At 44.7% G+C, this 288,358-nt stretch overlaps 1 protein-coding gene across 1 annotated transcript; it reads right to left on the bottom strand.

Moving 5' to 3' along the window:
• Positions 1–96,280: 96,280 nt before the first annotated feature.
• Positions 96,281–250,231, bottom strand: GTPBP10 (GTP binding protein 10). The gene is made up of 10 exons (XM_086941792.1): positions 250,045–250,231; positions 233,075–233,268; positions 203,804–203,895; positions 200,159–200,303; positions 167,547–167,620; positions 148,010–148,062; positions 127,479–127,586; positions 122,280–122,357; positions 102,618–102,741; positions 96,281–97,868 (listed from the first exon to the last, which is right to left on the bottom strand). The coding sequence occupies exons 1-10, from the start codon at positions 250,075–250,077 to the stop codon at positions 97,615–97,617; spliced, it is 1,155 nt and encodes a 384-aa protein (XP_086797918.1). The 5' UTR covers positions 250,078–250,231; the 3' UTR covers positions 96,281–97,614.
• Positions 250,232–288,358: the final 38,127 nt, after the last annotated feature.

Raw genomic sequence — 288,358 nt, 5'->3', positions numbered from 1 at the left:
GTAATTTACATTCAGTAATGCCTTTTCTGGTAGAGACTCTATCTAACTGCAGATTCCTCACCCTGTGAATTTCCCCACATACCAATTTCCTCCCAGTTCGGCATGTGGTGCTGTGGGGCTCTGCATTGGGTCCATCAGTTCTGAATGTGACATCAGGGACCCTATAAGATCTCCACCTCTACGCTCTGACATCAGTTTCTTTCTGATCTCCGTCCGCACTGTCAGATGCAGAGCCATTAAAATCACAAGTGCATTCCAGATGGATGTGTCTGAGAGGAATGTGCAGTTAGCTGGTGTATCTAGCATAGAGGGTGTTACCGATAATAGGTAACTTTGTGAATAGATACCAAAGTAGTACCTCCTCAGGTTGTGGTCTGTAGAATGGCTCATACCAGATAATCCTGCAAGACAGTTTGGACAAAATGCCCATCCCACTGGACCTGTTTATACAGGCAATACTGCTTTGTGAACATGTGATGGGATGCCCACAAAAGACACTGGCACATGTCCACGACAACACACCATGTGCTAGCGCCACTGGTAGCGGCCTTCGCTCTGGTGGAATGAGGATGCAAGCCTTATGGGGCCTGTTTAATAGCTAGCTCACAGCAGATCTTTATGCATAGGATAATCTAATGTGAAATAGTTCTCTTTTGCACCTTCTCACTTTCCCCTTTTCTGCTCCAGAGATGCCAATGCAAAACCTGGTCATCGTGTCGGTATTCTCTGGTGGGATCGATGTAAAAACTAAAAGCCCTCTTGGGGTCCAGTCAATGAAGCTGTTCCTCCTCCTTAGAGGGGTTGAGTGGAGCACAGAAAGCAAACAAGGTGATAGATTGCCCTATATATTATTGCAACAAGGAACACCGTTTTACTAGTTAACAGGTGTAATCGACAACTATGCATACGTTTGGATGGAGTGCACATAAGATAAGTGAGAACAAAATTTAGGTCCCACTGTGGCATCACAAAAAGGGACAGTGGGATCATGTGGGTCAGCTCTTTCAAAAAACACATCAAAACAGGTAACTTGGAAAGGGAAGTTGATCTGGTTATGGGCCAAAAGGGACAATAGATAACGTTTATCTATAGCCACTGAGGGTCCGTGCTGGGCCAATGAAAGAAAAATATGACAAACTTGAACATGACAGAGGGAACCCTAAGCAACAAACATCTGTCAGAGCTCGGGTTATACAGACTTAGTGGAGGGCACTTGACTACCAGAATGACACCAACAACTTTAGGAGGAAGTCAAGAAGTGTCACCACTCAATCCTCACGCATCACATGAAGGTGTAGGTTGTGCAGACTATGGTGCAGGACCCAGCAGTTCGATAGAAGGTTCTCTGGATGGGATGAGACAGCCAGATTCGAGGACAAAATGCTCAGGGTTAGAAGTTATGGGTACTACACTCTCCTTGCCCAGTCCAAAACCACTAGGATCGCTTGAGCCCAGTCTTATCTGATCATTTTCAGCACTCTAAGCAGAAGAGGGACCCGAAGAAAGGCATACAGGATTACAGGTACCCAATGCAGATGGAAGGCATCTCCAAGGGAGGACTGTTTTGGGAACTCCAACTCGCACAAGTTTGGATACTGTGCATTCTCCGCAGTGGTAAGTAGATCAAGCCAGGGTTCTCCCCATTGTTGGAAGATGCACTTTGTCAACTCAGAATGTACCTGCCATTCGTGATCCACTTGACACCAGAGTTAATCCGCCTGGGAATTTAAAGATCCTGCAAAGTGCTGAACAGAGAGATGCCTCAAGCGTTCAGCCATTTCCAGAAGTGCATAGCCTCCTGGCACAGGACCCCACTCCACCCTGTTTGTTCCAGTACCATATGACGTTATACTGTCATTGAGATCATACACCTGATCCCCCAGGATGATTGGGAGAAGCGCCTTCAATGGCAAGCGAATCTCTTGCAATTGAGGTAAGTTGATGTGGAAGCAAGCCCCGGCCAGAGACCACTAGTTCTTTGATTTTCACTTCTCCCAGATGACCTTCCCAAACCAACAACTATGCATCCGTCACAACAGTTAGTTCTGAGTTGTGTAGGGGGAGGATTCTGTGGCTCATCCAATTGCGGTTGGAGAGCCACCACTACCCTTTCCAATCCTTTGCAGTCTCCTTCAACTTCAGGATGCCTTGGTGCTGAGCCCACTGAGACTTCATATCCCACTGCAGGGACCACATGTGCCACGTGGTGTGGTCCACAAGCAGAATGGAGGAAGCACAGGGGCCAAGAGGCCTCAGAGCCCCTCTCACTGAGACCCAGGTCAAGGTTTGAAACACTGGGATTATAGCCTGATTGTCTTGGATTTGTTGAAGAGGAGGATAGCTTGAAAAAACACCATATCCAGGGTGGAGACAATGAAAGGGAGCCGCTGTGGAGTAATCAGGTGTGACTTCAGCACATTGATGGAGATAACCAAATATGTTAACAGGCTAGCCCTCGTCGGGAGGTAGTTTAAGAGTGTTTGAGGTGAGCCCGCCTTTATTAACTGGTCTTTGAGGTATGAGAAGACTGGCATTCCTGACCTCCGCAGGAGAGCAGCGACCACCATTACCTGAACACTGGAGGTGCACAGTTCAGGCCAAAGGGGGAGTATGGAGAACTGGCAATGCTCTTGAGCTATCTGGAAGTGCAATTAATGCCTGTGGGATGGCAGGATGGGGATGTAAAAATATGAGCCCTTCTAGTCGAGCGCCACCTTCAGACTTCTGGATAGACGGCAGAAGAACATGGGCTAGGATGAGCTTGTCCTTCATCAGGAAGAAGTTCTAAGGGCAGAGATCTAGAATGGGGGGAAGGTCTCTGTCCTTTTTCAGGGCCAGAAAATAACAGGAATAACATCCAGTCCTGATTTCTGATGCTGGTACCCTTTCTATTGCTGCCTTGGTCAAGAGAGGATGAACTTCTTCTTCACAGAGTATGAACATATGGTCCCCTGTGGATGATGGGGATGCTGGTTACCTAGTGGTCCTGGGGATAGGACAGAAAGCGTATGGAGTAGCCATGTTTTATAAGCTGGAGCACTCATTGGTCTGATGTGATGCTCTGCAATCTGGGGCAGCGAAAGGTGAACCAACCTCCTTCAGGATGATTGTGTGCCACCAAGGACAAATTAAAGCAGCTTTGCTGTGGCAGCTACAGTGGGAGGGTTTGTAGACTAGGTAGAATGTTGCCCCTATCAGCCTGAACATTGTCGTCTTGCTCCCCGGCCTCGCCCATAAAAAGGCTAGGAGGCATTTTGCTGCGGAAGGCCATATCCATGCTGCCTCTGAAGATATCTCCTGCCAAAGTCTCTACAGGGGCATTGTTGTTGAGTGAACAGCAATTGACAATCACAGCACAGTGTAAACCCTATAGTAACGGGCGACATATCTGCACACTGCATGATGTGTGGTGTAAAAAAACAAGCTTTCCTGAGGGAAAGTTCTGTCAAGAGACAGCACTTATAGCTTTAGCAGTGACGGTGCCTCCATATGAGTGGAGGAGCGTTGCCCCCCCCCCACCTGCTGCTAGAAAGCTGGAAAAGTAAAATGGTAATAAAAATGTTTTTATTACCATTTTACTTTTCCAGCTTTTTGCCGGATAAAGTGTGCGGCAAGGCCAGTGCGTCATTGTTGCCAAGTGATTGGAGGCAATGAGGAGTTATGTTTTGTTATTAGAATTTGTTACGCGCATGAATAACCCTGGAAGGGGTATCTCAGAGCAGGAGCCAGCAGAACTACAGCAGTTAAAATCGACAGGTCTTAAGTAGTTTTCTAAATTGCCGATGGTCCTTACAGGTTCACAGTCGATGAGGCAGGTTATTCCAACAAAATGGAGCTAAGAAAGGGAATGACATGCCGCCAGCCCAGGACTTCCTGACCCCTGGGAGTGGCCCATTCAGTGTGAATTGTGCATGTAGGTTTGGTCAGCTACCATGCTACAGCTAAAGCAACATGCGCAATTCAGACTCTCCAACCCAGCTATCTTAAACAGCTGGGTTGGAGAACGGGCACAAGGCTCCAGGGCAAGTTGGAGCGCTGAGGCAGCCTGCCCCAGCCAATCAAGACGCTTCTCTGAACAGCGTCTGGATTGGATAAGGTGCAGTAAGCTTTCTTACATCACCTCGTCCTCGGAGGAATCAGAGCAATGGCCTGGAGAACATGAGGACGTGTTGCAAAGTAAGTGAAACCTTTATGTATTTTGCCTTCCTGACTAGCTGTCTGGTGTGTGTGTGTGTGGGTGTGTGTGCACGTGTGTGTGGTTGTGCGTGTGTGTGTGTGTGGGTGGGTGTGTGCGCGCGTGTGTGTCTATCTATCTATCTATCTATAGTGGTGCTGATGACGCCTAACTACTATCCTTTCCTTGCAGCTAACCATGGGAGCGCCGATGAGCTCCACTTGTGGTCTTCTTTCACATACAGAATCGGACAGGTGCACGGTTTGCCAGCCACTAGACGGTGCCCATGCTGCATACAAGTGCTCTTTTGCATATCTCTCCACACAGATGGTGTGCTGACTGCTCCAACAAGCTGAAGTAACTGACGGGATCGGAGCAGCGCGCCCGCCCAGTGATCGACTCCAACAGAAGTTTCTGTTCCCCGTCTTGGGCCTCATAAATTAAAGTACTGCCTGCCCAATGACTGGAGTCTGAACACCCTGAGGGTCTGTATATTTTTGCATTCTTCGTAGTGAGCTGGGAAGCACTGTCTTCGCCTAATAACGGCCTATTGAGCCAGGTGGAAACCAACCTACTCCCTGATCTGTTAAGGAGCGTGGCCCAGGAGATCTAATGGGGTGTAGGGTGTTCGGGACATTCACCCTTTTTAGTCTTGCAGACTTCATACCATTTTTTCACTGGGCACCCCACCCAGCCACACTTAGCCCCCTGCCATCCAACAGGATGTAACACAATAATTAATCCACTGAGACCCATATTGTATTTATTGTAGAGGACTACACCTCAGATTTCCCATTTGATGAGTTCTGTGATGGAATTTATGCCCCCATTCACAACACGGTATCAGGTGCCATGGCCCCACCTTGAGAGGAAGTTAATGGAATGGGCAAAGCAGTGCTTTGAAGTCCTCCCTTTGAGGGAAGACCTACCAGGACCCTCGGAGTATCGCATCCTCGGGGTGGCCTCGCTCAGCACCCCCCAAAGTGGGACAGAAATGGTGTGACACACCAAGAGTTGACCTGGATGCATTTGATAGGCTGAAAAAAGCCTTCCTTGCACACTCCTCGCCTCTAGAGGACCCCCCTCTATTACTCCCACCCAACACCAGAACCCTAGTACTCGGGCTGAACCAAAGAGTACTGGCCTTTTTCGCACACTGAGGACGAATCCCACAGTACGACTCGGATGGGGATATGGGACATGTGAGGCCATGGTGTCCATCGTTGGGCACCTCTGCCGTTTCCCCTCAACTGGGATTGCTCACCGACCCAGTGTAAGATATGTTAGATTCAGAGGACATCCTCCACCTCTGATCATCCATATGGGTCCTCGGGATAAAGTGGCCACTTAAGTGACCAGCAAGCTTCACAAGCCCCTTGATAAAGAGATTCGCAACCGCCTACGGGTCGAATGCCTCATCCATTGCTGTACGGCAAAGTGGCATGTACCCATGAGATAGAAGCGTGGCTGGCCATGTTCCTGGCAAGGTACGTGTGACCCTAAGAAGGACATTGACTTTTCCTGGCGGTGATGCCAGGATAAAGCCTTGTATGTCATTGCCCCCTTACTAAAATACTGAAAATGGCTGAAGAGGCCAAAGAATCTGGTTCCCTCATGTCCCCCTACGATTGTATCCAGCTGGACGCAGAGGGTTGTCATTTTTCTTGGCAATACCAACTGGGCTATCCCTACATTGAGGTGCAAATCCGCTCTGATCAAGGGGGACTCAAAGCCCCATTATAAACCTCAGGCATTTCAACGATATGGTGGTATTCTGCCACTTCAAGATAAAGGAGATTCACCTCCTCATGGACATCTTGAGACCCAAAGACTGACTTGTCCACCTGGAACTCAAGGATTCTTACCTCAACGTACCTATCTATGCCCCCTCCACCCTCGACGCTGCAATTCCGGTGTCGAACCAGGTCGAACAAATTCATAACTCTTCCATTTGGCCTGTCGTCAGTCCCAAGGTGCTTTATCAAGGTGGTGAAACCAGTGGTGGAGAACCTCAAACTAATCTATCTAGATGATATCCTCCTGATGGAACAGTGCCCTATGAAATTGTCGGAACAACTGCAACTGTTCGTCGAACTCTTGGAGTCCCAGGGATTTGCAATCAATGAGAAAATATCTAACTTGACCACTAATCACCTGATCACGTTTCTGAGTTTTGTGATAGACTCAGTAGCGGTGACCCTAACTCTGCTGCCCCGAAAAATGACAAAGATCTGACACACTCTATGGAGAGCTCTCCACAGACCAGGAACCTCCTTATGACAGATCGCCTGTCCTTCCTCCTCCATCCAGGCCATTTTTTCCGGGCTCAGTCTACTACTGGGCACTTCAACGCCTCATGGCATTCCATCTTCGATGGGGGCTCACATACTCACAAATGAAGCCAGGGCGGAGATCAAATGGTGGTTGCATCACATGCAAGCATGGAATGGGAGAGCAATTTTCGGCTCCCAGACAGACTTCGTCATAGAATCAGATGCTAGCAGGACCAACTGGGACACAAGATGTGGAGAGTTCTCCAGAGGTGAAGATAGGCCAGCTTAAGAACAACAGCTTCACACCAAGTGCCTAGAGTTGCTGGCAGTGTCATATGCTGTTCAGTGCTGCACCAAGGAAAAGATTCAATGCTGCATGATTCTCAAGATGGACAATAGAGCTGTGATTTCGATACATCAACCACCTGGGAGGCATCAGGTCCAAGACTCTCTTGGGCCTGGTAAACTCCTTTTGGGAATTTTGCCTGGAGAACCAGATAGCGGTCTTAGCAGAATATCTCCTGGGATAGTCCAATCAGAGGCCATATTACATAAAGTGCCCTGAGGGAGCAGCAGCATTTGTGGCCACTTTGAGTGCCCCTGGGCACATTGGTATTACAGAGGAGGCCGCAGATGCTTGTATTGTATTGTAATTGCATTTATATAGCGCTTACTACCCCTGATGAGGCGTCAAAGCGCTTTTTCGGCGAGTAGCACACTACTCCGGGACCCATAGAGGTTTAGTGTTGAATTACTATAGTGAAACATGCAAGTACATTTTAAGTGGTGGATAGGTTAGTCAGTTAATTGGATTAGGAATGATAGCAGAAGGATAGAGGAGGACAAAGGTTTGTATTTATATAGTGCTTATTGACACACACTATTCAGGAAGCCTACAAAGGTTTAGTGGTGAAATATTATGGTGAAATATGAAGTAATTTCAGTGGTGGATATTAGTCAGTTACTTGGAGGGAGAAGGATAGCGGAGGAATAAAAGGGGAAGAAAGATTTGCATTCATATAGCACTTGTTACCCCTGATGGGTGTTGAAGCACTTTTCTGGCGAGTAGCACTCCACTCCGGAACCCATAAAGGATTACTGTTGAAAATTAGTATAGTAAAAAAAATATGAAGTAATTTGAGTAGTGGATATGTTATTTGGGTAGTATATTAGTATAGTTTAATATGGAATTTGAGAAGTGAGCATATTAGTCTGTTAATTTCGATTGAAAAGGATAGTGGAAGGATAAAAGAGTGAAGGATTTTTTATTTTTTTATTTTTTATAGATCTTAGCAGTAGGAGGAGGCTTTTGGATGAGTAAAAAGGAGTTTTGGAGGGGAGGACTCAGAGGGAAGAGTTTAGAAAGGTTTGTTTTAGGGGATCGGAATAGTAAAAGAGGAGTCAGATGATGCAAGGAAGGTTAGAGTAGGAGAGAGTCTAGAAAGGGTTATTTTGGCAATCATAGGAGTGGTATGGGGTTTGGGATAAATGAGAGAGTGGAAGTAGAGGATATATTGATAGATGTATAGGATGAGAGATAGGGTAGGGCATTGGAAGGAGTAGTAGAAAAAGTTTGAGATGAGTCAGAAGGTTGGGCTAGAAGATATATTGAGCGAAGTATAGGCTGAGAAATAGGGTAGTGCATTGGAAATGCTAAATTAGAAGAAAGTGATAAATATATAGATCCATAATTACATTGAAAGTATATAGATACATAAAGGAGGTAAGTATATATAGATTAAACATATTGATAGAGGCACAGGATGAGAAATAGGGTAGTGCATTGGATACGCAGATCCAAGTACACAGAAGGTGCATAGATGCACAATGGAAGTATGTACATGTAGACCAAAGATGATTTTTAGTTATTTATTATTTTTTTTTTTCCTCTCAACAACATAATTATTTTACATGTTTATACAAAGTAATACACAAAGATAGGTACATATCTAAATTGAAAAAATGGTTGTATACAGAGGGATATGCTGTAAATTTCTGTTTGCGTATAGTGCTTATGTGGGGAAGAGCCAAATCTTGTAAATGTAATGTAAATTGATACTTGTATAGCGCACTACTCACCCGCAAGGGTCTCAAGGCGCTTGTACGAATACCGCTGTGGAACCCATCCTGGCTTTCCCTGTGAGGCATCCACTCCTGAGCACCCCCAAGGTGGAGGCCAGGCATCCTTAGCGTTGTGGGGGCCGTTGTTTAGATTAAGCAAGCTATTGCCCAGAGTTGCAGAGTGGGACTCCATGATTGGAATAGGCACCGAGGCGAGAATTATCAGGTCCATGGAATTTTGAGCCCAAGACCCGCCAAGGCGGGGAATTGAACCCTGGTCCCGGGCTAGACCTCTGCATCAGGGTCTGCCGCTCTAATCATTGAGCCACACTTCTCCACTATCTTGAGTAGTTTTCTGAAGATAAGGTGGCTGTCGGTGGACCTTATGTTGGGGGGTTCCATAGTTTGGCTGCTTGAACAGAGAAGGATGTGCCACCCATGGTCTTTTTCTTGTATGGTGGGATTTTGAGGCGAGATGCTCTTTTAGAGCGGAGGTTCCTTTGTTGAATGTGTTTGGTGATTTTATTCCTGATGAAGAGTGGTCCCATTCCTTGTATTGCTTTGTGGGTGAAACAAAGCAGCTTGAACGTGGATCTTCTGGCAACCGGTAACCAATGCAGGGCTTTCAAGGCAGGGGAGATGTGGTCTCGCGGTTTGATATGCAAGAGTAGTCTGGCAGCCCAGTTCTGAATCTGTTGTAGTCTTTTCATGGTCGTTAAAGGTGATCCATGGTAGAGGCTATTGGCGTAATCGAGTTTGGACAGAACAAGGGAGACGGTAGCTTGGACCTTGTGAAGAAATCCCAAATGAGGGAAAATTTGTTGCAGCGTTTTTATAGTAGCAAAGCTTGATCTTGCTAGTTTATCCACTTGGGCATTCATCGACAGCTTGGAGTCCATGGTCATTCCGAGGTTTCTTACTTCCGTCGATACTTTTGGCAGTGATCCCAGTTCATCAGGCCATGCAGCAAGCGGGTTGTAATGTTTCCAATCGACACACGTGAGTATTTCAGTTTTTGAAGCATTCAATTTGAGATGGCTCCAGGTCATCTACTGATCCACGGCTCTGAGACAGCTGAAAATTGGTGATTTTCCAATGTCTTTGGGGCATTCCAGTTGAAGGAGTATTTGCGTGTCATCAGCATAGTTATAGCACATAAGGTGAAATTTATTGTCCAGTACTGGTAATGACTTCATGTAGATGTTGAAAAGCATGGGCGAGATGATAGAACCTTGAGGGACCCCTGCTTTTGTGGAGTACGGTTTGGACAAGAAAGGTGGGGTATGGATGACATTAGTTCTTTTTCGAAGGTAGGACGTGATTCAGTCTAGAGCAGTTCCCTCTATGCCGGCTTCATAGTCTTTGTTTCAGAGTGTCATGGTCAACCGTGTCAAAGGCAGCTGAGAGGTCCAAGAGGAGTAGCGCACCAACCCCGTTGCGGTAAACTGTAGTCTTTAGGTCATCCAGATGGCAAGGAGAGCAGATTCAGGGCCTCTTCCCGGACGGAATCCTGTATGGAAGTCTGAAATTATGTCATTCTCTTCAATGTATTGTGACATCTGGGCAAACCTTGCTCTTTCTATCAGTTTGCCCAGGAACGGTCCATTTGTAATGGGTCTGTAGTTGTCAGGGTTCAGCGGGTCCAAGTTTGTTTTCTTCAGTAAAGGACGTATGTATGACTTTTTTAGTTCTTCTGGAAATATTCCAGTAGTTAAGGAATCGTTGATGATTCTTCTTACTGGAGGGGCAGTAGAGGTTGTTAAAAGAATTGTCTTGAAAGTTTGTGGCAGACAGGGGTGAGAAGGGCTGCCGGCAGGCCTGCTTGCTATGACCAGGTCCATAAATTCATTGTGTGAGATGTGTTGGAAGGAACAGAGAGGCTTGATTAGAGCATTTTTGGATTGTTGTTTTGTACAAGGGTTACTGCTGGTGCTTTGTTTCTGTTTCTGTTTTAAGTATGATTCCAACATGTCTGCTTTGTCCGTGTAACTTTGTCTGTGAAATCTTGAATAACCGGATGAGTTCCTTCTAGGCAATTTGGTTTGCGAACTTCATTTAGTATTTTATAGAATTCTTTGTTTGCACATTAAGCGTTTTGGAATTCTGTCTGTATATTACCTTTTCTTAGCTTTTTTGATAGCAGACTTGTATAATCTGTTAATTTTCTGTAGGTGAAGTTTGTCTTGTTTGCCCTTTGTTTTGAGCGAGGTATGTTGCAGCTTTCTGATTTGTTGTTTTATGTCTTTTATTTCAATGTTTCTCCAAGGCGCTTTTTTTCTTTTGTTCTGTTGTGTGGTTTTGAGTGGTATCAGGATGTCAAAAGCTTCCTGTAGCCACTCTCATAGATTTTGAACAGAATTTATGGTTTCCACATTTGTACTGGATGTTAGTTGTGTTTCTAAGTGTTCCAAATTGAGTTTGTTCCACAGCCGATAGGTGGGTGAATGTAAGGTGGTTTTATGTTAATCACTTAGCGTTGTTTTATGTTGGAAGACAGGCAAGTGGTGGTCTGACCATGTGACTGTAGTTATAGTTTGAAAGGTAACTAGTTCAGTATTAACAAAAATGACATCTAGGATATGTCCAGCGGTGTGTGTCAGATTGTGGACAATCTGATGCATGTTCATGCATCTAGTCCGGTGATTATAGTTTTTGGATGGGTCATATTTGGTTTATCAAACCAAATGTTAAGGTCACCCAGAACGCATAGGTTGGAGTATATTTTTATCAGGTTTGAAACTGTGTCTAGAAGTGCGTCTGGGAATGTTGCCTTGCTAGGTGGAGCTCTGTAAAGGAGCAGGAAGTTACAGGAGGAAGATGGTGTAGGATTGCATCTTGTTAGAAGAGCCTCACAATTCTTTATGGAGATGTTGTCAATTTTAGTGATATGTATTGGTTGCCTGAATACAACAGCGAGATCACCTCCTTTTTTGGCTATACGATTTTGGGTGATTATTTGATAGCCTGGAGGAATGGCTTCATGCAGGACTGGAGCAATATCTTCTCCCAACCATGATTAGGTTATAAACAGTATGTCTGGTTTTGCATTGGTGAAAAGGTCGTAGATGTGATGCTTGTTTTTAGAGAGGGATCGAGCCTTTATTAGTAGACAGTTTAGTGAGTGGCCTTTGGTGATAGTGGGACTTTGTTTGGTAGAAGAGTGATCAGTATTGTATGGGTTTGTAGCAGGTGTGTTTTTAGTGCTGGTATTAGCTGTATTAGGATAGCAATCGTGTAGCTGTTCTGTTTCTTGTTCCTCATCCAGCATGCTAAGAAGGCATTTTGATGGGTCTGCATGTGTATGTGTTGGAGATGGTCTTTGAGAGTGAGTTGAAGTGCTGTATTGCTTTTGTGGTGTAACATTGTTGTGAAGTAGACATTGGGAAGCAAAGTTGTGAGGTGTGGCATGTTGCTTATATTTTTGTGTGTGTTTAAGGCGGAAGGTGTATGAGTCAGGGGAGGTAGTGCACCATGTGGGTCATGTAGTAATGTTCTAAATTGTCCAATGGATGAGAGGTGGTTAGAAGAGAGGTGCTGTATTGCTGTATCTGTGTTAGGTGTGGTGGAAGAGTGAAAGCTTGGCATTGAAGTTTGTTCCTTTGTGTGGTTTTAAAGGTGGGTATATGTTTGAATTATGTGATGGTAAGTATTATGAGGTGTTGCGCTTTGAAGATCTTGTTGTGCTGGTGTGTGTGATATGTTTTGCTTTTGAGGAATAGTGAAAAAGGGTGCTGATGTATAGGTTTCATGCAATGGATTTGGTTGTGTAGTATTGTTTGTGAGAGGAGATTGTGGCATAGACGGGGTGGTGATGTGTTTATGAGTAGAGTGTATGTTGTGTGTAGGAGGGAATGAAGTAGAGGTGAGAGTGTTTATGTTAGACTGGTTTGCTGCAAGAGTTACAAAGTGTGGTGGTGCACAATGTGTGTGTTGTGTGTTAGTGTTATTATATATATATATATATTGGCATTTATATAGCGCACTACTTACCCGTAGGGTCCCAAGGCGCTTCGACTGCTGCGAAACCCTTCCTGGCTTCCCTGAGAGATGGTCCCTTAATGGGTATCTCCAGGGTGAGACCAGGCATCCCCGGCGGTCTGGTGGGGCCGTTAGTGAAGATGAGGCAAGCTAATGCCCAGAGTTGCCGAGTGTGATCGCTGATCAGAGTGGGCACCGAGGTGAGAGAATTATCGAGTCCACTGACCCTGGTCCAGAAACCTGCCGCGCCGGGAATCGAACCCTGGTCCAGGCCGTCCTCTGCTCTCGGGTCTGCCGCCTCTAACCAGTGAGCCACACTACTTCACTATGGTAGAAGGGAGAGGAGGGGGTTTGTTGGACAACTGATGGAAGGATGATTATATGTTTGTTAGTGATAAAAGGTGGTCTGTTAGGTGTAAATACAGCAGGGAGTGTGTGCCTGAATGGGATGTAGTTATGTATGGTGTTGATTGGCATTGTGTTAGTGACGAGTGTATTGGTTAGTGGTATAGGATAGAGTTGTGTACTGTTTGTAGGTGATGGTGGATATGTGTGGTAGATGGCATAGTAGGTGGGGTAGACGTGGTTTGGTTGGATTTGTAGTGCATGCTGGTACATTAATCTGTGCATAGTGTTGTGCGTGGTGTACATTTGGTGTGAGTGTGTTGCTCTGTTTGTGGATGTGGATGGTGTGGGCTGGGAATTGCTAAATGAGAAAAAGGGCAGCATTTCTGGCCCTAGTCCCGACCAGTCACTGACAGGCAACTGCCCTTGTCCTCGCCGTCCTTAGCCTCGACGCCCGGGCTGATACGCCCTAACCCTGGCCTTTTTTATTGCCCTAGTAATCAGGTTACCCCTTCAGCCAATGGGAACCACAACCCTAACACTATCCAATCACAACACTAGCCCTAAAATCTAGAGCCAATAGGAGACCAGGACCTTACAGCCAATCTTTGCCCTAGTCCAAGCACCCAATCAGTTCAAAAACCCTGATCTCTACGTCCAATAAAGGAATATGTCGGAACTGAGTTAAGTAAGTAAATATATAAATAAAACAATTTTCTTTGCGTGCGTTGCATCGCCGATTTTGCGATGCAGCGCGCGCAATGTAAATTGTTTTATTTGTTTATTTAGTTACTAACTCCGTTCCGCCGTAAGTCGGAGTCCACTACCGCCCACCCTGCTCCTCCCCCGCCCCGCCACACCGCCCTGCAGCACCTCCTCGCCGAGCCGTCACTGGCGCTGGTGCACATAAAGTGGCAGTGTCTTCTTCAAGGGGGCGTTGCCTTATTTGCATGGAGGCGTGCCAAATGCAAATGAGGGTATCCCTTTGCCTCTGCGCCCACGCCATATTACCGACATGGGTGCAGAGGCAAAAAAGCCCTCAAGAGGCGCTCATGAAGCGCACTGAGAGTGTGCCTCCTGAGAGCAGCCCTCTGCAAGGAGGTAGAGGGGGTCCTATGGACTCCCCAGACATCCACTTGTAGGCAGTTGCAGTCACTGACTGCACCCACCTGCAAGGGGATCTCTATTCCCCTTTAAAGGTGCACCTGCACAGAGAAACATGTAGCAGATTTAAAGCAACCGCTCCGTATTTCACATGAATGCGCTGCCTCCAGGCCAGCACGAGTTCGCAGCTGCTCTGTGGACAGCGCATTCCCCATAATTTGGTGCATTTTCCTTCATTGCAACAAGCGCACCTTGTTAATGGCGCACCTGGCACAAGGAAGGAAAATGCACCGCATGTGCAGTGCGGCCCCAGGTGGCAGACGGGCACTCCAGACACATCCAGGACTTTAGCCTCTTTCTCTCATTCCAGCACAATTGGGGCTCATTCTCAGTCGACCTCTTTGCATCGTGTCTGGACAATCAACTGAAACAGTGCTTACTTAGAAGGCCAGACCCCAAGGCAGAAGCATCAGATGCTTTTTTTCAAGGCTGGACGAAAGAATACAAGTACGCTTTTTTCCGGATTCCCCATGATCACTCGTCTTTATTCCCATGCGAGGAGTCAGAAGGCAGACTTGGTGGTAATGACTCCACAATGGGAATCATACCTGAAGACACGAGGGCTTTCAGGACAGCATGAGTTATGATTGGCTGACATTTGTTTCACCTTTCCCCAAGTGTTCATGGGAAAGGTAGTTTTCTTAAATGTATAAGACTGCTGAAGAAATTAAAGTGAAGAAAGTTCAGCATAATCCTTACTTCCAAACTCATTGATTTTTTTTTACAGATGTCAGTTCCTAGAAGATAACCACTTATGCTCAGACTAACAAAAGGATTCTATCCAGGAAGGAGCATAGAATCTGCTCTAATTTATGCTTTAATTTAACTACTTAAAAAAAAGTCGACTAAAATGGCATCAACAGCATTACTTTTTCGGGTTCTCTCTGTGGCTTAAAACGTAAGCTAAATTCTTAGGGGAGGAGATATGGCTTAATTGCTGTGGCTCTCGACTTTGGAACTGGGGAACCAGGACTGAGTCTAAATAATGATAATCTGACCTTGTGTAATATACACTGGTGCTTATGCAAAGAGCTGCAAAGCCCTTAGGCCGAGTTTTGCGCTTAATAAATAACTGCAAAAAAACAAAACAACAACAACCGTAATTTTCAGACTCAAAAAAGTCAGTATTGATATATCTCTTGGCTGAATCTCCTCTAACACATCTGATAATGCTCACATGATATACGTGCCCTCCTTCTCCTCAACACCTCAAAAAATAAAAACAGGAATTCTACCAGGATCTATCATATTCCCTCTCCTCGTTAATTTATACCTGAACCCATTCCCAGAGCCAAGCAGCAGTATTGACCTTCTCTGCTACAATTATGCAGATGACACACAAATACTAATCAAACGGGGAATCCTTCATGGCATATGATGCTTTAAACTCAAAAACTGTATCAATGCCATAGACCGATGGCTGAATTGGAGCTACTGTAAACTATATGAATAAAAAAACTAATTACTCACTTGTGGAGATTGGAAAAGCTAAGATTCATTAAGATTCTGCCAGGATGATCTAGACCCACCCCTATTTTGGATTTCCACCCAAAAAAATGTAAACCAACCTCACTTTTCCTCTTAAAAGGTGATTTTGGATATGCTCTTTATCACGGGATCCTGCTCTCGATCATCAGACAACTCCAAAGAATGGAGAACTCAGGGGCATATTACTAAGCATGGGCGGAAAATCCGTTCCGCTCGCGAATTTTGCGGATTTTCGGTAAATTCGCAATCCGCGAACGCTCGCGAATTTACCGAAAATCCGCAAATTCGCACGCAGCTGATTTTTTTTTCTTGGTGATACAATTTTGCGGCGTACGGTGTAAGTTCGCAATTGCGAACATGTAGGCAGCAACAATCTCGCACTCGCGAAATTACAAAAATTGCAATTCTGCACAAGAAATCCACTAGCAAGCAGCATAGACCTTCTGAAAATGATGATTTTTATCAGAATAACTCCTCAGGTTGACATTTGCCTGCACTTTTTTGGATTTGAGGCCTTTTGACTTTCTTTGGATCACTTTTGGATTAGAAATCAACTTTCACAAGTAAGCTTGTTTGGGGCATTACAGTTGCTGTAATGCTGTTCTGCAGAAAAACGAGTTTTGCAAAAGTGAAAGCATTCAGCAGGTTCAAAAGTTCAAACTCATCATTAGTAACCATTCCCTGTCGTGCTTCCTGACTGGGGTCCCTCCAGAGTTCAGTTGCTAGTTGCAACAATTGTATGACCCTGCTCTGACCCTCACAGCAGGCTCATAGAATAGCTAGAAGTAGGCCATAAAAGGTCCTGGAAAAAAAATTGCACTGCAACAGAAAGCAAATTACAGATAAGGAAGCAGGTGCCAGACTGGAATTTTAAAACAGTGACACATTAATAAATCAACCCCAAATTAATTCATGTCAGTTGAAGCAGGGCTGGTGTGCTTGCTTTTTCCCCCCATAATCTACAGTGATGATGAACCAGAGGGTGGCATTGATGTACCAGAGGGTGGCATGGGTGAAACAGAGGGTGGCAGGGGTGAAACAGAGGGTGATGGGAACCTGTGATGATGAACCAGACGTAGAAACAACATAATCGCGACCGTTGCGAGCCGACATGTAAGTTCGCAATTGTGAACTGGTACAAAGCCCTTGCGAACTGGCAGAAATCCTTGCGAACACACAAAAAAAATCCGCAAATTCGCGAGAATTCGCGGATTTTGCGGATTGCGAGTTCGCAAATTCGCAAAATTCGCGAACGCCAGATTTGCAAAATTCGCTCATGCTTACATATTACCAAGGGCCCTTATCGCCGCTTTAGCAGGACTTTTTCCCGCTAAAGCGGCGATAATTTTCTCGCCCAATTACCAAGCTGTCGCTAATACCAGTTAGCGACAGCTTGTAGGCGATAGCGAGCATTTTGGGGCCCGCTTTGCATGTCTGCAATATTTATCGCTAATGACATGCAAAGTGGGCATGCCAAAATATTAGCGACAGAAAACAGTTGCTAACATTGCTATCGCCTATGACTTACACAGGCGTAGCATTGGGAATATTCGCGCTAAGCGCGAATATCTCAAAAAGCTAACGCCTGCCCTGACCAGTTCTTAGCCATGTTATCCAATGGGAGGTGGATAACATAGCTAAGAGCATTGTCACGCTAATGCGTGAATATCGCTGTACTGACAGTGATATTCACGCATTTCGCCTGATATTTATCGCTTTTGAGATAAACCTTGCTAATAGCAAGTTATCTCAGCGATAAAAACAGGTGAAGGGCGGCGATAAAAGTATTACCGCTAACCCTACTTAGCGATAAATATCGCTGTAGGTTGGTAATATGCCCCCGTGTCTCAAGATTACTTTTACATCTAAAGACATGCTGAGACATCTCCCTTGCCTTCAAGGCTCCTCATTGCTTACTGTTCACAAGAATATCTTCATTCAAACCACTGTATGTCGCTCACAAGGCAATACATAAAACACAATAAACGTCCTGAAATCCTTGGGACGAAATCAAACAATGCTCCTAAACTAGGAATTTCTGTTCCAGACTAGCACCAAGATTTATCATTTCACCTTACAAAATGAACGCAAATCAGTGCCACTACTTTCTCAGTGAAGACTGCCATATTACGGAATTCCCTCCCAGCAAAAATACCGCCCAATGAAAAGCACCAGAAATTTAAATGAAACGCTAATAGCTGACTATTCTAAACCTGATCCTCGTGGTTTCCGAGACACACCATCTTCTACAAAACGAAACGCATAACCAAATTAAGCCTGCCCTGTTCACAATCCGAATATCTGGCCAACTTGTCAAGATCTTATGAAATAACTCAATCAATCCTTCCTACCAACAGATTGTCTTCTCAGCCAGTCCTGGTATAAGTGGATGTAAAATTAAAGTATTATCCAACATGCACATACTCTGCTTTATCTACTGACAGCTACACAAAACTGCATGACATTCAAAAAGCTTCCTCCCACATAATCCTTGCACAAAAACGGACTTTTGATTGATAACCATCTAACATCTACAATCCTCCTAGGACCCTGCTCCACTTATTCTACTCTTATTCCAAAGAGAATGTCCTTTTTCACCTCCTACACAAAGCAGCATACCCTCTGGCTCACTTCTCTGTATTTACATGTGTAAACTATATCAGTGTGGCTCACTGGTTAGAGGCGGCAGACCCGAGAGCAGAGGACGGCCCGGGACCAGGGTTCGATTCCCGGCGCGGCAGGTTTCTGGACCAGGGTCAGCGAACTCGATAATTCTCTCGCCTCGGTGCCCACTCTGATCAGCGATCACACTCGGCAACTCTGGGCATTAGCTTGCCTCATCTTCACTAACGGCCCCACCAGACCGCCGGGGATGCCTGGTCTCACCCTGGAGATACCCATTAAGGGACCATCTCTCAGGGAAGCCAGGAAGGGTTTCGCAGTGGTCGAAGCGCCTTGGGACCCTCCGGGTAAGTAGTGCGCTATATAAATGCCTATACATTACATACATTACATTACATTACATAGGCTTTACCTAACCTCTTCCCTCTCATAAACTGGCAATCATTTACCTACAATTTATCAATCGTCTAAGCTTCCCCTGGTCTATTCACCCAACCAATCATTCACACAAACTAATATACCCCAAACCCTGGCAAGCTTTGAAATCTATCTCCCTACTAGCAGCCTCCTTTACACAATATATATTCACCCCATCAATAATTTGCTTGAAGTAATATATCCCCACACCCGCCAGCTATGACATCTAACTCCCTCTGGTTTCACCACAAACTGGGATAATGCATTCAAGTTTTGTGCTGAGAACACATAACTAAACTAACTAAAAAACCACTGAAGTAACCACTGACCTAGGTTTTGGAGCAGCGTGTTTCTTGCGTAAAGTACCCCAATGCCTAGTCAGGGGCAGTAGGTACTATAGAAGTGTGAATACAATACAAAAGCGGTAAGTATGCTGTAGTGAAAAGTAGGCTTCTTATAAAGAAGAAAGTGCACGCCCAAGTGCGCTGTTGGTTTAAAAATGATGATAAATAGCTGCAAGTCACCCTCATGACATGAGAAGCCTACAACATTGCAAGTGGCAGGCACCACCCACACCTAGGGTCGTGGTACCATTGGTGGCATCTCGTTCGGGAGTCCTGTTACCTTCCAGTCAGCAAAGAGGGAGGGGGCGTTTCCGAAAACACGAAAGGTCTTCTAGGCGCGTCACCAAGGTGCACACGCCACTCCTCCCCAAGAAAGGATAAAAGCTGGAGGACGAGAGGGCGAAGCCATCAAAAACTCATTACTGCCTGAAGGCAAACGCCGGCAGATACGCAAAACTCACTGCTGCCCTGATGGCATAATAGCCTCGGCAAGCACCTAAAACCCGCTCACTGCCCGTTGGCATTATAGCCGCGGCAGGCACTCAAACCTCAACACTAACAGAAGGATCTAGACGGACAAAGACGAGACTCTCGGAGGAAACATGCTGACAATTCTGCAAACACTACTGACCGCTACCCGCGGCCCATCACTGAGCTGACCATGTGATACAACCTCAACTGTGACAAAGCGTCACACACCAATAAGACAACCTAAACAGCGACTACAAAATTCCAAACGAATATGGAGTAATGAGGCTATTGCCTCGGTATCCAAAAACTCACCACTGTCAGAAGGTATGTGACAGGAGAAGACAAGAATCAGGTAGGCGAAGCCATCTTTGTACTCTCCAGGGGATGCCATTGTATCGGAGCAGCAACGAGTATCTGAAAGTTTAATAAAGACTACGCAGTGAAGACCAACTACTTGCCTGGTGTGTTTGTGGGGGGGGGGAGGGGAGGCAAAGGGAGAAGGGGGTGAGTCTGTCAAATCTGGCTGGGGCGAATCACACGTGGTATGCCCACTATGAGACGCCACTCAAAAAAAGCTAATTAATTTACAATGGTAATTTTTTTACATACAGTGGACAACATCTTGCTCGTTTTTTACTCTTGCTTGTTTTTTAAATTTCAGGTTTACCGATTCCTCTGACAGGTCACTGCCTTGTTTCTTTAAAACTGACCTGAGGCAGTTGACCGGTGCCCTTTATTCGGGATCTACATCCACGGCCTTCGGGCCTGCACCCACAGGAATTAGCTAACCCCGCTCCACCGCAGCTACTAATCACGCCGATTACTCTTCCGACCAGTTCAGCACAGAAAGTCTACAAAAAACCCAGACAAGCACACCTGCCTACTCTTCTTTAATGGGCGGCGTGACTGCACAGCGTTCTCCCTACTTAACAGACAAGAGAACTAATAGAAAGACGTGGTTTATTTCCTGTGAACCGAATCCAGGCGCACGGGACCGACAAATCTACGCACGCCGGGCACTCACCAAGTCACTTTCAGTTAGTGTCTTACTATTTTTGAGCACGTGCAGGTGTATTGTGCTTCCTCCCAGTGGTTTTCGAAGGAAATAACTTAGTTGGAAATAAATATCTGGCAGCAAACAAAAACAACCTCAGATGGTCGAGTACACTCAGGCGGTCGCGGTGAGAACCTTGTCAAGACCCCCTGAGGTAGCGCTCGCCATGGAAACCACACTAAAAGGTTCCGAGCGCGCCATGATGATGACGCTCGGCAGCAAGCGAAGTACAGACAGGGCAGTAAGACCTAAACAGTTTGAATGGAGTCTGAAAATAAGACGTCAGCGCAAAGGGCGGCTCTAGTATGCGTCATCCAAGAAGCCAGGAAACATTCACTTTTATTTGAAACATTTTTAAAAGGGGAACATTTGCTGCAGAAAAGATATATACTCCGAAGGGTATCTCAAGACCTTTTATCAACTCTGTTACAGCGGGAAGACAGGAATGCAGCACCAACTCCTTCTCAGGTTCAGCTCCCCACTCCTAACCGTCCACCCACACAACCTTTACCTTCCCCATGGTCTACATTACCAAACAGCTCACCTTCCACATTCTATTGCAAGCAGCAACACCTCACATCTTTCCCCTTTAAATACACACACACATACAAACACACATTTATATCAAAACAAATACAAATCAAAGGAAAAATATAATGAAAAACTATTTAAATGTTTGACAGAAAAATATAATTCACAGTGCCACTCTTATGTGCCAGGCTCCCTCCTAAATTTACAACATAAACTTCTAATAAAAGTACTGCACACTCTAAAACAAGGTCTTTGAACTTAGCTGGTGTGTTCTTCATAAGTACAACTAATAAATGTCCTGCTCATTCTAACACAAAGTCTTTTTAGTTAGCTGGTGTGCAAATGATACTACCCCTTCTTCCAGTTCTCGCTAAACACACACCCTCCTCCTCTCAGGGGCACACTTCCATTCTGTTGTACGCATCCTCATCTTCCTCCTGCTGCCTCTTACCTTTTTTTCACACAACCAATCATCATCCATCAAATCTGCGACCTCATGTCCTTTTACTCTTACCTCCATCTCTCCACATCTTGCAGTACGACTCATATGCCATGCGAAATGATCACAGAGTGTAGCTACATTCTTCAAACAGTCAATAACTCTGAGCGGTACTGAATACACACTCTCCCGCTTAGGCACCTTTGCCACCTTCCTGACTTTTACCCAAACACCTACCTCCAACTTTCCTTCCTTCGCTGCTTTCTTGGCATTAAAATACTTCTTATATACACTTTGAGCCTTTAAGATGTTATCCGTTACCTTCTCTGGTGACCAGTCAATCTTCTGTGCACTATCTATCCATCCATCCAAGATTATCCTTAATTTACGGTTCTCTTCACCTTATGAACACAAAAGGCCTTATACCCGTGAGCCACGGTGTTAACCTATGTTCCCAAAGCATTTTCTTGACCTCCACCTCCCATTTTTTCCATTTCTAGTAGCAATTTGTATAGTACCGTTAATAACGGAGTTGAAGCACTCTCTACATCATTTCCTGCAGGGTGAGATACAGAGGTCACTACATGTTTCACACCATTCCTTAGAAACTCTTCAACTATCGTAGACTTTAAACTGTGGACCATTGTCACTCAACAATTTCCCTGGTAGGCCCTCTGTTATAAACACTGCATCTAAAAATGTCAACACATTGTCTGCATCCGCCTTTTGTACCACCTGTACAATTAGCAATTAAGATACAAGTATCCCCCAAATACTGATCTTCATCAGATGTTGACTCCTTTTGAGAGTCAGAAACACACTGGACTTTTTTCCTCATGTCCCTCTGTCTACATATCCTTGCATAACGACCAATTAAGCCACAAATAGAACACTTTTGGTCCCTTGCTCTACACCTTTTGCTATTTGCTAAGTGCTTCCGGCTACCACACCTGTAACACACCAATGTACCTTGAGCTCCATCCCTATTTATGTTTTGCGCGTACAAACCTACAACTTTAGATTCTTTTTTCTTACTTTCAGAATACTTTTTGGGTGATTTACCAACTTTCTTTCCATCCATCGCACAAACTTCTTTGCTCTCTTTAGTATCCTCCAATGCAGCTTTGGCATATCTATTCGAAATTTCTGCCTTCCTCATGACCGCCTACACATCTTTCAAAGTCGCATCTCCACTGTCCCATAACCTCTCCTGAACCCTTTTGCTGTTAGCATGCATAATTATTTGATCCCTTAGCAATTCCTCTTATATATGACCAAACAAAGATTAGCCTTCTACACGTGGGAAAAAGGGCCTCTGAGGTACAGAAATCTACATGTCATTTTATAGGGCTTTAGACAAAGACATTCATACATTCTACACCAAAGGGAAACGAGCAAGAAGAAACAATTTACTACAGAATACATTAGAAGATTCTCTCATGGTAGTAGTACATTGGATTTCAGTCATTCTCGCCGTTTATTCAAGCATCTCAACTGATACATTGTATAGCAGTAGCTTGAGACAGTTGAAATGTCCTTGATTAGGTACAGTGAGAACTAGTCTCTGGCTCTCCTTTTATCAGTCTGAGTCTCGCAATTCTTAATTTAAAACAAGAACAGCAATAGTCATCACATGATATATTGTGACATCGATGCAAGATGGAGGATAGTGTAAACGCAGTCTAGGTTAACGTAAGCTTAGCTCATTTGCCTTTAATGTAAGAAAGGAAAAAAACAACTCCCACAATGGTAATGAGGGGTGGTAAAAGTGGTGGTCGTGATGGAGGTATTGGTGAAGCTAATGGGCATGGTGGTTATAATGGTATGGCATCAATTGTTAATGGTGGTGGTATTTGTTTGTGGTAATAAAATACTCTTTGAAAAGCCTTCTGCATTAAAGAACAACTACAACGCAGATTAATTTCGGAATACAGAGGATGTTGAGCAAAAGAACTGCATGTATGATGATTGAGTATTTTTTTTAAAGGAAAAATAGTACCTCGGGTTGCTGTAAAAGCACTGTACAGAAACAAGAATTAGGAATTATACACCAAACAGCTAATAGCATTAGGTGAGAGGGTAATACTCTGCTGGGTGGAGCCAAAGCCCACTCTACATATATTTTTTTTAAAAATGGTAGCAGAATTCTAGAGGTAATTCTAGAGCTAATACATGCCAGCAAGTGCTAATCTCCCAGAATATGTGCATTTATCAGACCAACACCAATTTGGGCTCGCCAAGGCATCAGAAATGGGATTCATTGGTGGGAGAGTTGGATGATGATGATTGGCGGGAGGCATGTATGGCCCCTAGAGAACTGGCAATATCCTCACACCTTTGAATGGTTCAATTGTCTTCACATGGCGTATCTGACCCCCATGCATTTAGAGCTTCAGGGAGAGCCACACAGGACACATGTTCCAGGTGCTCCCTACCTGAAGCGTACTTTTCCCATATGGTTTGTGCTTGTCCCGGTTTTGCCCTGTTTTTGGGGAGAGATAGGCCATGAGCTTTCCGGGGTCCTGGCTTTCAGATTGATCTTGCTCCTAGGACAGCCCTGTTGGGTCTATTGGAGGAGGTTGGGGGACTGAGACTAGATAGGACCTTCAGTATGGTGGCCACATTGCTGGCCAAAAAAGATATCACCCGTAGCTGGAAGTTGCCAGAGCCCCCTTCGTTAGAAGGTTGGAGGAGCAGGGTGGACAGAAGAAGTCTATCTACGAGGCATGGGGATGCCCCCGAAAGCAGTAGCCAGCGCCAGGACCCCCTCGGGTAACTGTCACACTTAAGAAATAAAATTAACATAACAAAAAACATGATTGAGGACAAATGTCCATCTATCAATCTACATATTGTATTTCCCTACCAATTCAAGAAAAGCTAACAGTACAGAAGTGAAATTTCAACCTATTGCAAAATGAGGATTGCTACCTTTTTGGAGAAAAATACCCAGCATTTATTTGGTCAGGGCGCTCCTCCGCTAAGGTGGAGGAGTGTTGCCCCACTGCTCTGTTAGCAGTTCAGTATAATTTTATTTTTCAGTCGTCGATCAGCTGTTTAGGAGCGGGGTGGGGCTGGACTTCACAGAAATTGGGAGGAGTGGTGGCACTCTCTTAGTGACCATGACTGTTTGGCCAGCCCTCTTGGGCTGGCCAGTTATGCACACTTTTCATGTTCTCCACAGGCTATATTGCACAGCATGGGTGGAGAACATGCCCTGGCCCCCAGTACCTGTCTGAGCGCCAAACTACGGCCCTCAGACCAATCGCAATTCTGCTGTAACACAGCATTGTGACTGGCCAGAAGAGTATGGGAGACGGTGTGCTTCCTGGTTCCTGCTTCTGGAGTTATGAAGAGGACCAAAAGGCTGCAGCAGGCATGCAGGTAAGTGGTATTTGTTTCCTTTCTTTTAATTTATGCCCTCGCCCCACCACCCCGTTAAGTAGTGGGCACAACTGTATTTTTTCATGTTTGCAGATAAAGGGAAAGGATGTTACTGGAGCCAGATTTCGCATGAAATCCTATATGGTCTCTCTGAGGATGACAATTTGGACATTGTTAGCTATGATAATCATTTGCGAATAGTATTGACAGATTTAAATATATTTTAAATAATCTCTCCATATGTTTATATTTTAAAGTGTATATTTCAAAGGAGAACAAAACTAACTTTTGCTGACTTTCTCATTATTTTATATTCCTTTAAATGAAAGCAACAACCAGGCCTGTAAAATAGTGGGCAGTAGCAAACCTTTACGAAACAGCAAACAATTCGGAGCAGAAAAGGAAAAATTACTAAGGGGACCCTCCACAACTGGTAAGCAGTTGTGCACATTAATGTAGTAAAATACGTAGCTCTCTTGCATTTGGAAATATACACATGAAGCACTGTTTTCCTTCAGGCTTGTCTCAGCAGAGGAGTTATCCAAAGCTATTCAGGATAAATAGCTTGAATATAATGCATGCCAACTTAAGCCTAAAGTGAGAGTAAAGTGGGAGCAGGTGCACGTAAAAAAAAGATCGATGTTATGTAACCAAACTTCCATCCACCCATCACAAATAGAGCATCTACTTCGAAAACTAATTCAAGAGGCACAATAATAAGAGCATATAGATGTACAAAAAGTTAGTTACCATCATCTAGTCTAAAAATCACAGCTTAACAAACACCAGATAGAGAAATAAAAGGATTAATTGAACATAGTAATTTAGGTGGAAATGGCTGGACTGTGTTTACGCATATTCGACTTTAGGTTAGAATAAAAGGTAAACTTAGAAACTGAACACCACAAACAATGGTAGGACAGACACCAGGTGGAGATAAAATTGTGACCCAATATTTAACTGGAGAAAAAGGACAGGATTCTAAAAATAAGGTTTCAGAATTTTCTATAACCCATCATAGCTGCAAAATGTACCCCAATGGAGGAACACTGCAATTCCAAGTTGGCTACGTAGGGCAGATGAGGTAGTACTGGTTCTTCAGTAATCTGAGTAGTTTGATGTTTTTCTGACTGCACCAGATGCAGAACCTCTTCCATTTAAAGGAGACTGAAGTATTGGAGGATGGATGCATGGCCTCTCTTAGAATGCCCATGAAATCTTGTGGGAGATGATCTGACCATTTGGGATACAGTTTAGAGTCAAGCTCAATGATGGCAGGTTGGGATGCAGAATCTAACCCTTCAATTTGTGAAGAAAAACTGATCTGCATGGCAGCCTTTTGTGTGGGCACTCTGACAGGTGAAGTAGGTCTGTAAACCAACCATCATTGATCAGTCTATAAAAAAGGGAAAGCCCTCTGTCTCTGGTTGGTAGGATCTACAGGTAAAGTTGAAGGCAGTTCGCGTTTTCAGCATCTGTGAAGGTCTATCTGAGGTATGCCCCATTGGAAGAAGATGGTGTTTAATACTTTGCCATTTAGGATACACTCCTGCTTCTATTTAAATATCCTACTGAGTGTTTCTGCCTGCACTCTTCACAACTAGAAGATGCACTATGGTGAGTTCAAGGTCTCTGACTATGAGTAACTTCCAGATTGTCTGGCCCTAGAGGGACAACACTCTTGATTTGATGCCTCACTGTTTCTTCAAATAGTTCATTGTTGTTATATTGTAAATATATACTTAAACACAATGAAACCTCTTTAATCAATCTTTTTGGTGATTTAATTGTTGTAACTGGCAACTGTCACCATCAATGTCCAGGACCTGCCTTGATGGTGGAGATTTACAAAAAGGGGGTGGTGATGAACAGAGTGTCTGAGTTAAACAGACCACTCTTACCCAGTCCAAAGATCAGGGCTTGATCCATCACCGTTATTTATCTCACTGCCCCATCCCAGCTCAGAACCTGGCTATATGCAAATCAGTCTGTCCCTGGCCCAGTGCATCATGGGAACAGGGCAGACTAAACTACCAAGCCAATTCTTCACCAGAAAGGAGACAAGCTACCGGGGACCGGTTTCTGGCATTTCAGCCTTCTTCGGCCCGGCTTGCTTGAATACTGATGGAGCAGTGAGAAAGGGACTCATGTCTGAGTATACCCTGCCACACCTATAGTGGCCAAAAACGATTTACAAAAAGGGGGTGGTGATGAACAGAGTGTCTGAGTTAAACAGACCACTCTTACCCAGTCCAAAGATCAGGGCTTGATCCATCACCGTTATTTATCTCACTGCCCCATCCCAGCTCAGAACCTGGCTATATGCAAATCAGTCTGTCCCTGGCCCAGTGCATCATGGGAACAGGGCAGACTAAACTACCAAGCCAATTCTTCACCAGAAAGGAGACAAGCTACCGGGGACCGGTTTCTGGCATTTCAGCCTTCTTCGGCCCGGCTTGCTTGAATACTGATGGAGCAGTGAGAAAGGGACTCATGTCTGAGTATACCCTGCCACACCTATAGTGGCCAAAAACGATTTACAAAAAGGGGGTGGTGATGAACAGAGTGTCTGAGTTAAACAGACCACTCTTACCCAGTCCAAAGATCAGGGCTTGATCCATCACCGTTATTTATCTCACTGCCCCATCCCAGCTCAGAACCTGGCTATATGCAAATCAGTCTGTCCCTGGCCCAGTGCATCATGGGAACAGGGCAGACTAAACTACCAAGATCTGTCCCTCACCACCCCTTGTTGTAAATATTGATGGTGGAGAGGCAGCAGCAGTCACTGGGGAGTCAGCCCCACTCTCTCCTTCAACATGTAGATCAGACGAATGAGGATGTAAATGGAGAAAGTAAGAAGAGTGTGGGAAGTTGGCCTGGCATATGCTGTCCACTATTCTAGTGGGCACCTTTCACTAGTCCAAATGAACTTTATTGATGGTAGGTTAAAGACAACCTTAATAGAAAGCTATCCTAGTGGTAGCTGTGGAGAGCAGCCTTCAGGCTAAGTCTTGAAGGAATGTAAAGCAGCTTGTTTTACCAGTCTATAATCTCGTCAATGACCAAATGAAAGGAGAACCACACCATATATATATAAAATATATGTATTTATTCTAAACACATCCAACTAGTCTCTTTATGAGGCTAGAGGCAAAAGTACATTCAGTAAACATAATAACACACAGTAAATTAACACAAGTTCAGTTGAGCCCTAGGGGCGTACCAAACCATATATTAAGAAAGTGGTATAAGAACCATGACTTGCATAGACACAAGGCCTAGAGCCTTTAGAACCGCTGGGGCCACCAGGAACCACCCAAGGTAGTGACACAGGGGACCCACGGGGGACGCGTGCAGTGTGTGAAAACAGCCGCGAATCACTATTAACATCTATGGGGAAAGTAGCGGTTGGAATTTTAAAGATAATGGACTTGGAGCAAACCCCTTTAGAACTAGGAGGTTCTAGAGTCAACACTCATGGGAGCACCGGAGTACTCGAGTTACCTCACCCAGGGAAGTGGGTGCATAGGTGTCTTTTCGTGTCGGGTTTTGTCGTCGTTTCCAATGGTGATCTTCTGCAAAGTGCTGCTGGCATCCAAGTGGAAAGTGTCCGGAGTGATCTAAGCCTGGATTGGAGATATGAAGAACCTGAAAGCAGAGGGGACAGAGCCTGGGTCACTTGCCAGTGACCAGGAGCACGATAGGCGGATGCCCACCAATGTCGGGTGATTTCAGGTGAAGAAGGTGAAGCTGGACTCTTCAGCCACGAGGACCAGGAGGCATCGACGATGATCAGGTTCTGGATTCGAGCTGTCCCACATAGGATGTAGATGTGCTGCGGTGTCGGTTTCTGGATTGGACCCAGCAAGCCTCGGTGTAAACCAGCAAGGTCTGAGGGACTCGCCACGTGGTGGAGAGTCAGGGCACGTCTGGAGCAACCAGGGAAGCTTATGGAAAAGAAGAGTTACCACCACTCAAGGGACCAGGGATTGTGAAGGAGCCTCAAGCAGAAATGCAAGAAGCAGGCTCTGGGAACACTTGTGGAGTGTATGCCCACAATCTTCATTGCAGATGTGCACGGGGCTTGGGCTACAAGTAACCCAAAGCACAATTTCAGGAAAGATCAGGAAGTTCCTATTCCACGTAACTCTTGAGGGCTGTGGGTCTCAGCTTTGCTGTGGACTCGGGTCGGCCTTCGAGAAGTCTGGAAATCCTCTTCCTGTGCTGCAAATACTTCGGAGTCCGGCAGGATCTTCGGAGATGCAGACCAGCAAAACTCTTTGTTGGTGCCTGTTTGAACAGGGGAGTAATTCCTTGACCCCAAGGGAGATTAGTCCATCCTTTAATCGTTAGTAGAGCGTGAAGTTCCAGGATTCCATTTCAGAGTTTCGTCCAGGTGTAATCTATAGTCCTGTTGCCAGGGGTCCCTTACTTATACTAAGAAAAGGGGTTGGACATATTCTTGGGACCCACCTATGGGAGGGTTTGGAAAGAGGGGTGGCTACACCCATTTCCTTTGTCCAGTTTCGTGCCAGAGCAGGGGCTGGTGGCCCCTGTAACCGTTTTGAAATGGGCTATACACAGGGACACCCAATGTGCCCCCAGTGCTGACTTCAAAGCACTCTCAGAGTGCACCCACCCAGCCCCAATACACAAAAGCCTGTCAGTGACAGGATACCTATTGTCCAGGCCTCCCCTGTTGGAGTTTTGTGCAGCAGCAGAAGGTCAGGCTCGTGTCTGTGCCTGCAGCATCCATTTTGTGATGCCAGGGCTCTTTTAAACTATTACCGGTTAGACCAGTGTGTACATGTCTCTCCCTCCAGAAGGGTGGAATTCTACTCCCGCTGCCAGGACTAGTGGGGGGAGTAGGATTCCAAAGTGTTTGACACCAAACACAACATGTTTCCATTCAGCCATTCCAAAGTTAGCATTTACCGCAAGGATGTACTTCACTTAAGAGTATATGGTCTGGCTGCAACACAGAACAGCTTCAGAGAATAGATTCTTAAAGCTGTAGAGGGGTCCTGCTCATGCATGGACACCCTCTCACACAAAACCAAGCACTCTGCCTTCAGGATTGATAAGGTCTGCCATAGGAGTGACTGAAAGGTTTATATGTGTTAGTGATTAAAGGTAGATATAGGTAACCTATATCTTAGTAAGGAGTGAAGTAGGTGAAAACAGAAAGGAACTTACAGGAATCCCGACCGGGACCCCTGCTGTGTGTGTGGAATAAGTAGGCAACCGAGGGTTATGATCGGTCTATGTAGATTTGTGTGGATAAATATTGGCAGATGCGTAGAGACGAGATGTACTCGACAGTGAGCACACGAGGACGTTCCTATATTGGTGAGTGCTTGCAATCAATGGATGCTGTTCGAATGATGGGTGTAGGCTCAGACAGTGCTCGCTCTGAATGCTGCTGTTCGTAATGCGGACGATCCCGTAAATATGTACTCTCCTTGCTCCAAGGAGAGTACACATTTCCGGGATCGTCCTCATTACGAACGGCAGCATTCGTAATGACCCTCTGTTGCCTACTTATTCCACACCCACAGCAGGGGTCCCGGCTGGGATTCCTGTAAGTTCCTTTCTGTTTTCACCTACTTCACAGTGTCACCCTTGCACCCACAAGCTAGGCAAACCCAGAACAGGTGCCCCACATTGAATAGTCCTGAAGAGACCTGTGACCCCAATCAGGTCGAAACTTCATCGACAAAATAAGGAGACAGACCTCTTACAACAGTTGTTTATACATTGCAATTGCTGTACTCAATTTATTTATACATATTACTTGGTCGCCTCTTTTCCACGTATATGTACATTTGAAACCTTATGTCACCCACATTTTACTATGCTTCACCTTAGTATGTTAGGTTCTTTTTTGAAAATATTCACTTGGGACACGCCATCACTTTTTTGATTACATAAGTGTATATAATGCTACAGAATTTTTGTATAAATTGTTAATTTCTATTTGTTGCCTTAAATTATAAATATATTCGCATTGTGTATATACAGCTTTCTTTCTTGGGCTCTAATTTTAAATCACCCACATTGCCATTGTGCATTCTCTTTATCAGAATTATCTTGCATTTACCCACAGGAGCCATTGTTTTTATTTAAAACTACTCTCTCCCAGACATGTTTCTGGAGTTCCGATATGTCTAAGGTGTGTTGTGAAACTTTAGTAGAAAGCCAGTTGCTCCAATGACAGAACTTTAATTCCTTCCCAACCCGCTCATCGAGATACGAAAACCAGGCTTGGTCTCTGAGAGCTTGTTTTGTGGCAACGATTCCAGGATGTCCTTCATGCGCCATTTCAATCATCTTCTGCCACAGACTCTCCGGAATTAGGATTCTCGACCCTTGCAATAGAACTCCTTCCAGAGTTATGGGAATTCATCTTTGATATTTTTGATACTCAACTTCACTTGTGAGAGGTCGACGGTATTTATTTTCAAGACTGAGCTATCAACTTTAGAATGCCACAATCATTGCTTGTGGCAGTGATAATCTAGGGTAATGAAATGGCAGCTGGTGTGTTTGACTTTACAATGAAATTGATATAGGCTTCAACCATCTTGGTTGGAGTACCATGACCTTGTATAATCACTCTGGGAAAGTAGTCATCAGCGTTATGATCCTTCCCTGGATGATGCACAATGTTATAATTGTACGCTTGCAGTCGTAGTCCCCATTGTTGAATTCAAGGCTGCATCTCTGCCTTTGGATTTCCAAATAGAGTTAATAAAGCTTGATGATCGATTACCAGAGAAAAAGGCTTTCCATCAGGAATACATAAAAATGTTCAAAAGCCCATACCACTGCTAAACTTTATTTTTCAGGTTGTGTTTAAGGACGTTCTGTTTGGGACAAACTCCTACTTGCATATGCCACAATATGCCTTCGAGCATTTGGGTGTCCACTATGCTGTGCAAGGATGGCCCTAACCCGACTGGACTAGCGTCAACAACAACCTCTGTATGAAGGATTGGATTGAAATACACCATTTCAGTAGCATTCTCAATGGCTTTTTTTCTCACATTAATGTGACCAATTAAACTAAACATTCTTTTTCATCAGATCTCTCAGTGGAGCACATACAGTGGAAAAGTCTCATATATATCTGGAAAAGTAGCTGGCCCTGCCAAGAAATGAACACACTATGGGAACATCTTGTGGGAGATCAGCATTTGACAGTTCTTGTACTTTAACAGGATTGGGTGGCATAAACCCATCAGAAAAGATATGGCCAAATAATTTTAACTATGTCTTGTGTAACTCACATTTATATGAGTTCAAAATCAAACGCGCATCCACAAGTAAACAACACGCTTGTGAGAACCTTATCATGCTCTTTTGGCATAGCTCCAAAAACTAATATGTTATCTCATGACAGACTGTATGATGCGTCGAATGATGTCTTGAAAAAGAACTGCAGCCGATAACACACCAAAACGTAAGGGGCATATTTACAAGAAGATTGCGAAGCATGCTGTAAAGTACAAAATGCTAACCCCACCCTCCGCATTCCGAAAATGCAGGGATGAGCCATATTTACAAAGATACGGCACAGCCCTGCGTTTTACCTAGAGCTGGCACTAAAGTAAGCTGCCTAGCACCAATGCAGACACCCTTGAACCATAGGGACACTGTTAGACTTGGCTGTCTCTAGTTGGCAGAGGTATACACTTCTGACAAATAGGGACTCACCTCCTCTAGTCAGGGCGAGGGGATCACACACTTAGATAACCCCTGCTCACCCCCTTGGTAGCTTGGCAAAGCAGACAGGCTTATCTCAGAGGCAGTGCGTTAGGCATTTATGACCACATACAGTAATAAAGTGAATACACTACAAATAGACACGACACCGTAGTATTATAAAAATTAGGATTTTTATATAAGGCTTAGCACAAGACCAAATAACGACAAAAATATACCACAATCTGAATAAATACTCTTGGAAGGAAAAATAATAGTTCAAGTGTAGTTTCTTAGCACAAAAGTCTTTAGTAACCAAAAAAAATCTTCTTCTTTAAATCACAGTTCTTGGCAACAATGTAACCCACACTGGAGTCACACGACGTCGAGGCAAAGTTAATCCAAAGGGTTCGGCGTCGACCGCGAGGAGCACTACGTCGAGCCCGGAGTCGCACAGACCCCCCACAACACAGTACCTTGGAAAAGCGGCGTCGAGATGTCCGGCATCGCGTCTTTGGCGTCGATCGGACCTCGGAGTCGGGGCGACCTGCAGCGGCGTCGACAGATGTCAGGCAGGAGCAGCGCTCACGAGGCGAAGCAGGATACGGCGTCGGCGTCGATGTCGATGATGATGTTGCAAGAGTGAGCAGCGCTCACTGCGTCGAGAGGGCACGAAGTCGATGTGATCAGCAGCGGTGCGGACCTGGGGTCACTTGGAGCTGGAGCCGAACTCGCTACTCACTGGTGTTGCTGCTGGTGTCGATCGGGCCCGGCGGCCGGCATCGAGGAAGCGGGACACTGGAGCCGTTACTCACGATGACGAGCTGGATTCGGCGGCGTCTGGCGGCGTCGAGATTGCTGGTTTCTTTCAGAGGTGCTGGACTTTCAGGTTCCAGCAACAAGCACTTTTAGCAGATTAAGTCCTTTAGTCCTGTGACTTCAACAGGAGGCTGGCACTCTTCCAGCCCTTGGAGATTTTCTTTAGCAAAGCTTGAGAGTACACACTCAGTTCCTCTCTCCTGGTTCCTTGGCAAAAATAAAGAAGCAACTGCAGGATTCCCCCAACAAACAGCACACTGGCAGAAGGGGTAGGCAAGTCCTTGGATCAGCAGGCTTCTTGTCCTTGGTTCAGGGTTCCTTGTCAGAAGTGATCTAAATTCTTGGTTCAGGGGTCCTTCTCTTATACCCCTTTTTGGCTTTGATCCCTTTGTCCATGCAGGGGAATTTCCCCACATCCTGGGTCTGTTGTGGGTGTAGACAGGCAGAGGCACCTGACCTATTCACTGTGCAGGGCTGGGTCCTCAGACGCCCAGCAGGAGGTGGAGCCAGCATTGTCACTGGCAGGAGCAGAGCTATCGGCCTCCTGGTAGGAGGTGGGGCCAGGATCGTCCCTGGCAGGCACTGAGTCATCAGTCGCCTGGCAGGAGGTGGAGCCAGAATTGTATCAGGCAGGGCAGGCTATCAGGAACTACTCTCCCCCTACTCTCAATGCAAATGTCCCACTCATCCCCCACTGACTCATTCAGACCTCTGGAGCCACCCAGCTCCTGTCACACACACACCAAACCAGCAGAAAACAGAAATAATTAGACAAGAAAATAGCCACTTTTTAAGAGTGCTATTTTCAAACCCAGAGTCCAAAAACCATCCACACAAACGGATGCGTGATTAAACCCCGAGCTCAGGGATACCAAACTCGACATTGCACCATGCTCCCCGAGCCAGCTAGGATTATAGCATTAATAATCCTGGCAGCCCATTCTAACTAATGGAGAGCAGGTTACCTTACAATAGTGAAAACGAATATGGCTGTAATTCACTATTAGGGCATGCCAACTTGGTCAGGCTTGTTCTACCTTATGCTTACAATGCACCCTGCCCGTGGGCCCACCATAGCGATGACTAACATGAAGTTAAGGGAAGGTTTAGGGACTGGCAAGTAGGTGTACTTGCGCAGTCAGCGTGACAGTACCAGACTGCACGTAGGTCTAGCAATGGCAGACCTTCAGACATACTTTTACTAGGCCGCTCTTGTGGGTGGCACAACATGTGCTGCAAGCCTACGAGCAGCATTTGTATTTACAAGCCCTGGCACTCCTGGTGCACTAGACTAGGGACTGACAGTAAACCAAATAAGCCAAACATGGAATTCAATCAATACAGCAATTTTACATAGAGAGCACTTGCACTGTGGCACTGATCATCAGTGGCACAGTGCCCAAAGCATTATACCAGCAAAAACATCGTAAACAGAGGAGACAAACAAAAAAAATGGAGGAGAGACTCAAGCCAATGATGTCAGGTCTAACACGTGTCCCCTTCAGCTGAAATGTGGGGAGAACTACCCTTGACCTAGGGAGTCCTCATCACTAAGGCGGAAAAATCTGGACAGACCATCAGCATTGGCGTGATCTGTACCAGGGCGGTGTTCCATCGTGAAGTCCATCCCCTGTAGAGAAATGGACCACCTCAACAGCTTTGGGTTTTCACCCCTCATCTGCAACAACCATCTGAGGGGACTGTGGTCTGTCTCAACCCGGAAGTGAGTCCCAAACAGGTAGGGTCTTAGCTTCTTCAGTGCCCAGACCACAGCAAATGCTTCTCGCTCTATCGCACTCCACCTCTGTTCCCTGGGAAGTAACCTCCTACTGATGAAGGCTACAGGTAAGTCTCGGCCCTCTTCATTCACCTGAGCTAGAACAGCCCCCACGCCATGCTCTGAAGTGTCCGTCTGGACAACAAATTCTTTAGAAAAGTCGGGTGCCTGGAGTATAGGTGCTGTGCACATTGCAGTTTTCAGGGTGTCAAAGGCCGTCTGACAGGCATCAGTCCAGATCACATTTCGTGGCTGCTTCCTGGAAGTCAGCGAAGTCAAGGGGTGCGCAATATTACCATAATCCTTGACAAACCTCCTGTAGTAACCCGTGAGACCTAAGAAGGCTCTCACCTGAGTTTGGGTTTTGGGCGGTGCCCAAGCCAGGATGGTATCAATCTTGGGTTGCAGGGGGGGCCACCTTGCCGCTCCCTACTTTTTGCCCCAAGTACACCACAGAACCCTGCCCAATCTGGCCCTTACTGGCTTTGATTGTGAGGCCTGCTCTGCGCAGGGCCAACAACACTTCCTGGAGGTGGCGCAAGTGTTCCTCCCAGCTGGCGCTGAACACTACAATGTCGTCCAGGTAGGCGGCACTGAAATCCTCCAGTCCAGCCAAGACCTGGTTGACCAACCTCTGGAAGGTGGCAGGGGCATACTTCATCCCAAAGGGCATCACCCGGAACTGGTAGAGCCCATCTGGTGTGGAGAATGCGGACCTCTCTTTTGCACCATCATTTAAGGCGATCTGCCAGTACCCAGATGTTAGATCAAACGTACTAAGGTACCGGGCAGCCCCGAACCGATCTATGAGCTCATCAGCTCTGGGGATGGGATGCGCGTCAGTCTTGGAGACTGAATTGAGTCCTCGGTAATCTACACAGAAACGAAATTCTGGTGAAGCACCAGGTGCCGCAGCCTTCGGGACCAAGACCACTGGGCTGGCCCAAGGATTGCTAGAGGACTCAACCACCCCTAAGGCAAACATTTTGGAGACCTCCTCCCTAATGTATGCTTTGACCTTGTCAGTCACCCTGTAAGCCTTGTGCTTCACAGGAGTGCTGTCCCCGGTGTCCACATCATGGACACACCAATGAGTGACACCAGGAATCAAGGAAAACAGATCAGGGAATTGTCCCAACAGTTGGCGACAATCTTGCTGCTGCTCAAGGGTCAGTGTGTCAGTGAGGACCACACCATCCACTGACCCATCTTGCTCTTTTGCATGCAGGAGGTCAGGAAGAGGCTCACTCTCCTCCTCCATTCCAGCATCTGTAGCTAGGAGCATGCCCACTTCGGACCTTTCTAAGTGGGGCTTCAAACGGTTGACATGCAGGACCCTCAAGGGGTTCCTGGGAGATTTCAAGTCCACCAAGTAGGTGACATCGCTCTTCTTCTCCACAACCTTAAACATTCCAGTCCACCTGTCCTTGAGCGCACAAGGTTCCACAGGGGACATGACCCAAACTTCTTGACCAGGCTGAAGTTCGACCAGAGTGGCATTCCGGTCGTACCACCGCTTCATCTCTTCCTGGCTGGCCTCCAGATTTGCCTGAGCAAGATCTCTGAAGCGCCGAGTCTGGTTCCTAAAGGCCAGCATGTAACTATATACATCCTGGGAAATTTTCCTCGGAGATTGCTCCCAGCCTTCTTTGACCAGACTCAAAGGTCCTCTTACCGGGTGACCATACAAAAGCTCAAAGGGGCTGAACCCTAGAGACTTCTGCGGCACCTCTCGGTAAGCAAACAGCAGGCATGGCAAGAGGACGTCCCATTTACGCCTCATTGGTTCTTCAAGACCCATGATCATGCCTTTGAGGGTCCGGTCGAATCTCTCAACCAGCCCATTACCTTGAGGGTGGTAAGGAGTAGTAAACTTGCAGGTTACCCCACACTCCTTCCACAGAGACTTCATATAATTAAAAATGAAGTTGGTGCCTTGGTGCCCCGGTCTGACACCACCTCTCTGGGGAACCCCATTCGGGAGAAAACACCCATCAGTGCCAGTCCCACCACGGGGGCCGTCACTGTTCGGAGAGGGATGGCTTCCGGGTACCGTGTGGCATGGTCCACCAAGACCAGGATGAACCTGTTGCCCAGGGCTGTCTTGGGGTCCAGGGGCCCAACAATGTCAATCCCCACCCGGTCAAAGGGGGTACTGACCACCGGAAAAGGTTGGAGGGGAGCCTTCTGCTTCCTTCCGCTTTTCCCACTTGCCTGGCAAGTGTGACAGGTATTACAATGGATGTCTACATCCCTTCTCATCTGAGGCCAATAAAAATGGGTGACAAGCCTGTCATAGGTCTTGTCCTGCCCCAGATATCCAGCGAATGGAACATCATGAGCCAAACCCAGTAGGAAGGCTCTAAAGCGCTGGGGTACCACCAGCACACGGGCTGATCCAGGCTCAGCAGCCTTAGGCTCGCTATACAGGAGGTCGTTCTCCCAGTAAACAAAATGTGACCCTGACTGATCACCTGAGGTTTGGGCTGAGGCCTGCTGCCTCATACCCACAAGAGAAGGGCACACTTTCTGTTCTGCAACAAATTCCTCCCTGGAGGGACCACCATCTTGCTGCCAGTGGGTCAGCTCGGGCAGGTCTCCCAGTTCAACAACTTCTTCCCCTGTGGGCTCCAGGGCATCCCCCTCAGGGTCTACCTCCTCCTGGACCACAGGAACTATGGGGACCGGTTTCCCGCACCTCCTGCCTCTTCTCTTCACAGCTGGGTGCTGGGCCATACTTTCAGGCTCCGGGACCCCATCAACACCCTTACTTGCTGTCATGGATCGAGTGGTTGCACACACCCACTCTGGCACACCCAACATTTTCAAATGTGTCTCCCTCTCCACCTTTGCCCAAGGGGAGTCTTCCAAATCATTGCCCAGGAGACAATCAACAGGCATGGCGGGCCTCAGAGCAACCTGAAGAGTACCTGAAACTCCCCCCCATTCAAAGGGAACCTGAGCTACCTCACACTCCTTCTGGGAGTTGTCAGCAGCTATCACAGGGTAGAATGCGTGGGGAACCACCTGCTCTCTGGACACCAAGTGACACTTGACAGCTGTCACACTCGCTCCGGTGTCTCTGAGAGCTTCCACTCTATGGCCATTAATGGTCACCCACTGCCTATATTTATTAGTGTTACTAGGCAGAGGGGGTGGAGGGACCATCTCCATGTCTCCTAGCGAGACCAGGGACATCTCTGCGGGACCCCTCCCACCAGGGGCAACCATCTCCTCCCCTCCCAGGGCTACACTCGCCAACTGACGGGGGGTGCACGTGGTGGTGCACTAGAGTCCCTCATGGGACACTGGGGATCATAAAAACGATGTCCCACCTGCTTACAAACATAGCAGGTCATTGGGCCCCTGTGAACAGGTTTACCTGTCGGGGCCCCTGGCTTCTTCACAGGGGGAGGCTGGGAGCCTTTCCCTTGGTTCCCTTGGGGATTACTTTGGGGCCCTTTCTGGGACTCCTTTTGTTTACCCTTGTCCCCCCCACTCTTCTGCTGGGGACCCTGCCCACCTTTGGCTGAGTCTCCCACTGGACCCTTGTGGACCCTGGTACTGACCCAGCGGTCCGCCTCCTCAGCAAGTTTTCTAGGGTTAGATATCTTGCTATCAATAAGGTGCTGGCGCAGCTCTGGAAAACAGTTATTAGACAAATGCTCCCAAGCAAACAAATCATAAAGAGCTTCATAGCTTTCCACTTTGCTGCCCTTTACCCAACCATCCATGGCTCTGCAAAAAAATGACACATATTCAACCCACGTCGTACCAGGCAATTTCTTACATTCTCTAAAGGCTTGTCTGTACTTTTCTGGGGTTAGGCCATACCTTAACATTAAAGCATCTTTCATATGAGCATAAGACATCCTATCCTCCACAGGCATGTCTAACAGGGTATCTCTCCTCTCATTCACAAAGCGACCCACAACCCCGCTCCCCAATCCTTCTCAGGGACCCGGTGGGCCAACAATGCTAACTCATATGCTTTAAACCATTGGCCAATATCTTCATTCTTATGATAATCTTTTATCACATCTTTAGGAAAATAAAACCTACTTTCTGCAGGCACAGATGGGATGCTGCCACCAGAGGGATTCAATTCTAAACTTTTAGCTTTAAGCTCTATCTCCCTTAACCTTGTGTCACGCTCCAAAGCTAACTTTTCTCTTTCAAACTCCAACCTTTTGATCTCCAAATCAGCTTCTCTCCTACCTCTTGCATTTTCAAACTCCAACTGCTCATTTATCTTGAGTTTTGCCATCTCCATGTTGTAATCTCGCTCTTTCGCCCTTTCTTCTCTTTCTTCAGGGGAAAGACCTTTAGAGGAAACACTACTACCGGGAGAGGACACGGCCCCATTCACTGGCACCTCCTCCTCCCCTTCCACTGGCGGTAACACCACCGGATCAGTGGGATCTCTGGACTCTAACCAGGCCTCCAATGCTTTGAGATAGTTTTCCTTAATCTTGAGGCCTTTGGTAGGAACTTTAAACTGCTTGCAAAAAGATTTCAGCTCCTCTAACTTGTATTCGTTTATCTTAGCTCTATCAAATCCTTCCACAACAACAAGGGGAGTGACTCCGGCATCACTCATGGTCAAAACTGGCAGTGTTAAAAAAAAAATCAAGCTTCAGAAAAGCGGAGATCAAAAATAGAAACCTACCAAATTAGATTGTGGCTGCGCTATGGTCTGCTTTCACTATGTAGCGCACACTAATCACTGCACATGGGTCATAAATGCAAAGTTCAAATCCTCACCGCTGACCCACCCATGTTAGACTTGGCTGTCTCTAGTTGGCAGAGGTATAAACCTCTGACAAATAGGGACTCACCTCCTCTAGTCAGGGCAAGGGGATCACACACTTAGATAACCCCTGCTCACCCCCTTGGTAGCTTGGCAAAGCAGACAGGCTTATCTCAGAGGCAGTGCGTTAAGCATTTATGACCACATACAGTAATAAAGTGAATACACTACAAATAGACACGACACAGTAGTATTATAAAAATAAGGATTTTTATATAAGGCTTAGCACAAGACCAAATAACGACAAAAATATACCACAATCTGAATAAATACTCTTGGAAGGAAAAATAATAGTTCAAGTGTAGTTTCTTCTTAGCACAAAAGACTTTAGTAACCAAAGTAACTCATCTTCTTTAAATCACAGTTCTTGGCAACAATGTAACCCACACTGGAGTCACACGACGTCGAGGCAACGTTAATCCAAAGGGTTCGGCGTCGACCGCGAGGGGCGCTACGTCGAGCCCGGAGTCGCACAGACCCCCACAACACAGTACCGTGGAAAAGCGAAGCACACGATGATCAGCGGCGTCGAGATGTCCGGCGTCGCGTCTTCGGCGTCGATCGGACCTCGGGGTGGGGGCGACCTGCAGCGGCGTCGACAGAGGTCAGGCAGGACCAGCGCTCACGAGGCGAAGCAGGATATGGCGTCGTCGTCGATGTCGATGATGATGTTGCAAGAGTGAGCAGCGCTCACTGCGTCGAGAGGGCACGAAGTCGATGCGATCAGCAGCGGTGCGGACCTGGGGTCACTTGGAGCTGGAGCCAAACTCGCTACTCACTGGCGTTGCTGCTGGCGTCGATCGGGCCCGGCGGCCGGCGTCGAGGAAGCGGGACACTGGAGCCGTTACTCACGATGTCGAGCTGGATTCGGCGGCGTCCGTCTGCGTCGAGATTGCTGGTTTCTTTCAGAGGTGCTGGACTTTCAGGTTCCAGCAACAAGCACTTTTAGCAGATATAGGGCCCGATGTAGGTAAATCTTTTTTACCACTTCATAAATACCGATTCATACCGAATCGGTATTTAAGAAGTGGTAAAAAAGAGAAGGGCAGATGTAGGTAATATTATTTTAAAAATTACCGAATCAGAAGGAATCGGTATTTACCGATTCGGTAAATACCGAATCGGTAATGCCCATTGATTCCTATGGGCATTGAAGCCCATAGGAATCAATGGGCATTACCGAATCGGTATTTACTGATTCGGTAATTACCGATTTCTGCAAGGGTGCAGGGGGTGTCACTTTGACACCCTCTAGCACCCCCAATACTGGCTTGTGTGCCATGTGGCACACAGACATGCCCTAAGGGCATGTCTGTCTGTCACATGGCATAGGTGTGCATGCACACATGTGCATGCACACCTGGATTCGGTATTTTAACACCCAATTGGATTGGGTGTTAAAATACCGAATCTGAAGGGCCTGTGGGACTGAAAGTAGTCCCACCTACATCCCGAATTTTAAAAATCGGTAAACTTACCGATTCGGTATTTTTCCGATTCGGTAATTTTACCGAATTGGTAAAATACCGAATCGGACAAAAAAAGGTCCCCTACATCTCAGTAGGCCAAATACCGGTCGGAAACGGCCGAAATCGGCCGTTTCCGACCGGTATTTGGTACCTACATCGGGCCCTAAGTCCTTTAGTCCTGTGACTTCAACAGGAGGCTGGCACTCTTCCAGCCCTTGGAGTTTTTCTTTAGCAAAGCTTGAGAGTACACACTCAGTTCCTCTCTCCTGGTTCCTTGGCAAAAATAAAGAAGCAACTGCAGGATTCCCCCAACAAACAGCACACTAGCAGAAGGGGTAGGCAAGTCCTTGGATCAGCAGGCTTCTTGACCTTGGTTCAGGGTTCCTTGTCGGAAGTGATCTAAATTCTTGGTTCAGGGGTCCTTCTCTTATACCCCTTTTTGGCTTTGATCCCTTTGTCCATGCAGGGGAATTTCCCCACATCCTGGGTTCTGTTGTGGGTGTAGCCAGGCAGAGGCACCTGGCCTATTCACTGTGCAGGGCTGGGTCCTCAGACGCCCAGCAGGAGGTGGAGCCAGCATTGTCACTGGCAGGAGCAGAGCTATCGGCCTCCTGGTAGGAGGTGGGGCCAGGATCATCCCTGGCAGGCACAGAGTCATCAGTCGCCTGGCAGGTGGTGGAGCCAGCACTGTATTTGGCAGGGCAGGCTATCAGGAACTACTCTCCCCCTACTCTCAATGCAAATGTCCCACTCATCCCACACTGACTCATTCAGACCTCTGGAGCCACCCAGCTCCTGTCACACACACACCAAACCAGCAGAAACCAGAAATAGTTAGACAAGAAAATAGCCACTTTCTAAGAGTGCTATTTTCAAACCCAGAGTCGAAAAACCATCCACACAAACGGATGCGTGATTAAACCCCGAGCTCAGGATACCAAACTCGACATTGCACCATGCTCCCGAGCCAGCTAGTATTATAGCATTAATAATCCTGGCAGCCCATTCTAACTAATGGAGAGCAGGTTACCTTACAATAGTGAAAACGAATATGGCTGTAATTCACTATTAGGACATGCCAACTTGGTCAGGCTTGTCCTACCTTATGCTTACAATGCACCCTGCTCGTGGGCCTACCATAGGGGTGACTAACATGAAGTTAAGGGAAGGTTTAGGGACTGGCAAGTAGGTGTACATGCGCAGTCAGCGTGACATTACCAGACTGCACGTAGGTCTAGCAATGGCAGACCTTCAGACATACTTTTACTAGGCCGCTCTTGTGTGTGGCACAACATGTGTTGCAAGCCCACGAGCAGCATTTGTATTTACAAGCCCTGGCACTTGTATTTACAAGCCCTGGCACTCCTGGTGCACTAGACTATGGACTGACAGTAAACCAAATAAGCCAAACATGGAATTCAATCAATACAGCAATTTTACATAGGGAGCACTTGCACTGTGGCACTGATCAGCAGTGGCACAGTGCCCAAAACATTATACCAGCAAAAACATCATAAACAGAGGAGGCAAACAGAAAAAAATGGAGGAGAGACTCAAGCCAATGATGTCAGGTCTAACAGACACCTTCCACATAAACAATCATTCATGGTGATTTGCTGTTTCTTTGTGTGCTGCACAATGCAGCCCATATAGAAACAGCAAAATCGAGGAGAAATAAAGCATTTCTCCTTGTTTCGCCATTTTAGGACCAGATTTTCCCTGAACTTAATTTTGGCGCTGTTTCCTATTTACTTGCTTGAATCCTGATGGTGCAATGAGCAAGGGGCTCACGTCTGAGTATACCCTCCCACACATAGTGTGGACAAAATCGATTTTGGAAAAGGGGGTGGTGATGGACAGAGTTTCTGAATGATGCAGAATACTCTTACCCAGTCAAGAGATCAGGGCTTGCTCCATCACTGTTTTTTAGCTCACTGCACCATCCCAGCTCAGAACCTGGCTACATGCAAATTAGTCTGTTCCTGTCCCAGTGCATGATGGGAATAGGGCAAGCCAAACTACCAAGCCAATTCTTATACTGGGAAGGAAACAAGTTTCCGGGGACCAGTTTCTGGCATTTCAGCCGTCGTCGGCCCGGCTTGCTTGAATCCTGATGGTGCAACGTCACCTGATCTTGTGGACTACGAGACCGGCGCTGAGGCTGATTTAGATTTGAAACAGATTCTCATGGATATGCAACACAGACTCACGAAAACTGACAGGACAAAAGATGGCCTGACTTTTCGAATGGACTGAATGTTGGAACAGCTTGATAAGCATGTGGAGCACCTTGCACGCTCTATCTCGGAGGCAGAAGATAAGCAAGTCACACTGTCAACATCTCAAAAGAAGATGGACAACTTGCTCCTAGCACTCCAAACCAAGACAGAAGATCTTGAAGCTCGCTCGTGAAGGAACAACCTCAACATTGAAGGTGTTCCGGAATCCACTCACATTGACAACATGAAACGTTAAGTGGAACAATTGTTGACGGATCTACTGTGGAACTGTATCATTGGGCTGCGTAGTCGCAATTTGTGCACTATTGAGTTCACAGCCCACAAAACTTAACTCATGTGTGGAAAGAATTAAGCATGTGACCACGTACACGCTAACCCAGACCCTATTTAGAAGACCGGTGCATTGTATTGGCATCTTGGATTGGTTGAACACGACGCTCTGCACCTGGCATCGACTCCTGAAGAGGTGAGTGGGGTCATTGTTATATTCACCCATGGTGCCACTGGACTGGTGCCTTTGGTTCCCGTGTGCTCAGGACTATGGGGGATTTTTTTGTAGATGGCAAGATGCATACTTGGGAAGAGGTTCAGGAATGCAACGGTGGGACATCGCCTTTAATACGCTTTTACTATCACAGAGCATGACATTTAATGTGGGGTCTCTTGGGTGAGGAGGTCCTGGAGCAGCTGGAGGTGCCTGCTTTGTCTTTACTATTGCTCACAACTGCCCCACTTCATATAACGCCTTAAGTTTATGCATGTACACAGGAAGCATGTAGACCAGGGTTGTCTAAGTTCCGACTGGACTGGCGGAGGGACATAGTGAACACAATCAGCGATGATCAATGGAAATACTGCTGCTCAGTTGTGAAGATTGTCTCCTTGAGGAGTAGGCATAGGCTTTTGCATTTTAAATACGTTAACAGGGTCTACTATATGCCAGCCAAACTGCATAGGTACAGGTTATGTGACAGTGCTGGTTTCCTTTAAAGACTGCGGCAGAAACTGGATTTGTACACTTGGTGTGGTATTGCTGTGGCGTTCAAAGCTTTTGGCAAGCATTGTTTGGAGACCTGGGTGTGACAGTCAGTGAACAGTTGGAGCTGGAGCTGCTTTTCGCATTACTAGGATATGATAAAGAATTGTGCAGCATTATTCGACGACTGTTTGCTTTCCTGCACAAAAACAATCACAAGAGGTTTTTTCTCTTTTTTGTGTGCTGCAGAATGCAGCACACATAGAAAAAGGAAAAATGAGGGGAAATAAAGGTATTTCTCCTTGTTGTGCCTCCCTTGGGAAAGAGTAGGAATGTGACGAATTCCCAGGGTTACAAGAATTTGTAAATCTGGGAATGCATCCAGTTCCATGGATGTTGCGTGGGAACACCTACAGCAATGTAACGTCCCTTTCATGCAGAGTAATGCGGTAAAGGGGGACATATTTACGAGGCCATGAAAAGCCACGCAGGGTGGCTTAAATGGCCTTGTAAATATAAGCAGGCACACTACGCCGTCCGTGCATCAAAAAAAGTGGTGCACCGGCGGCGCAATGGGCTTGTAAATAAGCCCCTAAGAACTTTCCACCAAGTATTGCATAATATGATTTGTATGTATTAATGTATGCAGATGATGTGGTTTTATTTCACTTTACCCCAGCTGGCCGTCAACACAGTCTGAATGCTTTAAATGGGTTTGCAGAATTTATTTTTAAAAACATGAACATTTCCAAAAGTAAAGTGTTGGCTTTTAAGGGAAGAGAACATTATCAAGCCTTTTCATGGTGGTTAGGTGGAATGATCCTAGACATTGAAAATCTTATATGTACCTAGGTAAAGCGTTTTCTCAGAGTTTAGACAATAAATCATTCTTTTTGCATTTAGGGAACAAGGCATTTGCGCATTATGAGGCTTTCAATAAATGTTTACAAATCTTCAAGAAGGAGCCATTTTAAATATTTATTTGAAATATATAGAGTAAAATCCCTCTGACTCTTACCTATGCAATTGAGTATAATCCTATTAGAAAAACGGACATGCTTGAATCTACATAAAGTAAAGATCCTCCTTAAATTATTTACAGTAAACCAGCAAATTGTTCAGGCGTTACAATTGGGATTTGCACTTACCAGCTCTTTTGCCATTGCAATGGCAAATATAGTTTGTTGGACGTATGGCTTTTCCATGCATCAGAAGGCACACTCAGAGATTTATTGAAGCCAGAGATAATGTAACATTCCAGAAGGAGTATACTTTCATTAAACATAATAAATTGGTCGTAAAAAAATCAGAATGTAGACTGAATATTTGCAATCATGGATCCCTGCGCAAATTAGAATGTTGCCATAAAATGCAATGCCAAGACTTACTTATTTAAAATTGTACAAATCTTTATAAGCATCCACAAAGTATTTTCGCCTTGACTTTGCACCATATGTTCAGGTTGGGTGTTTTACCACTGAATGCTTGGAAAAGTCATTATCCAATTCTACAAATTAGCCTCATCTATGTGACATGTGTTACAAAGGGACGAAAAACTTAAGACATGCAATTTATGTATGCCCTGCAGTTACAGCAGCATGTAATTGTTATTTAATTCCTCTACACTTTACATTCAGTATAATAAGTGCCAATAAACTGATCAATTTAGTAATGTTTCCTATGAATGGGTGTGTATGCTACAATATTTTTACATTCAAATAGTTTCTGAAACTCTTTTACATTCTTGACTATGGTGAGATATGGAAAAATGTGAAGGAAACAGTTTTAATGTTTTAAATTGCTGATTTCACTCGAGGTCAAAATCAATAAAGTTGAATTGAGCATCGTTTTTGAAACATCACTGTATCCTTCCGCTTGCCTGAGAATTGGAAACACTGTTGTTCAAGAAACAGTTGGAATGGTCTTGAGAGGGGACAAGCATTTGGAACCAGAAAAATGCAGGACACCATCCTCCATAGGAAAGAGGAAACTTATCTTGCAAATTAATGTTTTATCTTTTGAACATTAAGGCCTAGATTCTCAAGGGTTCAGTGTAAGGTTGCTGGTACATTTGTAATGCTAATCGTTTTTTGGGATTCACAAAACAATGCAAATTGGTATTTGTGTTGGTATGTATGGAGAAGTATCTTATGTTAAGCTAAAATAAATTTGTAAAGCGCACGTACACCGGGGTGGTTTCATGGCGCTACTTTGATTGATACCCAAGTCCTGGAGAGTTACTCAAAAAGCCTGTCAGAAAAGCCAAGTTTTAAGGAGGCTTCTTAAGCCAAAGAAATTGGTGCAGAAGCGAATTTCAGAGGGGAGGGAATTCCAGAACATGGAGACCAAAATAGCAAACCTGGCACCACCAGTGCGCTTCAATTTAAAAGAGGGAACAGACAAAAGTTGCTTGTGGGCTGAGTGGAGATTATGTGTGGGGGCGTACTTGTTAATCAAGTTGTTCACACATTTGGGGCTTCTTCCATTGAGTGACTTAAAAATAAGACACCCAAACTTCAAGGCACAGCACTGAACAACCAGAAGCCAAATTATTTTCCTTAGAAGAGGAGTGCCATAATGGTGCCTAGGTTGATGAACAATCAGACGTGGGGCCTGATTTTGTACCATCTGCAGACGTTTGGATAGGTAAAGAGGGATGCCGAAGTATAGCGAATTGGCATAGTCGACATGGGACATGACCATGGTGATAATCTCCTGAATCCGAGCTTCATGGGTAAGAAATCTGCAGATCTTTTTTATTTTCCTGAGATGGAAAAAGCAGGTGGAGATCACCGACCCAATCCGAGGCTTCATTGTGAGGTTCTGACTGATTATTACCCCAAGGCTCTTGGCCGAGCTAGATGGAGAGGGGGACTGGCCCAGCTCCCTGGGCGAGAAATAAGGGCCCCAGGAATTTTTAGAGATAGCACCTGTGAAGACCAACTCAGTCTTATCCAGATTAAGGTTTAGATGGTTACTGTTCATCCACTGACTAATGTACAGCATGGTAGACTTATAGGCTGGACCAACTCAGAGGAGTTGCTGATAGGAAAGATAAGTTGAAAATCATCAGTATAATTAAATGTACACACTTGACGCTCTTTCAGGGCTCGGACAAGAGGGAGAAGGTAAAGATTGAAAGGGGAGAAAGTGAGGAGCCCTGATGGACTCCACTAGATTTTGATTCTGGGAGCAGTAAACTGGGCAGTGCAGACTGCCTGGGATCGATTTTCAAAAAAGGAGCTGATCCAGCCCAGAGCAGTTCCCGAAATTCCAGCGTCCCTCACAGGGTCGACCAAAAGATTATGGTCAACTGTGTCAAAGGCCACGGAAAGATCAAGCAAGACAAGAGCCTGCGAGGAACCATCATCAACCTCACTGCGGAGAGTTTCCAACACTATGAGGATCACCGCCTCACTCTGCGAAACTCTGCTTTGCAGAACTTTGTGTCAAGGGGGCATTACATGTGTGGCACATGGGCATATCTGTGCTAGCACCCACGCTTTATGATGCTAAAATTCAATTTTCAAACATCAGTAGTAAGGGTTTAGCACCAAAAATTAATCCCTCGGATAAGCAGGCATCAAACAGAGTAATGTTTACATTTCTCCATGCTTTTTCGACTTTGCATGCGTGCTGCATTGTGCAGCACACATACAAAGTAGGAAAAGCTTTTTCACTTGTCTAAGCATAGTATTTTGTACAGGAAGGATACCATTCCTGTACAAAGCCCATGTTAGACTCAAGCACACACCCTAGGGCTATGGCACTGAGGTCTGTGCCTGACTTTTGGCAACTGAAATCAGCGCTAGGGAGAGTGGAGGAGAGAGCCATATCTTTGAGAATATGGCACACTCTTGCTTTCTCCCCATCATGCAACGCAGCACATCATTTTTGGCTGCTGCGCTACGTTCCTTGACAACTGCGAGAATCTGGGCCTTAGAACTTTCATGCAGATAGAAGAGGCAACATTTTTGTGTTTTGAGTATCAAATAACACCACCAGATAGTTGAATGGATTGGACTGGGGTCGATAATGTATAATTGACTTGCAACCTCAGGTTATGGAGAGTATCAATTGTCAACTTGAAATGATAATGGAGCTGCTGAGGGGTTGAAGCTTTTATCAACCAATCAGCAGGATATTGATAGACGAAGATATCCATCCTTCTTAAATGTGCCACCACTACTGCTATGCACTTTGAAATGGAAGGATATTGTTTTGATATTGGTCAATGCCTACTAAAAGCTTCAGAAACTTTAAATGGTTTACAGCAACTTGAATGTGAAAATAAGTGCCCTAAGGGTCTTTAGAATACATTTATCCTTTGAAGAGGTGAAGGTAACATTTTGAGCTTTTCTTTATTTATAGATTTTTTTACTAATTTGAGACCAAGGATGGGAACTAGTCTGCTAGCGGAAATCTCTGGCTTTCTCTCTGACATTTCCCAAGTTAGGGTGAATATTGCAACCAAAGAGGTTATCCTGGGCACAACTAGTAGTGCCCGACCGAAACAGATACATGGGTTTATCTTCGTGGCAATGGCTGTTTATCGGTTGTGCATAGCATCATCATGGCTGGATCCGATGCCACTGTCTTTTTTGCAATGGACGGCTAGACTACTTGCGACATGCAGCCTCGAGGTTGCTATCTATAAAAATAAAGGGCGTAATGCTCGAAGAAGGGGTATGAAAATTTTGGAACCTATGTTAGACTGGATCCAAGAGCACCGATCGGATTAATGTTAACAAAAGGTGTCAGATCTTAATGATAGATTTGGGTCTTTTTCATTTTTTGCTTTTTCTATTCTGTTGTAGAACGGATGAGTTGTCTTTTAATATGTTTTTGCGAAATGTCCATTTTCTCTTTCTTTTTGTTTTGTTTTTTCTTGTCTTGTGATAAATTGAGTGTCAACTAATTTCTACCTATGTTTGTAATTGAGTTGGGTACCTGATCTCAAGGGGGGAGAGGGGTGGTGAACGTGTAAAAAGGAGAAAAATGTCTGAATAAAGATTTTTTTTTAAAAATAGGCCAAGGATGGGTCTGAATTTGCATTTGGGTGTTTCTTTAAAAAACAAAAAAATTATTAGGAGATATGACATGTACAGAAATCATACAAAAGCAAAAAAATAATAATCTTGAGATTCAACCATGCCATAGGTCCCATTTTCCAAACTTATACCCCACCCCAACCCCCCACCCACCCCACCAAAATCCTTACAGGGCAAAGAGGACACTTATCAACAAAATCCATCAGTTAAGTAACATATAAAAATATAAATATATAATTCAATCTATCGGGGGGAAAAAGGAACATCAATGCTCTGAATTCAGCCAATTGGTTAAAGGTCTCCAAATCTGTTCACCCTCCCTCCGAGCCCTATATCTCCTTCTCTCAAATACAGATATTTCCCATTTGTAAACACTTTTACAAAACCATATGTGTAAAGTCGGGGGGACCAAATCCAACCAGACTATAGCTAGACATAATCTCATCACAGCTATTGCAATAAATAGCAACTTCCTCTCAGGTTCGGCCATGTTTTGATCAGCTACACCAAGCTTAATAACCTGAGGTGTCAATAATACAGTATAACACAAAACTTGTCCCAGTCGCTGTTCTATTTTATGCAGCAACTGAACCAGAGAGGGGCAAGTGGCAAACATGTGAATACTATCAGCTGCAGGTCCCCCACATCAAGAACAATTTATCCCCACAGTCCCTCCCCATTTATAAATTTGAGACAGGGTTATATACAGATTAAGCCAAGTCTTGAAACATTGCACCTGGAGGTTGGCAGAAATAGAGGCAGATTGGCCATACACAAGTGAGTCCTCATAGACACCTTGTCCCGCTTGTACCCCAGCCTGCCACCGAGTAAAGTGTTTAGTTAAATCATTGGTTTTCTTAGCATTTCTTATTTGTATATGGAGGATGTAGTCGATTGGTTGTCATTGATCGATTCCACTAACGGGATGCGAGCCCAGGTAACAGTTCTCTTCCAAATAAAATCTCTAATCTGTAAAAAAAAATTAAAAATTGTCTATTCCCTATCCCAAATTTGTGATTTATGGCTTCAAAGGTCATAAGCCCAGAGTCAGAAATAATATCCCCTATGACTCTAACCCCTTGAGCTGACCACTCTTTAAAATAAGCATCCCGAAAGATTTCTGGGAAGAGAGTATTCCTTGCAAAAGGAGAATATATGTGGAATCTACAAATATCAAACATTTTCTGAACCGTCATCCAGACTTTAAAGGCACCGAGCAGGACCTTAAACCTGACCCGTTTAAAGTATACAAAGTCAATATGTCTAAACAAAAGTCACCGAGACTCTAACCCAAAAATTAAATGATAAATTGAAGTATCTGAACGATCCACAACACAGGTGTCCAATAAATCAGCTATATGTCTCAATGTAGACCAATAATACACTTGAAAGTTAGGTACTGTCCAGCCCCCCCTCTCTCTGGGCAGAGTCATGTACTTCAAAGCCCTTCTTGGTCGTTTACCAGCCCATAAAAACCATGAAGTAATCCAGTCTAGTTTTTTAAACCAGCTTTGATATATCAGCAAAGGGATAGCTCTAAGGCAATATAAAATCTTGGGGAGAAAAATCATTTTAATAACATTTCCTCTACCCATCAAAGCAAGTGTAAATTATTGATTCGGCGAGCATTAACTTCTAGTTTGCGTATTAAGGGATTCAAGTTGATCTCTACAATATCCTCGGGTTTAGAGCTGATCTCTATCCGCAAATATTTAGACTTACTAACTATACAAGAGTCCGCCAAGTTGATTTTATCGTTACAAATTATTTGAGTTTTTGCTTCATTAAGATGGTAACCAGATATCACGCCAAACAGCAATGTTAAAATTTGGATTTCTTGCAGTGCTACCTGCGGGAGTCAATCAAGATGGCAAGATCATCGGCATAGCCTAGAATTTTAGTGTCCCCGCCCTTAGCCTGCACCGGACTAATTAATACATCATTAAAAATGTTCTTAATTAAAGGATCGATGTAAATCGCAAATAATAAAGGGGAGCAGGGACACCCCTGCCTTTTTCCTCTGAGTATATTTATTGTTGCTGACTGGATCCACATCACTGAAACTTGAGCGGTTGGTTGAAGATACATGCTCTGGATGGCTCGAATTTATTTCTCCCCAAGACCATAATGCTTCAACGTGGCCCATAAAAAGGGCCAGGAGACCCTATTGAATGTTTTTTCCGCATCAAGCAGAATTAAAGCCATAGGGTCTCCTGTAACCTTAGTATAATCAAATAGCGCAATTGTACGGCGTATATGTTCGATAGTTTCTCGGCCTGGTACAAAACCATGTTGTTGCGGGGAAACCAGCTTTTTAATCACCCCTGCCAGCCGATTTGCAAAACATTTTGAATAGATTTTTATATCACTATTAATTAAAGTAATTGGTCGATAGGACCCAGTATCAGACGGTATCTTGCCTTTCTTTAAAAATGTAACAACTAAAGCCCTCCGCCAAGATTCAGGGGGTCTATCCCCATTCTGAACCAGTCGAAACATCTCAAGCATAACCGGAGTGAGCTGGGGACGAAAGATCTTATACAATTCTTCAGGTAAATAGTCTGGCCCTACAGCCTTGCCACTTGGAAGAGAATCTATAGCTAACCATAACTCATCAATTTTGATTTTGGCGTTAAGCATACCGGCCCCTACCTCAATTCCATTGGGATATCTTTGAATTTCTGCCTGAACCCCATGATTATCTCTAATATCTTCATCGTATAATTTTTGGTAAAATTTCTGGAAAGCTAGAGCAATAGCCCCTTCCTCATTGACTAACCCAAACTCTGGATCCATGATATTTTCGATACGTGTGGCAGACTCTTTTTCTCTAGTTCTAACAGCAAGCATTTGTCCAGCTCTTTCATTATTCTCAAAGAGTTTGGAGCGCCAAGCTAAAAATTTGCTTGAGGCTTTGGCCTGTGAGATTTTGATTATTGCTGATTTAGCGATTATTATCTGTGTTTGTGCAGAATCGTCTTCCCCGCCACCCGACAGAACCCTGGCAAGATTAATCTCAGCCTCTTCGAGCTTTCTATTTAACTCCTGTAGCTTCGCTTTTTTCCTTTTTTGGCTCTCCCATCCATATCAAGTGGTCTCCCCCTTTATTCCAGCTTTAAGTGTATCCCATACATTCTGTATATTAGTACTGCTTAAATTTTCATTGAAAAATCAAGTGATCCATATAGCCATGCATTCAATATAGGCACTGTCTCTTAACAAGCCCCGATTGAAGGTCCATACATCCATTTTTTTTACCCTGGGCTCTATTTTAACCTCCAGCACTAGCGGATTATGGTCCGACATTACTCTTGGATATCTGGTTACATTAGAACCTTGTATCAAACTTGGAGAAATAAAAAAATAATCTAACCTAGAATGGGTTTTGTGTGGTGCTGAAAAATAAGTAAACCCAGGGTCGTTCCTCCAAAAAAAAGGCCAAGTATCCATCAAGCCATTTAATTCTCGCATTTGTATCAGGGACTTGTAGACTTTAGGCTTCTGGCCAAGATACCATACATCTGGGCGATGGAGAGCTCACACCCTATGGTAATAATAAAATCGCCATGTAGTATAAAAGGAGCAGGACAACCGACCAGCTCAAGTTTAAGCCAATTACAGAGTTCAGGATCATCCAATACCGGGCCATAAACTGAACAAAGTGTGAAAGCTTTATTTTGAAAATTGCCATAAATAGTAACCCACCGACCATACTCATCTGCAGAAGAACGAATTATATTCACCGACCCCCGACGGGCAAGAAAAGCTACCCCTTTAGTCTTTGCCTCCAGTTTAGTCCAGGAAATCAGCTGAAAACCCTAAAACTCAAGGAGTTTATGGCGGCTAGCTTCAATGTGCGTCTCTTGAAGGTAGATAATATCTGCCCGCAACAATCGGACATCTTCTCTAAACCTGCGCCGTTTAACTGGGTCATTCAACCCACAAATATTAATGGATGCTATCCTAATGTTAGCCATCCCAAATGAGTGGGCGTTCCATAGAAAGACAAAGATAAGAAAACGCCCTCCCGGTCTGAACTATCCTCTTCCCAAAAACATGCCCCATTATTGCCTCAAGCCTCCCCCTGCCCTGTAACGGATCCCCCACCCTACCCAACCCCCCCCCCCTTACCCACCATAGAGGCAAAAAAGGTCCTCAGACCCTTGCGATGCCTCCTGTGTTCCTGAGTGCCACCTAGTCACCCCCTGACCATATACACACCAGAAGAGAGAGAGGAGAGAAAGAAAAAAAAAAACCCGGCTACAATAGAACCTAAACAGAGCTGAGTGAACCTACCCGGCCTTTGCCTACGCCTAGAACAACCCCTTCGCCTTCAAGCCACCCAAATCCCGGTTCCTCTTCTTACCCTCACAACAAAACCAGAAAGGAAAAAACTTAGGGAATTATGGATTCTACACAGACAAAGTTTTGGCAACCAACACAAATCGAAGGAAAAAAAGTAAGTAGAGCAGGCTATATAAACTTCAGGCCAAGCTGAGGACTGTTAATGATCAGTTAACTCCTTTAAATAACTTTCAGCTTGGACTTCCGAAGAAAATAACCGGATCTTCCCTTGATGAATAACCTTCAGCCTTGCCGGATTCATCAAATAAACCTCACATCCTTTTTTTTTGGAAAGGGGTGATCAGCTGGCAAAGCCGTCACCTCCTTTTGACAGTTCTGTGGCAGAAATCGGCTGCACAAAAAAAGTTTGGCCTTCAACAGATTTCCTAGCGTCCGGTCTTGACTTTTCAAAAATAGCTTGTCTCAACAGAAAGTTGCCAAAAAAAATTAAAACAGCACGGGGTTTAACTTCAGGGCCAGAGTTCTTTTTCATCATTAGAGGGAATCAATGAACTCTCTGGATCTCGGTTTCCCAGCACCAATGAGCAAGCTCCGGAAATGCTGACTTGAATAACCTCAGTACAAACCCTCTGATATCATCCCCCTCAGCTTTTTCCTCAATTCCTAGCAGGCATAAATTGTTCCTACGGAGCTGGTTTTCGGAGTCCTCCAGTTTCAACAATATAACGGTGAACCTTTCATCAGTGGCTGCAGTCTTTGATTCTACATTATCTAGACGATTCGTTCCTCCAGGGCGGCTGTCCTGGCTATGACCTCTGCACAGATTTTAGTATTTTTTACAAATAGCCCCTTGTATTTTCTTTGTTGCCAGCTGTGCTCTTTTATGCTCCTGCTGTGCTTCACTCTGTATAGATTTGAGCATAGCATAGATCAGGGTATTTGATGGAGGTAAGTTAGTTTTACTGACGGGCCCCCTCAGGTCATCTTCCTGCCCTCTGAGCCCTCCTGTGCCAGCTAGACTAGTTGTAGCTATGGAATAGTCCCACTGAAGATTATAACCGATCTCAGAGCAGCTACTCTCCCGTCGTCCTAGGCTAGCAGAAGCTTAAATATGCCGAGGTGTAGCCCTTATTAAAGTATCCGCAGTGGTTGGGGGACTCCCACTATCTTCGCCGGAGATGTCCTCTGGATTTTCTGAGTCAGTGGTGCAGTCTATGTCTGATTCCTCAGACAAAGAAAAAAAGCTATCTCCGTCTTGTATATTGGGTATACTACCAGTACCAGATCCCATATCTGGCCTGCCTCTTACCGGAGTTTGGAAAACAGAGGTAATATCAGGGTCAGTATCCGCACCACATAGTTGTTTCTCCGAGTCCCCTTCAGCCCCTCGTATGGCAGTATATACTACAGAAGAAGCGCTCAGGAGTTGAGATTTCAATTTTGTCGGGACCATCAGTCACAGGTTTATTAACTACCACATTGGCACTTTTACAATCATCATTATCTTGCTCAGGCATGTCAACGACGCTAGGAGTGCCAACAACGTTCACATTGCTAAGAGGGGGTTTTGCCACCACTTTTATAACTGTAGGTTTACCGGAGAACATCCCCGGGACGGTGAGTGTCTTTCCACGCCCAGAACCGTGCAAGGGTTGTGCGGCGCTCCCCCTTTCATTTCTGCTCGCTGCCTCTTCATTTATCAAACAGGGGGACTGCGTTTTCTCTGCACCTTTCCCTTTAATCAAACTCACTTTCTTTGAACTCACCGCCGCTCCTTTGGTTCCGGGCTTGTCAGCCGTTTTATCGACTTTAACTAATTTCTCCGACTTCTCCTCAGTAGCCAACATCTTCTTAGCCCCAGCCGCCACTGTAACCGGTACTGTCCCAGCAGTTTTCATGTTAAGCGCGGGTAAATTCCCGTTCTTGCAAGGCGGCATGGCGTTTTGAATGCCGCTGTCCAAGTCCGCGTCCTGCTCCTGCTCGGGCTTCCCTGCAGACCACGCCCACCACGTCCACAGGTGAGCGCGGCTGTGGAGCTCCGTTACTGCAAGCCGGACAGACCGCAGCCAGGGTTTTTGCTTTACCCAGTCTCCAAGCATTGAATCCCTCGATCCACAGTTAATCCGCCGTTATTTTTTAGTTTAATCCCTCATTTTGATAGTCTCCACCGCTCCTCCTCTCACTTAGAGACCAACAACAGTACCGCACTGATCAGGGAGTGACGCCCGCTCAGATCACGCGGCCGCCATCTTGCCCCAGAGGATGTTTCTTTTGAGCCAGAATTTGGAACCTGCCTCTGTAGCAGACTGCGTTCCTCCTGCAGAAAGTGTCCTTAGTGGAAGTACTTTAACATGTTCAGCTGTATTGCCAGTGGAGGGGATTTGGACTAGAGACAATAGCTGTTTAGAACAATATTCAAGACCCATCTGTTTCCTATGATCTTTTGCCACTCGTGTAGATGTTTTGTGATACTTTCCAATACCAACCTGTCATAAGGAAGAGTGGAAAGGAGAAAGCCACTGCTTCTAACAGGGCCACAGAGGATTTAAGGTCTCATTTCTCACTCAGTTGGCACTATTACAGATATTGCCGCCTCTGTTAGTGTTATAGAGGGCATTGAGGGTTTTTCCCTTATCTTCTGGTAATATTTTCACTTTCTATATTCTTAAGTCATCTTTAGGTGAACTACTAATTTTCCTACTTTATTCCATGCATATATTCATCTGCATGGGAGACAACGAGGGAGTTGCTTGAAAAGGGGAAATTGAGAAACTGTTTCTATGTGTTGGGCCTCAAACACTAGGTCGCAGCCAGCCTCCTTGTTGGAACACAATAATATTCATGTGCTGTTATACATATCTTCAAACATCATCTCTTTAATGTCCCCTCTTATATCTTCAGGAAGTTAATCCGCCAACCTCTACAGAAAGTTCTAAAGAGATTTCTGGTACCTTCCTAGATGTTTGCTCTTTTTTAAAAGAGTACTGTAGATGAAATATTGACTGCAAGACACTTCCTTGATGCTAGGATGACCATTGAATCTGCAAGAAGATTAACCCTACGAAAAAGTGGGTACTGCACTTCTTCAAAAGACATGTTAAGGCTGCATTTGATGAGGACATTGTTTGTGAAACACACATCTGAGGACACAGTGGATAGGAAGTCACTTAATCCAAAACAAGGGAATAAATATTCCCTTTTAATATAACTATTTCAGAAACTGCAGAAACAAATTTGCTGAAAGACAATCATTCTTCTCTTTTTTTATGGGGGCCTTCGAGACAACTTAAAAGATGGTTCAAGTTCAAGTTCAAGTTCAGATATTTGTATAGCGCACTACTCACCCAGAGGGTCTCAAGGCGCTTGAGGAAGGGGGGGTGCTTTACTTATCGAATATCCAAGTTTTTAGTTGCTTTCTGAAGGCGAGGTGGTTCTGAGGAAGGCGGAGGTGGGTGGGGAGAGAATTGCAGGTTTTGGCCGCTAAGTAGGAGAAGGATCTTCCCCCCATGGTGGATTTATGTATGCGCGGAATAGCGGCGAGGGCTTGATTGGATGATCATAGTTGGCGGGAGGGGGTGTAGAAGGACATTTGAGCAAAGATAATTGATCTTCCCAATGCCTGTGATCATTTTTTTCACCTCAATAGTGAACCTGGAATACAGACTTGAAGAAAGAAAAGGAAAAAGAACTGGGAGGGCTTAAAGTAGTTGCTATTCACCAGGACAAACAGCATACTGAGCTGTGGACAGGAAGAGAAAGTGGTGTTAGAAGCAGAATTCAGGGCATTTTGCTAAGGAATATTCAAAAAAGTCTAAACCAACTAAAGAGTGTCAGAGACACTAGTTGTGACCTTTAGGTTTATGAAAGACAGCAATGCCTGAAAGTGAGACTAATTTGTAGGAAGGAAACCCAATTCCAGTTTTTCAAGTGAAGCCCAACATCTTGACCCAAGAATGCAGCCATCTGGCCATGCTCATCTTTTGTCCCTGTCTCCACAATGCAGAGTAGCCAATACAAGACCAGCTGGACTCAGGAGTGACACAGAATTTCATAAACACTGACTATGCTAAGTCCTGAGACATACCTATTTTTAAGGAAGATCACCCAGAACCCTTTTGAGCTGTTCAAGGCACTGAACTGTCCTCAGAATTAATTTCTTATCAAACAGAACCCATTACCATCAAATGTGATAGTGACCATGTTGCAAGATTTATTTTCGATCTCAGTAAGGATTATCTTATTGCTGTAATAAGGTGTATCCTCTGACTCTATGCACATAATCCAAAGATTGATTTACGCTTGCGAATGTTGGTTGACTATATTCATTGTTATGTGAATTATTATGGGACACCTCCGCAGTTGGTTATAACGTTGTCTTGTGCAGTGGTAGAAACCACTTTTGAGGGCTGCCTAGTGTGTTTTGAGATTATAAAGCTGAGGCTTGTTGTCTTAGAAACCGGGATTGTTGAGCCTGAACAGTGGACGCATCGTCAGTGCAGGTATCTGGTTGTTGAGTCTATTGACCCTGGCTGTGAATCCCCCAGTCTTGAGTTGCTCAGAGTGAAGTTTGCGCCAGGTGAAGTGCTTGATTCTTGATTGGTGCCATTGTGATGCGTGGCTGTTTGTGTGCATATTCAGTTTCCAGTGGTTATAACAGTCATTTTGATGTGTGGCTGTCTGTCTGCACCTTCAGTTTCCAGTGGCTATAATCATCTGAGGTGTTTTCTCATTTGATGTATTAAGTGTATATATATCTTTCTGATTTCTTGCAGGACGTCCAGTATAACTTGCTTGTTTTACATTCTTGTGTTTTATTTCATATTATTAACAGTTACACTTGGCAAGGGTGTTATTATTGCTTGTGTGTTTATATATATACTTTTTTTTAATGTTGTTCATTTGACATCTGGGAAAGCCTTTCTCTTAGAGAGCATTGTATAAATAAAACCCCAAGCCTTATTCTGAAAACAGTCTTTGATGCGCTTCATTTTATAAAGTGAAATCCATTTCCAGTGGGTGTTGTGTAATGTTTATTGCTTTGTCGTGTTTGAGCCACTGTGTGGGAGAGTGGTATTCTGTATTATCTGGGAGTGTGAAGCAAGACAATGGCAAAAAACTCTCTATTGCAGATGGTGTAATTAGCTTCTGCGGTCTCCTTAATTTAGAGTTCTTAAATAAAAAGCAGCCAGATGAAGGGCTCTGTCTTAGAATCTTTGAATCTCATTCACTAATTAGGCTGATCTCCGACTACATACACTTTATTTATCGTACTCGAGGACCGGAGAGACAGATCTAGTTGCGGCTGCACTACGGCGTAGTGCGGGGTGCTTTTACTGAAAACTACGGATTTGCTGACTTCAAAGCAAGGATACCAGAATTACTCATAGTCTAAAGTGGGTGGGATGGAAATATCACCACGTGGTAAGTTGTTACCAATGACATTGAAGCCTTGAGAAAGTCGCGGGACGATTTCCCAGTTTGTGCAATGAAACACGTGTTGGCTGATCAGAAGGAAAAGAATAAAAGAAAGAGAAGATTTCTGAAACTGTTTCTAATTTGTGTATACTTGCATTGGTATTTAATATTACTCTACAGACGTGTGCTGAGAATTTTGTCAATGCACTTTATTCATATCCATGTATATTTCTTTATTACAGACCCTTTCTTGCTAAAAACAGTTCAGGTGTACCAAAGTCACAAACATGATGGTTCATTTGTTCCAATCTATGGAAGGATTATGCTTTCTGTGGCACAGAGGACCTAAGATGATGGCAAAGGCAGGGAGTGTCAATAAGGTCAAACGTAGGGTCTCATTTAGATCTCGGCAGATGGAATACTCTGTCACAAATGAGATGGATATCCCGTCCACAGTATTGCGATCTCCATAGGATATAATGGGATCATAATACGGCAGATGGGATATCAGTCACGTTTGTGACAGAGTATTTCCCTCTGCCCAAATCGAAATCAGGCCCCTGGTTTCCAAATATTCATGTTGAAAGTCAAACCTAACAAATGTGTCTCCCAATACACCTAGCCTCACAACAGTAGTTTTCCATGTCTTCCCACTTTATTGTCAAGAGTCTCCTCTGAATGCTTTGGAAGGTTTTACTGCTCATGAAACTTTATGTTCCTGAAACATCCAGAAGTACTTCAAAAAAATTAGATCCAAAATTCTTCAGGGGCCTTGGCAGGTCAGTAAATGAACTGGAAGTTGAAAATATTCTCAATGAAAGTTTTAAAAAATAGGGGAGAACCTTAGGGTGAAGCAGGGACTCGAATGGAGTCCGCCATTTACAGTACTTGAGTTTCTCCCACCAAGCTAGAGCACACTTTGACAAACTGACCAGCTTTTCTGCCTAAATGTATCAATCCTTTTTTCTTTGATTCTTTTCTGAGATTTCTTTGGAGGTTTCCCAACTGTATTGGTTCTTGAATTAACCTCCTACTTGTTTAGAAAGCTTGGTTTGGACAGGAATCGTAGGCTTCTGCAGGAACTCACCTTTGTTCAAGTCACCACTGGTTTTGCTGTGCATTAATTTCTAAGGTAAGTTCAGTTAGCACAATGGATGTGGTGTGTAACCGCTAAGGAGAGCGCTTCTTTAAGGCCTTCCTGAAGGACATGCCAAATTGCAGATGCAGCAGACTAGTCTGTCCACAAAGCTTATGAAACTAATTGTTGGAAATGATATACGAGGCCAACTCCTCCTTTCCTTGTCTGAGAGTGAGAAGTGCACTGCGAGTGGCTGATCCTGTGTCTACATCTTCCCCAAGATAGCAGTGAATTCTTGTACAAAGGTCACATAATTAATGATCCAGGTATTTACATTAGCTCAAGCCAGTCTATGCTTGGATAGAATAACATAAATGTAACCATGGCTTGATCTGAGATAAACTGTTGCAGTTTCACCAGAAAATGTTGATTGCACTGCAGCTTAAATTCTCGGAAACTATCAGGATCCCTAAAAAACGGTTTGGGGAGATGCCAGAACCAGATCAGTGTAAGGCGATGTGAGAGGAAGACCCAATATGAAATTGCTTCCTCCGGCGGCCAGAGAAATTGAGGGAACTGGTTTGGAATAGTAGTAATTTCTCCTGTCCTGTCCTTGAAGGATTCATTTCCTAATTTGATCTTTTTTTTTTTTTTAAACCTTTATTGTGCGAATAGAAGCATACAAATACGGGCCTACAACCAATCAGGCCGGCCACGGCGCATTATGAACGCACATGAGTCAACATTGAAGTTTCCCGGCAGTCACCCAGTGTTATACAGGCAAGCAATCAAACATTAAGAGGCCGAATGTAACCGCTAGAAGCAGAATTAAATAAGGTTGATTTTATAATACAATAGGAAGTATAGCAGGATCAGTTGCAACTTTCGACATCTGAATTCCCAAGGCAGGCTATATGTAAAGCATCAATACGAAGGGGCCTAGATAAATGGAAGTAATAGCAGCAATTGACAGGAATCAACTTATGGTCGCCCCGTTTCAGATCAGTTCCCACCACAGCCCGCCACACACCCATCACCGCCTGAATGCGTGCTGGCACGGATCAAAAGAATCAGAGCAGCAACGTAATACCCATCCACTATACTAACCTAAATAAAGAGAAGAAGAGGGGAGGGGTAGAGAAGAGAATGTCAGAAAAAGGGAAAGAAAGAACGCGGCGCCACTGCACTCACCCACGGCGAATAAAGCACGCAGAACTGGAGGACCCGCTATCGGGGCAAGTAATGTAAGACATGCTATATGTGCAGTCAATATCGTAGAAGCAGGAAAGCAACCCCTTCACTATCCGCTAACACTCCATGGAAGACGCGCGCAGACACAGCGTCCCGATAAAGGGATACAAAAGAGCCATAGAACTAAAGAAAAAAAACAACAACAGAAAGACCCCGTCCCTCCCACACCACCCTGCACCCCTGCAGAAGGCCACGGCCTACCCCCCCAGCAGCGTGCCTGTCGCCCTAAATAGAACCCGAAATATAGAAGAATCAGAAAGTAAGAAAAAGAACACAACAGACCAAAAGAAAAAGAGAAGGAAAGGGGGAAAGAGATCCAGTGGGAGAGGAGATCTGCAATCGAACATTCAGCTCCTACCTCCCGCCTTAACACAACTGAAACCCACATCAATGCGAGAAAGACACAACCTCAAATATAAGGAATAGGAAAAAGAGTCGGCCATATTGTCACAGCTGCGGGTAGTCCTCATCTACGTACATTAACCAGTAGTCCGCCGAAGCAATTCTGTCTCACCCCTGTCCTTTCCTGATCATAGCTTTCGTGCGCAATAAAGTGGTAGGAAGCAAGCAGTTCGGCATGGAATGCACACAGGATCGAAACAAGACACGCCAAGGGTGCAGTCCAGAGGACCCCAGTCTCAAACAGCGAAGCAAGCAGTGGCTGCGGCAGACCAGACTGTCAAGTAGCAACATCAGGAGCAGCAAAGGAATATTCAAAAAAGTCTAAACCAACTAAAGAGTGTCAGAGACACTAGTTGTGACCTTTAGGTTTATGAAAGACAGCAATGCCTGAAAGTGAGACTAATTTGTAGGAAGGAAACCCAATTCCAGTTTTTCAAGTGAAGCCCAACATCTTCACCCAAGAATGCAGCCATCTGGCCATGCTCATCTTTTGTCCCTGTCTCCACAATGCAGAGTAGCCAATACAAGACCAGCTGGACTCAGGAGTGACACAGAATTTCATAAACACTGACTATGCTAAGTCCTGAGACATACCTATTTTTAAGGAAGATCACCCAGAACCCTTTTGAGCTGTTCAAGGCACTGAACTGTCCTCAGAATTAATTTCTTATCAAACAGAACCCATTACCATCAAATGTGATAGTGACCATGTTGCAAGATTTATTTTCGATCTCAGTAAGGATTATCTTATTGCTGTAATAAGGTGTATCCTCTGACTCTATGCACATAATCCAAAGATTGATTTACGCTTGCGAATGTTGGTTGACTATATTCATTGTTATGTGAATTATTATGGGACACCTCCGCAGTTGGTTATAACGTTGTCTTGTGCAGTGGTAGAAACCACTTTTGAGGGCTGCCTAGTGTGTTTTGAGATTATAAAGCTGAGGCTTGTTGTCTTAGAAACCGGGATTGTTGAGCCTGAACAGTGGACGCATCGTCAGTGCAGGTATCTGGTTGTTGAGTCTATTGACCCTGGCTGTGAATCCCCCAGTCTTGAGTTGCTCAGAGTGAAGTTTGCGCCAGGTGAAGTGCTTGATTCTTGATTGGTGCCATTGTGATGCGTGGCTGTTTGTGTGCATATTCAGTTTCCAGTGGTTATAACAGTCATTTTGATGTGTGGCTGTCTGTCTGCACCTTCAGTTTCCAGTGGCTATAATCATCTGAGGTGTTTTCTCATTTGATGTATTAAGTGTATATATATCTTTCTGATTTCTTGCAGGACGTCCAGTATAACTTGCTTGTTTTACATTCTTGTGTTTTATTTCATATTATTAACAGTTACACTTGGCAAGGGTGTTATTATTGCTTGTGTGTTTATATATATACTTTTTTTTAATGTTGTTCATTTGACATCTGGGAAAGCCTTTCTCTTAGAGAGCATTGTATAAATAAAACCCCAAGCCTTATTCTGAAAACAGTCTTTGATGCGCTTCATTTTATAAAGTGAAATCCATTTCCAGTGGGTGTTGTGTAATGTTTATTGCTTTGTCGTGTTTGAGCCACTGTGTGGGAGAGTGGTATTCTGTATTATCTGGGAGTGTGAAGCAAGACAATGGCAAAAAACTCTCTATTGCAGATGGTGTAATTAGCTTCTGCGGTCTCCTTAATTTAGAGTTCTTAAATAAAAAGCAGCCAGATGAAGGGCTCTGTCTTAGAATCTTTGAATCTCATTCACTAATTAGGCTGATCTCCGACTACATACACTTTATTTATCGTACTCGAGGACCGGAGAGACAGATCTAGTTGCGGCTGCACTACGGCGTAGTGCGGGGTGCTTTTACTGAAAACTACGGATTTGCTGACTTCAAAGCAAGGATACCAGAATTACTCATAGTCTAAAGTGGGTGGGATGGAAATATCACCACGTGGTAAGTTGTTACCAATGACATTGAAGCCTTGAGAAAGTCGCGGGACGATTTCCCAGTTTGTGCAATGAAACACGTGTTGGCTGATCAGAAGGAAAAGAATAAAAGAAAGAGAAGATTTCTGAAACTGTTTCTAATTTGTGTATACTTGCATTGGTATTTAATATTACTCTACAGACGTGTGCTGAGAATTTTGTCAATGCACTTTATTCATATCCATGTATATTTCTTTATTACAGACCCTTTCTTGCTAAAAACAGTTCAGGTGTACCAAAGTCACAAACATGATGGTTCATTTGTTCCAATCTATGGAAGGATTATGCTTTCTGTGGCACAGAGGACCTAAGATGATGGCAAAGGCAGGGAGTGTCAATAAGGTCAAACGTAGGGTCTCATTTAGATCTCGGCAGATGGAATACTCTGTCACAAATGAGATGGATATCCCGTCCACAGTATTGCGATCTCCATAGGATATAATGGGATCATAATACGGCAGATGGGATATCAGTCACGTTTGTGACAGAGTATTTCCCTCTGCCCAAATCGAAATCAGGCCCCTGGTTTCCAAATATTCATGTTGAAAGTCAAACCTAACAAATGTGTCTCCCAATACACCTAGCCTCACAACAGTAGTTTTCCATGTCTTCCCACTTTATTGTCAAGAGTCTCCTCTGAATGCTTTGGAAGGTTTTACTGCTCATGAAACTTTATGTTCCTGAAACATCCAGAAGTACTTCAAAAAAATTAGATCCAAAATTCTTCAGGGGCCTTGGCAGGTCAGTAAATGAACTGGAAGTTGAAAATATTCTCAATGAAAGTTTTCAAAAATAGGGGAGAACCTTAGGGTGAAGCAGGGACTCGAATGGAGTCCGCCATTTACAGTACTTGAGTTTCTCCCACCAAGCTAGAGCACACTTTGACAAACTGACCAGCTTTTCTGCCTAAATGTATCAATCCTTTTTTCTTTGATTCTTTTCTGAGATTTCTTTGGAGGTTTCCCAACTGTATTGGTTCTTGAATTAACCTCCTACTTGTTTAGAAAGCTTGGTTTGGACAGGAATCGTAGGCTTCTGCAGGAACTCACCTTTGTTCAAGTCACCACTGGTTTTGCTGTGCATTAATTTCTAAGGTAAGTTCAGTTAGCACAATGGATGTGGTGTGTAACCGCTAAGGAGAGCGCTTCTTTAAGGCCTTCCTGAAGGACATGCCAAATTGCAGATGCAGCAGACTAGTCTGTCCACAAAGCTTATGAAACTAATTGTTGGAAATGATATACGAGGCCAACTCCTCCTTTCCTTGTCTGAGAGTGAGAAGTGCACTGCGAGTGGCTGATCCTGTGTCTACATCTTCCCCAAGATAGCAGTGAATTCTTGTACAAAGGTCACATAATTAATGATCCAGGTATTTACATTAGCTCAAGCCAGTCTATGCTTGGATAGAATAACATAAATGTAACCATGGCTTGATCTGAGATAAACTGTTGCAGTTTCACCAGAAAATGTTGATTGCACTGCAGCTTAAATTCTCGGAAACTATCAGGATCCCTAAAAAACGGTTTGGGGAGATGCCAGAACCAGATCAGTGTAAGGCGATGTGAGAGGAAGACCCAATATGAAATTGCTTCCTCCGGCGGCCAGAGAAATTGAGGGAACTGGTTTGGAATAGTAGTAATTTCTCCTGTCCTGTCCTTGAAGGATTCATTTCCTAATTTGATCTTTTTTTTTTTTTTAAACCTTTATTGTGCGAATAGAAGCATACAAATACGGGCCTACAACCAATCAGGCCGGCCACGACGCATTATGAACGCACATGAGTCAACATTGAAGTTTCCCGGCAGTCACCCAGTGTTATACAGGCAAGCAATCAAACATTAAGAGGCCGAATGTAACCGCTAGAAGCAGAATTAAATAAGGTTGATTTTATAATACAATAGGAAGTATAGCAGGATCAGTTGCAACTTTCGACATCTGAATTCCCAAGGCAGGCTATATGTAAAGCATCAATACGAAGGGGCCTAGATAAATGGAAGTAATAGCAGCAATTGACAGGAATCAACTTATGGTCGCCCCGTTTCAGATCAGTTCCCACCACAGCCCGCCACACACCCATCACCGCCTGAATGCGTGCTGGCACGGATCAAAAGAATCAGAGCAGCAACGTAATACCCATCCACTATACTAACCTAAATAAAGAGAAGAAGAGGGGAGGGGTAGAGAAGAGAATGTCAGAAAAAGGGAAAGAAAGAACGCGGCGCCACTGCACTCACCCACGGCGAATAAAGCACGCAGAACTGGAGGACCCGCTATCGGGGCAAGTAATGTAAGACATGCTATATGTGCAGTCAATATCGTAGAAGCAGGAAAGCAACCCCTTCACTATCCGCTAACACTCCATGGAAGACGCGCACAGACACAGCGTCCCGATAAAGGGATACAAAAGAGCCATAGAACTAAAGAAAAAAAACAACAACAGAAAGACCCCGTCCCTCCCACACCACCCTGCACCCCTGCAGAAGGCCACGGCCTACCCCCCCAGCAGCGTGCCTGTCGCCCTAAATAGAACCCGAAATATAGAAGAATCAGAAAGTAAGAAAAAGAACACAACAGACCAAAAGAAAAAGAGAAGGAAAGGGGGAAAGAGATCCAGTGGGAGAGGAGATCTGCAATCGAACATTCAGCTCCTACCTCCCGCCTTAACACAACTGAAACCCACATCAATGCGAGAAAGACACAACCTCAAATATAAGGAATAGGAAAAAGAGTCGGCCATATTGTCACAGCTGCGGGTAGTCCTCATCTACGTACATTAACCAGTAGTCCGCCGAAGCAATTCTGTCTCACCCCTGTCCTTTCCTGATCATAGCTTTCGTGCGCAATAAAGTGGTAGGAAGCAAGCAGTTCGGCATGGAATGCACACAGGATCGAAACAAGACACGCCAAGGGTGCAGTCCAGAGGACCCCAGTCTCAAACAGCGAAGCAAGCAGTGGCTGCAGCAGACCAGACTGTCAAGTAGCAACATCAGGAGCAGCAAAGGAATATTCAAAAAAGTCTAAACCAACTAAAGAGTGTCAGAGACACTAGTTGTGACCTTTAGGTTTATGAAAGACAGCAATGCCTGAAAGTGAGACTAATTTGTAGGAAGGAAACCCAATTCCAGTTTTTCAAGTGAAGCCCAACATCTTCACCCAAGAATGCAGCCATCTGGCCATGCTCATCTTTTGTCCCTGTCTCCACAATGCAGAGTAGCCAATACAAGACCAGCTGGACTCAGGAGTGACACAGAATTTCATAAACACTGACTATGCTAAGTCCTGAGACATACCTATTTTTAAGGAAGATCACCCAGAACCCTTTTGAGCTGTTCCAGGCACTGAACTGTCCTCAGAATTAATTTCTTATCAAACAGAACCCATTACCATCAAATGTGATAGTGACCATGTTGCAAGATTTATTTTCGATCTCAGTAAGGATTATCTTATTGCTGTAATAAGGTGTATCCTCTGACTCTATGCACATAATCCAAAGATTGATTTACGCTTGCGAATGTTGGTTGACTATATTCATTGTTATGTGAATTATTATGGGACACCTCCGCAGTTGGTTATAACGTTGTCTTGTGCAGTGGTAGAAACCACTTTTGAGGGCTGCCTAGTGTGTTTTGAGATTATAAAGCTGAGGCTTGTTGTCTTAGAAACCGGGATTGTTGAGCCTGAACAGTGGACGCATCGTCGGTGCAGGTATCTGGTTGTTGAGTCTATTGACCCTGGCTGTGAATCCCCCAGTCTTGAGTTGCTCAGAGTGAAGTTTGCACCAGGTGAAGTGCTTGATTCTTGATTGGTGCCATTGTGATGCGTGGCTGTTTGTGTGCATATTCAGTTTCCAGTGGTTATAACAGTCATTGTGATGTGTGGCTGTCTGTCTGCACCTTCAGTTTCCAGTGGCTATAATCATCTGAGGTGTTTTCTCATTTGATGTATTAAGTGTATATATATCTTTCTGATTTCTTGCAGGACGTCCAGTATAACTTGCTTGTTTTACATTCTTGTGTTTTATTTCATATTATTAACAGTTACACTTGGCAAGGGTGTTATTATTGCTTGTGTGTTTATATATATACTTTTTTTAATGTTGTTCATTTGACATCTGGGAAAGCCTTTCTCTTAGAGAGCATTGTATAAATAAAACCCCAAGCCTTATTCTGAAAACAGTCTTTGATGCGCTTCATTTTATAAAGTGAAATCCATTTCCAGTGGGTGTTGTGTAATGTTTATTGCTTTGTCGTGTTTGAGCCACTGTGTGGGAGAGTGGTATTCTGTATTATCTGGGAGTGTGAAGCAAGACAATGGCAAAAAACTCTCTATTGCAGATGGTGTAATTAGCTTCTGCGGTCTCCTTAATTTAGAGTTCTTAAATAAAAAGCAGCCAGATGAAGGGCTCTGTCTTAGAATCTTTGAATCTCATTCACTAATTAGGCTGATCTCCGACTACATACACTTTATTTATCGTACTCGAGGACCGGAGAGACAGATCTAGTTGCGGCTGCACTACGGCGTAGTGCGGGGTGCTTTTACTGAAAATTACGGATTTGCTGACTTCAAAGCAAGGATACCAGAATTACTCATAGTCTAAAGTGGGTGGGATGGAAATATCACCACGTGGTAAGTTGTTACCAATGACATTGAATCATAATATCCTACGCCGACGACACCCAGCTGATCCTCTCCCTGACCAACGACCCCGCCACCGCCAGAGCCAACCTGCACGAAGGGATGAGAGAGGTAGCCGAGTGGATGACGACGAGCCGACTGAAGCTGAACACAGATAAGACGGAGGTCCTCATCCTGGGCTCCTCGCCCTCCGCCTGGGACGACTCCTGGTGGCCCCCCGCCCTGGGCACCGCACCCAAACCGACGGACCACGCACGCAACCTGGGTTTCATCCTGGACTCCTCCCTCTCCATGTCCAGGCAAGTCAACGCCGTCTCCTCGTCATGCTTCAACATCCTGCGCATGCTGCGGAAGATCTTCTGGTGGATCCCCACAGAGACCAGGAAGACCGTCACCCAGGCCCTCGTCACCAGCCGACTGGACTACGGCAACGCACTCTACGCCGGAACCACCGCCAAGATCCAGAAGAGGCTCCAGCGCATCCAGAACGCCTCAGCCAGACTCATCCTCGACATCCCACGCCACAGCCACATCTCCGGACACCTAAGAGACCTGCACTGGCTCCCGGTCAACAAGAGAATCACCTTCCGCCTCCTTACCCACGCACACAAAGCTCTCCACGACCAAGGCCCGAGCTACCTCAACAACCGAATCAACTTCTACGCTCCCAACCGCCACCTCCGATCCGCCAGCCACGCCCTCGCCGCCGTCCCACGCATCCGCAGAGCCACTACAGGAGGAAGGTCCTTCTCCTACCTGGCCGCCAAGACCTGGAACTCCCTCCCGGCCGACCTGCGCCTGACCCAAGACCACCTCTCCTTCAGGAAGAAGCTCAAGACCTGGCTGTTCGAGCAGTAGCGGCACCCCTCCACCCCCCAAGCGCCTCGAGACCCTACGGGTAGGTAGCGCGCTCTATAAATGTCTTTGATTGATTGATTAAAGCCTTGAGAAAGTCGCGGGACGATTTCCCAGTTTGTGCAATTAAACACGTGTTGGCTGATCAGAAGGAAAAGAATAAAAGAAAGAGAAGATTTCTGAAACTGTTTCTAATTTGTGTATACTTGCATTGGTATTTAATATTACTCTACAGACGTGTGCTGAGAATTTTGTCAATGCACTTTATTCATATCCATGTATATTTCTTTATTACAGACCCTTTCTTGCTAAAAACAGTTCAGGTGTACCAAAGTCACAAACATGATGGTTCATTTGTTCCAATCTATGGAAGGATTATGCTTTCTGTGGCACAGAGGACCTAAGATGATGGCAAAGGCAGGGAGTGTCAATAAGGTCAAACGTAGGGTCTCATTTAGATCTCGGCAGATGGAATACTCTGTCACAAATGAGATGGATATCCCGTCCACAGTATTACGATCTCCATAGGATATAATGGGATCATAATACGGCAGATGGGATATCAGTCACGTTTGTGACAGAGTATTTCCCTCTGCCCAAATCGAAATCAGGCCCCTGGTTTCCAAATATTCATGTTGAAAGTCAAACCTAACAAATGTGTCTCCCAATACACCTAGCCTCACAACAGTAGTTTTCCATGTCTTCCCACGTTATTGTCAAGAGTCTCCTCTGAATGCTTTGGAAGGTTTTACTGCTCATGAAACTTTATGTTTCTGAAACATCCAGAAGTACTTCAAAAAAATTAGATCCAAAATTCTTCAGGGCCCTTGGCAGGTCAGTAAATGAACTGGAAGTTGAAAATATTCTCAATGAAAGTTTTCAAAAATAGGGGAGAACCTTAGGGTGAAGCAGGGACTCGAATGGAGTCCGCCATTTACAGTACTTGAGTTTCTCCCACCAAGCTAGAGCACACTTTGACAAACTGACCAGCTTTTCTGCCTAAATGTATAAATCCTTTTTTCTTTGATTCTTTTCTGAGATTTCTTTGGAGGTTTCCCAACTGTATTGGTTCTTGAATTAACCTCCTACTTGTTTAGAAAGCTTGGTTTGGACAGGAACCGTAGGCTTCTGCAGGAACTCACCTTTGTTCAAGTCACCACTGGTTTTGCTGTGCATTAATTTCTAAGGTAAGTTCAGTTAGCACAATGGATGTGGTGTGTAACCGCTAAGGAGAGCGCTTCTTTAAGGCCTTCCTGAAGGACATGCCAAATTGCAGATGCAGCAGACTAGTCTGTCCACAAAGCTTATGAAACTAATTGTTGGAAATGATATACGAGGCCAACTCCTCCTTTCCTTGTCTGAGAGTGAGAAGTGCACTGCGAGTGGCTGATCCTGTGTCTACATCTTCCCCAAGATAGCAGTGAATTCTTGTACAAAGGTCACATAATTAATGATCCAGGTATTTACATTAGCTCAAGCCAGTCTATGCTTGGATAGAATAACATAAATGTAACCATGGCTTGATCTGAGATAAACTGTTGCAGTTTCACCAGAAAATGTTGATTGCACTGCAACTTAAATTCTCGGAAACTATCAGGATTCCTAAAAAACGGTTTGGGGAGATGCCAGAACCAGATCAGTGTAAGGCGATGTGAGAGGAAGACCCAATATGAAATTGCTTCCTCCGGCGGCCAGAGAAATTGAGGGAACTGGTTTGGAATAGTAGTAATTTCTCCTGTCCTGTCCTTGAAGGATTAATTTCCTAATTTGATCTTTTTTTTTTTTTATTAAAACCTTTATTGTGCGAATAGAAGCATACAAATACGGGCCTACAAACAATCAGGCCGGCCACGACGCATTATGAACGCACATGAGTCAACATTGAAGTTTCCCGGCAGTCACCCAGTGTTATACAGGCAAGCAATCAAACATTAAGAGGCCGAATGTAACCGCTAGAAGCAGCATTAAATAAGGTTGATTTTATAATACAATAGGAAGTATAGCAGGATCAGTTGCAACTTTCGACATCTGAATTCCCAAGGCAGGCTATCTGTAAAGCATCAATACGAAGGGGCCTAGATAAATGGAAGTAATAGCAGCAATTGACAGGAATCAACTTATGGTCGCCCCGTTTCAGATCAGTTCCCACCACAGCCCGCCACACACCCATCACCGCCTGAATGCGTGCTGGCACGGATCAAAAGAATCAGAGCAGCAACGTAATACCCATCCACTATACTAACCTAAATAAAGAGAAGAAGAGGGGAGGGGTAGAGAAGAGAATGTCAGAAAAAGGGAAAGAAAGAACGCGGCGCCACTGCACTCACCCCACGGCGAATAAAGCACGCAGAACTGGAGGACCCGCTATCGGGGCAAGTCATGTAAGACATGCTATATGTGCAGTCAATATCGTAGAAGCAGGAAAGCAACCCCTTCACTATCCACTAACACTCCATGGAAGACGCGCGCAGACACAGCGTCCCGATAAAGGGATACAAAAGAGCCATAGAACTAAAGAAAAAAAAACAACAACAGAAAGACCCCGTCCCTCCCACACCACCCTGCACCCCTGCAGAAGGCCACGGCCTACCCCCCCAGCAGCGTGCCTGTCGCCCTAAATAGAACCCGAAATATAGAAGAATCAGAAAGTAAGAAAAAGAACACAACAGACCAAAAGAAAAAGAGAAGGAAAGGGGGAAAGGGATCCAGTGGGAGAGGAGATCTGCAATCGAACATTCAGCTCCTACCCCCCGCCTTAACACAACTGAAACCCACATCAATGCGAGAAAGACACAACCTCAAATATAAGGAACAGGAAAAAGAGTCGGCCATATTGTCACAGCTGCGGGTAGTCCTCATCTACGTACATTAACCAGTAGTCCGCCGAAGCAATTCTGTCTCACCCCTGTCCTTTCCTGATCATAGCTTTCGTGCGCAATAAAGTGGTAGGAAGCAAGCAGTTCGGCATGGAATGCACACAGGATCGAAACAAGACACGCCAAGGGTGCAGTCCAGAGGACCCCAGTCTCAAACAGCGAAGCAAGCAGTGGCTGCGGCAGACCAGACTGTCAAGTAGCAACATCAGGAGCAGCAAAGGAATATTCAAAAAAGTCTAAACCAACTAAAGAGTGTCAGAGACACTAGTTGTGACCTTTAGGTTTATGAAAGACAGCAATGCCTGAAAGTGAGACTAATTTGTAGGAAGGAAACCCAATTCCAGTTTTTCAAGTGAAGCCCAACATCTTGACCCAAGAATGCAGCCATCTGGCCATGCTCATCTTTTGTCCCTGTCTCCACAATGCAGAGTAGCCAATACAAGACCAGCTGGACTCAGGAGTGACACAGAATTTCATAAACACTGACTATGCTAAGTCCTGAGACATACCTATTTTTAAGGAAGATCACCCAGAACCCTTTTGAGCTGTTCAAGGCACTGAACTGTCCTCAGAATTAATTTCTTATCAAACAGAACCCATTACCATCAAATGTGATAGTGACCATGTTGCAAGATTTATTTTCGATCTCAGTAAGGATTATCTTATTGCTGTAATAAGGTGTATCCTCTGACTCTATGCACATAATCCAAAGATTGATTTACGCTTGCGAATGTTGGTTGACTATATTCATTGTTATGTGAATTATTATGGGACACCTCCGCAGTTGGTTATAACGTTGTCTTGTGCAGTGGTAGAAACCACTTTTGAGGGCTGCCTAGTGTGTTTTGAGATTATAAAGCTGAGGCTTGTTGTCTTAGAAACCGGGATTGTTGAGCCTGAACAGTGGACGCATCGTCAGTGCAGGTATCTGGTTGTTGAGTCTATTGACCCTGGCTGTGAATCCCCCAGTCTTGAGTTGCTCAGAGTGAAGTTTGCGCCAGGTGAAGTGCTTGATTCTTGATTGGTGCCATTGTGATGCGTGGCTGTTTGTGTGCATATTCAGTTTCCAGTGGTTATAACAGTCATTTTGATGTGTGGCTGTCTGTCTGCACCTTCAGTTTCCAGTGGCTATAATCATCTGAGGTGTTTTCTCATTTGATGTATTAAGTGTATATATATCTTTCTGATTTCTTGCAGGACGTCCAGTATAACTTGCTTGTTTTACATTCTTGTGTTTTATTTCATATTATTAACAGTTACACTTGGCAAGGGTGTTATTATTGCTTGTGTGTTTATATATATATACTTTTTTTAATGTTGTTCATTTGACATCTGGGAAAGCCTTTCTCTTAGAGAGCATTGTATAAATAAAACCCCAAGCCTTATTCTGAAAACAGTCTTTGATGCGCTTCATTTTATAAAGTGAAATCCATTTCCAGTGGGTGTTGTGTAATGTTTATTGCTTTGTCGTGTTTGAGCCACTGTGTGGGAGAGTGGTATTCTGTATTATCTGGGAGTGTGAAGCAAGACAATGGCAAAAAACTCTCTATTGCAGATGGTGTAATTAGCTTCTGCGGTCTCCTTAATTTAGAGTTCTTAAATAAAAAGCAGCCAGATGAAGGGCTCTGTCTTAGAATCTTTGAATCTCATTCACTAATTAGGCTGATCTCCGACTACATACACTTTATTTATCGTACTCGAGGACCGGAGAGACAGATCTAGTTGCGGCTGCACTACGGCGTAGTGCGGGGTGCTTTTACTGAAAACTACGGATTTGCTGACTTCAAAGCAAGGATAGCAGAATTACTCATAGTCTAAAGTGGGTGGGATGGAAATATCACCACGTGGTAAGTTGTTACCAATGACATTGAATCATAATATCCTACGCCGACGACACCCAGCTGATCCTCTCCCTGACCAACGACCCCGCCACCGCCAGAGCCAACCTGCACGAAGGGATGAGAGAGGTAGCCGAGTGGATGACGACGAGCCGACTGAAGCTGAACACAGATAAGACGGAGGTCCTCATCCTGGGCTCCTCGCCCTCCGCCTGGGACGACTCCTGGTGGCCCCCCGCCCTGGGCACCGCACCCAAACCGACGGACCACGCACGCAACCTGGGTTTCATCCTGGACTCCTCCCTCTCCATGTCCAGGCAAGTCAACGCCGTCTCCTCGTCATGCTTCAACATCCTGCGCATGCTGCGGAAGATCTTCTGGTGGATCCCCACAGAGACCAGGAAGACCGTCACCCAGGCCCTCGTCACCAGCCGACTGGACTACGGCAACGCACTCTACGCCGGAACCACCGCCACGATCCAGAAGAGACTCCAGCGCATCCAGAACGCCTCAGCCAGACTCATCCTCGACATCCCACGCCACAGCCACATCTCCGGACACCTAAGAGACCTGCACTGGCTCCCGGTCAACAAGAGAATCACCTTCCGCCTCCTTACCCACGCACACAAAGCTCTCCACGACCAAGGCCCGAGCTACCTCAACAACCGAATCAACTTCTACGCTCCCAAACGCCACCTCCGATCCGCCAGCCACGCCCTCGCCGCCGTCCCACGCATCCGCAGAGCCACTACAGGAGGAAGGTCCTTCTCCTACCTGGCCGCCAAGACCTGGAACTCCCTCCCGGCCGACCTGCGCCTGACCCAAGACCACCTCTCCTTCAGGAAGAAGCTCAAGAACTGGCTGTTCGAGCAGTAGCGGCACCCCTCCACCCCCCAAGCGCCTCGAGACCCTACGGGTAGGTAGCGCGCTCTATAAATGTCTTTGATTGATTGATTAAAGCCTTGAGAAAGTCGCGGGACGATTTCCCAGTTTGTGCAATTAAACACGTGTTGGCTGATCAGAAGGAAAAGAATAAAAGAAAGAGAAGATTTCTGAAACTGTTTCTAATTTGTGTATACTTGCATTGGTATTTAATATTACTCTACAGACGTGTGCTGAGAATTTTGTCAATGCACTTTATTCATATCCATGTATATTTCTTTATTACAGACCCTTTCTTGCTAAAAACAGTTCAGGTGTACCAAAGTCACAAACATGATGATTCATTTGTTCCAATCTTTTGGAAGGATTATGCTTTCTGTGGCACAGAGGACCTAAGATGATGGCAAAGGCAGGGAGTGTCAATAAGGTCAAACGTAGGGTCTCATTTAGATCTCGGCAGATGGAATACTCTGTCACAAATGAGATGGATATCCCGTCCACAGTATTGCGATCTCCATAGGATATAATGGGATCATAATACGGCAGATGGGATATCAGTCACGTTTGTGACAGAGTATTTCCCTCTGCCCAAATCGAAATCAGGCCCCTGGTTTCCAAATATTCATGTTGAAAGTCAAACCTAACAAATGTGTCTCCCAATACGCCTAGCCTCACAACAGTAGTTTTCCATGTCTTCCCACGTTATTGTCAAGAGTCTCCTCTGAATGCTTTGGAAGGTTTTACTGCTCATGAAACTTTATGTTCCTGAAACATCCAGAAGTACTTCAAAAAAATTAGATCCAAAATTCTTCAGGGCCCTTGGCAGGTCAGTAAATGAACTGGAAGTTGAAAATATTCTCAATGAAAGTTTTCAAAAATAGGGGAGAACCTTAGGGTGAATGGAGTCCGCCATTTACAGTACTTGAGTTTCTCCCACCAAGCTAGAGCACACTTTGACAAACTGACCAGCTTTTCTGCCTAAATGTATAAATCCTTTTTTCTTTGATTCTTTTCTGAGATTTCTTTGGAGGTTTCCCAACTGTATTGGTTCTTGAATTAACCTCCTACTTGTTTAGAAAGCTTGGTTTGGACAGGAACCGTAGGCTTCTGCAGGAACTCACCTTTGTTCAAGTCACCACTGGTTTTGCTGTGCATTAATTTCTAAGGTAAGTTCAATTAGCACAATGGATGTGGTGTGTAACCGCTAAGGAGAGCGCTTCTTTAAGGCCTTCCTAAAGGACATGCCAAATTGCAGATGCAGCAGACTAGTCTGTCCACAAAGCTTATGAAACTAATTGTTGGAAATGATATACGAGGCCAACTCCTCCTTTCCTTGTCTGAGAGTGAGAAGTGCACTGCGAGTGGCTGATCCTGTGTCTACATCTTCCCCAAGATAGCAGTGAATTCTTGTACAAAGGTCACATAATTAATGATCCAGGTATTTACATTAGCTCAAGCCAGTCTATGCTTGGATAGAATAACATAAATGTAACCATGGCTTGATCTGAGATAAACTGTTGCAGTTTCACCAGAAAATGTTGATTGCACTGCAACTTAAATTCTCGGAAACTATCAGGATCCCTAAAAAACGGTTTGGGGAGATGCCAGAACCAGATCAGTGTAAGGCGATGTGAGAGGAAGACCCAATATGAAATTGCTTCCTCCGGCGGCCAGAGAAATTGAGGGAACTGGTTTGGAATAGTAGTAATTTCTCCTGTCCTGTCCTTGAAGGATTCATTTCCTAATTTGATCTTTTTTTTTTTTTTTAAAACCTTTATTGTGCGAATAGAAGCATACAAATACGGGCCTACAACCAATCAGGCCGGCCACGACGCATTATGAACGCACATGAGTCAACATTGAAGTTTCCCGGCAGTCACCCAGTGTTATACAGGCTAGCAATCAAACATTAAGAGGCCGAATGTAACCGCTAGAAGCAGCATTAAATAAGGTTGATTTTATAATACAATAGGAAGTATAGCAGGATCAGTTGCAACTTTCGACATCTGAATTCCCAAGGCAGGCTATATGTAAAGCATCAATACGAAGGGGCCTAGATAAATGGAAGTAATAGCAGCAATTGACAGGAATCAACTTATGGTCGCCCCGTTTCAGATCAGTTCCCACCACAGCCCGCCACACACCCATCACCGCCTGAATGCGTGCTGGCACGGATCAAAAGAATCAGAGCAGCAACGTAATACCCATCCACTATACTAACCTAAATAAAGAGAAGAAGAGGGTAGGGGTAGAGAAGAGAATGTCAGAAAAAGGGAAAGAAAGAACGCGGCGCCACTGCACTCACCCCACGGCGAATAAAGCACGCAGAACTGGAGGACCCGCTATCGGGGCAAGTCATGTAAGACATGCTATATGTGCAGTCAATATCGTAGAAGCAGGAAAGCAACCCCTTCACTATCCGCTAACACTCCATGGAAGACGCGCGCAGACACAGCGTCCCGATAAAGGGATACAAAAGAGCCATAGAACTAAAGAAAAAAAAAACAACAACAGAAAGACCCCGTCCCTCCCACACCACCCTGCAGAAGGCCACGGCCTACCCCCCCAGCAGCGTGCCTGTCGCCCTAAATAGAACCCGAAATATAGAAGAATCAGAAAGTAAGAAAAAGAACACAACAGACCAAAAGAAAAAGAGAAGGAAAGGGGGAAAGGGATCCAGTGGGAGAGGAGATCTGCAATCGAACATTCAGCTCCTACCCCCCGCCTTAACACAACTGAAACCCACATCAATGCGAGAAAGACACAACCTCAAATATAAGGAACAGGAAAAACAGTCGGCCATATTGTCACAGCTGCGGGTAGTCCTCATCTACGTACATTAACCAGTAGTCCGCCGAAGCAATTCTGTCTCACCCCTGTCCTTTCCTGATCATAGCTTTCGTGCGCAATAAAGTGGTAGGAAGCAAGCAGTTCGGCATGGAATGCACACAGGATCGAAACAAGACACGCCAAGGGTGCAGTCCAGAGGACCCCAGTCTCAAACAGCGAAGCAAGCAGTGGCTGCGGCAGACCAGACTGTCAAGTAGCAACATCAGGAGCAGCAAACAGACTGGGTGCGGCCCCGCCGTCCAAAACAGCGAGGTAATACCTGCAAGGCAGTCGCGGGACCTCACTAAAGCAGTTCGAATCAAACATCCGCCGAGCTCCCCAGCCAGACTGGCATAGACGGATCCCAACGTGGGGCCCTCGCTCATGTACGCCACAGTCGAAGCTTCCTGAAGATTCGGGGCCGCTGACATACAGTCTTGTAGGTGCACGGCGGCATCACTCTTCGCAGCAGCCGAGGGGGGCAAAGCAGCACACACCATCAGTCGAGCCGCATTCATGGGGGACGGGCCAACAGTCACGGCGGCAGAACCGATATCTCGCGTGACAGCGTCGAAGGCCATGGCCGCACGTAAAGAACATAGGGCGGCCAAGACATCACCGATCGTGGGCTCACGCCCACAAGCCTCAGCCATCGTGTGGTTCGACAAACTAGGTTCGCCGCCCCAAGCAGGTCCGGGACCCGGGGCGCCGGCGGCCATCTTGTCAGTGCAGCAGGGACTCTCTGCTCCTTAACTTCTGGACCGGGCCTTCGGATAAGGCCCACCGGAGTCTCCTCGAACCCCAGTAATGGCAATCTTGGTGCAGAAAGATGGGCCACCAAAAAACCGGGGACGCCGGCGCCACCGTCTCACGGGCACCGCCCGCCGAATCCGGGCGAAGGGCTTCAAGATGGCTGGACAAGGCAACAAAGGGGGGGGGACAAGCCTCCTGTACGGTCTACCCCCGTCTGAGGCGGGCCGCGCCCCGCCACGAGCCCTCGAGCCACCAGACCGGACCGGTCAGTCGCCACCGGAACAACCGCACAACGGCCTCTTCAGCCGGCCCCTCTCCTCCACCGGGGGCCGGCGTCAACACACCACTCCGGCCGACCGTCGCAGGCGAGTCCCCGGCCTGCACGCCGCGGAGGCTCCGGAACAAGCAAGGGCACAACTCCAGATCCACGGCACCCAGGAGCCCCCGGACGGACGGTAAGTGCTAGCAATGTTTCACCTTCCCATATTTAGCCGATTGTGTCTCCTCGGGGCAGGATGAGGTACAGGATATGCGCTTCAGGCAGGAAGGTTGACGGAGCCGAGCTACAGTGCGGCCATCACGGTCGCGAGCTTGGCTCCTCCCCTAATTTGATCTTTAACGTAAGAAAAACTCTTGTTGTGCGACTTCAAGATCCCTCAAGAATCTTGGTTGTAGTTTGACAAATCAACTGCCTGGTATTGGACTCGGACTCCCTTTATTGGGTCTGCAATTTTGTCATGAGCTGGGTTATCTAGCATGTGGAGGTTGAGGCTGATCCCTCCCTTTCCTCTCAGAGGTCCACCTACCCCTCTGGTAAAATCTCAAGGTTGGTAAAGCAAACGTAGTGAAAAAGGGGGTTAAGAGAATCTCACTCCTGCATGCTGGTTGTTTGAAGAATCATACTGGATTACACACAGCACAAGGCCTTTGATCGCAAAAAAGAGCAGATGAAGTCTCTACCTACACGGGAGAGGACATACATCAGTACAAGGGCCAAACCAGTGGGAGGAGGAGAACATATACCCAGAGAAGGGGCCTATGTACCTAGCTGGTGAGAGCAGTAGATAAGCTGGAACTAGTCTGATGGTGTTATGAGAGTCCTGCTCAGGAACTGATTTTGGAAGGCGCACTACTGCAGTGCCGGGAGGAGAGTGAATGGTAGAGGGAAGATGACTGACACCAAAATGTAAAATGCAGGTGACAGATCAGCCACAAATCAGGAAAAAAAGGCGACGGAGTAAACCGGATTGGGAGAAAGCAATAAAAGTGTGGGGGCAGAATAGAGAGGTGTAAACTATGGGGAGTGTCCAGATACCTTACCCTTGCACATGTATGATCTCAAATATGGTCTGCCATGAATAACTCAGAATTGTCTCAGTGAGGAACATTGGCTAGGACTGCATATGGGACTCTGGGAGCTGTAGTTCTGGTGGAGTAATTCCATACTCCCCATTGTTCAATTCATCATGTACCCTGTCTTCGTGGTCTCCTATGTCCTAACTTGTTTGGTGATCTTGGAGGTTTCACCTCATCACCTGTCATCGGACACCCAAACCCTGCACATTCACATGAGGAGGGGGCTGATGTTTCTCAATTTATGATTGGTAAAGTATTGTCCCAATGAGACCCCATGGCTGGGCAACTTCATCCCGTGGTGTTTCTTCCAAAAACGTCCTACCTGAAACACCATCATGGAAAAAGAGTCTCAGAATTGAGCCACTAACAACCCAAAAGTGTATCGGTGGCAAACATTCCTCTGTGTCTAGGGCTGCATATGGGACTCTGGCATATGTATTTCTGGTGGAGCAATTCCGTATTCTCCATTCACTAATTCATCATGTACCCTGTCTTCGTAGTCTCTTATGGCCTAACTTATTTGGTGACTTTGGAGGTTTCATCTCAGCACCTGTCATCAGACACCTAAACTCTGCACATTCATAAGAGGAGGGGGCTGACGTTTCTAAATTTGAGATTGGTAAAGCATTGCGTCAATGAGACCCTAAGACTGGACAACTTTATCCTGCGGTGTTTTTTCTAAAAAAGGCCCTACCTGGAAGTAAACAATTTTGGAATTGTTACTAGACATTTGAGCAACATTCTCAGATTGGGGCCTGCCATTCTGTGACCATTTATAGACCACAAAAATCTGCACTATGAGCCGAGGCAATTGCGCTGGGTGCTGTTTTTCAGTGAATATTGGTATGTGATAATTGATCAACCAGAAACAAAACACGCCAAAGAAGATTCTAGTTCAAGTTCAAGTTCGGGCATTTGTATAGCGCACTACTCACCCAGAGGGTCTCAAGGCGCTAGGGGAAGGGGTTCGTTATTTGTTGAATAGCCAGGTTTTAATTTCTTTTCTGAAGGAGATGTGGTTCTGAGTAAGGCGGAGGTGGGTGGGGAGTGAGTTCCAGGTCTTGGCAGCCAGGAAGGAGAAGGATCTGCCACCCATGGTGGATTTCCGGATGCGCTGGACTGCGGCGAGGGCTTGATTGGACGATCTTAGTTTGCGGGTGGGTTTGTAGAAGGACAGTTGAGTGTTGAGGCATTCGGGTCCTAGATTGTAGAGGGCCTTGTGTGCGTGGGTGAGAAGGCGGAAAGTAATTCTTTTGTTGACGGGAAACCAGTGGAGGTCTTTTAGATGTCCGGTGATGTGATCTTGGCGCGGGATGTCTAATATGAGTCTCGCTGACGCGTTTTGGATGCGCTGGAGTTTTTTCTGTAATTTTGCTGTGATTCCGACGTATAGTGTGTTACCATAATCCAATCGACTCGTGACCAGTGCGTGGGTGACAGTCTTTCTTGTCTCGAGGGGGATCCAGCGGAAGATCTTTTTGAGAATGCGAAGTACGTTGAAGCAGGAGGACGAGACGGCGTTGACTTGTCTGGACATCAAGAGAGAGGAGTCTAGGATGAAGCCAAGTTTACGTGCATGGTCAGTGGGTGTGGGTGCTGTGCCCAGAGCGGAAGGCCACCAAGAGTCGTCCCAAGCTGAGGGGAAGATCCTAGGATGAGCACCTCCGTTTTGTCTGAATTGAGTTTAAGGCGGCTATGTTTCATCCATTCGGCTACTTCTTTCATGCCTTCGTGAAGATTGGTTTTGGTGTTGTTGGGGTCCTTGGTGAGGGAAAGGATTAACTGGGTGTCGTAGGCGTAAGAGATGATGTTACGGTTGTGTTGATGCGCGATGGAAGCGAGTGGACTCATGTAGACGTTGAAGAGGGTGGGACTGAGTGAGGATCCTTGAGGTACGCCGCAGATGACTTCGGTGGCCTCTGAGTGGAATGGGGGAAGTCGGACTCTTTGAGTTCTCCCAGCGAGGAATGAGATGATCCAGTCCAAGGCTTTTCCTTGTATGCCGATATTGCTGAGGCGATGTATAAGGGTGCTGTGGCAGACTGTGTCGAAGGCGGCGGATAGGTCGAGTAGGATGGGGCCACTGCTTCTCCGTTGTCCAGGAGTGTTCTCTTTTTAGGTTTGGGGTATCGATGGTGAACCACAGAAAAGCACTCCCTTAACTGTCCTCCAGAAAGAAACAGGGATAGGTGGAGTAGCCACAAACAAGTATTATGATGAGGCCCACTCTACTGTTTATATAACCCCCGATTGGGTGCTTGCAAGATCCCAAAAACAACATGTGAGATGGTATATACTTCGAAAAGGGGCTTTGTATCTGCCCCAGATCAGCGGGCAATTAATTGTAGTTATTCCTGACCCCCTGCTATGACATCTAAGAGATCATAACACACCTCTCTCCGGTCAAACTTGGTTTTGGTAGGAACCAAAACTAAGGACTAACAGTATTAGACGATCTGAGCCTGTAATAAAAGTGTGCATTCTCACCCTGCTGGACAGATGCAAAGTTTAAGCAATACTGTCTTACTCTTTGCCATACTATCAATTATGGACTTTGTAACTGATTTGCCTCCGGTTTGTGGACAGACTACCATTTTAGTCACAGTGGATCCAACAGTTTGGATGAGTTTGAGTACAATGACTCATTCAGTTAGGATAAGGTGTCCATTACATTGCAAGTACAGAGGAAGAAGCAGGTGTGACTGTGAGAAAATACCAACAGCATCTCCAGGACATTTTGGCAAATCTAATAAAAATGTTTAAGAAATGAAAGTTGCGAGAGGCCATCCAGGTCATGTCGGAAGTAACTGAGCAGGTGGTTCCAAGTGAGGCGGGGTGGCACATTCTCTGTGTGACGGGTGAGTTTAAATGGCCAAAATATTCCAAGATATGGACTTATGATACCTGGGTAGAATAGTCGCTAAATGCAACGTAGCAATGGAGTGGGGGGTGAGCCAACCTCCAAGCATGCTAAAATGGCAGGAAGATCTAGATTGGTATTGTAATACTGAGAAGATGGTTTACAAGGGGAGGGTGAGCCAAAAGAAGTGGGATACGATATGGGGAAGCTGGGTGCAGTATATGGGACTTTAATCACAGGTTATTTAACTGCGTGTGGGAATTGAGGGAGATAGAATTGGTAGTGAACCATTTGCCTAGAATGTACTTACTGTCAGATGTACTGCCAGTTGTGCTTATTTAAATTAAAAAAAGCTGTTTAAAAAATAAATGAATAAATGAAAGTTGCTTACTAAAAGCAGACAAGTAAACACTACCAGCACCTCAATGCCAACCTGTAAATCGGTTCAGTCACTAAGTGCCTACAGTTATAAGGACCACAAAAGTACAGCCCTATTGTTTATGTCCTTGTTCTATGAACATATGATTAACCCAGTGGCACAGTGGCAGCTAAGTTAGTTGTGTCTTGACATGTCCATCCTCCAAATTTGGTTTGCCTACTCTACTCTTGTCACCCAGACAAACCTCAGCCTGTTGGGCAGCTTTTGGAGTGGGGGCAAAAGGGGAAGCCAGGGCTTGCCAAGGGTGCTCACCCCCTCTCCAATCCACTTCTGGTCCTCGGCATTACTGGCTACCCTTTGCACACTTATACCTGTTAAAAAACTGTACAAATATTTTAAAATATATCAGCAGTTAGGAAAACACAAATGAAAAACATTTTTCTAGTAACTGTGAAGTGTGATGGAAACAAAGATATTATTAGGAACAAATCAAGACATTTTACTTGATGATGAGCAAATGGTAAATATTTCTTTAAAACACATTATCATGTGTGAGCTATATCATTTTATCATTAAAACTGCATGTCAGTGCAAATTCTGAGGTCACATCAATGGAAAATGTACTGTCTACAAATGACAGTGTGCTACTGCACCATGCTTTCTTGATCCAGTTGCAACAGTGTGTTGCAAAATGCAGCACTGTCTACATACCACACCCTTACTACTCTCCAGCTGTATGTGTATCTCATTTGCTATTTGTTCTTTGCGTACGTTTTCACGATCCCTATGACTTCTGTGATGTAGCATTGATGTCAGCACCCACACACTGAAAATTGTTCTAGCACCACTGGGTGTGACAGAAGACCTACCACCCAAGATTATGGCTGTCACGTGTACTATCCAGCTGTGATCTTCCTCCATCATCAGCACAGCCTATCCAGTCCACTGCAGGCACCCCAGAAGGCCTGATAGTATGCCAATCTGAGGGGCAAGCTTCAGTAGGATTCAAGGAGCTGCCAGAGGATTCAAATGTATACAGCAGGGTTCAAAAACACTGCAGTGTATAAAAGTCAGCCAGGCACTTGGCTTTCCTTCCTGTTACTGAAAGGACACATCTGCTTGGACTCTTCTCGCCTCCTGGGCCCCAGGCTCTTCAGCCGAGGCACTCTTCAAGATTGAAACCTCGTTCATCTTCTCTGATGGCACAGCTTGGAACTTTTTTTGCAGCAACACTCAAAGAATTTTCTTGCAACCTTGGAGCTCTTTGATCTATTTCTGAGGTCTCAGGTTCTGAAACTACAGTCAGATTCTCGAACTACCGCTTATGCCCACACACTGGAAACTCCCTGTGCCATTCTTATCAAGCAGTCTATCATATTTGGCAGTATGGATAAAGAAGGAGATTCGGAGATTCGGGGATTCCATGTGCCCCTGCAGCAACATTCAGATCTACATATTAGTACTAACTTGACTTTGACAAAAAGCCAACCACACAGCAGCTTCCTGTCTGAAAAACATGGATACATGGCTTTCTGACCACACTCCAGCATTCACGACATGTCCACAGAACTCTTGGTTCAGCTCAATGATGACGAAATGTATGTACAACCTTATGATGGAACTGAGTAAAATGATTGTTTAAATTACTTGTAATACCTAAGTCTTTTGAATGGAAATGAGTGCTGATACCTTTAAAGTTCTTTAACCTCAAAACACATGCATATGTATTCTCTCAAAGGTACATAAGGATGCTTCCTTTACCCCTGGACTTCCTTCTATCTTGAGTAACAGTTTTCACACTGAAAGATTATCTGATTATGTGGACATTGTTCTGAGACAATTTCTTTCAGCAATAACCTGTGGTTTATCAAAGTCACCCATCATGTCTCAAGTACTTGGAGTGATATTGTTCTGGATATGTCCCTTGTAATTCTGAATGTGAGATTGTTATATAGCAGAGCTGAACAAAAATGGAGATTGGTGGGTATAGGTAGCTTTTTTTTTTTAATCAATGTCCTGTGAAATACTAAGAACACACAATATAGTCATTGAGATGGTGCAACAGATATAAGAACATAGTGTTTTTCTTTATGAGAACATTTGGTAAGCCAGAAATGTGGTGGGATCCAGGTATGCACCAACCTTTCTATTGGGTAGTATGAAAGAGTCAATGTCTAGGGACTCAGTGCCAGTTAATAGGCTGGCACAATACCTGACATGTGACTGTGATTTGGACAGTAGATGCAAGAGAATGCCATGACTTTCTTTAATTAATACATATAAATATAATGTACACTTTTGCAGTAAGATACTGTTCTTGGACGTGAGATTATACTAATCAAATGGCAGGATACAGCATAAAACATATCATTAAAATATTATGCAATGCAGTTTTGCATGCCACTAACTTTTATCCCAAGTCTCAAATGATGGCTATTACTTTTGGCAATATGGTGAGAGTTAGAAAAACTGCAGCCAGGGACATGGTTTCAGGGAAACTGTTGAAAATATACAGATGATATTTCTGAGGAGATGGTATGATAAATAATGTATTCAAGGTTTAGTTAAGAATGTTTGATGCGAGGTATCAATGGTACAGTCCTGAGAGGGTTCACGTCCTATGTGCAACATTGGCTTCAGGAATATTAAAATCAATAGCGGTCTCACAAGGCCTGATCCAGTCCACAGGGTGTACAAGGCTCAATCCTATCTAAAGCCCAATGTAATCTCTTCATGGAACCCCTCACAGCTATTCTAAACCGAGCAGGGGTCAAATATCACCTATATGTTGATGACCCACAACTCTACTATAAAATAACATCACCCAGAGGTATTATTTATTTAAATAACTACTAAATAAGATACAGACCTGGGTATACTCCAGTCACTTAAAGCTGAACCCCAAAAAGACTGAACTAATACTCTCCCCAGAAAATAAACCTCTAAAAATCCAAGAATGGGTCAAGAATCTGGACACACTTACCTGGTGTCTTTCAGTTTTGAACATGGTAAATTCGCTGCGTTTCACCCGGGACCAAAACAGGTCTATGAAAAAAACATCAACATTTCAGCCAAAGGGGCGTTCTGCCCCCTAAAACATCTCAAGAAAAGTCAAACTGTTTATCCCTCCTGAACATCTATTGAATGTAGTGCAATCACTTGTCCTCTCGAAACTTGATTACGACAATTACATACTCACTGGGATCCCGAATATTCATCACATGCCTCTAAGAACAACTCTTAATGCCTCTGCTAGACTCCTCACAGGCACCAAACGATTTGACCACATCTCACTCTCTCAAGAGTCTCAATTGGCTCCCAATAGAAAGAAGGTGCATCTTCAAGACAGTTTGTATCACACACAAATCTCTTTACACTGCAAATCCTAAATATTTAGAAAACAAACTTGCGAGGGCGGGTAGAAATTGGGCTCTCATCCCTCCCAAACAGAATGAAAAATCATCCCAGAAACGCTCTCTCAGGGAACGCTACATGGATTTGTAACTCACTTCCTAAAGACCTGCGCTGTAATCCTACCTATACTTGTTCCAAACGGAACCTCAAATCACTACTGATAAACAAATACTTCAACTCGCTCAATTAAACTTGCTACACCAACAGGAACAGTCGATGTGGTCACTTGAACTGGAGTCTGTATGTTTCGGATGAAGTACTCTCAAAATATATGGAGTAAGCTTTAAAGATTTTTGCATGTTGTTACATTTATGAGGTTAATGGCATTTTCCATGATAAAGATGGTGGATAACAACAGCACCAACCAAAGATTAAACATCGTATTAAGATATGCATGTGGAGCTCTGATTCTTGTTTTTCTAAGTTGATCTTTTTTTGTTTGCCCAGTAATTACATTGGATATTTTATATCTGTGTAAATCACTCCTAGTCCAGATGAAGTTCTTTATGCAAAATATTTCAGGAAAGAAACACGTGTTGGCAAGGAGTATTTCAAGTGCTCAAATCTGAACATTTTACATTGGGATATTAAATAAATGTCAAAATTAATTCAGAAGAAGGATCTTGTGATTATTTGTGAACTGAGACAATGGAGTCTGTGACAAATTGAAACAATGCTTTACAATTATGGCGCTTGGGTAAACTGGTTGATAGTCTTGAGCTTGTTTGCCACTGTCAACTAAGAAGGAAGCGGGTCAGTACCATGTCCTTCCAGCAGCAATATTCGGAGCTACAGGTTAGTGGTAATCTGACTCAGACAGTCAGCAGGATGAGCATACTTTTGAGATGCTGGGGATATTGCATTTTCTTTGCTCCATCCCAGGCGTTGGTCTGCGCAGGGTTATTGTAGCAGCCTGTGATGAAGCATGCCACTACTAGTGGATGAGGGCATTTTTTCAAAACTTGCATTTTTCCAGTGTGATATTTCTTTTTTTACAGAATATTCACATTTCCTATTTTTCCTTTGTGTGTGTGTGTGTATAGGGAGGATGGAAAAGGAAAAATACTCTCTCTCCTTCCTTGCGTGTTTGGAATGCTGGAGACATTGTCTGCAGAATGGTGGTATGACTTCTATTGAGCTTTCTGGGGACTGGAGGGTATCTAGGTGGGGAAGAGGAATCAAAGAGCTTTCCAATAGAGGTATAATTGGTAGAAATGTAGGTCCTGAAGCAATTGGAATTGAAAGGTTGATGGTAGACATGATGCCTTGGCCTTTCTTAACAATGAAGTAGACAGGTTTAGAGGTTTGCCCTACGTCACGTGTAGACTTTGTAGCTGTGTGTCAACAAAATGTTTTTCAGAGGCATGTCCTTCAATGTTGATGGGCCTGGTCTATTTGATGTTAAGTGCCTCAACATCGAACCATTGCTACGTCACTGTCCTTGATCTCGATGTTAATCTGGGAGTGATGATGTCCATAGTGCCTTAATGTCGGTTTTTAGCCCAAGTCTTCAGAGTGTAGAGGTCGAATAATAAGGCTGTTGCCAATCATATTCATTTTCCTGTTTCCCAAAAATCTGGAAGACTGGGTAATAGCCAGTGAGAAAGCTAAATTGCTAATCACCACCATGCATCTGGAATTTCCAGATTAACCACCGCTCTTCCAAGACACTGGTGGTAAGGAAAATCCTCCTTACCAGTATGCATCTGTTCTTGGCATGTAGAGATGCAGATTCTTACACTGTGCATTAGATAGCCACCTGGTGTTGGGCTCGGATGATTGCATGTTGTTTTCGTCTTGGAAGAAGTCTTTGTAGTCACGAGATAGGTGACTCCTCCCTTGGACGTTGGCGCGCATGGGCATCGACTCCATCCTTAGATTGTTTTTCGCCATAATGGGAAATGATGGAGTTTGTAGAAAGGATGTCCATGCGTGTATATCTAATTAAGATAGAACTGGAACAGATACAGGCCCCGAGGAAGCGGGAGGGCGAGTAAAAATCTGCAGCTCTACGTGCCAAGAACAGATGAATACTGGTAAGTAGCATTTTCCGTTCGAGGCATATGAGCTGCAGATCTTACACTGTGCATCGATTGTACAGCAGTGTCTCCCCTAGCGGTGGTTGCTTGTATCTGTTGCAGTAGTTTGGAATCGGGTTTTGAGGACAGCTTGGCCTACTGCAGCTTGCTGCTTAGCTTGTACATCAACACTATAGAGTTTAGTGAAGGTGTGCGTTGTAGACCATGTTGCTGCCTTGCAGATGTCTTCTAGGGGAATGTTCCCTAAGAAAGCCATGGAGGCTCCTAGTTTGCGTGTGGAGTGCTCTCTAGGAGGAACTGTTAATGTGCGTTTTGCCTTGGGATAGCATATTTGTATACATTTAACAATACACCTTGCATTACCTGATTTAGAAATGGGGTTGCCTTTATGTGGTGGAGAGAAAGCTACAAACAGTTGCTTTGTTTTATGAAAGGATTTTGTCCTATCAATGTAATAGAGAAGAGCTCTTTTTACATCTAGAGTGTGTAGAGCTCTTTCTGCTACAAAGTCTGGGTTTTGAAAAAATACTGGTAACTCTACTGATTGATTTAGATGAAAAGGAGTAATTACCTTAGGAAGGAATTTTGGATTAGTCCGTAGAACCACCTTGTTACAGTGTAATTGTAAAAAATGGTTCTTGTATAGTGAAAGCTTGAATCTCACTAACTCTTCTAAGAGAGGTAATAGCAATAAGGAAAGCTGTTTTCCATGTGAGAAATTGCAGTTCACACTTATGTAAAGGTTCAAAAGGGGGCCCCATGAGCCTTGTAAGCACAATGTTTAGGTTCGACACTGGAGATGGTAGTAACCTAGGAGGAATAATTCTCTTTAATCCTGCCATAAAAGCTTTGATTGCAGGTACTCTAAATAATGACATATGTTGTCTGTTTTGCAGATATGCTGCAAAGGCCGCAAGATGTAAACGTATAGATGAATATGCTAGATTACATCTTTGTAAATGGAGAAGGTAACAGATGATATTTTGTCTGGAAACATTTAGAGGATCAATTTGATTGTTAGTGCAGTATATGTCAAATCTCTTCCATTTTGCAGCATAGCAAGCTCTAGTAGTAGGTCTTCAGGCTTCTTTAATGATATTCATACAGTCTGGTGGCAGGTTAAGGTAACCAAAACCTAAGACTTCAGGAGCCAGATCGCCAGATTCAGTTGACCTGGACCTGGATGCCTGATGTCTTCATGGTTCTGCGTTAGCATGGATGGTGTAGAGACAGTTTTGGTGTGGAACTAGAGAGAGTTCCAGCAGTGTGGTGAACCACGGTTGACGCGCCCATGTGGGAGCTACTAGGATCAGTTTGAGAGACTTTTGTCTGAGCTTTCGTACCACTAGTGGTATTAGCGGGGTTGGCAGAAAAGCATTCGCAAATCTGCCTGACCAGTTCATCCATATCGCTTTGCCCTTGGACAACGGGTGTGGAAACCTGGCGGCGAAGGTTGGGCAATTTGCGTTTTCGTGTGTGGCAAACAGGTCTATGTCTGGATGACCTCACTTGTGAAAGAATGGCTGAAGAACTTGCAGATGTAGTTCCCATTCGTGAATCTGTTGTGTCTGTCGACTTAAAAGATCGGCTATCTAATTGTGAACTCCTGGAAGGTGTTCTGCTAATAGATGTATTTTTTGTGGAATGGCCATCTCCAAATGTTCTGTGCAAGCTGTGACAGGTGCAGAGAGTGAACCCCCCCCCCGCTTTTTAATGTAGTACATGGCTGTCATGTTGTCCGTCCGGATCAGCACAGCCTTGCTCTGTATGTGTACTTGGAAGGACTTTAGTGCCAGGAAATCGCTAACAGCTCTAGGTGGTTGATGTGAAGCACCTTTTGTTGAGTGGTCATCTTCCCTGAGTTGTGTGGTGGAGCAGATGTGCTCCCCATTCTGTCAGGGATGCGTCTGTCGTCAGTACTATTTGTAGAACAGGCTAGAGGAACGGCCCCCCTCTGGACAAGTTTTTGGTGTTCCACCACTGCAGAGAATGATGTGTGCGGCTGTCCACCAACACCAGGTCTGTCAGATGTCCTTGTGCCTGATTCCACTGATGTGCTAGAGATTCCTGCAACAGGCGCATTTGCAGTCTTGCATATGGTACAATAAAAATGCAAGATGCCATCATGGCTATTAGTTGCATGAACACTCTGGCTGGAAGAGAGTGTTGGTTTAAAAACCGTGTAACTAAGGCTTGAATGCTCTGTATCGTTGCTGGACTGGGATAAGCTAGAGCTGCATTGGTGTTTATGGTAGCCCCTAGGTATTGATGTACATGAGAGGGCTGAAGGTGTGACTTGGTGTAGTTGATTGTAAACCCCAAGTCGTGCAGTGTTTGAATTGTTTGAGATGTGTGTTGGACACACTGATTGAATGACTTGGCTTTTATGAGCCAATCGTCTAAGTATAGGAAGAAGTGGATATGTTGACTTCTGAGATGTACTGCTACCACTGCTAGGCACTTCGTGAACACCCTTGGTGCAGTTGTGACCCCGAATGGAAGGACTTTGAATTGATAGTGTTGTCCTTGTAGCACAAACCTGAGATACTTCCTATGTGAAGGATGTATGGGAATGTGAAAGTAGGCGTCTTTGAGGTCTAATGTAGTGAGGAAATCGCCTTGTTGCAATAATGGGAGCACTTTTTGTAAAGTGACCATGTGAAAATGATCTGAGTGTATATACAGATTGAGAGGCCTTAACTGTAGAATTGGCCTTAGTATCCCATCCTTTTTGGGTATTAGGAAGTACAGTGAGTAGACCCCTGTTCCTTGATGTTGCAATGGAACTAGCTCTATTGCATCTTTTTGTAGCAATGAGAGAACCTCTTATTGGAGCAGTGTTAGATGTTCTGTGGATATAGGACGCTGTCTGAATGGTATATTTGGAGGGGTAGTTGTAAGCTCTAGGCAGTAACCATACTGGATAATATGTCTAACCCACTTGTCTGTTGTGATGGAATTCCAGACAGGTAGGAACTGTGTTAATCCCCCCCCCCCCTACAAGAGTGGTATGCTGTTGGGGGAGCTGAAGGAAGTCACTGTTTAGTGGTGGAAGAGGATCGACTGTTGTTGTTACCTCAACCTCTTCCTTTATTGTTATTACCTCTGTAGCCCCCTCTAGAGTATCCCTTATTAGAGGATGCTTGTGTATTTGTTTTAAAGGAAGCTGAATTGTCTGCCCCAGTTTGTTTGGAGCTCCTCTATAGAAGGAGCAACGAAAAGAGCCTCTTGCTTGGGTGGACTGCAGAGCTCCCATAGACTTGGCCGTGTCAATGTCCTTTTTCATTTTTTCAAGAACTGTGTCTACTTCTGGACCAAACAATTGTTGTTGGTTGAATGGTTGATTTAAGATAGTAGTCTGTATCTCTTGCTTAAATCCTGAAATGCGTAGCCACGCGTGACGTCTAAGTAGGACACTGTTTATTGCCCTGGATGCAGTGTCTGCTACATCTAGTGCACATTTAATGGAGGCATTAGATATACGCTTACCCTCTTGTATGAGGTCATCTGCTTGTGCCTTATATTGATCAGGTAGATGTTGTAATAGCTTTTCTAGCTGATCATAATGAGCCCTATCATATCTTGCAAGGAGGGCCTGTGTGTTAGCAATGCGCCATGCATTACTAACTTGGGCAGCTATTCTTTTCCCTGAAGCGATCTATGATTTTTGATTCTTTATCAGGAGGTGGCGCTTCGCCTGATGTTTGTGAATTTGCTCTTTTCCTAGCATTTGAAATTACTAGGGAGTCTAAGGGTAGCTGTCCTTTAATGTAAGCAGGATCCCCAGAAGCTGCTCTGTACTTTTTCTCTATCCTTGGGTTTAAGATTCTAGCCGTACCAGATCTTTAAACACTTCTGGTGCATGCACATCCACTTCCTCTCAGACGCTGGAATGGGGTACCGACAGTCAGAGCGGGGCCTCATTTTCCCGAGCGGTTGCCGGGCAAGGTGAGGTAATCTCCCACACAATGCTAAGAATGAACAAATAATTTAATCCCACCAGTTAACATTGGGGACCCAAGTTCCAGGTAGGAGTAATTGATTTATTGATGCACAGTATTAATATTCTTATATTTACACTTACTTGTATTTTTGGCAGTAGCTATTCAAATCTAGGTCCTGAAGAAAGCCGGACAGGTTGTTCCACACGGTTGAAACATGTTGACCTCACTGCACAGCGCCACAACATAGTCATATTTTCACACTATTTGGCGTTATTTTAAATTTGACACTAGGACAATTCCTATTAAACTTTATTTTTTGGCCTCGTAGCCAATTTTATATTTAACTCACATATTCACAGCACTGCACTCCATCAGCATCATTTGAATTGCATTGTGGCTAGAGTTTCCACCTCAGAAATCCATCTCTACACCATCAACTGATGGGTTGGGCGAGTTTGGATTTACTATTCGGATCCCACATGATGACATTCCGCCATAAGGGTGGGCTGATGGGAGTTTCTCAGCCTTGTGCTATTTCATTTGGTTGCTATACGGTCCCACCTTGTCTTTAGTTTCTAGTACAGCACACAGACCGATTTGAACAGACATCTCATTTCTTTGTTATTAGCATGTTTAATGACTCCTTTAATCATTGGCAGTATCTGCACAGATTTTTGGGATTGTTCAAAAGTGTCTAGTAAGAAGTCCTCTTCTGCCTCATCCAAATGCATGGTGACATTGTGGTAGATGGCAGCCCTATTAATTAAGTGTCCAAACCCAATTTTGTGTTCTGGAGGAGAAGGTTTAGATGGATATATGTGTGGGTCAGGAATATCTGGTATATCCTGTGGGTTTGGATACTCCCAGTCTGGTGAACCTGTTGGGTAGGGAAAAGGGTCATCTGGGTCTTTCCCTCCCCCCCCCCCATGCTATACTGATCATAATCAGCATTCTGAGGAGGTGTATGTTGTGGAGAATGAAGAGGAGAATTTTGAGGTGAAATGTTTAAAGGAAGATCAGGAGAGGGAGATACAGGAGAAGAAGGGTGCATAGGAGATGTGGCAGAGTCCTTTTTCTTGACAGGCACTGGGGGTGTAGGTGCTGAATCGGACTTCCCCTTCCTGTGTGGTGTGGTGGAAACATGTCCTGTTTCTGGGTCTATGTATATCCTCGTTTGCAGTGGTTCAGGTCTGAAAAGCTCTTCTTCAGAAATTGCTTTCGGCGCCGGCTTTTTCGCCTCCGGGCCTGGTTTCTGTTTGTCTTTAGCATTAGTAGTTGTTGTATAGTCCTGTGGCGTAGTTTTCAGCACCAAAGGTATCGTTTTCGGAGTCGAGGCCAGGTTCGAGGGCTTGGAGGCATAGGAAACAGGTTTAGTGGGTTTCGACACCGAAGATTTTGGGGGTGAAAGCAGGTTTCATTGGTTTCAGTGCCGTATTGTCTTTAGGAGTCAATGGTTGCTGGGTCTTTTTGGGAACCGGGACTTCTTTCGGTTTCGGTGGCGAGGGAGCTGGTCGTATCGGTACGTGCGGTTTGCTCGGTAAGGAGCTACCGGAAGGCTTTAATATTTTCTTCGGAGCCGGGCTCTATGGTGGGGCCTTCGAAACACTGTCTCGGTCTCGACTGGGCCCCGAAGGCGGAGTTTTGACCTTAGCCTTTGGTTTAGGTGGTTGGGCTGGGGTAGGGGCAGTCATACTCATGCGTTGACCTGATGATATGGAGTAATCTGAGTCGTCTGCCTCAGATACGATCTGGAGATCATCGGAATCTTCTTCGGGCACACCACGACCTTTGTCGAAGATATCCCCCGGTTCCGGAGCTGATCTCTGCATGTCGCGTCGACGGGCCCTCCGATCTCGAATGGTCTTCTTGGATTGAAAGGACGCACAAGCTGTGCAGCTTGACTCCTCGTTACACACCTCGTGATGGTCCCTGTGTGGAAATTTTGCTCCACACTGGGGCATTTTTTGAATGGTGTCCTTTCCATACGGTGTAGGCCTCACTGCGTGGGTAGGCCCGACTGCCCGCGTCGACGACCGGAATCGAAGTGATGAAGTCGAGTCTATGTATATTGAAGTTAAAGTTTGTTTTTAGAAATTTTTGTGCGTCGAAGCCTTCGAAAAGTCGATTTTCGCACCGGAGCAGAAAAGTTGCATCCGAACCCAGTGGCGGAAAAAAACGATCTAAGGATGGAGCCGATGCCCATGCGCATTATCGTCCAAGGGAGGAGTCACCTATCTCGTGACTACAAAGACTTCTTCCAAGACGACAACAACATGCAATCATCCGAGCCCAACAACAGGTGACGATCTAATGCACAGTGTAAGATCTGCAGCTTATATGCCTCGAACAGCATATTTAACCACACTATTCACAGGCCTGTTTGCTAGGCAAAGATTAGCAGCTGTACTTGCTTTATGGTTTTCACACTGTTCATCCACCAAAACCTGTATTCCGTAGCTATTTTAACTCTTCCTGTTCAAAAACTTTAGCCCTTACCTAGAAACACTACTGTCATTTGTTCCAGTTTGTCCGTATTATCTGTCGGTGGAGCTCTTCAATTTGCTGCTATTCGCTGATTTATGTCTCATGGGCTTCCTTAGCTGCAGCACCAGTATCTGAACCGGACTCTGTTCTCAGGATCGTATAGCCCACCCAGGACCCAGGTAAACTTGTTGGCTTAGTTGTGGTTAATTTCTCATTACATGCAATAAATGTAATTAGTACAGGTCAACAAGCAGTACTACTCAAATATGCCAGATATGAAACTAGCCACAACTGAGCCAGCAAATGTACTCTAGTCCTGGGCTGTTGATTCTGTCTTCGTACTTGTTTAGTATTTGCTCAGTTATAACTTACAAATGAGTCATGTATTACTCCTCAAAGCAGATGCTACTCCACCCTAGTTTGGCCAACACAGATCTGTAACCATCAGCGATTCTATGGTTTCCCTCTCCATTGCCCCTTTTCTCTTGGTAGGTATTTATGTAGCAAATAGCTCCACAGGGGACAGCTGGAACTCTCAGTACATAAAAGGTGTCAGCTAAAGATTGACAGTGCATCTCTTTCTGGATCTCTCTCATGAAATGCCATCACAGATGGCACACAGCTTTTAGGATACAGATCCCTTGCACACTCAATATTCTCTGCCGTGGGGCCTCATCTTCTCTCGGTCATCTCAGAGATATGCAACCAGAAGCAATGGATATACTGTTGGTATGGATCTGGTTTTACCTTTCTGTGACAGCAGGTAGATTTGTCAAAAATACAAGGCAGTTTATAGGTAAAAACAAATTGTTTTCAGTAAGAAAACTGTCAAAAAACACAGCCTCCAAAGACGTCAAGTGGACTGAAAATGTAAAAGTGTGAAATACTTATCTAAAGAAAAAAAAGCTTAGATAGCTAAGCTCTGTGCTTGGAAGTTTTGGAGTAACTGCCAATGACACAGCATGATGCGATACTTCTGGTATGTGCTTTCTCACAGGAGAAGTCCCAGTCATCCAAGCTTTTAGAAGGTACAGTCTATATAAGTGTAAGGCACTCCATTTCACTAATTTTCTTTTTTAATGCAACAAATGAGTTTTACTTGCCACTTTTATTAATGAAATAATCCAGAACTATACGTGGATTCTTTATTAACTAAAATAAATTAGGCTAATATTTACAGGTTTTTGTATGTCTTTTTCTTTAGAAAAGCATTATAACAAAACAGAGCTAATGATTTCAAAAAGATTCCTTTAAGGAGAATCTTGATTTTATGAGGTGCTGTAGTGGACACTTTTTGTAAAAGGCTTCAAAGTATGCAGAAAGTAGCAGTCATTGAAATTGCTGAACCAACTCACAGTAAACCAGGAGATTAAGCAGATGCTGAATGTAATTAGAAGATTTAAGCAGATGCTGAACGTAATTTGCAGATTTAAGCAGATGCTGAATGTAAGTTGCAGATATTTTGATCTACAGGCTTGAGTTGCCCATGATCATGCCTTCGACATTCCAGCACATCATAATATTTGCAAGTATAGCAATAGACCAGTATCTGCACACAAAACTTCTCAATAACCGGTACAAAGTCTAGTAAATGGGTAAGGGGTATTCACAAAAAATAACTGTTACGAGCTATGGGTGTAAAAATAAACAATGGCATCGACAAGAAAAATAATAATACATCATTTTGCGCCATTAAGTTACAAACTGAAGTGAGAGGCACAGGGAAAAATAGTTATCCACAATGGCATATTATGTTATGCAAAGGGGGGCGCACTTCCTAGTCCCAGCGTGGAAAATGCCAAAAGTACATGTTGTGGCTGTGCAAAAAATATCCTTTCACCATTAGTCTTTATCCCTCTCACTGCATGTTTGATGGTGGAGGTTTTCTACAACAAAAAAGCAGTTCACTTTCCCTCATGTCACTGTTTCTATGCCCCTTGCCCTCATTTCTGATTTCAAGGTTTTTATTTCAACAAGAATTCTCATATAAGCAGGAGTATCTTGTGTGTGTTGTCAGCATCTACAAGTGTCCATTGGATCAGTGTGTGGTCTATTCGCCTGCCTATAGGGTGTGGTACAATCATATAAAATCAGTCTGGGAAACATTTATAGAGATATATGCTAGTTCTGTTAATTCCTACATCGCAGAGTCCACAGAAGGTGCCACCGTGCATACACAGAAGAAATTAACTTGCCTTCCAGTACCTTTATGGTGCTCGGTACCACAGGGGACAAGCTCGGCATATAGTTCAAATTTATGATTCGCTAATACCAAAAAAACTTGCCATGCAAGACACTTAGATGAGAATTATTTATAGGGATATAAGGAACATGATGCAGCAAGTAAGAGCAGATTAGACAGTTAACAAGTTGTCACTTTCACATAGGGTATCACGTAAAAAAAGTTATTTTGTATTTAAAGTAGCTTCCACGTTGATGTCAACAACCTCCTTTATGGATCTGTGTCACTGCATATCCAGTCTTGAGTTGCAATTTTTATGTCTTTTAAAATTTTGATCTGTGTCCTTAGTTTCTAAACTCTGAAGTTTTTCCTTTTGGTACTTTTCATGCTCCAGCTCATATTGGTCTTCTAGAGATTTCCTGATAGCAACCTTCAGTTCATTCACTCCTAGGCCAGTAGAGGCAGAGATAGGAAGGACACAGTTAAACTCTGCTGGAGTTTCTGGAATCATGTCTTCTGGTAGCAGGTGTAAAAAATCTGTGAGAAAGAAACAGGTTTATTATTGGATTTGTAATTATGATTATTATTGTGCAAAAATACAGAAACTTCACATTTATAAAAAAAATACAATAGGAAAAATAACAGAAAAGAGCGTTATCATAAATTAACATAACGGAAACCAGAATGTAGGTGAGAAGGAAAACAAAATGTTTTTGATATAGGTAAAAATTGCTATGGAAACAAAAGGAAATGTACTTGATTAGCAAAATATTTTTTACCTATGTTGAACACCATCGGCAAAAAAAAGAGAGTGAAAAGGCGCAGCTGCTGGTAGTGTCATTCAGTAAGCACTTGCCTACAAATTGGCACAGACACCATTGTACTTGTTTTATTGACTGATCTAAGATGGTGGACACCACTTACAATGATTGATAAAAAATAGAAGGCATGCTAAGTGCACGGAAGTGCTTCTGATATCAGAGAGTGCCCAGCAGCAAATGACAGCTGTCGGAAACTCCAAAACGTTTAACCAAAAAAAAAAAAAGACGTCTGAAGGGGTAAGGGAGCAATAGAATAGTGGGTGGGAGTGGAGCACATAATATAAAAATAACTAGGTGGGGAGGAGGGGGAAAGAAGCCCATGAGGAAGAGAACGACACAGAGTGCTGGGAAGTGGTTAGAAGAAATCCACAAGGGAAGAGTGGCAAGGAGTGGCTGCGGGGGCAGCAGGTGTTTGGTGGAGGAAGTTACTCACAAGGGAGTGTCGAACAGGAATGGCTCCATCTTTAAGAATGATACGATGTTTGAAATTTTCAAATTTACCTAGTTTATCAGTGAAAATAGCAGGAAACTTTTCTTTTAAACGACTGGTAAATACATCAGGCTCATGGGATATAATATACACAGGTTGTGCAGCATTTGGATAAAGTTTAATGCCAAGCTCGTGTTGGTGAGGCCAACTGAGAATAGACGCGCCATTAGAGGCAACATAGACCTTGCCTTTAATACTCCTGCCTTTAAAAGAAATGTCAGCCCAAAAAAAAAACAACCAAATCAATTTTGTGACCAGTGTAGCCACCAGGTTGTACATCAGGTGGTGACAATTTCAATGAACCATAACATTTTTTGAAAATGTCCATGCCAATAATGCTGCACCATGCACAAAAATCAATAAGCATGGAAATTTCATTGCCGTCAAGCAAAATTATGTCTTTTGGAAAACCCTTGCATTTAGTGTCACTAACACATAACAGACTGTTAATTCCAAGAGCATCAATAAGATCAGATTCATAGTCTGTTACTAAGTTCACATTTTGCGAAGACCTGCACATTTTACTAAAATGGCCAGAGCGTTTGCATTTAATACAAACTTTATTCCAAGCAGGACAACCTCTGTAACTCCCTACATGGTCGACACCTCCACACCTGTAACAAACCACCTGATTTCTTCTTTCGAAAGGTTTAATATCTCTCCTAAAATTCTCTTTTTTATTTGAGATAAACTGCGGTTTAAAAGGAACAAAAGGTTTTTTGAAATTAGAGGGTTCTTTTACTATTGAAACTTCAGGAATTACTACTTTGTTTTTATTTTCTTGACCTCAAATTTCACTCACAAAAAGTTCAGACTGTTCAATGCCTTTTGCAATATTTAACACAGCCTTAAGAGTAGTTTCGGTACCCATCCATAAGCGTTCTTGTATTTTCTTACTTTTGGTTCTCATCATTATTTGGTCTCTGAGAACTTGTTCAAAATTAATTGTCTCGAAAGCACAAGAATCAGCTAGAGTTCGCAAAGCAGCTACATAGTTTTCAATAGATTCGTCCTCTTTTTGTACACATGAGTAGAATTTAAAACGTTCCATAACAGTGTTTGTTTTCTCCCAAACCTAGCGCTTAGTTGCTTAACTACAACATCAAATACATTTATGTCACCTGCGCCTTCAATAGGAGGTACATTTTCTAGTTCCTTAAGACCTGCGCCACCCAAACAATTTTTTAATTAGGCTAACTTTCTTTTAGGAAAACATCCATCCTCTTCTACAACATCGACAAACGCTAAAAATGTAGGAAACCATAGATCCCATTCCATTTTGGGATCACCAGCTAAAGGAAGAAAATGTGCAGGAGATACAATATTGTTAGCCATGATAAATAATGTTGTGTGGAGAAAATAAAATAAATCCAAACAGACTGTAGAAAATACTGGGAAAAGAAGCTTAAAAACGAGTAAAATACATTACATTTCAGAAATAAGCATGAACAAATAATAGTAATATAATAAATTAAAATAAGAAAAGTAGTCACCGACGTCTAGTTGATGTCAAATAGGTGAAATCCGGTGATGATTCAATAGTAGAATACAGTCAGCACAAAAGCGGTTAAAAAAAAAAAAAACGGAAAAGCTTTTCTTGAAATCAGGCAATAACTGATAGTTAAATCCGGTCAGCGTTGATGCACTGAAAAGAGAACCGCTTTTCATGAAAGACCAGCACATCAGCGTTGAAGAACAACGTTGCCGTGCGCATCGGCGTTGGAAATAGTTGTCATGGAAACATAAAATGGAGTCACGCTATGATGAGTTGCGTAGGAACGTGATGCGTGATGACGATGCAAGGCTCTTCTCCGAAGAAGAATTCGGGAGCTTGATGGCAGTAAGGTGAGCGCGCGAGTGAGACAGGGAATTCAGAACGCTGGGCCGAATTCAAAAGTAAATGTAGCTCGAGAAACCGAAGCTCAAGACGGTAAAACAAATTTGTAATATCCAATGACACAGTATGATAATTAATAAAAATTGAAACTAATTTGAAAACGAAAAATTAGAGTAATAGGCAATAGGCTCAACACGAAGGTGGGCTTGACACGAATCAGTATACACAAATAAATATCTTAAAGTATGAGTGAACGCTGTTTCAAACAGTTCCTCTTCGTCCAAAATTACACTTTTCTTTAAAAAAAAATGTAGAAGTTCTATAGAATATCCCACAGCGTCGCCAAAATTATGTAGTAATCCCAGGAGGCAGTTGTAGTGGAGAAGAGGAGCTTTAATGCAGAGAAACAGCTTGAACATCCACAGTATGCAGGAGACAGGCTAACACTGCCCAACTCCCACATACAGAATACAGAGCTAAGGTAGAACCATAACAATTCTTAAAGGACTACAACAACTCTTAAAGGGACATACAACACTGTGCAAGGTCTTCAACCATGTGCAGCAGGGTTTGGGTACAAGGCCTGTCATGTTGCCAGGGCCTGCACTTAACCCCACTGTGGCCACCGAAGCAAAACTGCAAGGACTCTGGTCATGCTCAGGAAGGAGCAGGCCACAGAGGCCATGCCATGTGCCCGACCCATAGTGGTACCCAACCCATGCAGCACCCGGCTGTGGTCAGCAGTGGGTTCTCCACAAATAAGCAAGGATACACACTATAATAGGTGTCTGACTTCGCTTGGAAGTTAGGAATTATGGTGCATGGCCTGGCTGCAGCCAGGCCTTGTGATGAACATGCAGAGGCCACTCCTCAATGGGGTTCGGCACAGGGTTGGCATCTGGTCATGCCCTGCACTCTACCTAAACCTTTCCAAGCAAAGCCAGACTGTTATTGTATTATTTCTATTTGCTTCTGCTTTTAAATCTTTTTTTATATAGTGTTGAAAGTCACGAAGCTCAAGCATCGGAAGTACAAAACGGCAGCCGAATCGAGCACCTAAAATGGTCGTTTATCGGCTCGCGTCGGTACTAGCTTGCACACCGAAACACGCTTTTTTCCCCAAGGATTAGTGTTGATTTTCAAAAAACTGTGTGCACCGAAGAACACTGCTCTGGATTTGGCCACTTTTCGGGTTGGCCACCAACAGCTGTGTACATTTTCTTTTGACAGCGCAAAACTCACAAGTAGGAACCTACTCACATATTTCAATATGTCTGCCAAGAAAATTCAGCCCTAATCCTGTCAATCCCATGGTTCTAAAATCTGAAATTGCGATTGACAGGATTGACTCGCAAGATAAAACAGCATAAAGTTCTACTTTCAAGCCAAATTTGGCGTTTCCTGGCTATGGGTAAAAGTCCTGTATAACATCTATCACATACCACTTTCTACAAGGGAAATAAAGCAACTTTAACATGTTCTCGAGTACCAAAGTTTCTTGTGCTAGCGTAGAAGGGTTTTATTGTAGTATTTACATATATACATTTCCTTCAAATATTTTCATAAATCTATATTCCAAAGTTTGAACAACTCTTTAAACAAGCAAACACAAGTACTTTAAAAACCAGTAGAATTACAGCAGACTAGTAAATTGCCCACTTCCACTGGCCTCTGTGGTAGTTTAACCTGTTTTACAAATATTCATGCCAAAAGGTTAATTATCAGAAAATCAAGAATATTAACGTATTGATCCCCAAGCTCCCATTTCTGCAACTCTTATCTGCGAAAATATCTCATCCTGTGGGATGTCCAGGATATTTAATGATCACCTGCTCTCATTCAAAATATTTGTACACATATGCCTAATACCACCTGGAACAGTATTGCTGCATAGTCCGAGTACTCCAGTTACAAAAATCAACAGCAGTTAGATTTGTGTTTTTTTCTGCTTCACAACCCCACTCCCCCAAAAATGTTTTTACATAGAAAGAACTCTCCCCTGCTTAAACAATCCAATTATGGTGATGTAAAATAAATACATAAAAAATTAAAACCATTGTATTTTGTGGCTTTTCAATGCACTACTTTTTCAATCAACGCCACTGGTATCTACATTACTCATATCAAAGTGTTCTTACCTGCAGGGTGCTCTAATTGCTTCATGAGTTCATTCAATTTGTCTTCTGCATTTGGAAGATCCATTTTATTAACTGCAAGAATGGCTGGCTTTGTCAGCAATTCTTCCTTGTACAATTCCAACTCCTTTAATTAAAAAACAGTATTTTAGAATTTTCTCTTTATGTAAGTATATATTATTTTGTTTGAATTAATCAAAGTCACTATTGTGAGCAGATCCAGTACCATCAGATTATGCTTCTTTTGCAATTGAATCACAAGACGTTTGTGATATTACCCACCGCTCATGGTTCGTGAGGAAGTGTAGAATTCAAATATTCTGTGGCTGCGTGCAAAATGAAAGAATGTGTCTGAACCGTAGAGAGATGAAAAACATTGTTGTGAGAAAGAGCATTTATGTTAAGACCATAATACTGTGGTTGAAGCCAGGGGAGTGCCATGACGAAGTGTCTTCTGTACATTCCACAAGAAGTTCCACTACAAAGGCGTATATGAGAAGTTTTATAGGACCGAGCCATGATGAGATTTTGAACCATAAAATGACACCTCTGAATATTTTACTTCATTAGTTGGATTTGTTACCAACTTGGATGAATTTGGCAATTGCTCTCCTGCTCTAACGAGTGGGGTCGACTCCAAGTATGCATTGGTTACTGCCTGGGCATGATGTCACTGGAACCATAAAACACCTTCATTAGAGTTCCCTTTTTTGATGCATCAAATCTGCTGGATTGCAAACCGATTTTGGACACTGTAAAATCTTTAGGATAGACTCTTTAAAGAAAAAAACTATGCATGCACAGATCAACACATCAGCGAAAGGAGAACATTATTAAGTTAGAATTCTCTAAGGATGAAGTCCCAAATCTCACTGGTTGATTTTAAAATCAACGTGCAGGCACAAGTGCTCTTAAGATTCGAGTGTGGCATGTCTAAAATGTTATGTGTTATGTTATTTAATTTTATAAGGCGCTCAGCTACCCAAGGGTTTCCCGGCGCCGCCTGCGTAGGTCAGAAACAAATACGGAAGAAGGGCCTATTGATTACAGAGCCAGGTCTTCAACATCCCACGAAAGTGCACAAAGTTTGGCTCATTTCAGAGGAAGAGAGTTCCACAAGGTAGGTCCTAAGTAGGAAAAGGAGCGACCGCCTATACTAGATAATCTATATCTAGGGACCACAAATTTAGTCTGACTAGCTGAACGAAGAGAACGAGGAGGAACGTACAGTTGGGCAATAGATTTCAAATATTGGTGGGCCTTACCCATTTTAATCTTGTACATATAGGTTAAGGTCTTAAATTTAATGCGGTTATCCACTTTCAACCAGTGGAGGTCGCGTAAAGAACTAGACACAGAAGAGAATTTGGGAATTTGGAAGAGCAATCGGGCAGCAGCATTCTGAACAATTTGTAGTTTGTGAATCACCTCCTTGTTAGCTCCAAGAAACAGGATTTTGTCATAATCCAGGCGAGAAGTAATCCAAGCCTGGATGACAGTTATTTTAGTCCATTCTGGCAGCATCCATAGAATCTTTTTGAGCCAACTAAGAATGGCGAAACAAGTTGCAGCGACCTTTATGGCTTGCGGACTCATAGAAAGCTGATCATTGATGACAAAACCCAAATTGCGGGCTTGTTTAGTAGGCCGAGGGATAGCACCCAGTTCAGGAGGCTAATGTTGGGGGCCCCAAAGTTCTTTGTTTTCCCCAGAGGAAGCACCTCGGTCTTTTCTCCATTAAGCTTAAGCGAATTGTTTTGCATCCACTGCATGATTTTATTCAGTCCGACTTGGAGACAAGAGGGTCCAAAGGCTCCTTTAGCAGAAAGGGAGAAAATTATTTGGGTGTCGTCAGCATAGGAATCGATTAACAAAATTCACATCAATCATTTGAAAGCAAGCTTTAGTACAGCTGCTCAACTTATATCTGGTGCCAATAAGAAATGCTCATTTAACCACTCCTGTTCTCTGTAAATTGGCCTTCCAAAGAGGTGAGAGGCATATCCAAGATGTCACAAATTACACATAAAACTATACTCCAAAGCTCTCCCAACTAGGCACAGACTGTCTCGCCCTGCAAACACTAGCTTTCAAGAAAGCAAGAATTCTACTTTTTCAGGGAGACAACCCAGAGCCCGGAACTGTAGTTCCCCATTTTAGGATGAACCCTTAATATGGTACCTTCAAGAGAGGGCTGAAAGTGCTTCTCTTCCAAATGAGATCCACTTGATGCTCTTCTGACATCAACTGATCAAAGATTACCCAAGACTCTGATGTTGCATAACGTTGTTACTGAGTTGATGTCAATTAGAACTCACTTCCCCCCCCCTCCCCTTTTTTTGCCCTTTCAGTCACATCACTGTAGGAATGCATGGTGGTAAGAAATTGATTACCTATTGAATGTTTCTTTTTATACTGTCATCTCTCTTTTAATAGATGTTTTTCATCACATTCAACACGTGTATGCACATCATGTCTAGAGAAATGTTTACTGCTGTTCTGAACGCTTTGGTTCATGTCACACAAAACTACAAGTACACTTAAATTAATTAATTACATTTCTGTAGCAAATGAGGATTGATAGGAATTTGCATCCTACCTATTCTAAAGCATGTAAAGCAGCGAGGGAGATCTTATCAACAGTTTAACTGTGGTACAAATAATATGTTCTAGTTAAGACTAGAATACATTTGTGGGGGCAACTAGCCAGCTAGGACATAGGATGTGAGAGTCTGTGCTCCTTAAACAGGTCACTAAAATACAGAATTTATCCTATTGAACTCCTGAGAGAAATCTATACCTGCGCTACTCCATTTTTCTCAGGTAACACGACGGACATAATGGTCATGTTATGTGCGAGCACACAGTGAAAAACTGAGACTAGGACGATTTAGAAGAAGATTGAAGGACATTAACCCTGCCTAGAATACTGGAAACCTATAGCACTCGCAACACAAAGGAAGGAAATCAAGGTATTTTTAATGGTTAATATTTTTAATAAAGCTGTGAACTATGGAACGGCAGTCAAGACTTGGTTACAGTCAGAAAGCACAAAACACAAAACTACTTGAATTTAATATAAATACTGTCTCCTGAGGTGAAAATGGGGGCACAAGTGACCTGTAATACTAGTTAAGCTAGCAATGTAAATGTTATCACACCTGATAATAAAGAGCTGTTAAAATGTAAAATTGGGGATAATCCTCTATAGGGATTGCAGTACAGACGTAGCCTAAATCTGCTAAACATGAAGGAGGACCAAGGCACTTGTTAACCAGTGCTATAGACAACTGCAGAAGAGGTGGGACAAACTAGAGCCCAGGCTGGATAGATGAAACATCTGTCACATTTTCAAGAAAACAGAGCAGGCTGCGATAATAGGCACTTAACAGCAGGTCAGATAAGGAGCTCCCCATGTTAAAGCAGAGGCTCATCTACAAATCTACATCATTCATGGGAAATCTAAAAAGGGATGTAGACACATATGGGTGAGATGAGGGTGTTGCCTACTTGGGCCAATCACCAAAGAAAGATACATTTAAAAATTAGTCCAAAGTCACTGTACTCTTTGCGGAAAAGATTAACTGTTATAGATATGACTTAACAAACAAAGTGTCTTACAGCAGAAAACAGACCTAGTTGAATATCCTAGATGCAGCCGGAGGAATCTGGCAAGTGCATACAGCAGTTTAACCTTTGGGTATGGACTGAACATGAACAAAAGAGCATGTATGCAACTGCATTGGCTATATTTAATTCTTCAGAGTATTGTGGAGGTTAGACAAGTAGAAGAGTGAACTGTTTCATCATACTGCAAAAGTGTGATTATGCTGTTCCTCTATTAAAGGTGCTGGTTGGAGTCACAAGTGACTTGGTCCCACTATATCCTAGAGAGGGCAAAGGTGGGGATCCATATGGTGGATCATAATGCCCTCACACACCCTTTCAGGTGTCATGCTTCATCATCTGCAAAACAACAGTTGATAGACAGAATGCAGAACAATGTCATACATTCACCCCAGTACAGAGATCTGGGCCTAAATCCATCGTTTTTTTGCACTCCACACCACCCCAGTTCAGACATGGCCATATGCAAATCAGCCTTGACCCTGTGCCTCATGGGAACAGTCCAGCCAGAACTGCCAAGCCACGTCTTTCCTGGACCGGAATCAAGCATCCTAGGACCAGTTTCTGGCTATCAGCCGTCTTCAGCCAGGATAGCTTGACTCCAGTGGTGTGGAGAGCATGGGACTCACGTCTGAGCATACCTATCCCACTCGGGGTGACAAATGCAAAACAACAGTTGATGGACAGAATGCAGAACAATGTCATACATTCACCCCAGTACAGAGATCTGGGCCTAAATCCATCGTTTTTTTTGCACTCCACACCACCCCAGTTCAGACATGGCCATATGCAAATCAGCCTTGACCCTGTGCCTCATGGGAACAGTCCGGCCCGAACTGCCAAGCCATGTCTTTCCTGGACCGAAATCAAGCATCCTGGGACCGGTTTCTGGCTATCAGCCGTCTTCAACCAGGATAGCTTGACTCCAGTGGTGTGGGAGCATGGGACTCACGTCTGAGCATACCCATCCCACTCGGGGTGACAAATGCAAAACAACAATTGATGGACAGAATGCAGAACAATGTCATACATTCACCCCAATACAGAGATTTGGGCCTAAATCCATCGTTTTTTTGCACTCCTCACCACCCCAGTTCAGACATGGCCATATGCAAATCAACCTTGACCCTGTGCCTCATGGGAACAGTCCAGCCCGAACTGCCAAGCCATGTCTTTCCTGGACCAGAATCAAGCATCCTAGGACCGGTTTCTGGCTATCAGCCGCCTTCAGCCAGGATAGCTTCACTCCAGTGGTGTGGAGAGCATGGGACTCACGTCTAAGAATACCCATCCCACTCGGGGTGACAAATGCAAAACAACAGTTGATGGACGGAATGCAGAACAATGTCATACATTCATGATGCTTGATTCCGGTCCAGGGAAGACATGGCTTGGCAGTTCGGGGTGGACTGTTCCCATGAGGCACAGGGTCAAGGCTGATTTGCATATGGCCATGTCTGAACTGGGGTCGTGTGGTGAGCAAAAAAACAATGGATTTAGGCCCAGATCTCTGTACTGGGGTGAATGTATGACATTGTTCAGCATTCTGTCCATCAACTCTTGTTTTTGCATGCTTCATCATCTGGGTTGCTCCTCGTTGGGTCGGCGGTGCAATATCCAACGGGCTCACTAAAAAGGGGCTCTGTGCCGGACATCTTCTATCCAACTGCCGTGTGATGAAGTGCGGGTATGGGGCCAGGAGTGTGTAGACGCAGTGTAGTGATATAAAATAGGACTGGGAGTACCTAGAAGGACACATTTTATTCTGGGGGTCTCCTGTCCTAATTAAAAACAGTGTACAAGGCACTTGCCCCGAGGGATTATCTCACGTGGTGGTGTCCATGTTAGAACGTGTGCGTCAACATGTTTCTCGCTATCGGTTAAATAACCCTGCGATTCTTGAGATCTTGGAAAAAAGCGATCTACAATTTTGGTAAGTGGCATACGGACATGCGCAACCGGGTAATGTCTATTACCTAAAATTACCTTTAAGCCTGTCTGGATCTACCTGTTGTGGGAGACAAAAGAGTTAAAGGAAATATTCGCGATATTGTAATTAATCACATATACAAGCATTGTCTCATAGTGACTCCAGAGCACACTAATTACAAACTTGTGGGAACGCAGAGGGGCGTTTGGAGTATAGACCAATCGGTCTCCCTGGCACAGGGCTCACTCCCTTGCCAGGGAGATCGATTGCATCCGGCATAGACTCTGTTTTGAAGCCACTGACACAATTTTGTGACCATTTCCTACAACCATTGGTGAAATGGATAGCCTCCTACTTCAAAGACACCACCGATGTCTTACTCTTGTTATCCCAGTTTCCACAGGCTTACGAGATCGACGTCCTCATCACACTAGACGTGGAGAAAAGAAAATTAACACCACTATTGTGCGAACAAATTCCGCAGCGAAGCCTGCCCAAACTGAGCATCTGCCCTGGCAACAGTGTCCAGACAGTAATGCTTAGCAAAGGTATGAACCGACTTCCAAGTGGCCGCCTTGCAGATCTCTGCAATCGGAACATTACGGAGTAAAGCTGTCGTGGCAGCTTTTCCCCTGGTGGAATGAGCCTTAGGTTTACCCCCTAAGGTCTTATTAGCTTTTTGGTAACACAACTGTATGCAGGACACAATCCACCTAGAGATGGACTGCTTAGAGGTAGCAAGACCCGTCCTGACCGATCCATAATTGAAAAATAATTGGTCTGACCTGAGAATATCTTTGGTTTTATCCAGATAAAATTTCAACACCCTCCTAACATCCAGGGAATGTAGAGACCTTTCCGCTGGAGATGAAGGATTCTGAAAAAACGTAGGCAACGTTATGGTCTGGTTGACATGAAAATCAGAAATAACCTTGGGAAGAAATTTAGGGTGAGTACGCATAACAACCTTAGCAGCATGAAATACAGTATAAGGATCTTGGCAACACAACGCCTGAATTTTACTCACCCTGCGGGCCGATGTAATGGCCACGAGGAACGCCGTCTTCCAGGATAGGTGCTGCAGCGAAGCCTTATGAATAGGTTCAAAAGGCTCCTTCATCAATCTGGACAGCACCACATTCAATTCCCATGAAGGCGAAGGAAGCCGGACAGGAGGGAACACTTTCTTCAAGCCTTCCAAAAAATCTTTGATCACAGGGATCTGGAAGAAGGAAGTCTGTGAAGGGCATTTCCTGTAGGCAGTCAATGCAGCAAGATGAACCTAAATGGAATGAACATTAAGGCCAGACTGCGACAAATGTAGAAGGTAAGGAAGGATGCCGTCTTCCTTGCACGTTGTCGGGTCATAGTTCTTAGACTGGCACCAGATACAGTACCTCTTTCACTTGTAAGCATAGGAAGTCTGAGTGGAAGGTCTCTTAGACTCCTTCAGTATGTCCATGCAATCTTCGGGCAGATTCAGATGGCCATATTGCACTATCTCAGGAGCCATGCCGCCAAACTCAAAGACGAGAGGTTGGGGTGCAACATCTGCCCCCCGAACTTCGTGAGAAGGTCCGGCCTGCACGGCAGCCGAATGTGAGGAAGGAGAGACCGGTGAAGCAGATCCGTGAACGACCACTGTCTGTGCCACTCCGGGGCAATGAGTATCATCCGAGCCCTGGACCGGGCCAGTTTGATGAGTACCGCCGGAATCAGGGGAATGGGCGGAAAAGCGTACAGAAAGCTGTTCGACCAGTTGATCCAGAACGCATTCCCCAGCATCCCCTGCTGGTAGTACCTGGAGGCGAAGTCTCGGCATTTGCTGTTTTCGGCGGTGGCGAAAAGATCTACGTCTGGAGTCCCCCACCTTGCGAAGACATCTCTTAGTACTTCGTCGTTTAAGACCCATTTGTGGTTTTCCTGAATCAGTCTGCTCAGTGCGTCCGCCTGAACATTCTGCACACCTGGCAGATGGGTAGCCGTTATCGTCAGTCCTCTGGCCAGAAGCCAGTGCCAGATCGCCTGCGCCTCCTGTGACAGAGTGCGTGATCTCGAGCCCCCTCTGCTTTTTGAGGTAATACATCGTGGTGGTATTGTCCGTCTGTACAAGCAAAGAGTTGGTCTGAAAGAACGGAAGAAAGGCCTTCAACGCCAAGTGAACAGCTCTGAGTTCCAGGAAATTGATGTGATACGTGGCCTTCATCGGGGACCACGTTCCTTGAATCTGTAGGTTTCCAGAGTGTGCTCCCCACCCATGGAGAGAAGCATCAGTCACAACAGTCTGCGTGGGAATATCCTTGTGGAAGGGAACTCCTCTGAGGAGATTCTCCGCTGAACACCACCACTGCAGTGACTGAAGAGCATGCAGAGACAGTCGTATCTTGTCGTCCCAAGATACTTTCCTCTGATCCCACTGGTCCTCCAAGCACTCCTGCAGCGGTCTCATGTGCAGCCGTGCGTGTGGCGTCAGGAAGATACAAGAGACCTTCGATCCCAGTAGAAAAGACACCGTCCTCACTGTTGTAGATGGAGTGGTCATAAGAGCCTGAGCCTTCCGAAGGAGTGATAATCGTCGCTCTTCCGAAGGAGACACGCTTGCTGACAGTGTATTGATGGAGGCTCCCAAGTACTGTATGCATTGGACCGGAGTCGGGACAGACTTGGACATGTTGATGTGCAACCCCAGCTTGTTCAAGAGAACGCGCGTCTTCTGGAAGTGTGCTCGCGCTTCCGAGAAGGAGGATGCCTTGATCAACCAATCGTCCAGGTACGGGTAGACAAACACCTTGTTCTTCCTAAGGTGTGCTGCTACCACCGCCATGCACTTCGAGAATGTTCTCGGCTCAGACTTTAGTCTGAATGGGAGTACTGTGTATTGATAATGATTGGCGCCGACTTGGAACCGCAGGAACTTCCTGTGTTTGTTTGCAATGGGCACATGGAAGTACGCATCCTGTAGGTCTATAGCACATAGCCAGTCTCCCTGTTGCAACTGAGGATAAATCTGATGCAACGACAGCATGCAAAACTTTTACCTGCGAATCCATCTGTTTGCCTGGCGCAAGTCCAGAATGGGCCTGAACTCGTTCTTGTCCTTCTTTCGAACCAGGAAGAACCGGGCGTACAGACCTCTTCCTCTCTGAGTCAGAGGAACGTCTTCTATCGCCCTTTTCCTTAACAGGATATCTGCTTCCGCCTGGAGCTCGCGCAGTTGAAACTGCGAGCTGACCGGTGGAATTGCTGGAGGCGGGCTGGTAAACCGAAGACTGTATCCATTGCAAATAATATTCAGCACCCACTTGTCCTGAGTAATTTTTCTCCACTCTGCCAGAAAAAATTGAATGCTTCCCCCTAACGGAGTGGGTAACAGATCCGGGGGAAGTAAGCGCTCAGGGCCTAGACCCGGCCGGGCCTTTGGTCGCTGGTGCCGACTGTTGGCCTCCTCTGCCCCTCGGGCATATCTGGAACGGCTTACGGAACTGTTGTTGTTGCTGCGACTGTCCCGAAGCTTGGCCACGTCCTCTGCCCTGCCCACCGAACCGCCGTTGGAATGGGCGGTACGATTTCTTCGCTTCTTTGGGCTTCTCTAGACCCACAGCCGTGAGTGTTTCGGCCTCCGCCTTCATGAGGGCCATTTCATCATCCGCATGTTTCCCAAATAGGGTGTCGCCAGAGAATGGAAGATTGGCAACCCTTTGCTGTGCGTCTGGTTTCAGTGACGTAAGGCGGAGCCAGGCGTGTCGTCGCTGGTTAATCCCATGGCAAAAGCCATGTGCCGCCAAGAGGGATGAATCTGCCGCAGCGCTGATTCGCTACCAGCATCCCTTCGTTTAGCACTTCCTGGAAATCTTCCCGCTTCTCGCGAGGCAAGTTTTCCGCAAACTGCTGGAGGGAGTCCCAGAGGGCGCAGTCCTAGCGTCCCAACAAAGCTGTGGCACTCGCAGCCTTCATAGAGGTCGCCGATGTTCCACATACTTTCCTTCCAGCTGAATCAATCCATCTAGACTCTTTGTCCGGGGGGACTGTGGATGACGGGGTGGTGGCATGCTGTTTGCGGGCCGCCGTCACAATCACCGAATCCGGAGGAGGTTCCACCCTTAGAAAAGCCGGGTCAGAATCGGGAGCCGGGTATTTTTTCTGCAATCTCGATGGGGCCACCTTTGTCACCGCAGGGGTGAGGAAAAGGTCCATTGCCGGTTCCTCCAGGCCCGGCACCAGAGGTAGTAGTGGACGAGACAGGTGTTTCTGGTGCAGTGTCTCGAAAATGACTGATGTCTTAGGCGTGGGCACCGTCAAGGATATGCCCAATTTGGCAGCGCCTCTCAATAGGACATTATGGACGCCACCAGGTTATCAACCGGCGACACTCTTGTGTCCGGCGATCCCGACAGAGTCGGGGAGTAGTCCCTGGTCCCTGAGGACCTCGTGCGAGAGCGAGATCTGTGGCTCCTATGGCGGCGTCTCGACCGCATGGACGACCTGTTGCGCGATTGCTCCCTCCTCTGGGAACGAGAGCGTGACCTCCCGGTCCGTGGGCGCTCTGCAGGTTTCTGTGGAGGTGTCTTCTGTGGCTTATCCTGGGGTCATGGTTTAGGAGTCCCCTTAGGTGGAGTAGGAAGAAGAGGTAGTGACACCAATCTCGCGGAGGGACAGGGGGTATCTCCGGTCGAGGGGCGGGCCCATGCGGCGGGAGCGGTGGTGGTGGCTGTCCTGAGGGAGGAAGTGATGGTAGAGGAGGGTTGACGGGAGGATTCTCCTTCGGTATAGGGGGAGGAGGCGTCTTCGGCCGAGGTGGTGTATATACCACCGAGTACACCGAGCCCGGTGACTTCTTCGGGGGAGGGGACTGCGAACCAGCCCCTCCAGTATGTGATCGCCACCTCCGGCGCCCTCCACCAGACTCAGCGTGACTTCTGCCGCCAGAACTCCTTCTGCGCCGCTTCAGGGAGTGAGAACGACTCCTCGACGCTGACCTCTTTCTCCTCGACTCCGAACGACGTTTTTCCGGTGTCGGACGTCGCCTCCGCGACTCATGTGTCGAACGTCGCCTCCGCGACGTCGAACTCTCCTTCCTCGACGCCGAACGCCGCCTCCGGGACGTCGACCGATCCATTCTTGACGATGAGCGTCGACTCCTCCTCGACGCCGTCCTCTTCCTCGAGGTCTTCGACGCCGAGGATCCCCTCGACGGCGACCGTCTTCTCGACGGCGACCGGCGGTATCGCCTCGACGACAAGCGCTGACACCTGTGGCTTCTCCTTCGACGCCGGTAGCTCGACGTTGACGACGAAGACGCCGTAGACAGTGCTTTCAACGGAGGTCTAACCAGACTCCTCGACGTCGAATCCTCACGCCGTCTCGACCCGGAGCGCCGGGGAGATGGGGAACACACCGTCGTCATCCCTCTCGACGTCATCGTCGATGCAATCGACGCCGACGGAGACCGGGACAGTTTGCTGGTTTTCCTGCCTCTGGGGAGCCCCCAGAGGCCTCAGCAGAGGCAGAGGGAACCTTCCCAGCCTGCCCAGACCCACCTGCAGCCTGCAGTCGTCTCTCTTCCAGGCCTTGAAGCCTAATCTTCAGCCTTTCCCTCAGGGTTCTTGCACAGAGGTTCTGGCAGATGTCACAGTCTTCAGGGACATGTGCTTCAGGGAGACAAATAATGCAGATGTCGTGTGGATCAGTCTTGGCCTTCTTCCTTCCACATGCTGGGCATTTGTCGAAAAGAGCAGGCATTTTAGAGCCCTAAAAAGCCTGACAAACACACAGGAGAGAAGGGAAACACCAAGAATATAAACTGCAAACACTTTTATCAAAAAGTGAACTTAAATCCAATATAAACCCTTGAAAAAAGGGAGAGCTCAGTGCCAGGGTCCTGTTAGCAGGAGCCGGAAAAAAAGAACTGAAAGTAAAAGGGACCTGCTGTGCATTCTGGGATACTGGGAGAAAGTTCTGGAAAGTTCTCTTAAAGGCACAGTATCCTATTTAAGCCACATAATGGGAGCCTATGGGGCTTGTCTGTCCATGCCTTCCTCTCTATCATTCCAGAGTCTTTTACTGGTAGAGACAAGTTTCTCTATGGAAGAAACTGGGCAGGCTGTGTTGTGTGTGGTTTTGTCTGGTGGAATTTCTAGTTGAAGTACTGGACAGTGTAGCCTGTGGATATAGGCTGCATTATTTGTCTCTAAATTCTCTCTTAAGTGTCTTTGCAGTTTCTGCATGATTTGACAATTTAAGAGATTATTTTTGATTGCCGGGGTCCACGCACATGGGCGGGACTATTCACTAGATTATGGCTATACACAGAGATCCCCTACTACAGAAACAGGCCTCCCCGTCCCCCTCCTTGTTGTTTGGAACTGTTTCATCTTGCCTGTTGTATGGCACTAGACCATGCATGAGGAGAGAATTGCTTTGTCATGTTCATGCTGCAGTATTTCTAAAAAAGATAAAGTTAAAAGAAAAACTAGACATTGGGGCTGGAATAATATAGACATACCTAAGATCAATAAGAGCTTACATGCCAACAGAATTAAGGATTTAACAACAAGGGGTTCATCACCACCCCCTTTTCTGAATCGTTTTTGGCCACTATAGGTGTGGCAGGGTATACTCAGACATGAGTCCCTTGCTCACTGCACCATCAGGATTCAAGCAAGCCGGGCCGACGACGGCTGAAATGCCAGAAACCGGTCCCCGGTAGCTTGTCTCCTTTCTGGTGAAGAATTGGCTTGGTAGTTTAGTCTGCCCTGTTCCCATGATGCACTGGGCCAGGGACAGACTGATTTGCATATAGCCAGGTTCTGAGCTGGGATGGTGCAGTGAGCTAAATAACGGTGATAGATCAAGCCCTGATCTTTGTACTGGGTAAGAGTGGTCTGCTTAATTCAGACACTCTGTTCATCACCACCCCTTTTTCTGAAACAAAATTAAGGAAGCATAATGGAAAAAATACACCTTTGCACCCAAAGAAACCTTTAATTTAAGCGCATACATTTCAAATGCAGATGTTACACCTTGTAATTTATATAGGATTGATCCTGAGAAAAACCTAAAAGGTTGCATACAGAGCAGAGCTCCTACCAAGGATAGGATAGGATAGGATAGTTGGGAAATGTTGAGTAGTGTGCTGTTTGACTACAAAGCTTAACATCCATCGACTGTAAATTGCATTCCCTTGAATTGAACATTTACTGGATTCAAATGCTTAGTAGTAGCAGGGAACAAATCAGCGGTAGCAGAGATTTATTTTCCAATTAGAATGCCGATATCTGAACATTTTAAATATCATGAGTGACATTAACATACTAACTGTCCAGACTTACATTTAATGCTGGCATAAAGTGAGTTGGAGAATATACCCATGCATGAATTGAATATTAAAGTATCCAGTTGAAATACGGAGGAAAGTGGACTATCTTCAATGATAGGCTACTAATGTAAACGTTATCAACTATGTTAAAAATCTGTTTAAATGGACAATGAGTGTCGGTCCTTAGATGGGCTTGCCATATTAGTATCCACCAAATTTGCTAAATCAAATTTGCTTAACTACTTGCTGCATTTTGGCCAGTCTGGAGGATCAGTCCTTTGACATGAATACTTTGTTATTTGTATCTTTCTTTGTTCAGGAATGTGGAGACACAGAGTAGCAAGTCCTGCTGGGATTAACTTTCTGACACGTTAATTGTGGATGGGAATTTTATTCTGTATTTTAAAATACTCGTTAGATGATTAATGGGGGTATATGCAGAGCGTATGCTGCGTTCCATGCAGTAATTTAAACCACAAGACCACCAGTAAGAATGCTCAACTGATGGGTATAGAGTTGGCACAAGCCAACTAAACCTCTTTAACACAGACACTAATGTTGATTATCTAGCAATATCGATCTTCCTTCTAGCTGTCTGTGTGCATTCTTAGCCATTAGATTGGTATTTAATAGTTGCTAACTTTTATTCATTTCATAATTTGTAGGTACTCACTCAAGGAGGGAACAATCATTTGAGGCTTAAAGTGGACTATGTACTTCTTCAGACTTCTTTGACTGAATATGTTGTACATATGTCTACCCAGTACCCATTATAACCAAGAGTGTTAATTGATCTTGAGTGTAGCTGGAACAATTTTTTTCAGCATGCAATAATTGGTCAACTTGTAATAATTCCTAGTTCGACTACTATTGTTTTACAATGTGTTCGATATCGGGTTCATCTCCTTCCAATGAGCAGAATATATTCCAGGAGAGATTTCTGGGCTTTAAAATGGTCTCCTCTAAGCCTCACACTTATAGAAAAGGCTGTCATATTGGATTATTAAAGGAGTATAAACTTATTCAACAGAAGCATTGGACCATTAATAGGGGAAAACAGCTCTCTCATCTCGATAACCCCACGCGATCCAACTTTACGGACTTGCTCGAATGTCTACAGAACACTGGCCTCACCCAACACATACAAGGTCCTACACACATCATAGGACATACCCTGGAACCCACCTTCTCCTCCAGCAACAATGTTAAAGTCAGTCAAATCAATCCACTCACGTGGACGGACCACTTCATCGTACACTTCCCCATATTAGGGCCACCAACCATTCCGACAGAATCGTACGACATGCCCAATCTGCTGTCGCAAGAAAGTTACAAAAACGGAACAGATCAACACCTCCCCCAAGTAAACTAACCAGACCTCATCAACAAAACAAACAATTCCAGCAACTGGATCACCACCTGTGCCAATTATATTGGTGTCCATGAAAAACACCAAGCCCAAAATATACAACAAACAAGTTAGCTGGTAGGAAGCTGACCTCAGAGAATCCAAGAAAGTTTACAAACAAATCGAAATGATATGGAGAACAACCTGAGTAACCACCATAAAAAACACATCTACAAGGATGTCATTAGACACTATTACCATCAACAATAAGGCCTGACCCTGAGAATTGAATCTAGCTCTAATAACGGCAAGGAATGTTTTGTCATCTTCAAAGTATTCACCAACTCAACAGCTGCATCCAACACCATCACCCCTTCACAAGAACTTTGTGACAAAGTCTCCCGCTTCTTCCACGAAAAAAATCACCAAGATCTACAGCAACTTCAAACCCCAGCCACACCCAATCAACCTTCGCAGCTTGCTAACCTTATCAACCAAAGACTACCAATTGACAGCATGGAACCCTTTATCCATTAAGGACACTGCAGCAGTAATGTAGACAGTTCACTCAGGGGCCCCCACAGACTCCTGCCCCCACCATATATACATACTGAGAAGAGCCATAATCAGCGCTGCATCAACACCTCCCTCAAGACAGTCACCTCCCATCCCAGATAGCTGGTAGCACGCTGAAGTCACCGCCCTGATCAAAAACCCTCAGCCAACCCAGAAGTACACAGCAACTACCGACCCATCTTGCTGTTCCACTTCCTAGCCAAAGTCATTGAGAAGACCACCAACAGACAACTCTGTGACCACCTAAAATGCGTGTTTGCAGAGTGGTGGTGAAACCAAAATTCTCAAAACCACTGACACACGAATAACAGTACTTACATACCCACTCACTGCTTCATAGGTCTACACACCCATCCACTCACTCACCCCTACAGCCACTCTCTCACTAATACAGCCACTGATATATCTACTCATACAGCCACTCACACAGTCACTCTTAGAGCTACTCACACACCTACAAAGTCACCTATAGAGTCAATCACACATTCATTTACTCACCTATACATTTATATATACACACACACATTTATTCATAAAGGTACTATAACATACTGACTTACCTATACAGTCACTGAAACAATAAAGCAAAAGGAGGTGAGCCAGGTAAGGAAGTCCAGTTTGTCTTGTTATTTCAAATCCTTTATTTGCACTTTTTTTCCATTTAATATCAATCCTTTTTAACACATAGTGCTCAGCCAAAACGTTTCATTTCAAACAGTGGGAACTTCATCAGGGCTTAAATAATAATGTCAGTAAGTTTAATCTCCACAGATGAATCAATATCCTTTTTTCAGATCAGTGTGCGGATACATTAGGGATTTCCCAAGGAATCACCATGCCTGTTTCCGAATAACGTGATTAAGTGTCCTGTTCCTTCCTTCAACGTTTCAAATGGAAGCTATCAAGAACCAGTAGTCGGCTTCTGTGGTTCTTGTTCAGAGCTAGAGTGTGTATTTTTTTATGATTTGTTTTAGAACTTGCAGCTGGTGACAAAGCTGAAGTGGTCTTTAGGCCAGACCAACTAATGGCAACCCAGTGAATCTTACTAGTTATTGTTAAATCTCATTACTGGTTGTGACATCAAAAGTCGGTTTGCCCTTCAAATGATTACCCAAAGATTCATGGACCATGTTTGCTGCAGCTTTGTCGATTTCCAGGCAGGTGTTGATAAGATTGACCTAATAACCCATAGCTGAATCTAGGTGTCTGAAAACACTGTCAGGTCCAGTGGCCTTATTATATGCTTTCTGTACTGCTAACTGGACTCAATTAAAGTTTCACCCATCTGAACCTGTATTTAAATATTTAAAAAGATTGAAGTTAGGAAAGGGCTGTGTATGGATTGCGTGATGACACCAGCCCAATAGTTAGACTTTTTTTGGAAGACCTTCCCCAATATTTATTGTCAACCCGACATAACTCTTGTTTGCAGTTTGTACATGATCTAGTAATTATGTGGGCGTGCTGTGGCAAATTATCACCCTTAAAAATGATTGTAAATCCAACAGGCTCACAGTAAACACTGAGAAAAAGTGTTGGTGCTTGGTGGTAACATATTACTGGGGGCTTTTTTGTTTGGAGATAATAAACTGGATAAAGTCTATTCCGATGTTTATCTTGGAATGTGCTTTTCCAGTTTCCTTTCATGGTCATTTGCCAGATTCCAATCAGAGGGCAAGCAGGAGCTACTGAGGCTCCATTGCGTGGGTTGAGGTTGTTCACCTCCGATGTCTCTAGTTCCATCCTACTATGGCTTTGCAAACTAGGCCAAGTACAATCCTGTGAGCACTGGAATCTCAGTGGTTCTGATGGCAGACCTGTCACAGGCTTCTCAGGGAGTTAGTGAGGGGGTACTCGAGAGCAAGGCTCAACCATCACACCACAAAAGCACAATAACTGATTGTCCTACCCAGTGCTTTATTCTCTAGAAAATAAAAATGTACTTTGATGCACACTATTTATTTGAAAGGTTTATATAGCGCAAACAAGATCTTTGCAGATATCAGAGCGCTTTACAAAGCCGGGAATACCAACAAGAGAGTGAATTTAAACATAATAAGTGGGAAGGGTAGGTGCGTGAGGGAGCAAATTAGTACAGCAAATCAATAACATAAATATTACAGTTAAGTGTGTGCATAGATAGTCAGTAGCGTCAATAATACAGGTGAAATACATAGTCATAGAGTTCGAACATAATAATACAGATCGGTGTAGAGTCTTTCCAGATCCATGCTAATAGGTCAAGTGTATTTGGCCATAAAAATAGCTTTTACTTCTTTCTTAAAAAGTGTGATGGAGGAGATGAGCCTGGTTTCAGGAGGGAGTGAGTTCCAGATCCTAGGTTGCATTGTTGCATTGCTCAAGCATGTTTTCAAGGTAGCTCATCGGGAGCGCACTATTCACAATCAACATTCAGAAGATGCCGTCAAGGCAGTACTCACGATTTAAGATTCAAGCATGACAAACGCGAAGTGCGATCAGCTAATTCATCTGTATTTCACTTTTTCAATTTTACATGAGGAGCGCATATACGATTGATTGAGGCAACATAAACTGTGATATAAATAAAATCATTCAGTTAAATTCCATCACTCTGTGGCTACTGAGGGATGCAACAAACAATTTTAAGTGTCAAACTCTTAGTAACTGAGATTGGAAATTTGCCAAGGGCCTGAAGATGTCATAGAAGCAAATGGTAGTCAGATTATAATTGAGCATTTAAGGGAAAGAATATTTTTCGCTCATTTATATTTTTCCCAATTATTAAGCTATTTATAAAGAGGTATGTACAGTAGAGCGGTGTCCATGTCAATCTCGGTTTTGCATTGCAAAACTTATGGACCATTGCAGTCAATGTATTTTCAGAAATTGCACACAGTGTTCCACAGTTTAAAAAAAACACATAAACGAGCAAAGGACAGAGGATGAATGTGAACACAAGTTGATGTTCAATCCTCATCTTCAGAGTCGCTGCCTCTCCTCGTGGGAGCAGAGCATCGGATCGCAGTCATGAGTTGGTCCTGAATCTGCTTCCTTGGGTTCTCCTCCAGGTCTGTCTTGATCGCACCGGACTCTGCAAGTTTCCACTCAAGTTCATCGTATGTCAAATTCATGCCGCCAAACACGAGGGGGCCGATAAACTCTGCCCGGATGAACAGAATTCTACACACATTATATGTGCACGGGTCAATTTAGTATTCTGGGTGAAAGAGCTGGTGTGCATACATAAGCTATTTCCCCCCCTCCCCGGTTCCCCTCTTTCTCTGTCCTAGGTGGGTCTCTCCTGGGTTAAGGCATGATTAGGGCCCTGATGCATAACGCCTTCTCTTTTGTAAAATGTGCTCAGTCTCTCACAGTTAAGTACTTCGTTCTTACAGAGTTCAGTTCCTCAGTTCTTACCATCCTTGGTGGATCAGTACACCCGGGGTTTGTCTCAGTGCGACTGTTCTTACAGCTTCTGGGAGAGAAAGTGTGTAAAATAGCAGCAGCAGCTCCATCTGGGTCTCCTCACTGAATGTAGGTGCCCACCCAGCAGATATGTACTCTACTATGGTGAACATCTCTGTAGGTGGCAGTCTCAAAGGCACAGAACTCGGTCCCCACAGAACACCACATCACACTGAACATGTGGGCGGGAGCTGGAAAAACAAGTGGAGTAGTAGGGTACCTCTTTAATATAGTAACAGCACAGCAGACAGGAGATGTGTATCCACTGTCTGCACTTTCAGAACCAGTTTGAGGTGGCTCTCTTTTTCAGTGGCCTCTGCATAGTTGCTCTCCAGGAGTTGCCATTAAGTAGAGTGATGCATCTCTCAACGGGGTAGTCTCCATCCCGGAGTGCCCACATCAGAGGCAAAACCGTCTACATCTTGCTGTCATCAGCAAAACCGAAAGAGTGATCAGAGAACGACAAAAGTCTGATTCTCACCTTAGGATCCCAATTCATGTTGCACAAAAGAGTCTGCAGTTCGACACTTCACCCCATCATACACCAAATGCCAGTATTTCAGAGAGACTAATAAGCATCCCGTAGCTCTGCAAAAGGCCCAACTGAATTTCTAAGAGAGCTTTGTCTCCTCTTCCCTCACTTCAGGGTCTAGGTCTGCTACCTCAATCTTTAGGAAATTCAGCATTACAGTTGCATTGTCTGGGAAAGCAACCTAGCCTCCATCTTGTGCAAATGTGAGGGGTATCCAAAATGGATCCCACAGTCCTTCATTAATCTGGGTTCACTCACACTGATATGCCACACACACAACATACACTTGGGATTGTGTACTAGAAGTTGAAAGCACATATTAGCAGAACTGTATCCAAGTGAGCTAGCAGGCCTCCACTCCTATGTCAGATAAAAAGAGCACAACTATGGATTCACAGAACATGGTAAACTGCCATGACAACTCTATGTGCTAAACCCATGACAGGGTCAGTAGGCCCACTGTATTGACCTCAGCTCTTATTAAGGGACAGGCCTAGAACTGTTCGCACATACAAGATTGCTGTGAAGCCAGGGACCAAATGGAAAGAAAACTGGATACCAGTTAGGTACTCAAAGTAGGGAACATGACTGTACATTATGCACACATTTTTGCAATATTCAATAAAGTTGATGAGAATTTTTCATCCATTTTTTCTTTGTAATCAGTGTTTACTGCTGTTTACTCGGTTTGATGTGTACTGCAATAAGACAGAATGTCTGAATAAACGCAATCTTTACTAAATTGAAACCTGAATGTGCTGGAAGGTGGTGTACACAATCCTAAATCATTGAAGGTAATGACGGAAAATGAATGCATGTTTTACTTAATAAATGAACATAAGTAAACAAGTATGAAATACAGGATGACAATGTTTAAAAAGACAACCCACCTTTGTAAGAAGCTGTATAGTCTCAAATGCGGTTCTAAAGGGAGTTTTAGTAGAAAGCTGAAATCCAAAGACATCAACCTAACAACACAGCAAGAATAAGGGATAAATACAAATATGCCAGCATACATATTAATTACATATCACAAAGTTTTGATAGGAGCATTAGAAAATACAACTCTCAGAAATGAATACTCTGAATACATTACTAAACATAAAAAAGCAGAATCGTTTAGTTAAATAAGAAAATGGAAGTAGACATTTTACAATCCTCTCAGATTATATAAATCCTTCCAGATTCCTAAAAACAGTACATTTACTGCCTGGCATTCTGATGTTGTACTAGAATAGACGTAGGGGAGAAAGGGAAAGGGCTGCAGTCCAACTGGTATAATTCCACAACTACTCACTGTGTTAACTACAGTGACGTTATTCCCTTAAAGTAGCCCTCACTTCACACTATGTGAGACAATTTCCTTCCTTCTGGTACACAGGAGTGATTCAGCAGTTAGAGCTTTGTAATGTGAGTGTTGTACTTGCCCCTTTTTCTCAAAAAGTTTTGCTTTTCACCCCCCTGTTTGAGGACGTCACCCCCATGGTAGACAGTTGTATAGGCCATGTGTGTTGTGAGATGCCCTAAGAAATGTACTGCAGTGGTGTGTGAATGTGTTAACCCCTCATTGTAAGAATGTACCCTGGTAACATGCTGCATTTAAAACTGATTCAATGGCTGTGTGTGGTGCCACCTTAAAGGCAGTAGGTTAGCAGTCTAGATGTTCGGTTCCCAGCCATCCCAGCTTTTGGAGGAAAAGCCTGCACTCATGGTGCTCTACTCCTCCCCCTGAGCCAGTTAGAACCAGTTCCCCAGGGGCTTCTAGAAGCTTCTGGCACATTCTGCTAAATGGGGTGTGGGGCGTATAAATAAGCGGGCTGTGCCACCATGTGCTCAGACAGGGCAGGGACCTGAACGTGAGAGGACCTGCTGCCAGGGAGAACCGCCACTTGGGCCTGTGTGCTGGACCCTGCACCCAACTAAAACCCCTCTGCTGTCCACAGGGCTAGTGGAAGCCCCACTGCAGGAGTACAGGCGGCTGTACAGGAGGAGTGCCACGCTACAGTGGCGGATGGTTAAAGCCTACCGTCTTGTCTTGATGGGTACCCACTGACTGCTGACCTTGCCCAGTAGAGCCTGCTGCTCTGCTACCTGGCCCCTGAAGAAGGAGCGCCATCCTAGGTCCCTGAGGCTGGTGGAACCTTGCGCCACGCGAGCGCTACACCATAAAGCGCCTAGAGAAGAAGAGCGATTACCTGACTGCCAAGGCGCACCTTTGACTCCAGCTAGAAGGAGGTGAGGAGCTCTATAATCAGTGGGCTGTCTCCAGCTTGCCTGCTGACTAGCGCTGGGAGAGTGCAGCGCTGTATTTCCAGCCCCAGAGGTAAGGAGCTGATGTCTGCAGTGCATTATGTTAATCTGGTCCAAGAAGAAGCGTGGACCCAACAGCGCTGTGTGGCCAGGACAGACTGTGTTATTTAAAAGCGCAGCGGGTGCCCACCCTGCATTGGTGTGTTTGTTTGAACCAGCGGGAGCCTACCCCGTAGATTTTGCACTAATTTGGAGGGAGCCTACTCCTCATTGTGGGACCGAGTGACTTCCCGCGATGACCGCCGCCGCCCGGTACCTGTGCCGTAGCGCTGTGTTCTGGGAAGCGCTAGTTTGCAATCACCGCTGCGACCTGGGCACCTGCACCGCTGTGGAGGGAGCACTGAGCCTGCCTGATCACCGCCGCGGCCCGGCACCCCATCGGCGAGGTGACCGCTGTTGCCTGCATTCCCGCTGCGGTCCCCAGAGCCAGGAGAGGGCCGCCGCGGCATCGAGGAGGCCCGGGCCGAGAGAAGCTGAGAAGGGCGGTGTCACGTGGTTGGGGTGCCGGCCACATCATCGGCCGCGCCCCGCCCGCCGCGCACAGATTGGATCTTGCCGCCGCGCCCACTGGAGGGCGCACCCTGATTGGCGGCTGGCGCCGCACCCCCACCAGAAACTGCGCCCTGATTGGCTCCTGGGCCGGCGAGAGACCCGGAGCCGTCCAGACAGAGGAGGACGGGAGCCTACCCCGCCTCCGCTTGCGGAAAAGTACCGCGAGTGATCTGCGGGGCTCCCTGGTGGAAGGGAGAGCCCCGCGTGAAGACTGCAAAGTCCCGGGCCCCACGGAGCGTGACCCGGGTGAAGAGGAGTACCGCCGCCAAAGCCGGAAAGAGCCCTGCAAGCGCCGTGCCTGCTGGGAGGGAGAAAGGGGGCGCGGGTCTCACTGAGGCACAGCCTCGGTGCCTGGGACCGTCGAAGGAGCTTCCCCGAAGAGGAGAACAAAGTCCAGGAGCCCGGTGAGTGGGTTCAGCTGTGTGGGCGAACTGCCTGAGGCCTTTGAGGAGCTGGGGGTGGAGAGGGCAACAGGGCATACGGTCGGTGCTCGCCCCCTCCCCCCCCCTTTCACCTGTGTGATTTCCCAGCTGCCCCGACTGGCAGTGGGCAGCTGCAACGTTCACCAACAATTATTGAAGCCCCAGTGCCCGTGCCCCCCCACCCCCCACGGACAGGGCCATAGTGCCCCAGGGGCTTCACAGCGACGCCGATGTGACGGGTCGCTGCATCGGTTGAGGCATTTTTGAGCCTCGGACGAGATGAAAGGACTACAACGTCCCCGGGTTGTTTTGAGGGCTCCTACGTGGCTGCGCTGCCTGGAGTTTACACCACACCCCGCTGGACAGTGGGCAGTGGCAATGGTTGTGGTGAGAGACTATTTCTGCCCCATGCCCAAAGGACTCTGCCTGTGGTGTCCTGATGTTATGCTCACATGTTAGGCTTCATGACCGCGCTAGTGCCTCGACATTAACGCCCCATGTTCATGTTATAGTGGTAACTGCTGATGAGGGGGGGGCATATGCTAATATGCTTATGCCTGTACCTTTCTAGGCCTAGTTGGATGCTTTCTGTTGAGGGTATATTTATGGATGTGCCCAGGTTTGTGTCTAATGTTAATTATGACTTATGCTAATGCTCCTGAGGCTAGTGCATGTACACCAATCCATTCTACGCCCATCTACACATACTAGAAAGGGCGAAAGTTTGGTAGGTCACTGGAAATGGACTGGGAGCTTGCCAATCAAAGTTTAATAACTGGCTATCACCCTTTTATATGGCAACCTTTTGTTTCCATTGCATGGAATACTTCACAATAGCCAAATGCCTATTTAACATAACACAGAGGCAGCCTTTAAGTTAATCAAGTAATAGTGTTTGCAAAATGCATTCAGAGTAACCTATGTGGATTTCCTTTAGATGACATCAATATGTACATGTACTAATTGGTTAGAGGAGCTGCCAGGGCCAGCTTTAAGCGCTGTTGGCGCCCGGTGCGACAATCATTCTCGTGCCCATCCCATGGCCTTTTCCTCGGATTCCCTCATGACCTCCAGGCTAAAGTGCCCCTCACCTCTCCACAGATGCTCTCTCTCATACATTTAATTTAGTTTAAAGCACTTTTAAAGGCTGACTTTACTAATAATGTAAATCTACCTAACAAACCCTTTTCAGAAACATTAGGAATAGATCATGAAAGAACAGGGGGAAATAACATAACACCCTAACCTATTTTATGCAGTTTGTATGTAGCTCTTTGATTACAGTTCGTAATAGTCTCTGTTCTATATCAGGGTTGTATCTTATGAACTGCGGTAACAAAAGGATATCTGTGACAAAACCAGTAATCCCCTAAGCTATCCATATACAATACAGATCTGCACGGGAAGAGTACTTTGCAGCAGGCATATTCAAACTCTGTGCTACTTTATGGCAAGTGAAAACTGCCACTAGACAAAACTCTGATCTCTCTCTCTCTGTAGAAGGAACATTAGTCACAAGAGTTATGTTAACATTTTTAATGCTGCCTGAAAGCTGGACGCACAAGGAACTCTGTCACAGGTGTTTTAAAATCAAAGTTATTGCTAAACACAGTGGCTCGCCCCTCCACAGGTCAGCAACCCAATGCAGCTGCCCCAGTCGCATCCCCTAAAGTCGGACCTAGGAGCTGCATGGTACAAAAGTCTGAAAAAGCCTTATTTACTGGGGAGGAAAGGATCAAGGAGAGCAATTTTTTTTTTTTTGCTGGTCGAGCCTAGGCAGCACGCTGTCTGCAAGACTTGCTGTAATTGCTATAGGAGTGTAATGCTGCATGCTGCTTACCATTGGTTCACTCGTAGGTCGCTCTTCTTCACTGCCTCCTAACTTGTTCAGGCAGCCGATACCTCACTACCGTTAAAGGCTCAGGAGCACCGGTCAAGTACAGTGTCTCTACGCTTCAAATGAAGCGTTGCAATGTTCCTTTCCTCCCGAATATCTAAAGCAATGTCATTTACAACAGCAATAGCTATAACTTTCACAAATGTGCACCTGGAGCTGGATTAAGAGATCACTCAACAGATTTCATTTTTGCCCTGTAGGTAGTGTAGAAACCACGGCCAAAGCCAGAATTGAAAATCTGTCAAATTTAGTGCTAATTACCAGGATGGGAAAGGCATTTTTTTGTACCACAGTTACAGCATCAAGCACTGCAACAGACACTTTGGAAGACAAACAATTCAGCCGAAAATCTGTCAATGACAGTCATGTTGGTGTCCATTCTGCCAGCAAATATGCACACTCGACATGGCAGCCACGGTGGAGGTACGTAAAATGCCACAGCTAATTCCCAACATTTTAAGGACAATGCAAGTATCTTTTCTAGGAGGTCTGCAACCATTACTCTAAGAGTGCTCCATAAAGTAGAAGAAAGAAAAGTGACATTCCGTTTTTGTTGCTTTGAACAACTGCTTTAATTATGCTTTATGACTTGATCTGCCTTTCACCTCTGCTGCTGGCTCAGGCAGCAGGGACTGTGACATCAGAACTCAACTTTAATAAGTTATTATATTTGAGTTCTGACGTTATTTCTTGATAATAGCCGACTGTGCGCATTAAAAGTAGCTGATTATAAAGAAATTGGAGATGCATTTTTATATACAGATTGCTGAATTCCATGCATAATATCATCCTTAAAGGAATAAAAACTTCAGTTTTAACTTTCCACAAAAGGATGCTACAAAACCTTTAATTAAGCATAGTTATGGAAAAGAGGCGGCACATAATATCAATTTATCATGCTGTCTTACCACAAAAAGAAGTTGCTTTGTTCTTTCTATATGCTTGAGGAATTTATGCCCCATTCCTTTGTTAATATGCGCACCTTCGATCAAACCTGGGAGATCGGCTACCGTTACCTAACAAAAGATAGACGAACAAGCATGACAATGATTTTCAACTAATTTCAGTCAGTTTGGAGATAACTCTTCTAAGATAATAATTACAAAATATGAGTTATGGGACAATACATTGTTAACAACACTTTTAAACATAGACTGCATGACATACATTTTAGACATGTTAAACTATGAATAAAACTATCAAAAGTGTCAGCTATTCTTAATCCAATTCCAGACATGCTGCGACCACACCAGTATGAGAGGAGACCAGAACACTTTTCACAGCACAAGGGCGGCTATTCATGTGCTTGGGCGCTTTCTCCACACTTCTTATTAAGGAGACAAATGGAGAGTTGGACGAAGGACCATCAGAACAAAAGAGTCTTGAAACTAGGAGTGCAAGAGTTGAAAATTTGCAAACATTCGTGACAAGAATTTTGCTGTAGAGGTAAGCACAAGTTGTATACAGATTCTATGTCAGGATCGGAGGCTCTGATTATGCTTCTCATTTCTTTACTACTTAAACCCAGCAGCCAATGAGAGAAAAAGTTTTCCTAACACTACATTACCCATAAGCACCAATATGTCACATGACAAACCATTGAGTGTAGCCCTATATAAGCTCCAGCAAAGGTCAGCTTAGCCACCACTACAGAAGCCACATCAACGTTGAGCAATCAGCCGCATTCATGATATCTGGAAGGGTGACCCCCATGGTGAAACATTTTGAGGCCATAGCCCCCTGAGCGAAATGGGCTCCAAACTTAAACACATCAATGCCTGCTTTGCCCATGAGCCTACGCATCCATCTCAACATGATGGCTGGGGTCACAGGGTGGAAAGGCTTTTGCAGCGCAATCGACAACCGACCCTTCATGTCTGAACTAAATTTGGCAGTACTGAGCTCGTATGCCTTTAGGCATTGCACCACACACAGTTTAGGATTATTTGGGAAAGCTGGATATGATACTGAAGCAGTATCACATTTAGTTCTTTTCGTAATGGCAAAGGTAACCCCTTCTGGGGGAAAACCTATGTCCAGCTAAATCCAAAGCGCAGACATCCGACACTCGTTTACATGAAATCAGACACAGCAACATGGTCAATTTGGCAGATAGCGGTTTCCTCGATAAGTACCTATTGCAGAGCCATGACTCCAAAAATCCTAAAACAATGGACACGTCCCATAAGATCGAATACTTAGGGCAAGGGGGCCTGACCATACAGATGCCTCTAAGCAATTTGCACACCAAAGGCTGTTCTTCTACCGGTTTACCCTCCACAAATCATGGCCTGCTGATAGGGCTGAGCGGAAATTGTTTCCAGTCCTGTAAGCCATTTCAGACGAAGCGATGGAAGATAAAAAGTTGATTTCCTGTTCACTGCACCAGCCACACCATTCTTTCCAAGCTGATGAGTATAGCTTGTGGGTATTAGCTGACCAGGCCTCACTGATAAATCTGTTAGCATACTTTGAAAGGCCAGGGACATTCAATCTGTCCCAGAAACCCGTCAAACTACCAGAGAAAGTTCCTCTATTATCGGATGTGGAGATCCCTGAGGGTCCAGCAACTAGTTCCACCGATGTGGAAAAAGGATTGGGGATGCTCACGACATTTCCAGCAGTACTGGGAACCATGCCCACACCCTCCAAAGTGGAGTGATCAATATCAACTCTGCCCGTTGCCGACGGGACTGCACCAACACTCTGGGAATCATCATAAATGGGGGAAACGCATAACACAGAGTCGTTGGCCAGATCTGGAGAAAAAGCATCCGTGGCAATCGTCTCCGGATCCGGACGCCAGCTGAAGAAGGCTGAGATTTGCCTGTTGAGCCGTGAAGCAAACAGGTCCAGATGACAGGGACTCCAAAGTCGGTTTATTGTCCAGTAAATACGAGGGTGTAGTCTCTAGTCGCTGAAATCTTGTACGTTTCAGGATTGCCAATCTGCCGCAGTATTGTTGCAACCTGGAAGGCATTCCTCAACTACAGAAATTCGGTGTTTTAGGCAGAAATGCCAAAATTCTTTGGCAATCTAAGCTAGCACCAGGAACCTCGCCCCTCCCAGCTTGTTCACATATCGCACCGCTGACACGTTGTCCATGCGGAGCAAGATACAACAGTCTGTCTTCCGTGAGGAAAGGCTGCGCAAAAGAGCCCACTAGGAGCTCCAGACAGTTGATATATAAGGAAAATGCTACTTACCAGTATGCATCTGTTCTTGGCATGTATTTACATTTACATTTACATTTACATGTAGAGCTGCAGAGTTGTACACTTAGCATTAGATCGCCACCTGGTGTTGGACTCAAATGATTGCAGGTTGTGGTCTTCTTGGAGAAGTCTTTGTAGTCACGATATAGGGGACTCCTCCCTTGGACAATACTGCGCATGGGCATCGGCTCCATCCTTAGATTGTTTTTCGCCATGATGGGAAATTATGGAGTTAGTAAAGATACAGTAAGAAAAAAAGTATGTTCATGCGTGTGCATCTAAATAAGATGAGAACTGGAATGGATACAGGTCCGGAGAGGCAGGAGGGCGTGTACGACTGCAGCTCTACATGCCAAGAACAGATGCATACTGGTAAGTAGCATTTTCCGTTCGAGGCATATAGGCTGCAGATCGTACACTTAGCATCGATTGTACAACAGTGTCTCCCCTAGCGGTGGTCGCCTGTATCCATTGCAGTAGTCTGAAATAATGTTCTAAGGACAGCCTAGCCTGCTGCTTGGCTTGCACATCAACACAATAGTGTTTAGTGAAGGTGTGTGGTGTTGCATGTGTCCTCTAATGGTATATTTCCTAAGAAAGCCATAGAGGCTCCTAGCTTGCGAGTGGAGTGTGCTCTAGGAGGAACTGTTAGTGTGCATTTAGCTTTCTGATAGCATATCTGTATGCACTTAACAATCCATCTGGCAATCCCACCCTTAGAGATAGGGTTGCCTTTGTGTGGAGGAGAGAAAGATACAAACAATAGTTTTGTCTTTCTAAAGGATTTGGTTCTATCTATGTAGTATAGCAGAGCTCTTTTAACATCTAACGTGTGTAAGGCCCTTTCTGCTACGGAGTCTGGGTTTTGGAAAAACACAGGTAACTCTACAGATTGGTTTAAATGAAAAGGTGTGATAACCTTTGGAAGAAATTTTGGATTCGATCTGAGAACCACTTTATTAGTATGTATTTGAAAAAATGGTTCTTGTATAGTGAACAATTGTATTTCACTTACTCTTCTGAGAGAGGTGATGGCAACCAGGAGAGCAGTTTTCCATGTGAGAAATTGCTGTTCACATTTATGCAGAGGCTCAAAAGGGGGCCCCAAGAGTCTCGTAAGGACCAAATTTAAGTTCCATACTGGAGAAGGTGGCAGCCTGGGAGGGATTATTTTTTTTAATCCTTCCATAAATGCTTTGATTGCAGGTACCCTAAAAAGAGACAAGTGTTGTCTGTTTTGTAAATAGGCTGCAATTCCTGCAAGATGTAGGCGTATGGAAGAGTATGCCAAATTAGACCTTTGTAGATGTAACAGGTAACTAATGATATTTTGGATGGAAGCATCGAGTGGATCAATCTGATTATGTTTGCAATATATTGCAAATCTTTTCCATTTGGCGGCATAACACGCTCTAATAGTGGGTTTTCTCGCCTCTTTAATGATATTCATGCAGTCTGGTGGTAGGTTAAGATAACCAAACTCTAAGACTTCAGGAGCCAGATCGCCAAATTCAGTTGGTTCGGGTCTGGGTGTCTGATTTGTCCATGGTTCTGTGTTAACATCGAGGGTGTGAGCTGTAACTTTTGATGTGGAACCAGAAAGAGATCTAGTAGCATGATGAATCACGGCTGGCGTGCCCATGTGGGAGCTACTAGAATGAGCTTGAGAGACTGTTGTTTGAGCTTGCGCACCACTAGTGGAATGAGGGGGAGAGGCGGAAAAGCGTACGCAAATCTGCCTGACCAGTTCATCCATATTGCATTGCCCTCTGACCTTGGGTGTGGGAACCTGGCGGCGAAGGTTGGGCATTTTGCATTTTCGTGGGTGGCAAACAGTTCTATGTGTGAGTGCCCCCACTGTTGGAAGAATGGTTGACAAACTAGTGGATGTAGTTCCCATTCGTGAATCTGTTGTGACTGCCGACTTAACAGATCCGCTATCTGATTGTGAATTCCTGGAAGGTGTTCCGCTAACAGATATATGTTTTGAGAAACGGCCCATCTCCAAATGTTCTGTGCGAGCTGGGACAGTTGCAGAGAGTGTGTCCCCCCCTGTTTTTGTATATAGTACATTGCTGTCATATTGTCCGTCCGGATTAAGACAGCTTTGTTCTGTACTTGAAGTTGAAAGGTTTTGAGTGCTAAGAATATTGCTAGCAACTCTAGATGGTTGATATGCAACAGCTTTTGTTGGTTGTTCCATCGACCTTGAGTCGTGTGGTGTAAGAGATGGGCTCCCCATCCTGTGAGGGATGCGTCTGTTGTGAGCACTATTTGTGGAACAGGCTCGAGGAACGGCCGTCCTCTTGTCAAGTTTTTGGTGTTCCACCATTGCAGAGAGCGATGCGTACGGCTGTCTACCAACACCAGGTCTGTGAGCTGACCTTGAGCCTGATTCCACTGTCGTGCTAGACACTCTTGTAATGGACGCATTTGCAGTCTTGCATGTGCACTATGAAGATGCAAGATGCCATCATGCCTATTAATCTCATGAACACTCTTGCTTGGAGAGACTGTTGGTGTTGAAAAGTTGAGACTGAGGCTTGAATGCTTTGTATCCTGGCTGGACTAGGATACGCTAGAGCTGTAGATGTGTTTATGGTAGCTCCTAGATACTGATGCACGTGCGAAGGCTCTAGGTGCGACTTTGTGTAGTTGATTGTAAACCCTAAGTCGTGCAACAGTTGAATTGTCAGCTGAGTGTGTTGTACACATTGGTGGAATGATTTGGCTTTTATGAGCCAATCGTCCAGGTAAGGGAAGACGTGTATTTGTTGTCTTCTGAGATGTGCTGCTACTACTGCTAAGCACTTTGTGAACACTCGTGGAGCTGTTGTAACACCAAATGGAAGGACTTTGAACTGATAGTGGTGTCCTTGTATTACAAACCGTAGGTACTTCCTGTGAGCAGGATGTATTGGGATGTGAAACTAGGCGTCCTTTAAGTCTAGCGTTGAAAGGAAATCGCCTTGTTGCAACAGTGGGAGCACTTGTTGCAGAGTGATCATATGAAAATTATCTGATTGTATCTAATGGTTGAGGGGCCTGAGGTCGAGAATTGGTCTCAGTGTCCCGTCCTTTTTGGGAATTAGAAAATACAGCGAGTAAACCCCCGTCCCCTGTTCCTCTAATGCATAGTTCTTCAAACTGTGGGGCGCCCCCCCCCCGGGGGGGGCAAGACACCTTCTCAGGGGGGGGGGGGGCGCACTCCACCCTCAAATCCTTTGTTTCACACTGTCCCGATTGATGGGGCACGATGTGCCCCTACTTTGGCAATTTGAAAGAAAACCAAGAGCAGTTTGCTTTCAGTTTCACAGCACAGAAGTCTTGTGCCTCCCCCTGCAGCTGAAACATTTCAGCTCTCGGAATTAACTATCTCGGATGGATAGTTCTTAACACAAAGGAGGCAAGCTTGCTCTTTAAATTATGTTAGTATGAGCATGCCATACACTCACGGTTTTATTGCAAAATTACAAAAGTGCCTGTTCAAAATTGCCATTTTTTGTGCTTGTTTAATACATCATGTTCCCTGAAGGTTGGTTAGGCAACTCACTTCATAGGAATTCTTTTTTTGTACTGTTAATAATAACTTTTTCCTCTGAGCAATTTGCTTTAAGCTGTGGGTAAACAGCATTCAGTGGGCAGATGCTCAAACAGCTTAGAATTTATAATGGGGTGGGGGTGCAAAACTTTTCACTTTCTTATATTAACATGGGGTTTACATAGAAAAAATTTGCCGTGCAGAACTCCGAAACCTCCAAATTAAAAGTCCATCACATTTTAATGGTGAACCATTTTTTTCAACCAATCAGTGTTCATTAAGTTCTTGGTTTAGTGAATTTTCACTCCGCTCTTTTGGAGATGTAAGCAAAAATGTAATTCTACACAGCATGTCCCCGGACTATGTTTATATCTGATATGGTTCACCATCACTGGAAAAACAAGTATAATGGATGTCTCCTCCATGATCCACAGCATATTGCGAGTGACAAGGAGTAGGCACCCCACTGTTTGCAATTTACACCTGGTTGCAGTGACAGCTGGTAGTTCTGTTTCTTTTTGGTTCGCAAAATCCAGTGGACTCACTGGACCCGGGCCCCTGGCAACTCTCCAAGGACCCTGTTTGTAATTGTGATCTGGGCACTGGGTCCACTTACTCCTCCACAGTTCACAGCGCATGATAGAGAACAATTTTAAGACAGATATTTCTGTGTAATAGGCTGAAAACAAATGACAAGAAAGCTGTGAAAACAGAGACAAAGGGATAAAGCAAAGATGAAAAACCACCCGCAAGAATGAAACATAGGCAGGGAAATCAGGGTGGAGGAGAAGGTGTGTGTTGGTTTGTTCAAGACCCGGCAGTCCTGGTATACAGCTGCCCTGGCAAGAGCCAGCGCTGGCAGAAGTGACAGAATAAAAGCTTTGGCCCCTGAACTTTTTAAAAAATGAATTAAGCACTGCCTTTGGCATCCACCATAAACCCTTTCAGCCTCTAACAATCTTTTCTACTCTCTTCCTAGACCCACTCCCTTGAGGCTCACGCATCAGTTGTGGCTGGTGCAGGTAAGCGCAATGGGGCGGTGGAGTGGTGCGGGGGAGCAGAATAGGTTACATTTATTTATTTAATTTGACCTATTCTGTCGACTTTCCCGCCCTGCCGCCGCCTCGCTGCGCTTACTTGCGCCGGCTGCCGCGGCATTTACATGCACTGTAATGCTGCCAGTTCACTGTGCAGCTGGACCCAGATACATTTGATCACCACAAAGTCTGTCAGACAACATTGCTACGAAATAAAATAGGCAACATCATTCAGTTTTTATTAGTTCTATTTTTTTTAAACATAAACCTGACATGGGTCCTAGACCCCCACTCAGGGCACAGGTCCTAAAAAAAAAGTGGGGGGACTAATAATAATACGCAATGCGCATTGGTGTCACAGGAAGGGATGTCGCCACCTCAATTGCTTCGGTAACGATCAACAATTTGAGAAGGTGCAAAAACAAGTCTGGGACTGAGTGGCTCACTTCCATTCAAAATGTTTATGAAGAGGTTGGTAGGTATTTGCCTGACTTGAGGGTACTTACTTACGTGACAGGGATGATCCAGAGAACACTGTCCCATTATGACTCAACTACATCAGTAAAACCCTTTATTTTATCCTGGAAATTTTTTATTTGAACTGTATAATAAGCCTCTGTCATTTTAACACACCCACTCACAAACCTGCAGTTTACTAAACACTCTTACTGTGTTTAACATTATTTGCCAGATATGGCCTGGGATATCCGAATGGCGGTCGATTATGAGGTGAAACAGATTCCAGAAATTTGTTAGGTGGTGGGGGGCCAGTCATTTAAATAAATTCAGCTTTGGGGGCTCAAACTAAAACAGTTTAAAGACCTCTGCTCTAATGGGACTAGCTGAATAGCATCTTTTTGTAGATGTGCTAGGACTTCCTGTTGAAGAAGAGTCAGGTGGTCTGTAGACATAGGACGCTGCCTGGGTGGTATGTTTGGGGGGGTTGCTGTAAGTTTTAGGCAGTAGCCAGGTTGGATAATCTGTCTCACCAACCTGTCCGTTGTGATGGAGTTCCAGACAGGCAGGAACTGAGTTAATCAGGTGGTGGCAGCTCCTGGGCTCATTGGGGGCTCTCACGTTGGATTACAGTTCTGCTGACTTTGTGTTTTAAATACTAGCAGTGATCAATACTGTTTAGTGTTTTAATTTGCTTGCACTTTTTAATTATTTGTAAATTGTCAGCCTTTGCTGCCTTGCTTTGTTCAAACGTGTTTGGCATTTCTACCTACCGTTTACTTCTGTTTCGGCATCCTTTGCCCCGGTCCCGCGCGGCTCCCAGTGCCGATCGCGTGGAGGGCAGCTCTATCAGCGCGGCTTCCGTGCCGGACAGCTGTAGAGTGGGCGCCATATTGGAACCAGCCGGAAGGGCGCGCACACCGCAGGCAGCGGTCTAGCGGCCCGGGGCTGTCCTCTATAAAGCGGCATACAGCGTGGGGTTCTTGGTGGGCTTTCAGGTGGTGGCAGCTCCTGGGCTCATTGGGGGCTCTCACGTTGGATTACAGTTCTGCTGACTTAGTGTTTTAAATACTAGCAGTGATCAATACTGTTTAGTGTTGTAATTTGCTTGCACTTTTTAATTATTTTTAAATTGTCAGCCTTTGCTGCCTTGCTTTGTTCAAACGTGTTTGGCATTTCTACCTACCGTTTACTTCTGTTTCGGCATCCTTTGCCCTGGTCCCGCGCGGCTCCCAGTGCCGATCGCGTGCGGTCTAGCGGCCCGAGGCTGTCCTCTATAAAGCGGCATACAGCGTGGGGTTCTTGGTGGGCTTTCAGGTGGTGGCAGCTCCTGGGCTCATTAGGGGCTCTCACGTTGGATTACAGTTCTGCTGACTTTGTGTTTTAAATACTAGCAGTGATCAATACTGTTTAGTGTTGTAATTTGCTTGCACTTTTTAATTATTTTTAAATTGTCAGCCTTTGCTGCCTTGCTTTGTTCAAACGTGTTTGGCATTTCTACCTACCGTTTACTTCCATTTCGGCATCCTTTGCCCTGGTCCCGCGCGGCTCCCAGTGCCGATCGCGTGGAGGGCAGCTCTATCAGCGCGGCTTCCGTGCCGGACAGCTGTAGAGTGGGCGCCATATTGGAACCAGCCGGAAGGGCGCGCACACCGCAGGCAGCGGTCTAGCGGCCCGAGGCTGTCCTCTATAAAACGCCCATGTGTTACCGGAAGCGCAGCGGACGAGCGCAGCGGGCACGCCTTTTGCGCGCCGAAGGTGCGCCTAAGGTAAGCCCGTCTGCGCCTGTCCGCGGCCAGACGGGGCTAGGGGCACGGCACTATGCCAACATTGTTTTTTATTCGCCTGACCAGCTGTGTGCCTATCAAGGTCCCTGGAGTTTGGATTCTGCCACAAGGGAGCATATTAGTCACCTGAATATCGCTCGCACTCCTCCCTTGCCTACCCTTCCATCCAACTTACCCTCCCTTGTACCCGGTCCCCTTCCTGCTGGGGTTCCCTCTCATATCAATCCCACTCCTTCCTCTCTACCTTCAGGGACCCCCCCCGACATTGCAGCTTTTTTGCTGAACACCCGTTCGGCGGTACAGCATCAGTCTGACTTGTTTATTTTTTTAGACACTCATAAGCCAGACTTATTGTTCCTTACGGAAACTTGGTTCCGCCCTGAGTCACTGCCCAATCTATTGGCAGCCCTGCCCTCCTCGTATTATGCTTTGCGAGCTGATCGGCCCGGCAAAATGGGAGGAGGGGTTGCCCTGTTGGTCCGCTCTGGCTTCCAGTTTCAGCTACTTTCCTTCCCTCCAATACTGGATGTCGACTTTTTAGTTGCTCGATCGACATCGTTCTTAACTCCCATCACTTGTGTTCTTATGTATCGTCCACCGCAAAATATGACTAATTTTCTCCCGGCCTTTCAGGAATTAATAGCAACCCTTGCAGTCAATCATTCATCGGTTCTGGTATTGGGGGACTTCAACTTCTGGCCCTCCGATCCAGCGGAGGATGCACCCTCCAAAGACTTTACCGACCTACTCAGTAGCCTGAACTTCACTCCTCACATCCACACTCCCACCCATGTCCAAGGTCACACTTTGGACCAAATTTGGTCCCTTAATATTTCGATCCCTGCTCCTATTGTTTCTCCTTGCCCCTGGTGCGACCATTTTCTGATTTCCTTTTTTCTGGATCTGGGCCTAGCGAAGAAGCCGTCCTCCCTCAAGAACACCTGGGCACGCAACTGGGGAAAAGTGGACATTCCATCTCTGTGTTCCTCTCTTCTAACATCAAGCCCTGCCATTGATAACCTGCCCACTCCATCTCAAGCAGTGGCCATAAACAGTTGGCTGTCTTCGACATGCGATCAGGTGGCCCCCCTCAGGCGCGTCAAAGTGAAGCGCTCCCACGACGCGAATAAATGGTTCAGCCCTGAACTTAAGGAGAAAAAGTTGGCGGCCCATCAGGCAGAGCGCACCTGGAGGCGTAATTACAGCGAGTCCTCCAAACTCCTGTACAACTCCATTCAGGCGGAGTACAAGAGAGCTATCCTTAAGGCCAAGACCTCCTACTTCTCCGATAAGATCCTCCAGGCGGAGAACCAATCGAGGGAAATCTTTGCTACCGTGTTTGAACTGGCCACCTCAGACAGGACTTCAGCTAAACCAGTCCCTTCTCAACCCTTATGTGATTCCCTTAATGACTTCTTTATAAGTAAAATTGTAGATATTAAATCTAACATTTCACCCCCTCCTCTGCTTTTGTTGACATCATTCCACTGCCCAACACCTGTCACCTTGATCAACTCACACTGTTATCTGAAGAGACCTTCCTCTCTATTCTCCCCACTGTAAAATCTGGATCCCCGGTGGATGTCTGCCCTGCCCACATTATGTGTAAGATTTTTCAAACTTGCCCTCTTCTTCCCCTGACCTTCCTTAATGACTCCTTAAGAAGGGGAATCGTTCCCACCTTGCATAAGTCAGCCACGATTGTCCCCATCTTGAAAAAGCCTGGGGCAGATTCTACAGTACTATCTAATTATCGCCCTATTTCCCTCCTCCCTTACTTGGCGAAGGTCCTTGAGCGGCACATCACCAAAACCTTGAGTGCCTTTGTTGAGACTAGTAAGTTCTAAGCCCCTTCTCAAGCTGGTTTCCGCCCCCTGCATTCTACCGAGAAGGTGGTGGTATCCGTTATGGATACACTTAGAGAGGGGCTGGACTTCAATCTCCCACAGGCGCTGATTCTCCTCGATCTTTCTGCCGCCTTCGACACGGTTGATCATACCATCCTTCTTTCCCGTGTCGAGGCGGCAGGCGTCGGGGGTTCCGCCCTGCCTTGGGTCAGATCGTTTCTCAACGACCGTACCCAGGCTGTTCACTTGGCGGATTTTTCTTCCACAGCTCACAAGGAACAATGTGGTGTCCCTCAGGGCTCTTCTCTTTCCCCTCTTCTTTTTAATCTTTACATTTTTCCTCTTATTTTTGCGTTACAGCAGATGGAGGTCACAGTGTTTAATTACGCTGATGACCTCCAGCTCATTTTTAATTTATCGGATTCCTCCCTTTCTATTCTCAACTTCCAGTCAGTGATGGTATTCATCAGGGATTGGATGAATACCAATCATCTAAAACTTAACCCTGACAAGACCGAGCTTGTCCTGACTGGTGGTAAACTCAACCCTTGGTCTACTGCTTTCTGGCCTTCTTTGCTTGGTCCCCCCCTCTCCCTTCTTTTTCTGTTAAAACTTTGGGGATTACTCTGAATCAACACCTCACTCTCCACTCACACGTGAGCACGGTGGTTTCGGCCTGTTTTTTTTGTTTTACGCACCATCCGCAAAATCTCACGTTTCTTTTCACTATCAGCCCTCAAACTTATCCTTATGGCGATGGTCCATTCACGCTTAGATTACGGCAATGCATTATACAATGGCATCCCCAATTATGCTTTGCGCGACTCCAGCTGGTGCAAAACCAAGCGGCCCGCTTGGTTTTTAGTTTACCCAGATCTCAACACATCACCCCTGTTCTTCGCTCTCTCCACTGGCTCCCAATCAAAGAGAGAGCTCTGTTCAAACTTGGTTGCCTCGCCTTTCAGGCTCTGGCTGGGACAGCTCCGGCCTTTATGATATCTCATATTCACCATTACATTCCCAGCAGACAATTGCGATCCTCCACCCTCTCTCTTCTGGTGGTCCCTCGTTTTAGGAGGAAGAGGTCGGGAGGATGCAAGTTTGCTGTCCTCGCCCCGTCCTTTTGGAACTCCCTACCCCTTCCTATTCGCACTTCAGTATCCTACATGGAGTTCCGAGGGAGACTGAAAACCTTTCTCTTCTCACAGGCATTCTCAACCTGAGCTAGCCCGGAGTCTGTAATTTGAATTGAGCTACCCCACAGCGCCATGAAACCGCCCGGTATACGTGCGCTATACAAATACTTTCAAATTCAAAAATCCAAATTCAAATTAATCTGCCCCCCACAGGAGTGGAATGCTGTTGGGGGAGCAGAGGGAAGCCAATGCTTAGTTGTGGAGGAGGAGCGATTGCTGTTGTTACCGCGTCCTCTTCCCTTGTTATTATTGCCCCTGTATCCTCCTCTAAAATATCATTTGTTAGAGGATGTTTGTGTTTTGAAAGATGTTGCTGTGTCTGCTCCAGTCTGCTTGGAGCCTCCTCCATAAAAGGAGCGACGAAAAGAACCTCTAGTCTGTGTGGACTGTAGAGCTCCCATTGACTTTGCCGTATCCGTGTCTTTTTTCATTTTCTCCAGTATAGTGTCTACTTCTAGACCGAATGACTGGTTTGGGTTAAAGGGATGGTTCAAAATTGTGGTTTGCACCTCCTGTTTGAACCCAGAAATGCCCAGCCATGCATGTCTCCTGAGTATCACGCTAGTATTTACAGCTCTAGCAGCTGTGTCTTCGACATCTAGTGCACATTTTATTGAGGCATTTGATATTAATTTGCCTTCTTGAATAAGCTCAGTTGCCTGATCCTTATACTGATCTGGGAGGTGCTGCATTAGTGTTTCTAGTTGGTCGTAATGAGCCTGGTCATAACGTGAGAGAAGGGCTTGTGCATGGGCAATGCGCCATAAATTTGTAGCTTGTGCAGCAATCCTTTTACCTGACGCATCAATAACTTTGGATTCCTTGTCAGGTAGGGGCGTTTCACCAGAAGTCTGTGAATTCGCTCTTTTTCTTGCATTGGACACCACCAATGAATCTGGAGGAGGATGTCCCTTAATATAGGTTGGGTCAGAAGGTGCAGGTCTATATTTCTTTTCTATCCTTGTATTCAGTACTCTAGCACGCACAGGATCTTAGAATATTTCTGGAGCGAGCTTAATGACTCGTTTGATCATGGGAAGAATGTGAGTGGATCTGTGTGATGGCTCAAAAGTATCTAACAGAAAATCCTCCTCAATGTCATCAGAGTGCATTGTAACATTGTGGTAGATAGCAGCTCTGTGTAAGAGGTGATTAAAGCCAATGCTGTCCTCTGGAGGAGAGGGCTTTGATGGGTATAACTGTGGATCCGGGATATCAGGCACATTATGAGGTGGAAAAGTATAGACATCCTCATCTAAAGGATATGTATTTGGGTCTGTATTCGGATCCTCCCCACCACCTAGGTCATACTCCTCATCAGTTTGTGGTGAATGCGAGGATGCAGGAGAGGCTACAGGAGAGATTTGAGCTGAAATGTAAGGAGGGATAGGAGAGGAAGGAGATACAGGAGAGGGAGGGTGCATAGGGGAAGTTGCACAGTCCTTTTTGGCAGGAACCACAGGTGTAGGTGCCGTCTCAGCTGGTCTCTTCTTATGAGGTATAGCACCAACATGTCCAGTCTTTGGGTTTATGTAGGTTTTCTTTTGTTTAGGATCTGGTCTAAACAATTCTTACTCTTCATCCTCTACAACCTTCTTCGGCGTCGATTTTTTCGGTTCTTACAGAGGTTATTTTTGTTGTTTTGCCTTGGGTGGTGTTACAGTGTCCTGTGGCAAAGTTCTTGGTGCCGAAGGTGTTACTTTTGGTTTGACAGGTGTGTCCGAGGGATTCGGAACCTCGGGATCCGGCCTTGCGGGTGTTGTCACCGGAACGGCAGTCTTCGGAGTGGAAGCTGACTTTCCATCTTTATTTTTGGATGTCGACGGCTTTGGAGCCAAAGCTTCCTTTGATTTTGGTACCGAAGGGTCTTTCGCTTTCGGCGTCAAAGAATCTTTCGCTTTCGGCGTCGAAGAATCTTTCAGTTTCGGTGCTGAGGAGTCTTTCGGTTTCGGTGCCGAAGAGTTTTTCGGTTTTGGTGCCGAAGAGACTTTTAGTTTTGGTGCCGAAGAGTCTTTTGGCCTCGGTGCCGTTTGAAGTGGTGGGATCGGCACGTGTGGTTTGCTTGGTGCTGAAGCACCTGAAGGCGTAGTTGTCTTCCTCGGAGCCGAGCTCGAAGTCTGGGCTTTAAGAGGGAGCGCTTGGTCTCGACTGGGCCCCTTGGGCGGAGAGCTGACCTTTGGCTTGGGCAGTGTATGAGGTGCAGGGGCAGAGGTACTCACGGGTTAACGTGATGGAATCGAGTCGTCCGAGTCCTCTGCCTCTGATATGATCTGGAGATCCGGCGAATCATCTTCTTCTGGAACGAGCGGAACCTCATTGTGGAAGATATTGTCCGGCGCTGGGGCTGATCTCCTCATTTCGTGTCGGCGGGCCCTCCGATCCCGGATGGTCTTCTTTGATCGGAAGGACGCACAAGCTGTGCAGGTCGACTCGTTGTGATCCGGCGATAGACAGAGGTTGCAAACCTCGTGATGATCTCTATGCGGGAATTTTGCCTGGCATTTCGGGCATTTCTTGAACGGAGTTCTTTCCATGTGGTGTAGGCCGCACGGCGTCGATAGGCCTAACGGCCCACTTCGATGACCGGAATGGAAGTTATGTCGTCGAAAAGCCTAGTCTTCGATGTCGACGGTAGTTTCTTGAAGTTTGTGGAAGTTTTTCACTTCGAAGTTGCTGGAAAAGTTTTTCTAGCCGTAGCGGAGAAACTTTCATTCGAACCCAGTGGCGGAAAAAAACAATCTAAGGATGGAGCCGATGCCCATGCGCAGTATTGTCCAAGGGAGGAGTCACCTATATCGTGACTACAAAGACTTCTCCAAGAAGACAACAACCTGCAATCATCAGAGCCCAACACCAGGTGGTGATCTAATGCTAAGTGTACGATCTGCAGCTCATATGCCTCGAACAGACAGTTCTTCCTGGGACTAACGACCCCCGGTGGAGATCTGTCTGCAATGGGCTCCCCAACCCAAATGGCTGAATCTGACTCGATCACTACTTCTGGAATGGAACCGAAGATGGCTCTGCCGTTCCAAGCTTCATGTGGTCTAGCCACCACAGCACCTCCAACCTCGCCTCCTCTGAGAGGGGAATGCATAACCAAGGACTTTCTGGAGATGCTGATTTTTAGTCTCTGAAGAGCCCTATAGTGAAAGGGATCAGGGAAAATAGCTTGTATTGAAGAGGCCAGCAGACCAACCACCCAGGCTACTGATCTCAATAATACAATCTGCTTGTTCAGAATTAATCTCAACTCTCTAGATCGATCTGACCTTCTGTGTTGTGAGGAGGAGCTGGCATAGACGGGAATCGATCTGAAACCCTAGAAACTTTATCGACTGTGTCAGAGTTCAGATCGATTTCTGACAGTTCACAATGAACCCCAGGTTCTGCAGAAGACTAATTGACCAGTCGAGGTGGGTTATTAGTAGATGCGGGCAACATGCCATGGCAACTGCAGAAAACGCTGATGTGGCAGACAGATACGCGTCCTTCAGGACCATCCAATACCCTTTTAAGAGAAGGTTGCGAAGAAGATGGATGCCCTCCATCTTGAAGTCCCTGAGTTTTAATACCAGTCTGGATCGGCCCCCTTTCTTCTCGACCATGAAGATACTGCTGGTAAACCCCCTGGGGTGAGGATCCGTGATGATTATGGCTCCTTTCTTCAAAAGAGCTAGTATCTCGGCGGAGATAAAATCCTGCTCTTGTTGGGAAAAATACATCTGTGTGGGAGGGGAAACCGGACTGGGGGGACTGTACAGTTCCAACTTGTATCCCTGAACTGTTTCTAGTACCCAAGCATCTTATGAGAGTGTGCGCCATACCTGCAGAAAGGACTGAATCCTGCCCCCAACACTACTTCTGAACATAGGATCAGTCTCACCTGAGGATCCGTCATCCTGATTACCGCCCTGGTTTCCTCCATACCTGCCTTTTCTGAAGCGATTCTTGGAGCATCAGTTTGGGTAAAAGGAAGAGTTGGTATTATTGGGGTCCTGGTGGTATTGACCACGTGGGACACCTTGATTGAACCCCCGGCCGAACGACCGCCCACTGAATCATCCGGCCCTACCGAAAACCATTCGTAAGGCACGTCTTAGGGACCCTTGCGCTTTATCAAGACCTTCAAAAGTAGAGACTAACTCTGTGAAATCCTTGAGAAAAGGTTGTCCAAATAATAAGCCCTGAACTAAGGGACCAGATTCTGATGAAGAAAGAACAGACAGTTTAGGATCCAGCTTTAAAAGAATGGAGCGCCGCCTTTCGATGGACATCGTGCTATTTACGTTTCCAAGCTGCCATATAGCCCGTTAAGACATTTGAGAGCAAATCCCTAGGCAATTAACCGGTTCAGATAATTCAAGAACTTATTTCAGAAAAGATCATGATCTAAAGAACTCAGTGTGAACCCAATTAAGCTGTATTAAAACATATATACATTTTATTTTACTTGCATTAAAAACTATAAAAAAACAGCTCAAACAATACATTGGAAAGAACAACATAATTATGACTGGACACAATTTACATAAAAACAAATCACATACTAACAAAACGATATAATCTAGAATAGAATGAAGGAACATCAATTAATTAATAAACACATAATGAAAAGTGGTGGCTATGAGATGGACGCACGTTTTGGCACTTAAGTGTGCCTTCATCAGCAGAGCCACAAATTTATCCTAAGAAATAGATAAAAACCATATAAAAAACACATTTTTTTTAAAAACACACTAAGTTCAGTGATGTATCTATCACCATGATTTACCGTGTGCTACCTGAAAGCCCAATTGTTAGAAGACAGACAGAACTTGTCTTGTCACCAAGTGTAAGAAATTGACTACTGTAAATTAAAGTGCTCTAAGGAACAAGATTGTGAGGAAGGGGGCAGGGGGGAAGGAGAAAAAGGTTTAATCTTTTGTATAGTGCTCAAATCCGAGAGAAGGTGTATACATTGCTTAGATGGAAAGTGTGTGACTAAGAAAATAGGACAGATGACTAATTCCTATAGTCATGTTTTAGATGGTTATCTCTGGTATACATGCTTACTTTATGGGGCTGCGACTGTGGTATAGTCACGCAGTACTGATTATCCAAAAATGTGGGATCTGTAACTGTGACTATGGGGTAGACAATTACAGAAAAGATAAGTAGTAGTGTTACTCAAATACCAATCATACAGAATGGAGGATATAAATTATATTTTTGCTCTCTTGATCTATATATACACCTTAATGTTCTTTTGTGAGTACACAGAATATATGTGTCCCACAATGTAGCTTTCCTCTCGATTCCCTGGTTAGATCGTCTATTGTAGGCGAGAATAGGAAAGTTTTAGTTATAGGAGAAAGAGGGATATACTCTATTTTTTATTTAACCAAGAGCTAAGGTTTCTTCTAACCCGCAGTTTATCTAATTTTATTTTGTTTTGGTTAGCTATGCCCTATCTGTATCTATAATATATTTTCAGCCTTTAAAGGTGCTGCATTTTCTTAATTGAAGCCAGGGTTATTATCTTGAACAAAGAGGCACCTTCCGAAAAGTATATTCGGCTAACAAATGTGTATCTCTTGGTTTTCAGGATATACGATAGGCTGAGAGGTAGCCAAAAGACGATAATAAGCTCTGTAATAGAAGTCGGGAACCAGTGGGCAAACTCACAATTTTCATTGTCTAGAGTTTCTCTAGGGAATGTCTTTAGCAAGCAAGCAGCGAAGTTACCTTCAAGATACCTTCAAGGTGCCTCTTTGTTCAAGGTAATTATCACCAGCAGGTTAGACAGAAAACTTGGTGAATCCTGTACTTGTCTTTTCACATTCTCAAGCAAGTTGCAAAAGGACAAGAATGCATCTACCATGAGTTGACACTCTTTACACAGCATTCTAACAGAAATTCCAGTAACTTACATCCATGAACTCAAATTCCTAGATAAAAGAATGAAGATGTATCACTTTGAGGCACACGCAACTCAATAAACTTGTGAGTACAATGTACAGGCCATACACATAAATGTTTTTTCCTCTGTTAGATGATTTTTCAGCCAAATGGCCATTTCTCTTTGACCCTCCTATGCTTTAGCCAACACTTGTTTTGTCATCTTAAGGAAGTATCCCCATGACTTCATCAGGGCTGTAAGCCTCAAAATTGTTTCTTAGCCACTTCTAACTTCCGGTTGTAGTTCTGACCTGAAATCTTGTGGCATGATTCTCTCTGACCATTCAGACACACTTAGAGAGGTCTTTCTTGTTCTCATATGGATTTTGACAGGGCCATGAAGAACTTATAACGGACCTTGGTTCCATGTGCATTTCATTTTGGCACACATACGTGATTCAATTGGAAGGGTGAATCACGCCATGAGCTTTTCGGGTCAGAATTACAACTAGTAGTGAGAAGTGGCTAAGAATCAATTTTGAGGCTTACAGTCCTCATTAAGTCATGGGAAAACTCCCTTAAGATGACGAAACACGGGTTGGCTAAAGCATAAGATTGTCAAAGAGAAGAGGCCAAGAGGACAAAAAACAAATCATCTAACAGAGAAAAAAACATTTATGTGTATTGACTTTACATTGTACTTACAAGTTTATTAAGTTGAGTATGCCTCAAAGCAATATATTTTGTTTACCAGTCCTAGGATTGGGGGAGTTGGATGTATATTCCCCCTCTGAGCACCGCAGTTCAAAAACTAGGTCTTTCTATCAGCGCCTTAATCCTATCAAATCACCTGAATCAGCTATAGAAGAAGGAAGACGATGGACGTCCCTTTCCTCTATTCAATGTTGCTCAATAAATGATGCGCATACCGGGCGCGGCAGTAACACACAAACTGTCTTCTGATGGTGCTCTACACTGCTTTAGATTCGTGGAGGGAATATTATGGCAGAGTTTTGCTTCTGCCACACCTTTAGGACACATTTCTGATGTCCTCCTGGATCAGGCTTGTAATGTGCTTTGCGGAATATATCAATGTCAATCTCCCTTCCTTAGGTCAGAGGTCCACAGATGTATGTCCCATCCAACTGACCAAATGGACCATGGATGAGTGAAGAATATAACCTTGGGAAATCTTTCTTGATCAACACCACTTCCAACGGAGAATAGTATCAGTATGGTTTCATCACCACCAAGAGTCACAGATCTGCAGAATCTTTAATCCGTTTACAAAATATTGCAAGCCCTTCCTTGTTTCCCTGTCTGAATCACCCACTTTCTTGCTCCTTCCCCTAATATTGTGACTGCTGACATCTCCAAATTCAAAAAAGTTAAATGCTCACAGTCATGGTTCTGTGTATCTGGTTCAGGCAATGTCCATCCTCAAATCCATATCTTCTGTACACGAAAGGTCTGCTATGTACACAAGACAACGATCTATCTAATTTGCGGAAGAAATAGTTGGTTTGAGAAGTCAAGGTTAAATTAGAAATAAGATTAAACAGTGGTCACTTCGCCACTAAGCCATGTTTTTCCTATTCTTGTACTGAGCTCATTTCCAAACCTCCTGTACTTCATAAATTCCTTCTTATTCTTTTTTCAGTCTTTCCACTACCATCTTACTTTCTTCATCCTTCTACATTTTTCAGCTTCCTCTAATCCATCCATATTAATGTTTTTTTCTTTCCTACATTTCTTCCCTTCCCCTCCTTTCTTTCCTACTTTTCGCACCGTCTTTATTACCCTACATTCCATTCTGGCCTTCATTCCCCAGCATTCTTCTTTATTTCTTTCTCTGGCCCCTTTCTTACCTACATTTGCTCCTCTCTTTCCAAAGGATACTAGCATGGAAGGGGATAGTGTCCTGGCATTGTTTATTTCTAACATGCTTGCAATCAATAGAGAATGAATGCACATGTTGAGAATTCTTGCAGACAATCCAGAGGGCCTTGTAGACTTAACACCTAAGCAGGAAGAGCCTAAAAAACACTCTTTGCACACTATATGTCGAACTAAAGGACCCATTTGTATTTTCTGTACCACTGTTCTATTTTAGAATTTGAAATGATGTTACTTTCTTACCGCCTTTTCATTCACAAATGGTTAGCTGGACCTTTGTTCTAGTAAATGACATACAAAACACATGCATTAAATAAAACAACATGGGTGTTTCCCTCAAATTATAACTGACGGCTGTATATGTGAATGAATGAATGAATGAATGAAGCAGAATTTATAACTGCGCAACTTAGCCCAGTGGGCGTCAAGGCGCCTATCTCAATATAAAGCTGAAAACACCTAATATGTGTTATTAGGTTGAGGAATGCCACTCGCTAACGTTCTTGCTGAGTGGTTTAATAGGTCTAAAGGAATGGGTATTTATTTTTACAGTTAACACATGTATCTTTCATTTAATACCATACCTGTCTGTGATCTTCATACATAATTTTTCCAAGCTCAGGTTTAACCGTTGTAACTGCAAACACACGAAAAAAAATCCAATAACTAATTCACAGCTTCTTTATGATGTTGATGTGAGACAAAACCTATCTTTTGCTAGTGTATGTGAATGAGCTTGAAACATTTGATAAATCAAATCTACAATTAATGCATGCAGGATTGATTAGTAAAGAGAGCCAACGAGTTTTGAGTGTCATTATGAGACAAAATCTTCAGTAATCCTCTAGGGAAGAGGCTGGTTTAGTAAGAATGTTGCAAATTGAAGCAGCATATGCATAATTGGGTAAATACAGAATTACCAATGAATACAAATAGATGGCGAACTGCAAAAGGTATAAAACTAACTACACCCAAGCTAAACAAGAATTCGAAAAAACTGTTGTGTACAAAATGAGCAATTGATAAATTAAACAATAAATTGCCTAATGGGTTGGATAATGGTGTACATATAAAGTATACGACAATGGAACATATGATACTTGAGGAAGAGTGCATTATGCATTTCTCAGAAATCTACCATGGTGCATAATTACACTCCCTTCCATCTTTTCAATTCTTGAGATGTTGACGAAGTCCACTACTGTGCAGAACTTAATGTGCACATTAATGGAGCTGAATCTCATGGTGGCTCCACTGCTGGTATTTTTATATTTTTTTAGTTATCAGCGCGCTTTACATGAGCACCAATTGCTTTACAGATGGACACATTCATTTTTAGGTCGAGCCTAGAGGTAGCGCGCAAACGCTGCTCTGGTGAAGATCTACTGTAGTTCAGTACATGAGGGAAACCCCGCCCACTCCCCCACCCATATTTTTTATTAGCTTGTATCTCTGTCCTTTGTAAATGCTGCCTTCGGATTAGTTTATAGGCTTGTTAGTCCCTCCTTATTACGGCCATGTCGTCATTTGTATCCTCCCATGGCTACTGGTCCCCTTTACTTCGAGTGTTACACGGTATGTGTTATTTAGACTGTGAGCACTATTTTCTTAAATGAGGTTCTCCTACTGCCTTCTCTACTACCCACTCCCTCCGTTGTCCGTGCCATCTCACCCCCTCCCCGCCTGCACTCCTGTTGTCTGTGCCTTCTTAACACCTTCTCCCCCTCCCTCGCCCGCATTCCCGCCGTCCGTGCCTTCTCGCCCCCTCCTCTCCCCTCCCCACCTGTACTCCCGTTGTCTGTGCCTTCTCCCCCCTCCCCCGCCCGCACTTCAATTGTCCGTGCCTTCCCCCCACCCTCCCTTCAGTTGTCCGTTATGACTACAGTTTGCAATGCAATAGGTCTTGCGTAAATGCGAGTCCTATTGCATTGCAAATGCTTTTTTTTTTGGTTAGGCACGGGGAGGTTGATTGATTTGCCCATAATCACAGGATGCTTAGCGTCCCTGCAGACACTCCAAACCAGTTCCCCAACTCGGAGGTCAACCGCTGTATCCAGCAGGCCACATCTTTCCCAATTGCTTGGTGTATTCTAGGATAATGGGTAGACCAATTAAGCCCCTTTCAAAAGTGGGTGTTGCAGAATGGGGCAGTCTGAATCTTGCAAAGGGACAAATAAAATGCTAGTTAGGAAAGCACTTCAGACCAGCTCAACATCTTATTGCCATGTCGCTAACAGACTTAATTGCTAAATTGATATTATTGTGGCTTTAGTAGTGGGATTTACTCGTTTTCCCTAATGCATATGTAGCAAAGGGATTCTGAACAGCGTTTCCACTACTGAACACCGTTTTCTGAGATGAGAGGTCAGCCGGAGGGCAATAAACAGATGGCTTATCTATTTCTGTTTCGTGGACTTTAAAGCAGCCTTGGTTACGGTGGAGAAGGGTATACTGAATAATATGTTAACTCGCTTAGCAATTATGCAATTACCGCATTTCGACAACTTGCGCAGTTTGAGAGTTTAAGGAATTTTATACTCACTAGGAAGTAAGTCTAAAAAGAAAGGTTTACAAAAATATCTATCGATGTCAGCCTTATTCACCATGTGTAGCTGATTTACCAATGTCTTTCAATAAGTCTAGCTCATATACACCCATGATAGGTACTAGAGATGTGGGCAGATTTCTTTTTGATGATAACTTAGTATTTTTGGGTCTGACTCCTATTAAGTTATGGAGAAAATTAGATGCTCTTCAGAAGTATCACCTGTCTAATAAAGAATGAATACTGAGAAAACTGAGGACCTATTCTTTGAGAATAGTGAACTCAGATAGTCATGGAGGTTAGAAGGAAGCAAATTAAAAGTTGTTGATCAACACCAATCAGGATCATTAATTACTTGCTCACTCTCATGGTCAAGGCATTTGGAGAGGTACTCTACCAGTAGAACAAGTTACTTACCATCTAGTTAAAGCTCTATCTGGTGGGTACTCTGTCTCAACGCAAATTTCTCACATTTAGAATATCCCCAGACAACAGACTGGATCTGGAAGATTTAACAACATTGCTCCTATGCGCCAGAAGATGGTGCCATGGGGCTCGCATTAACTCCGTTACACCCAGAAGTGATGATGAAGCCGCATATAAGCACCACCCCTGTGCCTCGACGTCAGTTAATTTCTGCACTCTGGCGAGCTCTCTGAAGTGGAGTGCAAAAATAATCAAAGGTAAAGTGTACAGATCTCAAAGTTGAAATCTTTTTAGGCAGAAAAAGAGACCATTCTATGGAACGAGGAGGAGAGAGAGAAGTGATAAATCTGTGGTTAAATGGAGTATACTCCAGAAAAAGCGTTACCTAAAGATAAGTAACTTGTTCTTCTGATGGATACTTCTCACCGCAGAATCATCACCTTTAGAATGGATACCAAAGCAGTACTTCCCATGGTGGTGAAAACTCCTTCCCTTCTGACCTGCCTGCCAAGACAGTAGTGCTTTGTGAACATGTGTACAGACATCCATGTCGCAGCCTGACAGATGTAAAAAAACAGTGGTGAAACAAGTAGTATGCAGTTCCTTAGAGGAATGGGCTGGAAGGGGTGGGCCAACACCTGCATGAAGACTGGAGTCCTTGTGCAGCAAGTTCTTCGCCCTCGCCAGTGTGCGCTTGTCTTGGACGTCAAGGTTGGGGTCTCACCACATCCCCTAGGTTTTTGACAGAAGGGAGATGATTTTTTACACTCACTTCCACTGGCACCTTGGATTATGACACGAGTCCTGACCTTAGGGCAAGCAATCTCTTAGTACACTTCCGACCATCCTCTTTGGAATAAATGAGGATCACCCCGTCCTGATGAAATGCCATTAATCCTACTGGATATCTTGGGCATGAAACATGTCGACCATTCACAGATCACTATGAGCTGTAATAGGTTTAATTTTCCTCGCCAGCCTCAACTTTTATAGTCCATTGTTTTTAACCGTAGCTTCGGTATCCAACAAATGAAGTTATTTTTGGACACCCATAGTTATTTTCAGACGCACCATTTTCTCCCACTTCTCATCCTACACAAGCCCCCGCTTTTGGTGCTTCGCAGTGGCAAACTGAGAAAACCTCCATCAAAGAGCCCCCCTGCAGGGCTCGTTGGGCACTGCAGTGCCAGCCCAACAAGGAGCTGGCCTATGATGAAGCTTGACACCTCTTGGGTGTGTGAGGGCCCTTGCTCCTTATAGGAGCTATCCCACTTCTGTCTCCCATTTCATACCTGGAGTTTCCTTCTCCTTCCACCCCTTGCTCCCCACCCCTTCCAGCCCATTCCTCTCAGGAACTGAATGCTACTTGTTTCACCACTATTTTTAGGGGACATGTACACTGGACCTAACAAGCCCTCGTCCCTCCTATTGAGAATAGATGTCAGAAAACAGGCCCTTCCCGTGCCAGCACAGTGGTAGTGGCCTTGATGGAATGGGCTTACAACCCCTCTTGAGGATGCTTCTTGGCCAGTATGTAGCAGATCTTTATGCAAAGACTATTCACCTTGAAAAAGTCCTTTTCTGCGCTGCCTTGCCTTTTTGCGTTCCAGAGATCCCACAAAACCTTCCTCAGTCAAGACCTCCAACACTCTCATCCAATTCCGTAAATCAATAAAAACCTGGCTCTTCCCACAACCCAGCTAAAGTCCCTCTGTCCCCTCAGCATCTAATCAGCGCCAGGAAACCCTCGGTGACAGTGCGCTTTACAAGCACCCCTTAACATAACATAACATAACATATCATAACAAAGAGCTGATCGTTCACCTGATGGTCTTTGGTGCGATCAATATAAAAGGTTGAAGTTATATTAGGGTCTAGGTGTGGCGCCACGGCCAGGCCGGCTGACGCTGGACACTGGGGATCACAGTTCGATCCCCGGCGGCAGGAATCTGCCCAGCACCCTGCAACTCTGGGCAATAGCTCGCTTAATCTTCCGAACGGCCCCAGCGCCGAGATAACCTTTCGGGGGTGATTTGTGCCCTATACAAGTACTGGATTTACATTTTACGGATGGAGTCTCTCCTACTCTTTTGATGGGAGAGGGAGAACAAAGAACATTGGGAAAGTGATTGATTGCCCAATCGGAAAAACAGTCACACCTTAGCCCCACTTTGTCTGGGAAAATGATGGTGTAAAGGGGCTGCACTGGGAAAGCCAGGAGTTCAATCATGCCAAAAGTCAATATCTCCGCAGCCAGATAAACTATCTTCAGAGTCAGTAGACGTAATACACATATGTGCATGGGTTCGACTGATGTGCACACAGGGAAAGTGAACCCGAAATTAAGATTCCAATGTGGTCTGGTTTCACAAAAGTTTTGGCCAGGAAACAAATTAGTCATACATTTTAGAAACCTCCTCAGAACAGGTATTTTGAACAATTACGACGCGGCTTGAAATTTTTAAATGGCCAAGAGGGCCAACAAGTAACTTTTAATGGTGCCCACTGCAAATCCTAGCTGGCCAGGGATAAAACAAATGACGAAACATCAAACAGGCTGAATTGTATCGGGTCAGTATTGCAGGAGCCACGTCCTGCTACAAACTTGTACCAGTTCCGGCAATAGACAGATTTCATAGAAGGATGGCTAGCAGCGAGGATGACATTATCAACCCCAGGAGGAAGGTCAAATGATGCCGCTAAATCTTCACACAGAGGTGTAGATTCAGCTGGTTTGGGTGAAGAACCCCTACCTTGTTGTTGTGACAGGAGGTCCTCCAGAAGCAGCAGATTGATCGGAAGACAGATGCTAATTCCCAGACATTTTGGATACCAGGCTCTCCTTGCCCAATCCAGATACACTATGATGACTTGGCCCAGTAATTTCAGCTTTTCTTCAGAAATCTGGTAGGAGAGGCAGCGGCGGAAAGGCGTACAGGAGTTCCATGCTCCACCCTATTTGGAATGCAACCCCTAAACCGAGCCTTCTTGGAGGGTGCAGAAGACAAATGTTTTAACAATGTGCGTTCTCTGTGAGGGCAAAATAATATATATCAGGGCCTTCTCCATTGCCGGAGGATGGCATGTGCCGCATAGGAGGGCAACCGTACATTCATTGTCTGCCAGATGCCGCCGGCTTAGTTAGTTTGCCCAGGAATTCAAGTCAGGTGGTTCCTAAAAAAGGAATGCCCTTTTGCTTCAGCCAACTCCAGGGACGAAATGCCTCCTGGCACAAGACCCGACCCCGCCCAGCATACTGCAGCACCACATGGTGTTGGTGTTGTCTGTGAGAAACTGAGCCATCCCCCCTATGGTGGACTGTAGGAAGACTTTCAGCACCAGGAAAATGGCCTACAGCTCCAACAGGTTGAAGTGGAGTCAGGTCTCCACTGGGGCCAAAGTTCTCTCCCAGAGACCTGCCCATCCAAGAAGATACACTTTTGTCACCACTGTCAATTCTGGGAAGGCTGTGAGATGGGCCTGCTGCAAGTCCAATTGAGCACCTGATGCAGGTCGTATACAGTCCCCTCTTAAACCTAAATTGGATTTGACAGGTTCCATTGGTGCTGGGGCTTCTGATACTTCCGGTTCCATTGCAGATTCCAGATATGCCACCTGGCATAGTCAACTAGCAGGATGCCAAGAAGACCAGACACTTCAGTACTACCCAGGGCAGAGGATGAACCATCAAGATCATACTCCAAATGTAGGGCCTTGTTGCGATGTGAAGGCCTGAAACTGCACAACATCCAGAATGGCTTCAATGAAAGGGCGCCTCTGCAAAGGAGTCAGATGTGACTCCGGCACACTGATAGTGAACTCAAATGATATCAGGAGGTTCGCCATCCTCTGGATATGGTCTACGACTGACTGTGGTGAAACCCCTTCAATAGCCAGTGGTCAAGGTAGGAGAAAACTGGAGTCCTCAAACTCTGAAGGCGTGCTGCGACCACTGCCATTACCTTCATGAACACCTGAGGAGCATTAGTTAGGCCAAAGGGGAGTATGAAAAACTGAAAATGCTCCAGGACCCGCTTATATCACAGGTCTATGGGTACATGAAAAGTAAGAATCCAGCTGGTCCAAAACCACTATCCAGTTGCCTGGAACCAGGGCAGACAGAACTCCTGTCACTGTGACCATCTTGAATTTGTCCTTCAACAAGGTGGTGTTCAGAGGAAGGAGATCTAAAATAGGAATAAAGTCCCCCGTCCTTTGTCAACATAAGTAAATAGAGGGATTTACAGGCAGTCCATATTTCCTGAGCCGGGCCCTCTTCTTGGCCCCTTTTGCCAAAAGACCCTGAGCTTCTTGGAGCAAGATGAAAAGTAGTCCTCTGAAAGATGGTTTGCTTGTAGGTGCAAGATGCAGCGGATCAAAAAGGAATGGCATAGCCTAGTTTGACGAACTGGTCTAACCACATGTCAAATGTTAAATTTTGCCACCCTTGGAGGAAATATCTGATCCTGCCCCCAGAGTGTGGTTGTTTTTGAAGGCTGTTGCTGCAGGGGCAGTTTGGAGACTGTTACTGCAGCGGTAGGGAACTGGGAAGTTTGTAGCCATTGGTGGCCTGGATAGTGTCAGCTTGATCCCTGTCCCCAACAGGACAGGGGCGCCTATTGCAGGAGAAGCAGGTTTTGGCAGTCCCAGTATGTCAACACCCTGGAGTAGCCTCGAACCGGGATACATTTTTCAGGATACCATTTTCAGGGGTTTGAAGGCCTAGGGAGCATGCTCTGGCTCAGCTTTCTTTAATAGATCCCAAATGATGAATCATCTTTCTCGCCAAACAGGCGAGATCCATCAAATGCCATTTCCACCGAAGAGGCTTGTAGGTCACCAGAGAAGCCTGAGGACCTTATCCAAGCATGCCACCGGAGCACCACACTAGTGCCAAGTGTTCTGCCCGAGCAGTCAGTAGTGTTCAGTCCAGAGCGTACACTTTGGAGCGTCCTGGTCATTCTGGGTGGTTGGAGCCTAATTGGCCAGAAATTCCTGGGAACAGCCATAAAAATCTCAGGAACCATATCCCATAAAGCAATATTGTAGGAAAGTGCCCTTTTTTCGACATGGTCACCCCCACTTGTTGCCGGGTAATTGATGTGATTTTGACAGGAAGCACACTGGGTTCCTGCTAACCAGGTCCCCAGTGCCAGATCGCTTTTCCCAAAACTGTGCAATTGGCCATACCTTTAGGATCCTCTGAAAGCCCGTAGTAAATGTTGCCCTTGGTACCTGAGGTTAGGTACGAAAGAGGATTCCTAAAGGCTGCAACATGAATTGTGCGACCCTATGGGTCCCATCACTAAGCTCATGCACACTGCCACCGCAGGCCGTGTGTCTTGGTGCAGACAAAAGTGACAACACAATATGGCACACAGCCTGTGTTTCATACCTGCAGACACTGCATACGGTATAAGTAGGTCACGCCTACTGCAGGCCTTCTTGCCCTCAGGCATGGTGCACTATACTTCATGTGAGGGCATAACAGCTTGAGCGGATATGCCATGGTACTGGTCAGCTCACTTTCTACCCGCACCAGTGATCAGAGAAATTTTTTTAAAGCATGTGATGGACACTGGTGAAAGTGAGTACCCAAGGCTGATGGCTTCACTGAAAATAGGGAAGTTTGGTATTCAACAACTCATATTAATAAACCTGCACTGCTGTCAGAGTCGGATTTAGTAATACATTCACACAGAGGGCACCTTAGGGGTGCTCCCTGAAAACCTACCATCTACTGGTGTGCTGATTGACTGGTTTTCACCTGCCTGCCACACGAGATGAGTTTCTGATCCCCATGGGTGAGGGCCTTTGCTCTCGGGGGCTATAAACCAAGCCTACTCAGGAAGAGGGCATGTCGCCACCCCTCCCACAAGATGACCTTCAGATTACCATTCCAAGGCAGGGGAGCTTCAAAGGGCCTACTGCCTTTGGTATGCAAATATGGTCTCTCTCACAGGAGAAGAAGCCAAACTCCTTTGTCCAGTGCTATTTTGAACCTGGACAGGCGGGAAAATTAGTAAGTTCGACAGGCGTGTCCACCTCAGGCTAGAGCCACCTCTAAGGTAGGCTACTCGAAGTGGAGGCGACTTTTCAGAGTTCGCCGTCTTGGTGATGGCAAAATCAGTAATTCTGGGACTAGGTTATGACCACCTACCCAAGTAAGTGGTCATATAGGGGGTATAGTGTCCCACAAGGGTAGGTAGCCATTAGCTACCATCGCACGCTCCACTATTGTTCCTAATTTCAACATTCAAGGGAGCCCATGGCACCAGAGAATCCAATCCTGCCAACCAAAAGAAGGAGGCAGAAGAGCCGCGAAAGCAAGAACTATTGACTTGGCACCAGCTTTGCCGGCCTGTTTGCCTATTCTCGACAACTGCGCCAAAGTCGTCTTGCTCTGCAAGCTGCTGATCCTCCAAAACCTGGGAGGAGTACAAGCACTTCTCCAAAGACACAGGAACTCCTGTGCAACAGCAGAGCTGTTCATCTGCATCTTGCAAGTACCACAGACCTAGCTGTGAGGCTCTGGAACCGCCAAACCCTGGTGCCAAACTGGGACCTTGTCCCATACTCACCTCAAGTCCTGAGGATGGTCTTGTTGCTACAAAGAACTTGTTTGTTCGAATTGTTGTTCCTCCCATAGGATAACATTGCAGCTTCTAAAAAATACACGGGTGGCTGTTAAAATGCAAAAGTAGTTCTCTTGAGAAAAAAAACGTAACTGATCCTATTGATTCTGGTACCTAAACATATATAAAGATAAGTGTTATTTTTATAAACTTGTGTGGATCTTCTTATTGAGTTGTTTGCAGCATTTATTGACTATTGTGTGTATTTGCAGAGGTCTCACACTCCTCTCTGATAAGCCTCAGGCTGCATGACCATATTATCCCCTAAAAGAGTGTTTGGGATTACTAGAGCAAGCCCTATCCACTCGTAAGGAAATACCTGGACTCTTTGCCCAGCATTTCTCGTTTTGATATACTACATAAAGAGCCGGCTTCCTACAATCGAAATACCTCACCAAAAAAGACAGCTGGCATTTACTGTTTGGAGAGCTAGACTGGCTGAGGAAGCATCTGCTTTCCAAATGCCTCATTGTGTTTTGGCTCTGTCAGGTGGATACGTGACGAAGGAATTGGGTTCATCCTACTGGTGGAAGTTTGTATCAAGTTTTGAAATGTAGGGTGCTGCGTCAAGAAATCAATGTCACCTTGTGCCGGAATGTGACATCTGGAAACCTACTATTTCAGGGGTGGACAAGTATACGACTTAAATCATTACGTATATATCATCTTACAAAAATATTGCCATCAGGTTGCTACTACCAATATATCATGAAGTTACATACAACACTGGTGGGTTTAATTAAGTTTAACAGTTAATACAGGGTTTTAATGTGGTATCCCTATTGAAAGAAATTAAGGGAAAAATTATGCCTCTGAATCTTTATGGAAGCAAGGTGATGGTAAAAGATGGATATTGTAGCTATTCTAGCCTGGAAACAAGATCCTGGAGTCAGGCTATTCCTTCCCCAAAGTGGCAAAAATTCAAGCAGTTTGGCTTGATTTAGAGGTCGTCTCCTGGGACTTGTAAGTGGTCAGAAGATCCATAAACTTTGTAGAAAGGTCTGGGAAATGCCGGTGAGGAAAAAGTATCAAGTTTCTGTCTATCCTGCCCCTTGACCAATCTAAATGAAGCTTCACTGTCGACAAATGATAAGACCAATAGCCTCTTAAATTTGGTGACTTTAGGACCTGATTATCAGTTGTTCAAACCCCCTGCAACCAACTGTCAATGCGGACAAGTGGAAATCAAAGTAAAACTACCTTCTAGATGACATGTTACTTTATTGCTTTCACGAGATGGCAGGTATAAAAAGTAATTGTAGGGCATTAAATCTACTCTGCTAAGAGGAACCCATGTTTCAGGACACAGAAAAATGCCCAATTGTGGGTCTAAGGGCTTTCTTCGGGATTGGAACCGCCCCTGTATGGACTGCCTCTATCCATTAGTTAGAATAGTGTAGGAGAATATACCTCTACACACCCAGTGCAACTGGGGTCTATAGGTGGACTTTTGGTGTCATCATCCGTCAGAATAATAATAAATAATAAATATAATCCATATTTGTCAAGCACAAACATATCACACCTTAAGGTTTCAAGGTGCTCGAGGCCAACAGGGAGAATAAGTGAGCTACTGCCCAGAGCCACACATAGGTCTTTGAGACTTAGTCGGTTTTGCCAATGGTTTTAGCCATTTTGTAACACATCATTTAGGCTGTGCACCATGATTTTTTTTGAAATACAAAAAGCACACTTGTGGTCCGGTGTGTAATTTTGTGGTGCGTGCAACAAGCATGTGCAGGAAATAAGGCAAGTGTTCCTTATGTATAGTTGCAGATTTGAGATGGCTTGATCAAAATAAACAATTGGTCGGAGGGAAGCCACACGGAGAGGGGAAACTAGAGGTGCAACATAGAGCACACACCGGAAACTACTCTCACAGGCAGCAGCAGTTGGTATGGGACCACTCTGCACGTCTGTCACCACAGGAGTAACAGGCAACATGCAGTTTTCACTTATAGTAGTGTTGAGCTGAGGCTCCTAACAGCAACAACATGGATGAACCAGAGTCCTTTGCAGAGGAGAACCCATGGATACAGTGCATCTGAGAGTAGGACATGTGCAGTCCCTGATTAAAGTTACACAGAGCTCACCTTTTCACATAAATACTCCATGGACATTCTATGTAAGCTCATGTGCAATTAAACTCTCTGCATAGCATTCTGACACCATGTTTATCTGCACTGCATATGTAGTGGTCCCACCATTGCAGGTGGTGCAGAATACTGCAGCAAGACTCATCTTGAATGCCCTCCCCCGAACTCCCTCACGCCCTCTCCTCTCTCTTCTTCACTGGCTCCCGGTGAGACATCGCGTCAACTTTAAATTATGCTGTATAATGCATAAGTGTATTTATGGCTCTGGCCCCAAATACCTAAGAGACATATTTGTCCCTTACTCTCCTGGACGTGCTTTGCGCTCCAGCAACACCATGTTGATGCAGGTACCTAGAGTGACGAGAGCTAGACAGGGAGGACGGGCCCTTTCACTCAAAGGCCCCATGTTATGGAACTCTCTGCCCTCTCAGCTGAGACAAATTCCTAATCTCCTCTCTTTTAGAAAGAAATTAAAAACATATCTTTTCACCCAAGACTAATTCCCTCCAGCTCTCCTACACTGTCATGCCTAGTATGTCTCTTATTTCCTACAGAAGCTACGCGGGGAGATCCCCCTTCGGGGCTGATTCATGCGCGATAGAAGAATATAAATAAATAAATAAATAAGTGGTGCAGAGCCCCTTTAAGAATTAGACAGTATAATGTACACACAGCCACCACCACGGTCGCTGTGCATATTACATGTAGTGCTGTGTGTAGCAGACATCCTTCTGGTTCCAATAAGCGGTCTAGTATTGTGCTGTCAGGAATGTAAATTCAATCTCTAATCACAATAGGAAAGGCTACAGAAAAAGGCTCAGGATTAATAAATACCTCTATTGGAGACTTTGGCTGCCTTTCGCTCGTTTCCCTCTACACATTCTTCTCAAGAAATTGAGCACCCGCTGCCTTGCGGAAACCCAACATGGGCGACAGGGATTTCAGATGGGTCAGCATTCCATTCTTCTTGCAAACCCTCAGAGGATTTCTAAGTACAAGTGCGGCTGCACGAAGCTCACGCGGCGCACTACAACTGAACCCGTTGCCTGAGAGCAGCGTCTCAGCTTTGCGCCTGAATTTACCTCAAAGAAGTCTAGATCTTTCTAAAAACTCGAACCCTTATCTCTGCCTTCAAAAAAGGCTGGTGTGCACACCGGAGGAGTAATTTTTTGCTTTTCAACCATAGATTTTGCCATTTTCTTCAGGAGCTGCGAATATTTTGCTTGTGAAGAGAAAGAAATTTCGGAATCAAAGAACGGTTATTTATGAAAAGTATCTGTCATTTCCAGAGCAGTATCTACCAGCTGACAAATAAGAGGTGGAATAGTGTTGAAAGATCGCGAAGCACAAATAAGGAGAATTTTCCAAGAGGTCAAATGTATATTTATTTTCAAATAGTCTTAAAACAAAAGGGAGCTGAACTCTCTCTCGATCCTCCCTCAAAAATTTAGAGAAAAGGACTCATATAATTACTTTGAAACCTTAATTCCCAAGAAAGAATAATGGACTATTACTTCTCAACTACCAATAAGAGAGGGGCTAGTCCTTGAAGCTTCAATAGGTATTGTGAATAGTGATTTCAGGGAAATGTACATATCAACTCTGTAATTGCATTTATTAGAATTGTGAGACAGTCTGAGAACCGTGGTTTATTCTTGTTAATTACTCTTATTTGTAGGTATTATCATGTATGAATAATCTTCCTGTTGGCAAAAGAAAGAACTCACACAGCCTGACAGAGTGGAGTATCGAAGACACTACCATAAACGTCAAGGCAGTCTCTCTTCTCTTTTCTCCCAAATCCCCTTCCCCCTGGTGAACATCTTTCAATTTAAGTTCTATTAAGATTGAAAGCATTCACTTGGCGGTGCTGGGATAAGATCTTCTGCTCCTGTGGAATCATTGGCACCAGGTTAGTGTTCTGACATGTGTTGCCAGTTAACAGACATCATTGGCTATCCTGCTTCTTTTTTGTACATTATGTGACTGTGTGTCAGCTATTCTAAAAATATCTTGCTGAATTTTCCACGCAAAACACAGTAAAGGCCAAACTTACACAATGCCTTTTGTCTACACCATATACCTGCCCATGCAGCATGTTTATGTGTTGTATGGTTTAAATCCAATACCCTCACTGTTTACTCTCTATATATATACTACATTCAATTAAGGCCCTGTGCAGCATGAGGTGTGCACAGAGCCTCCTGGTTACACTGTATACTGCTGCTGTTCTATAGTGTGTATTCGTCACACACGTTTTACCATATTCCTTCTCAAACTGCACAGATTTTGCTGTGTACACTACATGCAATACTCTGACTTTGTCATGCACCCTCTGTACACACGTCTGGCAATCATCTTTTTCTCGTTGTATAGTGAGTGTACTTCCTCGTCTTAATGATGCACACCCTACAGTGCTCGCACTTTCCAGAACATAGCACAATGTTTATTAAACTTCTGACATCACCATTGAATTTGATTTCAATAACTACTGAAAATAGTGGTTTAATTATTTTTCTAGCTTGCCCATTTCCGAGATACAGTATTAGTATTTTAATCTGAACTCTGGCTTTCTACATAGGACAGCTAGGCCTGTCAATGTGAAAACATCTATTGGGGCCATGACACTTTAATTTTCTACATGTCCCACTTTGAAATACCATGCACCCTACCTTATGGGCTACAGAGCTAACATAGCAGTACTTAATATTTATAAGGGAGGTTTCTGACTGTCAAAAAGGCATATTTTCACAGGTGGCCCGCAGCAATAATGCTACATAGGGTAGGCCTGAAACTATGGTTGCTTTGCCACTGTAGAGAATGGCACAATAGTTGCTGCAGTCTGCTAGTGACCCTTCACTTCCAGGCCCTGGGAACTCTTTGTACACAATATACTAGGGACGTCTAGGCAATTGAATATGACAATTTGGAATAGTCCAATTCAACCATGTTTAAAGGGGGAGCACAGGCACTTTGCTACTGGTTAGCAGGATAATTTGCACATAGTTCTAAAGCAAACAAACAAAAATAGGGTCCAACAAAAGAAAAAAATCTAGGGTGACCATGCAGAAAAGGCAAATTACCTGCAAAAGCCATCTTGGAATGATATAATAAGTACGCAAACTAAAATGGTTATACTTTTCTGATGAGAGACGCCTATTTTAGACCGATGGCGACACAAATGCGCTGCGAAGTATAGCGAGCACTTGACTCTCTTTCTGATTGGTTTTAATACCGCTCATATATCTTTTAATATTCAACCAAAGGAACTAGGGTTGTCACAATGCAATAATCTTTACTTTTGGGCTTGACTTTTTACATTTTTTTACGGTCTGGGATAGTGTATTACTGTTTTGTTGGGTGGGGGATACCACAACTGTTTTTATTGAAAAAACGTATTGTTTCTGTAATCTTTTAAGCATACACACTTTACCTCACTCTCTTGTCAGCCATGGTCTCAGTCGTTTGAGCAGAGAGCTGCAGATTTCACCCCATTTTCGGGTTGCCACATTGAGCTGCCATCTTGGGGGAGGTTTACGGTTTAGGCGCTCTTCTCTCAGATGAGAGATTCTGAGAGAAGAGCGCACCTGCCGCACCCTCGAGAAAGCCTGGCTCCTCGACCAGACCACAGACAACATGACCGCCCTCAAACACGACACCCGCAAGCACCACCAGCTTATCCGCACTACCAAGAAGAAATCACTGAAGCAACGACTGGACAACAACGCCCACGACAGCAAGGAACTCTTCAGCATCGTCAAGGAATTCTCCAACCCCAGCACCGGCAACAACGACATCACTCCTTCACAAGATCTCTGCGACTCTCTCGCGTCGTTCTTCCACCGCAAGATCGCCGACATCCACAACAGCTTCAGCGCACCATCCACGCACCCAACCGTGGAACCAATGCCCCCCACCGCCACCCTCCGCACCTGGACCACGGTGACCACCGAAGACACAGCCCGCACGATGAACACCATCCACTCCGGATCTCCAACCGACCCCTGCCCCCACCACATCTTCAACAAGGCCGACTCCATCATCGCACCCCAACTCCGGGACGTCATCAACACCTCCTTCAACACCGACACCTTCCCGGAGAGCTGGAAGCATGCCGAGCTCAACGCCCTACTGAAGAAACCAACAGCGGACCCCACGGACCTCAAGAACTTCCGCCCCATCTCACTCCTCCCTTTTCCTGCCAAAGTCATCGAGAAGAGCGTCAACAGACAGCTTGCAGCCTTCCTCGAGACGAACAGATCCCTCGACCCCTCGCAGTCCGGTTTCCGAGCCAACCACAGCACCGAAACCGCCCTCATCGCAGCCACCGACGACATCAGAACCCTGCTCGACAACGGGGAAACAGCGGCCCTCACCCTCCTGGACCTCTCTGCAGCGTTCGACACCGTCTGCCACCGCACCCTAGTTCAACGCCTCAGCAACATCGGTATCCAAGAGAAGGCACTGGAATGGATCATCTCGTTCCTCACCGGAAGAACACAGAGAGTCCGCCTCCCCCCGTTTCGATCCAAGGCCACCGAAGTCATCTGCGGCGTACCGCAAGGATCATCACTCAGCCCCACCCTCTTCAACGTCTACATGAGACCTCTTGCAGCCATCGCACACCAGCACAACCTCAACATCATCTCCTACGCCGACGACACCCAGCTGATCCTCTCCCTCACCAGAGACCCCGCCACCGCCAGAACGAGCCTACATGAAGGGATGAAAGACGTCACCGAGTAGATGAAGAACAGCCGCCTGAAACTGAACTCAGACAAGACGGAAGTCCTCGTCCTGGGACCATCGCCCTCCGCCTGGGACGACTCCTGGGCGCCACTCCCAAGCCAACAGACCACGCACGCAACCTGGGCTTCATCCTGGACTCCTCCCTCTCGATGACCAGACAAGTCAACGCCGTCTCCTCATCATGCTTCAACACCCTACGCATGCTCCGCAAGATCTTCCGATGGATCCCGACCGAAACTAGGAAGACGGTCACCCAGGCACTCGTCACCAGCCGAATGGACTACGGAAACACCCTCTACGCCGGAACCACAGCCAAGCTACAGAAAAGACTCCAACGCATCCAGAACGCCTCCGCCCGACTCATCCTGGACATCCCCCGACGCAGCCACATCTTCGGCCACCTGAAGGACTCCCCGTCAGCAAGATGATCACGTTCAGGCTCCTCACCCACGCACACAAGTCTCTCCACGACCTGGGCCCCAAGTACCTCAACGACCGCTTGACCTTCTACACGCCCACCCGCCAGCTACGTTCTACAAGCCTCGCCCTCGCCGCCGTACCACACATCCGAAGAGCCACCGCCGGAGGCAGATCCTTCTCCTACCTGGCGGCCAAGACATGGAACTCCCTCCCCATCCATCTTTGACTGACCCAGGACCATCTCGCCTTCAGGAGACAACTCAAGGCTTGGCTGTTCGAGCAATAGCGGACCCCTTCCCCCAAGCGCCTTGAGACCCTGCCGGGTGAGTAGTGCGCTATACAAATGTTATGATTGATTGATTGATTGATTGATTCCCATTTTAGACAGAGGATTAGTGCAGCGAGCATGCCCCTGGAGCACCAGAGGCGTGCCACAGGCATGTCCATCAGTGTCCATCCGCGCCTAAACGTCGCCAGGAACCCTGCTTTTTTACATGGAATATTACTACCTCGGATAAACTATGTTACTCCTCCGCCGAACTCCACCACTCAACACCACAGCTAGGAATTTTGGCTCTACATCAAAGTGTTGCACAGGTCACTTCCCTCTAAACCTAAAGGCCCGGCTTCTTATCTATAGTGTAAGCTTTAGTGCTCCTTGAGCTCCTCTTTGTTTACTACAAGGGGGGCTTGGCTCTTCACTAGCCACCCTCAAGGGCTCACATATTAATAGGGACTCGAGATTTGCAAATCCAAATCCTGTACGTAATTACCCTTCCTCTGCCATTCTATGCATTCTAAAAGGCATATACTGTAATATTAGATCTATGTCAAAGCACTTAACGGAACTTTGGGATCTGTTAACGCCTCTTTCTCCTGACCTGTGTAATTTAATAGAAACCTGGCTGAATGCAGCAGCTCTATCATGCATCCCTTTAGCTCTCCCAAAGCAGTGTCAGCTGTTTAAGTTGGATAGAGACTCCAGACCTGGAAGAGGTGTAGCAACTACTCTCAAAGACATAGTAGAAATAGTTGTAACCTTGTTAGCTGAATGGGTGGAAATATATATTTTTGTATATTTTAAGAACCAGGCTCTGTGCTACTGATTTTTGGGAGGGTGTGCTAATTTATCATCCCCCTGGAGAAAAGAAAACTGTTAGTCATCTCTTAGCAGAGCATATCGCCGCTCGCATTCTAGCATCAAATAATTTCTTATTGCTGGGAGATTTTAATTTTCATAGTGAAAATGTTCTAAACAATGAAGTGGCCTTTTTTTGGCTAACATGGAAATGTTAGGTCTTAAACAGGTTGTGATGGGATCTACTTATTCAGCAGTCTCACCCTAGATTTAATTTTTACTAATTCCCATGAGCTCAGCTTTGAGCCCCCTCTACCACTCCTCTGGACAGACCACTATTTGATACATTTTCAAATCCCAAAAATAACAGTTGGTAAAGTCAAAAAGAATACCTAGTCAAGCTACGAGTCAGTGAAACTCTGTCACTCCGATCTCCTTTGCTAGGGATCTCCTTCACCAAAGCTCACCTTCCATCTGAGTTTCCGAGTAATGGAAATATGGAGACCGCTCGGGAAAATTTCAACGACTCCTTTTCCCAGGTATAAGATCAAATCACCCCACGTAGGCAAAATCCTGCCACATCCCCAGCAGAAACAAAACCCCCTGGTGTTCGGCAGACCTAAAACTATCGAAATCCAAGTGCAAAAGGTTGAAAAGGTGTAGGTGAAGGACCAAAGTTCCAGAGATAAAGAAGAACTTAAATTTCTGTTGAAGAGCTATCACAATGCTATCAAAACAGCCTGAAGACATTTTATTGCAAATAAGATCGATTAGGCAGGCAATTCCTCAAAACTCTCTCCCAAACACTTGATGATTTCATTAAGGCTCATTCTTGCACACATGTGATACTGGTTTCACAAGAACTATGCGAATCATTAGCCAATTTCTTCGAAGAGAAAGTAAACAACATATATGTGAATTTCCCTCCAAGACGGAGCCAATCGGACAATCTTTCTGATTTTAGTCTGCTTTCTCCCTCAGCCATTTTTCATCCGGAAAGTGTTGTTCCTTGTACCTTGGAGCAGTGGCTGCTAGAGACTGCCAAATCAGAAAATCCACTGGGTCTGGGCCCTCCCAGTATTATGGCAAGTCTGTTGAACACAATTGCTACCGCCATTATTTACCTTTTTAATCTATGTACTCGGCCTCGGTCCTTATCATCTGGAAAAAGTGAATGAGTCCACATTTTTTAAAAAGCCTAACGCTGACCCTAATAATCCCTCTAACTACTATCCTATCTCGCTGCTCCCTCTCCTCAGCAAACCTTTGGAGAGCATCATAAATAAGCAGCTGTAAGCATTCCTGGAAGAATGCAGGCTTCTTGATCAATCTCAGTCAGGTTTCAGAACATGTCACACTACAGAGACTGCGCTAGTCTCTGTAAATGATACCATAAGATCTTCCTTAGATGTGGGGACCCCAATGATGCTTGTGCTTTTGCACCTAACTGCGGCCTTCAACACAATCTCATGATATTTCGATTTGCAGGCTTCATGATATGGGGGTCCACGTCAAAGCTCTCCAAGGCTTCATTGATTTTTCTTGAAAGACCGCACTCAAACCATCTCTAGCTCATGTGTAGGTCGTACACTGCACGAGTCACTGTCGACCACGCAAATGTGTCAATTATTTGCTTTCACCTGTCAGACCCAGTACTCTCTTTGTGGACAGATTTCTATGCACTGGACCCACAGAGCTAGGCATGGTGATGGGACCCCTTTTCTTGCATTAACCTTAACTTTTCAGAATGTATCATTCTCGACTGTGTCTCAAGAGGTGGGAATGTTTTATTTGTGTACAATCTGAGTGTTGCTTATCACCATGATCAGCTGCTGCAATGCATAATCTGTTCGACAGAGCAGTCACAAAATGTACTCAATGAGACAAGTGCTTGAACCATTGCGTGGGCCACTTCTATGTTGCTGCCCAGATATTAGTGCTGTTTCAGAAAGGCAAGTCATGCAGCTGCTTTCTATTGTGTAGGCTGCCAATTCAATTTGGATCCATAGGTTGGAAGGTGCGAAGAGTGACGGAATCAATAGTGTTACAAGGCACTTGGAAGAAATAGAACGAGATCTCTCTCATTATGTTATACATTCGAATTGTCTCGTTTTCATTTAACATGCAACAGACATAAGTGTAAAGATACTGTGTGAAGGAGTATACACTTACATGCATAATTCGCGACTTGAGGTTTAGCGTGGGATACGCTGCATAGTAAAGAAGATTTTCCTGCGTTTGGAAATCTAAAACATAAAACAGAACCTCAGTCAACATTTCGCATTGCACAATTACCACTCAGTAACATACATAAAAGTAAAACCCTTGATTATCATTATGAGTGGCCACATTAATTTCCAGTATGTGCCGTAACCTGTGCCAGAAACAGAGTACCTGCAATCCCCCCCCCCCCCCCCCCTCTGAAGTAAATTCCGTCAGGTCAAACGTTCAAAAATATGTAGGGCAGCAACCTGAATATTCATTCATACATTTACAAGGCAATACTGCCACACTGGTGGCCAGGTGAATCTATTTAGTTTATTTAATTAGCTACCCCAAGCTCAGCACAACTATACTGCATGCCATAGTTACATGCACTTTACTTCTTACATTGATAATCAAGCAGTGGTGATACACTTGCGTTAAGAAGATTATTGAGAACCCTACAATGTTATTTACTTGTAATCCTAGTTCTGCATCACAACTATTCACATTTAAGTCATAAACCCTCACTCCTACCCTCGTCGTCAATGTAACTCTTATTCTCTTGCTCCCAAAAACAAAATGAAGTGAGGTACACGGACAGTATAGTGCATACTGGGCAAGGTAGCTGCTGGTTTCCTTAAAACCAGTGTATGCTGAATGCAATCCACCCGTTTCCCTGACTGGTACCTTTCCCTTCATTTGTAGGTCGAGCATGGGCAGCACATGCGCTGCTTGCTGCGAGGCATACAGTAGTGGAGTATGGTGTTGAAGCCCCGCCCAATCTCTGCCCATGTTTTTAATTGGCTTGTGTCTTTTTCAACCGTAAACGCTGGCTTCTGAGTCGTAGTAGGCTGTTAGCCCCGCTTCGTTTACCTCCCATAACAACTGGACCTTTTACTGATGCTGTTACATAGTCTTCAATGTAAGTTGGTGAGCACTATTTTCTTTAATGCTCTTCCCCTATTCCACCCACGACAACGCAGCACACTTTGACTAATGTATTTATTTAAATTACTACGCGGTCCACTTTAACTATAGCGGCCGCGCTTATTCAATTATTTTATTTACAGCAGGGTCCGCTTTCAGTTTAGCGGCCAAGCTTATTTAATTCTTTATTTTACAGGCGGCCGCTTTCACATTAGCGGCTGCGCCTACTTATTTTATTAATAAATATCACAGGTCGCTTTCACTTAAGCGGCTGCGCTGCAGGACGTTTCTCATTATTTCGTTTTTGCTTTGTGTGAAAGCGCACCATGTGCGCTTTCACTTTAATATTGTCAATGCCCCTTTGTTTAGAAGCTGCTCACTGTAACTTGAATAAGGTGAGCAGCATCTAAGAAAGGGGCACAGCCAACAAACATTAAAGTGCTCTCGGATTTGCAAGAGTTTGAGCTATAAGAATTAACAAAAACAATGTCTTTTGCATATGTGTTGGGGTTAAAACACAAATTAAAGGCCTCGTTATTTACAATGCCAATTGCTTAATCGCTTGCAAAAGCGAGACCTATTGCATTGAAAATGCTTGTTTTTCTTTGCAGTTGGAGCGTCGTTGCACTGTAATTATATAGGCCACTTTTACATCTAGATGCAGTAATATGGTTTGGGCTAGAATTGGAATATTGTAGTGGTTTTTGCAGAAAAATGCAGTAAAAGCTGACCTGTCACTAACTTTTGGAGGTCTCACCGAATTGCGAGAGGGATGGATTCTTTTTCCTGGATCCATGCAGGGTGGACAATTCTAGGTTCATGACTATCGGTGAGAACACTGCAATGCAATGCAGAACGGTACTTTCAAGTGAAGTCTCAGCTCAGCTCAGTTAGGTGTCAAAGAAAACATAAAATGTGCATGCATTCAGTTTTTTTATATCAAGCTCGGTAACAAACGAAAATCCAAACAATGGATTCCGATGGGAAGTTTAGAGCCTTTCACTCCTCCTGCGATGATCTCCACATCAAGGTCATACTCCTTAGTGTAAGGAAAGACAGTTGGTGGTAGTGTCTCCTGATGAATCTCTGGGGCCACTGAATGCTAGTTCACTTGAAAAGTGAAGAAAGACGCTTGGATCTAGGATCTTCCCTCAGTGAAACAGATGAAGTAATGAAGTAAGAGGTATGCAATGAGTTAAAACGACAGCAAGGGCATTCATTAGTTAAGAGGGCAAATATATATTTATTAACCAATAAAACTCTAAGTTTGTCACTAAACAAACAGATAGGCGTGGCAGAATTTGTTTTTGGGGAGCCCAAGGAGTTTGAGTCCCCAAATGTTACACTGAGAAAATATGGATAACGATTTAATTAAAATGACGGTGTGTCCGTTAGTGTGAACGGACAGATGTCTGAGTTCATATAGATGTTTGCAGAATGCTAACAGCCGCTCAGCGGATTTACCCTGGAAGACCGCGAGTCCCCAACTTGAAGCCCTGTCCAAAACATTAACGCAGGGATCGGACTTCCAATTTAAGCACGGGGACTTTAGCTATGAGAAACAAAAACTTTGAATATATATTGATACATTTTTTGTGCTTTGAAACAGTTGCTTATCTTATGCCTACGATTGTCTTGGAGATTTCCTCAATGAACTGAGTAGTTTCATAAATTGCACCAGGTCCGCGTGATGCTTTGCAAAATTGCTACAGTATTTCTCAAGGGTACATGAAATACAGGCTTGTTTGTATGCTAACATATTTGCGGTTTGAGATTAAATGTTTTGGACATTGCAGTGCAAATTCAAGGCTTAGAAAGCATGCTCGCTCGTTTTCAAACAAGCACTTGTTTAAATGTTGCAATTAATAAAAGGTACACTTGAATGTTACTTTTTTTCTGAGACTCGCGTTAACAGCCCAGAAAAGGTACATTTCCATTCTCTGAAGCTTTTTCTTAACCACGGCAGCTAAAATAGAGCAGCGAAGAAAAATGACCTTGCAAGTTCAATCTTGTAAGAAGAAAAATAGCAATAAACTTCATGTTCTACTTATTTCTCCTGTCATCACTACGTCCCCCAGACCGTTGGAAGGCCCTAGAGGGACTGCTAGGGCTTTTCACCGGGTCTCCCCTGATATGCTGGCATCTGCACTCTCCATGCACCCTTGTCAACTGTCTGGTAGTTTAGAGGAAGATCTGGATCCGCTACATAGGTGGCTAGTGGATAGATTTGAGGAGTTAGCTCCCATGTCTACTCCTAGAAAATCCTGCAACCGCGCCTCGGCACCGTGGTTCACTCCTTTTCTTGGTGAGCTGCGCCGAGAGTGTAAAAAAGCTGAAAGGGCCTGGCGCCGCTTGTATGATCCCAGTGACCAAAAAAAATATAGGGAACTCACGAAGCTCTATCACCGCCATATTATGGCTGGGAAAAAAGCTTATTATGACAAAAGAATTGAGGACGCAGCGAATAAGAGTAAAGAAATTTTCCGCATTGTAAAAGATTTTATCTCCCCTACCTCGATATTGCCATCCCACTCCCACACGGAAGCATGGGTCCATCAACTTGCAATCTTTTTCACCTCTAAAATTAAAGCTATTCAAGATACTTTTTCCCCTCTGAGTTCAGTATCTGTATCCGAGCACAGGCTCTCTCGGTTTCCATCCTTGGTAGTGGAAGGCCCCTCTCTTTCTGAGTTTCCCCCTCTGTCCCTACCTGCCTCTCTTGACCTTCTCACCCAGCTCAAGTCTGGCTCCCCGCAGGATCCCTGTCCCGCTAAATACCTTGGAAAAGTAGCACCAGCCTTAAACTCCTTGTTTAACCCGGTGCTCAACATGTCTTTAAGCACAGGGGTGCCTTGATCCTGCCGCTTGTCAAGAAGCCCAATTTGGACCATCTAATCCATGCTAACTATAGGCCGATCTCCCTTCTTCCGGCTCAGGCAAAGGTGGTTGAGAAGCATGTTCACATCTCCCTCTCTGACTACATTGAGAGTAACGACATCCTTCACGATACTCAGTTGGGTTTTCGCACCAACATGAGTACGGAGACCGCTCTCCTCCCCATGACGGTCTCCTTTTAAGACTCTGGGAGATCGGATTGCGTGGAGTGGTGTTGAAGTGGTTCGAGTCATTCTTGGCCGGCCGCCGGCAAGCGGTCTGGGCGCCACCTTTCTCCGCCGACATGCTGCCATTGGAGGTGGGGGTGCCTCAGGGCTCTATCTTGAGCCCCACCCTTTTTAATATCTACATGGCCCCTCTGGCAGCAGTGGTGGAGTCGTTCGGTGCCCAGATCGTATCCTACGCTGATGACACCCAGCTCCTTTTCACCTGCAGTAAGGGCTCTGACTTTGATGGTATGCGGATCAGGGACTGTCTGGGAGCGGTCTTTGACTGGTTTAAACAGCACAGTCTGAAATGTAATTCCGATAAATCGGAATTGCTTTTCTTTGGCTGCTCTCCTGATCCGAGATTGAAGGCCTGGTGGCCTCCTGACATGTATCCTCCGGCAGATGCCTCTTCCAAGGCGAAGAATCTTGGCTTCCAGATTGATGATGGCCTTTCCTTTGGGCCTCAGATTCGCGAGCTCACAGGGAAATGCTTTGGCATTTTAAAAATGCTAAGGAAATTCCTTCCGATCTTGTCCCTGAAGCACAGAAAGACCACAGTACAGGCTCTGATAGGCTCCCGCCTAGATAATGCGAATGTGCTCTATCTGGGATTGCCAAAATTTCTTCTTGCGCGCCTTCAGCTAGTGCAGAACTCCGTTGCAAGGGCCATTTTCGGCCTTCATCGAAGAGCGAGTGCATCGGAGCTGCTTAAAAGGCTTCACTGGCTCCCTGTCGCGAGACGGATTACTTTTAAGGCGCTGACTCTCGCCTTTAAGGCACTTCATCTTGCAGGGGCTAGATACATCAGAAGGCGTCTTGCCTTTTATCGGCCCTTCAGAACTCTGAGATTGGCTTCTTTGGCCATGGCTTCTGTTCCTCCCATCAGACGGGCTAGAATTGGAGGCCGCTCTTTTCGATACTTGGCACCACGATGCTGGAACTCCTTGCCCGTCTCCCTTAGGAAAATCAGCAATCTACTGGTTTTCAGGACGGAACTGAAGACATGGCTTTTTACCCAGTAATTTTTTCTGCTGCTCTGCATTTGCCCTGGATTGTCTCTCCTTCGGGTCTTTGTCAAAGCGCCGGGACACTCCATGGAGTAGCCGTGCGCTATAAAAGAGCTAAAATAACATAACATAACATAACATAACATAACATATTTCTAACTCGTCTCATAATCCTCAACCACCATTTTATGATGGCAATATATGCACGGAAAACCTCTTCATGAAACTACATGGGGCTGTGTTTGGGCACAGATACTGGCGACTCTAAGGGGGGGTCATTAGGATGCCGATCGGACTTTAGTCCGCCCGCCACCCTAGCGGTAACGGGACCGCCCGCCTGCCATGCAGCAGCCCTGCCACCCTAATCAGGATGCAACTGCGGCGGTCGCATCTGGCGATTTAATATTGCGGCGGGTGCTGCTGGCTGTAGCACCCGCCGCAATGGTAAAATGCCATGTTGTGCAATTCCAAGCACAACGTGGCAGGCACTGCGCTCTGCCTGCCACCTTGTGCATGGACATGCAGGGGGGGTACCATAGGTACCCCCAAAGTGCCCCCCCTCACCCACGGGGGCCCGCAACAGGCCCCCTAAGCTAGTCCCCGCCAGCCTTTCCATGGCGCAGAAAAGGGGGTGGTGATGAACAGAGTGTCTGAATTAAGCAGACAACTCTTACCCAGTCCAAAGATCAGGGCTTTATCCATCACCGTTTTTTTAGCTCACTGCACCATCCCAGCTCAGAACTTGGCTATATGCAAATTAGTCTGACCCTAGCCCAGTGCATCATGGGAACAGGGCAGACCAAACTACCAAGCCAATTCTTATACTGGGAAGGAAACAAGCTACCGGGGACCGGTTTCTGGCATTTCAGCCGTCTTCAGCCCGACTTGCTTGAATCCTGATGGTGCAATTAGCTAGGGACTCACATCTGAGTATACCCTTCCACGCTTATGGTGGACAAAAATGATTCAGAAAAGGGGGTGGTGATGAACAGAGTGTCTGAATTAAGCAGACCACTCTTACCCAGTCCAAAGATCAGGGCTTTATCCATCACCGTTTTTTAGCTCACTGCACCATCCCAGCTCAGAACTTGGCTATATGCAAATTAGTCTGACCCTGGCCCAGTGCATCATGGGAACAGGGCAGACCAAACTACCAAGCCAATTCTTATACTGGGAAGGAAACAAGCTACAGGGGACCGGTTTCTGGCATTTCAGCCGTCTTCGGCCCGGCTTGCTTGAATCCTGATGGTGCAATGAGCTAGCGACTCACATCTGAGTATACCCTTCCACGCTTATGGTGGACAAAAATGATTCAGAAAAGGGGGTGGTGATGAATAGAGTGTCTACATTAAGCAGACCACTCTTACCCAGTCCAAAGATCAGGGCTTTATACATCACTGTTTTTTAGCTCACTGCACCATCCCAGCTCAGAACTTGGCTATATGCAAATTAGTCTGACCCTGGCCCAGTGCATCATGGGAACAGGGCAGACCAAACTACCAAGCCAATTCTTATACTGGGAAGGAAACAAGCTACCGGGGACCGGTTTCTGGCATTTCAGCCGTCTTCGGCCCGGCTTGCTTGAATCCTGATGGTGCAATGAGCTAGGGACTCACATCTGAGTATACCCTTCCATGCTTATGGTGGACAAAAATGATTCAGAAAAGGGGGTGGTGATGAACAGAGTGTCTGAATTAAGCAGACCACTCTTACCCAGTCCAAAGATCAGGGCTTTATCCATCACCGTTTTTTAGCTCACTGCACCATCCCAGCTCAGAACTTGGCTATATGCAAATTAGTCTGACCATGGCCCAGTGCATCATGGGAACAGGGCAGACCAAACTACCAAGCCAATTCTTATACTGGGAAGGAAACAAGCTACCGGGGACCGGTTTCTGGCATTTCAGCCGTCTTCGGCCCGGCTTGCTTGAATCCTGATGGTGCAATGAGCTAGGGACTCACATCTGAGTATACCCTTCCACGCTTATGGTGGACAAAATGACACTCTGTTCATCACCACCCCCTTTTCTGAATCGTTTTTGGCCACTATAGGTGTGGCAGGGTATACTCAGACATGAGTCCCTTTCTCACTGCACCACCAGGATTCAAGCAAGCCGGGCCGAAGAAGGCTGAAATGCCAGAAACCGGTCCCCGGTAGCATGTCTCCTTTCTGGTGAAGAATTGGCTTGGTAGTTTAGTCTGCCCTGTTCCCATGATGCACTGGGCCAGGGACAGACTGATTTGCATATAGCCAGGTTCTGAGCTGGGATGGTGCAGTGAGATAAATAACGGTGATGGATCAAGCCCTGATCTTTGGACTGGGTAAGAGTGGTCTGCTTAATTCAGACACTCTGTTCATCACCACCCCCTTTTTCTGAATCGTTTTTGGCCACTATAGGTGTGGCAGGGTATACTCAGACATGAGTCCCTTTCTCACTGCACCATCAGGATTCAAGCAAGCCGGGCCGAAGACGGCTGAAATGCCAGAAACCGGTCCCCGGTAGCTTGTCTCCTTTCTGGTGAAGAATTGGCTTGGTAGTTTAGTCTGCCCTGTTCCCATGATGCACTGGGCCAGGGACAGACTGATTTGCATATAGCCAGGTTCTGAGCTGGGATGGTGCAGTGAGATAAATAACGGTGATGGATCAAGCCCTGATCTTTGGACTGGGTAAGAGTGGTCTGCTTAATTCAGACACTCTGTTCATCACCACCCCCTTTTCTGAATCGTTTTTGGCCACTATAGGTGTGGCAGGGTATACTCAGACATGAGTCCCTTTCTCACTGCACCATCAGGATTCAAGCAAGCCGGGCCGAAGACGGCTGAAATGCCAGAAACCGGTCCCCGGTAGCTTGTCTCCTTTCTGGTGAAGAATTGGCTTGGTAGTTTAGTCTGCCCTGTTCCCATGATGCACTGGGCCAGGGACAGACTGATTTGCATATAGCCAGGTTCTGAGCTGGGATGGTGCAGTGAGATAAATAACGGTGATGGATCAAGCCCTGATCTTTGGACTGGGTAAGAGTGGTCTGCTTAATTCAGACACTCTGTTCATCACCACCCCCTTTTCTGAATCGTTTTTGGCCACTATAGGTGTGGCAGGGTATACTCAGACATGAGTCCCTTTCTCACTGCACCATCAGGATTCAAGCAAGCCGGTCCGAAGACGGCTGAAATGCCAGAAACCGGTCCCCGGTAGCTTGTCTCCTTTCTGGTGAAGAATTGGCTTGGTAGTTTAGTCTGCCCTGTTCCCATGATGCACTGGGCCAGGGACAGACTGATTTGCATATAGCCAGGTTCTGAGCTGGGATGGTGCAGTGAGATAAATAACGGTGATGGATCAAGCCCTGATCTTTGGACTGAGTAAGAGTGGTCTGCTTAATTCAGACACTCTGTTCATCACCACCCCCTTTTCTGAATTGTAGCCTTTCCATGGCAGCATTGCCGCCATGGAAAGGCCTTTAAATCCATACATCATAATATGGATGGCGGTGCCTGCTAGGTACCGCACCGCCACCATATATGAGCCCCAGCTCTGCCCGGCCAGCAATCGTAACGTTTGCCAACCGGGGAAAAAGCGGTGGACAGACTTTCCGTCTGCCGCAATACCCACCGCCATTTTAATAAGGCGGTGGGTAATTCAAGTTACGATGGCAGGCGGATCGCCACTGCCGGCCCGGCCGCCATCAAAATCAGCCCCAAAATGTCGATTTCTATTATAAATCCATAAACAATAATGGATCTACCCATTCATTAAGCCATTACTGTACGTAACTTGAACCGCAGAGATTTGTAAATTATGCTTCACATCACCCTCATCTATATGGAATAAGAGAAGTGCATGTCATCACTAAATTTCCAAAAGCCAAAGTTATGTGGTGACTAGGCAAAGCAGTTTCTTCTACATCATTACAAACTAGTTGCAATTTTGTTAAGGCTGTGAAATGACCTAATGAACCTTCATATGATTATTAATCCGAGGGCCAATTGACATTAATTTCCACCCATATGTTTACTCTGGATAATTAACATGCTACAGTTGTTTCCCCTTTCAAAAAGAAAATAAATTAATGCATGGGGGATTGCCAAGCTTTAGTGCATTATGTTTTAAAAGTAAGAATATAACAAAACCCTTTACTGAAAGAAATGTGTTGCACTGGAGGAGCAGCAGGGCATCAGCCTCCTAATTCTGACATATAAGCTGCTCCTGTACAAAACATACTACTAGTTTTTTTATGTGACATTGTATGCAAACAGTTTCAAATAAGTTAAATCTTACAAACTCATAGGACCAAAAACAAGTTAATCGGTTAGTAGAAAGAAGGCGTTCCAGATGAAGATCTGTGCTCACTAATGTCAAAATTAATTAACAACATTGCACTTATGATATAGTAAAAGTGGTGCACGTGGTCTTTCTCAGTCACTATTAATTCGGTCATATATAGCATGGCATACTTAAGCCTCTGAAGAATATTCTTGGTTTCAGCAAAAGATACTATACCTTTGAGACTAGGTGCTTAAGCTAACTTTGTTCTCGAGAATGCCTTTCCCTCACAAAAGAAGATTTCTGCAGTCAATATTGTAGCAATTGTAGGTAGGAGAAGCATGCAAAAGGCTGATAAGTGGCATAGCGAACGCCAGTTCCGCTAAGACTTGTAAAAGGATATGAAGCTTTATCTTCCCTAGGAAAGCTTCTAGCAAATCTGCAGCTGTGCCTTGAAAGGCCAATAATAGAAAGGGTAGTCCTACTGCCTAGTGCTGTAAACCAAATCAGCTGGGAATCTACCTGTAAAGATTTGGCTGGAACAGGCATAAAGGTATAATATGAGGATGAAGGGGGGAAAGAGACGACTGTATCGATAAAGAGTCAATGGAGAATTGTTTGTGTAGTTGGTCAGCACTATTAGCTATAAGTCAACTGGATGCTTATTTGCTTCATCACGTCTCATTTGTCTCATATGAATTAAAACATTTCCACATGATACAGGAGGGAAACTGGTGGTTGTGGCCATCTTCACTGTGGCCCCTTTAGTAGAATATTTTTAAATATTTAACTGAAAACCCTGAAAATGTAGTAAAGAGGTTGCCCAACTTCAATCCTTTAGTGCCAAATTTCAGGTCACATTTTCAGGAAACATATGCATGATACATTTGAATGCGAGAAATCAAAATAGGAAATCATTTATACAGTCAGCGGATATCTTGCAAGCTCAGCGTGATTGTGGCACTCGAAAATCACAGTTAAAAACGTGCGCCAAGGGTTATACAATGCCAAAATATAAAACAGTTTAAACCACGTAAAATATACTGATCAATTTCTAAAATCTGAATGTGAAGGTTGACTCTTACATGGAACTGCTTCTGAATATTTTGAATTATGCCTAGTCTGAGAGGTTAGAAAGCCTTATTTAATCGTCCTCTTGTATAAACTTTTGTTTAATTACACAGCCTATTTCTGCATTTATTTTAACCAACACCTTTTAATTCCCATAGCTAAATGCTTATTAAGGCTGACGTCATCTAAAATGTAAGACCTACACATCAAAACACATCAACCTGTCAATGGAATCATACAAGTTGGCACACCAAAAGAAGCGTGAAGAATCAAAATTTGCCGAGCATTGTAAGGTGAGTTTCAATTCTATAAATGACACAGAGAAGAGGATTATGTTTTTCTTTCTCCACTTTTATTAACCTACAAATTTCATTGCAGCCAGAAAAACTAAGTTATCCTTTCTTCAGAACTGTAAAAAAAAAACTAAATCAATCCATGAATCAACATGACCAAAACCTGCAACTCCCAAAACACCATGGGAAATTCCACAATAAGTCCTTTTACAGTGTCCATAATCAGCACATAGTCCTTCCATTTTGACTCTCCCTCCTCTTTCTTGGCACGAGTCACGTCACAGCCTCACTGGTACTGTTTTAAACCGTCATTCCCTTAAAAAGAGCCGAGAAATCATAAGGGTTCCCAAAAATAAAAAACTCTATTCCAAACAGACAACCAATTCTTAGCAATTGCCAGCGATAACAAGCATTTGCAATGCAATAGGTCTCGCATTAGGAAAGTTTGAGCTATTGGTATTGTAAATGAGAATTTTTTTATTTATGTTTTGTTTTTGAAAATAGCGAAATTAATAGCTTTGTCATTTACAATACCAATAGTTATAACTTTCGCAAATGTGACACATATAGCATTTGTAATGCAATATGTGTTGTATTTACGTGTCTTACATGACATGTATTGATATTACAAATAACAATGGCTTTTAATTTAAAAAAAATAATTTATACTTAAATAAAAGTTATTGTAATTTATAATGGCAATAGCTTAAAGTTTTGTAAATAACTTTTGTGAAGATTATGTTCAGTGTATTTTATTGTGACGAAAATCCAAGAACAGAAGTGAAATATTAACATATTTTTGTTACATTTGTAATAAAGCTTGAAACATTGAGAGAACATATTTGAACCAGGTGTTGTTGAATGGTTGCACAGAATGATGCTGTGGTGGCGCTGAGTGATGTTGTGATGGCGAACGAGTGATGCTGTGGCGTTCAGTGATGCTGTGGTAGCCCACAGTGTTATTGTGGTGCCCGTGAGTGATGATGTGGTGGTGCAGAGTGATGCTGTATGCTTAGCTATGTTTTGTTTTGCTATCCTATGTTTTGTTTTGTTTTGTTATGCTATGCTATGCTATGTTTTGCTATCCTATGCTTTGAATTGTTATGCTATGCTGTGTTTTGTTATGCTATGCTATGTTTTGCTATGCTTTGTTATGCTATGCTTTGTTATGCTATGTTTTGTTGTGTTTTATTATGCTATGCTTTGTTATGTTATGCTATGTTTTGTTATGCTATGCTATGTTTTGTTTTGCTATCCCATGCTTTGTTTTGTTATGCTGTGCTATGTTTAGTTTTGCTATCCTATGCTTTGTTTTGTTATGATATGCTATGTTTTGTTGTGTTTTGTTATGCTATGCTAAGCTAAGCTTTGTTTTGTTATGCTATGCTATGTTGTGTTTTGTTATGCTATGCTATGTTTTGTTATGCTATGTTTTGTTTGTTTTGTTATGCTATGCTATGCGTTGTTGTGTTTTGCTATGTTTTGTTATGCTATGTTTTGTTATGCTATGCTTTGTTTTATGTTATGTTATGCTATGTTTTGTTGTGTTTTGTTATGATATGCTATGTTTTGTTATGCTATGCTATGTTGTGTTTTGTAATGTTATGCTATGTTTTGTTATGCTATGCTTTGTTGTGTTTTGTTATGCTATGCTTTGTGTTTTGCTATGTTTTGTTATGCTCTGTTTTGTTATGCTATGCTTTGTTTTGTTATGTTATGCTATGTTTTGTTGTGTTTTGTAATGCTATGCTGTGTTTTGTTATGCTATGCTTTGTTTTGTTATGTTATGCTATGTTTTGTTGTGCTATGCTATGTTGTGTTTTGTAATGTTATGCTATGTTTTGTTATGCTATGCTATGTTGTGTTTTGTAATGTTATGCTATGTTTTGTTATGCTATGCTTTGTTGTGTTTTGTTATGCTATGCTTTGTGTTTTGCTATGTTTTGTTATGCTCTGTTTTGTAATGCTATGCTGTGTTTTGTTATGCTATGCTGTGTTTTGTTATGATATGCTATGTTTTGTTATGCTATGCTATGTTGTGTTTTGTAATGTTATGCTATGTTTTGTTATGCTATGCTATGTTGTGTTTTGTAATGTTATGCTATGTTTTGTTATGCTATGCTTTGTTGTGTTTTGTTATGCTATGCTTTGTGTTTTGCTATGTTTTGTTATGCTCTGTTTTGTTATGCTATGCTTTGTTTTGTAATGTTATGCTATGTTTTGTTGTGTTTTGTAATGCTATGCTGTGTTTTGTTATGCTATGCTATGTTTTGCTATGCTTTGTTATGCTATGCTATGATGTGTTTTGCTATGCTATGTTTTGTTTTATTATCCTGTTTTGTTTTGCTATCCTATGCTTTGCTTTGTTATGCTATGCTATGTTTTGCTATCCTATGCTTTTTTTTGTTATGCTATGCTATGCTGTGTTTGTTATACTATGCTATGTTTTGTTATGCTATGCTGGCGAGGGTGTGCGAGTGGGTGAGAGGGCGTGAGGGGGTGTGAGTGGGGGTGTGAGTGAGGGTGTGTGAGGGTGTGTGAGGGTGTGAGGGAAAGGGTGTGTGAGGGTGAGGGTGTGTGAGGGGGTGTGAGAGTGAGGGTGGGTGAGGGTGTGTGAGGGGGTGTGAGGGTGAGGGGGTGTGAGGGTGAGGGGGTGTGAGGGTGAGGTAGTGTGAGGGTGAGGGTGTGAGGGTGAGTGAGGGTGTGCGAGTGGGTGAGAGGGCGTGAGGGGGTGTGAGTGAGGGTGGGTGAGGGTGTGTGAGGGTGTGAGGGAAAGGGTGTGTGAGGGTGAGGGTGTGTGAGGGGGTGTGAGAGTGAGGGTGGGTGAGGGTGTGTGAGGGGGTGTGAGGGTGAGGGGGTGTGAGGGTGAGGGGGTGTGAGGGTGAGGTAGTGTGAGGGTGAGGGTGTGAGGGTGAGTGAGGGTGTGCGAGGGGGTGTGAGGGTGTGCGAGGGGGTGTGAGGGGGTGCGAGGGGGTGTGAGGGTGTGCGAGGGGGTGTGAGGGTGTGCGAGGCGGTGTAAGGGTGGGTGAGGGGGGTGAGGGTGGGTGAGGGGGTGTGAGGGTGGGTGAGGGGGTGTGAGGGGGTGAGTGAGGGTGTGTGAGGGTAAGGGGGTGTGAAGATGAGGGGGTGTGAAGGTGGGTGAGGGTGAGGGTGTGTGAGGTTGTGTGAGGGGGTGTGAGGGGGGAGGGTGTGTTGGTGTGAGGGGGTGAGGGGGTGAGGGTGTGAGTGGGGTGTGGGCGAGGGGTGTGAGGGTGAAGGGGTGTGAGGGTGTGTGAGGGTGGGTGAGGGGTGCAAAGGTGAGGGGGTGTGAGTGAGAGGTTGTGGGGTTGTGAGGGTGTGGTGTTGTGAGGGTGAAGGGGTATGAGGGTGAGGGTGAGGGAGGGTGGGTGAGGGTGAGGAGGTGTGAGGGTGAGGGTGTGTGGGGGTGAGAGGGTGTGTGAGGGGGTTTGTGAGGGGGTTTGTGAGGGTGAGGGAGTGAGGGGGCGTGGGTGTGAGGGGGTGTTACGGTGAGGGGGTGAGAGGGTGAGTGAGGGGGAGAGGGTGTGTGAGGGGGAGAGGGTGTGTGAGGGGGAGAGGGTGTGTGAGGGGGAGAGGGTGGGTGAGGGTGTGGGGGTGATGGTGAGAGGGTGTGAGAGTTTGTGAGGGTGAGAGGGTGTGAGGGTTTGTGAGGGTGAGAGGGTGGGTGAGGGTGTGGGGGTGATGGTGAGAGGGTGTGAGGGTTTGTGAGGGTGTGAGGGTTTGTGAGGGTGAGAGGGTGAGTGAGGGTGTGTGAGGGTGTGTGAGGGTGTGTGAGGGGGTGAGAGGGGGTGAGAGGGGGTGAGAGGGTGTGTGAGGGTGAGAGGGTAAGTGAGGGTGGGTGAGGGTGAGAGGGTGTGTGAGGGTGTGTGAGGGTAAGGGTGAGAGGGTGAGGGTGTGTGAGTGAGGGTGTGTGAGGGGTGGTGAGGGGTGGGTGAGGGGGTGTCTGGGTGAGGGGGTGTCAGGGTAAGGGGGTGTGAGGGTAAGGGGGTGTGAGGGTAAGGGGTGTGTGAGGGTGAGGGTGTGTGAGGGTGAGGGTGTGTGTGAAGGTGAGGGTGTGTGTGAGGGTGGGTGAGAGGGTGTGTGAGGGTGAGAGGGTGTGTGAGGGTGAGAGGGTGTGTGAGAGGGTGGGTGAGGGTGAGAGGGTGAGTGAGGGTGAGAGGGTGGGTGAGGGTGAAAGGGTGTGTGAGTGTGAGAGGGTGGGTGAGGGTGAGAGGGTGGGTGAGAGTGAGGGGGCGTGTGAGCGTGTGTGACGGTGAGGGGGTGTGAGAGTGAGGGGTGTGAGAGTGAGGGGGTGTGAGAGTGAGTGGGTGTGAGAGTGAGGGGGTGAGAGTGAGGGGGTGTGAGAGTGAGGGGGTGTGAGAGTGAGGGGGTGTGAGAGTGAGGGGGTGTGAGAGTGAGGGTGTGTGAGGGTGAGGGTGGGTGAGGGGATGTGAGGGTGGGGGGTGTGAGGGTGAGGGGGTGTGAGGGTGAGTGAGGGTGAGAGGGTGTGTGAGGGTGATTGAGGGTGGGTGAGGGTGAGGATGAGGGTGTGTGAGGGTGAGGATGAGGGTGTGTGAGGATTAGGGTGAGGGTGTGTGAGGGTGAGGGGGTGTGAGAGTGAGGAGGTGTGAGAGTGAGGAGGTGTGTGAGGGTGTGTGAGGGGGTGAGGGTGTGTGAGGGTGAGGAGGTGTGAGGGGGTTAGGGTGAGTGAGGGTGAGAGGGTGAGTGAGGGTGAGACGGTTGTGAGGGTGAGGGTGAGTGAGGGTGTGTGAGGGTGAGTGAGGATGTGAGGGTGAGTGAGGGTGTGTGAGGGTGAGAGGGTGTGTGAGGGTGAGGAGGTGTGAGGGTCCGAAGTAAATGGTGGCAGGGCAGACATCATAAGACAGAGAGAAGAGACTGCGTGGTGACTGCGTTGGTCAGTTTCAGAATCAGGAGGGGCAGAGTCAGCACAGTCTGCGAGGGATCAACGTGTCTAGAGGCAAAGCATAGCGGATGTAGCATTGCAGCTAGCAAGTCGAGTGTTTTCAAGCTGAGTGTCCCTAGAGAGATGGCAACACAGCAACAGCATTTGAGGAGCAAAGCAACTGTAAACAAGCACGGTAGGCTTTCACTTTCGTCCAGAAAAAAAAACGAGAAAGGTGCAGAGAACGTCGAACAAAACACGGCTTCCCCGCGAAATGGATGCAAAAAAACCAAGCTCTCTGCATTGCTGTGGCGGGGGGGGAGCGGGAACGCATTCCTGAAGTCTGATGGGAGGGGGCGGCTTGGGAGCAGATTCCTTTGAAGTCTGATGCCGAGGTTCAGACAAATGGTGGTGTTCGAGCGGCTTCCTTTGAAGTCTGACGCCGTGGCCGATGGTGTTTGATGTGCACGCGCCTGCCTCACACGCCTGCCTCACATGAACTGTACGTGATTGCAGGCTAGGTAGACTTTTCGGACTGCTTACTATAATGTCGCCTATTCAATCCCTAACGGGATAGAATAGTCGAGACCTAAAAACAATTGTATCAATCTTAATAATAACCCACAACATTGGTGTCAATACCCAGAAGATGTTACGAACATACGGGTGGGTTCGCACGAGACCGTGCACTGGGTGGGATAATCCTCGCCTCCGTGTCCTTAATAGAATTTAAACTTACTGTTACGATGCTAGGCAAATTTTGATTCTATGTCAGGCCAGCGGCTCAGATTACCCTAGTTTAAAGCTTACTTACCACCAACTGAGCGACCTCCAACATCGTTTTGAAGTAAAATCTCTTGAAAGTGGAATCTGAGGACCAATCCGCAGCACGCATTAAGTCCTCAAGACAGGCCCCCAGGGAAAAAGCTTTAGAAGCCATTGCACCCCTGGTCAGTGAACCCCAAACTGCTTTGTGTCAATACCCGCTTCCTGCATGACCCAACGTACCCACCTGGCTATAGTGGGTGATGAGACAGCTCTGTGCGGTATTCTCAAGGCGATAAGAAGTTGATGCTCGCCCGGAGGGCGGGATTCCTGAGTTATTTCCTCATATGCCTTAAGACAATTCACGACACACAACTTCGGGACATCCGGAAAAGCCGGATACGAGACTGTCTGAGTAAGCGACTTAGTGCGACATCCCACTGTGAACACTACCCCATCTGCGGAAAAAACTCTCGCTGAAATATCCAACAAACGAACATCAGAAACTCTCCTACAGGAGATTAAACATAAAACCATAGCCAGCTTGGATAAGATTTATTTCAAAGAAAGGTATTCATTTGGTTGCCACAACAGAAAGAGATTCAAAACCAAATTGAAGCCCCATAGGACTGAATAGCGTGGTTCCGGGAGCAACGACAGACGTACACCACGCAGGAGCCTACAGATTAAAGTATGCTCCCCTACCGGAGCCCCTTCCACTTGGCAATGCCCTCCTGAAATCGCCGACCTCACCGCATTGATTGAACTGTACGCCAGGCCATCTGTCACCAACTCCACGAGAAAATTCTAAATTGGAATGACACTTGCGACCACGAGATCCAAATCCCTTCGAAGACACCAACGAACGCACCTTGTCCAGGCAGACCGATAGCGCTTCGTGGTGCTGTCTGCCATGCCTTAGTCAAGAGAGCTTCAGCCGGTCCCGAAAGGCCGGGGAGCGACCATCGCTGCCTGTTAGTCGCCACGCCATGAGGTGGAGAGACCAGGTGATGCTGCTCCCCATCCGGATTCAGAAAGAGATGAGGAAACAGGGGGAGTAAGATTCGAGAATCCCAAGAAGGTTCCAGTAGAAGAGGAAACCAAACATGAAACCTCCAACACAGAATTGCCACCACCACCTCTGCTCTCTGACAACGAATCTGGGACGCCGCCCTTACAATCATTGAGGATGGGGGAAAGGCGTAACCCCTCTACTGACACCAATCCTGTAGAAACGCATCTGTGGCAATAGCTAATCGATCCGGCCTCCAGCTGGAAAATCACGGGACCTGGTGATCCAGACGCGACGCAAAGAGGTCCACCGAAAACAGCCCCCACCAGTTGTCCAAACACCGGGAGACCTGAGAGTGCAGCTTCCACCCGCTGGAATCGTGGAGATGTCTCAAGTGCCAATCCGCAACCTGATTGTCCTGGCCCGGAAGGTATTCTGCAGTTACCAAGATGTGATGAGCCAAGCAGAAACCCCCATAATCCTTTGCCAGGTTCGCCAAGGCTCGGGAGAGATGACTTCCCAGATAGTGGGCGTACCGGACCACGGAAACATTGTCCATCTTTAACAGGACACATGACCGCACTCTGTCCCTGATCCAACATCGAACTGCGAAAGAACCCGCTAAAAGCTCTAGACAATTCATGCGCAGGATCTGCTCTTCTAATGACCAAGCGCCTTTGGTGGAGAAATCTCCGCAGCGGGCGCCCCAACCCGACCTGCTGGCGTTGGACTCTATGATCAGGTCCGGACCTGAACAGAATATCGCTCGGCCGTTCCACTCCTCGATATGAGTGAGCCACCACTTCATCTTCTCCTTTACTTCTGCAGAGAGATGGACTGACTGATCGTACGAAAAACCTCTCCTTAAATGGTAAGCTTTCAGGCACTGAAGAGCCCGATAGTTCAGGGGACGCTGGAAAATTGCTTGGATGGAAGAGGAAAGCAGACCCACCAGCCGGGCAATTTGCCGGAGAGAAGTATGTGTTTTGGAGATGGTCTGCCACAGCTTGTGACAAATTTCGTCCATCTTCCGAGGCAGCAGACTCAAGGAGGAGTGCAAGGAATCCACGACAAACCCGAGGAACACTACACTTTTAGAAGGGCTGAGGACTGACTTGACCTTGTTGATAAAAAATTCCAGCCCCTGCAAAAGAAACACCCTTTGCTGGAGCTGACTGGATAACTTCCTAGGACACAGCGCCATGAGAAGAAAGTCGTCCAGGTGAACAATCATGCGTATGCCCTGGGCTCTGAGAAATTCCACCGCCGGGTGGAGCAACGTTGTGAAGCATCATGGTGCCGATGAAAGACCGAATGGAAGGGCGGTGAACTTTTAAACCAGATCCCTTCAGCAGAACTGCAGAAACCGACGATGTGGAGGATGAATGGGGATCACCAAGTAAGCGTCCTCAAGGTCCAACCTCACCATCGAATCGGACGGGAGCAAATCGTCCCTGAGGAGATGAATTCTCTCCATCTTGAAATGCCGGTAGATCAACCACCCGTTGAATTCATTGAGGTTGATAACCGGGCGACGAGCCCCATCGGGTTTGTCCACTAAGAAGATGTTGCTTAGAAACCCATTGGGATGAAGAGCTGACCGACTATAAATGGAGGAGTCCACTGCCTCAAAAAACTTGTCATCCCATTGAAGGTACTTCCTGGATCTCCTTCTCCTCATACACATAATTGTGTTCCATCTCAAAATAAATAACTCAATTACAAAGGCTATAATGAGTTAAACAGGATAGCTCTGAGCTATAATGGCAAACAGTACAACTCTACAGGTGCAGTAAGCCTGGATTTGGAGCTGGGAACCCCAGAATAATAAGAGGCAGACCGGAGGACTGCAAAAAATCACCACGCAGCCCCAAAGACTGCAAATATAGCTGCACCTGCCTATCGTGCGCACCAGCCCTCAGAGGAAACCAACTGGGCTATGCTGCCTCCCTGCACGCCAGACACAGACCAACAATAGTGCAATAACTTTCGCCCGGAGGTGTCACAGTGGAACAATGCCGTAATACGGACCCCTGCCGGGGAGTCTTCATTGAGGTATGCAAGGGGAATACAGACCTAGCTGGGCGTAACGGTGAGGACAGCGGGGGACAAGGCTCGTCTAGACTCGACTCACACAGCGCGGTTCCTCTTCTGTGGAGACTACGCTGCAGGAGCAACGAAACTCCATAGCGAGCCTTCAAAGCATCGCAGGCAAGATGGCGCCGGCCGCATAAGGAGCGGAAACGCTCCTACAGCCAGCCAGGAATCTGCAAAGCAAAGATTATACAAAGCCAATAATATCAATACCAGTCCCCGGGCACTGCCTTAGACTGAAAAGCGCCACGGAAAAGGCATGAATAAACTACGAAAACAGCAATACACAATAGTCAGACACAAGAAACAAAAAGTGTGACTTTACTGGCAGCGACGAAAGAGGAAGGACAGTCAAAATGGAAGGACTATGTGCCGATTATGGACACTGTAAAAGGACTCATTGTGGAACTTTCCTTATAGTTATGAGAGTTGCAGTTTTTTTATTCATATGGATTCATGCTTTGATTCAGGCTTTTTGCGACAATTCAGAAAAAAGGATAACGTAGTTTTTCTGGCTCCTATGAAATTTGTATGTTAATAAACGCAGAGAAAGAAAAGCATAATCTGAGCCTCCGGCCTGACATAGAATTAGTCAGGAAGGTTTAATGAGTCGACGGTGAAATAAAATATGCTACATACAAAATGATAAAAGTCATTTGATTTGTTTCTTTTAAGATGTTGTTTTATACCAACCGAAAGTCTTCGCACACACATACGTACTTTAGCAGCAAAATAAATAGGCGCTATTTCATCACAATAGGAAATCTACCCGTTTTGATCTTTGTAATGAGTCGATTTTTGGCATCCCTGTGCCTACATAAGATTTCCAAACTGAAGTAAAAGCACTGATAGAAAGAACAGATCAAAGCTCTGATAACATTTGGAGTGGCTCAATGCTATTACCAAAAATTGAGCTTCATGGCATCAACAGATACAACACAAGAAAGAACTTTTGTGACCTGACAAGCACAAAAGGCCTAACGCTCGAGTACTTGATAAAAGAAAATGGCACAGCTAGACACATTAAGTAAAATCTAATTTCAATTTAACCACATGGCTGCTGCGGGGATTTTTCCCCAGTGCTGGAAATTACCATTTTGCTGCTTTCATGACGAGCTCAGCTCGTCATCAGCACACGACACCCGTGGGTGATGACGAGCTGAGCTCGTCATCAGCATCGAAAGGGTTAAAGGTTTTACAAATGGTAAGCCTCGGATGTGTTACCTTTAAGACAGGTCATGAGTTTGCATTTAAGGTACAAAAAATTATTTCAAAAGCAGCTGTGCTACAGTACATGAATGGATATTTCCCATCCAAAAATATAACCCCTTTTTAATCAGAGCAAGTAAGTTGCTGATGTATACACCTTACAGTCTTCCAAGGATGATTTTGCAAACGACTAAGGCAAATTGACAATGCTTCCGGACAACCCAAAGTGTTAACTCAAAGTGTTGACCTAAACACTTATTTACACTCTATTTAAACATTTTAGTAGTTTACGTACATGTAATGTAATGTAATGTATGTGTCTTGTAAAGTGCACTGCTGCCCTGAGGCGTCATGGCGCTGTAGACCGCTGGGGAACCCGTCCTGGCTATCCCTGTGAGATGGTCCCTACTGGGTATCTCCAAGGTGAAACCAGGCATCCCCGGCGAATGTGGGGGGCCGTTGTAGAGATGAGGCAAGCTAATGCGGAGAGTTGCCGAGTGTGATCCCTGGTTAGAGTAGGCACCAAGGCAAGAATTATCGAGTCCGCTGACCCTGGTCCACGACCCTGCCGCGTCGGGAATTGAACCCAGGTCCCTGGCCGTTCTTTGCTTCCGGGTCTGCCGCCTCTAACCAGTGAGCCACACCACTCCTACATCTTTCACAAAGGAAAGTAGCTGCTTGTACAAAAACATGAGCATGCATGCCAACACACCAGATATATGTGGTGGACTCATGATTTTAGAAGCCAAAAGCACCTCTACTTCAAATTAAGTCTTCAGGGAAAAATAAATGTCCGAAATTTATTTTTCAAAATCACCCTGTCTTCCAAATGATGTCATGTATGCATGAGGTTTAAATCGTCAAAGGACATAAAAGTCAATTTTATTTGATCAAATCAAGAGAATTCCCAAATGTTTCAGTCAATCTATAAATCTCTGAATTCAACAGCACAAAAATGAGGCTCTTGCAAAAAGTGGGCTTGAAACCAGTTTTTATGTCCAAACAAACGTCTATTTTGAAAATGGACTGAAAATTGGTAGTTAGCGATAGTATCAGGTTCTCTCAGTATGAAGGACAAAAAATTATTAGCACTCTTAAGTATGATGCTGTGACATAGACAACTAATCGAAATGCTTCTGTGGGTTTTTATTGCTGATACAGGCCTCCTCAGGGATTATTGTGAGAGGTGAAAGCTACTTAACAAGACTTATGCCACCAAATGTTATTCCACATATGTCAATCAATCCATTCAACTTTATTTGGCTAGTTTACAGCCATAAAAGTGCATAAATATATAAAACATTGAGATACAGCATAAAAGGAGATAAAATGCATAATCCAGTGTAGTGTAGTTCCCATATTCCCAATAGCCTCTGCGCATCGGAATAATATATCCTATAGATTTGACGTAGGACTTAGGTCGACTAGGTCTCTATCGAATATATTAGACTTAATTGTGAGGGCCAGCTAGCTCAGAGGTCACTAGAAACTTTCTCGAATAAACAAGAAGGGATTACTTTCTGACAACCACATAAACATGACAACGTTGTTTCCCCAAGAACAAAACTGATCTTCAGAGTCGTGGAAACAATAGATAGATATTTTACTAAGTCAATCGTGCATGCCTGGTTTCATCAGAGGTGCAGAGAAATAGAGAGACGGGCGTTTTCAATGAAAGGGTTTATATTGAACAGCCTTCTTTCTCAAGCAAGTAAAGTGAACTGCTACTATTGTAATACTGGTTGCAAAGTATAATGCGTACAGTAAGAAGAGTATTATAAAGTAATACTGTAAAAGCATTGTATGGTTCCTAGACCATAGATAAATACATGCATAAATAACAAAGGCTAAAAGTACTCTACTGGTGCTTCTAAAATACGCCTACCCCAAAGTACCTAACCTAAGTCTAGTACGAGGGAAGAAGTAAGTGAGGTGTAGCATAGGTTTAGTTTGTCTTTGCGAAGAATCCAACCAAGATTTCTCTTGGGTCTAATCAGCTCCGTACCTTGGTTTTAGAATGAAGGAGGTCTGGTATCTCTGTCTCGGGACTCGATTTCCCAACACCCCGCGAGGGAAGCTTGGAAACACTGGAGCTGGATTCTCAGCGAGAGAAAGGCAGCCTCTTGATCAGTGCGTCAGCTGGAGGTTGGGCTTCCTTCGGCACTTGCTGCAGCGAACCCGAGTCGGGCAAGTAGATAGTCGAGCTGCTCCGAACCACCGTGTCTTTGCTAGGGCAAGTGTAGGCATTTTTATACCTTGAAGGTGCCTAATTTGACGTAAAGTCGGACATAATAACGTCATCAAAGAACCCCAAGGGAATGGTAGTTCTTTGAAAACTCCATGATTTCTAGGACAAATCAATATTCAAGCAAGGGGATGTCCCTGACTGCTAGCCGAGTTTTCCAAGAAATCGTTGTGGCTTTTTGGAACTAGTGGAAGTAGCCATGCCTGTATTTGGACTGGATGGGTTATGTCTAAATATGGGTATGATTTCTATGCCTATATAAGGGCAATGTGATTTATACCTATATAAGGGCATGAATTGGTAAATTACGCTTGGATTCTAAAATGCTACACAACACCAGATAATACATAAGATCCACAATCCAACATAATACATTTTTGATAGATCTGCAGAAAGTAAAATCTAGTACATAATGCTCTTCCTTACATTAATTGCCTTCAAAATAAAAGTAGCTGCTTCAAAACATACAGGAGGGTAATTTAAAAGTAGAAGAAACTGCAAGGCCACATCATTGTTCCTAAAACCCTGTGTGACACAAATGGGCCTCAAATAGTACCGCCGATATTCTGAATAAAAGCTACAGAATAGCGTAAAGTGCTTAGTGCTTTGCTTGCTCACTCCGTTACATGGGCAAGGGGTCGATTCTGAGGGACATACCTTAATAGAAGGAAAGGCTACCAGGTGATGCACAATGCCAAGCTGAAACCTAGCCAGCACATATCAGTGTTGATTATTATTAACACCAGACAATATTGATAACCCTCCTCCATATAGATTTCCTCTTTTCTGAATCTATCCTCAGATTTGCCCAATGCCTAAAAAAGTTAACTTTAATCAGATTCTTGGTGAGTTTCAGGACCATTAAAGAGTCACTGCGCACTGGCAATTTAAAAACGGCACTAAAAGATTAATTAATATACAACAGCCATGGAATGCAAAAAGCATTATCCAATTTCAGACAGTCTACAATGATTGATTTAGTAAAACTAGTCTCCACTTTGGACCAAATAAAAAACCAAACCAATCAATCAATCAATCAATCAATCAAAGCATTTATATAGCGCACTACTCACCTGGAGGGTCTCAAGGCGCTAGGGGAGGGGGATCCGCTACTGCTCGAACAGCCAGGTCTTGAGCTGCTTCCTGAAGGCGAGGTGGTCCTGGGTCAGGCGGAGGTGGGTCGGGAGGGAGTTCCATGTCTTGGCGGCGAGGTAGGAGAAGGACGGTCCCCCTGTGGTGGCTCTTCGGATTCGGGGGACGGCGGCGAGGGCGTGGCCGGTCGATCGAAGCTGGCGTTTGGGAGCGTAGAAGTTGAGGCGGCTGTTGAGGTATCCTGGTCCTTGGTTGTGTAGGGTTTTGTGAGCGTGGGTGAGGAGACGGAAGGTGATTCTCTTGTTGACCGGGAGCCAGTGCAGGTCTCTCAGGTGTTTGGAGATGTGGCTGCGACGGGGGATGTCCAGGATGAGTCGTGCAGAGGCGTTCTGGAACCGCTGAAGTCTCTTCTGGAGTTTGGCGGTGGTTCCTGCGTAGAGGGAGTTGCCGTAGTCCAGACGGCTGGTGACGAGGGCCTGGGTGACCGTCTTCCTGGTCTCGGTGGGGATCCACCGGAAGATCTTACGTAGCATGCGCAGGATGTTGAAGCACGACGAGGAGACGGCGTTGACTTGTCTGGTCATGGAGAGGGAGGAGTCCAGGATGAAGCCTAGGTTGCGTGCGTGGTCTGTTGGTTTGGGTGCGCTGCCTAGGGCGGGGGGCCACCAGGAGTCGTCCCAGGCGGAGGGTGAGGATCCCAGGATGAGGACTTCCGTCTTGTCCGAGTTCAGTTTCAGGCGACTGTTCTGCATCCATTCGGCGACCTCTTTCATCCCTTCGTGGAGGTTGGCTCTGGCGGTGGCGGGGTCGTTGGTGAGGGAGAGGATCAGCTGGGTGCCGTCGGCGTAGGAGATGATGTTGAGGTTGTGCTGGCGTGCGATGTCTGCGAGGGGCTCATGTAGACGTTGAAGAGGGTTGGACTGAGCAAGGAGCCTTGAGGAACGCCGCAGATGACTTCGGTGGCTTCAGATCTGAACGTGGGGGAGGCGAACTCTCTGTGTCCTTCCAGCGAGGAAGGAGATGATCCACTCCAGTGCCTTCTCCTGGATTCCGACGTTGCTGAGTCGCTTCACTAGTGTGCGGTGGCAGACAGTGTCGAAGGCCGCGGAGAGGTCTAGGAGGATGAGGGCTGCTGTTTCTCCGTTGACAAGCAGGGCTCGGATGTCATCGGTGGCTGCGATCAGGGCTGTCTCAGTGCTGTGGTTGGCCCGGAAGCCAGACTGCGAGAGGTCGAGCGATCCGTTCGTCTCGAGGAAGGCGGCCAGCTGCTTGTTGACGGTCTTCTCGATGACTTTTGCAGGGAACGAGAGCAGCGAGATGGGGCGGTAGTTCTTGAGGTCGGTGGGGTCGGCTGATGGCTTCTTTAGTAGAGCGCTGAGTTCCGCGTGCTTCCAGCTCTCCGGGAAGGTAGCGGTGTCGAAGGAGGTGTTGATGATGTCCAAAGAGTAAGTCTTCTAAATATTGTAATCCAAGCTCTTGGTGAGCAATAACATTGGATAAGAGGAGGGGAGACAGAGTAAACGTTTAATAAAACAGTTTTGCTCAAGTTGCAACAGCTTGCTAGGGGATATCCCCAAAGGCAGGCCCCATAAGTAGTGGTCGCCACTCCCCTGGCCTTATATATCTTTACCATTTCTTGGATTGGCTGGCTCCCCAACTTGTATGAGAACGTAATGATTCCATTTGTATTTCTAACCATTTTAATTTCAGCATTGATAACCTATTGGGCCCAGCAACCAGTGCTTGAAAAAAGGACTCCCATATAATTCAAAAAATATACCCAACAATGGGCATATTGTCAATATTAAAAACTCTGCAATTTTTTGGTTGAAGCCCACAGACCATTGTGACCGTTTGAGATTTATTAATCTTCCCACTCTCATCAGCCATGAACTCAGCAAAGGCATTCATCAATTTCTGGGGGCCAACCAGGGTCCTGGATACCAACACAGCATCATCAGGATATAATAACACTGGTATGGGACTTCCAGCGACACTGGGGGCATCAGCGTGTATGGCCTGTAGGAAGGAGTCAACCATATTAATAAAAAGGGGAAATTACAGCAGGGCCAGAACACATCCTTGCTGAATGCCCCGTTCCACTTTAAAAATGGGTGAGCATTCTCCCTGTGGTCCATTGCACATTTTACTGATTGCTCTCAGGAGACCTTAAAAGACAGTTTGTTACACATTATAGCACTTTGGATGTGGTAGATCATGCAGGTAGCTGTCATAGATCTTATGATTTTTGATGATTGTTCTGCTACAGGGAAATGGCCTCAAAGGCTTTCAGTACACGCACACGGCTGGAGAGCATTATAAATGTGGCTGATTGGTGCTCAGATTCTACCTTTAAAAGACTCTATTTTAAACCAATTTTGGATATGGCTCATTTGATGGTAAGTAAGCTTTAAACTAGCATAATCCGAACCTCCGGTCCTGATGTAGAATGAAAAATGTCCCAGCTAACGTGAAGGAAAGTTTCAATACTAATCAGGATTACCTCACCTGCGGATATCTGATCCGTGAGGCCCTCCATGTGACTGGTAAGTAATGAGTTTTCTGCTCTCTTGGTCTTGGGTGTTGCACACTTAAGATGTCAGTAGATATGTTCTTGTGCATACTTTGGTTGCTAGGTTGCTCTCTTGGATCCAGTTTCTCGTGATGATTTCACTTCTTTTGCTCCAGGCATGGACAATGGGAATTAACATAGGAAGAAAAAGACCAGTGTCGTGACTCGTGCGACAAAACATGATTTGGAGGATAGAGAAAAAGGACCATATAGAAAACCCTGGCTCCTGATTGGATGATGGGATCTGGTGGAATATGTTGCCTGCTGTTGTTTGTTTTTACCAATTTCCGTGTGGTTTCAGGGAAATGTGATTTTGTTTGGTACTTCTAATACTGCTGCTGTGATACAGTGAAGAAAGCGATCAGCATAATCTTTGTCTCCATGTCCTTAACAGAATGAACATTTTCCGTTACGTTAGCTAGGAAATCTTTGATTCTGATCTAGAATTGAAATGAAATGAAAAATTGCACTTGTATAGCGCTAACTACCCGGAGGCCTCGCAGCGCTTGTGACTGATTGCTTAACGCGGGCTCAGGGTAGTTCAGCAGGTTTTGGCAAACAAGTGCATTTTCAGAGCTTTCCTAAAAGACATATGGTTGCTGTTTCCTCGAAGAGATAGAGGAAGGGAATTCCAAAGTTTAGCCGCATTGTGGGAAAAGGAGCGGCCTCCCCAGCGGGCTTTCTTGACTTTGATGGAAGTTGCCAGCTGGAGGGTGCAAGAACGAAGGGAGCGGGACGGGACATAAGGTGTAGCCATGGGATGTAGAATTGCGGGACCTGTTCGGTGAAAGGATTTGTGTAAAATACACATAACCTTGAATTGCACTCTTGCCACTACTGGGAGCCAGTGAAGCTCCTTTAGGGCGTTCTTCGCTGACTGCCAGCGGGGAAGATTATAAAGTAGGCGGGCCACACTGTTTTGTGTGACTTGGAGCTTCTGAGTGACGGAGATCGGGACTCCCATATAAAGAGCATTCCCATAGTCCAGGCGGGAAAGTATAAGGGCCTGGACCATGACCCTCCTTGCCTGGAATGGGAGCAGAGGGAGCACCTTCCGCAACATCCTCATTAGCCCAAAACAGGTAGCGGCGGTCTTGGTAGCTTGGACCGAGAAGTCCAGAGCTTTGTCGAGCCAGATCCCGAGGCTCTTTATCTGGGACTTAGGGACGGGGGGCGGGCCCAAACATGGTGGCCAGATGGATGCAAGGGCAGAGGGAGAAGGATTGCCCAATAGGATGATGTCTGTCTTCTCCCCATTGAGTTTCAGTCAGGAAGATTGCATACATCTAGCAACAGCCTCTAGACAGGGGCCTAAGGTGGGGGACGATCCCTCAGAGTGGTCTAAAGAGACCACCAGTTGGGTATCGTCCGCGTAGGTGACAATACGCACACCGAAGGGATGGACTATCCTGTCTAGAGGTTCCATGTAGGCATTAAAAAGGGTGGGACTTAAGGTGGAGCCCTGGGGGACCCCACACCTAAGTGGGTGTTTAGGAGAAGCCGCCTCACCCTCAAAGACCTGAAAGAAACGTTCAGCCAGGAAGGATGTCAGCCATTCCAGGGCCGCGCCCATGCCCGCCAGTCGTTGTAATAGCGTGGCATGGTTGACCGTGTCGAACGCGGCGCTGAGGTCTAATAAGATAATGGCGACTTTTCCTCCCCGGTCCAACACGGCTCTCGCTTCTTCCGTTACCGCTAGGAGGGCGGTTTCGGTTCCGTGCTGAGGGCGAAACCCTGTCTGAGAGGCACGCAGCAGGCTATTGGACTCCAAGTAGTCCACTAAGGTGTTATTAACGTGCCTCTCAAGCAGTTTGCTCAGCCACGGAAGTAAAGAAATGGGGCGGTAGTTTGCCAAATTATTCTGGTCAAGGTTGGGCTTTTTCAATAAGGCCTTCACCATCGCACACTTCCATGGTGGTGGAACGGATTTGGAAGTGATGGATGTGTTGAGAACGTCTAATATGACCGGACGAATGACGTCCATGACCTTGATGAGGGTCTGAGGGGGGGCTGGGTCATTGGGAGAACCAAAAGTGATCTTAGGGATCAGTCTGTCTAAACCAGGGATGTCCAGGAGTGGAATTTTATCAAGCGTACAGGAAGCAGAGGAGTCAGAGGTTGTAGGCAAGGGGGATTCCATATCATCCTTAGTGTCACTGAATGAGGAGTATATGGCCTGGATCTTTTGGGAAAAAAAGACGGCCAAATCATTACAGCGATTTTGGGCGCCTTCACCAGAGGGACGCTCAGCGAGGGGTGAGATAAGGGAGAGAATTCTAACGAGAAGTGAAGACTCTCGCAAGTTGGCGTGGTGGTTGGAGTGACACAGCATTTATAGCTGTCTCGATATATGATAGCCAATCCACCGCCTCTCCCAGTCTGGCGGTCTAGTCTTTTGAGCGTGTATCCTTGGGGAGTGACCCACACTGTGGTCGGGTCATTGTCTATCTGGAGCCATGTTTCTGTTAAAAAAAAGAGCCTCAGAATTGAAAAGGATCTAGAAGTTCCTTTATGGCTGGCGGTGGATCCCAGAGTTCAAATTGAACCCGTTTACCGTGGCGGAATGTCCGCCGCGGTGCGGGCGCACTAATGGGTGGGCGGGGCTGCGTCGGTCAACGGTCGTGCGTAGCACCACGAAGGTAGTGCTTGAGTCAGCCGTTGGCCGACGCGTGCACGGAACGAGTTAATCTAGGCAAAGCTGTATTAAAACAAGCATTGGAAATGCAATAGGTCTCGCATTAGAAGAGTTGGAGTTATTGGTCTTGTAAATGACATATTTTATTAATTTGTTGCTTTTTAAAATTGCTAAATTGATGGCTTTGTCATTTACAATGCCAATAGTTATAACTTTTGCGAATGTGACACCTATAGCATTTGGAATGCAACATGTTTTGTATTTACGTGACTTAGATGGCAGCTCTGGTCGTTAGGCCACATCTCTAGAGAGCAGGAGAGTGCAGCAGGGGAGAGAAGCACAGCAATGCAATAGGTCTCGCATTATGAAAGTTTGAGCTATTGGTATTGTAAAGGACACATTTTTTATTTATGTGCTTGTTTTGAAAATAGCGAATTAATAGCTTTGTTATTTACAATGCCAATATTGTTATCTTTCGCAAATGTGACACCTATTGTAACACAATATGTGTTGTGAGGGTGAGTGAGGGTGAGGGTGAGGGGTTGAGGGTGAGGGGTTGAGGGTGAGTGAGGGTGAGGGGTTGAGGGTGAGTGAGGGTGAGTGAGGGTGAGTGAGGGTGAGGGGTTGAGGGGGAGGGGTTGAGGGTGAGGGGTTGAGGGTGAGTGAGGGTGAGGGGTTGAGGGTGGGTGAGGGGTTGAGGCTGAGTGAGGGTGAGTGAGGGTGAGGGGTTGAGGGTGAGTGAGGGTGAGTGAAGGTGAGGGTTGAGGGTGAGTGAGGGTGAGGGTGAGGGTGAGTGAGGGTGAGGCTGAAGGGTTGAGGGTGTTTGAGGGTGAGTGAGAGTGAGGGTGAGGCTGAGGGGTTGAGGGTGAGTGAGGGTGAGTGAGAGTGAGGGTGAGTGAGGGGTTGAGGGTGAGGGGTTGAGGGTGGGTGAGGGTGAGTGAGGGTGAGGGGTTGAGGGTGAGTGAGGGTGAGGGGTTGAGGGTGAGTGAGGGTGAGTGAGGGTGAGTGAGGGTGAGGGTGAGTGAGGGTGGGTGGGTGAGGGTGAGTGAGGGTGAGGGGTTGAGGGTGAGTGAGGGTGAGTGTGAGGGTGAGTGAGGGCGAGTGAGGGTGAGGGTGAGTGAGGGTGAGGGGGTGAGGGATTGAGGGTGAGGGGTTGAGGGTGAGTGAGGGTGAGGGTGAGTGAGGGTGAGGGTGAGTGAGGGTGAGGGTGAGGGGTTGAGGGTGAGTGAGGGTGAGGGGTTGAGGGTAAGTGAGGGTGAGGGGTTGAGGGTGAGTGAGGGTGAGGGTGAGTGGGGATGAGGGGTTGAGGGTGGGTGAGGGGTGAGTGAGGGTGAGGGCCAGTGGAGTGAACATGTCTCCTCTTCATACCTCGAGCGAGCAGAGGTGGCACGTGTAGCTGTCCTTGGGGCTGCTGGTAGGCGCCACCCAGTGGAGCCAGCACGCTTCTGCAGCTCGGGCCTGTGCAGTAAATATGCCCCCTGGCCTGTGAGCTGGAGGATGGGGTGGGGTGAGAGAGGCAGAGGTCAGAGTTGGTCAGGTCACAAACCCACAGATGTTTTCCCAATGAAACAAAGCTCCTCCCAGGGAAGTCATTGAGCTGCGGGAGGTGATAGATGGTGTTTTCATTTTTGTTACAAAAAGAGGTCAGCGTGGCATGGGGAGCCTGCGACAGTGGGGCAGGGAAATGTTAGTTCTAAAAGAAAATGTGTTTCATAGCCTGGGGAGAGGTTTCTTCGCACCATATATATAGATCGTGTCTGTTGGTGTGTAAAAATGTATTGTTCGCAGGAGGCTTCCGAAGACGAGCCCTTCGATCGGCTGCTTAGGCCCAGATATTAAACCCAATGTGGCAGCATTAGAGGTTTGCTTGCTTCGTATTGATTTCGAGTGCTCGGGGTGTAAAAGGCTGCATGTGACCCTCCCTGTAGTTGAAATCCATTTCAGCTGAGAGGTGCTCTGTAACCAGGATTGACCCCCAGCATGAGACAATGCAGCACAGAGACCAGAATCCCATAGAATGTGTTTGTGGGCTGCATGAAATGCGACACGGTGGGCAGGGGAGGGGGCGGAGCGGGGAGAGGGAACAGACGGAGGGAAGGCAGATAAAGGGAGGGGGGAGGAGAAATGCGACACGGCGGGCAGGGGAGGGGGCGGAGCGGGTAAAACAAGACGGAGTGAAGAGAGATAAGGGGAGGGAGGGAACTGACGTGCACGCGCTTTTAAGCTCAATGCGCATGCGCATTTAGCTTAAAAGTCACGGGCACTGCAAGGAATCGCCACGATTCCTTGCAAGTTGGTTCAAGAGTGGATAAGCCCCCATAGTCTCGCAAGCTCGATGCGCATGCGCATCGACAGGCGAGACCTAAAAACGGTCATGCTGCCCAACAAGAAGGAGAAAAATCAATTGCAGATTCTCAACCCAAACAGAGACAGACAAGGTTTCCAGACCATAGGGGAAAATATGCAATATACCGTCACTATTAAAACTCATTATCTTTATTATGGACTGCCAGATACTTTTGAAACACCCAAGAGCCACATCGCTTTTACTATAGGTGGAAATGCATGCATCCATAAATCATGGAGTTTCGATGTAAGCCTGGTCAGGTAAAGTTGAACCACAGTGGAAGATTGTTTATAAGCAAACAAATATTTTATCTTCACTGTGGAATTTCAAAAAAGAAAAGATTAAAAGCAATGTGAGCGCAATGCTTCAAATTCTAAAATAACAGGGTCTTGAATTAGTAATAAATGTGCCTGTGGTTCACAAAACTGTGAAGGAGAACATTTCAAGGGACTGTTTGAGCATACAAATAAAAGAAGATTGCATTCCTACTGAGATCCAGAGAGCATCTTAGGAATCACGAATGGATTTCTGTTGACAAAACTAACTACAGAAGAACCTTCAGCCATCAAAATACATTACTGAAATATGAATGTCAAAGAAAAAACACATTCCCTTTTCCCTTGCTAATATAGAATGACAGCATAACGTCATGATCCAATTGACTAATTGCCAAAATTGTGATAGGTTTGTGTGGCATTAACAAATCCACCAGTTTGATTGTTGTCAGAGGCTATAGGTTGACTGATGGACTTCAGAGTGGGTGGTTGATTTACTCTTACTTACTGCTGTGACTCCTATAAAATGTTTACAAAGCTCATGCATAACAAGTGCAAATTGCATATGCTTACAAAAGTACTACTTGCGATGAAATATGGGCTATACTATTATGTACAGTAAAAAAAGAGTAGTAGAGGACATTGACATGTAGCATGCAGAGAGACGCATATGTTATATTGTGATAGGAGTATCTGCATGAGGGTTATCTATAAGGTAGAACTGAAATCCTTTAAAACCAAAAAAGTCATCACACAAATTCATGGCACTCACCCTACCAATCCTATGTCCGCTATGAGCTTCAGATCTAAACGAATTACTTTTGTTTGACCTTTGGCAGGGTTAAAGTCTGTCCTGAAACTGCCACCTTGGCCTCCACGAGCAACCAGGATTCGATCATGCAGCTTATTCAGTTCTCCTACAAATAAATGCAGTTAATTTATGATATGTAATTATTTACAGTTTATTATTACTTTCTTGAAACTTGTCGTATCTGTAATACTGGTTTATATATGCAATATTTAGATATGAACACTTACTCTGCAGAAACTGTTTATTTGCTACCATAAAGAAATATGCCTTTGATGGTAAAGGCTTAATATCACCACTTTTAGAGAGATTAAAGGACAAAACAACTAAGCAACAAAGTAGGCTGTGATGAAATGTTCTTCTCATTTATTTATTACCTCGAATGATTTTAGAAAAACTAGTGAAACATGCTAAAATACTGAGAAGGGTAAAATACAAATACAGCTTTACATTCAAATAACAAATCTAGTTCTGTTTAAAAGTTTACCACAAGCTACAAAACTGCTTTTGCCAGTTTGAAAAATGAAATAATTGTAGAAATTCTTGCCCCAGAGTACAGACTGAGCAATTGCTATGTAGTGCAATGTAATTTACTATTATTTGCATGGCGCTTTTCCTATTCCTTGTAGGGTATAGTGCAATTTCTTGATGTGGCATAAATAGATACTATGTATAATTTGTACTTGCTGGACAACTCCGCCCATGTGATGATATGATCTGCACTGGCTTACTGGTCACTAGTCTGCTCATTGTCGTTGTGGGGAATAAACGGGGTGAAAAGTGCGAGGATTGGAGGCAAGGTAGAAGAAGTCTTGTGTAGGGAGTGTGTGAGACAGACGTAGCCCCACATACAGGTAGCAACCATCTATACGTCAGTGTTTCAATATACAGAGTTTGAACAGTGCTGTATAGTTCAGATAGAGGAACACTTTACTGATTGAGATTGCTGTAGAAAAGAATCAGGAGACATTTAGTCGTTTTCTAGCTCACCAAGCTAAGCTGTAGGCATTATGCAGAAGGGCACTGATTAAACTGATCTTGCCACATACTGACCATTTGACATATGTAGTCCACTAGAGTTCTTGCCATGTTCTAAGAGAAGCATTTTCTTATGTGCTTAATTGAAAGTGGTCGCTGATTGCCGTTAGAATTTTTGGGTATGTCCCATAGCTTGCAAGAATGTACAAAGAAGGACCACCTATAGTTTCTTCTGAAAATAACTGTGCCATTCTCAATCTAAGGTTTCTTCTGGGTGGAGAATATGGGTTTGTATTGGAGAAAAAGCTGTCCACTGCCATGGATTGCCCCGTAGGGAATGCAGACTGATTTGAAGGATGCTCTTCTTGCAAAAGCTAACCAGTGCAGGACCTTGCATCGCAGAGGTGAAGTCATGTCTGTTAAGGCTCAGGAATTGTTTGGTAGTGTCAACACACTGGATTTGTTGCGGTTTCTTGATTGGGAGCTTTGGAAGTACCATGTTGAGTCCCTTGGCAGATCTCAAACAAGCATTATTCTATGAGAGAGTCAGACTGATCCTGTATGACCTACTAAGTGTTATGGAACTATCACTTCACTTCAACATTCAATAGATGACATTAGGTACAGTTCTACGTCCAAGTGTCTCAGAGATCACAGTACTCAAGAAAGACTTATCACCTCCAGCAGGGGCCCAAATAGAAGGCTGAAATATGTTGATCATCATTTAGGTTGAATAGATTCTCCGGTTGTTTTAAGTTACTGTCAGGAGATCCAAATAAAGCAATGATTGGTCCTATCACAAAGTACTTTTTAGATAATGTTTTCATCCCTTTGTTTTCCCTCTAGTACCAAGGCTTGTGACAGGTTGGCCCACAAAACTGACTCACTTTGGTAGTGGACTTCATTCTACACTTGGCTAGTTGTCACATCCCACATCCCCGTTAAAAGAACTCCCATATTATTTAGATGTGCCAGACCAGTCACGACACCACACGTGAGTGAGGAGCAGGACAGGGGATCAAACGTGCACCCTAGGTTGGGTGAGTTTACACTACTCTTTCATATAATACTTCATGTGGCACACTCACACACACACACACTTACAATGTCAATGTCAATGTCAAAAGCTCTTGTATAGCGCACTTATCACCGGAACGGTCTCAAGGCGCTTTACACACTTAGGATCGATGACACTTGTTAGGTCATTAGGTATCTAAGGAGGATTACTGCATTTATATCTCTCTCTCTCTCCTCTTAAGTTATTATGAGATCATAGGCAGAGTTTAGATGTCATAGTTCCAAGGTCATTGATGCTTGGACCCTATGAGGGTAGGCTTAGTTGAGGAAAATCTGTTGCAATGTTCTGCTATTGAAGCTGCTTTTTGTCACACTGTACACTTGTCTTCAGTGCAAGTTTGCAGTCCCTGGTCAGCCTCAAGATATTTATTTCTGTTGCCGTTGTAGGAGGAGATCCAATCTCCTTGAACCAGGATGTAGGTGGGTCATATGCCTTCCATGTTCCAAAAGTTAAAATCGTGGTTTTGTAGTGATTTCGTTTCACACAGTTTTGTAGCATCTAACTGTTAAGTGCCTATGGGTATCTGGTAAGTTCTGATGTCTCAAGGTCTGAGAGTCTTTCCGGTTTAAGAATAATCTGGGTGAAATGGGTGTAGTTTTAGACGGTGAGTTTAAAGGGGTTTATGAGGTCAGGGAGTGAAACCAAGCACAATTTAAACAGCAGAAGGTTAATCATTGAGCTTTGAGGTAATTTCTACCTTTTGAGGGACTGGTGCAGATACTCTAGAGGTTGGGACACAAACTGAATGTATACTGTAAAGTAGGACATTATCCAGCTTAAGGGCAGCAATATTTTTCTTACAGCGTTTAGTCGTTTACGTAGGAGTTGGCGGTAAACTGGGTCAACGGTTGCACAAAGGTCCAGTGGGAGATGTGCGGCCTCTCTGCTGGAGTCCATTTTTTTCTTGGGGACATAGCACATTAAAATTTATGCTGATTCAGCATCAGAAACCAGTCTGCTGGACACAGAGAATGTTGTTTTGCCCAAAAATCTGAATTAATGCTGCTTTTCAGTTAATCAAGGATTTACATGTTTGACATAGGTCTATACATTTTTGGGTCCTTGGGGTTTAGTCCTTGCTTTGTGAGGACTAGCTCAATGAAAGACATTTAAAATTCACTAGAGAAAATATCACATCATTTTGCTTAATTAATTATTGCTCTAGATGGTTTGGCGCAGAGGTACCTTCAACAATATTTGAGAAAGTGCATGGGAGAGCAATTAGAATTGTGAATTCTGCAAGTATCACATTGTACCACGTATTTTCCTCTCATTACATTTCGCAACTTTAACTTGAAGTTTACCAAGTAAAAATTGTGTGGGTCCAGTAACCATAGCGAGATTCATAATACCGTTGCATTCACAAGCACAAGCTTACACATATTTCAGAATTGAATGCACTAATTATATCACGGACCAAGCAGAAAAACAGGCTTGGAAAAATCATTCTATCGATTTTATGAATCAAATTAAAGAATATTTTTTGAAAGCTACTATGAGGCCAAGTACACAATTTGAAAGAACAAACAGTTCCATTATGATGCAGAACTCACCGATAGTTTGTCCATCATCCGAAGTTACTGAAATTCCTACAGGTGCATGTATGATGCAATCCTTCCCTTTCTCCCCTTTCAGAGCGCGGATGCTATGAAGAAACCATATGACAAATTACAGTGGTTATTAAATGAAAGACTGGGAGCTCAGGACTAAACTGTGCACACATGACACTAAGACTCATTCAGATCACTTCTGGAATCCATGAATTCTACTTTGAAGCGTTTAATATGATATATTTTTGACAAAACTAATACCATATTACATCTTCCTTACCATCCTTTCGGAATGTTGTAATTAGCACTCTTCCCACAGGCATAATACACTCCAGGGAAAATGGATCTACACCTACTAAATGCCATCCACATTTTTCAAACAATTCAAATATATGTTCACATTCACTAAATCCTACAAATGCAGTGCTAATATTCGATTAATTTTTGTGTATGCAAAGTTTGCCTTGTGTTGCCAGCCTAAAGATAATAAAACCATTCCCTCCATGATTATATTTTCTACTTGTGGTAAGCTCCAAGGAGTTAATTTAGGCAGTGTGTTAATATTATTTATTTAATGGTCTCATCTACTTTCCACTAAATCTATAATATTCTTCTCAGTTCTCACTAATTTACATGTTAGGTTATTTCGAAGTGCATAAGCCTGGCCCACAGATTGAGTTGGTCTTACTATATAACCCATGGTTTCAGCTGTCGAACTTCAGGGTGTGGATTCAAATATTTAAGCCCAGAAATTTCAGAAAACATCCAGTCTTGATTAGAGTAATAATACAGCAATTGATCAGTACCGTAAAACAAACTAGCTAGCAAGCTGAAAGAAATTCCATACGTTGTAGGCAAACTATGGTAAGTCACACCCTCAGCAACTGGTGAAGGTATTTGCATACAAGCATAGCAATCCCAAACATCCATAGTATTTACAAATTTATTTAGTAAAACAGCATAGACATTTGAGCTAAAATCTATGTACAAAGTATTATTATGTAAAGAATTGTTATTCATGTCAACAGAATCAGAAAAATTTCTTTTAGTGTCTCCAGAAGAAATCATACATTTAGGATCTTTCACAGAAACATAATGTGGCAGATTTAAGATAATAAGCATTGCAATTACTATCTAAACAGCAATAGAAGGAATCACAGAATATACACATTTGCATTTGGCAGAGACTCCAGTGTCGGACTGCATTGTTACTTAAGATTCAGACAGTTCAAGTAAAGAAAACTCAAAAATAGTAGTATTGGTTTGAGCAATTCAGCAAAGTCTTGGCAATAAAAAATGATGGCAAAGCTCGAAATCTTCCCATAGGAGGAAAAACTCTCATATCAGCTTTGATGAGTAAATTCAGAAATATCTGTGTCAGTCCATCAGCTAGTACACTCAGATTAAAATTAAAATCAACAACACAGTTTGCTTCAGAGAGGTTCAAGTGGACACGTATTGTCAGTAGGCCTGGGTGGTAAATTTTGTTCGGCTCGCGGAATTTGCGATATTTTGACATTTTACAGTTCCGCGAAGAGCGCGAAAATGTCAAAACGTTCGCAATCTGCCGTGAAACAAAAGAATTTTCTTGTTTGCGGTTTAAAAATGTGTTCTTGCGCTTGCTGTAGCAACTTACCAGGTCCCTGCATTTGCCGAGGAGTTTTACTATCCGTTCGCCACGAGATGTTGGATTGTTGGTAGCCGGTCACGCTATCCCACAAGAGTTTGCCATCGTGAACACGTAATTCGGCCAGGAACAGGAAATAAGCATCGCGAGCAAGATGGCCGCGCCCATTAGCGACCGCATGGGCAAGTTAGAGATACATTTTCCTGCGAGCACGCAAAAACAGATTGCGAGGAAATCAATCTCCGTCTCTTCGCGACAGTTCAGCGTGCCTGTGAAGATTTTGAGCAATTTCGCGATAATTTGCAAAAGTCAATTTCGCAAATTTCGCCCACCCCTAATTGTTAGCATAAAACTCATAGAATTGCCGTACCCACTCATTAGCACCTTAAAAAATTCCATTCAGGAGATGCATACCTCTGGCTTGGTACTTTTGCTCTTTTCGATCTCTCAGCTGTTTAAGCATCATCTTTGTCACTTTTATCTGATGGCTCAGAGCTTTCAGGAATAGTTAGTGGTACTCGGCCTGCGGTCAGACAGCTTCTCAGAATCTCACCCCTTTTAGGGCAATGGTCTCCGGGCACAACTTGCTTTCTTGCTACACTATGCCTTTCGTTGGGTTTTGTATCTTGCGTAGTCAAACTCTCTTGGCTGTGACCCTTCGGAACCTGCTGTTGCCTCTCTCGGACTCCCCTCAAGCCATTAGCAGGAACAGCTGGCAGCCTCATCACACATCCCAGGATCATCTGTGAGGCAACAATCCTGTCCTCCTATATGGAGTACTCCTCTAACTCATCAACACAAGAGGCAATGCATTTGGCCAATTCAAATATGTAGAAGCCCAAACCTTCGCCAATCTGGATTTCAATGGGCATTGATCAGTTCCACGAACTCGGGTCGGTAACTGCAATGAAGCTTCTGCTCAACCTGTAGTGCTGCGCATATTATAGGACCTCACTATCAAAATGAGTTCTACAGTCTGACTCAAGAGAAGTTTGAAAGCCGAATCTCAGAATCAGCTCCCATAACTGCACTTTTGCAACAGTCAGGCTATCATTCCTACAAGTAGGATAGGCTTCAACCGATTTTGAAAAAATGCACACGGTGACCAAAACATATCTTAAACCGTTGCAAAGGGGCATCTGTATGAAGTCCATTTGCTTCCAGCTGAAAGAACATACAGATTTACCAATGTGACTCAGGACAAACTGTGTTTTTCTTCATGGGTTTTGTTGCTGACTTATTGCAGAACAATGGGATAGTGTCACTGCAGTTGCTCTAAATCTGGGATTGTACCACACCTGTTGGAAAAGGTGCATCAATGCATCTCTCTCAACACGTGTAGGACCATAGTAGTGAATTGCCATTGGTGACAATAAGCTGTCATGCAATACCAGTCTGCCATTAATGTAAATCCACACATCATCTTCCATCTTGGTACAACCGGCTTGTACGCAACCCTGCCGTTCTGCTTCAGTCACCTTATCTTGCAGCTTCCTAACCTTCTTTCAGGTGCCAAAGGCTGACAACATAAAGTAATATGTGACGTTGGATGTGTTTTTTAAGCTCTCTTCATTAAATGGATGTGCATTCAAAGCACAATATCTTGCCATCTCATCTGCATAACAGTTGCAGACTGTGACATAGTTCATTACCTTGCCGGTGAGCAACACATTTCACAACAGCAATTTAGGCAGGCAACTGTTGGGACTGCTAAAGGTCCCTCATGCACAACCCATTTCTAATGGGCGAACCAAAGGACGTCATGAACCCTTGCTATGACCACAATTACCCAAAGTTGTGTATGACTCCAAAGCCATACTTCCTATCAGTGTATGTTGTAACTCTTAGCTGTACTGAAATGTTACATGATTGTCTCAGAGCTATGAGCACTGCAACTTGCGCAGAAAACACTCCTTGAAGCCATGAAGCTCCCAAAACACCTCCAACTGTACACACAGCATACGCAGCTTCAGATTTTCTTCAGGGTCTCTCAAACAAGAATTATCAACAAACAATAAATTTTCAGATTCAGGCAGTGGCTCGTCAGAGATATCAGGACATGGTTTCGTACACAGCTCGGTTACATACAAGTAATCATGCTAGGCTTCATCAACCACATTCTCATTTCCAGGTAATGGCATCAAGGTAGCTGGCTTCAACATTGTACATATCTTCAGACTCACATTCTCTGCACCCAACAAAATTTGCTTGTATTTTGTCAACAGACTATTGGTCAGATACTGTACTGGAGTACGAGTCAACCGTAACTCCAATGAATGGGGCACAAAAACTGTCAGTGGGTGTCCCATAATAAAGCATTCACACTGCTCAAGACTCACATATGTAGATGTAATCACTTTCAAACAGCAGCTGCAACAGGATCAAGTGTCGTAGAAAAGTAGGCAATAGGCCTACGGTTGTTTCCATGCATTTGTGTAAATACTGAAAACATGCAACCTTTTCTCTCACTGCAGAATAATACTAAGCACGTTTTCTACTCAGGCATTCTCGCGGCTGGTGCCCTGCAAAGGCATTTCTTGCAGCTCTGTGAAGGTAGTCATTCAACTGTCACCCCAGGGTACCGGATCTAACGCATCTTTGTCTGTAAACCTTTGAAGAGGTTTTGCTGTGAAAGAAAAATTGGAATCCACTGTCTGCAATAGCCCACAATTCCTAAGAACATGCAGACTTCCTTTTGGGTAACTGGAGGATTCATGTTAAGAATTGCTGAGTTTGTTTTATGCAACCCTTTCCTCGTTTCTTTCTCAATGTGATGTCCTAAGAACAGAACTTCAATTTTGTAAAACTGTAACTTGGTCTGGGATACTTTATGTTCATTTTCTGCCAGATGATTCAACAGGGCAATAGTGTCAGTTTTGCAGGCTTCAATTGTGGTAGACGCCACCAATAGGTCGACAATGTATTGAACTAATACGAAGTGATTCCGCATTTTCAGAGATTCAAGATTTTTTTTGAGTATCTGATTAAAGATGGAGGTGCTTTCGGTACACTTCTGTGAGATTCGATACCGTGCCAAAACCAGACTGCCGAAACGGAAAGTTAATAAAAAATGGGCTTTATTCATGCAATGGAATCGAAAAAAAAGGCCTGGCACAAGCCAATGACTGAAAACCATTTGGCCTCACATGGAATCTGAAATAAAATCACAGCTAGATTCGGTAGCACAGGACAACATAGAATAACGTAGAACAACAATGGCATTCATCATGCACAAATCCTGCACCATGCGACACTTGCCATTTGGCTTCAAGCAATCAATGACATTCTTTTCTGTTTGAAGCCGGATGACTACAACTATAGTAGCTGGGGACAGGAGAGACATCGGAGATGCTACCGGTTTGCACTCATCACTGGGTGAACTCCCTCTATTATTTGCATTATTACAATATCTGGGTTGATCTGCTTCGGGGATTCGGAGTGTTCTAGTTGTCCTCCTTCCTAAACTCCAGTTGTGTCAGAATCAGAATACTGTATATTCCTTATCCAAATGAGCATTACAGTTGGCAAGTTTCAGATTTCCACTTGGATGCAGATCTGCTTCCTGGTTTGATTGAACATTGGACTTAATGCTATCAAAAGCTTTGACCTCCTTATGCGAGACCTCTCAATCCTTGGACTGTTATCAGCCTGGATATTCCTCTGAAACAACAAGCTGTGCTCTCAGTAAATCAAGGGGATTTGATTAGACCACTAATGTTCCAACAGGCATATTACAATGCCCTACAACTGCCCATCATCCCGGCTCCTTTGTTTGACTCGCATCTGGTGCGGACACATATGCCACAGTCAACATTTGTGGTACTCCTGTTTTACCCCAAAACTTTGTCATGCATGATGTTTCACAATCCCATTTATGCTGCTGCATCTTTGACTCCAAGCAGAATTTGGTGACCTATTCACCTGCATCACGCAGAGCTTCGATTTTCAGTCAGATATTTGTATCTCCATTTACCGCAGTGGTGGGAGAAGTGCAGTTGCCTCCTCCTGCATCTCTGGCTTCTTCAAGCACCAGCATGACTGGTACCATATCACTTCCAAGTCTGTATTCGATACTGCAGATATGGAAGCTTCATTTCTTCATATGTCAGAATTAAAAACTTAGTGAAAAAAAGCGTTCAATTGCTTCTTCTGGTCCTTGGGAACCATTGAAGAGCCAGCATTTTTGTTGTCAATCCTTTGTTTTTTTTGTTTTTTTTTACCATGCTGCATAGTCGAATTAGGCTCAAGATGTTTGCCTAACTTGATCATGTATTAATGCACGTGTATTCACTGGAATTGTTGCACTATCAATCGGAGGGTGTTATGTGCCTTGCGTTTGTCTCATTTTTGAACCCTTCATGGTATGTATTTATTCATATGTATGCTATCAGTAATAAGTGCAGGTTTTGCTTATTATATTACTAATATGTATAGAACACAATGCTTTGATATTGGCTGACAGTACATCAAGCACTCATATTATGAATTCACACGTTGCGATTTAATTAGCACAGTAGATTTAGACAAATGTGAAGGAGAAAGGCATACATTTCTTAGTTACTCCTTGCATCACAGATCAAAGTTCTGGTGTTTCATAAAATAAAATCTGAGAATGGTATACACATACAATGAGCTGGTGTTTTAGGGGGAGATTTTCAAGCGACCATCGAGGCTGCAGACACTTTATGACAGTTTGCGCACTAACTCTGCTGTTGGTGTCAAGTCAAGTCAAAAAGCTTTATTTCGATAAAACAATTATCATAAAAGCAACTCAATAAATCGTATGGTACAATTAAGAACAGTAATAGGTTTAAAAAATACTCTTTTGTCTGTGTGCTTAACAATAAAAAGGACAATAGTTTCAGTGATTGTTGTTTGCACAAGTAAAACTAACCAATTAATTGATTGAGTTTTTTCAGATTGGTAAATCAAGAAAAAGTGGCAATTCATTGAGTTAAGGCATTTTTAAAAAGAATTAAACAGTTAATTTTAGCCTTTTGGCTCGAATGGACCAAGCCCATGATAAAAACTTGGCCAAGGCACAAGCATAGGACACACTACTATCAGATATAAGTATCCTAATTGCCGCCTCGTGACTCCTAGTGCCCAACTGGCGACATAAGTTTTTAAGCCAGACCCTCCTTGGAGTTGCGTACTCGCTGCACTCGAACATAAAATGTGCCAATGACTCCGGTTTGGCGAGACAAACTGGGCATAACTCAGACATTTCCATATGGGATTTCCACCTTACGATGAGAGAGTTAAGAGGAAGGGTTCCTGCTCTGAATCTGAAATACAAGGCCCTATCAAAAGGTTTTCCAATCACATCAAGGTACAATTCCCGTCTAGGACAATCTTTAAACCTCAGGAAGTCCTCTGTGAGCCTGCCCAAGGTGGTGCTAGTATTCCTTTGTGAGCGGATCCAGTCCCAGTAGAGTTTTTTAAGGACTAGCTTCGGGGGTGAAGTTCTATTCGACCATGATTCAATTTGGCCCAACTTTGATAGCATGATCTTCATGTCTCTCAGCCATTTGATTTTATGCCAGCTTGGTGATGACATGATTTCTGCTAGACCTCTGGCATATCCACTTAGTTCCTCCACCCGCCAGATGCGTGCCCATAACAGTAATGGGCGAAATTTTGCAACATCATCGATCTGTGAGCAGCCTAAGTCCAGCATAAGAGGAAGTGTAGGGGTGCCTTGCGGGAGGGACATAATTGCTCTACAAAATTTGTTTTCGGATCTCTGCAGAGCACCAGTGATGGATGAACCCGAAAGTTCGGCCCCGTACAGGGCAGAGCTAACACCTTTAGCTGAATAAATCTCGAGGACTGTGGCTATAGGCCTTGTTGTGCAGGATCGTTGCTCTTTCAAAAGGGCTCCTGTAATCCTCTTGTGGCTCATCAACATTTTATCCAAGTGTGGGGTCCAATCCATTTTGTGCGATAGGCGTATCCCAAGATAGTCAAAGACCTCTACCCTTTCCAAGAGCTCGGCATTCAGAGTGGGAGAGCGAACTTGTTGTTTAGGAGGATTCAGCACAAGGTACTTAGTTTTATTTGTATTTATTACCAGACCTCGTTTGGTGCAAAAGGATTGAAAATTGTCCAAAAGTCTCTGGAGACCCATTGGGGATTTAGAGATTAAAAGCGTATCATCCACGAAGAGGAGGGTCGATATGCGTTCGCCAGCCAGGGATGGTTCGTCAGAAGGATGTTTCTGGAGATGCTCGACCACCCCATTGATGTAGAGAGAGAAAAGGGTGGGAGCTAGGACACATCCCTGGCGGACACCTCTCTCAACCGGGATAATACCCGTTTTCTCCCCTCCAGGGCCCCACCTGACTTGGGCAAAGCTATCTTGGTGCAACCTAACTAATAGGGACAGCAAATAATGGGGCAGCCCCATGTCAGCGAGTACTTTCCACAGTGATTCCCTAGGTACAAGGTCAAAGGCAGTCTTTAAATCGATAAAAGCGAGATAAAGACTGCCTTTGCCTATGACCACCACCTTCCAGTACACCATCATGAGTCTGAAGGCTTGCTCGATCGTCCCAGTGCCCACTCTGAAACCTGCCTGATAGTCAGAAAGAATTTTGTTTTCTTCTACCCAGTTTAAAATTCTGACTAACAGGACTTTGCCGACTACTTTTTGGCCAATGTCTAACAAGCTGATCGGCCTATATTTGGATGGATCATCCCTCAATCCTTTTTTGTAAATAGGGACCACCTCGGCCCCTTTCCACGATGAGGGAATAGGGGCACCTTTACAAATGGCAGCAAGGAGGGAGTGGATCAATTTACCCCATTTTGCGCTGTCAGACTTTAAGAGGTCACCAGGAATGCCATCGGGACCAGCCGCTTTTTGTGGAATAATAGTGCTTATTGCATATTCCACTTCCTTGATCGTAAAATCAAAGTCAGTAGGCCGGATTACATAATTTGGAGTGAACAATGGTAGAACCACCCCGCCCTCATCAAGATCGCCATGACAGGTATAAAGTTTTGAAAAATGATCGACCCACGCCTGGCTTGGGATATTACAGGTTATCAGATCACTATCTGGTCTATTACGGGCTCTTATGGTATCCCAGAACCATTTAGAGTCTTTTTTGGAGCTAGCTTCTTTGAGAGTTGACCAGTAGGCATCTTCCCACTCCCTTTTTGCTAGCTCCAATGCTCTTTTATGTTCATGCCTAGCCATCTGTATTAGTGATTGGGACTTTCCCTTGACCGCCTCAATTAGGCGTGTTTTGGCTTTCCTACATGATGCAGAATACCAGCCATGTCTCCCTTTAGCTTTGTTTTGGGGCATGGTTTTCCCTGCGGTCCCTTTTACCCAAAAAACTTCCCCTATTGTTTTTACGGCTGCTTCATATATAGATGTTATCCTATCTACTGCCATAAGTGGGTCTATTGAACCAATTTCTACTTGAGAGGCTTTAAGCACTTCTTCAATAGTGGAGAGTTTATCAACATTGCTCGAGATTTTATTCCACTTAAGGCGTCTTCCACAAGAGGAGACAGTAACCCCATGTGGACGATTCGATGGTACTAACGGGACTCCGGAGGACCAGGGATTCATTATGGATAAAGAAAGTGAATTATGGTTACTCTCTATGGTCGGTATAATAGCCATATCAATAACCGAACTCCAGAGCCCCCGGTCCAACAGAATATAGTCAATCCTCGAGGAATGACCAACTCTGTTGAATGTTGGGGCACCCATCCGGTCAGAAGAAGTGCGGCCATTAGCTGCTCTTCGTCCAAACTCTAGAGTCAAAGCGTTTAGCTGTATTGCACTACGAGTCCAGCGCTTAATAGGCGGGATAGAAAGTGTGGGAATACCCCATCTGCTGTCCTCTTCTCCTAGATCAGGAATTCCTTCCAGGGGAAGTGGCTCATATGTGCAGTTAAAATCTCCTGCTATTATAATATGATCAGGTTCTTTATGATCCCTAACTAGGGCCTCAAGCTCGGATATTACAGGTGAAGTACACCCATTTTTGGAACCTCTAGCATAGACATCATAGAGATCTAGAGTCAATCCACCACGATGGCCAGATAGAGAAATACCAAGGATATCTGGATTATCCGTCTGCTTAATAGTTATCCGACAGTTAAGTGAGATGCTCACCCAAATAATAAGCCCTCCTGAGGGACGCCCCTTCCTTTGCTTGGGTTTTTCAGCAGGTACAAAAATGGTGACAAACCCAACCCGATACAGTGGCTCAGTGCTCTAGGTCTCCTGGAATACACAGATCTTATGAGCTTCAATCAGGACGTTCCACTCAGGCAAACCTAGTTTCCTAGTGATCCCCGCAAGGTTCCAACTAAGAATTTTTATTTCACCATTTGTTAGTTTACCTCCAATGTTGGTAGTAATTTTGGGGTTAGTTAGGTCTTCACAGTCCCTAGTTGGAGTATGGGATAGTGGTTTAACAGCTGCCAATGTTGGGGATTTGAGACAAATAGGATGAGAGATGGCTAAGGAAGCATCCTCCATATCCCTATTAGTATCAGGGTTTAGGGCTGCAGCTTCCGTGCGGTTGAGTCAATCAACCTCGTCTAACACACAAAATCTATTTGGGTGGGCAAACTGTGAAACAAAGGGATCAAAGGGAGGGGGCAATCCTTGCCACGGTTGTTGCCACTGGTGGTTAGCAAGTTGAGTGGGCTGAAGGGGTTGCTGCCACTGCTGAGTTATCTTTCTTATTCACAAGAAGAAGCACGATATCATAGACAACCATTGGCCTTGCTTTCCACAGCAAGGCAGCGGACTGAGAAGCACAGACAACAAATAAATAAGTTATGGCTATATGTGTTAACAGGGCATCAAGGAAACTTGCTGGCAATTTTCCTTTGAATTTCCTGTGTTGTAATTTGTCATTTCAGCGTTATTTTAATTTCTGCCATAACAGTGGATATACTCAACACTAGTACTGGGCTATAATATTTAATGAGGTCTTCCTAAATTTATAGAGTCAAATCCTGTGTGTGTCCATGTTTGTGGGAAAGTGGCTCCAGAACTAGCTAATATAATCCTGGAGTCTCCAATAGGAATGGTCATTGTTCAGTGAGCATTATCTCCTGGTAAACTGTGGGAGATGACTGGGTCACAGCCGGTCTGTCCTTCCTGCTTGTGTTAGTTAAGTTGGTGCATACCTGTGCTTGCCAGGAGGTCGTCAAAGCCTTTCTGGGCTCTATTTATAAGCGAGTTTGTAAAAATGATCAGTGTCAATTATCAAAGTTTACACTTAAACAGTCCAGGAATTTTTAGCATTAACGCAAGGGACCAGAATAGACACACAAATCAGCCTATTGAATTGATATCATATTTGTGACCACAGAATGCATCTTGCAGTTTTCTCTTGTTCCCGCCTTTTGTTGCTATAGGCAGTCAAAAGACAGGATGTTTAGGGCCATTTATGTGATTGTTTTAGTTTTCAAGCTTATTAGGTTCACTTTGATCCACTCCAACTAGCACGCACTGACTGATAGTAAGCATTCAGAGGTGGTGAGATGCACACCAATGTACTCCACATTTATGCTCCAAGTTTGCTGTACTTAATTAGTTCAACACTCCCAAGGCGTGTACACTTGCTACGTGCTACGCCCGACTGCGCTGCAATATTGAAAGAACACGTGGGGACTGCATCTGATCCCCTTCAAGCTGCACAGCCAAATCCATCACAAATTACTCCAATGAATCGAATTTCTATTTCAACCTTCATTTCATCCACCTATTACTCCATTGCCTAATACTTTTTTTCCTTATAACTTCATCAATTCATTTTACTCATTCTTATGCCAATTCATTATTTTAATGAAAACACAGGAGAAGTAAATGTTTCCTTATGTCACGGTTTTATTTAAAAACACCCAATGCATTTCGGGAAGTTCCCTTCGTCAGGGGTATCAGTCCTGACTTTCACTGTGCCAGATATTGCCGGATCTCCATAGGAAAGTTATAATCATAAAGCTGATGGATTTGTTCGAGGAATTAGTCGTCCAGTTGTTGCAACTCGCACCACTGAGTTATTCTAGAGAAAACGATTTTCAACCGTATTCTCTTCTGGCTCTGCAGCAAGCAACGTTCACGACTCTTCTCGAGTAGTCTCTCACTGACGGCAACAACGCCTCTTCTCGGACTGCTGCCATCAGGCATGCTGCGATGTTGCAGTAGTCTGCCTCCTCCAGACTGGTGGCTCGTGCTAGAATAATTTTGCTGTCCATGTGAACTATTCCAGACGGGACAGCGCCCTTCTCACCATTTCATGGTAAACCCCTGTCAACCAGACCTCGCGTCAAAACCATTCTAGCATGGCAGTCCCGCAGCAGTTACAGGTCAATGCTCACAGGCAGACCCAATCTGCTAGTGAGTGGTGAACCGAGCACAGAACACTTCGAAACACAGGGCTGTATTGCCAATCTGTTACCTAGCTGAATATTTAACTGCACCTGCTCCAGTTGGGGTCATTCATGTACCTATCTTCCCTGTTATAATCACGCCTTATGTCTACAGGCGACTCTAAAGGGCAAGGCTGAAAGCAAGAGAGTGCTGCTGCTGTGTGTGTCTCACAGAGCACAGAACAATTAAAAACATGGGATAAGTTTGCCAATGTGTTCTTTAGTGAGGTTTTCAAAGAGACAAAATAGGTTATTACGTTTGTAACACACCCAACCTCTTCTTTTGCACCGTCATGCTGTACGTATATTTATGTGCTATACCTTCCAAATCTACTTTTTAAATGTTTAACTCACAGTGCTAGAAGAGGCAGTAACATCAAATATGCACAGAAGCTGGAGAAAGAGGGGAAATAGAGGGAACAGGAAATAAAAGGTGGGAAATGGTGGGAAGAATGAAATGCAAAGGGATTACAGACATAAAGAAGTGCAGAGAGAGAAAATGAGGAGGAGGGACAGAAAGGGAAAAACATAATGAAGACGGGATGAGGGAAAAAGACAAGTAGGAGGGACAGATAGCGGAGAAAGTGACAAACAATAGAATGTAAAAAGAGGAGAAACAAATGTGGGAGTACGTGAAAGAGTTGGCAAGACACATAAGAAGCAAGCATTTGCAATGAAATATGTCTTGTATATCTGATAGTAGACCTATTGGAGTTGTAAATGCTAATGGTTTTTATGTGTTTTTTGTTTGAGGAGATGGAGGGAACGATGGAATTTGTGTGAGCTAGCCAGAAAAAAAAGAAAGGAACGGCTGCCATTGTTGCCGATTAGGAGAGGGGTGCTTTCGTGCTTAAAAAAGATGTTGAGTTGGGCGAGCCGCGTGGCTGCCATTGTTGAAGATTACGCGTGGTGTGCCGCACAACTGGAAGTAAAAACTTTTTTATAGGAATAAATACGATTTCTTTTTTTTAAACTATCATAATAGCAGGCGCCTCCTAAAATATTAAGAGTGGCACCCATGTTGTTAATGTAAAAGTGCCCGCCGTGCTGAAACCTAAAGCGCGGTGCCTGAGGCAGGATAGTGATGAGGAGCAGAGAGTGGAAAAGCAGGCACATTGCTCCAACATATAGCACAGCGCCCATGTTGTTAATGTAAAAGCGAGCTGAAACCTAAAACGCAGCTCAGGGGGTCGAGACGGGATACGGAGCAGAAGGTCGAGCAGAGAATGGAAAAGCGGACACCGTAGCCCAGAAAGCATGTTGTGCACGCACTAGGAGAAAGTCGTTTCAGAAAATAGGGCTTACAGACTGTAAATAAAACATACCGAGCAGCAACAAACGTAAGAGGGCCAGTCCTCATGTGAGGTTACGAAAGGAGAAAAAGAGGTTTCAAAACAGCCATTTAGAAAGGACAGTAACAGGAGCCAATTGAAAAAATGGGCGGAGCTTCAAGTACATACCCAAATACAGCATGTACCGAAGAGACAGTGCAAACGCTGCCTATCGAGACCTAAAAAGGAGAGAGGGTAGCAGTGGATATGATTGCAGGAGCTGGAGAGACAACGGAATAGGGTGGAAGGAGAGAAAGAGAAACAAAGGGTGGAGAATGATGTGGAAAGGAGAGAGAAAAGGCAGAGGTGTCAGGCGAGAGAGTGGCAAAAGGATGAGGGAGAAAACTGACAAAGATTGATTAGTACCATTGGAAGGGGAAGGAGAGAACAGGAGATAGAAGGGGGAGAAGGGAGTAAAGGATAGCAAGAGAAGCCCAGAGAAATGATGATGATGAGATAGACTAATGTGGTTTGTGGAAAGAGGTGAATGAAATGGAGGGAGAAAGGATTGTAGGAGGAAGGAAAGGAGAGCGAGAACCAGAGTCAAAGCGAGAGAGGAAAGTAGTAGTGAGTAGTTGGAAGATACAAGAAGGCAATATAGGCAAGAAATTATTGAGTAAGAGGAACATGGGGGTGAAAAAGATTCAGAAAGGTAGTGAGGGTGAAGGGACAAAAGTGAAATGGGGAACAAGGAGGGGTGTGCAAAGCAAAAAGTGAAGAGAGGAGGGCAATGAAGGGAGGGGTGAATGTAAAGCTGAGGATAGAGTGGCATGTAGTTAGGTTAGGCCGGGAAGAAACACTGCCATGTTACATGTACACATATTTTAAGTGCCTTCTTTTCTACAAAATTACTTTAGACAAACATTTGCTTGCAGATTAGAGGAGCACTCTGCTGTTATTGCAAGGTCGCCGTTGTGTCGGACACCTCATAACCGGAAACACCCATGGTGATAGGCACTATCTTCCTCATCTGAATAGGTAACCACTATGTATTGTCTGTAGGTTGTCCAAGCTTGAACTTTTCAACAGATTGTTTCCATTTTGTTACCCTCTCTAAATTCCATTTAAGATTATGTCTGACACAGATGAACCAGCAGTAATTAACATTGCTGAGAACTGCAGACATGCAGTTACTCAGAAACTCTTACATGGTGTCACACTTTCGGGTGGGGATGTAACCTTTGTGGGTGAGGCCCAGGAAGCATATAAGACAGTGGTGTTCTATTCAAGGGTTACATTCTCAGCAGCAGACAACACAACAGGGCTATTTCACAACTGCACACAAGCAGTAGTTCCATACAAATGCACAACATATGAAGAAACACCTTTAACATATCAAGAACACAGAAATTGGTTTGATGATGCCCTACCACACACACACACACACACAACAGAAAATGTTAGACTGGGTTTGCTTAGCAACGAGGGAGCACATGGCCAGTCTTAGCCGGATACATACCGCATCCTGATGTTAATAGTTGTTCAGCAGTACAATTGCATAGACTACACAAACATTTAGTGACAATATACAGATGTTTGACAGTTTGTTTTGTGAACATCAACATCAAATCCTGCGCAGACATCTCAAGCTGCACAACTACATTTGGCTACACTGAGCATCAGCCCACAAAAGCTAAAGGCAGTCATGGGTAACGTTCCCATCATCCGAGAGGATATTCTGTTCTGGATTGCACGAGAGAGAAGTCAGCTTGAAGCTGTGTTTACCCATACAGGGCCCCAGGAAAACCACAGAACTTTAACAATTTGCCATCAGATGGAGATGGCTCCCCCTGTGAAAGACTGCATCACTTGGGGTCCACTTTTTGCTGCAGTATATACCAGAACACATGGTACCCCTTCATTAGCCGTTTTGCCAGAGGTGCTTAAACAGATCCAAAATTAATATTGGACAGCACCTGTCCTGGATTTGGGGATTAAACTGATGGGCAATTTTGCTGCAGTGTCTGCCACTGTGTTAAGTAACATTAATGGGGAAGCAGCATCGTTGGCTATACACCAGCAGTAAGGTATTTGGCTGTGGGACAACAGGGGGGCGAATAGCCTAAAATTATCGAAGAAACTTTCCCTACACTGGGTATAGATAATATGGGAGCCAAGCCTGGTAAACTACAACTAAAGAGTCACTCTGAAAAGAAAAACTCTAATCAAGCACCAGAATCTTCTACAAAGAAGTGGGAAAATAAGAAAAACAAAGACAAAACTAAATTGCGGGGTGGGACTCCTCAAACAGACTGCCACTGATGAGTACTACAACCTACGTAACCGTTACAATATTAGACCCCCTGACAGGTATCAGGCAACTGAAACAAGTTCATCTCCTTCCTTTCAGGACTCATCGGAAAAATGTTCGGTGAGAGGTGGATGGTCAGAACGCGAGTATGTGAAACCAAAGGAGTCACAACGCTCATCTGACTACATCATTAAACAGGAACACAAACCTAAAACATCAAAACCTCAATTCAAAAATAGAATGTAGCTAGACTTAAGGTTAAGAATGCCGCGTATATTGAGGACACTACTTCTGAGCAATGACTGGGCAGTGACCATGCTGGACAGCGCTGCACAGGTCACGATACATGAATATATCCAGGTGGAAACACTGGATACTAAGGGAAGCGTCCCAAATCATTTATACGAGATACAACTCCAATTGGAAAGGGGCGTATCTAGGAATATTAATGTTCTCTTGTGTGAGGACTTTTCTTTCGGATAAGATATCCTTTTGACCGAAAAGAATTGGCCACCTGATTTTATGATGGTTTGCTCAAATGGAGAAACTGCAAATTGACCTGCTTTTTCCAACCTCGTCCCAGATTCAATCAATCAATCAATCTGGTATTTGAAAAGCGCGAACTACTCACCCCTAGGGGTCTCAAGGTGCTGGGGGCCGTCAGGCAGATTAAGTGAGCCATGGCCCAGAGTCACATGGTGCTGAGCTGGAGCCCTGTGCTCCGCAGTTAGCCGCCCTGGCTGCTGCGCCACACCTCTCCCTCTAGAATCAGTTAAAAATGCAAACTCCAAGGAGTGTCTAGCTCTTGCGTTATACCTTAACCATGTGGGGTGAGATGATGATTCCCCTGATCATAAAATACTACTGAGGTCGACCCCATAACCTCAAATACTATACCACATTATAATTGAGGCTAAAAAACAAGTTAGGGAAATTCTCCAACAACTAGAATACCAGGGTGTAATAGCAAGTTGCACCTCTTCAATGAATAATTCCTTGCTTCCTGTGATGAAACCCTATCAGTCATTTTGTCTAGTATTAGATTACAGACACTTAAAGCACACAAAACGCACACAGCAAGGCACTAATGAACAACATAGTGAGGAAAAAATACAAAACCACACTAGGGGGCCGATCAGGATTGCGTTTTTTCCGCATCCTCGAGGCCGGCGGAAGCCACCGCCGGCCCCGAGGATGCGGAAAAACCGCAGCGGACTGACCAAGGACCCACCGCCACATTAGGATGGCTGGTGGGTCCTGGTTTCCGTCCGCAGCTTTTCCGCCGCGGTTGGCTTACAACCGCGGCGGAAAAGCTCTAATATGGTGACGGTGTCTCTCAGACACCGTCCACCATATTAGGATGGGCAGTGAATTATGCTTTTCCGCGGCGCGTTTCCCGCCGTGGAAAAGCATACGGAACTTCACTGCGGGGGCCCGTTGCGGGCCCCCTAGGTGAAGGGGGGTGGGGGGTGCACATGGGGGGTACCTATGGTACCCCCCTGCATTTGCATGCAGAAAGCGGCAGGCACCGCACGGTGCCTGCCTCTTTCTGCATGCAAAAGCAATGCGTGCATTTTTAACATTGCCGCGGGTGCAGCTTGAAGCTGCACCCGCCGCAATGTTAAAAATAGAGGATGTGACCGCCAGGGTGGCGGTCACATCCTAATTGCACAGGAGGGAACTCCGCATGCCATGCGGAGGTTCCCTTCTGCTCTGGGGTCGCGGACGGACGCAAGTCCGTCCGCGATCCTGATCGGCCCCTAGATATCTCAAATGGATTTTTCTGCCAAAATGTAGCGCACCGAAGCAGATATTTGACCACATTCAGCATGCTGGGTTCTCAGATGCATTTTGTGTAGATTCCCTCAGAGGTACAAGAATAGCTATGGGCTGTTCTCAGCTCGAATAACAGAACTTTTACAAAATGTTGATGACCAGGCAAAGTTTTGATGACCTATGTTGATGACATATATTTGCAGGATGATTATCTATCTGTACACTTGACAAGAGTAGAATGCATAATTCTTGGATTTGCTCACATGGGCTACATATTCAACTTGAAAAATCAAAGATTGCCCACCTCAATGTCCTGTTTCTGGGATACAGGCAGTCAAGTGCAACACATTTCTTAGAGAAGTGTGCGCTATTACGACCTCCAACTACGTTGAAGAGGTTACAATCCATATTGGGATTTCTAAATTTTGACAGAATTTACATTCCAGATTATCCATAACAGGTTAAACCGTTCTATGACCTGATTTGTCCAGATTTCTCAAGCAAACACTGGATCACTTAACACACAAATATTACATTCAGTACAAGCTGACATGCTAGCTTCAAAACACTTACACAGGTGTAAACACAACACACCTGGTTACCTGCATAATTGTGGAGGCATAAGGGTACACCTATGTTACATTCAATGAAGGTGACACTGTACCGTCTGCATATAAATCGTATTTATACTCCAATGCAGAGATGCGCTGTGCACAGACAGGAAATATACTGACGGTGGTGCAGACTGCTGTGGTGAGGGAGAGAGCACTGGCTCAGGGAAAAACAAATTATTGCTGTCCCTCCGGTGCCGACCTTAGAGGCCATCACAAGAGAAAGCATTCCAAACGCAATAGCATTACATCCACATTGGATGCAATAGGCTAACTCACTCACTGCAAAACATGTAGACTAGAAATTTGACTCTACATTACCAACACAAGCCTTTCTATAATACAAACATGAATATCCTCTGACTAATGACATAATGCCTCTAAATCTGTAGGATTGCATCATATACACTGATGGTTCTGCACAGCCTGCAGTAGGGACAAAGCACCAATATTCAGCAGTGTAATGCAGTGAAAGGGTACAACCGGGATGAAGAATTTAATCCAGAGAAAGCCTACACACAGTCACTTGTTGGCTGATCCTAGGGCTCGAATACTGGCACTGAAGAATACGGATCCTGGATTCCCCCCACTCCTAGTGTGTGATTTGGAGCACTGTATCCAGTCCTAGAATGAATATCTACACTACTGGAGCCAGAATGGATTCAGGGACTCAAAAGGGTGCATAATCAAGCACAAGATGCTTTGGAAAAAAGTGGCAAAGCGAAAATATTGCTGGCCACGGACTCACGAATTAAACACATTCAGTCATAATATACTGGTGTACACTTTTCAGAGAATTCAATGGCAAATGTAACAGCAAAAGCAACAGTGCAAATTGTTGCAATAACTTGTTCAAGTACAAGAATATATACAGATAACGCTGCATGCAATGACACCCAACTGCCAAAAGGCTTATCACTTAAGTTCTCCTAAAAATTAGATGTGCAAAACATACCATTTGCTCACTTTCCGGGAGGTGGGGAAAGAGTAATAGCAAATTCAGACCATTGGCTAGATTTCATTCTAGATGCACATGAGGGTCTTGCGTCTGCACATGCAGGATTGGTTGCTACAATTTCACTATTGCACGAACGCTACTAGTGGCCAGGTGTTGTACTTGGCCCTTTTGCAGGGTTATGCCCAAACATTTTGCTTCTTCCTCCTATTTTTTCTTTACCTGTTGTAAGCTTTAGGACTCTAGGCACTTTACCACTGCTAATCGGTGCTAAAGTGCAAATGATCTCTGTGTAATTTGTGAACATGATTAGTTAACCATGATTGGCATATCTGATTTACTGGTAAGCCCCTAGTGCAGTGCAACAAGTGTACCAGGGCTGTAAATCAAATGCTACTATTGGCCCTGCAGCACTGATTGTGCCACCCACATGAGTAGCCCTGAAAATGCATCTCAGACCTGTCACTGCAGTGTCTGGGCACAGTTTGTAAACTGGCATGTCGACTTGGCAAGTGCACCCACTTGCAAAGCCCCAACCTTCCCTTTTCTTACATGTAAGGCACTCCTATGGTAGGCCCAATTGACCCTCCCTGGGCAGGGTGCAGTGTATGTGACAGGTAGGACACGTACTGGTGTGTGTGTGACGTGTCCTGATAGTGAAATACTGCCAATTTTGTGTTTTACTATTGAAAGGCTATCTGTCCCATAGGATAGGATGGGAAATACTTTGTAACATCTTACAAGTATAACTTCTCATTGGGACAAGATAGAGAAATAAAGTTTAGGGTCTCTAAACTCAGAATTTATTAACACGTCTTTTAGTGAAGATGGTGTTTAAATTGTGTATTTGAAAATGCTTCTTTAGAAAATAGGGATTTTCTTGTTTAACCATTTTGTGTGCCTCTGCATGCTGTGTATTGACTGTCTGATTTTGTAGTGACAGGGGCTGGCAATGTGCATTCACTCTAGACAGCCACTGGGGGGAGTGGTGGAGGGAAGGTGTGCCTGGCCCTTCCTTGATGACTCAGAGCTGAGCTGAATAGACCTTGGCTGAATTTAGAGAAGTGGGATGAGATTTCCTGGCACCTAAATAGGGCCTGTCTCCCGGGAACAATTCTGTCTCAACCCCCTGTGGTCATACTGCATCAGTGAGAACAGAGCTGGTTTGTACTGGGCTCAGAGACCCTTGCACAGAGGGAACAAATACATTTTTGGGTATAAGTATTAGACCTAAAACCCCAGAACTTTAGATTACTTCTGGACTTAAAAGGAACCTTTGCCAAGGAGAAGAGGTGAAGAGCTGTGAGGAGGAGTACTGCCCTTTTGCTGTGTACTGTGTGGGGTTGGCCTGCAGTTGCTTTTTCTGCCAAGAAAAGGACAAAGACTGGAACTTTGTTTGATCCTGCTTGAAGAAGATCCTGTTCTGAAGTCTCAAGGACACAAAGACTTCATCCCAGCTCCCCTGAACTCTGTTGCTAAGAGTTCTGACCTGCCAAGAGGTAGTGACTATTCCAGTTCTAGGCCTCTGGAGGTTGTTTCTGCTGTTTGGGAAAAGAAGAACTGAAAAAGTTGACGCATTGCTCTTCTTGCGGCTGTTTTCTGATGCAGCTCCGCTGTTCAAGAAGAATCTCCACGCATCGCTGCGGCCAAAACCGATGCAGCGCTTCTCGCCGCTGCAAGAACCGACGCATCGAGGGACCACGGCTGAAGAAACCAGCACAGCGCAGCTCTACGCCACCACATCAATCGCCAGCGCATCCCAGATTTCCACGCAATGCACCCATGCGGCAGATTTTTCCAGTACATCACCTGCGGACCAGAACAGTCTTGGAGTCGACGCATCACCTCCCCATACAAACCGGATTCAAGGCATCACTTTTCCTGTGTGCAGAACTGTTGCATCGCCTCCACATGGTCTCAGGAAAAGAACGCATCTCTTTCTTTCTCGACGCTTCCCATCTCTGCAGCTGTTTGGTCTTGTGAATTCTGACGCATCTACAGGTACTTTGTGAGAAATCAGGCATCCATAGTTTTCTATGGACCCAGTTGTTTGAAACCTTTTTAAAGTCATATTCTTATTACATGTAGATTGGATTTTTGTCGTTTTGGTATTGTTAAGTTTAGATAAAGATACTTTTATTATTCTAAACTGTTGTGGTGTCCATTTATTGTGTTTCAATGTATTACTGTGTGTTTTGAGTACAAATACTTTACACATTGCCTTTGGGATAAGTCTGTCTGCTCGTGCAAAGCTACCCAGGGGGTGAGCAAGGGTTATCTAATGTGTGTATCCTCCTTACCATGACTAGAAGCAAGGGTCCCTATTAGGACAAAGGTACCTACCTCTGCCAACTAGAGACCCCCATTTCTAACACCAGGTCTGCACACACAGATCAAGGACTTTGTTCTTAAATGTGACATTTGCCAGCAGATGAAGGGTACGACCGTGGCACGTCCACCGCAGACACTTCGACTGATTTCAAGAAAACATTCTGGCTTATGTTTATCTGGCCCATTGTGGCCCTTTGTCATTAGAGGGTGCTTACAAGTATATATTGGTTGAGATGGATTCCTGCTACCGATTCCTATGTGTATGGCCATAACGTTTGGCTGACACCCAAATGGTTATAAAGGATCTGTGAGTCTTTATCAGAACATACGCAGTAGGCACACTATATTCCGACCAAGCTCCGGCATTCGCCTCAAGGGCATACAAAGATGCCATGGGAAGTTTGGGGGTGACCCTATGGTATTCCTCCCCGTACCACCCAGAGGGAAATTTGGTTGTGGAGATAAAAAAACTGGTAATTCAAGCACTCTTTAACAACTTGTGTACTAGACTCAGGTCGCAGTGGGTCTATCACCTATATGGGGTTCAGAGGGCACTTAATCTGCCTAGAAAATCCCTGGGTGGTCGGATTCCCTATGAAATCCTGTTTGGGGTAAAGATGTGTGCTCTAGAACTCAACAGTCCCAGCACATTGGCGGCTTAAGCACCATTTGTTGTACATGAACGTCTGGCTGTTTAACAGGAACTCAACAGTTTACCAACAAATGAAGCAACGTCCAAGTAAAATGCACTGCCACTGGTGAAGTGAAGAAAGTGCCAGCAGCTTCTGGTTGGATCCCGAATATTGGGGTTCTGGTCAGGGATAAACTTGTGGACAAAAATAAGTACCCTGTGCTTGTCCTGGCTGCTGAAGGTACCATAACTGAACTTCTTCCAGATCTTGTGGTTACAAAAATAAGAGATTTATCTCAATTGATCTGATCAAACCACACTATGTGGCAGATTCTCAACAGTAGACTGCGTGGGCTTCTGGGCAGTTACCTGCCTCCTCTCACTACCATTCAGGAAGTTCAGGTGGAAGCTTTAATTTCTGATGAAGCATCCTCTCCTCAACGGGAGATAGCAGTAACCAAGATTAAAGTATCCTTTCTACCTGTTGCTACAACAACAACTGTACAATCAACTAGGACAGATTTCAATCAGAATCCAGTTTACATCAATGCACCACAATTCTAGTCATCTCCCAGTTCTACAAAACCTGCAGAGCAGCCAAAAATAGAGGGCCATTCTACTGTTATTTTATCTGATGAAATGTACGAAAGCACATCCAAATCTGATGACATTTTCTGTTTTCAACATTACGGTCATCATTTTTTGCATAAAGCAAGTACTCCATGTGCTGCTTTTAATTATACACAGCAGAACATTGCCCTACACCACCACAGGGTAGGTAAAAAATATCTACTCAGAAATGTGCTTATATTTCTGGTTAGAATACATATTATAAACTTGCATCATCATCTGAAAAAACAAATATGCTAACAAACACCAAGCTGATTTATTCTGCTTCCTTTCTTTCTGAGTTGGCCACAAAAGGGTTTCGATCTTTGAAGAGACATTATTGCTGTCAAATAAATTTGGAGGACAACGGTTTGGCAGATTCAGTGGACCGAGGCTTTGCTTAGAGCATGCCTTATACCACAAATGATGATTTTCCTGAACAAAACTGTGTACCAAACATCATGTCTTGTTTTAGCTAACATAAAGGATTTGAACATCACGCATTCCCACATTTTGAAAACTTGCAGCAGTATACAAAAAATAAGGATGAAACACTAGACACCATGCTACGCAATGGCACGTACAATGTATCAGACACCAACTGGAGGGGAAGGTTAGTTTGGCCATCAAGCACCGTTCCTAGGTAACAACAAGGGCTTCAAGATCAACAGGCTTGACCTGCGTTATGCGCACACAAAACACTCGGGGTGTTGACAACTTACAGTGTTGGGAAGTTGTGCCTCGACTGGCTATAATCCTCAACATTGTACCAGATGAAACAAACCTGTCTCTTCTTTCTGATGACCTGAAACTACGGGACTTCTTGTTAGGTCCTCAAACACTTCTTGTAGGCCATATACAGTGAAATATGGAAATTCTCTCAGCAGGACTGCACAAGATTGAGAGGGCTAATCTAGCAAAGGCTCTAGTAGTGGTTGACAATTGTATGACAACCTTGTACTTTCAAATGTACTCACTGGGTAACATCGTGTCGTCAGCAATATACATTATCCAACATGACATGTACGGATTACAATATGGGCAATCGCAACTTAGATCCATTCTGCTATTGAGTTGGACACCTAACACCTTATTCTGGTCGCATACCATGGCAATATATTAATGCCACAAACCTGTTTTCACCTTACCAACTGACAAACAGCAAATACTCATAGTATGCAAAGATGTGACATACACTTTGTTACACATCGAGAAATTCGAGAGGCAGCCATTCCCTTTTTGCTGAAATACCTTCAGCGGATTAGATAATTCATGGGTTCATTACTCCGGTTACAACATTTTATTTCCAATACTGCTTAGAATACCATCAAGTGGACAGATATGAAACGTTAGGGGATGGGAATGTACATGAGCATGGGGAATTACCTTTTAAATTCTGGTGTTGGAATAAGGAAACTGAAGTTTTCCCAGCGGTTCAGGCTGCAAGAGTGCTTAAAGTGGTTCCTTAGTGTACAAGGATGTTTCTCTCCACAGGGCTTGGGATGTGTCCATAGCAAACGTATCTTACTACCTGAAAGGTTCCTCAGTGGCCTTGATTCATCCAGCTTCCAGATTACTCTCAAATGGGAGTTATTTGATGTTGAACGTTCAGGGTTGCTGTGGTACGAGACAGTGTATAGCCTATCTTGTCACAGTTTCTTCCGTGGTCACTTGCTGTACACAAGTACTGCTTCCACCTGCAAGTACTGTTAGAGAGGTGATGCTTTAGCCTTTACTAAAGCTTTTAAATGTGCACTTTGATGCGCTGAGCAAACTGAAAGCCTTACTGTTTCAGAAAGATGTAGCCTTAACATCTGCAAGGGAGGCGTTTGATCTTCAAGTTGCAAGGTCCTCTTTGGGCATGTAGTCGCTACTCAGCACTAATTTCCCCACAACATTTTGGAGAATTGGTGCACCACATTTTTAACGTGTCTCATACTGCAGGGTAGCACTTTTTTTTTTACGCTTATGCTCTGGTTTTGTTAGTACCTTCAAAACAGTCTTCAGAGTCATTCCATAATTCATTCATTCCGTGCTTGGAAGCATCTTTGGAGGTCTTCCGCTGGTCCTGTTCCTGATTGTCGAGACTGAGGTTTTATTTTTCTGTTCTACAATAGATATGCAATTTCGATATCGAAGGGAACTGTCGCTAACACATGTGTCCCTGTGATGTGAAAGCATGGAACAATGTTTCGCCGCACCCTTGCTTCAGGAATTAAATAAGCATTGATGCTTCTAATTTCAGCCTGTGTGGCTTAACTGCGTGCAGCCTGCATTCCACTGTCTGCTGTGCACTTTCAGTGTGCTTTGGACTTGTGCCTAGGAACGCAATAGGTTCAGCCTCTGGACATGGATGTAATGGTGGATCCCTTAAAGGTTCACTTGTATCACTGTTCTTTGCATTTACCATTGCTTCTGAACGCATTCTCCAAGTCTTCCTGGGAGGCTTCTGTCCTGGCAAGTTGGCTCTTGGCTCTGCTTGGGAAACCGTTTACTCTATAAACCTGCTCAGAGGTGTGTCTCTTGGATTATCACCTGCGGTTGCTGGGAACAGAAATGTTTAGTCTACCTCTCAGAACACAAACAATTGGCTATTCCATTTGTTTGGAACCTTTTATGATTCTACCTGTTTATAGCATTCTAAATTCATTTAAAATTTGATTTTATTTAGTTTTACATTTTTAATAATGGCTTTCTATATGCATTAGTTTTCAAACTATATGATTGCCTTTTTAATAATGTGTGCATCTTTTATATGAACATATGCTGTAGCATTGCTCTGAACACTCTTATTATTAGACAGCTTAAGTCGACTCATGTCTGAGAAGTAGGAGTCACGTGATTAGGTTAGGCCATTTTACATGTACATGTTTCTTAAGTCGCCTTCTTTTCTACACAATGACTTTTGACACACATTTGCTTGTGTGATAGTGCAGTATTAGTTTGTCTGAAACCACATTGCTTATAATTCCACTTTGTAAGTACACTATCATGACACCTTGAACATTCAGTACAAGGCCTGAACACACATTGGGCAAATAATGTTTGTGATTCGTCTATGAGGCGACATGGCTATCACAAAAACAATAAACAATATCGGTCAGACTGAAGCCTAGTTACGGAAGCATGGATGATGTTATTATAAATGCAAACAAATTTCCGTACTCAGATTAGAAGAGCACACTGCTGTCATTGAGAGGTCGTCGCTGCCCTGGAGTCTCAACCCAGCTGATTCCTGTTTACCCTCTACGAGTAGTGCTGCCCAACTTGTGACCAAAATGGGGACCTACATACCTTGTCTTCAGGTTGTGGGGGCGATAGATCATCCAGTAGGGGATTCTTGGCAGAACACCCGCCCTAGGTAACAAGGTTAAGGAGCGCATAGTAGGAGTACACTATACTGTAGGAGTACACTATATCGTGAATGCATAGTACAATGTTTCGGTGCACCCTTGCTTCAGGAATTAAATGAGCATTGGTTCATATCATTTCAGTCTGTGTGGCTTCACTGTGTGCCGCCTGTATTCCGCTGTCTGCGGTGTATAAAGCATATATACCCGGCTTTAGCAAAGTGGTGGAATCGTTTATCCTTTTCTTATACTGATAATCACTTTTATCTGCTCGGTCTATTAATATTAATCACTGCAGTGCATATATTCTTTACAAGAATCACAATGGTTCAATAAATATTGAAAATGCCCTTTTGTATATTTCTTGTATAGCTCTCTGAGTGGGCCCCAGTGACAGAGCCAAAGGGTTCTAGATCTTTTATCACGATTCCTTGGGGAGTCAGGTTTGTCATGTCCTGAGGTTGCCCAAACCAGCTGTTTGTTACCTTGCCAGGTTTGGGGGTACTTATGGTGGCACTATAAACTAGCAGGTCTATAGGACAACATATCCTGAGTGGGTGAGTGGAATTAGTCTGGCACCATCCCAACATTTATGTTGTTCCACAAATGAACAGTTCCTACAAAGAAAGTGGAAACCGTGGAAACCGTACAACAGAGTGGTGAAGAAGAAAGTGTGAGGAATTTGCTGGCATGTAGCAAAAAGGGAAGGATGAGTCATGCTTTATTCACATTAACTTAGTTCCCATGCAGTCTGGAAATCTAGAAGGTTGATTTAGAAGTGGGTAATAGTAAAAAGAAAATCCTCTGATATCTGCAGGTAGGATCCACCAATTAGTTTTTCCCACAATAGCTATATTCTGATGAAGGAACTACCACTAGTGGACTCTGTATCAGTTCATCTATGGGCTGTCTGTGGAGCCAGAGCAATGATGTTGAAGCTGCCTAAGTGCTCTCCATCATTGTTTGACTCTTGAAAAACTAAGCGGCATTAAGAAAATCTCATTGTTTCAGTTAATGCATTTGCTTCGTGATTGTGGCCCACAGGACAAATGATGTACCTGACACTGTCGCTCCAGCCCGATTTTCAAAAAAACAGAAGAGTCCTAATAAATGTGAACAAGCATTTGCAATGCAATAGGTCTCGCAGCATTAAAATTTGAGTTTTTGGCATTGTGTATGACAATGCGTTGCATACATTTTTTAGCATACTTTGAATTGGTGAGCAGTTTGAGTGTGTGCAAGAGTGCTGTTGCTCACAGCTGTTATTATTCACGCAGCTCTAATGATGCACCTCACGCACGGGGCTGACGCAGTTATTATTCACAAAGCTCTGATGATGCACCTCATGCACGGGCTCACAGCTGTTATTATTCACGCAGCTGTAATGATGCACCTCACCACGGGGCTGACGCAGTTATTATGCACCTCACCACGGGGCTGACGCAGTTATTATTCACAAAGCTCTGATGATGCACCTCATGCACGGGCTCACAGCTGTTATTATTCACGCAGCTGTAATGATGCACCTCAACACGGGGCTGACACAGTTATTATGCACCTCACCACAGGGCTGACGCAGTTATTATTCACAAGGCTCTGATGATGCACCTCAGGCACGGGCTCACAGCTGTTATTATTCACACAGCTCACAAAAAAGTGTCACTCCAAGTGTCACACGTGAGGTATTGAAATGTCACACAAACACAATGCAAATATGGGAATGGCACACATACATACACAAACCAAAAACTTGGCAGCTATGAATAAGCAAACTGACAATTTGGCAGCTATGTGCAGCCTGCCCTCTGCTGAGAACTGCAGTCAGGCAGTCTGTCTCCAGTTAGTGCCCTTCCATTTCAGGTATTTTGCAGCAGTGTTGAGATCTTCTTAGAGCTGTTCCTTGCTTAAATGGGTGTAATCTGAGCTTTATGTTTTGCTTGATTTTGCTCAGGAGAAAGTGGTACTCATAGATATAATCGTTGAAATGTCACTCATAATTACACTGAAATTATGAAAATGTAACACATAGCATTCTGAAACCTTGGCCACTATTAACACAGTATTGAACGCACTTGTAGGCCCTCGAGAGAACGCCCTAGGACCCCCTGTATCACGTGCACCCGTTCAGAATTATTCTAACCAGCCTTTTCAAAGATGGCGGCTGCCTCCGCAGGCCACGCAGAGCCCCGCTCCGTTTTCTATGTTCATGCCGGCTGCTATGTATGCTATTGATAGAGGAAAGCAGGAAGTGATAGGCGGAGTCCCCGCTGCGCGCTGGTCGATGGCATCGCTGGAGGTCCTCCCTCCGGCCACGCGCGGTGCAGGCTGGGATCGCGGTGGCGGCTGCGGGCCCCGGCTGACGGAGCCCTGGGAGATAGTAGCTGGAAAGGAGTGCGGAGGACCCGGCGGCAGCCCGCAAGGAGCGGCTCACACCGGGGAGGGGGCACCCGGCACCAGCGAGCGACCCCGGCCCGCCCCCGGGATGGGAGACAGCCGGGGTGAGCTGCGGCAGCGCGCGGGGCACTGTGGGAGCTGGGGGGAGCTATGTGACTGTACTGTACTGCATTTCTGTGACCATGCCACACAATTATCACCGGAGCACTATGTCCAAGCCGTGTCTGCAATACCATAATCGTTCACTATGTGGACAAAAAAATTAATGCACAGAGATACGGCCATCTGGGGTAGCTCTGATATTCTGTCTCACCCCCCACATCATGTTCACTATCGTCACAGGGAATCCCTAGTCTTTATTTCACAAGGGAGCCCACAACACCAGGGGAAGGGGGGATGCCTGTATGTGTGCGTGTGTGTGTGCGACGGCGGAGGGGTTGGTGGGGACGTCTCCCCGTGCTTGTATGTGCGCTTGTGTATGTGTGTGGTGCTGTGTGCGCATGCGTGCAGGGGGAGGTGTGCCTGTGTATGTATGCTTCCCAGGAGACAGCCATGGCGATCGCGTTCGCGCGTGCGTGGCCTGCGCCGATCGCCTTTTGCGAGATGCGCGCGGCCAGGTGCTGTCTCCTGGGAAGCAGAGTCAGTAACAAAAGATCTCTGGCGAGACAGCGCTTACGCGTTGTCTATCGCTACGAGACCTAAAAAGCCAGATAGGGGGCAACAACAAAGGGCTGTGATTTTTTTCTAAGTGTTACAGCCGTGGTGTAGGCTAATAACAGACAGACGTGCCTTAATCCATAGAAGATTTAAGTAACATTTTTTAATCTAGCACACAACAGATTTTCTTGGTAGAAGGTGCTTATATTTTCACAATATGGATTAAAAATATTTCATATTCTTAATAAATAATCTACATTAGCAGTTGATTTACGAGGCCCTTTAAACACAATTAAAGGACACAAAACAGTATTTATTAAGTAGAATAAACAATAACATACCTACTATTTCCACCAACTCCTGCACCAAAACGTTTGTGTGGATAGCGGTCTTTTATTTTCTTCAAGGTAATGTCACCTTTAGCAACAATCCACACATCGCCACCTTTCCCTCCTTCACCACCTAATCGCGGCAGTCCCATTCCACCCGGTCCACCTTTTGCATACACCCTTAGATTATCTACGAAGTTCCCATACTGAAAGAAAAATAGAATCACTACATTTAACTCTAATGAAAAAATCGTTAGTCTTACCTATGTCACTTCAGGTAAAGTATGACAACGAATATAAATTTCATTAATTGTGATTTTTAAACAATAGTTTTAAACGTGACATTTTCTTCCTTGCAATCTGAAGCAACTTTCAGGTGGTGTTCACATACGCAAGTGTGTAAGTAATCACATCATAATAAACTTCGAAGTTCTACATGTAAAATATAATGAAGGCGCGTTTGTTCTCAAAACATGATTTATGAAGTCCATCTCTGCATGTTTAAGCATATACAAAGGCAAACTATGATTCTAACATTTAATTCAAGCATTATAGTACACGACATCCTGCATTGATTTAGTATTTAATTTAACAACTGACATTACCCATTATATGCATCAAAATCTCTCATCATAAGAAAATGGCTTCTGGATTATAAAAGGTCCAGTTTTCAGATTAAGAAATGCCCAACCTATATCTATTCTGGCCTTTAAATGGATGGCAGTTCATGCCATGGCTATTAAGGCAACAGCAGCAACCAAACACATTATGGTTCGGCTAGATCGGACTGTTCCAAACCTGAAATAAACATGAAAGAATAAATTCTTCAAATAATATTCCCATTACAGAATGAAACTGAGACCCTATTCCACACATGTACAACGAATTAGTGCAGAGCCCTTCAAGTCACAAGCACTTAGCCTCTGTTTCACCCCATTTCTCCTTGCTGAAAGAAAGATGCTAACATGCTCTTACACTACTTTGCCACTCACCCAAAATTACAACAACTTGCAGCAGGACAAACAAGCGAAAGATGATGCGGGGTTGCTATGCTGTATCTCACCGAAATAAGCGATACCAAAGGGGATGATGGACAGAGGGTTTGAGCAAATCAAACACTCACCTCCAGTCAACTGATATGGGTTTAATCCATCATCATTCTTTAGCTCACTCCACCACCCCAGTTCAGACATGGCCATATGCAAATCAGTCTGACCCTGTGCCTCATGGGAACAGTCCAGCCCGAACTGCCAAGCCATGTTTCGGGTTCATAACCCTCATCAGCCAGGCTGACTTGAATCCAGTGGCAAAATGAGCAAGGGGCCCACGTCTGGGCATACCCTGCCAACTTAGGGCGAACAACGCGATACCAAAGGGGATGATGGACGGAGCATTTGAGCAAATCAAACACTCACACCCAGCTAAAGAATGGTGATGGATTAAACGCAGATCAGTTGACTGGGGGTGAGTGTTCGACTTGGAGTCATGGTCACGCTCTAGACACCACAGGCATACTAAATGAGAATCCATCACCAACATAGCACGATGACAAGCATTGCATTACTTGAACCCCAAAGGCTTCCTAGAGGACATCCTACACACCAAAAAAGGAGCCGACAAAACGTCGAAAAATCCAGGCAAAAAGTGACAGAGGGTAGCTCTCTTCATGGATCAGCGCTTGACTGGCATGGAAAGAAAAGAACAGCGCGCCAAGGTATTGCCTAGGTAGGTGACATGGACGTCAGAGCGTGGAGGGCGCCGACCACATCACGCAGTGCCGACCAACAAGACCCACAGGGGTGTTGCTCAAAGAAATAATTTCCGGATCCAGTCTAATGCCCGAGACCTTCAAAGGTAAGGAAATCTGAGGCTAGATGTTCTCTATCAGATCTGTACCTTTTTCAATACCCCTCAATTTTCCTCTGCCACCTTGTTCCCTCGCAACTCTGTTTCTTCATTCCTCTCCAAAATGCCCCTCTGCACTTTTCCCATCTATTTTGTTGACGCGTTCTTAATGCTGAGGAATATGAGGACATCTCTGCCAAATAAAGAAGCACTTCATATAGTTTGTTTTTTATAAACTTTATTTAAAGTTTTATGCAATAATACAAAACAGGTGTACAATCAATGCCAGTAAAGATAAAACATATAATAATAAAGCATTGTTGTGCAGTTCGAGGGATCAGCACAACCGCAGCAAACCCCCCTTACCAAAGCATTTAAGAAGCACAATAAACATTTATTCCCCTTCATCTACTTCAGATCCAGCCTGGCTGCCTCCCAGTGATACGCTTTGGACCCAGACTGCAGGCCATTAGAAAGTAAATTATGACAATTTTTCATCTGTGTGGCTGCTCTTTATATGTACCTCCTCAGCTAATGTCCATTTGCACACATCTCTTATCCAAGCCGAGACCTCTGGTGCAAGCATCCCCATCCACACAATAGCTATTCTACGCCTTGCTAGGACTAAGAGCAACTGCTGAAGTCTGTATGCTATCTTCTTTCGCTTTTTGGGCTTCCGAATTAAGCCCAGCAGGCAATGTGTGGGTGCACTCGTCCATTCACGCTCCCTCTTATCAGTTTAACCACCTCTGTCCAAAAACTACTGACTTCAGGGCATTCCCAAGCCAGGTCCAGGAAATTGGTGCCCTTCTTGTGGCACCTAGGGCATGAATTGGGTCTGTCAGGGGTCATGCCATGTAGTCTCTCCGGGGTCATGTAAGTGCTGTGCATGTAATTAAAATGAATTAATTGAAAACAGGCATTGCAGGAGACCGTGCTTGTGAGTTGGCCCACCGCCCTCCAGTCCTTATCCTCCAGAGGCGGCCCCAGATCCGCATTCCAGGTGGTAACCACCCCAGTGTGAGGGGTGCTGGAGTCCTCCCTCATAGCCCTATATAGTAATGAAACCATACGATTACCCGCACCACACGTGAGTATGATGTTCAGTGTCTGCGTGAGCTGAGGGATCGCTGGTTCGCTACATGGGCCATATATTAACTAAAGCGACAAATTGAATGTATTGTCCCTGCCCCAATTCAAAAACATCACATGCTTGTTCAAATATAATAAAGCTTTTGCTTGTATACAGATCTGCGAGTGCGTCGCAGACCCCCATCCCGCCATGCCCTAAATGACATATTGAACATTGCACTCCTAAACGGTGCAATATCCTACACCGACAGCTCCCGATGAAACGGAGAGCGTTTCAAGATTCGCACTACAAACAATTGCCACAAGTGTGCCTTCTGTCGGACCACGTATGGCACCGTAACAGAGGGGCCAGAGCCCTGTAAAAAGAGGGACAGCAAGTCTACAATCTGTACTCTATCCAGGAGCTGTCTTTTTTCCCAGTTGTCCTCCTCAGCGAACCATCTCGCTGCATGTTGGAGTTGGGCGGTGTAATAATAGAGCTCCATTCTAGGTGCCGCGAGTCCACCACACTCATATGTGCGATTGAGGGCCTGCCCAATACAGGTCTATCAATATAGAGTCCAGTGCCCGAAATATTCGCCTAGGGATGGGACACAGAGTGTTCTGTAACATATATAGACAACGATGCAACACCACCATCTTGGCTATCGCCAATCTACCCATTAGGGAGAGTGGAAGTTCATTCCAAATCCCACAGACTCCTTTAAGGCATCTATCAGCTTGTTAGCTTTGAGCTGCAATATCTGAAGGTCCCCACCGACCACCTGCATGCCCCGAAACCTGAAGTGTTCTGTTTCCCAACGTAAACCCAAGCTGGGGAGAGAATCCACAGGACAGCTCGCCAAGCAAGCTAGGGGGAATATCAAGGATTTTGTTGTTGAGCTGTAATCCCAAGCAAGTACCAAACTCTCCCAACACCTTTAAGATCTTTGGAACAGATTCCTGTAGAGTAGATATATAGAATAGAGCGTCATCTGCATGTAAAGAATTGATGTGAGAAATCTTGCCTACTTTGATGCCTCAGTGACCCATGTCCCTGCTCATCCATATTGCCAGTGGCTCTTTTGCCAATGCAAACAATAATGGAGAGAGCGGGCAGCCCTGACGAGTCCCTCTCCCCAGGGGCCACGCCCGACCTGCTATGTCCCACCCGTACCCTGGCGGGGGGAGCTGTATACAGAATCTGTATCTAGCGCCTGAACCTGCGGGCCAAACCCGCCATCCTGAGCAACTCCAACAGATACCCCCAGTCCACCGAGTCAAAGGACTTCTCCAAATCTATGGAAGCCAAGGTTGGATCATCATTTCTCCCCCGTACTTCATGTAGAATGTGCGTTAACCGCCTAATGTTCATATATAAGTTACGGGTGGGTATGAATCTGCATTAGTCTTCGTGCACTAAGTGCACCATGTGAAGAGCTAACCTAGCCGCTAAAACTTTGCACAGTATATTTACATCTGAATTTATCATGGTCAAGGGTCGGTAAAGAGGAGGGGTATTGATCATTCATCCCAGGTTTGAGAAGCATAACAATTTCCCCAGCATGCATTGACGGGGAAATACTCAAGCCTTGAATGCCTCTTCATATGCTTGTAACAACGGCTGTAGGAGCCAACCAGAGTAGGCCTGCAGGAAGGCCACTATGGAACCCATCCGCACCAGGAGCCTTGGCACCGGGCATTGCCAGATGCACCTCCTGCATTTCCTCAGCTGTGATCTTAGCGTCTAATTCCTCCTACTGTGGGGGGCAAGAGCTGCGGAAGCCCCACCACTCCGACAATGGGATCATACGGTTCAGCGGAGGCAAGATGGCGACCGCGTAGTGGTCGTTCTGCAAAACCAGCGGGAAGGGCAAGGTCCATTGAAGCCCCATAGTGGCGTTAGAAGGCAACAACTGGCATTGAACAAGGAAGCTGGATATCCTAAATGCTGTTGATTACTTACTGCTCGCTTTTCTCTGCGACAAGGGACTCCTGTGGCTGCAAGGGTCAAGCGGCGCTCTGTTTCTCTGGCCCCAGCTCCAGCTTCGGCGTAGTGGGCGTGTCCGAAGGGACAGGCGGAGTGAGTGGAGAGAACGAAGCACGGACTGAATGGCTCCGAAGCTCGCTGCGGGAGCCTCGGAGAAATCGGCAATGGCTTCAGCGGCTCGAAGGAAAACCCAGGCAACGGAGCAAACCGGACAGGAATCCAGGAAGGATGGGTCCCCGAGTAAACTTCGCACGCTCCCTGCAGAGCCGCAAAGAAAGGGAAAGCAGGCTGAGCAAAGATGCATCCAGTGACCGCACTAATCCCAGGGATGTTTTCACTGAGTAAAGAAGGGCCGATCTCCAAGTCTGACGAAGTAGCTTCCCCCCCCCACCACGTCTACAGGAGGAGGTCGTACTACCAGTAGCGCTAATCTCAGGTATGGATGCCCCTGGGAAAAAGATCACTATTGTTCAAATTTGCCCTCAGGTTCCAGAAAGGGAAAATATAGTAACAGAGCGAGCAGAGGTTTCTTCAGCTGGAGAAAGGGGAGGCACGAGTAATAACGGCTCTGGTAACTTGGGCATAGCAACTAGCATCATCGAGGCAGCAGCATTTGAGGTGGAGCCCCTGGGCAATGAGACTGACTTCACAGGGAGAGGGTGCGTCTGAGGGGAGTCAGGCAATATTGTTACAGGCTCAAGCAGATGTAGGCAGTATCATGGGAGAAGAAGAGTCGGGAGGACTGTGCCCCCCCCCGGGGTTTCGACGGATGGTAAAGAGAAGGAGAAAGAGAGCAGTGAATGCTTTTACTCTGTATCAGAAGAGGCGGAGTGGTCGGAAGAGGACCGTAGCTCATCTCAGGGGAAAGCAATTTTTAATCAGAAAGCGATCTTGAAAAGGACCCTTTAACACAGCTAAAAGGTCTAACGCTCAATCAAATCGTCAGGAGCCAACGCGAGACTTAAGCTGGGATCACTCATCCTCTATGCCACTCCAGGGAAGTCCCAATTCGGAAAACCTTGTAACCCACACACTGATCCTGGAGGTTATCCACCAGGCAATTCTTTCCCATCGTGAAGAAACACGCCAGGATAGCCGCAAATCGCAGGCCGCAATGCAGAAGATGCAAGGCGTGGTCAGGAAGTTGTCCAAGGCATGTGCCACTGTGGGGGATAGGGTGTCAAACCTTGAAGAAATGATTGTCGCAACAAAGTCAGAGGCCGCCGCTGCCACCACAAGAGTTGAGTCCCAAAGGGCCCAGGTCACCGACATCCAGTGGAAACTGGAGGACATGGAAAACAGTCTCAGGCGGAATAACTTGCGGTACTTGGGATACCTGAAGGAGTGGAGGGATCGGATGTCAGGGGGTACATGATAAATCTATTCAAACTGGCATTTCCAGAGCTCTCTGAATGGAATTGGTCGGCAGAAATCTAGAGGGTGCACCACACTCCGTTCAAAATCCGATCTGGTGCAGGGAGAGGAGACATGCCAAGGGCAATTTTAATATTTTGGGGCAATTTCATTTTACGGCGGCCATTGCTGAAAAAGCCAGACTGGAGGCACAAAGATCCAGCGAGGGAGTCACTTTCTTCATCAGGCCAGATTATTGCCACACAACGGTGGAGAGGCGTTGGAGGCTGAGACAATTGATCAAACCGTTTCAGTTTCAGTATATCTCATTTATCCCTCACAACTAAAAATAATAAATGAAGGTCGGACTGAGTACTTTGCCTCAGAAGTGAAGGCACAAGAATATCTGGACTCCCTTGGAAGCTAGGGAAACAAGTGGGAACATGAAGACTCAGGATAGCCTTATTTAAGGAGGGATGGGTCGCTCTTATCGGGTTTCTTTGTGTTCTAATCCGTTTCTTTGTGTTTCTTCTGGTTTTCTCTCTTTTTTTTCTGTCCTCTTGTACTCTGTATCACGTCAGACTATAAAGTTAAGCCGGGGGTAGAAAGGGGGCACTAGGTGTTGAATAGTAATCGTGTGAATTGCCCAAACTGCTAGTATTGCAAATATCACAAGCACAGACTACTTTATTTAAAGAGTTTTATATAGCGCTGGCTATACCCGGAGGTATCAGAGCGCTTTACATGAGAATCAACAATGTAACATAAAAAGTTCAATATTTACACAATAAATCCCCAAAAATAGGCAATACAAATAGGAGAGGAGAGAAAGGAGAGAGAAAAGTAGTGGAGGGGTCAGGGGAGGTGCGAGAGGGAGGAAAAGGGAAGAGACAATGCAGAGAGACAGATAGAAGTCTGTCTAAATACCGACTGGGTAGGTGAAGACCAAGGAGGGAATCCACAGCCCATCTCACCTATAGCTAAACCAGGTAGCTCGATCGGGCATCAGACAAAAAAGTTCAGTCTCAGTACATTGAGAGAGGGGAGGAGAGGCATAAATAGAGGGAGGATGCGGGAGGAGACAACAGGAGGGACGAAAGGAAGTGAAACAATGTGGTTTAACAGTATAACAGAAAAAGATCAACAATTACACAATACATCAAACAATCAGCAATACAGTGGGAGAGGAGAGAAAGGAGAGAGAAAAGAAGTGGGGGGTAGGTGAGGTGAGAACGTGAGGGTAAGGGAAGAGACAACCGTAGAGACGAGAGGAAGTCTGTCTAAAGACCGACTGGGTAGGTGACGGCCAAGGAGGGAATCCACGGTCCATCTCCCCTATAGCTAAACCAGGTAGCTCCATCGGGCATCAGACAAAGAAGTTCGGTCTCAGGTGTCTGAGGAAGAGGTTCGCAGAAAAACAGGATGGGAGGGAGATATGGCAGAAAGACGAAGGAAAGTCTGCTCAAAGACCGGCTGGGTAGGTGACGGTCGAGGGGGAAGTCCCAAAACCTATCTCCTCTATAGCTATCAGGTAGCTCCACCGGGCTTTGGCCAGATAGCTAGGTCTCAATGGGACACATTTAAATAACATGGGGGGGGGCAAAATAAATGGAGCATAGAGGGGAGGGAACAGGGCAGGTGAGAAAGGGAGGATAGGGGAGGAGACAACAAGGAGAGACAAAAAGAAATCTGTCTAAAGGCCGACAGGGTCGGTGACGACTAAGGAGGCAATCCACGGCCCATCTCCCCTATAGCTATGCCAGGTAGCTCCATCGGGCATCAGACAAAATCGTTCAGTCTCAATACAATGAGAGAGGAGAGAAGTAGAGATAAATAGAGGGAGGAAGTGGGAAGAGACGACAAGAGAGACTAAAGGAAGTCTGGCTAAAGACCGACTGGGTAGGTGACGTCCAAGGAGGGAATCCCCGACCTGTCTCCCCTATAGCTAAACCAGGTAGCTCCATCGCACTAATGTTTGGGACAAGAAAATGTCAACTTTAGGAAAGTGGCAATTTCAGAATTGTGACTTAAAATCTGACTTAACCATTAAAAAGGGTTTCAAATTAGATTCCTTTAGACACCAAACTCAATATTCCTACCTGCTCTCAATTGAAAGTTATCACTTGTTATATGTAAGAAGATAACTGAATGTTATCCTATGGGAGAGTCAGGCTTTGCTGTAGTGAAAAACAAATGTGGTTTTCACTACCAGGACAAATGCAACTTAATATTATGGGTAGGGAAGGATGGGGGGTGACAGGGGGGATCAAGGGGGGGAAAAGTAAAAAAAAGAGAATTCATGTTACAATTGGGTCTTCACTTGTGGGAGCAGGGTATTGCTTCTATTTTGGATTAGATGTTGTCTTTATTCAGTGGTTGGTACAAATAGGGAAGGAAATGTATAATTGCATTAATGGTGAATCTTAGTATTTGCTCAATCAATATAGGGGGGCTTAATGACTGGAAAAAGAGGCGGAGATTGGCGAGTTTGTCAAATAAGAATATATAGACATTTTATGTCTACAAGAAACTCATTTACCCTGGGCAAAAAAACAGCTGCTCAATTTGTGGGGCTACGATATTTTATCTTGTTCTTCTCAGACTTCGAAAGTGAGAGGGGTAGCCATCCTAGGGAAAACAGGACTCGGCGGAGTCAAGCGCTCGAAGTCTGACCCATTAGGGAGATGGGCCCAGCCCGAAATGTGTATGGGTATAACAATCTGTGGGCTATATGGTTCTAACCAGGACGATCCTGAGGCCTTTGAGTTATTAGAGAGAGAGCTGGCTAACTGGCCTACCACTTTGGTGGTGTGTGGCGATTTTAATATATCTGCCGATCTTATTAATAAGAACCTGTATGTAGGCCGGAAGCCAGGGGTTTTTTGGGCTCTGAGTTCTATGATGAAGTCCCATGGTCTTTATGATGTATGTGGAAATAAGGAGCTTAGAAACCCAGGGTACACCTATTTCTCTTGTCCGTATCAAAAATATACTAAATTAGATTATTTTCTGATCTTATCTACAGAAATGAGTAAAGTTAGCATCAGGAAGCTACCGAAGGTCCTATGAGACCATAGCCCCCTTTATCTGAGCTACGATTTTCTAAAGTCACCAAGAAAACGAAGGGTCTGGACTTTCGATAGGAAACTATTGGTAGACAGTAGATGCGTTGAACATCTGAGGAAATGGACTAAGGAATTCTTCTACACTAATCGCTATAGCGCATCCCGAAATAGTGTTTGGGATACATTCAAAGCAGCACTCAGGGGGGGGGAACAATTAGCTACCTTGCTCGGATTAGGAAAGAAGCAAAGGTAGATAAGGACAGGCTATTCGCTAAATTGGTAGAAGCAGAAGAACAACGAGGCCGAGATATCCTACAAGGGAAAGATGGGAAAATAAGCCAGATGAGAATTAGCTCTGCTAAAGCGGAGATACATAAACAAATGACCATAAAAGCCACCTCCGAATTTCAAGCCTATAATGGCAAAATGTATGAAACAGGGGAAAAGGTGGGCAAAGCGCTGGCACTTCGAATCAGACAGGGTACCACCAAAAATATAATAACGAGTATCCAGGAGAATGGTCGGGAGTTCGTAGAACCACATGAGATTTTAGAGGTGTTTAAAAATTTTCAGCAAACACTGTACCAGGAAGAGATGGATGGGGAGAATCCACAAGGAGAATATCCGGATGAAGGACCTAAATTAGGGGAGCTGGAGAGGGAAATATTGCAGAGAGATATAACGGTCAATGAGGTGCAAGAGGCATTACAAGAGCTAGCTGCTGGCAAGGCAGCGGGCCGGACAGCATCCCATTGGAGGTTTATAAGAGTATCTCTAATGAGGTGGTACCGCTGTTATTGGATTTATTCAATGGCATAGTATTCACTGGTATAATAACGGGGACATGGAAGGATACAAACATAGTGGTATTCCACAAGAAAGGGAAGCCTAAGGAAAATCTCGGGTCCTACAGGCCGATATCACTGATAACGCGGATAATACAATTTATGCTAAGATCCTGGCAAAGCATCTGGGGAGGGTTATTGGCAGTCTGGTCTCACCCTGGCAGCATGGATTTATCCCAGGGTGTGGTACAACAGATCATATATGACGAGCTATATCCCTGTTCGAGGCCCATTCTCCCGGGGGGGAGGGGGAGGGAAGGGGGGGGGTGGACATGATCCTCCTCGACACTGAAAAAGCCTTTGACCGTGTCAGATGGGGCTACTTGTGGGGGATACTTGTAGGGAGAGGGTTTGGTCCAAGAATCCTGATTGCCATTAAAGCTATGTACTCCAATCCAGTTGCTAAAGTGCAGTTGATGGGTGAAAGTTCTGTAAGATCAATATAAGAAGAGGGACACGACAGGGTTGTCCCTGTTCACCCATTCTGTTTGCCATGTTTATAGATCCATTAATTGGGAAGATCCTACGCAATGGGGAGATTAAGCCAGTCATAATTAATAGCTTTGAGACCAAGATATTAGCTTACACTGATGACCTGGCAGTAATCTCTGTGGAGCCTGTCCTGGCCATGAGCGCATTAGTCGAAATTACCAAGGAGTTTGGTAGATACTCAGGTTATCGTTTGAATGAGGGGAAAACCCAGGTAATCTGTACGAAAAACATAGTTAAATTAGATCACAGATAAGTGGATGCCGCAACATATTTGGGAGTGACAATTAATGCAGCAACAGAATTAATTATAAAGGATAACTTTGTCCCACTGTTAAAAACGATTGAACTGGACCTTAAAAGAATGGTTACTCTGCACTTGTCACTCATAGGTAGATCCAATGTCCTGAAAATGACTATGTTACCTAAAGTTCTGTATCTGTTTCGTTCTATTCCCTTTTTAATAGACAAGGTGGTGTTAAAATCCATGGAAGCTATTTTTATGTAAATGTAAATGTAGGTGTACTTGTAAAGCGCACTGCGACTCCATGGAATATCCTGGCGCTGAAGACCGCTGGGGAACCCGTCCTGGTTTTCCCTGTGAGATGGTCTCTTTCTGGGTATCTCCAAGGTGAAACCAGGCATCCCCGGCGTCTGTGGGGGGCCGTTGTAGAGATGAGGCAAGCTTAATGCCCAGAGTTGCCGAGTGTGTTCCCTGGTTAGAGTAGGCACCGAGGTGAGAATTATCGAGTCCGTTTTGACCCTGGTCCACGACTCTGCCGCGTCGGGAATTGAACCCTGGTCCCGGGCCGTTCTCTGCTTACGGGTCTGCCGCCTCTAACCAGTGAGCCACACCACTCCATGAGGTTCTTATGGCAATACAGGAAGATTACACATTCGTTAAAGTTCATGTCTCTTTCACAGGATTTAGGTGGTTTGGGCATCCGGAATTTAAGATATCACTGGGCATGCTTATTAACGCAAATGGCAAATTTATTTGATCCTTCTACAAGTCAATCCTCTGCCCAAGACCATCAACATAGCAATCAAAATATCCCCTCTATATATGAGTTATTAATGGGGAGGGAGGCCATGGGGGCATTATTAAGGAAAACAGGTTGTAGGTATTTTAAGAAAATGAGATATAAGTTAGTGGACAGTACTTCGGAGGTGTGGAAAAAAGTACTGAAGATGCTATCGATTCCAAAGATTAATCTATATACACCTCTCTGGAAGTTAGGGTTTTTCCCAAACCCAAGCATTGATGGGACATGGAAATACTGGGAACAGCTGGGTATTCGGACAGTAGGGGATATAATGGAGGGGGAGGATGTGATGGGCTTCGGGCGATCCAGCAGAAATATGGGATATCTAGCAGTCAATACTAAAATCTATAAGACCCCGTATTTCACCTTGTAACCGCTGCAGTGCTTTGAAGTATTTGTTAAAAGGAGGGTGTAGAATTAAAACTATTTAGATGTCTTTATAATCTGGGATCCAGGATGATATGGAAAAAAAAGTAAGCCTCCTGGGCCATAAAACTGGCTGATCCAGATGGGGATCTAGATAGAGCGCTACAGTTGGATAAAGAGATTTTGCGTTCCTCTAATTTGAAGGCACAACATTTTAAAACATTATTCAATCTTTATTACACACCCTCTAAACTTTTTCACTGGGGTAAAAGGGAAGATAATAAATGTCCTAGATGTCTGAAAGGCCCGGCGGATCTGTTGCATTTTTCCATTATTGCGAAAAATCGAGTATTATAAAATGGGAGAGCGAGACATTTGGGAGGGGCTGCTAGGCCTTAAGATCTGCCTATCCCCGACCTTAATGATCTTCGGAAGCGATACAAAGCTGGGTGTAAATAAAGAGACCGAAGCGCTCGTTTTTATATCAACGGCAGTACTGCTTATCCTCATAGCAGCAGCATGGAAGGACGAAACGGCCCAATCATTCAAAATGTGGTTGACCAGACTCTTGGGTATCCATTATATCGAGTCCACACTCTATGCACTAAAGGGCAGGAAAACATGGGAATTTGGGTTAAAAATCTGGGCACCCTTGAAAGCTTGGAGAGATTCACAATTGTAAATATAGGCTACTATATTTTTGTATATTTTTATGTGTATAAGGTATTTAAGAACTGTAATGGCTTTATTGAAGACGGAAGCTTGCCCTTATATATAATGTCTATTCATTGTATCCATTGTATCTCCTTTTAGCTTTGTTAGATGGAATAATATATGGAATAATGTATGAAATGGTCATTTGCTCTCTTCTGTTATTTTATACCAGTAATGAATTCTCAAAAAAAAAAAAAAAAACGGATCATACGGTTCAGCCATAACCCTGGGGTCTGTGGTGTATACCTTCTGTAAGTGATGCTGGAACACCTCGAGTATCCCAGCCCTAGTTTGCTCGAGTTTCCCTACCTCAGCCAACAATGCAGTAATAGACGGGGGAGCCCGCTCCCTACGAATAATCCAAGCCAGCAGATGGCCGGATTTATCACCCCCAGCATGGAGTCTTTGGCGATGGCACGTCAAGGTGTATTTATCCAGCCGAGCCCAAATGTCAGCTACACATTCATGTTGTTTCCTTCCCATCTCACATAACCCAGTGTCGGATAATTTCCTTGTCTGTATGTCAACTAAAGTTTTCTCCTCTCTATCCAGTTCTCCTAGTAACTGTTGCCTTACCCCGCTCACCAGTCCCATGCTCGCCCCGTGGTTCACTGTCTATAAGGATTCCCACTCAGTGGCCCTTCCGGTGGGACACCCCAGTTCGTTGACAAGTAGTCTGCTACTGACTTGGTTAATGTCTCTCTCCCCACAGCATCCTCGAGCACATCAGATGGAAATCTCAAACGGCTCGGGCCCCGTATAGGCGATCCCCACGTACCAAAAATCGGACTGGGAAATGGTCAGACAGGAATCGCACCAAGTGGGTCACCTCCCCCTTTGGGAAGGCCGGCACAGCCAACACCAAGACTCTGTCCAACCTGCTTTGTGTCCCGTGAGTAACAGAATGGCATGTGAAGAGTGGAAGTGTAGGATGGGTATCCCTCTACACATCATGAGCCCCCAGATCTTGCTTGACCTTTCTAAGCATCTTGGACATTTTAGGTTTCGTTCCTGCCCTGGGGGGATGTCTATTGAGGTCGGAGTCTAGTACACAGTTGAAGTCACCCATCCATATGTGTGGGACGTCTAATTCATTGGACAGTAGTTCCTGTAGGACCTGAAAGAACGGTGGGTCGTCCCTGTAAGGTGCATATTTATTTAGTATAGCAATTTCTCTACCATCTAGCAAACTGCACAAAATTACATATCGACCATTCACATTAGATTCACTGTATTTCGGTGTAAATGGTATGCCAGGTGACACCCAGATCATGGTGCCCCTGGCGTATGTAGAGTAAGAGGAATGGTGAATCTGACCACGCCACTACTTAGCTACTCTAGCTGCGCCGTGGTCGTCCAGTTGAGTTTCCTGAAGGCAAGCGATTGATACATGGTGGCGTTTAAGAACGGTTAATACTCAGTGTCTGTGACTTGAAGTGGCTCTGTGAGTGGGTGCGTGAGTGTCTGAGTAGGCGTATGAGTGAACATGAGTGTCTGAGTGGACCTGTAAGCTTTTCATTAGTGGGCTGACATGATGCCTTTTAGGCTGATGAAAAATCAGCCTGGCCCCCTGGTTTTGAACTAGCTGAAGGCGCCGAAGCTGGTAGGCTGGAATGCCCATGTACAATGAGTTGGCATAATCCAGACGAGAGATCACTAGGGCCAAAGTGACCAGGATCATGGCTTTCCTGCTCAGAAATCTGCTGATCTTCTTTATTTTACGCAACTGTAAGAGTCCAGCAGAAACTACTGAGCTGATTTGGGATTTCATAGACAAGTCATTGCTAATAATAATCCCCAGACTCTTCGAAGAGACAGCTGGCGTAGGGGGAATACCAAGTTTAGGGGGCCAGAAATTGGAGTGCCAAGGGCACGCCACCCAGCACTTCATATAGTTGAGGAAAAACCCTTGTTTGGGGTAAATGTGCCTCTTTGTACTCTTGTTGTCTCCTCTATAGGAAGATTCATGTTACCACAAATTTCTGGATAAAAAAGCACAGGGAACAATCACATTGCCAAAACGCACACAAGGTCACTGGTGACATTTCCTTGTGCTCCATTGCACAGCTTTACTGTACAATACATACTGAAATTTACCCAAGGAGGTTGTACTTATTATTTAATCAGTAGAACGTACTCCACTTGAGTAGATATTTTGTGCAACACTGTGGACTCTTTTTGGATAATGGGACAGGGGCGGTTCTGTTGTGGCCCAATGACTGGCACAGCTACTAAAACGCCCACACAGACATTTAGGCACCCACTCACACACTGAGACACTGACAGACTCACTCAGACACTGATACATCCACTTACAGACTTACTCCGGCACTCACATGCACTCATAGACCTACTCAGACACTAATGCACCCACTCACAGAACCACTCAAAGACACTCAAAACCCAGATGCTCCTGCACCCACTCACAGACCCATTCAGAAACGCATGCACCCACTCACAGACCCACTCGAAATTCATGTACCTACTCACAGAACCACTCATACTCTCTCACCCACTCACAGATCTACTCAGCGACTCACGCACCGATTCACAGACCAACTCAGACAGTCATGTACTCACTCACAGACTGACACACTCACAGAAGTGCTCCCACACCCACCCAGACATCCATGCATCCACTCAGACACCTACTCAGACACTCATGCACCCACTCACACACTCATGTCCACTCATACGCCTACTCAGACACTTACACACCCACTCAGAGCCACTTCAAGTCGCACATCCAGTGAGAAACTTATGCAGACACTCCCAGACCCACCCACACAGACATCCATTGAGACACTCATGCACTCACACACCCACTGAATCACTCACACACTCACTCACTCTCCAAGGTTACTAATTACAGCTAAGAAATAAAATGTTAAAGACCTTAGAAATTCACTTAAAAAAGCAAAGGTTACAGTGACGTTATAGTCAGAAAATAACATCAAAAAACTTTAAATGTACGGAAAAAAATAAAAATACTGTATAGTTAGGTTCAGATATTACTCGCACAAAACCAAAGAAATTCAGCAGTTACAGTTACCTGAGCCAACTATAACTTAGCCCCATATTACATACTCATGACATGGTCAGTGACATCACTGGTGACATCTCAAATGACATCAAGTAAAACTGCAGTATGCGGTTCTAAAAGTGTGACTTTATTTTTGCATCTTTTCCCCTGCAAGGAGACTCTCAGCCATATCAGAATCGCAAATCACTTAAAAGGAACAGGATGAAAAACAAAAAGATGTAAACGAAAGCATTGAAGAAAAAGCTGAGAAAAAAGGTGATACAATGTGAAAATTATTTTTCTACCTGCTTTTAGATTTTGTTTAACTTTGCAGAGACGTGTGAAGCTGTAGCACCCCTCTTCAGAATTAAAGGAATGTTTTCACATTTATGTGAAGAGTGCTGTAAAATACCATATTTGTTCCTATTTTTACATATTTTTCTTTTAGCAGAATAATACTAAATGTCCCTTGCATAAGACCGACTGTCTTTCATTAGTCGATCACTGGATGCAATTTGGGTTTTTATCAGTGCCTCATCACAATCAGAGATGGCCAGTAGGACAGTGAACTAACAAAACTTAACTACGCAACTATCTTTTCTGATGACAAGATGTGTTAAAGAGGCTAAGGCTTGACCCAGTTCTCAAAGGACACTATTATGCTATTTATTACTTGTGACATCATTAGAATGAGATGCTGCGTGATTATTTGCTCTGATTTGGATCTTTTCATACTGTAATTTTCTCTTATGGCATTTCTGGTGACATTGGTATGATAATTAATGGCTGAGTGTTGATACTCATCGCTAGCCCTTTTGTACTAATGTCACTATTGCTAACCTTAGGTCAGGAAGACAGTTGCAGGAATAGAAAGCTGAGAGAGATCTGCTAATTTATGAAGCTTTCACCTTTTGCGCTTTCCCGAGCAACTAAAGGGTAAAAAGGGGTGGAGCGGATTAAGGGCTATGGTGCAAAGCAGGGCAAACTATGTGAGGTCAACGAGAGTCACTATTGCTATATATGGTAGTGAAATAAAATAGGGTCCATGAGTGGGTCATGTGACGTAACCGAGCTACAATTAGGTAAATGGAACGTATATGAGTGCTGCAAGCGCGCAAGGGGGAGAGGGAGGACTACATTTTGTAGTGGAAAGAATTCCATGGAAACAAACGGTACCTTCCTCAGCAGCGTTCGGCTAAAGCACACCATGACAGAACCGCTTTGCTGCGCTGCTGTAAAATGCCGGCTCAGCTGCTAGTAACTTTACTTTACAAGGACCGCCGATGAAGGCAACCTGCTGTCCATTATTAATTTTTTAACATTGAATAACATGTGTCCGTATTGTCACTACTTCCGGGTCGACAGAGATTATTAGGGTTGGGTGGGACTCGTAATGTGTGAAGTGATCTAGGATTGGTTTATCCCTTTCACCTCAGCCAACCTAAACTCGTTGCACCACATACTAAAGTGCTGATTGGCTGCAGAGTCCACTCTTAACAGTGATTCCGGGGAGGGGGGCGGCATGTTTTTTGTTTTTTTTAAAACTGCGGGGCGCGTTTCACAACTCGAGTTTAGCTCGTCCAAACTGAGTCTCCAAATAATCCGTGGTGGTTTACTGATGCCGCTGCGCAAAGTCGTGTTGCCGTATGTTTTTGTATTTGAACAGAACCCGCTTTATTAGCTCCATGCATGGCCAAGGTTTTAGATTGCTTATTTGCAGTGCTTTAAATGGGAACAAATAAGTGCAGGTACTCATTAAAAGGAGCTAGAGGTGTGTCGAGGGGGCGGGGCTAGGGGCAAGACATAATGATACATATATATATATAACAGTAAATAACGTTATAAATCATTCAATCACTTCAAAAGTGCCAAAGTATTTCCGTACACATACATTTATATATTTATAAACAATAATGAAAGTTAACAAGAAATACAGCAGACTTTGAACTCTGCACTAATTTGTGTTCAAATGTAATTTTTAAGCCCCAACTTCAGAACTGAACAACTATCTGATACTTTTAACTGGAAAAAAAGTGCCAATCCTAACTTCCACTGTCACCTCACCTTTTTACACCCCTCCATCCTCTCCCTTTTATGTTCATCATCTCGTCCGTCCCCGCCCCAGCCAGATCCATTGCCAGTTATCACAGGAGCTCCTTTCTGGAGTACTGCACTATTCCCTGCTATGCTTTGCTCTTTGGGAAGGGCTACTTTCACCCCACAGATCCCTCGCTGTTATGTAAATGCAGCGATTAGTTGATGGGGCACACAAAGGGAAGCAGCTTCTGTGATGTAAAAAACAAATATTAAAACAAAAGGTCGATGATTGTGTTGAACTGCCACTCGCTTAAATGTGGTCAGTGCAGCACCAGCCCAGGCTATTTCATGCACCTGACGGAGGGGGAGGGAGGCTAAACATTTGTAGCTGAATGGTCGCTACACGCTTAATCAGCAGTGCAAGGTCTGGCTAGACCCTGCTCTGTTAATCACAGCGTGTGAAACAAGCCCTCTCAAACCCCTGCAGTGTGAGGAATTGCAGGGGGGCGTCTCTGGACTTTGCCAGTGTCTCAGTGGGATTGTGAGATCTGGAAACGGGCGGCAACTGTCCTACGTTGTAGAGGATATGGAACCGGAGCCTGCTGTGCCACCAATCAGGGTACCGGTACTCTCCCTGACAAAAGAAAAGTGCCGGCACTGAGGGCTAGAAAATGTGGAAGTGCCGGTACTCAGTACCGGTGAGTACCGGCCCATTTAAAGCACTGCTTATGTGTGACATGTTCATAATTTCAGTGTAATTGTGACATTTCAACGATTTTGAGTGACACTATCGCTACTCTGTCACCACTGACTAGAGAGCGACTTCAACTATGTCGCTTGGCGCAGGGCTCCTGAAAAGTACTGTGTTCAGTGCAAAGAGACTAGACTGTGTGAACGTCAGTAACACACAGGGCATTGGCAGGCAGCTTATCATGACTGAGCTAAAACTGCTATTATTGTAAACCATTACCAATCAAATTTAGCAGATACTGGGTGAGATTATACACCCTGAGGTAATCAAAGGTTCTGGTCATAACACTGTGAATGAGCAATGATACTCAAAAAAGTATTAAAGTTAGGACAGTTGGAATGAAAACCGGAAACGTGTCTGTATCAATAGTCTTCATGTCTGTAAGCTTTTGGCCTGGATTGGAACATGGAGGATGGGGTTTGGGGTAATGGGCAGGGGATTCTCCAGAAATGGTGGAAATAGGAGTTTCTCTATGCCGCAAAGGTCTTCAAACTGTGGGGCAGGCTCCCGGGGGGGGGGGGGGGGGGGGGGTGGATGGGTTCCCAGGGGGCACAGATGCCTCTGAAAGTACAAGTAAATGAAGATGAAGGGGAAGTGCAGCAATGTTTATTTGCTGCATTTCCAGGCTGTCTTCGTTTAAATGGGGCCGCAGGTCAGTGAGTATGCTGCTGCAGGCTCGGCTGGGCAGTGTCTGGAGTCTTATCTCCGGCACAACCGAGTTTATCAAAGGTCTTTAAAGACCATTTGCATGTTTACAAACCTTGTGATTTTTCTCCTCTTGTTCTTTCCCCTTTTCTGATTAATATGATATAATATAATGTTTTACGAGATGTAAGGAGTGCCCGGTCATATTATATAGGTTCAATAATACGAATAGTGGGGGGTTAACCTTTAGTATAACCCCTTCTTCCCCCGTATTTTTTGGGGGCGTTTATATGATTCAAGTCTTGATGTGGCTATGTCAAACATTAGTGCCATGTTGTAATGTAATGTCAAAGATTTAGTTATGTCCACTTGTACTTTTATATGTGTTTTTTTATGTATAGTTGTCATGTATAAATGTGTATTTTGAATATATATGTATATATATATATATATATGTGTGTTATTTATATGGTTAGTTAACTAGTTGACTGTTGTCCTGTGTTTTTATGAAGATCAATAAAGAGCTTTTGAAATAAAGTGGCCGATTTGTGACTTCACCCCTGGTGCTGCCTCCACCTATGTATTGAATTTAGTTTCTGGGTCTCCAGTGGGACCGAGCTGCAGCAGGTCCCGTGGTTGGCTGCATAGGACTCAACTGTATATGGGACTTTAAGATTGATGTGCTCAGCTTAGAGTCGGCTGTAGGTTCAATTGTTGTATTAAACCTTTGTAAACTGGTTACTGAGGCTTAGTTTTTTTTCTGGTTCTAGTACCCCCTGGACCTCCACTCTACCTGTCCCTTACATCTGAGTTTTAAAATTACTACTGTAGTGTGAAAATGCATTTAATGAAAAGGAATTTAAAGTAAGGTTGCCAATCGAAAAACTTCGGCCATGTGTTGTTTAAAGAGTCCGCAAAGTTCTTGTCTTGACACCAAATAGGGTTATAAATAAAAAAGTATGTATTCATTTGTAATGTGACTTTTCTGTCTTTGTTCCCTTTAATTATTAGTCATGAATCCTTCACGCTGCCCTAGAACAAAATTAAAAGTGCTTTCTTTTTATATTTGCTTTTCGAAGTACGCACAGATAAGTGCTGAAAATATGGCTTTAGGTGACTGTTTGTTTATTTTTGTAAAATCTGTAACATCAAAATAATGAACTGACAATCCTAATCATAAGACGGAAGTTTGTTGCAGGATCAACACATTATGTACTTCCTTCACCCTTGATCCCTCATTAATGCCATAATAGCAATAGTTTAACTTCTATCTGAAACCCTACACCACCATCAATAACATGCTGATTTACTTCAAGTGTCTTGTAGTAATCAAAAATCCAGTCTCAGGGGTTCCACTGATACTTGGTCCATTTAAACTCACAAAGAAGAACTTGACACAGAAGCTGAAATATAAAAGATCATGTTTAATAAACTCAAATGAGTTGAGACTACGTCACACAGGAGCCTTAGCAACTGAATGAGGCAGTCTCTAGAGTACCGAAAACAGAGGCTTTATATATGCTTTGGGTTACAGAGTAAGCCTAAATGCAAGGGGCAGTCCTGGCTCACGTAAGCATGCAAAATGCCTAATATGGACATGCAAGATCTGCCTGCTCAACAAAGTGGGAGGAGAGTTACTTCTCCGTACAGCAGCAAAAATAGCCTGACAGTTATACTAGAGAAGCAGGTGCATTCTACTAACTAGGCCCTTCTGGGCATGTGCGGAGTGGAAGATGCTGAATATAGTTTGTCTCTAGGCAGATTTCAAGAGCAGTTAACACTGAGGGAGGATAGAGCACATGGCGAGCACATGGCAAACGAAATGGCTGCCAGAAATACAAAATAGCTTTCACAAAGCGGATAAGATAACTTCTAATTACAAGATGGCTTCTGCTAATGCTAACCCATTGCTGCCAATTTACAACAGACAACTGTTTTAGCATTAGCTGAAGACATTCCTATGATCCAGTAGGAACATAGAAAATATTGTCAAATTAATTTTTCATAATTTTATCAATTTCCTAATTCATTGCTAGGTGGGCATTTTCCATTGTAAACATTTCTTTAGGCTTGTGTGAGCGGGAATACAAGGGGAACAGAGCATTTAGTCATCATTAACATTCAGATAACAGAAGAAAGTAATGACCACTATCATTTTTCTAGTTCTAAGCAAAAGTAAGTCCTAAAATCATCTAGTAAATCCTATGCATTTCAGTGACTATTATACACTCAGGTGAGGCAGTGGCGATCCTTATCAATGCTCTCAGGTGAAATGGGAATACCCTTTATCAGAGTACAGACAGAACACTACTTTAAAACGATGCCAGCAGAACAGTAATAACAGTCACAATTTTACTTATGGTGGACCATTTTGGATGCTAAGGGCGGAGCCACTAGAGGCTATTCCTCTTCCATGGCAATTCAGGTGAATGGTAACATCCCACACCCACTTTTATACAGTGGTACTGGCAACAATTGTGTAACTTATGCCAAAGTCCGTTCTAAGCCTCTTTGGTAGGCTTCTATTGTCCATCAAATCTGCTTCCGTTGTCTTCTTCCGTGTTGGGCCTCTTGATTCAGGCTTTCCATGAAAATAACGCTTCTCAGTATCTGTTGGAGTGCCCTCCCGGCAAACACTCACAGCTCACTCGAAAGTCTCAATGTCTCAATGTAGTGCATTAGTGTCTCTCCTCTGCGGCAGGCTCTACAGATATTGTGCTCTTTGTTGGTCATAGGCACAGATCATCTTGTGCAGACCCGGGTCTACATTCTCAACCTCCAACACTCATTATTCAGTGTCAGAGGACGCTCGGGCTGCTCTTTCATTTTATTTTTCCTTTCAACATGGGTACCACAATGTAGTGCCTTTTGCCAATCTTGGATCCTCTGGTGCACTGCCCTTCCGTTGGAGCAAAGAAAAGGGGTAGCCAAAACTCAGGCCAAGGGACCGCACGTTGTCAGAGGTTACCAGCACATGACAGGTAGAAAACTAAAGCCTCAAGTCAGCCCTGCCATCAACAACAGGGATCCTTTTCTTTCGCTCTTTTGCACTGAAACTCTGGTTCTGTGGCAAACAGGGAACCAGCTCCTCCTTCTTGTCTGATGTCCAACGCAGTCTGATGGAGCAAGCACGATGCTTGGGAGATGCCATTGATGAAGCGCTGGTGATCGCTGTCCAGCCTTGCTACTTTCTGGGTGCTGGGACTGTAGGTCCAAGATGTCTGACCTTCATCTGTAGCTGTCACTGATGGGAATTAGGACTCAATCAGGGTTCTGCAGGTTATTATGACTCTTCCTTTTACTCTGGAAGATCCCGCAGAACCTAGTGATGTAGGAAATGTGACACAGTTGTTAGTTTCCTTCAAATTAGCGCAAAAACAATTCATTGTATTTAACAATGGGACTGCAAGCAGGCGGCCTGCAATCTTCAAAGGAGTGGCCCTACGCCATGGGATTACTCTGGTCTAGAGTGCACTGTCACTCTCAAAGGCAAAGGCAGTACTTCTAATCTTTTCAATTGGGTACTTCTCATATCCTTACTAACTTCAATGTGGGAGCATTATCCTTTTCCATCTAAGGGTAGATAGCTACATGGGAATTCTATCTAAATGTGTGTCTTCACACATAGTGGCATTGTCTAATGGGGTAAATTCCTTATCTAGAAGACCTCAAAAGGGAAATCACATGATACAGATTACCAGGGACATGTAGATACCTCCCTTTAGTAATTATGCATCAGGTGCACTATGCAATACACAGGCTAATGATCAAAATGTGGAAACAAAAGACAAGAACTAGAGAGTTCTGGTATTTCCATGATTAGAACACATCTGATCCCACCAAAAATGAAAGCAGCAGGAATAAAGGGTAGAAAACTAATTAAAATAGGCAATGAAAATTTGTCATATTCAAAAAATTAAGCGTAAGATATCTCCTATTTAGGTGGAAAACTTGTCTTACTATAGTATTGAGTCAGTTAACCAGTCCATTACTACCCTGACAGTCAGACTGGAAAACATCGAAGTGGGCCTAAAGAAAATTCTTGAAAACCAGTCTGGTCATACAAAAGGGAATTATACATAATATGGGGGTCCCTGGTACATCACTGCAGTCTGGAAGTGTGAACTTGAACAATACACCAACAATAATAAAAGGGCCGACTGGTGAAAGGGATACGGAAAAAGGGAAATGGGACTAGGACACTGCTAAAATCCCCAATAACTAGGCACAATACGACATCGATCAGGGGTGAAGCGGCAAAAGAAAAATCTATAGGAAGAACAAGAAATTACTTGGGTGATAGTCAGGCATGTGACACAACACCAAGAGTACGGGTGATACACAAAAGACCAGAGTAGGACACAAATGTTAACTCTACCACCGGCCGCTACACCATATACTGTAATCTTAGCTACTGATCCAGTTCCTTTGAGGAGCAAAACCATACACTACTTAGGAAGCAGAACATGATTAACTAATGCAATATCATGAGAACGGTTCAGGTCAGCTTTAGCAAGAGCCACAAATTTATAGTCCTCCTTAGGGTCCAATCAGGGAACATTTAATCAAGGGCCGCCCGTTCCTTAAGGGAAGGTGCAGTAATGTGACTAACTGCAGGTGACACGCTTTTAATCCTGTATAACTTTTTTCTTTTCTTCAATGCCATCAGTCAGTCAGTCAAAATACTTTATTTCGATAAATCAATATCATAAAAAGACAATAGTACTATACAACATGTACATATACTCTAATACATAAAATATACAAGATAAAATCAGAAGTAATTATACATAGTAAAAAGTATGTCAAAAGTTTTAAAAGAATTCACTTTAAAAATTCATAAAAATTAGGTCATGCTAAAAAGAGACTACAGAACATCATACATTATAGATACCCATATTTCATTTTCATTGTTTAAACATTTTCATTATGTAAACATATTACTCGATTTCATCCCAATTCAATTCAACATTTAGGAGTTATTAATCATATTCCTATTCTTAATCCTAACAGCACCCACTAAAAAACTGGCAACATGGAACATGATCCTAGGGGTCTGCAATAATTGTAAAAACAAAAGAGCTGGCTTAACTTGAATAAACCCAGCATCTTTTAGGATAGGGATCAGAAATTTCACCCTTAATGCCGTGTAATGACCACAGAACATCAAAAAGTGCATTGTGTTCTGAGTGGAAAAATTATCACAAGAACACGGCATTGCTTAGATCTAGAACTTGAGGCAGGACTTTAAAAAAAGAGCGTAAAAAGGGGGTGATTTTCACAGCACTGTTGGTTGAGACTAGAGTCTTAGCCCCTTCTTGGCTGTTTTTACTGATTCTTTTATTTCCCCTCCCTTTGGCTTTCGTTCTTGTAGCTGTCGGTTTGGGTTTCTGACTGGTTTTCCTTTTCCCTTTCTCTTTTGGTAAAGCTGGAAGACTAAAAGGGACAGGCTCGCTTGAAGGGTTGCTTACAGCAGGGACGGGAGGCAGGGCTGGAGCGGGGACAGAGGACTCAATTGCTGCTGTTGTATGAGACGCTGTCTCTAAACCAGGGGATTCTGGTAGCTGTAGTAACGACTGGCTGACCCTTTTAATTTCTTTTAGATTTTTAACTAGAGAGTTGAGGTTACTTGCCACCCCTGATGAGGTGCCCTTGCTACTGTCAAGACTTGATTTCCCCGATCCCTCCGAATGCAAAAACAACCCCACCCGCGGCACCTTACTGTCACAAGTGACACAAGTTGCTGAGCCTCCGGCACCAGCTCGCGCCTGGGACTTGCTAATGGGCTCAGACTGCTTCTGTAGCAGCTGAACCACTGCGCCTCCGGAGCCCACGCATTCAAGTCTGCCTCTAAGCAGACCTCGCGCCGAGCGACCCCGGCGAAGCTCCACGGCTGCTCTGCTCCACGAACTCTGGGGGGGCGGAGAACTGCCGGAGGGCAGGGCGAGACACATCCGAGGTGAAACCGGCTGACAAGGCGAGGGAAAAACAAGCCGGCAATCCTTTTCTTCACACTGCTGCTACTCCGACTCCGCTCACCAGTTCCAGCGGCTTCAATCACCGGACACTGTGAGACCGGAAGGCGGGGCAGCAACACCCCCAACACCTCCGGAGCGGACCCGGCCTGGAGAGGGGAGTCAACCCGGCAGCCTCCGACCTTGTTCCGCTATTCCAATCCGACGGCGGTCAGTCCGGCGGCTTTAGATCATCACGCCGAGTCAGGTAGGGGAAACGAAGCAAAAACAACGGAACCTCAAAAGTGCCCGATCATCGTTCAGAGCGGAGAGGAGTGCTTCCCCATGTCAGAGGAGCTCAGATGACCAGCGCGCGCACCGCACTAGCCTGCGGCCGCCATGTTCTCCACGTCCTGCCTCAAGTTCTGGATCTAAGCCCAGTTAATAATCAGGAAGAGAGCCCTGACACTCCTCTGGGTATTGATATCCCCTCAGTGAATCCACCCCCACAAAGAGAAATGGCAGACCCATCACAGTTGGTGGGGGTAAACATCCCACGCGATGATGAAGGAGAGGCCCTGAACATGACACCAACAGGTCCCTCAAAGGCTTTAGGGGAGAGAGATGAGGAAGAGGAGGCTAGTAATACAACTTACACTGCTACCGAGTCGGCATTGGCAGCTTTGGCAGCTTCAATTGCTTCAATGAGAGAAGAAATTCGTAGTGATTTTTTGGTTTCTAAATCAAACCAAAACGACATTCGCTCATCTTGTGAAGCTTTGGAAAGGAAAGTAGATGGCTTGGGTGAAAGAACGGAGGCATTGGAGAACACAGTGGGAGCGGTAAAAGCTAATCTGGAAGCAGCTGTGCTAAAAATTCATAACCTACGCAAGGAGGGAGATGCGATGAAAGAAAGAATGGAATCTTTAGAGAATTTCTCACGTAGAAACAACCTGCGTCTTCTCAAAATACCGGAGGGGAAAGAAGGCGGGGACATTAAGAGTTTCGTTGTAAATCTTTTGAAGGAAGCTTTGGATCTCGAGGAAACAGTTGAAGTGTTGGAGAAAGACATCCAGAGGATCCATCGTGACCCGTTCCGTCTTAACGCAGGCAGGTCTAAACCTCGGAAAATCCTTGTCAACTTCTTGACTTATGCCTTAAAGGAGAAAATACTTAACACTGCGCTTAAACTTAAAACTACAAAATGCTCTGAATTCCCTTTTGAGATCCGCTCTGATCTATCCAAGACTACACTCGATAGGCAGTGGGAGTTGGGACAGAAGATGGACAGTTTTAGAACGGCTGGTGCAACAGTCCAGATGAGATCCCCGGCCTACTTGCGCATCATGTATAATAACAAGATGTATAATGTCAGAACACCATTCGAGGCGGATGAGCTCCTGGAGTCCATTCAGAACCACTCTCAGGGCAAATGTTGAACGACTAGGCCCCCCCCCTCATCTCAGTCTACTTGTCCTTACTCAATAGGCTGAATAACGAAAATAAACAAGTAGGCGTCTTATGAGCTTTTGGAAACCCTCATATAATATAAAAAATAAAAAAAGGAAATGGTAGAGGGCTCACCAAGGAAAAAAGGGGAGAGGGAGGGGGGAAGAATGAAGAACAGAGGAAAAAAAATACATATATAAATAAAAAGAGGAGAAAAAGGATAAAAAAAAAAAAGGGGGAAAGAAAGAAAAAAAAAACTGCACTATTTCATAAATAATCTTTTTGTGTAGATAAACAAATAAATAAATCCCACACTATCTGGAGAAAGTAAATAACAAATCAATAGGGGGAAGGTGATGGTGATGGTGATGCTGAATGCACATGATAGATCAATGTTTTTTCACAGATAACTTTAAGGAGTGCAACTCCGTGTTGAGAGCAGAGCTCAGATCAGCGCAAACCGGCCCATCAACTGGCCGGAGTAAGTACGGATGGGTTCTCCAAAGGGGTGGGGGGGGGGTGGGGGCACAAAAGCATAAAAATTCAAAATTATCCTCAGAAGCTTGGCCCTTTAAAACAGATTTTTCTTTTTAACAGTCCAACCGCCTTAGATAAAATAACTAAAAGAAACAAAGCAATAAATACTAAACTGTGTGGAATGGAAATGAGTAATGGGATGGAAAAATGACATCGATACTTTTTTTATCTTGGGAACGTGAATGGTCTGCGCGTGCAGGGGAGAAGAGAACGCATTTTTCAATATTTGCGCGATTCCCCGGCGCAGATCATCATTATCCAAGAATCACATCTTTTGAAAAACGAGGCAGATGCAATTTTAAAAAAGCAAAAATGGATTGACGTATTCTTAAGCACTGACCATAATGCAAATATAAGAGGAATTCTCTTAATTTGCAAAAAATCAGCTAATGTGCAGATTCTTGAATTCAGAGAGGACAAATGTGGAAGATGACTCATAGTTAACCTCTCTATACATGGGCAGAAATACAATTTAGTTGGATATTATGGTCCTAATACTGATGACCCATCTTTTTTTGGAAACAATAAGGAACGATTTAACAACCACCTCTGATCCCATAATTTGGACAGGGGACTTTAACGTTATTTTGAACCCAAAATTAGATAAAACCACTAATAGCAGTAGGTATAGCTGTCAACCCCCTTCAAAATCTAGACAGACTCTAAAAGGGATTATGGAGGACCTGGGCCTGGCAGATCTATGGAGAGAAAGAGCCGGCACTAAACCAGGGGTATCTTATAGGAATTTAAAATATAAACATACATCACGAATAGATTTTGCCCTGTTTAGCTACTGTCTCCAAAACTCCATAGCCAGTATTAAGTATATACCCTCTCACCTATCCGATCATTCAGCTCTGTCTTTCACCTTAATACTTCAAACTCAAAAAAACCATCCCTCCTGGGCATTCGATCGAACTATTCTATTGGTCCCGGAGGAAGTGACATACCTTAACTCCGAAGCTAGGATGTTTTTAGATAGTAATTTGCACTCAACCTCCCTCGCTTTAGGCATACCTGAGAGGTTGCATTACCAATAGAGCTTCCTTTATGAGGAAAAACTATCTATCAAAAATCCAAAACCTAGAACAGGAGCTGGAGATAATTGAACAAAGGCTTGGGGGCACAACTGGCTCACTACAAGATCAAAAAAATATGTCAGACCTCAAAAGTCAGATAGAAGATATCCTACAAGAAAGGGTCTCAAAGAAATGGGAGGCGAGCAAAATGTCCAGTTTTGAATTCGGAGAAACCGCAGGTAAGATTTTAGCCTGGAGGGTTAAAGCAGACCAAGGAAAAAACCACATAAGAGGGATTATGGCCGCGGGGGAAAATCAGCTCAGGTCATCAGATGTAGGAATTAGTACTGCCTTTACGCAGTTTTTTGCGGAAATATATAGGGATGACATTATAGATGACCAACAGGCAAGGAAGTCATGGCTGGATAAGTTATCTCTTCCACATTTATCGCAAGCGCAAAGCGAGGCAGTGGAATTGGACATCTCAGAGACAGAGGTTAAAAAGGCCGTATCCGCAATAAAACATGGCAAAGCTACAGTTCCTGACGGACTCCCCGGAGAACTGTATAGAGCCTTGGCCGACACAATTGTCCCTACCCTGACGGCCCTTTTCAACGGTATTCTGAAGGACGGTAATGACCCACCTCAATCATGGAGCGAGGCAACTATAGTTTTGATCTTAAAACCTGGAAAAGACCCAACACTATGTGGGTCTTACCGCCCTATATCATTGTTGAATAATGACTACAAGATATATGCCTCTATTTTAGCAGCTAGATTGGGATCCGTAATGGGGGAAATAATCCATCAAGATCAGAAGGGATTCATTATAGGGCGTCAGCTCTCTGACCTAACATATGATCTAGTGGGGGCAATCGACACCGCCTCAGCTTTTTCTATCCCACTGGCAACCCTCACCCTAGACGCGGCTAAAGCTTTCGACAGGGTAAACTGGCCCTATTTAAACTACGTTTTAAAGAAGGTCAACTTAGGGGAGAAACTCTGTCGAACAATAAAACTTATATATAAATCGCCAACAGCACGGCTTCTAATAAATGGCAAACTGTCTGAATCGTTCAGGATCTTTAGAGGCACAAGACAGGGCTGCCCGCTTTCCCCCCTCCTCTTCAACCTAAACATAGAACCGTTTGCGGAAGTTCTCAGACGAGAAGATTCTATTCCATCTTTTAGGTTCGGGGAATGGGAAAAGCGGGTAGCCTTGTACGCAGATGACATCTTGGTCTTTACCTCAGACCCGGAGATCGCTCTACCAGTAGTCATCGAGAGAGCCGAAGACTTCGGACGTATCTCGGGATATGAGATAAACGCCTCCAAAACAGACATTATGGCATGGAACATACCTGACCTACGGTTAAACACATCAAACTCAATCAGATATCTGGGAATTCGGATAGTGCAAGATATCGCCCAAATTCCCCAAGTTAACCTTGAGAGGATTCTTAAGGAAATCAAAAAATCTTTAAAATCTTGGTCTAATCTCCCACTAACTATCCTAGGCAGAGTAAGTCTGTTAAAGATGTCAATCCTTCCCAAGTTTACCTTCTTATTTAACACGATCCCCCTCGCCTTTGATAAAACAGCGCTAGAGAAATGCCAGAGAGAGCTTAACTCCTTCGTATGGGGATATAAGTCAGCAAGAATATCCTGGAAAAAGAGGAGGAGGAGGGAAAAGGGGGGCCTATTCCTACCCGATCTACAATACTATGCGTGGGCATTCCAACTATCCCATTCGAGAATGCTCTTAAAAGTGCCATCTAATACATCAATAGGTCTCATGTTCATGGCAATGCTGATTGGTGCTGGCTTACCAACTAATAGCTACATGTTTAAGTTTGGAGAACAGAAATACTTCAAGAAAGTTAAATTAAAAACTCTTATGTCCCAAGCGAAGCTATGGTCACACATAAGGAGGAACCTGGGTTTGTCATACTACTCTAACCTTGCGCCCATCTGGGAATCCCCAGGGCTCCCTTCCTGCTGGGATGATAGGCTTACTATTCCGCTGAGAGCAGGAGGGATACTAACATGGGGAGAAGTGTTGACAGGTGACTCTCTGAGGCCCTGGGAGGATTTGCGGGAGCAGCGGGGGATAGAGCTCTTGAGGTTTAAGTATCTACAATTAGATAGTTGGGTTAAGGCAACAAACAGGTCTGGGGTACCATTAGGGAAGCATAGTATCACTGAAGAGAAATTGGTAGCGCAACCTGCAGGGGGTAAAGAGGTCTCGAAGTGGTACTGGTGCCTGCTAGAAGAGACAGACGGAGATTTCATCCTCCCGGAACAACTATGGGGCTCAGATCTGGGGGCCCAGAGCATCGAAACCTGGCAGAATTCCTGTACCCTATTATATAAATGTGTCAAACCCGCATGGCTAAGACGTAATCATTTTTTTACAATTCACCGTGCATATTTTACACCGCTAAAACTTTCTAAATTTATCCCAGGGAAGAAATGTAATAAATGTGGCCATATCGCAGCCTCAGACATCCATATGTTCAAAGAATGCCCCAACATATCACAGTTTTGGAATGAAGTTAAAGCAACTCTGGACTCTATTCTTAATATTTCGATCTCCATCACACTCTCCTTGATTATATTTGGATGGGACAATAATATAAAGGGCCACGCTAGGACATTTATGTTCTTTGCCATACTGCTTGCAAGAAGAGAGATATGCAAGGTTTGGATTGAAAATTCAGCACCAACCCACGCAAACTGGCTGTCGTCTCTCTACGCAACCTCTAAAACTGATTTGAGGAGATCAGGCGGCGAGCGTAGCCGTATCTTTTGGGACGTTTTGGTTCGTTGGAGACAATAACCGGGGTTTATTTTTTTTTTCCCCGGTCCTATGATTATGCCTTGAAACTCCAAGAACTAGGCCCCCCCCCAGTCGGCTCAGAATGGCTAGTTCAACTGAATAAAACTTCAAGTTTGGAGTCTTTTCCCACGATACTCTTCGGGCCATCTATTGCCGAGTTCCACCTAATAGAGCACAGGATGCAGAGGAAACTCTGCACCTGGATTGAGTGGTTGGCAGTTGGAGGCTAAATAAGAGATGGTCAGGCAAATGAGGATAAATAAAAAAAAAAAAAATAAAAAAAAAGAACACGGCATTGCATTTTCAGGGGTACTCCAAATAGGAAAATGTCCAAGGTTCAAATGGATCAAATTGAACCGGAATTGAGTTAGGAGGAACCTATGATATGATTGATTTACAATTTTTAAATACATTTCAGGACCTTCTGCGGTAGATATAATGATGTTAGCCCTCACAGTAGGTTTTTTTAATTCCATTTGTTCTCTCTCCAGGCTTAGCATTTCTGCCTTTGCACCCTTAATTAGTGCAATGTCCTTTGATGTTATCGACTCTGGAGAGGAAAAAAGCTCTGTTCTCCCTAACTTGCCAAAGCTATTTTTTATATATGCCAACCACTGAATTTTATTATATCTATCTAGCTGTAAACAGTCTTTCAAGATAATGTGGTTTAGGGGAATTTCCTGATTCAACCAGGTCTTCATCCATGCTAATAGAGGGGCCATTTTTATCATATGTGAAATAAAGCCTACTCCAAGTTCAGTATGAATTGTATATGTCAAGTCAAGAGATTTATATAGCGCGCTACATACCCATAGGGTCTCAAGGCGCTTGAGGACGGGTGGGGAATTACTTGTCGAATATCCAAGTTTTAAGTTGCTTTCTGAATGCTAGGTGGTTCTGAATAAGGCGAAGGTGAGTGGGAAGTGAGTTCCAGGTTTTAGCTGCCAGGTAGGAGAAGGATCTACCTCCCATGGTGGTTTTGTTGATGCGAGGTACAGTGGCAAGGGCTTGGTTGGAGGATCGTAGCTGACGGGAGGGGGTGTAGAAGGACAGTCGTGTGTTGAGGCATTCGGGTCCAAGTTCGTAAAGTGCTTTGTGTGCGTGGGTTAGGAGGCGGAAAGTAATCCTCTTATTTACGGGGAGCCAGTGGAGGTTTTTCAGGTGACCAGAGATGTGTTCTTTACGCGGGATGTCTAGTATGAGCCTGGCTGAAGCGTTCTGGATGCGTTGGAGTTTTTTCTGGAGTTTTGCGGTGGTACCGGTGTATAGGGTGTTTCCGTAGTCCAGGCGGCTCGTGACCAGTGCGTGGGTGACCGTTTTTCTAGTTTCGGTGGGAATCCAGCGAAATGTTTTTTTGAGCATGCGAAGAATGTTAAAGCAAGATGATGAAACGGCGTTGACTTGTCTGGTCATCGAGAGTGAGGAGTCCAGGATGACGCCCAGGTTTCGTGCGTGGTTCGTCGGGATGGGTGCTTTTCCAAGGGCCTCTGGCCACCAAGAGTCATCCCAGACGGAGGGGGAGGTGCCTAAGATGAGGACTTCTGTTTTGTCTGTGTTCAGTTTCAGATGGCTGTGCTTCATCCACTCGGCTACTTCTTTCATTCCTTTGTGTAAGTTGGTTTTGGCGGTGTTAGGGTCTTTGGTGAGTGAGAGGATCAGTTGAGTGTCGCCAGCGTAGGAGATGATGTTGAGAATGTGTTGGCGAGCGATGGCCGCAAGGGGGCTCATGTATACGTTGAAGAGGGTGGGGCTGAGTGACGATCCTTGTGGCACGCCACAGATGACTTCAGAGGCCTCTGACTTGAATGGTGGGAGGCGGACTCTCTGGGTTCTTCCGGTGAGGAACGAGGTGATCCATTCCAGTGCTTTTCCTTGGATTCCGACGTTTCTGAGGCGCTGTAGAAGGGTGCTATGACAGACTGTGTCGAAGGCAGCGGAGAGGTCGAGGAGGATGAGGGCGACTGTGTCTCCATTGTCCAGTAGAGTTCGAATGTCGTCTGTTGCTGCGATGAGTGCGGTCTCAGTGCTGTGTTTGGCTCGGAAGCCGGACTGTGAGGGGTCGAGGGATTTGTTGGTTTCGAGGAAGGTGGCGAGCTGTTTGTTGACAGCTTTCTCGATGACTTTGGCCGGGAATGGAAGAAGCGAGATGGGGTCAGCTGTGGGTTTTTTCAGAAGGGCACTGAGTTCTGCGTGTTTCCAGCTTTCCGGGAAGGTGGCGGAGTTGAGAGAGCAGTTGATGACGTCTCGGAGGTGTGGTGCTATGATGGAGTCTGCTTTGTTGAAGATGTGGTGAGGGCATGGGTCTGTGGGGGATCCTGAGTGGATGGAGTTCATCAGGCGGATGGTGTCCTCAGTGGAGATTGAGTTCCAGTCGTTAAGGATGTTCAAGGGGGGTGAAGGTCCTGCAGAAGGTTGGGTGGGTTGGTCTCCGGGTTGGTTGTCGAAGCTGTTGTGGATGTCTGCGATTTTGTTGTGGAAGAAGGAAGCTAGGGAGTCGCAGAGGGCTTGGGAGGGGGTGATGTCGTTGGAGTTGGCTGATGGGTTGGTAAATTCTTTGACGATGTTGAATAATTCCTTGCTGTTGTGGGCGTTGTTATCTAGTCGGTCTTTGAATGCGGCTTTCTTGGCAGACCGGATTAGTTGGTGGTGTATGCGAGTGGCGTTTTTGAAGGCGTCCCTGGTGCTGGTGTTTGGGTCTTTTTTCCAGGCCTTCTCGAGGGAGCGACAGAGTTTCTTCGATTTCTTAAGATCATCGTTGAACCAGGAGGCGTTTTTGCTGCCTAGTTTGATTTGACGTTTTTTCAACAGTGCTAGGATGTCGGCGCTGTTGGATAGCCATTGGGTGAGGTTAATGGCTGCTTGGTCGGGGTTTGAGGAGTGGGCGGGGGGGTTTAGAAGAAGCGATGAGGAGATCTGGTCGATGGTGATTTTGTTCCAGTTTCTTCGCAGGGTGGGTTGAGGATGGTTGTGGATTGTGGTCTTATTGTAGGTAAAGTGAACGCAGCTGTGGTCCGTCCAATGAAGAGCTGTGGTGTGACTGAATGAGACATGTTTGCTGGAGGTGAAGATGGGGTCGAGTGTGTGAACTGCAATGTGGGTGGGGGTATTAACAAGTTGTTTGAGTCCGAGGTTGGCGAGATTGTCCAGAAGGGTGGTGGCGCTGTTGTCATTGCTCTTTTCCAGGTGAAAATTGAGGTCTCCCAATAGGATGTAGTCCTCGGAGGGGAGGGCGTGTGGGGTGATAAGTCAGTGATGTCGTCACTGAATTGTGCCCGGGGTCCTGGAGGCCGGTAGAGGAGGGTGCCTCTGAGTGTGGTCTTGGGGTCGGTGTGGATCTGGAAGTGGAGGTAGACTGTGGCACAGAGAGAACAGCTCTTAGAAATTTGTTCTCGGTAATCTGTAAACAATCCGGGGAGCTATATCCCCAGATTGAACTACCGTAGGTAGCCACTGCGAGGCATTTAGCTTTATAGATTTTCATTAGTGTTACTATAGGCCTGTCCCCCAATCATTTTCGAGAAACCCTGGAGAGCAAAAGAGCTTCCTGCTCCCCAGTTCCCTCTCTCATCAAAAGTAATCCCCAGATATGGGAAAGTGGGTACTCTACAAAGTTCTTCTTTACCACAGGTAAAGGTTTTTGAGTACTTCTTCCTAGAACACCTACCCATTATCATAATTTGGGACTTCTTAACATTTATTTTAAGGTCCAGAGAACCCATAAAGTTCTCAAATACGTCCAGAAGGGGTTGTAGACCGACCCTAGTCCGCGAAAGCAGGACAGCATCATCCGCGTATAGAAGAACTGGAATACCAAGTTCTCCTACACGCGGAATATCAAGGGAGGCCTCCTTTAGTGCAGTTTCCAGGGCATTTATGTAAATCATAAATAAAAGGGGAGCCAGGATGCACCCTTGCCTGACACCCCTTTCTGAGTTAAAATGGCTGGTACAGCGGCCCTCCGATGTGACGCTGACGGAAGCTAATAGCCCGGAATGTAAGTCCGCCAGCAGATTGACTAAAGCCCTATCAAGACCCATGTCAAGTAGAATTTGCCACAACTTTGACCGGTTTACAAGGTCAAAAGCTGACGAGAGGTCCATGAACCCCAGGTACATGGACCCCTCCTTGGCCTTGGTATATTTATCCACTAGCAGATGCAGGTTAAGACCTTGATTTAATGTGCTCCTCTTTGGTCAAAATCCATATTGGACATTGGATAGGACCCTCTCTCGTTCACCCATTCATTCAATTTAAGCAAAATGACCCGACCCAATATTTTGACAGAAGAGTCAATTAGAGAGATGGGTCTGTAACAGGAGGGGTCCTGCCTGTTACCCTTCTTGTAAACTGGAATGATAATTGACTTTTTCCATGAGGCCCGGGATATTGTCATGGGTTAGAACATTAAAGACGTTACACAAAATCTTTGACCAGAATTTTGGGGCACATTTAAAAACATCTGCAGGGACCCCATCAGGTCCTGGAGCCTTGTTTTTCAGGGTCAGGTCTATCTCCCTTTCCACTTCTGTAACCTCAAAGGTTACAGCAGAACCCTCGACAATGAAGGTGGTGTCCCCCATTGGAGAATAATTACTAGGGTCAGAGAATATTTTTCCAAAGTGTTTTATCCAACCCTCATCTGGAATATTTGCCTCAAGTGGGGAATTCTCCTCAACCGAAAATAATGGTTGGTTTATGATTTTCCCAAATAATCCACTATTTTTTAGGGTATCTGGGTCAAGTAATTGGGCCCAAGCATCATCTTTCAACTCCTTTTTTCTTTCTAAGATGGCTTTTTTTATACGCGATTCTTAATCTAGCTATTTGGGCTTGGTCTTTTGTAGTGGCCTTCAGGGCTCTAAGTAGTTCTCCGTGTGCCTTGGAGCATATTTTATTAAACCACCTCTTGCCTTGAAGCGGCTTCTGTCTTGGTCCGGCAAGTAGGCTGTGATTAATTTTAGTACAGATATTATCAAAGGCAAGAACCACTTCTTTATTTTGCACCCGATTTGCTGAGCATATTGCCACTTCATCCTCAACTTTATTCAGTAACTCTAGCAAAAAGGTTTCAGGGACTATAGTTGTCCATTTTAGCCTGCATCCTTGATCTTTAATGGTTACATTTAGGCCACCTCTGTGTGTCCCCGTTTTCATTGAAAATAAGTCTGTATGCATTATTTCCATGAACACCGGGTTATGGTCACTAAAGACCGAGACCTCAGTATTATAATTTAAAACCTTGCACAACAAAAAAGAAGACATAAAAATGTAATCAATGATAGTACCAACATCTATTCCCTTAAATGTAGGGGCCCTACTTTTACCATCCCCACAACCTGACTCGTATAGATTCCATCTAGCCAGGAAGTTTTCTAAATACTCCCCCCTGTCTGGTATGTTCCAGATGGATAGATGAAGAGTGAGGGGGGCCTTCTTCCTCAAGGCTAATGCATGGTCGGGTGCAGGGGTGAATATTAAAATCCCCAAAGAATAATATTTCAAAAGTATTCACATTTACACTTTAGGCTGACAAAAATGTATCCAGTACATCCAAATTATAACCGGTGCACTCATTTGCATTTGAATTATACAAATTTATAAATAAGATCTTGGCCTTTTCCTGGGTAGAAAGTTCAACAATTAGACAGTTCTCACATCCTGAATTACACTGCGATAATGTGCCCTTTATATCAATTTTAAATAAACTTAATAGGCCACCCTTAGCTCTACCTGCGACACTGCTTGTGGCTGGGATGGAAAAATGGCTGTAACCATCCAGAGAAAAGCTATTAGACTGATCCCAAGTTTCTTGTAGAACGATAATGTCGAAAGTTTTTAATGAATTGATCCACACATCATTTCCAACTTTAGCCTTAATACCGGCAATATTCCAGGTTGCGATTCTAAAAGTAGGCGTTGGGGGCTGAGCTATAGTCCTAGATTCAATTGGGAGTCAATCATTTTCCTCCAGTGAGGATAAAGGGGTATAGCGATTGAATAATGGTAGGGCTTGATCGAATTGATTGTACGGGCTAGCCAACTGATAACAGTAAGGGTCCTGTCTGTTTGGAGGTTGATATGCATTTGGCGCAGGACAAACAACTCCCTGTCTGTTTACAGAGACAGGAAACTTGGACTGGTCAGATTGTGAAGACTGGGTATTAATAAGATGGTTATAGAAAAACCCAAGAGGCTGTGCGCCTACAGTGTTATCCGCTATAGGTAAGGAAGCTGCTCTAAGAAGGACTGTGGCAACGTGTTGCGGGTGCTTGAAATTTACAATAATGCAGTCCCCCCTAATGTTCTTCCTAGAGTTACCTATCCAACTGACTCTTCGTGTAGAGATTATGTCATTTGAAAAAGCAAAAGGAAAACCACAATTCCTGTTCAACCACGCTAATGTTTTATTTTTTAGGGCTGCATGTGTTTCTAGCCTAGAATCAATCAGTAAGACAGGAATCAACCTCAGGGACATTTATTAACACAACTGTGTACGGAACACACTCCGGAGGGAGATTAACTGTGGTTCTTCTCTTAGGCACATTTCTTCCTCCATTGTTACTCCCAATTATGACATTCTGACCACCAGGATTCGGTGGAAATGGTTGAGTTACTGGTGCCAGAAGTGGAGGTGGTTTGGGAGTTGGTGCCATTGATGGTTGAGTAGCTAATGTAGTTTGTGTAGTGTCTGTGGCCCTATTCCCCCCTTTACTGGAGCTACCTGCAACCCCTATTACATTATTGCCAACATTGGCACACTTGTGTGCTTTAGTCAGGGTTATGTGTGAGTTTAGAAGACCCCCTAATCTAGAAACCTCTTGTGAAATCTGATCTAATTTTACGACAAGAGGTTTAATCATAAGTTCTAATTTTGATTCAATGATACTTGCCAATAGCTCAATATGAGCAGGGAGCAGATTATTCATCTCAGCTTTTTTTGTGGGTTCAGTTGCAGTCCCTGAACTAGTAGATATGGTCCCTGACTTTTTTGATTTCCTGGCCCCCCCTCGCTTTACAGGTACCTTCCTACATGCCCTCACAACTCTTCGTACAGGCGATGGTGCTGGTGAAGGCCTAGGAGAGGGTGTCGGGGTCAAACACGGGGTAAGATCGGCTAATTCTTCCTGCTCTTCCCTTGTCTCTGCTGGGGATGTATCATTAATAATAATTGCAATCGGGTCTTCATTACAACTATCCGCCGGGACTGTGGAAACTAAAGGGGATCTCGGACTTGTAGGTGAGACTATAGGACTTACCCTATTTAAAGAAAGTCGCCTTTCTTTATTAATTTTACTAACCACCTTAACTAAATAGTTATCCATTGTCCTGGTCTCAGTCGAAGTTTTTGCTGATCTAAGTTTCGACATTTTAAGGAGCCTGAGGCACTTCAAGATTTATAACACAAGTACTGTAGTGGCGAGAAAAGGTCACCCAGAATTGACTTCTAATTCAAGTTCATTAAAGGTCCACTAAGCATAAAGATACAAGTTTAAAAGTTTATAGGGTATAAATCTCACAGTTTAGAAGGGTCAAGGGGGAAAAGGAGAAAAAGTAAGTGGCCCAGCCCGGCCTCTTCTGGCCTCTGACAGCCGCAGACGGCCCCTCCCTTTTCCACGGCTTCTCCTGGCGCGCGCCCGTGGGACGAGGAACTGGCGCTGCCTTTATGCGCCTCATGGCGCTGCACAGGGCGTCACTGGTGGTGGGAGGGACCCGGCGGAGCCAAGCCCGGCCGGGAAGCAGGCGAAGCAAAGCCGGCCCTTTGCTGCTGGTGCTGCGGCGGAGCACAGCCCGGCCTCAGTGCACGCTGGAAACGCTGGAAACGTTGGTGAGACAACCCCACTGGCCTCCGCACTGGCGCTGCCTTTATGCGCCTCCTGGCGCCGCTCAGGGCATCACTGGTGGTGGGAGGGACCCGGCGGAGCCAAGCCCGACCGGGAAGCAGGCGGAGCAAAGCCTGGCCCTTTGCTGCTGGTGCTGCGGCGGAGCAAAGCCCGGCCTCGGTGCACGCTGGAAACATTGGTGAGACAACCCCACTGGCCTCCGCACTGGCGCTGCCTTTATGCGCCTCCTGGCGCTGCTCAGGGCGTCACTGGTGGTGGGAGGGACCCGGTGGAGCCAAGCCCGGCCAGGAAGCAGGCGGAGCAAAGCCCGGCCCTTTGCTGCTGGTGCTGCGGCGGAGCAAAGCCCGGCCTCGGTGCACGCTGGAAACGTTGGTGAGACAACCCCACTGGCCTCCGCACTGGTGCTGCCTTTATGCGCCTCCTGGCGCAGCTCAGGGCATCGCTGGTGGTGGGAGGGACCCGGTGGAGCCAAGCCCGGCTGGGAAGCAGGCGGAGCAAAGCACGGCCCTTTGCTGCTGGTGCTGCGGCGGAGCAAATCCCGGCCTCGGTGCACGCTGGAAACGTTGGTGAGACAACCCCACTGGCCTCCGCACTGGCGCTGCCTTTATGCGCCTCCTGGCTCTGCTCAGGGCGTCACTGGTGGTGGGAGGGACCCGGCGGAGCCAAGCCCGGCCGGGAAGCAGGCGGAGCAAAGCCCGGCGCTTTGCTGCTGGTCCTGCGGCGGAGCAAAGCCCGGCCTCGGTGGACGCTGGAAACGTTGGAGAGACAATGCCATTATAGCCAAATTGACATACACTGAAGAAGTGTTGTCTTTCATTTTCACTGCATGAAGTATCATATCTGTGAAATTAAGTAACCAGAACAAGTTCAACCAACTGTTGCGTAGCGATGGGCATCGTCATGCCCATCCCCTCACAACACAGAGGAGATTGTAATAGTATTAAACAATAAAAGCATAGAAACAAAGACATGCATAACAGAAAAACACACATGCCAAGCCATCAGGTATACTTGCTGTATACCAAGCACAGAAAGCAGAGACAAATTACAATAGCATATATAAATGAGCGGTGAAGCACCATACCATGTCATGCACTTTATGCACTGTGAACCTGCGGCCCAAAACCCAATATTCTGGCCTGCTTAGTTTGTCAGGCTTAAAATCAAAATTCAATGTTCTTTTACTTTTCTCGCCCTCCTTTTTACAGCAAGTCACCTTAGTGGTGATTTTCTGTCAAATACAACTTACTGAGTCACGTCTGACACACAGGACCAGCAGAAACAACATGTAAGCATGTTAAACCACCTTAATTTTGACTGTCCAAAAGTAAAACTGTTCCACAGACACTCTGTGTTCCTTGCGCCACTTAAATTAAGGCAACTAAGTGGACATTATTTTTCAAGAGCAGAAGCAGTGTGAAACATACTTGTTTACTAATCCAAAAGTCAGCTATTTGTATTATACCTAAATATATGCAGTTACTGAAGCCTAAGGCACTTTAAAGCTACTGTAAATGGCAAGAATGCTGTTTAAATAGTCTATTTTACCCATTTTTGACTTTGGTATTTGGGACACTTAAAAATAACTATCCTATAATTGTGTTACATATTATTCATCCTCAGAATGTTCTTTACAAATTGCAGAGATTGGACATTAGACATATCTAAAGTAAATCCTTAGAAAAATGAGTTTTTTTCGCCTGCGCCAAGTGAAATTCCAAATGCAAATGTCCTCATTATGCAGTACAATACAACTTAAATTACATTTTAATGCTAGGAGGTCATAGTATGAGTATTAAGCTTTATAAATATTAAAAAACGATTTTAAAAGCACTTATTTAAAAATAATAAAAATAATAATTTGTCATAATTAATAATTATTTTTAATAAAACCAATAATTTTTGATAATTCCACATATAAAAGCAAGCTGCATCCCTTGCCTATCATATTTAGATGCATTCATTCACAAGCCTAAGCACAGAAGCCTAACTTGAAACATGACACATTTTTGCGCCACTTTTTTTTTTTAAAGGACAATTATTTTATCATTAGAACCAAGAATATGCTTACAAAAATGCTTAAAGAGAGGAAAACCTTACATGAAATGTTTTCCTGTATTACAAATAATGAACCTTATTTTGTAAACTTTTTTTAACAGTAGTCTGAAATGTAAAATGTTTGGCCCGTGTTTAACTGAGGAAGTCCTGGCTGAGTAAACATTCCTATCTATTTGTGGCCTACAAAAACAACAGCTGCTTGCTTTAGCGGCAGTAAATGCTGTTTCTCAGTGTTGAAACGTGATCATGGTGACTGTCTATTTAAAAAGTAAGACATTTCAAGGCACTTTAAAATGCGTGTGCAATAATATGCATTTGAGTTCAGCAAAAAGTTACTTCAGCGGAAGTGTTTGCCTGTTAATATCTAATACAATGTATCCAAGGAAAATGTTTTATAATTGTCTACCTATTACAAAACACACAATTTCGTTTTTGAGGCCTTTTATTCATATTCCTAGTAAATGTGGATTGTAATTTATCATGTCAGCAGTTAACAGTTTGTAAATGTGGATAATTGCTTACTCTATAAATTAAATAGCAACATATAGCTATTTTAGCATGTCACATGGTTCATTTATGAATTTTTATTTAATTTCTAATTAATATTGGTTAACTAACAGTTTGCATAACAGACTGAAGACAACAAGAAAGACCACAAGCACATATTGAGTGCATTTCAGACATATACAGAAAGGGATCAAACACTCAGGACACACAATACAGCGCACTTAATAGCCATCATTTCATAAATACCGCCATCGCAATTCACTTACAGAAGTTGCAGTAATGGGAAAACCACATAGACATTTAAACACACATTTAACCCACAGCTCAACACTTAGAACAGAAACAAAGGACAGCCCACAGACTGTACTTAAACCAAACCATTTGTAAATACTAGTTGTAAGTCATATTTACAAGAAGCGCTTCTCAATAGTAGTCCAAAAAAAACTGCAAAAACAGCCCAACAGACTGCTTTATGTCCAAGAAGCCAAAATATACTCAATTCACTAGCTTTGGCTGGCAGAACACACAAAAAAAATCGTTCTGCATATCTCCATTCACAAAATTGCACCGAAAAAGGATCCTTGTATGTATTTTGTCATATTTTAATTCCCTGGGGAGACAGAATCACCAAGGAAGAAATATGTTTTTATACCTAAACCTATTTAGATATTCCCTCAGGGGAGCCAGCTAATTTAATTCATATCTCACTATGGTACCTTTCAAAAAGCAACATATTCTTCTATTTTTGCTTGAAACAGGCATGCAAAAAATAGTGCACAATATGCAGTATTATACTCAAAGTAGTTTGCACCGTTCAAAATTCTTAGAAATGGAGAAAAAGCTCCTCATTACCTGCCTACACAAATTGCAATTTGCATATCAAATCCATACATATCCAAAGTTGGCCAACACAAATCAAAGCCACAGTAAGTGTTCCTAAACTACCTTACCAATCCAAGGCATCAAAACCAACAGTAAGAGCCACAGAGCGACTCTTCCCAAACAAATGGTTGTCCAAATTCTAACTACCAAGTTCTGATTGATCTAACGGTCTTTTCTTTTTTTAAATACTCACGCCAAAAGGTTCTCAGTCAGGGATGACATCATGTGGAGGAGCAAAATCAGGAAGATCAGAAATATACTCGGCTGCAGAGACAGAGAATCCCCAGAAACTCAATGCACAGAGTACCTCCTTAGTAGAATCCTGTCCTCCTCAGTAGATTTGTGTCTCCTGACAAGATCACTCCCTCAGATAGTCACTTCTGATGAGGTCCACGTTGGCACGCCAAATTGTAGTAAACAAAAATCCAGTCTCAGGGGTTCCACTGATACTTAGTCCATTTAAACTCACAAAGAAGAACTTGACACAGAAGCTGAAATATAAAAGATCATGTTTAATAAACTCAAATGAGTTGAGACTACGTCACACAGGAGCCTTAGCAACTGAATGAGGCAGTCTCTAGAGTACCAAAAACAGAGGCTTTATATATGCTTTGGGTTACAGAGTAAGCATAAATGCAAGGGGCAGTCCTGGCTCATGTAAGCATGCAAAATGCCTAATATGGACATGCAAGATCTGCCTGCTCAACAAAGTGGGAGGAGAGTTACTTCTCCATACAGCAGCAAAAATAGCCTGACAGTTATACTAGAGAAGCAGGTGCATTCTACTAGCTAGGCCCTTCTGGGCATGTGCGAAGTGGAAGATGCTGAATATAGTTTGTCTCTAGGCAGATTTCAAGAGCAGTTAACACTGAGGGAGGATAGAGCACATGGCGAGCACATGGCAAACAAAATGGCCGCCAGAAATACAAAATGGCTTTCACAAAGCGGATAAGATAACTGCTAATTACAAGATGGCTTCTGCTAATGCTAACCCATTGCTGCCAATTTACAACAGTCTGGGAATGCAACCTGCATCCAGACAATTCACTCCTCATTCTCACCCTTCACTTTCACGCTCACCCTGCACTCACAGCGCATAGTTATGGATTTCCCGCATTTGCCACATAATCCATCATCTGCTGCACAATTTGCTGATTAAAAAAAAAACTTGTTTCTTGCTCAAACAGTTCAAAAGTTACTAAAAATGCAGCAAAACATTTTACCTCGCAGTGGAAGGCCCTTTCTAAAGGTTGACTGGTCACCTTTCTGTTGCTTATTGCTATATGTGGGTGTTAATGTGATACTTATGAGGGGCAATAAAGGCCAGGACAGTATTAACAAATGTAAAAATTGCATAGGGAGCACTGTATGGGGACTCATGTTTACAAATGGCCAGAGACAGCTTCTTCAGAGAGATACCCCAATGAAGGCGACAATATGTGTTATTTTTTTTAAGGCAAACACAAGGAGATGATGGATGGAGTGCTGAAACTTTTCAGTCACTCACCCCAAGTCACAGATCTGGGTAGAATTCATCATCGTGCTTTCGCTCACTTCGCCACCCCAGTTCAGACACAGCTGTATGCAAATAAGTTTTGACCCTGTGCCTCATGGGAACAGTCGAGCCCGAATTGCCAAGACATGTCTTCCCTGGTTCGGAAACAAGCATCCTGGGACCGGTTTCGGGCTAACACCCCTCATCAGCCAGGCTAGCTTGAATACAATTGCAAAAACCACAGTTGATGGACAGAATTCAGAACAATGTTATACATTCACCCCAGTACAGAGATCTGGGCCTAAATCCATCATTTTTTTGCACTCCACACCACCCCAGTTTAGACATGGCCATATGCAAATCATTCTGACCCTGTGCCTCATGGGAACGGTCCAGCCCGAACTGCCAAGCCATGCCTTCCCTGGACCGGAAACAAGCTTCCGAGGACCGCTTGAATACAATGGCAAAGTAAGCAAGGGACCCACGTCTGGGCATACCCTGCCAACTTGGGGTGAACAAAGCAAACACAAGGAGGTGATGGACGGAGTGCTGAACCTTTTTCAGTCACTCACCCCCAAACTGTAAGAACACATACGTGGTTTTTTGACATAATACATGAAAGAAATGTTTTTGCGAGTTCTATGGCACCATGTGTGTTTTATTAAAACCACATATTTTAAGTGTGTGCGAAAGCCTTGGTGGATGGTACACAAAGGGTTTTTAATGGCTGCATGTAAGTGAGAAGATGACGTGAGACTCTTTGAAAAACAAGTAGAGTGAGAAGCAAAGATATCCTGATGGCTAGATACACACTCATGGAGTATTTAATGTGTGTTTACTTCCTTAGGTATCTGTTTCCCCACAGAATTTCTGGCGAGGGTGACTAACAAGGTGGAACAGATTTGTCCATTTCGAAAAAATTTATTTAAGGTAATATTCACCCGACTTGGGGGAGGATTGGAAGACAGGGACCAACACCCTGATGAAAGCCTAAAGCCATCCAGTTGGAGGCACTCAAAAGAGGCAGAAACATGTTGGTACAAGCAGAGGGGATCAAGGGACCATAACTTCCCTATATATAAATGGCAAGGTGAGCAAAAAAATGATGGATTTAGGCTCAGATCTCTGTACTGGGGTGAATGTATGACATTGTTCTGCATTCTGTCCCCAAATTGTTGTTTTTGCACTTGTGGCCCCGAGTGGGACAGATATGCCAAGCCGTGGGTCCCGTGCTCTCCATGCCACTGGAGTCAAGCTATCCTGGCTGATGAGGGGTGAAACCCCAAAACCGGCTCAGGGATGCTTGTTTCCAGTCCAGGGAGGAACTGGCCTGGCGGTTTGGGCTGGACTCTTCCCATTGGGCACAGGGTCGAGACTGATTTGCATATGACTGGGTTCAAACTGGAATGCATGGTGAGTAAACAAACGATGGATTTAGACCCAGATCTCTGTACTGGGGTGAATGTATGACATTGTTCTGCATTCTGTCCATGAATTTTTGTTTTTGCACTTGTCACCCCGGGTGGGGCGGGATGCCCAGACGTGGGTCCCGTGCTCTCCATGCCACTGGAGTCAAGCTATCCTGGCTGATGAGGGGTGAAACCCCGAAACCGGTCACAGGATGCTTGTTTCCAGTCCAGGGAGGCCCTGGCCTGGCAGTTTGGGCTGGACTGTTCCCATTGGGCACAGGGTCGAGACTGATTTGCAAAGGGCTGTGTTCAAACTGGAATGGCCTGGTGAACAAAAAAACAATGGATTTAGGCCCAGATTTCTTTACTGGGGTGAATGTATGACATTGTTCTGCATTCTTTCCATGAATTATTGTTTTTGCACTTGTCACCCCGAGTGGGACGGGTATGCCCAGACTTGGGTCCCGTGCTCTCCATGCCACTGGAGTCAAGCTATCCTGGCTGATGAGGGGTCAAACCCCGAAACCGGCCCTAGGATGCTTGTTACCAGTCCATGGAGGACCTGGCCTGGCAGTTCGGGCTGGACTGTTCCCATTGGGCACAGGGTCGAGACTGATTTGCATATGGCTGGGTTCAAACTGGAATGGCATAGTGGAAAAAAAAACAATGAATTTAAGCCCAGATCTCTGTATTGGGGGGAATGTATGATATTCTGTCCATGAATTGTTGTTTTTCATTTTATATACCCCCACTATCTCATTTTAATCCAGCCAGAGTGTTCCCTATAGAATAAAGTAGAAACTGGGAAACCTCTAGTCTGTTTTACTTTCACTTTACTGCTAAGTTTGGTCCTGTCAGTGTGGGAAAGAAGTAATCCCGCCATATATGTTCTGTATGTTTTCCTTTCCATTTTATGTTGCAAGTGTCTTGTGTGTATTATCACCCTCACTTTTTTATTTTACTACCCTTACCACCTGTCTTCGTCAAAAAATCTTATGCTCCACCTAGAGTGTTGGTCTGCGCCTAGGTGTCTGATGCGGCCCAACGATGAAGCATGACAGCGCAAGGTGTGTGAGGGCAGTTTTAAGACACTTGCGGACTTCCCTCTGGTATTTATAGTGTATCTTGTGTGTCATTATTTATGTTACTTTGGGAACTCAATCTGCTACCACTTTAAATACAGATGAGGTCCAATATTGATGCAGTATAGGTTTCTCTGCTACGTGGGTTTAATGTATTGACTTTACCTGCAGCCATTCTGAGAACACTTCTTCCTGTGCCTGCGATTCTAAGAAGAGAGCAGTTTCATAATGTTCTATTTTCATAGCCTGAATGAATGGCACTCCGCTGGGGAACACATCTAAGGTGCCTTTAGCTGTGAGAGGGGAGGGAGCGCGTGTATTCTGACCCCTTTGGCTACAGCACAGATGGTCTGGTGGGATGGGGAGCCCATCTGGTCTGCAGTCACGCAGAGCAGGGCTTATTTTTTCGTGGCTTTCTCATTGTGGTAAAAGAACAGCTACAGTTTTGTGCAGCTGTGAGCAATTGGCAAATTGAAGTGACGAGTGGTATAAAAATCCGTGCTGCATGTTCTCTAAAGTGCAGTGCTTGTAACTCAGGTTAACAGTAGAGTGCATGACGAGAGCGCCGACTCCGTGGTTTGATACTGTGCGACCACGGAGTGTCTCCAGAGTAACCATTTAAACAAACCCGGGAGTTGTAAAAGGAAATTAAAAACAAGAAAGCAGGGAAGGTAGCCAATAGGTGGAAGGGTCGAAGGACCTCGCAAAAGATGTGGCGGAGACCGGTCTGGGAAGGAGAGGGAAAAGCAGGGAGTCAGGAGAGGACATGAGATGGCGCTCGGGCCTCAAGTTAAATGAAAAAGCACGTGAGTGGTGTGCGCACAGCAGAAGTTAAAGTGATCGCGCTCCAGATGGTGTTTGGGCGCTGAAAGCTGGCGGCTGCATGCATGAACGCGCGCGTCACTGCAAGCCCTAGGCCAGCAAAAGCTTGTGGTAGCACTTTGAAAAACCCACTTACTAAATGTCTTTCAGGAGCATGTGCTGGCTCAGGCAAGACCTAAAACGGGGCATCAGAGCTTATTTTCCTTTCATTCAGGTCAGAGGGATGATACAAGGGATTTGTTTTTTGAAGAATTGTAGCTCAGTTGGGAGTCGTATTAATAATATCTAACTTCAGTGTACCGACAAAGTATCACAAATGACAAAAATAGAAGTCAATCATTGGAAGGAGAAAAAACACGGAGAAAGTAAAAAATATGTTATTCAGAAAGTTTTATATGGATTCAATAAAGTAAATTGCAATTCAAAATGTGGGGAGACACAAATAAAAGGCAACAAAGTAGTGAACAGAGGTATACATAACTTCACCACATCAGTTCACAACTTAAGCATCAACTCCAATCAATTAATAGCAACAACCAAAAGAAATTAATTAGTAATGGTTGTGTGCTTGTGCACAAGCAGCGCAGATGGAGATGATGTAGCTGTCGACGTTTCGGTCTTATACTGCTGCCGTCATGAAGACCATCATCAGGACCATAAAGTTCATTGCAGGTAAAAGAAACCCCCTAAGTTAAAACAGTAAATATTATATTATTAAACTTAAAAAAAAGTTTTTTAAAAGGCAAAGCAATACATGTATTTAAATTCTCACGTGTAACTAAACAAAACAATATAGATCACATTTAATCCATGAATAGTACCCCTTCCTGGTACTACTCAGATGGAAAGTTAAAAAAGACAACAACTAAAGATACATCCATTCGTGAACGTTTCTATTATTTCATGAATTGTAGATGGTAAACGGAACTAAGCAAAATATGCCCTTGAATTCTATATAGTAAGTTGTAGTTTGAAACGTGCACTTCTATGTTCAATTATTGCATGTAGAGAAAAACGCTTAACTGAAAATTTCAGATAAAGACATCTGTTTGTCAAACCTAATATATACAACCTAATTTGTAATGAGAGACTTGTCATATAAAGACTCTAGACAATAGCTGAAGCACATATCAATGTGAAATACATTGGGTAGGGTAGCTTTACAGATGTAACAATTATTCTATAGCACAGTCTCATCTATATTTAGTCAAGAAATTACATATTTATACATTCACAATCAAGGCAAAAATAATGATATCATTTGTCACCTGAAAATTCCAGTTGGATAATTCTTATTTGGAACAGTGTGTTAAAAACGAATCTGTAGAGAAAGACTACAATAAGTGTCCATACTCAAGCATGTCAAAAAAGAGGGAATAAAGCCAACAGACTGTAAGAGACCTACCTAATACGTAGTGTATGAGATCTCAGCGGTGATAAGAATTCTACCAGCGAAAGAAAGCCAGGCGCATGGAGTCTAAAAAATAGACGAACAATATTAAGGTTCTAGGTGGTTCGTGTAAGTTGCCTCACAAACGTAGTGGCATCTGTAGATGCTCCGTAGTTGGTAGAAAATGCTAACAGGAATGGAGACCTCTAGTGGTCTGTGTTGTATATCTGCGTTGGGACGCGTTTTTTTCAAAAATGGTTCTGAACCCGAAAAAACGTAAGGGAGGCTGAGTTATTGCAACAGTATCGTTATGGCTACACCAGTTGCTAATTGTTACTTAGAGCAAGAAGCTAGCTTTAAATAGCCGTCTCTTCTTACAGTAGTATAAAGAGACTGACAAAAAATACGGCTCTACAAAAACTCACGAAGTCGTTAGACCTGTGATACAGAGGCGTGCATTGCTACTTACTTGAAGTCCAAACGGGTGGCAAGATGTCTCTTGGTCACGTCACGGAAAGGCTATGTCAGCCATGTTTGAAAACACGGGGCTTATGAAGCTGACGCATCAGGAGGGGTAGTGAGCTAGAAGTAGGACTTCTACCAAAAGGTTTCTAAGACGAATGGTGAGCTGAAGAAAGGACTACAACCTAAGGATTCAGCTGCTGTCTGCATAGCGGCCATCTTATAGTGGACTGGAACGAATCAATGTTGTTAATGGGCTTTCTTTGTGTATACGCAAGCCATATATGTAGTCGTAAAAAAGCACTGCGTTATAACACTGTATAAAAAAATATGGAAAATTAATTTTGAGTAATAATGTATATTTTGTGACAACGTTATTTGACTGGTAATTGAATGTCATACAAATTAGATTGGAAAGGAAAACAAGCCCATAATGATGTCTACATTGATTATAACATTCATAAAAAGACGATGATGATGTGAAAGAGAATCAGTCTCTGTGAGCAACAGACTTCACTAGGAATTGAAGGTGACAAACGGATACCATTCAGATGACATCTAAACACATTTGTTACTACTTTTGCCTAAGTCATTACATGTCGTGTAATAATATAGTTTATACCCAAATATTAGTTGAATGTCACAAATTGAAACAGAGTCGGAAAAACTAAGTAAGGCATGTCAACGCATGCCATTCAGTACTGGAGTTAAGTCCATGTTTGACAGATTCGGCTATACAGATCCAACGTTGTTCTTTAAGGGTTAATAGGTGGTCTATGTTAGGTTGTCTAATTGTTGGTTTGACAACCTCCACAACCCACCAAGTGAGATCATTCTCGCTATGTTGTTTAGCTGAGAAGTGGTCTACTAGTGGAGCATTTTCCGTTTGACACCGAATCCTAGATTGGTGCTGGAGGATACGTTTTTTTACGGGTTGGGATGTTTTGCCCAGATATTTGAGGCCACATGGGCACTCTATACAATATACAACGTTGGTTGTGTTGCAATTCGAGAATGTTTTGAGGACAAAATTTGTGTTATTCAGCGTAAATTGTTTCGTATTCTTGGTGGTATTGCAGGCTACACAATGATTACACTTATAGTGGCCCATGAGTGGGCTCAGTTGTCTCATATTGTTAACTAGGTAACCATCTTTACTCTTGTATGCATGAACAAGTCTATCTCTTAAATTCCTGCCTCTTTTAAAGGCGAACATCGGTTTTTCAACCAGTTCAGGGAGGTCGGAAAGTAAGGTCCAGTGTTTGGAGATCAATTTTTTGATGGAGTTGCTATATGTGCCAAATGTCGTCACACATACAAGTTTTGATTCGGTTGTTTTCTCCTTTACTTGAAGTAATGAACTGCGATCATTATACCAGGCTCGCTTAAGTGAGCGTTTTAAAAGTCTGTTGGGATATCCGCGTGCCAGCAATTTAATTTTCAAGAGATTGGCTTCTCTAAAGTAATCAGTGCGTCTAGAGCAGTTTCTACGTAAACGCAGAAACTGCCCAAACGGAAGGCCATCCCTAAGGGCTTGGGGGTGACAGCTATTATACTTTAACAAAGTATTTTTGGCTGTCGGTTTTGTGAATAAGGTAGTGTAAAGGGTCTTGTTTTCATTAACCTTGATTGAGATGTCCAAAAAGTCCATACTGTATTTATTAGAGGCCATGGTGAACTGTAGATTGTTATTTCTCGAATTGATCCAGTTATGGAACTCATTTAATTCTTCATTGTTACCGTGCCAAATGAAGAAAATGTCGTCTATATAACGCAGCCAACATCGTAGATGGGCTGCGAAAGGGTTGTTATTATTATAGACGTATTTTTCTTCAAAGTCAGCAACATAAATATTCGCTATATCCGGTGCGAAGACAGCACCCATGGCCACACCTTTAAGTTGTTGAAAAAAGGTTTTTTCATGGATAAAAAAGTTTTCACACAGCGGAATACGGATACAGTCAATAATGTATTCCGACGGAACTTGATGTGGTCTGGGTCTGTTTTCCAGCAGGGATAGCAAGATGTTCAATGCATCATTTTGGGGAATGTTGGTATAGAGACCTTCAATGTCCATTGACACCAAAAGTTCTGTGTCACTATCAAAGTCAATATTCTCAACACTATTTATAACAGCCATTGTGTCTCTGATGTAGTATTTGTTTTCAGTTGCAAACGGGCGAATAAAGAAGTCAGCATATTGTGCCAGGGGTTTCAAGATGGAATTACATCCTGACACAATAAGACGCCCAGGAGGACAAGTCAGATGTTTATGGACTTTGGGTAATATATAAATGGCAGGTACGGTAGGTGCCTTGTTGATGAGAAAGGCTGCCTCTTTGTCACTTAACCAACCACCCTCCAAACCTTTCTTGGAGAGAGTTAGGATCTTCTTTTCCCAATGAATAGTCGGATTACAAGAGAGTCTGCGGTAGTTAGATTCCACCGACAGTTGCTTTAGTAATTCGCAATTGTAGGCCTTTTCATCCCATAATACTATGCCGCCACCCTTATCGGCTGGTTTTATGATAGTATCAGGAAGGGATTGAAGGTGGAATAAAGTCTGTTGTTGTTCCTTCGTCAAATTAAAAGGAACCCATCTAGGTTGTTTGAGAAGATGTTCTATCTCAGTTAGCAAAACATTCTCGAAGGTGATGATTTCTTTGGCCACCAAACTGTTGGGGGGAAAGAAAGTTGAAGTGGGGCGTAGTCCGGTAGCATCTACGTATGGTATGGCAATCTTGTTGGCAAAGAAAGTTTTGAGCCGAATCGCTCTAAAAAATTTGTACTGCTCAAGTTTGGTAGAGAACAGTTCATTTTTAAAGGTAGGCACAAAGGATAATCCTTGAGAGAGGACAGATATTTCAGCAGTGGTTAGGGTATGGTTAGATAGATTGAAAATGGGTAGACTTACATTATCCTCTACCACTCGTAGTATTGGTTCCGAGTGCGTCGAAACCCCGGAGTGTAGTTGTTCCGGCCCCATCCTCTGCGTGGTTGTCTCTGTTGTCCTCTGGGAGGGGTTCCTCTTTGGCCCTGTCCTAAAAAAGGATGCCTAGAAGTAGATGGTTGTTGTTGAGCGGCACCTTGTTGATATTCAGAGCCGCTTTCACTATTGGTATCAGAGACAGTGCCTGAAAAGGTAACTCTCTTCTGTTGACCAACAAAAGAGCCTTGTTGATGTCCTTGAGGTTGATAGAATTCCTTATTCAAATAAGGATACGTTTTCTCTTTATTGTACCGTTTAATGTCAAGTTGGAGTTTGGTGGTCTTCTTCTGGGAATTAAATGTTTCAAACTCCTTGATGGTAAGGGTTATTTTATCAAGTAACCCCTTAGCATTAACAATGTTGGAGTCAGTGGTGATCTTGAGTTCCAATGCTTCAATTTCCTTTAGTAAAATCTTCATGTGTTTCAACGCCGTTTCAATGCTCAGCACCATCCAGGTGCGTGAACATTTGTTGGACGCGAAACTGAAGTGAAGTTTGAAATCATCATCTTCAGTTAATATAATTTGAATATTGCGTATCTGTAAACCAGTAGGGATTATGTTTGCATTAAGACAATCCGTTAAGAACTTAGCATGCAATTCTGTGCGTACCAACTTCTTGCGCAGTCTTTCTAACTGGTTTAAATCAGATTCAAAAGGATTAGAGACAATCGGACCCTTAGTTCCTAATAGTGAAGGCCCTGCTGAAATTTTCTGGATATACTCGTCGGTGTATGACAGAGTCTCAGCTTCAGACATTGAGGGAACTAGATCCTCACGTGAGAGCGAAAGGAAAGGAAATAAACTCTTGAAAGATTAACCACTTAACAAAGTGACCCACAGCAGATGGCTATCTGCGCCTAAAACGTGATTGTAACAGGGGAAACCCAATAGACCCTTGTTGGCTTGGGCAATGGTTCATTCAGGTCAGAGGGATGCTACAAGGGATTTGTTTTTTGAAGAATTGTAGCTCAGTTGGGAGTCGTATTAATAATATCTAACTCCAGTGTACCGCCAAAGTATCACAAATGACAAAAATAGAAGTCAATCATTGGAAGGAGAAAAAAACACGGAGAAAGTAAAAAATATGTTATTCAGAAAGTTTTATATGGATTCAATAAAGTAAATTGCAATTCAAAATGTGGGGAGACACAAATAAAAGGCAACAAAGTAGTGAACAGAGGTATACATAACTTCACCACATCAGTTCACAACTTAAGCATCAACTCCAATCAATTAATAGCAACAACAAAAAGAAATTAATTAGTAATGGTTGTGTGATTGTGCACAAGCAGCGTAGATGGAGATGATGTAGCTGTCGACGTTTCCGTCTTATACTGCTGCCGTCATGAAGACCATCATCAGGACCATAAAGTTCATTGCAGGTAAAAGAAACCCCCTAAGTTAAAACAGTAAATATTATATTATTAAACTTAAAAGTTTTTTTTTAAAAAGGCAAAGCAATACATGTATTTAAATTCTCACGTGTAACTAAACAAAACAATTTAGATCACATTTAACCCATGAATAGTACCCCTTCCTGGTACTACTCAGATGGAAAGTTAAAACAGACAACAACTAAAGATACATCCATTCGTGAACGTTTCTATTATTTCATGAATTGTAGATGGTAAACGGAACTAAGCAAAATATGCCCTTGAAATCTATATAGTAAGTTGTAGTTTGAAACGTGCACTTCTATGATCAATTATTGCATGTAGAGAAAAACGCTTAACTGAAAATTTCAGATAAAGACATCTGTTTGTCAAACCTAATATATACAACCTAATTTGTAATGAGAGACTTGTCACATAAAGACTCTAGACAATAGCTGAAGCACATAGCAATGTGAAATACATTGGGTAGAGTAGCTTTACAGATGTAACAATTATTCTATAGCACAGTCTCATCTATATTTAGTCAAGAAATGACATATTTATACATTCACAATCAAGGCAAAAATAATGATATCATTTGTCACCTGAAAATTCCAGTTGGATAATTCTTATTTGGAACAGTGTGTTAAAAACGAATCTGTAGAGAAAGACTACAATAAGTGTCCATACTCAAGCATGTCAAAAAAGAGGGAATAAAGCCAACAGACTGTAAGAGACCTACCTAATACGTAGCGTATGAGATCTCAGCGGTAATAAGAATTCTACCAGCGAAAGAAAGCCAGGCGCATGGAGTCTAAAAAATAGACGAACAATATTAAGGTTCTAGGTGGTTCGTGTAAGTTGCCTCACAAACGGAGTGGCATCTGTAGATGCTCCGTAGTTGGTAGAAAATGCTAACAGGAATGGAGACCTCTAGTGGTCTGTGTTGTATATCTGCGTTGGGACGCGTTTTTTTCAAAAATGGTTCTGAACCCGAAAAAACGTAAGGGAGGCTGAGTTATTGCAACAGTATCGTTATGGCTACACCAGTTGCTAATTGTTACTTAGAGCAAGAAGCTAGCTTTAAATAGCCGTCTCTTCTTACAGTAGTATAAAGAGACTGACTAAAAATACGGCTCTACAAAAACTCACAAAGTCGTTAGACCTGTGATACAGAGGCGTGCATTGCTACTTACTTGAAGTCCAAACGGGTGGCAAGATGTCTCTTGGTCACGTCACGGAAAGGCTATGTCAGCCATGTTTGAAAACACGGGGCTTATAAAGCCGACGCATCAGGAGGGGTAGTGAGCTAGAAGTAGGACTTCTACCAAAAGGTTTCTAAGACGAATGGTGAGCTGAAGAAAGGACTACAACCTAAGGATTCAGCTGCTGTCTGCATAGCGGCCATCTTATAGTGGACTGGAACGAATCGATGTTGTTAATGGGCTTTCTTTGTGTATACGCAAGCCATATATGTAGTCGTAAAAAAGCACTGCGTTATAACACTGTATAAAAAAATATGGAAAATTAATTTTGAGTAATAATGTATATTTTGTGACAACGTTATTTGACTGGTAATTGAATGTCATACAAATTAGATTGGAAAGGAAAACAAGCCCATAATGATGTCTACATTGATTATAACATTCATAAAAAGACGATGATGATGTGAAAGAGAATCAGTCTCTGTGAGCAACAGACTTCACTAGGAATTGAAGGTGACAAACGGATACCATTCAGATGACATCTAAACACATTTGTTACTACTTTTGCCTAAGTCATTACATGTCGTGTAATAATATAGTTTATTCCCAAATATTAGTTGAATGTCACAAATTGAAACAGAGTCGGAAAAACTAAGTAAGGCATGTCAACGCATGCCATTCAGTACTGGAGTTAAGTCCATGTTTGACAGATTCGGCTATACAGATCCAACGTTGCTCTTTA

Source organism: Lissotriton vulgaris, chromosome 10 (genome assembly GCF_964263255.1).
Source record: "Lissotriton vulgaris chromosome 10, aLisVul1.2, whole genome shotgun sequence".
In the NCBI taxonomy this organism is placed as follows: Eukaryota; Metazoa; Chordata; class Amphibia; order Caudata; family Salamandridae; genus Lissotriton; species Lissotriton vulgaris.
The sequence above is the reverse complement of the archived record's forward strand: the minus strand, read 5'-3'. Positions and strand labels throughout refer to the sequence as shown.

Coding starts and splice junctions, on each gene's coding strand:
- GTPBP10 (XM_086941792.1), bottom strand. CDS start 250,077: ATGGTGTGCTTTAGCCGAACGCTGCTGAGGAAG. Junction 167,621..200,158: donor GCGGACATAGGATTGGTAGG/GTGAGTGCCATG, acceptor TTTATGTTTTAG/ATTTCCAAACGCAGGAAAAT. Junction 102,742..122,279: donor CTATACAGCTTCTTACAAAG/GTGGGTTGTCTT, acceptor TTTTAATTAAAG/GAGTTGGAATTGTACAAGGA.